At 33.6% G+C, this 253,743-nt stretch overlaps 3 protein-coding genes across 4 annotated transcripts; 2 read left to right on the top strand and 1 right to left on the bottom strand.

The window, feature by feature from the left end:
* The first annotated feature begins 10,361 nt into the window (after positions 1 to 10,361).
* LOC114325667 (magnesium transporter NIPA2) lies at positions 10,362 to 69,656 on the top strand. 2 transcript variants are annotated; one of them, XM_050648327.1, is made up of 5 exons: positions 10,362 to 10,786; positions 24,753 to 24,895; positions 31,992 to 32,274; positions 55,691 to 56,048; positions 63,865 to 64,096. In XM_050648327.1, the coding sequence occupies exons 1-5, from the start codon at positions 10,552 to 10,554 to the stop codon at positions 63,935 to 63,937; spliced, it is 1,092 nt and encodes a 363-aa protein (XP_050504284.1). In that variant the 5' UTR covers positions 10,362 to 10,551; the 3' UTR covers positions 63,938 to 64,096. The 2 variants fall into 2 exon arrangements, with proteins under 2 accessions (XP_050504284.1, XP_028129587.1); XM_028273786.2 differs by lacking the exon at positions 63,865 to 64,096 and adding an exon at positions 68,875 to 69,656 and having other exon boundaries at positions 10,364 to 10,786.
* Positions 69,657 to 97,049: 27,393 nt separating this feature from the next.
* LOC114325666 (calcium-binding protein E63-1) lies at positions 97,050 to 198,370 on the bottom strand. Its single transcript, XM_028273784.2, has 5 exons — positions 198,027 to 198,370; positions 197,932 to 197,974; positions 167,141 to 167,284; positions 114,916 to 115,176; positions 97,050 to 97,290 (listed from the first exon to the last, which is right to left on the bottom strand). Exons 1-5 carry the CDS (start codon positions 198,054 to 198,056, stop codon positions 97,265 to 97,267), a joined length of 504 nt encoding a protein of 167 aa, XP_028129585.1. The 5' UTR covers positions 198,057 to 198,370; the 3' UTR covers positions 97,050 to 97,264.
* Positions 198,371 to 222,767: 24,397 nt separating this feature from the next.
* On the top strand, positions 222,768 to 252,076 carry LOC114325665 (circadian clock-controlled protein daywake). Its single transcript, XM_028273783.2, has 4 exons — positions 222,768 to 222,936; positions 244,268 to 244,508; positions 249,684 to 249,817; positions 251,699 to 252,076. The coding sequence occupies exons 1-4, from the start codon at positions 222,876 to 222,878 to the stop codon at positions 251,998 to 252,000; spliced, it is 738 nt and encodes a 245-aa protein (XP_028129584.1). The 5' UTR covers positions 222,768 to 222,875; the 3' UTR covers positions 252,001 to 252,076.
* The last annotated feature ends 1,667 nt before the right edge of the window (positions 252,077 to 253,743 follow it).

Genomic DNA, 253,743 nt, shown 5'->3' with positions numbered 1-253,743 from the left:
CCGAGGTTGAGAAAATTAAAAATATTTTATATTAAAGTGAATTTTGTTTATAATTATCAAAATTTAATTTTCATATCAAATAGAAATATAACAAATCCCCGCCTTGTATTCGATAAAATTTATCTGCATTTTTAAATAAATTTTCTCGAGGCAAAACCAACTCCCTGTATATTTCCTTACTTTAATCTACGTCTTATATCCTAACTTACTATCTACTTCATGTAATTCTGTCTTTTATTCGTGATATTTGTATACATCGTGAATATTATAAATTCCTCGGATCTTTTCCGAGTTCCTGTGCCTCAACTCATAACTATTTATCCCATTTTCATTATTCACTATGTACGGGCCTTCGAAAACAGGCATCAACTTTGCGCAAATGCCCCCAGGAAGATTTGATACTCGTAATGCCCTCACGAGTACTTTTTCACCCTTTTGGAAAGTCACTGGTTTTCTTTTTCTATTTTGTTCCTGTCTTTGGATATATTTTTCGTTGCTTCGCCGTAATCTTCTCTGTACGGTTTCAATCACCTGTTGATATTCTTTTGGCTCTTGGTCTTCCCATGGCCTTATCGGCAGTACACCCTTCATGATGTATTCTGGGGTCTCTTTTGTTACTGTGCTCGGAATTGTATTTAGATACCTTTCTATTTCCGCCATTTTCCTGTCCCAGTGGCGATGTTGACCATCTGTTGCAATGCGAAGAAATTTCGTCACTTCCTGTATGAATCGTTCCGAAGGATTACTCTGTGGATGCCTGATGCTGACAAAATTTGTCTCTATTCCTCGTTCTCGAAGTTGTCCCTTGAAACGACCATTTCGGAAATACGTTGCATTGTCCAGTAGAATCTTTTTTGGTGTTCCTACTATGGCTATAAAATTGTCGATTTTTCTTAATATTTCCTCCCCCTTTGTGGTGCGGCAACTATATAATTTTACGTATTTTGAAAACACATCCACCATTACCAGAATATGTTTGTTCCTTTTAGTGGTCATAATTAGATCGCTTAACATATCTATTGCTACAATGTCTAGTTTGTTTCGGGCTTCAATATTTTTGGCAACATTTTCGTTTTTGAAATTCCGACTCTTATATTTTTGACATACATCGCACTTCTGGGTAATTTCCTTTGCAATGCGGTAATCCTGTCGGCTGATGTAATTTTCCCTAAAAACGAGCCAAACTTTTCTGCTACCGATATGCCCATTGTCCTCATGTAATTTCTTTATTATCTTTTCGGCCAATATCTGTGTCACTAAATATAGTTCCTTTCCGTCTATTCTCTTAAAATATATGTCATTTTCTATTTCCGCTCTTCTTTTCTCTCTTTCCTCTAGGTCTTCTTGGTTTGTCCTTATCTCATTTAACGAATATATCCCTTCTTCTTGTATTAATCTATTTAGTCCCACCTGTAGAGTAATTGTTTCCTTTTTTCCGGTGTCCTCATCCCGTGTTAGAGCGTCGGCTATTATGTTGTCTTTTCCTTTTATATATCGGAACTCAAAATCATACTCCTGTAATAATAGAATGCCTCTATGTATTCTATTATTTACTAATCTATTCTTCATGATATGTACTAAAGCTGCATGGTCTGTTTCGATTGTGAATTTTGCTCCCAATAAGTAAAACCTCAATTTGTTTACGCAATATAGTACACTGGCAAACTCCAATTCTGTAACACTATATTTTCTCTCATGTGTTTTAGTCACTCGAGATATAAAACATATCGGCACTTCTTGGTCGTTTTGTATTTGAGACAGAACTCCTGCAAATTTTTGTATGGACGCATCAGTTCGGAGTATAAAAGGTAAATTGTAAATGGGGTGGTATATTTTCGTTCCTTTTGCGAATTCTCGTTTTAATGTTTCGAAAGCTTCCTCCTGTTCTTCTTTCCAATTCCATTTTATTCCTTTTTTAAGCAACTTTATCAGAGGGATTTCCTTTTGGCTCAAATCGGGAATCAGTTTTTTAAAATAATTAATCGCGCCAAGAAAACCTCTCAATGTTTTCAAATTCGTTGGTCTTGGGTATTCATCTATGAGCTTGACTCTGTCTTCGGATAATCTTACTGTTTTGGTGTCCAATTGAAAACCCAAATAAATGACTTCTTTTTGAAAAAATTGACATTTTTCAATGTTTAATTTCAATCCCGCTGTGTCCAATTCTTCCAGAATTATTTCTATGTGTTTCAGATGACTCTGAGTATCTTGTGAAAAAATTAATAAATCATCGATATAATGAACTATGAAATCTTCGTGGCGATTCAAAATGGTATGTAGAGCTCGGACGAGTGCAGCACAAGCACTCTGCAATCCAAACGGCACTACCTTAAACCGGTAGACAATACCATCAATAGAAAAAGCGGTGTAGTTTCTACACTTTTCAGCTAACGGTATCAACCAAAAACTGTGTTTTAAGTCAATTTTCGAAAATATGTGTGACCCGGTGATTCTTCCAAAAATGGCCTCGATGTTTAGAGGTGATTCATATTGTGATACTGTGTGCTGGTTGATATTCCTGGCATCTAAACATAATCTCAATTCTCCACTGCTTTTCTTTACTATCACAATCGGGTTAACATACGGTGAATCACATCTTTCGATGATTTGATCTTCCAACATTTTATTTATTTCTTCTTTCACCTCTTGTCGATACTTGTATGGAATCGGGTAAGTCTTTGATCGAAAATTTCCCAAGTTTTTCACCTCAAATGAATGTTCGTACTTTTTAGCCACTCTGTTTTCCTCATTGATCAAATTTTCGTAGTTTCTTAACATCAACCGCAATTCTTTTTCTTTCCCTTCTCCACATATCAATTTTCTGTCTTTTTTCTCAGATTCTTCACACAAGTTTACCGTGCATTCTGCATCCTCGTTTGCATATACCTCCTCTTCAAATACCACTGTTTCAATCATATTCTTTTCACTTTCATTTTTTAGCTTTATTTCTTCTTCTCCTGAGCCCGTCTCTTCTTTTGAGGAATCCCAGGTTTCCTTTGTTTCTGATACTCTCAAATTTTCTTCTTCTGGGCTCAACTCTTCTTTTGAGGAGCCACAGGTTTCATTTTCTTTTATCTTTTTCTGACCTTTTCTCCTTTTTCTTCTTTGTCCTTGCTTCGCTGCCAAATTCATTTCCACTGTTTGTTCTTTACCTGATTCGTCCGTATTTTGTTTCTCATGTTCCTTGTCCTGTTCTTTTTCTTTTTCTTCTGTTAGTTTCATCGTATTATTTTTAAAATCTATCACTACATGTTTTTCTGCCAATTCGTCCACTCCTACTATCATGTCATGTGACATGTTTGGCATTATTACACATTGTAGTGCATACATATTCTTGCCCAGTCGTACCATTACTCGTATGCCTTCATTTATAGTTGCCAATGTCCGTTTGTTTGCGCCCACTAAATTTACCCTAGGTATTTTATAAATTAAATTTGTTAAGTTAACTTCTTCTATTAGTTTTCTGTTGACCAATGTTATTTCAGATCCAGTGTCTATCATAATTTTAATTGGTTTCTCGTTGATAAATCCATCCACAAATTTTAAATTAATTCCATTTTTGTTTTCGTTGTTTCCTGCCAATTTAATAAACTCCTTGGGGTGACAAAAGATTCCTGTTTGCTTTTTGGTTTTTAGTGAGCGCCGTCGTGAAAAGACGCCGGTTGCTCATCGTTGTTTATATTTTCGTCATAATGTCTCTCTCCGTCATATTCATCTGTCTGGGTATTATTTACTTCTCTTCTATTTTCTCTTGGTCTGTCGGATCTGTTTCGGTTTTCTCGATATACCTGTTCATTTTGTCTACCATTATTTCTGTTTTCTTGATTTGAGCGTGTGGTGTTTCTATTCTGGTATTCTCGATTTCTGTCCTCATTCCATTGCCTATTTCTTTGTTCATAATTTCCTCTTCCGTTGTCTCTATTTTCGTTTTCCCTTCTGGGATTAAAATCTCGTCTTGTATAGTCCCTCCTATTTTGATTTCTATCTCTGTAATCTTGTGTTTCTCGGGGCCTGTAATCTTCTCGCGACCTTCTTGATTTTCTTTCTCTTAGACGTGATTCTCTTATTTGTAGGAATTGGCATAAACTATCTATGTCTTTGTAATTTTGCAATGTGATATGGTCTTCCAGCGTTTCCTCGAAATGTCTTGCAATCAGTTCGACTAATTGTTCCGATGAGTAATTATATTGTAAATGTTTTGCATTATTGTAAATTTGCAAAGCATATGTCCTTTCTGATACACCCATCCTATCATTGTATTTCCCATTTTGCAATTCCTTGTTAATTTCCAATTGTTGGACCTTTCCCCAGAAATAATTCAAAAATTTTTGTTCAAATTGTTGCCAATTGCCGAATTCTTCTTCTTTACTATCGAACCATAGGCTTGCTTCATATTTGAGATGGTTTCTGATAGTTTCTTTTGCTGTATCGAAATTTCCGATGTGTTGTATTTTCTTTTTCAGGCTATTTATGAACGGCACTGGGTGTAATCTTCTTACATCCCCGCCAAACCTTATCTTCACGTCATCTGTGCTATGTATCACCATTTCTCTTCTTTCTCCGACATTTTGTTGCGTCCGGTTTTCGGTGACTTGTTTTTCTATTTCTGTGATTCTTTTTTCCACTTCTTCTCTGTCTACTTGAATAGCATTTTCCAACTTATTTTCCAAATTTTCTAGTTCCTTTTTCTGGCCATTCGTTAACTCCTTTATTTTATCTTGAATTTTCATTTCATACTTTTCTATGCGTTCCTCCATTTTCTTGTTGTTCTCTTCTATGGCTTGTTTTGTTTCCTTCTGATTTTCTTGCATTATTCTTTTTGTTTCATCCATTTTTTGATCCAATTTTTGTTGTGTTTCATCCATTTTTCGTTGTGTTTCCTCCATTTTTTGATCCACTTTATCCATTTTCTTTGATGTTTCTTCCTGATTTTTCTCCATTGTTTGTTTTGTTTCTCTTTGATTGTCATCCAGTTTTTGTTGTGTTTCATCCATTTTCTGATCCATTCTTTGTGACTGGAGTTGCATCATTTGTAATAATTTATCTATTCCTGATAATTCTTGCTGTTCTGATGCCATGATTGTCTTGTCTAAAATATCTTCTTGGTCTGAATTATTCTCTTGATTTGAATGTTCTTTTTGTTTTTTGTTGTCTTTGCTTTGGCTTCTTGTCACAGACATTTGTTTTCAAGAAGTACTGTCCCCGCCAAATATGAAATTTTACTAGTATGTTACCAAGACGACTTTTTCTCACCCAAATATTATAAATTGTCAATAAATATATCAAATGTAAATATCGTAAAATAAAATATTAAATCAGTTATGTAAAATTTGTACCTAAAGAGATCTAAAATTTTATGTTATCAAATGTAAGTATCTCACTTTTTACCACAGGCATATAAATTTTCAAATACCGGCTTTACTCTTTCTATCCTTCAAATTTGCCACTAGAAATACTTTACAATGCTTTCCACGTTGGACGACAGTTGATGTGATCTTGATTATTGATATGAGATAATATTCTTATATGTCACTTAATTTAATCAATGTATTAATACTACTCTAATTAATTAACCAGATCACATATCAATATGTTTTCAATCTCAGGGCGAATTATAAATTAATTACTTACTTCCGTGGCTTCTAAATATTTCTTAATGGTTCCTAATCGGGATAGAAAAGAAAAGAGTAAAAAAAATACACATATGGGTCACAATTATAATCAAAATATTTTTTATTTTATTTAAAAGGCAATCAATGCTTAATATTTGCTATTTCTTATTATTCTTAAACATAACATTTACAAATGGGAATCTTATTTCCTTTTGGTTTTCAATTGAAAGTTTTTATTAACATTTAACTATTAGGAGTTATTAGGAACAACTCTATTTAAGTTTGATGAAGCTTTTCTGATATTATTGATTATGTTATTCAATTTTTTATGTGGAATTTAATACGAAAAACCCATACATTCATGTCCAAACAAATGAGACTGACCTTTTCCTGGTGAACTGAAAATGTCCTCACACAAGACCCTTTCCTGCTATCCTTGGCTGCGATCAAACCTCGTCCTGGCTTCCAGTGATGTTCTCCTTTGAAAAACTAGCTCGAATAGCTCTCGTTCCTGCTTTTGTCGTGATGCTGTGTTCTACCCTTTTCGAAACTGCTATCAGCTACCGGGACACTCTGGGCTCAAGGAGGTTCTTTTACTCTCGACCTGGCCTACTTCTCGTTCCACGATAGATACTCCACACTCACGGAACTATACCGGCTTTCTCACTCTCCGTACACTACCGTCTACTACTCGACTTCACTTCTCGACAGCTCAAAACATTCTGATCTCACTTTCTCATCCATTCCCCTACTTTCTAAATATCCCTTCCAGATTCACAAATCAATCTTCCACCACCAACTCTCATTCGTAATATTCCTCAAAACCAATTTTTAATCTTTCTAAATATGCTTAATGGATTTCAAAAGAAAATATTTAATTCCCATTCTAAAATACTTTCTAACTATTTACAAATTTTAATGACCTATTCTCTCTTTCAAATGAGTCTTATTTAGCATAGGCTAATGATCGAAACCTTCCGCGAAAAACGATAATGAACTATCATCTATTTCACTGAGTTTTATTTAGCATAGGCTAATGATCGACCTTCCGAGAATAACGATAATGGTACGCGTCATTCACTTTGTTTATCTAAGCACATTGTTCCGAGTTTCGTACGCTTATTCTAATCACTTCTTAAAATTAAATATAACAATTTGTTGTATACAGGTTGTTCTAAATTTATATGCCCGAGGTTGAGAAAATTAAAAATATTTTATATTAAAGTGAATTTTGTTTATAATTATCAAAATTTAATTTTCATATCAAATAGAAATATAACAATATATATATTAGTTAGCTAGAAGCAACCTACCTTGCTCGTTTCGGTACGAAACCGATCTGTGCTTCCACTTTGAAGCCGCTAGATGTCACCTCGTATTTATTTAAAAATACCTACGGCGTCAAACAAGCAGGAAATAATCGCAACTTTCTACTTTTCAAAAGTATGAAAATATATATATATATATATATATATATATATATATATATATATATATATATATATATATATATATATATCTATATGGAAACGTTTTGATCATTATGGTCAGAAGCTTATATTCCATATGAAAGCAGCCTTTAGCTTTTTTTGTTGGAACGCAAGTATAATCAAGAGAATGTAAACCTATTATGAAGAGTGTATTGTCAATTATCAAGCATTTACTTGAATGTTGAAACAATTTCAAGTGATATTGGATCAAACTTTTTGAATTAGCTAAATTATATAATGTTACTCCTGAAAATCCTGAATTTCAAGTAGTCAGTCATAAATTGTTTTATATATTTGACCTAAGTTATTGTTTTATACAAACTACAGAAACAATTTAATGAAACACAGTTTATTAAATTTAATTTAGGTTTGCTGATAAAAGTACTTTATGGAAGTTTTTGTGAGTATTGGATTCTCAACTTTTTAAACACAGCACGTGGCTTGTGGAATGAACACATATAAAATATGACTTTGTGCTCTTCCTGCAGATGCATTTGGTACAGTAGAGGTCAAAGAAAGGTTAGAGAATTTGTATGATATTTTAGATTCAAATTCTTTGTGAAATCCCAATAAATACAAAATTAATTTTTTATACGATAGTTTATGAAAAAGCTTAAAATAATTAATTCACATAATCAAGATATCTCAAAAAGAAATAAATTGTATAAATGTTGGAAAATAACAATTAATCGTTGTAGGCTATATAAGAAAATATATATAGAAAATAAGTCTATACAAAATATTATGAGCTACAAACTGATAGAAAAACAAAATACTAACGCCAAGCCAAGCCAAACAAACAACTGTGACAACAAACGCCGATCCTGTACAATGTACAAGACAAATGTCACCAAAATTATTTGCTATACTACATTCGCTCTCGCGAGATTTTTTTTGACACTGACCTTAGTAATTTCTTTTTTGAAAAATTCGGTTGTAAGAAGTGACTGGAAATTACTACAAAACCAACGCACCTGCTCATATCCAATATTATTAATAGTAAACAGACATAAAATAACATAAACCTTACGCCAATCAATATTTATTTATTTAAACCATTATAATGTATTGATAGCAAATGAGAAAATTATTTATTGTACAAAATAAAAATATTTTGTAGAAATAAACTTCACAAAATTTTATGAGATTAGTAGACACTCCCACTATTTCTAATAATTCTTCTTTTTTTAATGAAAGATTAAGTTGATTTGAGTTGATTTTAGCAGTTAATAGTGTGAGGTAGGAATTTTTGTGTTGTACGTTTCCTATTCTGAATGTCTCAAAAAAAATCTCGCCAGAGCGAATGTAGTATATATATTCATACAAATTGAGAAATGGCCGATCTGGCACATGCGCATAAAAATTTAGTTCCTAGATATAGTATTTTTACTACAAAAACGTTATTACGTAGGTCAAAATTTTTGACGTAAGAGAACTGTCAAAACATTAGAATGTGATTTTTCATTATTGCCGTGTTTATAATGAACATAGCAATAATGAAAAGTCACATTCTAATGTTTTGACAGTTCTCTTACGTCAAAAATTTTGACCTACGTAATAACGTTTTTGTAGTAAAAATACTGTGTCGGTTCCTGGGAGATATGTCTATTCTTTGCTTTGGATTAAAAAAATATGAAGCAAATGCCAAGAAAATGCTATAAAAGTCGAGAAAAAACATTTTTTTAACGTATACGTATACCGATTTTGAACTTTGAATATTTTTTATGATGAATGATGATTATTGATCATCATATATGGTGATGAATGTAGTTTTTGAATACTCGTACCTGAAGTATCACTTTTTTGCAATGCGATAGCAAAAGAGGTAAAAAAATAAAATCGACCGAAATTTGACGATTTCTACCAAAAAATTAAGTGCAGTTGGTTGTACTATGGTTGTACGATAAAATCATTTAAAAAACCACAATTTCTGCAGCATTGTACAATATTTTCGTTTTGATCATCTGGCAACCCGGTCAGGAACATAGATATATAATACTCTAGATTGCGCCCTGCGATCTTAAAATGGGTGACGGTTGCGACAGAGATAAATGAGCCTATTTGGTCGGTAGTCTCTTTTTAATTTTAGGGGAATATCGACGACGTGACTATCCCACTTTATCGAGTAATATGTGTTGACAGTTGGAGCGGGTGGTGACGAGAAATGGTCTTTGGTCTTCGGACGTGGATAATCGTGGTTCGAATCCCATACCAACTTTACCTTTTTTATTTTTATTTAATCAATATTGCGTTTATTAGATATTTTTACTTCTGAAAAATGGACCTAAGTAAATCTAGCAGATAATAAATGTAGTACCTATGTATAGTAAGTTAATATTGGAATACATTTTGTGAACTGCATAGTAAAATAAAAGTCATTCGTTATTAATATAAATTCGTCCTTATTCGAATGATGTGAATAATATTTGTTTTGCTTCTACTTTTTTAAAAAATTGTAACAATAGTTTCATAAATAAAAATAATGTCTAATTACTTATAATTGAATCGGTCATTTCAAAAACAGCAAAGTCCACAATTTTGAGAAACTAACTTTTTGAGAGGAATAGACTCCTTTAAGATAAACGTTGTGTGCAAAAACGACACCAGTCCAGTAAAAACATTAGGAACAAAACTACAATATAACTTTGAATTTTGATGTCATCCATTTCATCCATCTTTCGACTATATAGGTAGTTAAGTTTTCTTTGCTCTTCTGTAAAATTAGGAATATGTGACTCGTGTTATTTTTGAAATGACCGATTCAATTAATAAATCGATGGTACATTATGTTGATATTAATTATTGGTAATTTTTTACGAATATTTTTAATTACTTTATAGTATTCTACCATTAACTTATTAAAAAAAATAACATTGGCTTTTATATTTTTAAAAATCTATATAGGTACCTACACAGTTTTTCTTATTTGTTATATATTTCTTTGCATAGATTTATTTTAGAGATGTAATAATATCTAATAAACGCAATATTGATTAAATTAAAAATAAAAAAGTAAAGATTGGTATGGGATTCGAACCAGGATTATCCACGTCCGAAGACAAACGACCAGTTCTCGTCGCCATCCGCTCGAACTGTCAAACCATCTAAAATACTCGACGACAGAGTAGGATAGTGACGTCGTCGATACTCCCCTTGAATTAGAAAGAGACTACCGACCAAATAGGCTCATTTATCTCTGTCGTAACCGTCACCCATTTTAAGATCGTAAGGCGCAATCTAGAGTATTATAAATCTATGGTCAGGAATGTCACTAGTTAATTAACCTAACTTTTTTTGTTTACATTCTTAAGTTAAGTTACCTTCCGACTGATTAGATATACTAATGTAATAAATAATACATATCAGTTAACCGATCTTATCTTTCCAATGACCGTAGGTATTATTAACGAAGACCCACGTAAAAAAATATTAATGCTATCCGCGTTAGAATGTTACACTCGAACATGGAGCTTAGTACAGCACCTAGTGATGTTAAGATTTACACAAGATCTGGGTCTTACGTAGGGCTCTGCTTAGCAATTAGTTCGTCGATATTTATAGGCTCGAGTTTTATAGTTAAAAAGCTGTCTTTGATACGGCTTAATAAACGAGGAAGTGTTAGGGCTGGTGCAGGAGGGTTTGGATACTTAACTGATTGGATGTGGTGGCTAGGCCTTTTGTTGAGTAAGTTTTGTATTTTTAATTATATTTCAGAGTGAATTAACTAGAAAATTTATTATTTTGTATAATTTTTTTAAGTAATAGAATATAAAAAACTGTTGAATCACTCTTTATCTTTGACTGTAAAACGTGAGTCATCATAACATATTTGGAAAATAAAATAGTTAAGAATTTTTAAATAGAGTGACCTATATTTAAAATAATATATATAACAATTACTGTAGAAATAAAGAATGGAATCTTCTTCTTCTTGACTGGCTTTACAACTCGGAGTGAGTCTTTGCTACATCCAATATAGCCCTCCATCATCTACGATCTTGCACTTTCATATTTCAATGTTGTACCCCAATCCTACATAAATCGGCTTTAACATATTCCTTCCATCTTTTTCTGGGATGGCTTATGCCTGGTTGCACCAACAGATCTTAAGCTCCAGCTTAGCTAAGCCCTACTTATAGATAGGGCCTCCTTGAGTATCACTTACCTTGCACCATAATTTTAGATTCTTACCTTATTATCAATTATATCTATTATTATATTATGGTATTCTTATTGTAATATATTATAAATATATTATATTAATTCTTATGATATTCTCGACTTAAGTTTAAGATCTGTTGGTGCAACCGGGTATTAGTGATCTTCAAACTCTCAAAAATACTGTTTTTAACACTCGGTCTTCCTCTGACCTTACCACATGATTGCCCATCTTACCCGGTTAGCATATCTGACAATCTTTTCAGTACCATATAGAGTCACCAATATAGTTCTGTGGGACCAGACAATATCTAAAACGAACAAACAGCTCATATACAATAGCATACTTAAAAGTATAATCACATATGGCAGTGAAGTTTGGCCACTGAAACAAAGAGCGCAGAAAATGTTACTAGTAACAGAAATGGACTTCTGGAGAAGAGCAGCAGGCAAATCAAGAAGAGATCGGATACCGAACGAGAGAATACCAGAAATGATGGGAGTAACACATACAATAATTGATGATATAAAAACAAAACAACTGGTATGGTACGGCCATGTACAGAGAATGCCAGATGACAGGATTCCTAAACAGATTTTGGCATGGACACCACAAGGGAGGAGAAAAAGAGGAAGGCCCAGAAGAAGCTGGAGGGAGGGAATTGAATAAGAACTATAGGAAAGAGAAATCCCTCCAGGTCTGTGGTTAAACAGAGAAGAATGGCGGTTAGGAGTCGGAACGTGTCGGAGAATACTGTAAACCGATAGTAGTAGTATAGAGTCACCAGTTGAGGATTACGCCACCTCCTCCACACTCTTGTCACGTCATCTCTTTGAGGGCCAAATATCATTTTGAGAACCTTCCTTTCAAATACTAGCAGCTTATTTATTTCGTGCTGATGTAAAGTCCATGTTTTGCTTCCATATGTAACAACAGGGTGAATAATTAACGTGTACAGTCTAAATTTAGATTTTCTTTTCAGCAGCTTAGATCTTAATAATGATAGGGAGTATAATGCTCTATTCCCCACAGCTATCCTTGCCAAGACCTCTTTTCTTCTGTGTGGAACGGAATCACAAACATCAAAATTATTACATCAACATCAAAAACATCAAAAGGGGCATTAGAAAAGCTTTAAAAATTTTTTTCAGAATCACAAATTGATATCAAGATTATTACAAAAGGCACATTAGAAAAGCTTTAAAAAAATTTATTCACATGCCTTGTCCATTATGAATATGGACTATCATCACGATTTTAACTGTATTTGGCACATTCTGAACAATTGAACTGATGCGCATCAATTATAAATCTATCAATATCCTCCTTGACTCAGGTGTTGGTAAATCAAGACTTGTACCCACTGATAGTGTCCAAAAATTTATTGTGGGCCCTTTCAATCTGTTCAATCTAACAGTTGTATGATGTGGACCACACAACTGATCCATACTCTAAAAATGGGCTTAACATGACTACAATAAATTCTTCTAAATGTGAACAAAGACAGGTCTACAGATGTGCTTTGGATAAATCCCAGTACTTTCTTTGCCCTGTTTGTTACTTGATTGATGCGGCTTGAGAATGACAATTTGGCGTCTAACCAAATTCCCAAGTCTGATACTTCATTTTTAGAGGCTAATGGCAAGTTATTTATGGAGTAAACAAATGTAATTGGTTTTCTTTGCCTTGAAAACATAATTGTATTACATTTGTTTATGTTAAGTGACATTTTGTTTAAGCTGCACCAATAGTAAAATTATTTAAGGTCTTGCTGTAATAGTACAGCACCTAGTGATGTTAATATTTACACAAGATTGGGGTCTCTTCGTAGAGACTTGGGGTCTTCGTCATAGAACTCTGCTTAGGCACTTAGTCTTAGTTTTAATGAAATAGATATGGTGCTGTATGTGAATCTAAATATATCGTGTTACTAAATATTGCTCTGGCTTTTTTATTTCTAAAGCTATTAGGCCTGGATCCCGAGTACCAAATAAAGTTTATTAATAGCAAGTTGAAAATTTGTTAATAGCTTAACGGTGTCTAGTCGGACAAACTTTAATGTACGGGAACACTGGAATAGGGGAAGTTTAATTGTGGAACAGGTTACAGGTTTCGAACGTCAGACTACGAAAACGTCCCATGTATTTTGTAGAACAGAACTTCCAATTGATTTGTTACCCTTTCATTAAACTCTCATGCAAAAATCAGACTGCTATTTATCAATAACATAATTCCTGTCCTTTTACATGTTCTGTGTGTCTTACTCATTAAAATGCCCAACATATTTGTCGAACAAACATTTTTTCATATATTATACACAGTTTGCGATCGAATAAACTTATAAACAATCTGCTAGTTTTCACAATCATTAACTTGTCAGGATGACATACATGTCCATGTGTGTTCCCATACATCAAAGTTTGTCCGACTAGACACCATTAAGCTATTAACAAATTTTCAGCTTGCTATTACTCAACTTTATACGCAAGATCCAGACATAATAGTATCTATAACTTCCTGTTGATGTACATGTCATTTTATGAAATTTATACAATAGAGTTTATGGTTTGACTTATCTTTTATCTGATAAGCATTATAGGGTGATTGACAAATTAATATTTGAATATGTAGTAATTTTAAGTCACCTGTTGTTTTGCTAAATGTATCATCTTAAAGGAATTTTAATTATTGATCATAAAACATATTATTATTACTTAAATCAATACAGTAAAACCTCCGTTAACTGAAACGGAGTCAATACAGTTTCAATAATTTCGTCAATAAAAAGTAAATTTATATCAAAAAACGGAAACAATTCGATGATAATTTGTCAACATCGTCAACACTGCTTTCATACAAATAAAGAACGCAATTAAATATACAACACATTATGAAATCACCAAGTATTTAATACCAACTTTAACCAACAATACTGTATAATTTGATACAGAAGCATAAAATAAAGAATGCTATTTTTAACCGAAATTCTTGTTATCCGAAACGGCCTTCCCCAATTATTTCGGTTAACAGAGGTTTTACTGTATATAAATAGATTGAAATACAAAAAATTTGAATTATCCGCTTACGGAGCACGAATTTTTAATCAAATAAATAAAATTAATATTTATGCCTTAATTAAAATTAATATTATCATTTATGCCTTTGTATTAAATAGTGTGTTGTTACTGCCTTCTGGTTCTAATTAATTAAAAAGACTAAACACGTCTTACTATACATTATATTTTATTCACTGGTATCCAATATCTAAACAATAACATTAATGATTCATAGCGCCTCGCCTTACTACATACTAACTTCTAATAATTATTTGTATATCTATATCCATACTGATTGCTCAGCGTGTTTTTATACCTATCTGAACCATAACAAATATATTTCAAGTTCACTCGTAATAAACATGTGATACAAACTATAAGCTATTGTTTTTATGTATGTTCAATACCCTAAAGGTTAATAACATCATATTTAAATTATGATTTATACAGAGGGTTCATAATATACCACATCTCCGCCGTTTTTAAAAAAGAAAGTCCTAAGAAGAGAAGAAGAATATCTGACGGTATATTCCTCTTTCCCTTTTACCCTTCCAGGGCAATAATCTAATCTACCTAACTAAAAATCTCGTATCTAACTAAAAGTCCTAAGCTAAGCTAATATTACTCGAATAAGTAAAAAAAATGTATCCTTTACTCGATTAATAATTCCTATTTCAGTCTTCTTTTGATTTATTTATATATGTCTTACTAACTTTAAAATAATGTATCTATAATAAAAATGTAATCTCTCTAAAAATTTCTAATATTTCTCTAAACTTCTAATAACTCTTTTGTAGCTATAATAAAGATTTAATCTCTGTTGCTGAATGTCTAAAAATTTCTCTTTTTGTGTCCCTTTGCTTACTATCTACTAACACTTATTGTAAGATATTGTCTATCCTTAATTCAAATACTTCCATTTTCCGCGAAAATTTAACCTGAATTCATTATCTACATTTAAAAATAAGTTATTTATAATTAACATTACTTTAGAGAAAAAAAATTTACAGCTTTAATTCTTAGACATAATTCAATGATTAGCTACTTATTTGATATTATTCTTAATTTTGCTTCTTTTCTTGCAATTTTTATGTGTCTTCTTTCATTTTCCCACATATTTTAATAAAAAATTATCTTTTTTTCTCTTCTTCTTCTTGTCTGGTACTACAACTATATTTCTTAATTTTCTCCACATAATAACACTTCTACAGTGTACATAATTCATCTTCATATACATCTTTCATATAACAATCATATATCATTTATCTCATATATCATTTCATATAACATCATAATCATCACTTCATATACTAGCTCCGATACCTTCGTTTTACCTTAATAAAAGAGGTTTCACTCGGATGTCTTAGTTCTCCGCCAATATTAACCCGAATTTTCGCCCTGATCTGTACGCACCATCTAGGTGGTATAGTTAACTCAAAACACGAAATAGGTATTTTATGCGGTTCAAATTCTTCTAAAAATATCACAACCTCAATCCCTTGCTTTGAGGCCGTTGTTTATTCACGAATAATCATGAATAAAATAGGTACCCTTCAAAACACAGAGTGGGTCTCTAATAAGCGTTCAAGCTTCTATAAATCACTTAGTACCTTCCTAATTTGACAAGAGCCGTGGGTTTCTTATTGTCTCAAGTTGCCTTATAATATTTAGCTTATAATATTGTTAGTTCTTCTTCTTATCTATATAGTTCTTCTCCAAATTCCTTATCTCGACGCATCAGGTCGGTTCGTTAAAAATATATATCTTGCTTATAGCAATGTTTATCGTATGTCATCACTAATCATTATTTATTAAAAAAAATATCATTTATCACTCAAAAAAATATTAATTCAGGTTCATATCATACAAAATTTAACACAAAATCGATTAAAATGTATCTATAGAATCAATAAATATCAATAATAAAAACAACTGGCTAATAAAAATTCAATAATAGTATACATATTCGTCAATAAAAAAAAATAGCATATGCAAAAGTTAGATAAAAATATTCAAAATAAGTTTATATCTCAAACTTCGATAGAAATTTTTGGAAAAAATTCGATATTTCACAAAATATTCAAACATAACCGTACTAAAAATCGAAATCGGATAGAGATTTTTCAAATAAATTCAATAAAGATTTAAAATTCAATAAAAATTCAAGAATAGCATATATAATAAACTTCGATAAAAATATTCAATTCAAAAATCACTTCATGTTTAAAAATTCATAGATATTCTTAAAAAAAAATCGATACTTCATAAATTATTCAAAAATCAGCAAAGATAAATATTCAATGTTCAATAATAATATAAAACGAGGGAAGCATTTTTAATAAAGATAGATATTCTTACTTACATTTTATTTCCACTTTGTCTTTACACTGTCGCTCACTGGGTTTCCTGTCCATCTTCGCCGTCTCCGTTTCCAATTTGTTGCCGCCATCTCTGCTCCTTTCAGAAGACCTCCTCTAATCCTGGCAGGGTCGCCATGTATTAAATAGTGTGTTGTTACTGCCTTCTGGTTCTAATTAATTAAAAAGACTAAACACGTCTTACTATACATTATATTTTATTCACTGGTATCCAATATCTAAACAATAACATTAATGATTCATAGCGCCTCGCCTTACTACATACTAACTTCTAATAATTATTTGTATATCTATATCCATACTGATTGCTCAGCGTGTTTTTATACCTATCTGAACCATAACAAATATAGTTCAAGTTCACTCGTAATAAACATGTGATACAAACTATAAGCTATTGTTTTTATGTATGTTCAATACCCTAAAGGTTAATAACATCATATTTAAATTATGATTTATACAAAGGGTTCATAATATACCACACCTTTGTACTTTCTTTTACAATATATCTTTAGCTTCTCTATTTTTGTAATTCATGTATGTATTTCTTGATATTTTGGTTTGTGGTTGTTTTTATGTTTCCGTCTTTCTTCCATCGTATTCAGTATTCCTTCAGCATTAAGTATATGAATAGCTTGTTCAATCTTATTCCATTTCTATGTTTTCGCTTGTGTTACGGCATCAATTTTGGGACACGGTTTAATGAGGATTTTTTTAATCCTTATAATCTATTTAAGAAAAAATTTCTCTGGTCCAAGATAAATAAGTACCTAGTTTTTCCTTATCAGTTAACATTTTATCTAGGTTCACCTAGGGTTAGTGTGACAACATTAAATACTAATTTATATTGTGCTTTTATATTAGATACATATGATGTTATACAGTAAAACCTGCCATATCCGGATCAATGTGGCGACAGACCGATCCGGATATGAAAAAATCCGGATATCAAGACCTCTTCTGTGACCACTTCTTTTATAGTATCTGAAGCGTTTTCTCCTTCATACATTCCAGTAATCAACGCCGTCAATAACTTTCGTCGATAGACACGTTTTATAGATTCTATAATACATTATTTCGTCGTCTTTTAGTTCCTTTAGGTCGGGATGAGAGGGTACTTTGTCCAGACGGAGTGCCCTTCTCGGTAGATTCGGACAGCAGAACCGTCCGGATATGGGGAGGTCCGGATATGACAGGTCCGGGTATGGCAGGTTCTACTGTATTACACTTCTATTGTATTTCAACAGATTATTTAAAAAATATTGTTTCAGTCCCTTCTGTTTTTTAGGTTAAAATCATAGTATTTATTTATGTATGTATTTTAATTCGAATTTGAAATTCTGATATATTAGTCCAAATTTTGGATTTCTATTTAATTATGATTTTTTCTCTGCATGGTATTGCATCACTTATTTTACACATTCAAACTTATTTTAAAGGCCTAATTGTCTTTATCTATTATTTTTTTAGGTATGTCACAGTAACCCCACAGATTTTCACACCGTGGGGTTTCTGTGACAGGGAAACATTGTTATAGTGTGACATGTCACACTATCACCACTTACTACCTTAGTTTGATCAGGTTATGGTTGACAGTAACTTGGAACCGAAACAGCATTAGAAAATAATGTGTCAATTTTGAAACTATCTCCCCATACTTCTCATATCTTACAACCATTAGACGTTGGTGTCTTCAGAGGATTAAAAATTATGTGGGATCACCTTCTAACCAATTGGGTTCGGCATCATATTGAGCAGAAGTTATCTAAAAGTGAATTTTCAAATGTTAGGACTGGCATGGAAAGCAATAGACTCATAATGGCTTGTAAGTGCTTTTAAGAAAACGGGCATTTATGATCCAGATGTCTTATCACGAGTTAACAGATTAGCCATTAAAGAAGAAAATTATCATCCTCATAAACTAAAGAGATATAAAGAGTCTATCAAATACAAACTCCAAAAACATCCAATAATCGTCAACTCCATAACCGAGACGATAACAGAGGATGCTGTTACTCGCCCAACCTCCAGTCCATCAGAAGAGCAAGGCATCGCTGGTTCATCATCTATCACTCTATTAAAAAAGCATCAAAGCAGTGGCCAATCCTCCAGTCCATTACACGGGTGTCAAATCACCGAACTTTCTGTTGGGCAAGAAACACCAGGGAAAGTGTTTGAGCATATGCTTCTGGAAAAGATAGTTCAATCTTGCGTAAAAAAGAAAGTTAAAGGAAGAATTGATACTGCAGAAATAATAACAAAAGAAGAATACATCAGTTCTTTAAAGACAAAAAAGGCTGAGCCCACTAAAGGAAAACAAAAAAAGAATGTGTGTGTACTTTGTACACACGTAAGAAGTTATACTTGTATTATTATGATTTCAATGAAATTAATATACTTAACAGGTTATTTGCATTTTATTTAAATATTAAACTAACTTTCTTTATCTACCACTTTTAAAAATTTTTATTAAAACGATACCAAAAATATAAAAAAAAATATGAATCGTCCGGGATTTGAACCCCGGACCTCTTGATCTCCGGTCACACGCTCTACCACTGAACTATATCCCTTTTGCTTTGACAGGTTACAAGATTTCTCATACATACTGACAAATTTAATACAAAAATACTTTAAATATACTTACTATTATTATAAAATATCTTATTCCCGGGGAAGACAAATCCAAAGACACACAAATTATAATAAATAATACATTTACTAAAAACACTAATATATTCTCTTCACACCTTTTGTTGCACTGATATATTTATACATAATTTGAAAGATTCAGCAACTAAACGCCATACTGTCTGTGTGCGCATGCGCGCAGTATTATGAAATTTTACTCTCAATCGCGCCTAAAGAAGTATAACTTCAAAAACCTGTCCAAAAAACAATCAAGAAAAAGTCAAAGAAAGATAAATCAGATAGTGATGAGGAGATAGAATATATGTATTTAGGGGAAGTGACGAAGCAGAAGAGGAATTCTTGGAGGAAACTGTGACACTAAAATCTGTAAACCAACTGTATGGGTGGGAAGCGTGGTACAACTGCTTTTAGGTATGTGTGTATAATTGAAAACTGTGATGACACTAAAGATGAAATAGAAGTGGTAGGATTAAGAAGTGTTGATAAGGATAAAAAGAGTTTTGTGGTTAATGAAAAAGACAGTTCATTTATTAGAATGCCTCAGATTATAGGAATATTGATGGATCCGATATTATCCCTTAATGGTGAAAGAATTCGGTATACTTTTAATGGAAAAGTTGATGTTTTTGAATGTTAGATGTTACTGAATTTGTAAAATAAGAAAAGGTTCTCAATAAAATACCTACGTTTAATAAAAAAATTGGTGTTAATAAGAAATTTCACAGTTTTTTTTCTAAAATTGTCGAATTTTTAAAAGCCAAAAATTATTACAATATTTTTGTAATGTCTTTCTTTGTCACACCAAGGCACACTCAATCCTAGGTGCTTTTAAGTGGCAAAAAAAGCTAGTTGTCACACTATCCCTAATCCTAGTCACAGTAACCCCATAATGAAGGGATAGTGTGACACCTTAAACCCTCTTAAATAAAACATAATGTAAAAGGAATTTTAAAAATGCCTATTCACTGTGCAATGATTGTGACAATTAACCAGAAAGTCTTCATTAAAAATTTGAAACCGTTCAATTAAAAACAAATATATTTTTTTTTATTTTAAAATCAAATTTGCATTTTTTTACGTCACACTAACCCTAGGTGACCCTATACTGATTTCTCTCAGCCAAAATTCATTTTGACACATTCGGAAGAGGAAACATTACAACACAAAAGTTCGTATCTTACTCTATTAACTGCTCAAATTAACTTAACCTTTCATTAAAAAAGAAGAATTATTGGAAATAGTGGGAGTGTATACTAACTCATAAAATTTTGTGGAATTTATTTCTACAAAATATTTTTATTTTGTACAATAAATAATTTTCTTATTTGTTATCAATACATTATAATGGTGTAAAGTGTAAATAAATATAAAAAACGAATAACCATTTTCAATTTCGTTGCAACAGTAAACTACAGCAGCATCATTATTCCAGTTCAATCAGAGAGTGCAGCAAGCACCTCTACTGGTTTCGAAACTTATTAGTCTCTCATCAGGAGGCACATATGCTGCTCTCTCTGACCCAACTAGGACAAACCCCGGCGTGCAGTCACGGATTGCAACGAACGAAATGGCAGGGATGCCCTAGCGGTAACTGCTATCAAAAAACTAAGTTTTCAATCTAATAGCACATAAAACAACATCCAAAAATGTTATTCTATATCGTACCAGACTGAAAACAATAGGAACCTTCTCTGGTAACACCCCCGAGGCTTCTACAGTTTCAAGACCTTGCAATTTGTGCTTCCTGATGAGAGACTAATAAGTTTCGAAACCGATAGAGGTGCTTGCTACACTCTCTGATTGAACTGGATTAATGATGCGACTGTAGTTTCGTGTTGTAACGAAATTGAAAATGGTTATTCGTTTTTGATTTACATGATTACTCCGATTGGAGTACGAAGGGAACCATTCTCGTTGGAACTTTACCGCGCTGAATAGATGGGACGTGAATTATAAATTGTAAAATTCCCTCATCTTCCTTAGTCTCAGCATCCGTTATGGCTTGCAAATTGTAGAAGCCTCGGAGGTGTTACCAGAGAAGGTTCCCATTGTTTTCAGTCTGGTAGGATGTAGAATAATATATTTGGATGTTGTTTTATGTGCTATTAGATTGAAAACTTAGTTTTTTGTAAATAAATAATTATTGTAAAAGATTGTTTTGTAAAGTAAAAGATGGTTTCTATGTTGGTCGTCTGCTGTCTTATAAATTGTAAAAGTGTCAGATTAAGGATGTATTAGAAAGAACTTTCAACAAGAAAAGTTCCAGATTTAACCCTTAAGTACTAACACTCCGAAAGTGGGATATTTCCCTTCCTAGAAAATTTTGAAGGTCACCCGTTTATGACTTTTCAAGTTGGGTTGTTCTTTAGTAGTATTGAATTCGGCAATTTGCGGCAGGTTGTTATTCGAAAGAAATTTAGGCTCACAGTGTGATTTCCGTCTAATATACGGGGTGTTAGTATTTGTGCCCAGTTCGTCATTACACATAATGTGCCCCAGTTCGTCAAAAAACATCAAATAAGGGAATAAAGACCCTGAGGAAACTCTTTTGAAATGGTTTGATGAGGTAGAAGACGACATAAGCGAAGTGGAATCAATTTGTGATGAAAATGTTGCCACTGACTACCAACTTGCTACACTGTACTAACTATAGTACCTGTCAGTTTTTTTTGTTTTAACATTTTTTAAAAAGCTTTTTATTTTCATTTTTCTTACTCTTCGTTTAACTCGATTATAAATTTTTATTAAGATTCTTTAATTTGTTTAATTTTTATCACACTTTTTCAGGAGTAAAAAGGTACACAAACAATCCTTCCATTCTTGTTAAAATGTTTTTTTATTTTAATAAATACAGAAAAACTAGATTAATTACTGTGTTTTTTAGATAATCAATACTTTCAGTAAGTCATCGAGATTTTTTTTGCTTTAAAATATTTAACAAAAACAAAAATTACCACTAAAATGTTAAACCCGTCTGTCACCGGTTAGTTAGTGTTTACGTCATTGATTTAAGATGTTAGCACTTAAGGGTTAAATAATCATCTACCATTTTAATTTTTATTATAATGGTGAATTCTGCATCTGAGACTTCAGTGTTTTATATTTATCTATTCGCGGTGTGCAAGTACTTGGAAGGGAAACGAGAAACGACCGTGCGCGAGTCGCGGAGAAATATTGCAACTATCTTAAATAATTCATATTGTCAATTGAAATTGTCAAATTGACGTATATACCTTCTGTCATTGAAGCAGAAAAATTATATATTGCTCCACAATATCGATATGATATGCAATTATTATATAAAGGTAAATTTAATTAATTGTATTTTGCTTCCAGTACTGCATTTTAATAACTAATTTTATTTACTACAAAGTATTGTTTACGTTTGCATAACATAACCTGCATCTTATTTTTTCTTCTTATTATTTTTTTGGACTATAGCCTTGACAATCATCCAGTAACCAGGACTAATATAATTGGCCAATATAATTAAAAGTGCGAATAAAAGTACAGAGCGTAGAAATAGGGGTCGCTTTGCCGAACTTGCACGGTCCCAATAGTCTGTTATGTTTAGTCTGTTTACTATTAATAATATTGGCTATGAGCAGGTATGTTTGGTTGTATAGTAATTTCCAGTCAAGTCTAGCAACCTAACTTCCCAAAAAAATTACCAACGTCTCTAGATAGTTGTATCTCAGATTATCGAATTGACTTTTAACTTCATTGTTAGCATATTTGTCATTTCGTCAAATTTATAGGGCAGACTGCAATTGCGCGCAGCGGTCAGAAAGGAGGAAGACCTAACCTTTCGGTCCAAACCTAACTTACGGGTAATAGAGTGAGAGAACCGCAGGACATAGGCGTAACCAGGATGATCCTAAGGGGGGGGGGTTACAACTACTGGAAGGTCTCTGAGGGCTATGGTGTTAAGCGTATAGAGCTCAAAGTACATCCCAATGGGGGTGTTATAACCCCCAAAACCACCCCCTGGTTACGCCTATGCCGCAGGAGGTATTTGACCGCTGCGCGCAATCACAACCCACCCAGTTTATAGAATACTGTTCGTTTTTTTACTTATCTTTACCTGATACGCATTGTAAGGTGATTCAGAAGTATTTGAATAGTAATTTTAAGTCACCTGATATTGTGCCGAATGTATCACCATAAAGGAATTGAACATATTATTATTAACATATTATTAAAAACGTGACTTATCTGTTTAACAAAGCATGCCTCATATAATTTGTTATTTTATCTATGTTACTTATGAATAAAGCATTTCTCAAGTAGATTTTCTTGAACATGTATATCTGAAAATTATTAAAACTCAAAAATTTTTTGTTTGATTTTACTTTGGTACTGGGATATGCTTATCTCTCGTTTTTTGATTTAATTTGTTGATTGTACACCAATAGATGAGCATGTAATATTGGGTATTTACTGACGATTACGTATTTGGTATTTTTTCGCTCAGGTCTAACGTCTAACCCATATAATTGATTTTATTTATATAAGATTGAAAAAGATCAATGTTAAGGTGCTGGTTTGCTAGTCTGGTAATCTCCTATCAAGATAGATTTCTAGGTACTTGACAGTGTCGGTTTGTGGGAGCTATGTTTTGTTCAGAGTTACAGTTGGACATGTTTGTTTTTCATGGTGAAAGTTACTAGGGTGGATTTAGTCTCACTCACCTTTACCTTCCATTTTTTAAGCCATCGTTGGATATTGTTAAGGTCTTTTTAAAGGGCTCTGGATGTTATGATTGGAACATGGTGAGAGTCTAGTACAGCTGTGTCATCAGCAAAAGTTGTACACGTTGTTCTGTTACTTGTCGGTAGGTCAGCAGTGTAGAGTAAGTACAATATTGGTTTCAGGACACTTCCTTGTCTTGCTTCACTAGGAAATGTTGGTTGGAAATATAGCTTTTTAGGATTTGGTAGAAAGGATTGGGTTTCTTCTGTAGCTTAAATAGGATACCGGCATGCCATACCATGTCGAAAACCTGACCAATGTTCAGGAATTCAGCAGAACAATACCTTTTATTTTCTAGATCACATATGATGTGTTTTACCAGTATAATGTACTTGTTCTATTGTTCCATGTTGTGTTCTGAACCCAAACTGGTGTTGGGGTATTAGTTTTCTTTCTTCTATGCTTGGGGATAATTGCTTAAGGAGAAGTTTTTCCAAGGTTTTTGATAATACAGTGGAGTCCGCTTATTATAATACCGGTTAAAGGAATATCCCGGTTTAAGGAATAGAGCTTTGAGATCCCAAAACGTTTTTACTAAAGCAGATATGATCGGTTGTAAGAATATCTCTGTTATAGGAATACTTTTGCTTGGCACGAAGGCTATTCCAATAAGCGGGTTCGACTGTATATAACAAATAATAATGTTTTTTTTTTAGTGGGAATTGGAGAGTTTGCCAACTTCGCAGCATACACCTTTGCACCAGCCTCACTTGTTACTCCATTAGGTGCATTAAGTGTTTTAGTTGCAGCTGTTTTGGCTTCTAAATTTCTAAATGAAAAAATCAACATATTTGGAAAGGTATGTACATGGTTACTACACTATATTAATTTTAGTTCAGTAGTTATGTTGTCAGAAGAGGCACAGAAAATGGGGTGCTACTATAGTATGCGGTCTATTACTCTGGGCTAATTAGCAAAATTCATGGAAAAGTTATTTACCAGCAATTTTATTGCTGAAATCGAATTATAAGATCCTATATATTAATAATATAGGTATGCAAAGTCCGCAGATAGTGTGCTACTTTTTTTTATAAACAAAATGGCGCCGACAAATCGTATTTTTTTCAATTATTGCTCTATAACTCCGAAGATTTTACCTTTACAACAAAAACACCCAAATAACAATTCACCGCAATTAAATTCTGCATAGAGATATGTTTTTCACGATTTGCTCCGACGAAAATTTTCCTCGGAAAATGAGGGTTTTCCTAACAAAAACTCTAATTTTCAAATAAAGTTTTAGGTGAGTAATTATTAATCAATAATTAAATAACTTAGTCACATCAATGCTTTCTTGGTATAGATTGTAATTCCAGAAGCCGGTGAAAATTAAACGAATATTTTAGCAACAATTCAATTGTTAATTAACAATTTATGATCGCAATAATAACCAAAATAATCATGATACATTGATCAAACTTATAAAGATTATAAAGATGAGATGCTTATTTAATATTTTATCGACAAAATATAAATTTTTCTTTTTTTTGCATAATCTTTAAATTTTGAAAAAAAAATAGTTATAATACGCTGGTCTAATTAGTAAAGTACAAAGAAAGGTTATTTACCAGCAATTTTATTAGTTATATATAATACGCTGGTCTAATTAGTAAAGTACAAAGAAAGGTTATTTACCAGCAATTTTATTGCTGGAATCGAATTATAAGTTCATATATATTATTAATATAGGTATGCAAAGTCCGCAGATAGTGTGCTACTTTTTTTATAAACAAAATGGCGCCGACAAATTGTATTTTTTTCAATTATTGCTCTATAACTCCGAAGATTTTAACTTTACACCAAAAACACTCAAATAAAAATTCATCCCAATTTAATTCTACATAGAGGCATGTTTTTCCCGATTTGCTCCGACGAAAATTTTCCTCGGAAAATGTGGGTTTTCCCAACAAAATCTCGAATTTTCAAATAATTTTTTTGGGCCAGTAATTATTTATCAATAATTATATAGCTTGGTGAAATAAAAGCTTTCTTAGTATAGATTATAAATTCAGAAGCCGGTGAAAATGAAATGAATACTTTAGCAACAATTCAATTGTTAATTAACAATTTACAGTCGCAATAACAACCAAAATAATCATGAGACATTGATCAAACTTAGAAAGATTATAAAGGTGTGATGCCTTTTTAATATTTTGTCGACAAAATATAAATTTTTCATTTTTTTGCATAATCTTTAAATGTTTAAAAAAATTGTTATAAACAAATTAACATTTCTCAGAAATTGTTTATTATATTCTAATTTTAAAAATACTTAAAATGCGTATTTCAGAAGTCTTGAAAAATAATGCTTTAAAAAAAAATTTCCAACCATTTGCAAAAAAGTTATGAAACAGCAAAGTAAATAAACGATTCTCCGTTGTTTATAATTTGTTTTAATTGTTTCAAAGCTTAAAAGTGAGTCTGTGGTACAATCTAATTACTCACAAAGAATGTCAAAAATTAGTGCAATGGTTATATTTTAATCAAAGAATAAAAATACTTTTTTTTGTAATTTTTAGCGCAAAAGTAGGCCTGATACAGAGTCGGAGCTAAAATGTTCACTCGAAGCGACTGACACGCAGCATACATTATTTATTAAAAGTGTACGTCGAGCGGCCGCCGGTCGTCGCTCCGAGTGAAAATTTTAGCTACAGTACTGTATTATTCTACTTTCGCGCGTGTAAATTACAAAAAAATATATTTATAATCTTTAATTACAATATAACCATTAAACTTATAATCGATATTTTTTGTAAATAATTAGCTTGTACTTTAAACTCACTTCTACGCTTTGAAAGAATTAAAAAAAATTATAAACACCGTAGTAACCGTATGTTTACTTTGCTGTTTCATAACTTTTTTGCAAATGGTTGCAAAAAAGTTTTACTGCATTCATTTTCAAGTGATTTGAAATGCGCATTTTAGCTATTTTTAAAATTATAATATAATAAAAACTTTCTGAGAAACGTTAATTTGTTTATAACTATTTTTTTTAAACATTTAAAGATTATGCAAAAAAATAAAAAATTTATATTTTGTCGACAAAATGTTAAATAGGCATCTCATCTTTATAAGATTTCAAAGTTTAATCAGTGTATCATAATTATTTTGGTTATTATTGCAACCATAAATTATTAATTAACAATTGAATTGTGGCTAAAATATTCGTTTAATTTTCACCAGCTTCTGGAACTATAACCTACACCAAGAAGGCTTTTAAGTCACCAAATTATTTAATTATTGGTAGATAATTACTTATCTAAAACTTTATTTGAAAATTAAAGATTTTGTTGGGAAAACCCGCCTTTTCCGAGGAAAATTTTCGTCGGAGCAGATCGGGAAAAACACGTCTCTATGTAGAATTTAATCACGGTGAATTTTTATTTGAGTGTTTTTGTTGTAAAGTTAAAATCTTCGGAGTTATAGAGCAATAATTGAAAAAAAACACGATTTTCGTGCGCCATTTTGTTTATAAAAAAAGTAGCACACTATCTGAGGACTTTGCATACCTATATTATTAATAAATAGGATCTTATAATTCGATTCCAGCAATAAAATTGCTGGTAAATAACTTTTCCCAAAAATGGCCTATTCTCCGATAATCAGCCCAGACTATATCCCGAGGATACGGTCTACCTGTGCATATAGCTCTATTAGTGTACCGATAGGAATCTGAAAATTCCTGAAGGATTTGCGCAAAATAATGAAGTGCAAGAGAACTCTTGCAGAAAAAAATTATTCACAATTAACATTTGGATGAAAATAAATGTAAAGTGAAAGGGGACTAATAATTTACAAAAAATGCACTCCAACTATTTACAAATAAATTTATCTGTAACCTAATACTATTTACAAAACTGTACATCCTAATTATTCATCATCATCATCATCATTCCTCAACCCACTGTTGGATATAGGTCTCTACCATATTCTTCCATTGTTCTCTATCTTGTACCTTCTGTATCCATTTTCCCACTGTTTTTCTCAGGTCATCCACCATCTCTTTGGTGGTCTACCTCTACATCTACCTTATTTTCTCTAGGTCTCCATTCTATAAGTCTTTTGGTTCACCTATTATCATTTAAACGTGCTACATGTCCAGCCCATTTCCATTTGATTTGTGCAATTTTTTCTATGACATATGTCACTTTAGTCCTCTCTCTCACTATCATATTTGGTACCATATCTCTTCTTGTGATTCCCAACATATTGCTCTTTCCATTTTTCTTTTAGTTATTCTCAATTTATTTGCAGAATGTTAGTCAAAGTTATGGTTTCGGAACCAAGTGTTATTACTGGCAGTATGTATTGGTTGTAAACTTTTTTCTTCAAGCAAATCGGTAGCGTTACTTTTAGAAAATGTAGCATCTGACCACATGCTGCTCATCTCAAACCCATACGACGCTGGATCTCACTAGTTTGATTGTTTTTCCTATTTAAATTTTATACCCTAAATAGACAAATGAAGGATGGAAAGGCACCGGGACTTGATGAAATACCTGCAGAACTGCTAAAGCTATTAGATGGAGCACAAATAAAAATAATAGATGAAATATTTAATGCAGGAAAATATACAAGGCAGGAAAAATACCAGCAGAGTGGCTTAAATCTGAGTTTTTACCGTTGCCCAAAAAACCAGGAGCAAAGGTTTGTGAAGACTATAGGACCATAAGCCTAATGAGCCATCTTCTCAAGCTGTTTTTAAAAGTCATCCATAATAGAATTTACCGAAAATGCGAAGAACAAATAATTGCGCCCAATCAGTTTGGATTTGTGAACGCCGTTGGTACGAGGGAGGCTTTATTTAGCGTGCAGTTGTTGTTTCAGAAAAGTAGAGATGTCAGCTGTGATGTTTTTGCATGCCTGATTGACTACAAAAAGGCTTTCGATAGAGTCCGACATGAACAAATGATGGAAGTGCTGAAGAGGACAGGGATTGATGGAAGAGACCTGAAAATAATAGCTAACCTGTATTGGAATCAATCAGCAGTGCTCCGAATAGATGGAGAATATACAGATCAGGTCAAAATCTTAAGGAGAGTGAGACAGGGATGCATAATTTCACCGCTGATATTCAATCTGTACTCAGAGCACATTTTTGAAGAGGCTCTAAAAGATATTGATGAAGGCATCTCAATAAATGGAGTAACCTGCGATATGCAGATGATACAATAGTGTTTTTCAATACCATAGAAGGGCTGCAAAACTTAATGAATAAAATATCTGAAACCAGTAGAACATATGGACTAGATATAAACACCAGCAAAACCAAGCTAATGATCATCAGCAAGCAAAACATAACTGGAGTAAATCTGTATGTGAACCAAATGAGAATCGAACGTGTCTCACAATACAACTATTTTGGGAACTATAATCAATGAGTCGTGGGACAATACTCAAGAGATTAAATGTCTCATCGGAAAGGCAAAGAGTACATTCTTGACTATGAGCTCTGTGTTCAAGAGCCATGACATCACTCTAAAAACAAAAATAAGGCTCCTTAAATGTTACGTGTACTCAATGCTTCTATACGGAGTAGAAATGTGGACATTGAAGGCGGAAACTCTATCGAAACTTCAAGTTTTTGAGCTATGGTTTTACAGAAGGATCCTGAAGATACCATGGACAGACAAAGTCACCAATGAAGAAGTACTACGGAGGATGAACACAACCGCAGATTTAGTCAACATCGTGAAGGGCCGTAAGCTGCAGTACTTGGGGCATATAATGAGAAATCAAGGCAGATACGAGCTACTCCAGTGCATTTTACAAGGTAAAATTGAAGGAAAAAGGGCCCCAGGACGAAGAAGAATATTGGCTTGCTAACCTAAGACCATGGTATAGAAAGACCTCAACACAACTATTTCGTATAGCAACTAACAAAGTCATCATAGCCAGAATGATCGCCAACGTTCGGAACGGACAGGCACCCTAAGAAGAAATAGATATAGCTAAAAACCTGATGTACTTCGTGCCCACCTACTCTCATAACATCACTTGGAACTAAATTGGTAATGTATTTCGTTTACTGAAAGTTTATATTCAGGCCTACTTGTTCTATTGCCTGTCGTAGTTCTTCCATCATTTTGTCAGCTTCATTTAAACTCTCGGCTATAATGAAAATGTCATCTGCAAAGCGCAAGTGCCTTAAATACTCACCATCAATATTTATTCCCCTTTTAGCCCAATTCAGTTTTTTAAATGCATATTCCACAGAGCTGCAGTAAATAGTTGGAGGAAGACGGTGTCGCCCTGTCTAATTCCTCGCTCAATTCTATAGATTTATCGGTAAAGTGATTAGCAGATGCTGTTGAATTGTTGTAAAAGAAACATGAAACGTAAATCACGTTTCTAAACAAATAGACGTCCGGCCATTTATGAACCTTTCCGAAAATAAAAATGTGTTATGAGCATGAATCACACTCGTTTCATTGGTAGGCGGAGTTCAAGATTTGTTTAGCCGTGTTTAATTTTCTTGAAACGTGTTTTACGTTTCATGTTTCATGTTTCGTTGGTGTGCGGCTTGCCTTAGTCTACTCGGCTTTGTACCAATGCTCTTAATACCGCCAGCCTAATTATTATTAAAGAAAAAATTCATGCACGTTAATTTAAGAGAAATAGACAGTCAATGATTCTAGTTTAAAAAAGTCATGCAGGCACCCAAACTAAGAAGATTATAGTGTTATTTATATAGGGTCAGTCAGGGTAATTGGAAACACTATTTGAAATAACATGACATCTAACCATTTGAAATTTATTTAAAAATATACTGTTTAATACTATAATAAAATAAAAGCTTTTGGCTTTTATACAGTAGAATGTCTTAAAATCTAGTAAGAAAAAGTCACAAAAAAATAAGATATTCAAAGTTTCCATTTACCCCTGAAATTTCAAGAAAAAAACTAAAAAACGGGGTAAAAGTAAACAACAAGCTCAGGCTTTCAAACATGTAACAATACTGTTTTCAATTTGGGCTGACCATTGACCATGCAGTAGACACTTTAGTTCCATATTATCAGTTCGTATGTTTCTACCCTTTATGCGGTTGTAAATAACGCAATGTGGAATACTTGGGTAAGAAGCATTTTCCCCATATGTTATTTTTTTTTGTTTTAACGTCTCGTCTGCCACCGCATTTTCTAAATCATTCAAAGAGTATTTCGTTGGTTCTCTGTTCCGTATATACTTGCTCAGCATTTTGAAAATGGCAAGACTTGTAATAAAATAATTCCCTTAACATCAAAATTTGATTTCCATTTACCTCACATTGTTTCCGTTTACCCCTAGCAGGTGTTTTCATTTACCACATGATCAATATTTAAGGGGGTAATTGTGAACACTTACTGTACTTACTTCTTGTAGTAAATAATATCCAAGTTAACATTTTAGGCCATATAAATATTCTTGTATTAGCTATAAATTATACAATCACTACCGTTAACTAATACAGAGAGATGAAATTTGTAAAATATTGACACTGTTGATGAACAATCAAATTTAAGTTGCACAGAAAGGACATTCACTTGGCTTGTAAACAACTGAATAACATTCCACAGAATAAGCAAAGATGGAATTATAATTCTATGTAGGTATGTGATATTGTTGCCATATTTTATTTCTAGCGGTAGGGAGTACTGTTTCCAATCACCCCTGTTTCCAATTACCCTGACTGACCCTAATAGTAAAGAGATAAGTTTATTGTAAGTCCTGAAAATGTTTATTACTACTTAGCAACAAACATTCTGCCTGCAAACGGTTTGCTGCCTTTTATTATTTTACCTTGTTTAGCCTTACAAGTAGACCGCAAGCTGTAGCAGAACCGCGACGGTAGACCGCATACTATACTGGCACCGAAAATACATAGTTTGTCGAGCGAAATATCTCTTTTTTTTTAGTTGGGCTGTGTATTATGTATATTGGGATCAACGATACTGATTATACATTCCCCCAAAGATGACACGATAGTCTCGACAGATGAACTGCTCAATCATGCTCAGAATACCGCATTTATCAACTACCTCATTACCATTACCATTATGGTATTTTTAATTTTGGTTGTCTTTGGCCCGAAATATGGTAGTAGACATGTCGTGGTATATCTTACGTTATGTTCGGCAGTTGGTAGCTTCACTGTGATGGCTTGCAAGGCCTTAGGAATGAGCATTAAGGAAAACGCAGGTATGTAAATCGTTCTATTTTAAGTAGGCCTTATATTATCCTGGTTTGGAATAATTTTTATAATATAATTTGAAAGGAACGTTATGGATCCCCACATCTTAGCGCGAAATTTTAATAGTTATTATTGCTGTCCGTACCTTCATTCCTATGTTCAATTTTTCACATATTACGAAAAAATAATCTTATATTTTTTTCTTCTTCTTTTATATACTCTCTTAGTACTAACCACTAGTACCACGTGCTAAAATACCGCGATATATCTTAACCTAAATGCATATAGATATAGCCTAATACCGCCTCTCTTACCTATTTGTTGCCGTATAGAATATACGCGCTTTTTCCGTCTCTCTCGGTGAACGACTACTCGAAAAGAAACAATACAGTGAAAAAATACCGCTAATCCGTTGTAGACAAAACCAGCTAATCCGCTAAAGACAATTCAACCTCGTTCAAGAAACAACCGCATGTGAATACCGCGAACGAAGACCATGCGATAATTGAAACTTACTTATCTGAATACCGCGAGTGTAGGTACGTAACAATGATATCGGTAAGCTTTTTTACACACTTAATTTATACAGTGATGAGCGCACTAATAACCGGCAAAATTACGCAAAAGATGGAAAACATATTAAGTTGTGAGATAAAAAGAAATAAAACTAGTAGAGTTGTTAAATTTAGCGATAGTAACTTATAGATTGACATTATATTGATTGTTTCCCACCTTTAGACGTATCGGACGAGTTTGAGAAATACCACTGTCACAGTGACAGTTTTAGTTGACATACTCCTCTGATACGTCTAAAGATGGGAAACAATCAATATAATGTCAATCTATAAGTTACTATCGCTAAATTTAACAACTCTACTAGTTTTATTTCTTTTTATCTGACAACTTAAGAGGAAACAGTAGCGATCAACAGGTAGCCAAAACGCGTTCCAAGATTGCGGCTGTAATTTTGAATATTTTTTCGAGATATTTGGCACACGTGTTCGTAATATAATAAAGGATGGCGGTACAGAGCCCAATTTGAAAAATATATTAATATGTGGAAATTACTCTGTAACTAAATATAATATTAAAAAAATGAGCCTGTACCGCCATTAAGAAGAACAAAAAATACACTTTCTTCAAATAAACTTTTTTATCCGATGCCTAGATTTTGTGTCATTTTGGAACTACTAAAATTTTTTATTTCATTAGTAGTTCCAAAATGACACAAAATCTAGGCATCGGATAAAAAAGTTTATTTGAACAAAGTGTATTTTTTTGTTCTTCTTAATGGCGGTACAGGCTCGTTTTTTTAATATTGTATTTAATTACAGAGTAATTTCCACATATTAATATATTTTTCAAATTGGGCTCTGTACCGCCATTCTTTATTATATTACGAATATGTGTGCCAAATATCTCGAAAAAATATTCAAAATTACAGCCGCAATCTTGGAACGCGTTTTGGCTACCTGTTGATCGCTACTGTATCACCTTAATGTGTTCCATTTTGGCATCCAAAAAAGAGGGAATTGGCTCCATTTTTTCCAGCCCGATCAAAGAACAATCTGACCCCAAAAAAAATCAAGGAAGGATGAAAATTTGGGAATAGGTAGTCGAAATTGTCTATTATTATATAAGAAAAAGTTTACAATTCTACATCCCATTTTACAAAAATTGGAGGGGAATACCCCCTCTCGAAGATGAAAAAGATACATTCAACATAAGACCGGAATTGGATAAAATGACTAATTCTAAACAACTTTTCTTCTATAGAGTTTTTTCACTAAGTAAATACTTTTCGAGTTATTTGCGAGTGAATATGTTCATGTTTAACAAAATAAAACATGTTTTTGGATGGTTTTTCTGGTATAACTCAAAAAGTAAGTATTTTAGCGAAAAAAATATTCTTAGTAAAAATATAGCCCATAAAAAATTGAAAAAAATGGTGTATACATGAGGTCTGTAGACACAGTAGAAGCAGAGTTGCAGCTAATGAAAAGTAGGTTCTTCTTCGTCAAATTCCAAATCGAATATTTCAATGTGAAATAACCCAAAAACGGAGCACTTTTAGGGAAAAATTCATTTTAACTTTTTTAAAGTGTTTAAAAAAAGGTTTATTTTTGTTTAAAAAAAACTTGTAATATTAAAAGTAAGTGAGTTACGCTCAAAATATTGTTGGTCCCTTTTATTTTTTGGTAAAAAAATCGCGAAAATGACCCCCTAATTAGCAACACATATACATTTTAACATTACCACTTTACAAGTTACTTTGTCTATGTATTATTTATATGATCTGTAAGTTTCATCGGTTCAAAGTGCTTCATTTTGAAAAAGCTGTAGTTAAAATGGCTTGAACGAGTAACTAATCACGAGTTTAGGCAAATTTTGAACAGTCATAGCATAACCAATTTTTGTCTAACAAGAAAACAAAAAATCAAAAATATTCAGAAAAGCAAAACGTACATTTTATTACTCTTTGAGATTTTTGGTATTCCTAATTGTTTTTAAGTTAATTCCATAAACAATTACGATTTTTTTCAAAATTATAAAAAGACCCAATTTTTTTCAAAACCTTTGAACCAATGAAACTTTGAACTTTGAACCAATGAAACTTATAAATAGTATAAACAATACATAAGTAAAGTAACTTGTAAAGCGGTAACGATTAATTTTATTTGAGAAGCTAATTAAAGGGTGATTTTCGCCATTTTTTTACCAAAAAATAAAAGGGACCAACAATATTTTGAGCGTAACTCACTTACTTTTAATGTTAGAAGTTTTTTTAAAAAACAAAAATAAACCTTTTTTTAAACACTTTAAAAAAGTTGTAATGAATTTTCCCCGAAAAGTGGTCCGTTTTTTGGTTATTTCACATTGAAATATTCGATTTGGAATTTGACGAAGAAGAACCTACATTTCATTAGCTGCAACTCTGCTTCTACTGGGTCTGCAGACCTCACGCATACACGATTTTTTTCAATTTTTATAAGCTATATTTTTAGTAAGAATATTTTTTTCGCTAAAATACTTACTTTTTGAGTTATCTCCGAAAAACCATCCAAAAACATTTTTTTTTGGTTAAAAATGAGAACAAATTCACTCCTAAATAACTCGAAAAGTATTGACTTAGTAAAAAACTCTATAGAACAAAAGTTACTTAGAATTAGTCATTTTATCCAATTCCGGACTTATTTTGAACGTATATTTTTTCACCCCGAGAAAACATTTTTCACCCCGTATTTTCCAATTTTTGTAAAATGGAGGGGATGTAGAATTGTAAACTTTTTCTTATATAATAATAGACAATTTCAACTACCTATTCCCAAATTTTCATCCTTCGTTTATTTTTTTGGAGGTTTTCGTAAAATTTTGCGTTCCCTGATCGGGCTATATACAGTGATGAGCGCGCTAATAACCGGCAAAATAGCGCAAAAGATGGAAAACATAATTCATTGCGAAACAAAAAGAGATGAAACTAGTGGAGGTGGAAATGATCGTTATAAACGTATAAATTAACATTACATTACCTATTTTCCCACCTTTAGACGTCTGCGACAGGAGTGTTTTATAAAATTCTACTGTCACAGTGAGAGTTGTCATACTCCTCTGATACGTCTAAAGGTGGGAAACTAGGTAATGTAATGTAAATTTATAAGTTTATAACGATCATTTCCATCTCTACTAGTTTCATCTCTTTCTGTTTCGCAGTGTATTATGCTTTCCATCTTTTGCGCTATTTTGCCGGTTATTAGCGCTCTCATCACTGTATATTGTTTGTATAACATAATTACATATCTCAGTTCTTTTGATTCACACCTATAATCTTCTTCTTCAGCCTGTTTGCATCCACTTCTGAACAAGACCTCCCATGAGTTCTCCTTCTTCTCTGTTTTGTGCTATTTGGTGCCAGTTTTCCCCCATTTTTGCTTTGATGTCGTCTAGCCATCGTTGTTGTGGTCTTCCTCTCCTATGACGGTGCTCGCATAGTCTCCAATGCACAATGTTTCTCGTCCACCTTTCTATGTTTTGTCGTGCCACGTGTCCTACCCAGTTCCATTTCATTTGCGCAATTCTTCCAATTACATCTTCCACCTTCTTCCTTCTTCGCACTTCCTCATTTCGTATGTATGTTCCCTCAGAGATACTCCTAACATAGCTCGTTCGATCGCCCTGTGTCGTTCTCAATCTATTGGCTGATATCTCTCCATTCCATAGGTCGTAAGTCGTAACTGATAGAATACAACTGTTGAATACCCTTTTCTTTAGATTTATTGGTATCTTTTTATTTGTCAACACACACTGAGTCAACACACACTGAGTCTTCCTACTGCTGCTCAAGTCATTCGGATTCTTCTATAGTTTATTTTTTAACCAGGAGGAGTAACCTAAAAAGACAGATTCACACCCAAGAAAGTCACTAGAATAATAACCAAATACATCTTCTTTTTTGGTTGATCTAGTCGGCCCTCAACGATAATCCATAAATATTATATTAAATTAATACGACGCTAAAGAGTTCCAAAAACAACTGCTTTTTATATAAAAGCAGACTAACAATCTAAAAATTAAAGGAATCACACAGAAAACACAAAAACCGCCGATATAACTTAATTAACCTATGAAATGTCACTAGTGTCAAAATTTGATAAATGTCATTAGTGTCAAAACTTTATAGCAATGGAGTAAACTTGGCTGCGGTTGGACCAATTACAAACAAGCAATACAGCGCGGTAAATTTGAATCACTCCTCTTGGTTAAAAAACAAACCATAGTTATTTAGAATTCACACGATCTATTCTCACCTTAGTACATTCTTTCACGGTTTTTGGTGTAAATTTTAAAGAACCGCTTGGATTGACATGAAATTTGGCATACGCATAGCTAACATGTCACAGAATAAAAGTGATATGGTGCCGATGTGTGCTTTTGCCCTGGGGGTGAGTTTCACCTTTCACCCCATCTCGGGGGTGAAAAAATATATGTCCAAGATAAGTCCCGAAATGGATAAACTGACTAATTTTAGACAACTTTTGTTCTATAGAGTTTTTTCACCAAATCAATATTTTTCGAGTTATTTGCAAGTGAATATGTTCATTTTTCTACAAAATAACCACGTTTTTGGACGGTTTTTCGCAAATAACTCAAAACGTAAGCATTTTGTCGAAAAAAATATTCTTAGCAAAACTATAGCCTATAAAAAAGTGAAAAAACGGTGTGTGTATATTAGGTCTCTATACCTAGCAAAAGTAGAGTTATAGCTAATGAAAAATAGGTTCATATTCGAAAAATCCCAAATAGAATAATTCAATGTGAAATATCCAAATAATGAAGCCTTCTTGGGGAAAACACATTACAACTTTTTTAAAGTGTTTAAAAAAAGCTTTATTTCTGTTTTTATAAAAAAAAATTAGCATCAAATGTAAGCAAGTTACGCTCAAAATAAAGTTGGTCCCTTTTGTTTTGGCAAAAAAAAATCAGGAAGATCACCCCTCAATTAGAAATTCAGAAGAAATTAATCGTTACCGCTTCACAAGTTACTTTACTTATGTTGTGTTTAATGTTGTGTTTATACGATCTGTAAGATTCATCGATTCAAAGTGCTTATTTTTGAAAAAAATTGGTTTTAAAATAAAATTTTTAAAATTTTTAATTTTGAAAAAAATGCTTTTTTTCAAAATAACTTAAAAATTGTTAAGAGATACCAAAAATCTTAAACAATAAAAAAAGTCTACTGTACTTTTCTGAATATTTTGTATTTTTTTGTTTTTCTGTAAGACAAAAATTGGTTAAGATTCGGTGTTTCTAAATTTGCATACACTCGTGATAAGTGACTCGTTCAAGCTCTTTTAACTACAGCTCTTTCAAAAATAAGGACTTTGAACCGATGAAACTTACAGATCATATGATCAATACATACGCGAGTAAAAAACTTGTGAAGTGGTAACAATTAAGTTCATTTGAAATGCTAATTAGGGGGTGATTTTCCCGATTTCTTACCAAAAAAGAGGGACCAACTTTATTTTGAGCGTGACTTGTTTACTTTTGATGCTAAAAAAATTTTTTTTTTAAAACAAAAATAAGCATTTTTTAAACACTTTAAAAAAGTTAAAATGAGTTTTCCCCAAAAAAGTGCTTCGTGTTTTGGTTATGGCACGTTAAAATAGTCGATTTGGAATTTGACGAATATGAACCTATTTTTCATTAGCTATAACTCTGCTTCTACTAGGTATAGTGACCTAATATATTGTTATATTTCTATTTGATATAAAAATTAAAATTTGATAATTATAAACAAAAGTCACTTTAATATAAAATATTTTTAATTTTCTCAACCACGGGCATATAAATTTAGAACAACCTGTATACAACAAATTGTTATATTTAATTTTAAGAAGTGATTAAAACGATACTCGGAACAATGCGCTTAAAATAAAACTAAAGTGAAATCGAAAATAGGTCATTATCGTTGTTCGCGGAAGGTTCAATCATTAGCCGATGCTAAAGAAGACTTAGTGAAAGTAGATAATAGATCATTAAATTTTGTAATTAGTAGAAAGTAATTTTTAGAATGGGAATTAACTATTTTCTTTGAAATCCATTAAGCATATTTAGAAAGTTTAAAAATTGGTTTTGAGGAATACTGCGAATGAGAGTTGGTGGTGGAATTTTGATTTGGGAATCTGGAAGGGATATTTAGAAAGGAGGGGAATGAATGACAAATAGAGATCAGAATGTTTTGAGCTGTCGAGAAGTGAAGTCGAGTAGTAGACGGTAGTGTTCGAGGAGTGAGAAAGTCGGTGTAGTTCCGTGAGTGTGGAGTATCTATCGTAGAACGAGAGGTAGGCCAAGTTGAGAGTAAAAGAACCTCCTTGAGCCAAGAGTTCCCGGTAGCTGATTGCAGTTTCGAAAAAGGTAGAAGACAGCATCACAACAGAAGCAGGAAACGAGAGCTATACGAGTTAGTTTCAGAGGAGAACATTACTGGAAGCCAGGACGAGGTTTGATTGCAGCCAAGGACAGCAGGAAACGGGTCTTATGTGAAGACATTCTCAGTGCACCAAAAAAAAGGTCAGTCTCATTTGTTTGGACATGAATGTATGGGTTTTTTCGTAGTAAATACCACATTTAAAATTGAGGAAACATAATCAATAATATCAGAAAAGCTTCATCAAACTTAAATAGAATTGTTGCTGATAAATCATAATAGTTAAATGTTAATAAAAACTTTCAATTGGAAATCAAAAGGAAATAAGATTCCCATGTATAAATGTTATGTTTAAGAATAATAAGATATAGCAAATATTAAGCAGTGATTGCCATTTAAATAAAATAAACAATATTTTGATTACAATTGTAACCCATATGTGTTATTATTCTACTCTTTTCTTTCCTATCCCGATTAGGAACCATTAAGAAATACTTAGAAGCCACGTATGTAAGTAATTAATTTTATAAAAAAGCCCTGAGATTGAAAACATATTGATATGTGATCTGGTAAATTAATTAGATTATTATTAAAGCATTGATTAAATTAAATGACATATAAAATTATTATCTCATATCAATAATCAAGATCACAACAACTGTCGTCCAACGTGGAGGGCATTATAAAGTATTTCTAGTGGCAAATTTGAAGGATAGAAAGAGTAAAGCCGGTATTTGAAAATTTATATGCCTGTGGTAAAAAGTGAGATACTTACATTTGATAACATAAAATTTTAGATCTCTTTAGGTACAAATTTTACATAACTGATTTAATATTTTATTTTTACGATATTACATTTGATATATTTATTGACAATTTATAATATTTGGGTGAGAAAAAGTCGTCTTGGTAACATACTAGTAAAATTTCATATTTGGCGGGGACAGTACTTCTTGAAAACAAATGTCTGTGACAAGAAGCCAAAGCAAAGACAACAAAAAACAAAAAGAACATTCAAATCAAGAGAATAATTCAGACCAAGAAGACATTTTAGACACGACAATCATGGCATCAGAACAGCAAGAATTATCAGGAATAGATAAAATATTACGAATGATGCAACTCCAGTCACAAAGAATGGAACAAAAACTGGATGAAAATCAACGTGAAACGAAACAAGCCATGGAAGAAACATCAAAGAAAATGGATAAAAATCAGGAAGAAACATCAAAGAAAATGGATAAAGTGGAGCAAAAAATGGATGACAATCAACAGGAAACAAAACAAGCCATAGAAGAAAACAACAGAAATATAGAGAGTATTAAGAAGGAAATGGTTAAAAAAATAGAAGAGATTGCAGAAAAGAGCGAGAAACAGGAGTTAGAGATTAAAGAAATCAAAATCAAAATAAAGGAGATAACGAATTGCCAGAAAAAAGAAATGGAAAGTTTGGAAAACAAGTTGCAAAACGCTATTCAAGCAGACATAGAAGAAGTGGAAAGAAAGATTGCGGAAATCAATACTCAACAAAATGTCGGAGAAAGAAGAGAAATGGTTATACATAGCACAGATGACGTGAAGATAAGGTTTGGCGGGGACGTAAGAAGATTACACCCAGTGCCGTTCATAAATAGCCTGAAAAAGAAAATACAGCACATCGGAAATTTCGAAACAGCAAAAGAAACTATCAGAAACCATCTCAAATATGAAGCAAGCCTATGGTTCGATAGTAAAGAAGAAGAATTCGGCAATTGGCAACAATTTGAACAAAAATTTTTGAATTATTTCTGGGGAAAAGTCCAACAATTGGAAATTAACAAGGAATTGCAAAATGGGAGATACAATGATAGGATGGGTGTATCAGAAAGGACATATGCTTTGCAAATTTACAATAATGCAAAACATTTACAATATAATTACTCATCGGAACAATTAGTCGAACTGATTGCAAGACATTTCGAGGAAACGCTGGAAGACCATATCACATTGCAAAATTACAAAGACATAGATAGTTTATGCCAATTCCTACAAATAAGAGAATCACGTCTAAGAGAAAGAAAATCAAGAAGGTCGCGAGAAGATTACAGGCCCCGAGAAACACAAGATTACAGAGATAGAAATCAAAATAGGAGGGACTATACAAGACGAGATTTTAATCCCAGAAGGGAAAACGAAAATAGAGACAACGGAAGAGGAAATTATGAACAAAGAAATAGGCAATGGAATGAGGACAGAAATCGAGAATACCAGAATAGAAACACCACACGCTCAAATCAAGAAAACAGAAATAATGGTAGACAAAATGAACAGGGATATCGAGAAAACCGAAACAGATCCGACAGACCAAGAGAAAATAGAAGAGAAGTAAATAATACCCAGACAGATGAATATGACGGAGAGAGACATTATGACGAAAATATAAACAACGATGAGCAACCGGCGTCTTTTCACGACGGCGCTCACTAAAAACCAAAAATCAAACAGGAATCTTTTGTCACCCCAAGGAGTTTATTAAATTGGCAGGAAACAACGAAAAGAAAAATGGAGTTAATTTAAAATTTGTGGATGGATTTATCAACGAGAAACCAATTAAAATTATGATAGACACTGGATCTGAAATAACATTGGTCAACAGAAAACTAATAGAAGAAGTTAACTTAACGAATTTAATTTATAAAATACCTAGGGTAAATTTAGTGGGCGCAAACAAACGGACATTGGCAACTATAAATGAAGGCATACGAGTAATGGTACGACTGGGCAAGAAAATGTATGCACTACAATGTGTAATAATGCCAAACATGTCACATGACATGATAGTAGGAGTGGACGAATTGGCAGAAAAACATGTAGTGATAGATTTTAAAAATAATACGATGAAACTAACAGAAGAAAAAGAAAAAGAACAGGACAAGGAACATGAGAAACAAAATACGGACGAATCAGGTAAAGAACAAACAGTGGAAATGAATTTGGCAGCGAAGCAAGGACAAAGAAGAAAAAGGAGAAAAGGTCAGAAAAAGATAAAAGAAAATGAAACCTGTGGCTCCTCAAAAGAAGAGTTGAGCCCAGAAGAAGAAAATTTGAGAGTATCAGAAACAAAGGAAACCTGGGATTCCTCAAAAGAAGAGACGGGCTCAGGAGAAGAAGAAATAAAGCTAAAAAATGAAAGTGAAAAGAATATGATTGAAACAGTGGTATTTGAAGAGGAGGTATATGCAAACGAGGATGCAGAATGCACGGTAAACATGTGTGAAGAATCTGAGAAAAAAGACAGAAAATTGATATGTGGAGAAGGGAAAGAAAAAGAATTGCGGTTGATGTTACGAAACTACGAAAATTTGATCAATGAGGAAAACAGAGTGGCTAAAAAGTACGAACATTCATTTGAGGTGAAAAACTTGGGAAATTTTCGATCAAAGACTTACCCGATTCCATACAAGTATCGACAAGAGGTGAAAGAAGAAATAAATAAAATGTTGGAAGATCAAATCATCGAAAGATGTGATTCACCATATGTTAACCCGATTGTGATAGTAAAGAAAAGCAGTGGAGAATTGAGATTATGTTTAGATGCCAGGAATATCAACCAGCACACTGTATCACAATATGAATCACCTCTAAACATCGAGGCCATTTTTGGAAGAATCACCGGGTCACACATATTTTCGAAAATTGACTTAAAACACAGTTTTTGGTTGATACCGTTAGCTGAAAAGTGTAGAAACTACACCGCTTTTTCTATTGATGGTATTGTCTACCGGTTTAAGGTAGTGCCGTTTGGATTGCAGAGTGCTTGTGCTGCACTCGTCCGAGCTCTACATACCATTTTGAATCGCCACGAAGATTTCATAGTTCATTATATCGATGATTTATTAATTTTTTCACAAGATACTCAGAGTCATCTGAAACACATAGAAATAATTCTGGAAGAATTGGACACAGCGGGATTGAAATTAAACATTGAAAAATGTCAATTTTTTCAAAAAGAAGTCATTTATTTGGGTTTTCAATTGGACACCAAAACAGTAAGATTATCCGAAGACAGAGTCAAGCTCATAGATGAATTCCCAAGACCAACGAATTTGAAAACATTGAGAGGTTTTCTTGGCACGATTAATTATTTTAAAAAACTGATTCCCGATTTGAGCCAAAAGGAAATCCCTCTGATAAAGTTGCTTAAAAAAGGAATAAAATGGAATTGGAAAGAAGAACAGGAGGAAGCTTTCGAAACATTAAAACGAGAATTCGCAAAAGGAACGAAAATATACCACCCCATTTACAATTTACCTTTTATACTCCGAACTGATGCGTCCATACAAAAATTTGCAGGAGTTCTGTCTCAAATACAAAACGACCAAGAAGTGCCGATATGTTTTATATCGCGAGTGACTAAAACACATGAGAGAAAATATAGTGTTACAGAATTGGAGTTTGCCAGTGTACTATATTGCGTAAACAAATTGAGGTTTTACTTATTGGGAGCAAAATTCACAATCGAAACAGACCATGCAGCTTTAGTACATATCATGAAGAATAGATTAGTAAATAATAGAATACATAGAGGCATTCTATTATTACAGGAGTATGATTTTGAGTTCCGATATATAAAAGGAAAAGACAACATAATAGCCGACGCTCTAACACGGGATGAGGACACCGGAAAAAAGGAAACAATTACTCTACAGGTGGGACTAAATAGATTAATACAAGAAGAAGGGATATATTCGTTAAATGAGATAAGGACAAACCAAGAAGACCTAGAGGAAAGAGAGAAAAGAAGAGCGGAAATAGAAAATGACATATATTTTAAGAGAATAGACGGAAAGGAACTATATTTAGTGACACAGACATTGGCCGAAAAGATAATAAAGAAATTACATGAGGACAATGGGCATATCGGTAGCAGAAAAGTTTGGCTCGTTTTTAGGGAAAATTACATCAGCCGACAGGATTACCGCATTGCAAAGGAAATTACCCAGAAGTGCGATGTATGTCAAAAATATAAGAGTCGGAATTTCAAAAACGAAAATGTTGCCAAAAATATTGAAGCCCGAAACAAACTAGACATTGTAGCAATAGATATGTTAAGCGATCTAATTATGACCACTAAAAGGAACAAACATATTCTGGTAATGGTGGATGTGTTTTCAAAATACGTAAAATTATATAGTTGCCGCACCACAAAGGGGGAGGAAATATTAAGAAAAATCGACAATTTTATAGCCATAGTAGGAACACCAAAAAAGATTCTACTGGACAATGCAACGTATTTCCGAAATGATCGTTTCAAGGGACAACTTCGAGAACGAGGAATAGAGACAAATTTTGTCAGCATCAGGCATCCACAGAGTAATCCTTCGGAACGATTCATACAGGAAGTGACGAAATTTCTTCGCATTGCAACAGATGGTCAACATCGCCACTGGGACAGGAAAATGGCGGAAATAGAAAGGTATCTAAATACAATTCCGAGCACAGTAACAAAAGAGACCCCAGAATACATCATGAAGGGTGTACTGCCGATAAGGCCATGGGAAGACCAAGAGCCAAAAGAATATCAACAGGTGATTGAAACCGTACAGAGAAGATTACGGCGAAGCAACGAAAAATATATCCAAAGACAGGAACAAAATAGAAAAAGAAGACCAGTGACTTTCCAAAAGGGTGAAAAAGTACTCGTGAGGGCATTACGAGTATCAAATCTTCCTGGGGGCATTTGCGCAAAGTTGATGCCTGTTTTCGAAGGCCCGTACATCGTGAATAATGAAAATGGGATAAATAGTTATGAGTTGAGGCACAGGAACTCGGAAAAGATCCGAGGAATTTATAATATTCACGATGTATACAAATATCACGAATGAAAGACAGAATTACATGAAGTAGATAGTAAGTTAGGATATAAGACGTAGATTAAAGTAAGGAAATATACAGGGAGTTGGTTTTGCCTCGAGAAAATTTATTTAAAAATGCAGATAAATTTTATCGAATACAAGGCGGGGATTTGTTATATTTCTATTTGATATAAAAATTAAAATTTGATAATTATAAACAAAAGTCACTTTAATATAAAATATTTTTAATTTTCTCAACCACGGGCATATAAATTTAGAACAACCTGTATACAACAAATTGTTATATTTAATTTTAAGAAGTGATTAAAACGATACTCGGAACAATGCGCTTAAAATAAAACTAAAGTGAAATCGAAAATAGGTCATTATCGTTGTTCGCGGAAGGTTCAATCATTAGCCGATGCTAAAGAAGACTTAGTGAAAGTAGATAATAGATCATTAAATTTTGTAATTAGTAGAAAGTAATTTTTAGAATGGGAATTAACTATTTTCTTTGAAATCCATTAAGCATATTTAGAAAGTTTAAAAATTGGTTTTGAGGAATACTGCGAATGAGAGTTGGTGGTGGAATTTTGATTTGGGAATCTGGAAGGGATATTTAGAAAGGAGGGGAATGAATGACAAATAGAGATCAGAATGTTTTGAGCTGTCGAGAAGTGAAGTCGAGTAGTAGACGGTAGTGTTCGAGGAGTGAGAAAGTCGGTGTAGTTCCGTGAGTGTGGAGTATCTATCGTAGAACGAGAGGTAGGCCAAGTTGAGAGTAAAAGAACCTCCTTGAGCCAAGAGTTCCCGGTAGCTGATTGCAGTTTCGAAAAAGGTAGAAGACAGCATCACAACAGAAGCAGGAAACGAGAGCTATACGAGTTAGTTTCAGAGGAGAACATTACTGGAAGCCAGGACGAGGTTTGATTGCAGCCAAGGACAGCAGGAAACGGGTCTTATGTGAAGACATTCTCAGTGCACCAAAAAAAAGGTCAGTCTCATTTGTTTGGACATGAATGTATGGGTTTTTTCGTAGTAAATACCACATTTAAAATTGAGGAAACATAATCAATAATATCAGAAAAGCTTCATCAAACTTAAATAGAATTGTTGCTGATAAATCATAATAGTTAAATGTTAATAAAAACTTTCAATTGGAAATCAAAAGGAAATAAGATTCCCATGTATAAATGTTATGTTTAAGAATAATAAGATATAGCAAATATTAAGCAGTGATTGCCATTTAAATAAAATAAACAATATTTTGATTACAATTGTAACCCATATGTGTTATTATTCTACTCTTTTCTTTCCTATCCCGATTAGGAACCATTAAGAAATACTTAGAAGCCACGTATGTAAGTAATTAATTTTATAAAAAAGCCCTGAGATTGAAAACATATTGATATGTGATCTGGTAAATTAATTAGATTATTATTAAAGCATTGATTAAATTAAATGACATATAAAATTATTATCTCATATCAATAATCAAGATCACAACAATATACATCATGTTTTTCACTTTTTTACGTACTATATTTTTGATAAGAAGTTTTTTCCGACCAAATACTTACTTTTTGAGTTATTTGCGAAAAACCGTCTGAAAACGTGGTTATTTTGTAGAAAAATTGACATAATATTCACTCACAAATAACTCGAAAAGTATTAACTTGGTGAAAAAAACTTTATAGAAGAAAAGTTGCTTAGAATTAGTCATTTTATCCATTGTTGGACTTATTTTGAACATATATTTTTCACCCCCAAAAGGGGGTGAAACTCACCCCTAGGGCAAAAGCACACATCGGCACAATATCACTTTTTTTTCTTTGACTGGTTAGCTATGTGTATGCCAAATTTCATGTCAATCCAAGCGGTTCTTTAAAATTTAGAGTTTTGCAATATTTTACCTTCAAAGAACGTTACCTATACAATCCTAAAACTGAAATTATTTTAATAATTTCGCTTTACTGCGGACTCGGACCTGCTTTAATCTAGTCTTACGATAATAAAAGTTACGATTTTTTTTAAAGTATTAGGCGCATATTCCTGCAAAGTTTAATCGCAAAAGTTGAGTGAGAGTTTGAAATTTAGCTTTTTAATCAAGTTTATGTTAAAATGTAGAGTACAAAGAACAAAATGTTTTATAGAAATAAAAAATCTTGCAACTTTTAATTTTAAGAAAAAACGTGATTTAATTTTTTTTATTTTTAGGGTAAAATGGCGATTTTGACAATGTTTCCCCACTTAATTCAAAATAAACCTCATTTTCGTTTTCAGCACCATCAAAAACATAAAGTATGACCAAAATTAGCCATTCACCACACCGTGGTCAGTATCTCGAGAAATAAGTGGTTTTTTTTGGGAGTCCCACTCGTCCATAAAGTCACATAACTTTTTTCCTATTGTATATTTTGGACTTGAATTTTTCCAGAAAACTTCTTCATGAGTTATGTTTTTTTGCTGTGTTGTTTAAAATTACAAACTGAAAAGTTTTTCACTCAACTTTTTTAAGTAAACATGAAACTAACAAAATCTGACGATAAAATGTTTAAAAATTAACAACTCCTCTTTTAATATTTTAAACATTTAGGACAAATCTCATTGTTATTTAAATATTTTAAAGATGACACAGTAAAATTTTGAAAAGGAAATATTTACAGCGACCAAACATAAAGCGAGTCAAATTTGAAAAATTATCAAAATTGATTTTTCGCGTTTTTGCATAACATTTGACTTTTGAACACGTTCCACCAATTTTAGATAAAAATAAACTTCATGATTCAGCGACCTCGAAAACATAAAGAATGGTCAAAATTTTCCATTCACCTTAAAGTTTATTTCCGTGGTCGGTATATCGTCATTTTAGGGGTTGTTGCCGCTCGCCTATATGCAGTTATACCACTTTTCCTCTGAGCGGCTCACATGTACATGCCTCACTCTTACAAAAAAATATTTTTTTTCACTGGAAGACCAAGAATCTTTCTTCTTCTTATATAAGGCCTCTTGGCCTTTTCTTAACCGATTTTGAGATTGTATTCGTAGCTGTGATGTTGACTGCCAGCTATCTCGCCACCTTTTAAAGGGCCTTCCTATTGGTCTCTTGCCTGTTGGCTTCGAATCCCTGGCTATACGGGCTATTCTCTCGCTGTCCATTCTCCTCACATGCTGATTCCACTCTCGTCGTCTCTATCTTCCCCACCAAGAATAACTCAAAATTTAGTGTCTACAATATGGAAACTACAAATATGCTTTTCGAAATATCCATTTCGTTACATTCCATTCCGCGATAAGAAACGACCTGCTTTATTGGGCTCTTTATATAGAAATGCACATATTACTTAGTACAGTTTTACAGGAATATCTGAAATCGGGAAGGCCACTCAGGTAGCAAATAAAGGAGAGGGGATTTCAGTCGAATGCGTTGGTGCAACGAGTAAACATTCATTTAAAATGCATTTGGACGAAATCCGTGGTTTTGTGACATTGCCAGATAAAATCGTCAAATAATTGTTTATTTAGAATAGATTTAATATTTTCAACCAAAACTTTTCGTTTATAAATTCGCAAAGTCCGTTCGTTCGTGTGTCGCCGCTCCTGCAATATTTAGAGGCCACCTAGCGATGGATTCCTATGTAGTTTTGTCTTCTGAATCCAAATCTGAAAACGGCATTTCGCTATCTCTAACTATCTTCGAGATATTCGACCTCAAAGTCGTCATTGTGACGTCACAAGCCTTCTTTAAATATTCATTTTCTTCCGACGGAGAAACGTCAACTCAACTTGTTTTCGTTTGACGCAACTAAACGTCAAAATAAAATTGAAATGTCAAATTTTCAACGAAAGCCTTGTTTATTTTGTAGTTATTTATTTTGCAATAAAATAGTTTAAGAGGAAACAGTAGCAATCAACAGGTAGCGAAAACGCGTTCCAAGATTGCGGCTGTAATTTTGAATATTTTTTCGAGATATTTGGTACACGTATTCGTAATATAATAAAGAATGGAGGTACAGAGCCCAATTTGAAAAATATATTAATATGTGGAAATTACTCTGTAATTAAATACAGTATTAAAAAAACGAGCCTGTACCGCCATTAAGAAGAACAAAAAATACACTTTCTTCAAATAAACATTTTTATCCGATGCCTAGATTTTGTGTATTTTGGAACTACTAATGAAATAAAAAATTTTAGTAGTTCCAAAAAGAGACACAAAATCTAGGCATCGGATAAAAAAGTGTATTTGAAGAAAGTGTATTTTTTTGTTCTTTTTAATGGCGGTACAGGCTCGTTTTTTTAATATTGTATTTAATTACAGAGTAATTTCCACATATTAATATATCCCGAAAAAATATTCAAAATTACAGCCGCAATCTTGGAACGCGTTTTTGCTACCTGTTGATCGCTACTGTATCACCTTAAATATTAATTTTCTGGCAAATATTTATATAAATAAATATAAATAATGGTATATCCGCTTCAACATCACATTCGGCTATTTATTATATTATTATATACAGCGTGTCTACTTAAGTGGGACACATATTATGGGAAACTTTTTTATTTTTAATTTTACGAAAAAATGTATGTCAAAAAATGTAGGTGTAGCATTACTAATACATCAAAAATCCAAAATCACATCAAAGAGTGTCAATTATGTATCGGAAATAATTGTCACAGCAAAAATTAGAATGGAAAAGGAAGACCTGAACATCATCGGAGTATACGGCCCAGAAAATAACAAGCCTCAAACAACAAGGGAAATCTTTTATGACGAATTACAACAAGTAGTAGATCAAGTTAGAGGGAAGATGATAATACTGGGGGATTTTAACGCTCGAATAGGTAACCAAGTAATACCCGGAATTAAGCAAAAACACAATGAAAATGTTAAAAACGAAAATGGAGAACTGATGATAAACTTCTGCACAAATAACGAACTTAAAATAAACAACACATTTTTTGACCACAAAGACCAACACCAATATACATTCAATAACACCCGTGGACAAAGATCTATGATAGATTATGTTGTAACCAACAGAGATATACATTCATCAAAAATAATCGACGTAAGATGCCTCAACTCAGCAGATGTAGGTAGCGACCATAGCCTAGTATTATGTAAAATAGGAATCATTATGAAATATTTCACACCTAAGAGGGCAGCACCAACACAAACAAAAATCAAAGTCGAAGGACTACATACGGAATCCACGGAATACTTATACAGGAAAAGAATATCAGAGAAGATTGCTGAGAATGGAATATTAGAAAACGATAACATCGATGAAAGCTGGCAAAAACTCAAAAATAACATAATCGACGCTACAACAGAATCAGTTGGAGAGAGAAAAGTAACGAATACTCACATATTAAAGAAGAAAACCCCGTGGTTTAGAGAGGAAGTTAAGATAAAATGCGAAGAAAAGAAGAAAGCCTTTTTATAATACAGAACAAAACAAACACAACAGGCATACAACCACTACAAACGAATCAGAAACGAAACGAATACTTTAGTGAGACAAATAAAAAGGGAGCACTGGCAGAGTTTCTCAAAACAGATGGAACACGACTTCTACGGAACACAAAAAGAAGTATGGAGAATGATCAGAGGGCAAAGAAAGGAGATGAACGAATTAATAAAAGCGAAACACATTCAGAAGGAAACATGGGCAGACTACTTCCGATCTCTATTTGCTAAAGGTGACGATAATGAACCACCAACACCTGAAGTTACGTCAAACGAAGGAATAAACATCGAGGAAGGAGAGGTAAAGGAAGCATTAAGAAAATTAAAAAATAGAAAATCTCCAGGAGAGGACAGAATATCGAACGAACTCCTAAAGTACGGAGGACAAGATCTAACTAAACAACTATTAAAACTAATACAAAAAATAATAGAACAAAACAGAATACCACAAGAATGGAGATCAAGCATCCTAATACCTCTCTTCAAAAAAGGAGACAAATCAGACCGGGAGAATTACAGAGGGATTAACTTATTAAACACAACATTACAATTAACAACAAAAGTGATAACAAACAAATTGAATGAAATTATAACATTAGCAGAAGAACAAGGTTTTAGGTCGGGAAGGTCATGCACTGACGCTATATTTATAATGAGGCAAGTTCAAGAGAAATCGTTGGAATATAACAAACCGGCATATTTATGTTTCGTGGACCTTAAGAAAGTGTTTGACAGGGTCACATTAAAGGACGTTATCCACTTGTTATACTCGAGAGAGGTACCTCTGGGAATGATTAAAACGATAGAAAACATCTACCAGAACAACACAATAAAAGTAAAAGGGGAAGATGAACTAACTGACCCAGTTGAAGCCGGCAATGGGATAAGACATAAGACAGGGGGATTCCTTGAGTCCTTCATTGTTCAACCTGATCATGGACGAAATAATAAAAAAATACTATACCAAATGGGAGAAAAACAACTTAAAATAATCTGCTGTGCGGACGATGCAATACTAATCTCTCAAAGTGAAGATGATTTACAACGTATGCTGCACCAATTCAACATAATCACCAGAAAATTTAACATGTTAATTTCCTCAAAAAAGACAAAATGCATGGTTATAACAGCAGATCCAATAAGATGTAAATTGGAGCTTGAAGGTCAGATAATAGAACAAGTGATGGAGTTTAAATATCTAGGCATCACACTATCTAGCTACGGAAGACTCGAAACAGAAGTGGAAGATCAAGTGAATAGAGCAAACAGAGCCGCAGGTTGCCTGAATGACACAATATGGAGAAATAAAAATATCGGAAAAGAAATGAAAGGAAGAATTTACAAAACAGTCATCAGACCAATAATGACATACGCGGCAGAAACACGACCCGACACAGAGAGGACAAAAAGATTGCTCGAAACAGCGGAGATGAAAACCCTTCGAAAAATCGATGGTAAGACTCTATGGGACAGAGCTCGAAGTACAGATATACGACGGAGATGCAAGGTGGATAACATTAATAACTGGGTAAGAAACAGAAGAATAGAATGGAATGACCACATAAGCCGAATGACAACAAATAGGGTAGTCAGGACAGCGAGAGACGGCTCCCCAATAGGAATACGATCAGTGGGAAGACCACGAAAACGATGAAACGACAACTTACTAGAGGCACATTGAAAAAACAGACAGAGTCATGTCTATACAAAAAGAAGAAGAAGTATGTCAAAAAATATGAAGTTCGATCAAGATTAAAGTATCTTTATTTTTCACAATATTGAAAAATGTTATTATAAAAAGTTGTTTGGAGTTAAAAACTATGTTCTAATATATGCAATTACTTGTACATCCTTCTAATGAAAAAAAAAATATTTGAATTTTTTTCTCAAATTACGGATACCAACATCATTTTCATTTATATTTTCATATTTTATTATTAATTTTACGAAGACAAGTTATTCTTCATAAAAAGATCTGCATGGTCTAAAATCTAAAATGCAATGATCATATTATATCAAATTTTATCAATTTTATTCGAGATATGTCAAAAAATATGAATTTCGCTCGAGAGTAAAGGACCTTTATAGTTCACAATATTTAAATTAGGATATAATTGCATATTATAACATAGCTTTTAATACTAAACAACTTTTCACAATAAAAATTTTCCATATTGTGAATTTAAATACGTAAATAAACAAAGTTTTCGTTATGATAATGCTCGCATTTTCAGCTTGTTTTTAATTAACATGAATATTATAAGTGCAGTGAAAAATAGGACACTAAGTGCACAATCCCGTGAAATTATACGCAATGTTTTAAAACTTACGCAGGAGAAAGCAGAAGGAAATTTTACTATGAAACACATAACAAATACACTTCTACATGAAAATAGCGCACCACCTTAAAAATTGGTCATTTTTAAACCTGTAAACCTGTTGTCCGATTTAAGTGATCTTTTAGCATGTATTAACCTTATTCTTTAATAATATCGCTGTAATCATATTACCAGAGAACGGCAGTTCTCGTCAGTGGCGCACAATACCCCTACATGCGACACTATACATATATACACGAAATTTTCAATTTTCTAAATCTGAATTGAAAATTGGGCCAAATCCCATCTCAAAGTTTAGGAGAAGACTCGCCCATCCATATGTCAACTCTCCATTTTGGTCCAAGGGTGTGAATTTTACGGCCCTTCCCATTTAGGGTCTGTTTTTCGTTCTCGTCCCCAAAACTCCCAAAAATTTCAAAAATTTAAGTCCGACCTTTGCGACTTATGATAGTACTGATCATTATCTTTCCAACGCATGTCTAATTTTAAAAATCGGTTTTGCCATTCAAAAGTTACCGATCTCAGAACTATGACTCAATTTTTATTTAAAAAGGGGAAAATGTTTGTGGATATGACATGTATGTATGTGTGTGGAAAAGTTACACCAATCTGAATTTTTTTCTGTGTTTCAAGAGGGGATCAGAGTCCAGGATTCAGAACCGGTAATGTTTGTGACTTTTGACCACCCATAAACCAGCTATAGGGCTAGGTAGATACAAAATGGCATATTTTTTAGGCGTATATATCTTAGGTTCAAGGACAGACAGAAAACCGCAACTACACCAAATCAATAGCGTTGAGTTAAGCTTTCAAATGGTGCCTAAGCGGTCAAGATCATATACGGCTCAGTATAGCCGAAAAACTGAAAAATTAAACTTTAAAAATTTTGGTTTTTCGACAAATACTCAAAATTTCAACATACGAATTGCGCCAATAACTTAGCGTTTGTCGGAGGACTCTAGATGCGTCTAACGGTGTTTATATCTGAAGGGTACACGGGAAAAACCGGCTAAGTCCATTTTTGTAGAAATTGCATTTTTTTCGCAATCATGTAGTAAATTCCAGTTTGCATCTTCTGCAACCTTTAAACAAGGCAATAACAAGAAAAGTCACGAGAAAAAGCCCATAAATATATGCCCATACACGAGAAAAATAAGCTAAGTCCACGCGGTACAGGAAAACGTAAAGCTAAGTCCAAAATATCGAGACGCAACGGCTTCCTTATTTCGGTATCAATCAGACGGTCAATCATAACAACGCCACATAAACAGAATATTATTTTATTTTCTTTAATCCGGAGAATTAAAAAATTACTGTAAAGTAATTGTTTTTTTATTATTGAACAAGCAGCCAAGTCACTACCCTTTAAGATACAATGCTGGATTCGCAGGGCTGGAATTATTATAGCAAAGTTAAACTATTCGCAGAATGTAAAAAATGTGGCTTCTTTTATAGTGTTTTTGTTATAAGTCTAACACTCAAGCTAGCGACAAAGATACAACGGACTAAATGTTAAAACATCCAATAACTCAAAATGGTTAATCTGTGACTTAGCCGGTTTTTTCCGTGTACCCTTTATCTGGAATACCTCATATCTGGAAAAATTTGAATTTTGAAGTTGTAGGCTTCATAAGTATGATCAAATCTATTTCTTATGGGAAAATCGGTTTTTTAAGCTCAATAATTCCTGTAATACCTTCAGTTATCATACTTGACCTTGGATGCATCAGATACTACTTGTCAATACGTTTCAAACTCATGTTTAATGATCAAAATCGGTTAAGCCGTTCAGAAGTTATCGAGCTCCAAAAGTATAATCCATTTAACCATTATCGCCGAAATGGTTTATGTAGTTGTAGTGGTTACGACGCTAAGTTTGATCGGGCAATCCGAGTTCATTTGCCCGAAATTTTGCCGAAAAATAAAATAAATTATCATAAATAATTCTAAGTTATTATTAATTTAAATTGATTCATTCATATTCATTTATTTAATAGTTAATTAAATTCAATCATTTAGAATTTGTTTGCATTTTTATAATGCAAAATAACTTTACATACATAAAATTCCCTACCTAGAAGGTCTTGTCAATAGTCTTTCAATGTCAAATTTCAAACAGTCCGTTTCCTACTGTCTTCAACATAACCATTTAGTTTGAAGCCAAGATGAAGACTCCATTTTGGTTTATTTACACTTTAATCTTGTAACATCGACTTATTGTCACTCTCGATGATACTGGTAAGGTCATTCGACCTACCACAGTAGCTAGTTTCAACTACTTTGGATCTGGAGTAAGTAACCACATGTTGTAATTTTTCATAACTTTTTAACACTCAAAATATAACTTTGTCATTCTTATACAGTGGTTTACTTATTTTAGACTTTAACCTGATGGTGGACTGATTAGTCCGAAAACGTTTGTTTGTATCGTATCAGTGATGTACCCACTTTAAGTCCAACTTGGATCTTTTTTAGAAAAATGTTTAAATAAATTATATACCATTTACAAAGGAAGATTTTTACTTCTTTAGTAAAAAGATCAGTTTGATTGGTACACCCGGTACTATTACATCGATATTGTTAAAGAATAAAGCTATAACATATTTAAAAAATCACTTAAATCGGACAACAGGTTTAGGAAATTCCATACATCAAAAATGACCCAATTTTAAGGTGGTGCCTTAATTTCTTGGAGAAGTGTAAAATATCAAAAAGCTTTTAAAATCCGATTAATCTGACAACGTCGCGTAACCAAAGTTTTCGATCGGTCTGATCTTCACGATTTCAGATATTTCTGCCCACTTGTACATTTAATTTTTTTGACCGCAGTTTTTAAATTTTTTGCAGCCTTAGGTATAAATCAACCAGCAAACTACTGGTTACCCTTCTCGCTGTGCATCATAGTACTTCTATGCATTTGTTTACAAATGAACTACCTAAACAAAGCACTCGATCTCTTCAGCACTAGCGTAGTAACGCCAATATACTACGTACTGTTCACGACTCTAGTCATTATAGCTTCGTCTATTTTGTTCGAAGAATGGAAGGTGATGAGCGGCGTCGACATGCTGGGTGCCGTATGCGGATTCCTGGTGACGGTCGTCGCCATATTTCTTTTGAATGCCTTCAAGGATACTTCAAATGGGCAAATGGTTCAGAGAACTAACTCTGTCCAAAGTGGATCTGTCGGTAGCTATGGAGCTAGGTCTGTTTAATTTTTGTTTTGGGCTATAAAAACCGCTTTTTTTTACCTAAACTTAACCGCAAAAGTTTGGCACCACCAAAAAATATGCCCATTTCATAGTTGATTTTCTCGTGAACGGATTAACGGATTTCACTAAGTTTTTTTTTAATATTTTACATTTTTCTTTGGTATTTACACTGTTGGCCAAGTAGATACTCAAACTTCTTTTTTTGAGCTTATAAGGGGTGGAAGAAAAGAAATGTTATGTTAAGTTTGCGACACCCTGTAGGAAGGAACAGGTATATAAAGGTGAGTTTATATCTAAATCGTGTTGTAGTTTCATATCTTGTGAATATTTTGTTTTGTTAATTTTTCTATCTTTACATGTATTTTAACTGAAACAATACCACTTATAGTAGGGGAGCAAAGTATGTTAAATGTGCAGTCATTCGAGCGTTATGGGGACCTATTGGGTTGTGAAGAGTAGGTCCTAAAACCAAAAAAAGTTAAGTAAAGCTTGCCATTTTTTAATTTAATTTTCCATTTCCAACAATCGTTTTTTCCGATTATAACGCCATCTATGCATAATTCGAAAAAATGTTTCAAATAAAAGTTACTTATTTTTTCGTAAGGAATCCAAGTCTACAATAAAAAATGGGGGCTCCTATTTAAGATTTTAAAGTAACCCCCCACCCCACTTCCGTGGGGGGTCGTGTTTGGTGCCATTTTTTAGATTTTTCAAAAATATTAAATAAGTGTATTTTACAGTTTTCGATCTGATGTTCATTTCGCGAAATATCGCGGGATTTCAGGGATATCAGGGAAATTCAAAAAACAAAATGTGCAGAAGACCTAACACTCGATTTCGATGTATACCCACCCTTATACCTTGTCCTCTCTACAGGGTATCTCAAACTTAACATTTGCCCAACAGTGTAGCTAACAAAGAAAAATCTAAAATAATTTAAAAAATTAGCTGAATCCGTTAATACGTTCACGAGAAAATCAACTTTTTCAATCAATGAGCATAATTTTTTGTGGTGCAAAACTTTTACAGTTAAGTTTATTTTGACATCGACTTTTTTTGGTTTACAGTATTAACTGCATGTGTGCATGAATTCTGTTAATGGAAGTAGTAAGCACAAGCCATCCCCTCTTTGTGGACACACAAGCACAAAAACGTTTTTAATCAGTTATTATTTTAGGTTGTGATTTTATTTTATTTGTGATTATAATATGTATAACTAGCTAGAGCTATGGGTACATCAATTCACTTTAATTTGAAATTGGGAAGTTTTGCATATACCAGCGGTTCTCAACCTTTTTGAGTGATGTAGGTACCACCTACAGTTATTTTTATCATTTTTGGTACCACCTATATTTTTAAATTGTATTATCAACACTTACTAAGTACTACTATTTCAATTTTTTCTGTGTTTTGTGTACTACCGCCAATAATGTTACCATATATTGAGAACCTCTGGCATATACCATTCTTTCACGGTTTTTTCTCAGACTTTTAAAGAACCACTTCGATTGACATGGAATTTGAAATAGGTACGCATAGGAAACATGTCAAAGGAAAAAAGTTATATAGTGCCAGTGTGTGCTTTTTGCTCTGGGGTGAGTGAGGGGATAAAAATATTTAACCCTTAAGTAACTCCTGAAATCTATAGATAATTCAATGTGTAGTAAAAAATTATATGTAGACTTTTTTTCGTACGGTAATGTTTTCCGTTAATATTTTTCGTAAGTTATTCACGCTTGGTGATTTCTTACCTAAAAAATGCATGTTTTTTGGTGGTTTTTAGAAAAGAAAACAGTACATTTTATCGCTAAAGTCATACAATTCAAAAAGAAATCTTCTAAAATACCAAATTAAATGTTTTTTTTTTAAATTTTTATCGCGGCTATACCTACAACACAAGATACAACCTGATGAAGGTGAGAGTGTAGTGAAGTTGACCTACAATCGAAACTTTTATCATCAAAAAATAACGTAAACGGAATAAGTTTCTCAAAAAATGCTGATAATGTTTTTAAGAGTATTTAATGAGAGCTATAAAATGAGCTAAGATAAAAGTGATTTGGATATGGAAAAAACCCGAGTTATTAAAAAAACCAAACGGTTGTCTCATTAAAAAATCAAAGAAGATTCAATTAATGACTTTTCTCAAAAACGACAATTAAATTAATGACTTTTCAAAAAAACTTAAAATGTATCTTATTCCACGTACAATTAGCTTTATTTAAGTGTATCAACATCTATCATCTGTCCCAGTTATCTGTCATCTGTCCCAATTATGTCCCTTTTGTCATAATTATTGATTTTTCTTTAGGATATTCGCTTAGGGTAGTTAGGATTATTTAGATTAGTTAGAGCTAAAATATGTAACTTGTAACTGGCTGAATCACTAATGTGTATGCCAAAAAAAACATCTAAAATTTTAACCAGTTTAAAATGCCTATATTTGAAAAAAACTTCCAATTTAGTAGGTACCTATTCAATCAATTTTTGATACATATTTAGTAAAATATTTCCATTTTTTTTTTCTCAAAATTACTCTGAAATTAACAGAGATAAAGAAAATATGCACGAATACGAAAATGTATTTTTTGCTGAAAATGGTTTTGCTATTTTTAATTTTTGGTAAAAGAAGTTTAGTTTTCATCCCTTTAAATCAATTACCACACGTTTTAGTCATATAACTTTTGAAGAGTAAAGTAACTTAGGCTTACTTGCAAAATTTCATTTGGTCCGGTTCTTTTGAATTCTGAGGTTTTTCAATATTTTACCGTGAAAGAATGGACTACAGGTGCTACTATAGTATGCGGTCTACTTGTCCTTATCTATTATATTGTGCAAGATAGGCCAATTTTGTAGCTTATTCCCAACTAAAATAGTCAATTGATATGGCAAAGTATTAATTTCTAAAATTAAACTAATAATTCTTCTGATTATTGCTTTTTATTCACTTTGTAAAGATTTATTTGCAGGCACTGTATACATATAGTCCTGTCGCCAGGGGGGGTACAACGGCCTCGTTAATTCAGATGGACTTACCCAAGTTTTTTTTATGTATTTTGACCCGTAGAACACGAATTTTTTGGGTAACAGTTGATCCGGATGTCGATAAGATTGTTATAGACCAAGAACTTGAGGAATCAAATAACAGCGATTTTTGGCAAAACAAAACAATATTTTGTATTTTTTGGGTCATTTTAAGCAAAAAATATTTCTACAAGTTTTTTAGTAGGATGCACAGTTTTCGAGATAAACGCGGTTGAACTTTCAAAAAATCGAAAAACTGCAATTTTTAAACCCGAATAACTTTTGATTAAAAAATAAAATAGCAATTCTGCTTAGCGCCTTTGAAAGTTCAAGTCAAATTATGTCGGTTTTGATTATTTGCATTGCTAAAAATTTATTGTGTTATTGTTAAACAAAGCTACAAACCACTAGTGCGTGAGTGATGTTTCTATGATTTCTCATTTAAAATCGAACGAGTAGGTAGAATAGGTACTAGTGCAATCAAGACTATTTCTACGTTACATGCGTTAAAACGCATGTAAAAGCACGGGAAACCCTACGTGTTTATAGCTTTGTTAAACAATAAAAAAATAAATTTTTACCAATGCAAATAATCAAAACCGATATAATTTGACTTAAACTTTCAAATGCGGTAAGCAGACTTGCTATTTTATTTTTTAATCAAAAGTTATTCGGGTTCAAAAATTGCAATTTTTCGATTTTTTTAAAGTTCAACCGCGTTTATCTCGAAAACTGTGCATCCTACGAAAAAACTTGTAGAAATATTTTTTACTTAAAATGGCCCAAAAAATACAAAATATTGTTTTGTTTTGCCAAAAATCGCTGTTATTTGATTCCTCAAGTTCTTGGTCTATAACAATCTTATCGACATCCGGATCAACTGTTACCCAAAAAATTCGTGTTCTACGGGTCAAAATACATAAAAAAAACTTGAGTAAGTCCATCTGAATTAACGAGGCCGTTGTACCCCCCCTGGCGACAGGACTAATACCTGTGCGGCTAAACAATACCATAATCTTTTCTCAGAATGGTTTGCACACAATATTGAAAATCTTTACAAAGTGAATAAAACGCATAAATCGGAAGAATTATTGAAATTTTACATTTTTAGGTAACTTGCACATTTTTTTTTATTATATAATAATGTTCAGTTTTGTTTAAAAATGAGATTTCCAATATTTCACGCTTCAAAAACTCATAATAACTTAGAAATACAAATTTAAAATCTTCTGCGATAGTCAAATAGTTCAAACGACCCGTGACGTCACATAGTTTCTTCTCCTTCTTTAGTTTATTGGCCTCCACCTACTTGGGTATTTGGCCAGCTCATCGTCGCGAAATAAGGGAAAAATATTTATATTCTAATGACATTTATCGTATGTCATTGTAATAATATATACCAGTTTGTTGAGATTGGAGTTTGATACAGTTTTTGAAGAAAAGGAAAGAAGGTTTACTATGGAAAAACCATTTTGTAAAAGTACAAGTTTTCTATGATTAGTTCAAACGATCAAAAACACTTGTGACGTCACATAACTGTATTTTCTACTGACGTTTATAATGTCTAATTTAAAATTATATATACAATTTTGTTTACTTTGTTGGTGCAGAATGTAAACATTAACCGTATGACGTCACGACGCGTTTTGGGCTAGTTGCTTTAATTTGAATTTAGAATCGTCTTTAGGGGCCAAACGGAACAGAAAAACAACTTTTTTATCTTTTATACATGTTTTAAATTATGTTCTGTTGTGATTTATAACATTTTTTTCGAATTTAAAATTTTATGCAAGTTTCCTATTAATAGGTACCTAAGTACTTTGTCATATCGATTTATTAGTTTAATTGAGAATAAGCCATAAAAGTGGCTTATAAAATAGTAAATAGACATAATATAACAAAGAATTATTTGTAAAATTAAAGTAATTCTTCTTATTTATGCGTTTATAAACGCGCCAGTAGACCGCATACTATAGTAACACTGGACTACGAGTATCATGTATGCATGATTTCTAATAAGGGAAGTAGGAAGCACAAAGGGGTTTTAAGCAGTTATTCTTTATATTGTGATTTTATTTTTTTATATTTATGTATAACTAGTAAGAGCTATGGGTACACCAATTCACTTCAATTTGAAATTGGAAAATTGGCATATTACTCCGGTCAACTTACACATCCGAGGTTACAAAAATTACCATCAAGCTGAAAATTGGCATTATTGTTCAAAATACCATCATAAATGAAATCTAAAAAGTCCTCATAAATCCGACCCGAGCTAAAAAAATTACGAGGGGTCAAAGGTCACCAAATATAGTTTTTAGCGATTTTCAGCGAAACGGTAAGTTTTATCATAAAATTAGTTCTAACAAAAAATGTAGATTAGATGATTATCTATTAAAAATGTCTCATTACTTTTTTTCCTAAGAGCCACCGTTTTTGAGATACAACGATTCAAAAAGTAGCAATCGTCATAATATGCGCACACGTTTCCACACCACCTTTGAGGTAGTGTACTTAGCGCGTTTTTTAACGTGGTTTTCCCAGTAGGCCTATTCCTTGGATCTGTTATGATTCTGTTTAATTTGAAGCTATTGAATAATTGATATTGGCGAGGGTTAAAAATGATTATGATGAAATTCGGTTAAAAAGTTATAAAAAGCGGTATAAATTAAAAAAAAAGGGAAATTTATCCAACTGGTTCATAATTTTCTAATACTTCTGCTTCCTCTTCTTCTTGTTCTTCTTGTTTTTCTTCATCTTCTAGTTCTTCTTCTTCTTCTTCTTCTTGTTCTTCTTCTTCTTGTTCATCCTGGGTGCAAGTAAATTGCCCCAATAATAACACATCGCAAGGCTCCTCGATAGAATCAAATGAATCCTCAATAATTGTTGGTGATTCAACATTGCAGCACGACCGGTTTTGGCAATTAGTGCTACCGAACAAAACAGTCCAACTTTTTTACAACCACATTTAGTGCTACATTTACATATCTTTTTACAGTTGCAAAAAATTGGTTCTAATGAACTGTCGACTAATTTCCATCCCCAGTCTTTTGGATCTAGCTGATAACCAAGCCACACTTGAACTTGGTAATATACCCGAAAAACATGTTGATGAGTAGCCGCTGGGGTTGGAGGAAGACAAGATAATTGCACTTTTTATTTTGGGTATTTTTAAAGAAACATGCATATCGAAACTTTTCTAAGCACGTAGCTTTTTTAGGCGCTCCATACATAGAGAGAAGAAAGCTAATTTTGTTGGAAATAACTTCTTGTGGAGTTGAATTAGTTTTTTTTTAAAACTTTAGCAAATTCAAGTAATATAATTAGGTTTAACAGGTATTTTCACTCCGAAGTATTACTCAAGACTAATTAATACCTCGAGGGTGTCATCTACCTGAAGGATTTCGCCACCCAGGAAGATAACGGTGTAATTTGCATAATAGTAAACAAACTGAATTTGCATACAGTTTATTGTATATTGAAATGTTTATTAGTACTTAGCAATAAACATTTTGCCTAGAAAGTTGGCTTTCATTATTATGTGCAAACCCTTCTGAGAAAAGAATAGGTAGGGTGATTAGATTAGCCGACGTACCGATAGAACGTGTTTATTCCGACAAAACCCATCTTTACAAATTGCATAAGACGCATAAGTAAGAAGATTTATTATGAGTTAATACTTTGGTGTTGTATCAATTTACTATTTTTGTTGGCACTGTAATATAGTACAGCTTATACATTATATATAGCTTATAAATATATACAGCTTACATATATAGCCTATAAAATTATATACAGCTTATAAATGGTATACAGCCAGCTACAGGAATTTTATTTTCCTCGTGGATTTTTATCATATTTATAATATCTTATATTATTATGTGTAATATAAGTTAAGTTGCCCGATATAATATTATGTTTACTTCTATTGCAGCGTCAGTGATGTATATACGTGGTGTACTAATACATATTATGACGATTAGAACTCTTGCAACTCTTTGAATCGTTGTATCTCAAAAACGGTGGCTCTTACGAAAAAAAGTATTAAGGTATTTTTTATAGATAATTATCTAATCTACATTTTTTGTTAGGACTAAGTTTATGATAAAACTTACCGTTTCGCTGAAAATCGCTAAAATCCATATTTGGTGACCTTTGACCCCTCGTAAATTTTTTAGCTCGGGTCGGATTCATGAGGACTTTTTAGATTTCATTTATGATGGTATTTTGAACAATCCTGCCAATTTTCAGCTTGATGGTAATTATTGTAACTTCACTCATATTTTTGAATCTAACTAGACCGGTGTATATCCAATGATCCGATTTTGTTGACGGTTTCTTAAAGAACACAAGACAGTACTAACAAGAAATGCATGATCATTGATCATCTTTCATTTCCTTTATGTAGATTATTTAATTTGAAAACTTCTCATGGTTAATATCCTCATTTCCGTAAATAATGTGGGAAATCGGAGACAGGTCACTTCTGCTTTCAAGAATTTTCAGTGAATGTTATAAACCAAAGCATTAGCTTTTTGAAATTTCAAATATGAAAGTTGTAAATAATATAAAAATCTACAACTTTTTTTACATAACATTTTTAACAAAAGGTCAAAATTGCCGAGAAAAATTAAGAAAATTATCTTTTTTTATGTTTCGAGATTCTGTCGTATTTCGTATAATCCGTGTATATTGATATTATACACAGATTATACAACATATGACAGAAGCTCGAAACGAATGACAATGATGAAAAGCCCTATTAATATTTTAATATATTTTTAGGAGATTTGTATTGTATGACAGCGTATGTGCGAGGTTGCCAATTTTTGTCGTAAGTTTCAAACATTTTAAGTGATTTATTTAAATAAACTGTTTACTTTAGTTAATGTTTTGCTTTTATTCTGACAAAATGGCAGTGGTTTTGCAAAATATTTGTCAAATGTTGGGTTAAGACCGGTACAAATTAAACCACGCTTTTGGCGCAGTAAATGTAAGAAGATGTGCGCTGATGTTGTGAAGGGTAGCTCTGTTAGACATCAGACTCAGTAAACACAAGCTTAATTTTAATAAAAGTGTATTCTGAATAAATAAAAACATAAAATTAACTTCTTTTGTCATCAGTGGGAACTCTACTCCATGCTCTAATTCCAGTAGATTTTAAATTACTCTCTAGTTGTCTAGGTACGTCAGTCCCGGTCTTCCTCTTGCTCGTTGTTCTATCGGCCCTCTTCGGTCAAAAACTTTTCTGACTAGGGCATCTTCCTCTCGCCCGATTACATGCCCTCTTCATCTGAGGCGTGCTACCTTAATGCATTTTACAACGTCAGGTTCTCCAAAACTTCTATACAACTCAGAATTGTAACGCCTGCGCCACAAACCTTGTTAGTTATCCCTCCACATATTCTTTTTAGGATTTTTTGCTCAAAACGTTTGAGAAGTTCTTGGTCATTCTGTGTAAGTAGCCAAGTTTCTGAACCATATGTTAATTATTAACTTCTCTTTACAATAAAAAATAAAATATCAATCCAGGCGAAGGTATCGACGAAGCTACGACCCACTGTTGATACCTTAGAACAATAAATACGGTTAATGTTATGAGAATTACACGCCAAGGAAAAAGAATAATCAATTCTTATCCTGGTTTAGAGCACGGATCAATCAATACTCGATCCGATAAGGAATGAGAAAGCGACCAATCAATACTTAGTCGCCTGCAGGACGGTGTGACCTGAAATCAATACTCCAATATCCGATTCTTTTAGTAGATCAGTACTTCAGCCGGAGTGGCTGGACTTTGGTCAATACCCAAGAGCCAAGTGAAGTTCTTATTAAGATTCAGTTCCTCTTCCGTGGAACTATTTTTTCAGAACTTGCTAAATTTGTTAGATGGCCTGCCCCATAAAAGTAGAAAAAGTTTATACGGGGACTTCAACATTGATTATGCTGCTGCTTGTGCTACACAAATATCCTTGGTCAACATATTTGAATCGTATGGTCTAACAATGCACGTTGATTCTCCTACAAGGATTACAAAAACTTCATCTACCATAATTGATTATACTGTCTCAGATTTCTCACCCCTTGATGTCCACTCTACAATTATTAATGCTGGACTATCTGATCATGAAGCAGTTTATACGAAGTTTAATATCTTCAGCAAACCCTCCTCGAAAACCCGACGTTTAGGCAGGATTTTTTCCACCCGGAACTTTCGTAATTTCCAAAATTTATGCTTAACCTCTGAGTGGCGCTTTCCTGCTATGGACGTGGATAATAATTTCAGTGATTTTTTAGATAAGCATATGTACCTATTTGTCTGTATCTTCAATAAAGAATTTCCTTTAATTACAATTAAGCCAAAACATCGCAAACCCTGGACTACTAAAGATATCCGAATACCTTCCAAGAATAGGCGTTCTCTACTCTACATCAAGAAATTTACTACCAACGTCTCTATCACTGAATATATCACCAAGTACAGGGCAACCTATCTTAAACTTATAAAATCAGCTAAAAAAGTCTACTACCAAAACCTTCTGGGAAGCTCTAAAAGTGTTGCCAACTTGGTCCATAATAAACAATCTTCGAAATAAAACCCATACTGCTCAAACATTTTACCTTCTAGACCCTGAAAATCTAAATGAATACTTTGTATAAAAGCAAATGAATACTTTGAATAAGTAAAAATATTACATCAATTATTTTGCCACAAGATCCCATTTCCTATCTCCCTAATTCAAGAAAGGTCTCGAATTCATTCTTTATAAAACCAGTCGATAAATCTGAACTGATCCAAACAATCAATAGTATCAAAAGCAAATCTTCCTGTAGTACTGATGGTCTGTCGATAAATTGTTTTTCTAATTTCCAAGAAAATGTGTTGGAAGTTCTCATCTCACTAATTAATGATTCTTTTGAGAAAGGTAAATTTCCGGAGTGCATAAAGACAGCCATCATTATTCCTCTTCGTAAGGGTGGTGAAATATCTAATACCTGCAACCCATACTGCTCAAACATTTTACCTTCTAGACCCTGAAAATCTAAATGAATACTTTGTATAAAAGCAAATGAATACTTTGAATAAGTAAAAATATTACATCAATTATTTTGCCACAAGATCCCATTTCCTATCTCCCTAATTCAAGAAAGGTCTCGAATTCATTCTTTATAAAACCAGTCGATAAATCTGAACTGATCCAAACAATCAATAGTATCAAAAGCAAATCTTCCTGTAGTACTGATGGTCTGTCGATAAATTTTTTTTCTAATTTCCAAGAAAATGTGTTGGAAGTTCTCATCTCACTAATTAATGATTCTTTTGAGAAAGGTAAATTTCCGGAGTGCATAAAGACAGCCATCATTATTCCTCTTCGTAAGGGTGGTGAAATATCTAATACCTGCAATTATAGACCTATTGCACTACTACCGGTACTCTCCAAAATTATTGAGAGACTCATAAAAGCCCGACTTATGTCCTTTCTCGTTGAAAACAACATTTTATCGCAAAATCAGTTCGGCTTTTTAAATAATAAATGCACCACTGATGCAATGTTTTCTGTACTACATGAGGTTTATCAAGCACTGAACAATAATCTTCACACTGCCACCGTTTTTTGTGACTACGCCAAAGCTTTTGATTGTGTAAATCACAACATTTTGATAAAAAAACTAAATGGAATTTCTACGGAATTCGAGGTATTTCTTTAAATTGGTTCCAATCTTACTTGGATGATAGGAAACAACTGTTTAGAGCAAATGATACAGACTCTAGTCTCAAAAACATTGTATGTGGGGTACCTCAAGGTTCAGTATCGGGTCCTCTACTTTTCCTTATCTTTATTAATGACATCACTAGTTTAAAAATCGATGGAAAAATCTTTCTTTTTGCTGATGATACCAGTATCACTTGGAGCAACTCAAATATTGCAACTCTTCATGCTGCTATAACTTCTGATCTACATACAATAAAAACCTGGTCTGACTCTAATTTACTCTCGTTTAACGTAGATAAAACAGTAGCATTATCTTATAAAGGAGCTCTTCAACCTTTGCCTCTTAATAACAGCCAGATCAGTACCGTTGATTCTGTAAAATTTCTGGATATTTTTTTAGACAGCAACCTTAAATGGTCCCACCATATCGATTTATTAAGGAAGAAACTATTCTCAGCTTGCTATGCTATAAGATCTGTTTCGAATGAACTCAGTTTAGCATCTTCCAAAATAACATATTTTTCTTTGTTCGAGTCACATCTTCGTTATGGTCTTCCGTTTTGGGCTTCTGGTACAGCTGCCCAATTCGATGTTATTTTCAAATTACAAAAAAGAGCAATAAGATATCTGTTTGGCCTCAGAAGAACAACACATTGCAGAAGTTACTTCAAAGATCACGGAATTTGAACCCTTCCATCTTTGTATATCTTATAAACTGTTTGCTTAATTCGTAAACATCTACATGTCTTTCCACCAAGACCTAATCATGACTACTTCACGAGAAATTCTACGTTTGACGTCTATTTGCCGACCCCGTCCTCTGAGTTAGTAGAGAAACCTATATTATATTCAGCAAAAAAACTTTACAACCATCTCCCTTTACAACTTAAATCTGCAGCATCTTTCCCCAAATTCCGTAAACTGCCAAAAGCCTACCTATCTGAAAGACCATATTGTTCATTAGAAGATTTTCTTAATCAATAACTAAGAAATTACAGTACTCTTTGCACAAGTAGTATTTTTATTAAAAAAGGGGGTTCAACTGTCTTTCGGTCCTTTTCCTAGACGAAGAGAAGGTAAATGCGTGGCCTAAGTGTCCTCTATTTGCTTTCTCCTATTTCGTCGTCTCTATGTGATTATTTATTGTAAAATCCGAAGATATGGGATGCAGCCAGAAAGCAGTTTATTAACGAAAAGTCTTGGATTTAAAATATTGTTTATTATATTTTTATTTCAATTATTCTAATTGTTTAAAAAGTAGTAAACTTTGTATCTAGGGCTTTTCGTTTTCCTCGTAATAAGTATTTTTATTATTTTTTTATCTATATTTTGGTGTCATATGCAGCAGCTTAACTTTTAAACTTATTAATTACTACGTAGACTATGCAGTTTGCAATTTATTTAAATTTTGCAATTGATTCTTTCTGTTTAACTACATTATTATTATTATTTTTTAAATTATATTGACGTTTTATGTAATTTTAGTAGGTAATTGAATTGTTATTGTTTTGTTTTCTTGACTTTTTATAAACTTTGTCGATAAAATTGTACAATTTTTCATGACAATAAAGCATATTTCTATTCTATTCTATTCTATTCTATTCTATTCTATTATATTCTATTCTATTCTATTCTATTCTATTCTATTCTATTCTATTCTATTCTATTCTATTCTATTCTATTCTATTCTATTCTATTCTATTCTATTCTATTCTATTCTATTCTATTCTATTCTATTCTATTCTATTCTATTCTATTCTATTCTATTCTATTTTCTCAATGCTCTGGTATATTCTCCTCTCTATTGTGCCGAACGTCGTTTGATATTGTTGCCAGTGATCCATCTCCAGCACGTATTGGTGGTGGTGGCAAGTAAGGTGGATTCAAAATTGACTTGTCTCTCCGATTTTTCATCTTATTTACAGGAATAAAAATATTAACATTGTGAAGTGTTCAAATGGTTACCATATATTTTAAAACTGCATGATAAGAGCTTATCACCAAGGCTTATAGCAAATCGTCGTTAGACACTTTTAAACTATCTTGAATAAATAACACCAACTCTTTCTCATATTTTTAGGTTTTCGGCGCCACTGTGAATATTATTGATGAATTTCTCCCAAGGCAGCAAAATTGTAACGTAAGATATTAATACATCAATAATTGACGATTAAATCTGGAACATTTAGGGAGTATACGCTGAATAATAGAACACTATATTTAGGCGATAAGTATTCAGTATTTTTGTTCTTATACAAGTTTGTTATTTATAGTAGCTATATTGGTTTACTGAATATTGTACTTATACTTTCCATCTGGCATATTCACGGTAGTTATACAAGGTGAGTCATGAGGAACTGTACATACTCCTACCTCGTATAGAGGCCCCTATGGGGAATAACAAATGACCATTAAAAAGTGTCTGCTCCCATTGTTTAATATTATACAGGGCGAGTTTCGCATTTTGACAGAAACTTATTCGTCATAATTTTTGAACGGTCAGATCTATGTGTCTGTTATTTGGGTCAATCGGTACACTATTACCACCTAATCAACTGATCTATTCAAACTAAAAAGAAATGAGGTCCGGCTTTAAAAAATTAGTTCGTTTGGGTCTTAGAAAAAATTTCACCCTGTATACGCTTTTTGAAAACTCTAATATTAATTTTACAAATTAGACAAATATGCAATTAAAATGACATATTTATTTTTTCCCCACACGATTACTTAATTTTTTATAAAAAAATCAAATTTGACTATGAATTAAAAATTTGGTAAAGTGAACCATAAATTTAAAAAAAATTAACATTTCTTACAAAAATTAATTTTTTAAACAAGTATTTGATTTATGTTACCACCCAACCAACTGATTTATTCAAACTAGAAAAAAGTCATGTCCGGTTTTAAAAAATTAGTTCGTTTGGGTCTTAGAAAAAATTTCACCATGTATACGCTTTTTGAAAACTCTAATATGAATTTTACAAATTAGACAAATAGACAATTAAAATGGCTTATTTATTTTTTCCCCACACGATTACTTAATTTTTTATTAAAAAATCAAATTTGTCAAAATCGCAATTTTACCATAAAAATAAAAAAAAATTAAACAACGTTTTTCTTAAAATTAAAAGTTTCACTATTTTTTTTTATAACACGTCTAGATCTAAAACTCCCCATAACACTTCTCTTTGGACTCTATAGTTTAACATAGACGTGATCAAATAGATAAATTTAAATTTTTTTCACTTAATTTTTGCGATTTAACTTTGCAATTCACGAAGCTGCCCCTTTTATTTTTAAAAATTCATAACTTTTACGAGAAGAAGACTGAAAGTCTACAACAAGTGTCATAGTCTTCACAATGGTAAAAGATATATGTGATGTAAAAATTTCAGAAAAAAAATTTTAATGGAGCGTTGTAGCGAGTTAAACCGTGATTTCATCTTTTTTTTTTTTCATTTTTAGGTTTAAATTCCGATTTTGACAAATTTGATTTTTTAATAAAAAATTAAGTAATCGTGTGGGGAAAAAAATAAATATGCCATTTTAATTGCCTATTTGTCTAATTTGTAAAATTCATATTAGAGTTTTCAAAAAGCGTATACAGGGTGAAATTTTTTCTAATACCAAAACGAAATAATTTTTTAAATCCGGGCCTTTAGGTGGTAATAGTGTAACGATTGACCAAAATAAGAGACACATCGATTTGACCGTTCAAAAATTATGACAATTATAATTTTCTGTCAAAGTGCGAAACTCGCCCTGTATATTATTAAACAAGGAGAGCAGACACTTTTTAATGGTCATTTGTTATTCCCCATAGGAGCCTCTATACGAGGTAGGAGTATGTACAGTTCCTCATGACTCACCCTGTATATACGATATCTGGTATCAATACTGGATACAACTTGGCAATACATATTTGGAACTATAAATTTTATCTAGGTTAAAGAAATAAGTGAAAGACTTAAAATCAATTTATTGTACCTTGGATGACCAGTTTCTAACACTAAACTTGGCAGTTCATCGTCAGGTCCGGAAAGGTTACCTAAATGCTAAAAGTTACAAATTCCAACCATGGTGATAAGTGCGCTAATAACCGGCAGAATAACGTAAAGACGGAAAACATATTAAGTTGTGAGATAAAAACAGATGAAACTAGTAAAGGTGGGAAATTTAGCGATAGAAACCTATAAAACATTATATTTATTGTTTCCCACCTTTAGACGTATCGGACGAGTTTGGCAACTACCACTGTGACAGTGGCAGTTTTAGTTGACATACTCCTCTGATACGTAAACCTCTAATAAAGAGACCAACGCTCATATGGTATTCATTGATCTTGAGAAAGCATATGATAGAGTTCCTCGAGAGATTCTGTGGTGGGCACTCAATAAGAAAGGAGTCCCTGGCGAATATGTAAAGATTGTGAGAGATATGTATGAGGGAGTAACGACTAGTGTTAGGACAGGTGTGTGGGAGACTGATAAATTTCAGGTGAAAGTAGGATTGCACCAAGGCTCGGTGCTTAGCCCTTATTTATTCTCATTAGTTTTGGACCAGATAACAGCGAAACTACAGGGTAGCATTCCATGGTGCCTAATGTATGCTGATGATGTAGTGTTAATAGGAAATAGTGAAAGAGACTTAGAACAAAAACTGGAACAGTGGAGACAAGCTCTGGAGGAATAAGGTTTGAAACTTAGTAGGACAAAAACAGAGTATTTGGAATGTTCATTTAAAGATGGAGTTACTACAAATAAAATGGTATCTTTGGATGGTGAAATGATTGTGAAAAGCAATAGCTTTAAGTACCTAGGATCGGTATTACAGAGTAATGGAGAAATATATGGAGATGCATGCAGTAGAATTAGGGCTGGATGGATGAAGTGGAAAGAAGCGAGTGGTGTGTTGTGTGACCGAAAAATTCCAATGAAGCTAAAGGGAAAATTCTACATATAAAACAGCGATAAGACCGGATAACAGATAAGTGCGTTATTTTAATGATGTACGGAACTGAATGTTGGGCAGTGAAAAAGAAAGAGGAACAACGAATGCATGTGGCGGAAATGAGAATGCTTAGATGGATGAGTGGAGTGACAAAGAAGGATAAAATTAGAAATGAGTATATTAGGGGAAGTCTAGGTGTGGCACCAATTGATGCCAAAATGAGAGAGCATAGGTTAAGATGATTTGGTCATGTTCAACGTCGAGACGTTAATCACCCAATACGAACAATAGCTGAAGTGCAGATTCCTGGAAGGAGTAGGAGAGGAAGACCAAAGAAGACCTGGGGGGAGACGATAAGGCAGGACATGTTGGTAAAGGGGATTAACATTGATATGATCCAAGATAGAATTGTGTGGAGAAATGCAATTAGGGAAGCCGACCCCGCATAGGGATAAGGCAAAGAGAATGATGATGATGACTCCTCTGATACGTCTAAATGTGGGAAACAATCACTATAATGTCAATTTCTAAGTTTCTATCGTGAAGTTTCCCACCTCTACTAGTTTCATTTTCTTTTATCTCATAACTTAATATGTTTTCGTCATTTAGCGCGCTCATCACTGTATATTATGTCAATATTATTTAGGCATAGTTTGAAGTGCACTCTTTCAAACTCTTACAAGTTTTGTAACGTTCTTTGTTGTTTTCAATAAGAGTTATTATAAAAGAAGTGTAACAACAGTATTACTAACTTGTATCTTTCTTAACGAGATCTCATAAGGCAGTACCTACCGGATAGAAAATATAAGTTCAAATTATGATTAGTAGATTTTGGTGCCAATATTCATTAGCATATCAACAACCTCGTGTCAATAACATTGTATAATCTACCTTTTAGCCTGTGCCAAAATGAGACATACTAATTAAAAAATTCACAAGGAAAACAAAAGATGTTTCTTGTAGCTGGCTGTATACCATCAATCCCAAAAATTTGAATGAAAAAATCCTTTGTAAAAGGTATACAAATTTTTATTAAAATCCCTTTAAGGGCTACATCACACAACGTTTTCGATTTTCTTACAGCATCATCATCAGTGTTAAAAAATAAACACGTTGAATGCTAGCTGAGCCACCAAAGAAATACCAGGGTGAGAACCCTTTAATTAAATGGTATATAGTTAATTTATAAATACATATTTGCTTGAAATTCCATAGAATGGATAAAAATAAGGAATTATGCCCTTAGGTAATGTATGACATGTCCATCACGTGGGATGTAAATTGAGTTGTTTTGTCTCTACATGACGACAGTTAGATGGCAACTAACTGGTTAGTTGTCACTAACTAACTAACTGGTTGCCATCTAACTGTCGTCATGTAGACAAAACAACTCACTTTACATCCCACGTGATGGGAATGTCATACATTACCTAAGGGCATAATTCCTTATAAATTTTATCCATTCTATGGAATTTCAAGCAAATATGCAATTATAAATTAACTATATTCCTTTTAAAGGGTTCTCACCCTGGTATTTATTTGGTGGCTCAGTTAGCATTCAACCTGTTTATTTTTTAACATTGATGATGATGTTGTAAGAAAATCGAAAACGGTTTGTGATGTAGAACTTAAAGGGATTTTAATAAAAAAATTTATTCATTTTTCAAAGGATTTTTCAATAAAATTTCTACTTATACTAATATATTTTCATGGTACAATAGCAAAATAGTTTATTAGAAAAACTTAGAATTTCATTATACATTCGACTAATTGGATTAAAGCGTTAATTGAATACCCCAATCGGGTATTCAATCAACGATTAAAGTTACATGGAATAAAATTCCTCTAATTACAAATTTGTCTTTGTCAAGAAACCATTGCCCACCATCAAAGTCACAAACAGTGACTTATTTGCGAACCTCTTTGCTCATATTCCGGAGATCTGTCACCAGTTTTATACCTTATTATTAATAAGTAGATGATTTATGAGCTACTCAGTTGAATAATGTTTCATTTCTTCTTCTTACGGAGCCTATCCGTTCCGGATGTTGGCGATCAGCATGGCTATCCTAAGCAGCAGTCCGGTTTTAGATGTATTGAATCAATTTCTCATTTTTTTGAAGCCAATATATTCTTCATCCTGGTCCTTCCTTTCCAAATACCTTGCCCTGAAGAAGGAGTTGTAACAAGCTACACTGCTCGTCACAGAAAACGGGCACCCCAAAAAATGGGTCATTTTTAATGTCTCGTATCTTCTAAACTTGTTGTCCGATTTAAGTAGTTTTTTTTTAATATGTTATAGTCTTATTCTTTAGCAAGCCCGCTATAATAATATTGTTTCTAAACATGTAAATGATGGTCCGGTCCTGGCATTGTTGAGAACGGTAGCATTGAACGTAAACTCGCAATAAATTGGCTATTTTTAGCGAAACTAAAGTAATTTAATTGAAGTGATTAACACTAGTGTGTACAGTGAACAAACAGGCTTCTTGATAACCAAAAGTAAGTGCTACAAATTAATAGATATTAATTAAATTCCATATTTCATTATTACAATAAGGTTAAGCAGGATATTCCATTTATTTAAATTTTATATTTTTATTTAATTTGAGAACAAAAACAAGTTCTGATAAGAATTATCGCTAACAGTGTAAACGCCAAAATACAGAGGCGGCTCCAGAAGTAGTCGAAATACAGAAAAGAGAGAAAGAAGCAAGGTAAGCTAGCTCTCGTACGGGTTGGGGCTGGATTGAGCAGGTCTTTAACACGAACTGTACGGGAGACGCCGAACTTGTGGAAACTCTGACTAAGAAGAAATGGAGGAATTTATAAAGGAACTACGGGAAAAATTAGATAAAATGGAAGAAAGAGGTATGAGAATAGAAGAAAAATTAGATGGGATCCAAATTGAGCTTGAACAACTAAGAAATACGAATCAGGAACTAAAAAATGAAAACGCGATTCTAAAACAAGAGCTGCATCAGCAGAAAAATAGAATAGACCAAATAGAAAGAGATATGAAGAGGAAAAACCTTATAATACACGGCATTGAAGAAACATGCGATGAGGACACACAAATGTTGGTAAACAAAGTACAAGACATCATTAACAAAATGGAAATACCTTGCAAAGCCAACCAAGAGGTCACAGACATTAGAAGAATAGGAGACAAAACTAGAAATTCTGAAAGACCAGTCCTGGTAGAGTTAAGAAGTGGGAATAAAAGAACGGAAATTCTTAAAGCTACAAGGAAATTAAAAGGATCGAAATGGTTTGTTAATGAAGATTATCCAAAAACCATAATCGAACAACGCAAAATACTTATAAAACACATGAAAGAGGCAAGGATGAAAGGGTACAACGCAAAGATTAAATATAACAAGTTAATAATTAACGGAGACGAGTATGATATAGACCAGGTCAAAAGATGGAACAGCGATTCCGAAGATTTTAGAAAGGATAATATGGCAGAAACTACAAAGAATAAAACTGGAACAAGAACAACGAGTGAAAGATCACCACACGGAGACACAGAACTAGGTCCAAGAGAAAAAATAAAGAAAGTAAACGAAACTCAAACATTAAAAAACTAGAATTGGAACGGAAACACATTATGACGACAACAGAACGAAAAATGGACAAGGCAATGATACAAAAGGACATGAGAACAAGCAAGATTAGCAAAAAGAAAGAAAGTAAGAAGGGTAATACAAAAAAGAAAAAAAGAGAAGGTGGTGTTATAAGAATAGCTTCATGGAATATAAGAACATTACTTAGAGTAGGAAAACTGGAAGAAATAACATCAGTTCTGATACAGTACAACATAGAAATAGCAGCATTACAGGAAATTCGATGGAAAGGGAAAGGACAAATAGATCAAAAGAATGGTACCTTTATATACTCAGGGGAAGAAAAGCAAGGACAACATGGAGTAGGATTCATAGTAACTGGAAATATGAAAGACAAAATAATGGAAGTCAGACTAATAAACAAAAGAATAGCCTACCTAAGGATTGAAGCTAAACCGACAAACATATCCCTACTAAATGTTTATGCACCGACAGAAAATGCGAAAGAGGAGGAAAAAGATTATTTCTACGACACTATGGAAGAAGAGCTAGAAAAAATACCAAAAGAAGATGTGATATTAATATTGGGCGATTTTAATGCACAAATAGGAAAGGAGGATTATATACAGCAAATAGCGGGCAAACATACAATACATGAGAAAACGAATGACAACGGGCACAGAATATGCAACATGGCGACAGGAAACAATATGTCTATCAGCAGTACAATGTTCAAGCATCCAAGAAAACACAAAGTCACATGGGTTTCTCCAGACCAAAAAACAGAGTCACAAATAGACCACATATTAATATCGAAAAGAAGACAATCAAGTATAATGGATGTGAGAAGCTACAGAGGTGCATGCGGAGATTCAGACCATTTCCTGGTGGTAGCAAAGCTGAGACAAAAGATGAAAGTAATGAGAAGGCAGAAAGAGAGGAATAAGAGGTGGAATATCGAAAAATTGAATGAAGTAAAAGAGATACAAAAGTATGGAGATGAAATAGGTAAAAGAATTGCCGCACTGAATAAGGATAGAGATGATATCGAAGAAATATGGGGGGATATTAAAAAAGCAATTAACCACACGGCGGAGACTACACTAGGGACGAAGCAAATCACAAAAAAGAAGGTCTGGTTCAATACAGAATGTAAAGAATCAGTTGAAGAAAAAGTAAAAGCACGAAATCAGTGGATGCGGACACATAAAATTGAACATAGAGACATGTACGAACAAAAACGAAAGGAAAGCAACAAAATAATAAGACAACATAAGAGAAAATTCATGGAACGTCAGTTAGAGGAAATTGAGGCGGAAAGTAAGACTCAAAACACCAAGAAATTCTACACAAAAATCAGAGAACAGAATAGAGGTTTCAAACCAAAAGTAAGTGGAGTTAAAAATAAACAAGGGCAAATAGTAACACAAGATCAACCATATATGGAAGTCTGGATGGAACACTTCAAGGAGTTATTGGCAGAAAATCAAACAGAAGAGATTACAGAAATGGAGGAAGAGTGGGAAAATAATGGAACGAATGAGCCAACACTCGAAGAAGTAATCGAAATAATTAAAAATAACAAAAACGGAAGAGCACCCGGGAAAGATAACATAAACAGCGAACTCATAAAATTAGGAGGAGAACCGTTACATAGGGAAATACACAAACTGATAGTAAACATCTGGAAAGAAGAGAAAATGCCAAAAGAATGGCAAACAGGGCAAATAATAACGATACATAAAAAAGGAAACCAACAAGAATGTCAAAATTACAGGGGAATAACATTACTGAGTACAGTATATAAGGTGTTGTCAACCATAATACAAAGAAGATTACAGGAAGCAACAGACAATAAGATAGGGCAATATCAATGTGGATTCAGGAAAGGAAAATCCACAATAGATGCGATATACATACTAAAACAAATAATGGAGAAGGCGAACGAATCTAACATAAACTTAGAAATACTTTTCGTAGATTTTAGACAAGCTTTTGATTCCATCAAACGAAAGCAACTATTGGAAATACTAAAAACGCTACAGGTACCTCTTAAATTAAGAAAACTTATAAAAATGACGATGAGTCATACCAGAGTGAGTGTGAAAACGCAAATAGGGGAAACAGAAGAGTTCGAAACAAACAAAGGAGTGAGGCAGGGTGATAGTTTGTCCACAACATTATTCAACATGGCAATAGAATATATTACCAGAAAAATGAACAAAGGAACACTCAGAAATAGAGGAGGTCAAATTGTAGCATATGCCGATGACGTCGTGATAATGGCAAAGAGAAGAGATATATTAACGCAAATGGTAGAGGAACTCATTCAAGAAGGAAAAACAGTGGGTTTGAGTATTAACGAAAACAAAACAAAAATGTTAAGATTAGGAAAAAAACCTACCAATAGTGAGGTCAAAGTGGGAAGATACAAATTTGAAGAAGTAAGTAAATATAAGTATCTAGGAGTCATGCTGTCAAATGATGGAACAAGAGAAAACGAAATAAAAGAGAAATCATTGGCAATAAATAGAGCATTCCAAGCCAACAAAAAAATGATAAAAAGCAAGATATTAACAAAAACAACAAAATTAAGGCTCTATGAAACATTAATTAGACCGACATTAATGTATGGAGCAGAAGTGATGACAATGACCAAGACAGACGAAGAAAATTTGAGAAGAACTGAGAGAAAAATAATTCGGGCAATATTAGGACCAATAAAAACAGCAGAAGGTGAATACAGGAGTCGAAGAAATAATGAAATAAATGAGGAATTGAAGGGGCAAGATATAGTCAGGAGAATAAAGAGACAAAGATTGAGATGGCTTGGGCATGTATGGAGAGCAGGAGAAGAGGCGATAGTAAACATAGTAACAAAGTGGTCTCCGGCAAAGAGGTCCAAATGGCTGGAAGAGGTGAAGCGAGATCTAGAGGACATGGGAATTAGAAATGCAGAAGAAAGAGCAAGAGACAGAAGGAGCTGGAACCGGATATGTAATGCAGTCTAAGAAAAGAAGAATGGAGGACGGATCCACCTCGAAAACATGGATCTAGAGAGCCTGTGAAGGCGGCGCTACCCCCACGGGGGTGTTTTAGCCACTATATATATAAACATGTAAATTTTCATTGTATACCGGGTGTACGAATCAAACTGTGTTTTTTTCTCAAAGTTCGCAACACCCTGTGGAATATCCTAGCATTTGTAAAATACTAAAATTAAAACCCAACTGTAGCCTCAGGTTTTCTTAACATTCTCTTTTTTTATTCGTTCGCTTAGGTTGGATAATACAAGTTAGGTACTTTAACAACTAGCCATGTTCTTTATCAGTACAGGGTGTTTCTAAATAAGTGCGACAAACTTTAAGGGGTAATTCTGCTTGCAAAAATAGTCACCTTTTGCTCTATAAACATATGCCGGCAAATGCTTGCTTTACGAGATACGGGATGTTGAATTTTTTCTTACAAACTGACGATTTATTTATTGCTCTAACACCGGTTGAGATATGCACATGAAATTTGGTAGGTTTTAAGAGATAGTTATTGCGCATTGACATGCAGCTAAAAATTTTATATTCGCCATTGGCGCGCATACGGGTAATATGACCGATCATATTACCCGTATGCACGCCAATGGTGAATATAAAATTCTTAATGGTATGTCAAAAAATGTACAATAACTACATCTTCAAACCCTTCAAATTTCATTTGCATATCTCAACCGGTTTTAAAGCAATAAATAAATCGTCAGTTTTTAAGAAAAAAATTAACATCCCGTATCTCGTAAACGAAGCATTTGCGGACATACGATTATAAAGCAAACTGCCATTGCTTTTTAATGCAGAATTACCCCTTAAAGTTTGTCTCACTTATTTAGAAACACCCTGTACTGATGAAGAACATGACTAGTTGTTAAAGTACCTAACTTTTGTATTATCCAACATAAGCTAATGAATCTAAAAACAGAATGTTAAGAAAACCTGAGGCTACAGTTCGGTTTTAATTTTAGTATTTTACAAATGCTAGGATATTCCACAGGGTGTTGCGAACTTTGAGAAAAAAACACAGTTTGATTCGTACATCCGGTATACAGTAAAAATTTACCTGTTTAGCAACAATATTATTACAGCGATATTGTTAAAGAACAAGGCTATAACATATTAAAAAAATTACTTAAATCGGGCAACAGGTTTAGGAGATACGAGACACAAAAATGACCCATTTTTTGGGGTGCCCGTTTTCTTTGACGCGCAGTGTATATCTCTGTTCATTCCTCATAACATGACCAATATATTCTAATTAGCGCTCTTTGATTGTGTTAATAAACTCGCATTCCTTGCCCATTCTACGTAGAACCTCAACATATAGAATAGTCACACGATCCACCCAAGAAATTCTTAAAATGTGTCTGTAACACCACACCTCGAAGCCCTCGAGTTTTCTTAAAGAAGCCTCAGCAAGTATCCAGACCTCTACTCCGTGTAACAACGTAGAAAATACACCTGCATCTGGTGATAGAGATTTTAGTACCAAGTGGTAAATCGTGATTTCTGAAAAGAGAATTCATCGTTACGAACTCTGATCTTGCTTTTCCTATGCGTTGTTTTATCTCAATAGGGTGGTCCCATTGGCTGTTTATGTTGTTATTAAGGTAAGTGTAGCTGTCCACCCTAACAATTGGTTGTTGGTTAACCAAACGCCGGCGCCATACTGACTACCGTGTACGTGTTTTTTTGTTTTTTCGTATTGAGATAAGTCCATGTTTTCTACTTATATCTGATATACGCGCCATTATTCTTGGCAAACCATCTAAACTATCTGCAAAAACTTCTACGTAATCGGCATATCTAATGTTGTTTAGACGCAGTACATTAACTAATAAGCCTTCCTGTAGTTCTCTCAGTGATGCTCAAAGATATGTTCAGAGTTCAGAGTACATATTAAATAACACTGGGGGAAATAATGCATCCTTGTCTCACTCCTATATCTATAGCGACTGCCTCTGTCAACTGGTCATCCACTTTAAAGTTGACAGTTTGGTTGTAATATAAATTATATAATAATCTAATCATATTATGATTAAAAATACCACAAGGAAAAAATTCCTGTACTGGCTGTATACCATAAATCACAAAAAATAAAAACTTATCTCGTAAAAGGTATATTTAAAATCCCTAAAAAGGGCTGTATCACAACAAAACGTTTTCGGAATCAATATTCCTTCATCAGTGTTATCACAGGTTTACATGCTTTAAGCCACCAAAATGTACGGGTTAAAACCCTTAAATTGATTTTAAACAGTTGGGGTTACATTATATTATCCGATTTTAAAGGATGTTAAAAATATTTCCAGATTAACCCTTGGCATCACATGACATCAACCATATTGGTTGGGAAATTTCCCAACAATTTCCCAATCAATATGTTTGGCGTCATGTGATGCCAGGGGTTAATCTGGAAATATTTTTAACATCCTTTAAAATCGGATAATATAATGTAACCCCAACTGTTTAAAATCAATGTAAGGGTTTTTACCCGTACATTTTGGTGGCTTAAAGCATGTAAACCTGTGATAACACTGATGATGGAATGTTGATTCCGAAAACGTTTTGTTGTGATACAGCCCTTTTTAGGGATTTTAAATATACCTTTTACAAGATAAGGTTTTTATTTTTTCATATTATGATTCTTAAGTCTCAATGTTTCATTAATAATTTGTACTATTACAAAGATAAATTAAGTTAGTTTCAGGACTCTTGTGACTTTTCTATTTTTTATGTTGTATTTCGTAAAACTCCATTTTTGGTATTGACAAGTAGAATAAAGTCATTAAATTGCTCTGCTGTAATGTCATCCAGCTTGTTGAGTGTTCTGGCGAGTACAGATCTCCTTTAAAACTAGACTTTCTTCGTTGTTCTGAAATGCTTGGTTTTTTCTGACTCTTCAGGTCAAAAAAGTGTCTAATCTTTGTATTAGAAAGGTGCCATATAATGTAATATTTTCAGTTAGCAAGATTTAAAAACTCTTTTTAATCTTTATTAAAACATCTCATTGTGTTAAACAATTTCGAAAAATTAGAACAGTAAACTCTCTGTATATAAACTAAAAATCAAACAATTAGGAATGCACGCCATAGATTTAATGACATCATAACTCACCGGTACAAACTTGTCGGCAAACAAATTCAACAAATTTTTCCTCATATTGTATATTAGTTTTTTCTCTACCGTCAAGTTTATCAGGAAAGCGCTGTTGCCAATTAAAAAAGATATATATGTATTTACGACAACAGCTACTGGTTACACTGTTTCTCTTTGTCTTTAAGAGTGTGAAACAAAGATAACTATCTGTAATGTAAGTGTCAAAGTAATGTCATATAGAAGGTTATGTAAGATTTTTGTTTGTTTATTTTTTTTTCTTCTTCTTTTATGGCCTTTGGGAGCTGTGTCCATTTAGCCAGCAACATTTCTTAAATTTAACACGCCTAACTAAACCTACCGTACAACAAAACTATTACGGACCTTATCGACCAATCAAGGATAGGGAAGGGAAAGTAAAGTTGGTTAAAAAATAAACTATCGTTTAAATATAAACTAAATAAATAAAATATAATTTGAAAACAATAATTTGACATTATATTTAACCTCTAATATTATGACAGACGTCAGTTACCATTTAAAATCTCACAAAATTTAATTATATCGTTATAGGGCTTTTCATTCACAGTCATTTGTTTCGAGCTTCTGTCATGTGTCACATAATATTAATATATCCACGTCATACGTTATTGATATAACCTTAGACAAGGAAAAAAGAGAGGACGGGTAAAACTCATTTAACACACACGTTCCAAAAGTGAAGCCAGTTTTTGCTTTGTTTGTCACCAGAAACATGGCGGTCACGTCAAAAATAACAATGGGTTGCCAGTGGTGGGTGTTCGTGTTCGTTGAAGGTTAAAATTTCATAAAAAATAAAGTAAATCATCATCTAAAATTCGTAATAAAAACATATGTATGTATTGAAACATATGTACGTAATATGAGAAACTTAATACAACATTTACCGTACACAAATTCTTCATTTTAAATACATTTCATGTTTTTATTTTAAATACTCAATGCATAACAATACCCCAAAGATACGTCGATGATCAAAATCTCTGGTGTCAGTTTGGCTTCACTTTTGGTCATAGGATTACTCGTCCTCTCTCTTTCCTTGTCTAAGGATATAACCAATGATACAAACCAAAGACGTATGACGTAGATATATTAATATTATGTGACACATGACAGAAGCTCGAAACAAATGACAATCGATGAAAAGCCCTATATAAACTCGTCACTAATTCTAGTCAACGAAATGCTTGCTGTAATAGGAATGGCATGTCAAAAAATCTGAATATTCCCTATATATATTTTTAAATTTAGAATATGACAAGGGGAAAATTACGTGCATTCCTTATTGTTTGGCTTTTCCTATAATAATAGATTATGTATCTGAAAAGTGCCAATTATTTCCACTAGATTCTTCAGTTAGATGTAACATTTCTTCTGTATAATAGAATATTGTAATGAACTTTGTAAAAACTTTTTTATAAGAAACTCATTCAACCTCTCAGTAGTAAGCCTAGCTTATTTATTATAATATAGGATATTTTTGTGATATTAGTACGTAGGAACAGATCTTTACAATAGTTTACTGGAATGATATGATAAACTGGTTTGTAAAATAAAGAATGTGTTATTTTCGTTACTATATATTTATTATAAAATTCTCATTGACTTAAACTGTATTAAAATATTTATTACTTTTTGTCTTTCTTATTTTTCCTCTGTCGCAGCTGGTAATACTTAACCATCCAACAAAGGAGCCTATTCTAGGCTTATAATGCTAAAAAATAGTCTCCCTTTTATACCGCTAATGTGGCTTTGTGTTTATAGCAGGCTAATTTGCTATCTCTGGGGCCTATAGTATACAAGGAAGGCAACAGGGTCAGTTCTACACTTACTCCGCCTATTATTACCCCTGGCTTACTCAATGTACTCATTTTATTCAGGCTGAGTCGACCTGGGGCCTGTAGACACTTTTAGAAATAGAAATGTCGAGATGTTCTCGTCGGCGCGCGGCGCTGGGATTCGATTTCCGGCCGACCTGCGTGGAAGTCCATCCTACCACCTGAGCTATCCGGCTTATAAAGCTTAGAGCCCACCTAGATTATAAAGGCTTCGACGCGTTAATAGCCGAATAAGATTCCTACAGAAGCAATGAAATACCTACAATAGAAAGAGTAAGAAGGGCATTGGAGAAAACCGGTTGGAACATGAACTGCTGTGAGAAAATTCTTTATAATTGGATAAAGAAAAGTTAAACTTAAAACAATAAATAAACGTCAAGCAGATAGGGAAAGCCAAAGAATAGTCAACTGACGTATTATACAGAGAGAGTCTGTAAAGTGGAATAAATTCAATATCTCAAATATTAATTGTTTTTTTGAAAAATGCTCAGACCCGTCGATTAGTATTTCAAATTGTCCTTTTTGACATTCATTAAAAATGTATACAGGGTGTCCCAATTTAGAGATATGACGTCATCGTCGATTTTCTTAAATGGCAACACTGTCATTTTGATAGCTAATTTGATAGGGTTTGTAAAGTTATACATAACTGCAAAATATCAAATTTTTATTCTCTACCATTTACAAGATAATAGAAAATAACAAAGTTATATCTGTAATTTGGAATATATTCAATAATTAAAATACTAACTGTTTTTTTGAAAAATGCTCAGACCCGTCGATTAGTATATCAAATTGTCATTTTTGACATATAATAATAATGTATACAGGGTGTCCCAATTTAGAGATATGACGTCATCGTTGATTTTCTTAAATGGCAACACTATCATTTTGATAGCTATTTTGATAGTGTGTGTAAAGTTATACACATCTGAAAAATTTCAAAATTTTATTCCCTACCATTTACAAGATAATAAAAAATAACAAAGTTATGAAGAACAAGAAGTAATCAAATAATAATTGAATTTATTTATTTCAATTAAGCAAATGCTCATAACGTTGCCCATTGACAATTTGACAATGATTGAGGGCAACATTATGAGTTTTTGCTTAATTTATTGAAATAATTAAATTCAATTATTAGTTGATTACTTCTTTTTCATAACTTTGTTATTTTTTATTATCATCTAAATGGTAGAGAATACAAATTTGAAATTTTGCAGTTGTGTATAACTTTACACACCCTATCAAAATAGCTATCAAAATGACAGTGTTGCCATTTAAGAAAATCAACGATGACGTCATATCTCTAAATTGGGACACCCTGTATACATTATTATTATATGTCAAAAAGGACAATTTGATATACTAATCGACGGGTCTGAGCATTTTTCAAAAAAACAGTTAGTATTTTAATTATTGAATATATTCCAAATTACAGATATAACTTTGTTATTTTCTATTATCTTGTAAATGGTAGAGAATAAAAATTTGATATTTTGCAGTTATGTATAACTTTACAAACCCTATCAAATTAGCTATCAAAATGACAGTGTTGCCATTTAAGAAAATCGACGATGACGTCATATCTCTAAATTGGGACACCCTGTATACATTATTATTGAATGTCAAAAAGGACAATTTGAAATACTAATCGACGGGTCTGAGCATTTTCCAAAAAAACAATTAGTATTTGAGATATTGAATTTATTCCACTTTACAGACTCTCTCTGTATACTTAGAACAAATTACTAAATATAGGCAAGAAAGTAGGCGTATTTACAATTTAGACGAAACTTAGTATAATCATAGACATAATAAGAATAGACCAGGCATAGTGTAACGCGTGGGCAGTCGATCGGTGGTCTATCTGTCTCTTTTTACCGAGTGATCCCGTACATTGACAGACAAAGATGGCTAGACCACCCAAAGTGAATATTGGCCAATGACGTTCTTGAAGTTAGATTGACATAATATGGAAGCTGATATCTTTGAAGATTGATTTGAAAAGTGATTGCAAACTTGGAGCTAAACAGTCTAATAGTAGAGAAATGAGAAGTCCCTGATGTAAACAATAAATCTAAAACCTCTCGTGGAACCAATGCAGGAACAATATGCAGTCATATTCCGTCTATTCGTCTAGGAAAAATTCCAACGAAAGTTGGTTCCGAATACTCAAAATATGAGTAAAATGAAAGAGCTTATGTTTCATTTCTATTCAGAGATGATCCATCATCCCCATACGTACGTTTCGGTCTCTCCAGTGGGACTACATGAACACCTCTGTGTAATAGTACTTGATAACGCTTCTTATAGTTCCCGACAACTTAGTAAGATACCAAAAAAAGAATGCCCGTGTACTTTGTACGCACGTAAGAAGTTATACTTCTATTATATGATTTCTCAAAAATAAATATACTTTTTAAACACCAAACTAATTTTGTGCTTACCGCTTTCAAAAAAATAAAAAAAAAGAATAGGATTGCTGCGGATTCGAACTCAAAACCTCTCGATCTCTAGCCGAATGCTATACCAAATACGCTACGAGGACTGTGTCTGTATCGGTTCGGACGTACCTAATGACAATTCACGGTAACAAACAGACAAGGTGAAGTATAATAAATATACAATAAAATGTTTTAATAATACTCATCTTACTCCTGAGGAAGACAAATCCAAAGACACAAAAATTATAATAAATACAGGGTGTCTAGAAACTCAACCGACAAACGAAGACAGGAGATTTCTCAGATAATTTTAAGAAAATTTAACCCAATTCACCTAGTCCGAAAATGCTTCCTAAGGGAGCTAGAGCTCTTTGAAGATGGCGTCACGTAATTAGTTTTTCTTCAATACCTCCAGAACGCTTCTATTTAGAAAAACGAAAATTGGTATGCATATTTACTTTCCAGAAATGAATCGATTCCATCCATTGTGAATTTCTAGTATCGGTCATAGACGTCCGTTTTGGGTAGGACAACGGTTATTTTATCGCATAACTTTTTTGGCTTTAACTTTTAAGCATTTTTGACACTGGATTATTAAATTGTGAGGTATTCTAGTACTAAAAGGCACTCTTGCTTTAAGTCGGTAGGATACACCGGTTTCTAGAAAAATCGATTTGAAAGTTTTTCGTTTTTGGAATTTGAAAAAAATTTTCAAAAAAAAACGATGTATTTTACTAACTTAAAACAAGAGTAACTTTTAGTACTCGAATACCTCATAATTTAATAATCTAGTGTCAAAAATGCTTAAAAATTAAAGACAAAAAAGTTATGCTCTAAAATAACTGTTGACCTTGACCTACCCAAAACAAACGCCTATGACCGGTACTAGAAATTCGCAATTAATGAAATTGATTCAACTCTGGAATATAAATAAATGTACCAGTTTTCGTCTTTCTAAATAGGTTTCATTTGAATTTTTTTTTTAAATTCAAAGAACGAAAAATTTTCAAATCGATTTTTCTAGAAAACGGTGTATCCTATCGACTTAAAGCAAGAGTACCTTTTAGTATTAGAATACCTCACAATTTAATAATTCAAAGTCAAAAATGCTTAAAAATTAAAGACAAAAAAGTTTGCGATAAAATAACCGTTACCCTACCCAAAATGGACGCCTATAATCGGTACTAAAAATTCACAATGGATGAAATAGATCTATCTCTGGAAGATAAATACGCGTACCAATTTTTGTTTTTCTAAACGGAAGCGTTCTGGAGGTATTTAAGAAAACTGATTACAAGACGCCATCTTCAAAGAGCTCTAGCTCCCTTAGGAAGCATTTTCGGACTAAGTGAATTGGATTAAATTGTTTTAAAATTATCTGAAGAATCTTCTGTCTTCGTTTGTTGGTAGAGTTTTTGGACACCCTGTATATTTACTAAAAACACTAATTAGTGAAGGCATTGAAGCACAAAAAAAGGTCTTACTGTCGATTTTTGGCGCAGTAAGACGGATTTTAATGCAGTTTGGTGCGTTGGATTCGTGAGGATGTCAGGAAATTTTGTGAACTAATGTAATGAATAAGAAATCTGAAATTGCATTTGTGCATAAGAAAAATGCATTTCAAAAGTGCGTTTTGAAATAGGCAATTATTATAAATTTGCAACTCGATAAATAGTTGGTCAACATCCCGATTAATTATTTTACTGCATACTTAAGAAAATTACTACATACTTAAATGTATTATAAAATTAATATATTCCTAAAGTTTAGAAGAAACATTCGTAAATATAGGTACATTTATACAAAACATTCGTTAACACAAAAGCATGTAGGTACCTGCACATAATAATTGCCTATTTCAAAATCCACTTTTGAAATGCATTTTTCTTATGCACAAATGCAATTTGAGATTTCTTATTCATTACATTAGTTCACAAAATTTCCTGACATTCTTACAAATCCGACGCACCAATCCGCATTAAAATCCGTCTTACTGCAAAAAAATCGACACTTTAATCCTTCAATGCCTCGACTAATATATATTTTATTCTTTTCACATCTTTTCTGGCACTGATATATATTTATACATAACTTGAAAGATTTAGCAACTAAACGCCATACTGTCTGTGTGCGCATGCGCGCAGAATTATGAAATTTTACTCTCAATCGCGCCTTAGGAAGTATAACTTCAATAAAGCTGAAATGCAAAGCTTTTTGATGGAAAATTATAAATTTGTATTTCGAAAATTGTTGTATATAAAAAAAACAATTTATTGGAGTTCTACACACGAAGCAATTTAACAAATACGGCCTAGAGAATATTGCCGAAAAGCATGGACACGCTATGTTGAGACTTCCCTTTAGTTTTGTGTGTTCAAAGAGTTAATTTGGGATTAATTAAAAGCAAGTATAAGGCGTGCAATTATATTTCCTAAAGTTGATAAGAATACAATTGAGGTACTTAAAGTAATTAAAAAAAGTATCTATTACTACCAAAGAATACTAGAGAAAAATCTCCAAAGTGATCAAAGTTGAAGAATACTAGAAGAAGATTGGGCACTTCAACATGAGTTATTATTGATTAGGTACCAAAGAATACTGGAGAAAAGAGTTTCAACAGTGATCAAAGTTGAAGAATATACTATAAGAAGATTGGGCACTTTAACAGTAGTTATTATTTAATTAAATGATGATTGTGACGCAGAAATCATGGAAGAATGAGAAAATCAATTACGCATTTTAAGTGTTTTGTTTCCTTGTTGATTGTTGTGTTGGGCATTGTGTAATTAATATTTTGACAAATTACAAGTATAATAATAAGAAAACTAGTTTTAAAAAGTTGTTATATGGTTTGTATTTTTGAAATACATAAAAAAATCCTTGCATCTTTTGCTGAAATTATTTGGAGAGGTACTGGAACGAACCAATGAAGTCAAGTATCTACGGGTAACCCTGGATTCCAAAAAATATTGGAACACTCATATTAACAATATAACCAATAGGGTTAAGCAACTCTTCTGGAAATGCAAACGAGTTGTAGGTAAAACCTGGGGATTAAATCTAAAGGTAATCAGTATACACATCAGTGATACGACCGAGTTTATGGTTTAGTACTTTGTTGGAGAAAGACGACTTTGCAAACTTGTGTGGCCTCTCTCACCACCCTACAAAGACAAGCGCTTCTAAATATAACAGTAGCCTTGAGTAGTATAGGAACGGATTCATTAGAGGCTATCAGAGGTCTCCATCCGCTGGAATTATACATATTTTTCGGCGATAGCCTTTATGACCATCCTCAGACTCAAGGCAAACAATACTTGGAGGCAGAATTACGTATTAAATAGCCACATAACACTACTGGGACTGTACTCGTCTGTAAAAGACTGTAGGAGATGCTGCTTACTGCTTTACTGAGAAGATTAAACAATTATACCATTTAGGTAAGAAAAAGTTCCAAATATTAATGGAGACTTAATATGGTTTACTGATGGATCTAAAACTGCCCATGGTACTGAATCAGGAGTATTTGGGCAAACATGTAACTATAATACCTAATCTTACAGTTTAGGACAACATACAACTGTGTTCCAGGCTGATATTTTTGCAGTAAAAGAATCCACTCACGAAATCAAAACGTGAGGAATTGCAAAGATCTCAACAACCTGACAAAAGACAATTAAGTGTCTTGAATATGGGTGCCGGTGCCGGGCCATGAAGGGGTGCATTGGAATGAACGAGCAGGTATGTTGGCAAAACAAGACTCGAGAGAAATTTTTAAAGGCCCAGATGCTATGAAAAACTAGGTTCAGAAATAGCTGATAATAAACCATCAAAAGAAATGGAGAGCAACTCAAGCTCAGAGCAAAGGCAAATCCAGACTAAAAAAATAATCAAGAACATTTATAAAAAAAACTCTCGAACAATTTGATGAATCTCAATAAACGAGACATCAAAACGGTCACTGAACTGGTGACTGGACATTGGACTGATTAAGGAAACTAGGTACTATATAAACTAGATAAGGTGAATGAACCATGGTGCAGAAAGTGCGAAATGTAAGAAGAGACAATGCAATCTGCTAAGTGATGAAAGATGAAGGCGAAGATGATATCAGCAGTAAAAATTCAAAACGACTCGTCAACCCCATTTGAATGACGTAGGGGGTTAAGGTAGGGAGATGCGCTGGCGTGTCAACTTTTTAATGTATCATTAGAAAGGTCGTACGAGACGCTAATATAGATAGCAGGGGAACAATATTCAATAGATCTGTCCAAATTCTAGCATATGCAGACGACGTGGACATTATAACAAGAACCAGAGCGAGAACTGCGGAAATCCTAACCGAGCTAGTAGCAGCAGCAGAACGAATGGGGTTACATATAAATCGAAATAAAACCAAATTCATGGCGACTAACACAAACATAAGAGCTGGAAATGTTGACGCAGATCTAATCATCAATGACCAAAACTTCAAGGAGGTCAAAGAGTCCATATATCTAGGGACATCGGTTGACCCCAATAATAACACATCAGGGGAAATAAAAAGACGAATAATAATTGCAAACAGGTGTTATCATAGTCTATCAAAGTACTTAGCTAACAAACGTCTGTCTCAAAAAACTCGTATAAGGCTGTATAGAACATTGATAGTCCCCGTTCTTACATATGGATCAGAGGCATGGACGCTAACTAAAACAGATGAATCCGCTCTATCGATTTTTGAAAGAAAGGTGCTACGTAAGATATTCGGGCGGTCTGTGAGAACGGAATATGGAGGCGTAGATATAACTTTGAACTGCAGAATATCTATAAGTATACGTTTGGTGGAAAAGATATTATCACTATAATTAAGCGAAACTGCCTGCAGTGGGCAGGACATGTAGCCCGGGCCCCTGAATCGAACATGATAAAAAAGATTCTAACAGCGCAACCCATGGGAATGAGAAGACGGGGTAGACCAAAGCTGAGGTGGATGGACGGGGTAACACAAGATGCCGAGAAGATCGGAGTCGGCAACTGGAAAATGCAAGCAAGGGACAGAACAGAATGGCGTAGAAAGCTTGAGAAGGTCGAGGCCCTCTAAGGGCTGTAGTACCAAGATGATGATGATGATAAGTGATGAAAGGCAGAAATTCACTGGCCAACTGAGGTTTGAAACAGAAGAGATTCTAAAACTACCAATAATAAAACTGTTGGCTTTCGTTGAAGCCACATAACTTATTAGAGTTTAAGGAAAAGATAAGGTATTGTACAAAGGCCTTACTACCAACTGCCAGAGACTAACAAGTCTCGCCTGTTTTAAGAAGGAGAAGAAGATCCGGCACGCTGTCACGTCCAGCGCTGGATCCAGACGTGACCTAGCGATCAGCATGCGGCGGTCCTAAACATAAATTATCATTCACCATTATTTTCTTGAGTGTATACCTACTACCAGGTGTCAGTTTTTGTTCTACGGCAGGTATTCTTACTAACCTCTGGGTATCAGTGCTACAATATGCCCAGAGAATATCCCACACACTCAGGAGACTGCGCACTGCGCCTGATAAAAGAACCGGTAAAACACCCACAGGTAATTTTATTATTATCCAGATTTAAACCATACTTCTCTCATGTCCTTTAAGCAGAAAGTTCACACATCCTAGATATAGTCCAGGAACCGAAGCTTTTCACCTCGAAATTTTAACAGAATGGATCGATTTGCTTGAAAATTTAAGAATACGTAGTGGATAGTCCAAGGATCAAAATCTATAGGATGCGGAAAGATGCTTTTACCATGGGGGTGGTTGCCACCCCATCTAGAGGGTGGAATTTTTTTATTATATTTTGACTAAAAAAGTTGGTAAAAACATTCATTCTAAGCAAAAGATGTTCTATGCATTTTTTTATAAAATTAATGCTTTTTTTTCAAAAAAATATATCGTTTTTTTAACCGTAACCTTTTTAATTTTTATCTTAGAAAGTTTGGTGAAAAAGAATTTTGTAAATTATTACAATGTCTATAAGACTATTAATATTAAATTCTTTTAAAATTCTCAGTCGTAAAAAGTGGTGACTTTGAAAGGGTAAAGGTGGTTTTTGCATATTATTACCAGTGTTAATTGTCAATAGCTCACTCAATTTTTACCGTAGAAAAAATTTTTGCAAAACATCTTCTTGGGAATTAAATAAACTACAATTTCTTATTTAAATATTTTTTCGTATCTCAGATGCTAATCTTACTATTCTGAAGAAAAGCGAATTTTTTACCAAACTCCAAAAATTCGATATTTGCTTTTGACTTCATTTTTTTAAAAACTAATTATTATTTCAGAGAAATAAGGAAAAAAAATATCATGTTGGTGACACAACCCCCTCCAGGCCGAAACCAAATTTTTTGAGTAGTATAATAGACGTCTATATTAATAACCTATATGTTTCCTGCAGCCGATTTTGATGATATACATAGTTATAAACAAATGAAGATCAAAAAAACGGTAAATTTTCGCTTTTTTCGTCTATAAGCTCTGAGCTTCGCTCGTGGCGCTCCTAGCGGATTACTAATTCAACTTTCACCGGTAATTTTTAAATTTATTATTTAATTGTTATCGCATAATATTTACAACGCAAAAAAGTAATTAAATTGTAATCGATTTTTTTAAGATTTTGCTAATCATTTTGACGTTCTATTGATAAAATATGAATTTCTTACTTCGGATACTTTCACAATTATCGTGTAGATGGCGCTAAGATTATTAGAATAATTACATATTACGGAACAGTAAAAAAACTTAAATTCAGTATTTAAAACGTAAGTATATTTAAGGTAAAAATATATACCACAGCTTTGACCAACTAATATTTTTTATAATTAATGTTTTTAATTTTAATTTTAAATTAATCACTTTGACATTTATGTCAAATTTCCGGTAAAGGTTTACAGACTTGTCACTACTGGCGCTCGCGAATTTGTAAATATCCCCTCTACGTACGAGCTCACAGCGTATAACCAAAAAGTTAAGTATTTTAAACAAATTTGAGAGTGAGAAACTCATAAATCGTATAAAAAAACTTCAATATGGCGTTTGCTGAATATGTCTATCCTTATTGGTTGCTTAGGAAATTGCAAAATAAATAATAAATTTTGAGTTTTTATATATATTCATAACTTATGTAAAAATTAACGTAAAACGTTCTTATTACACGGAATGCTGAGACTCCTGGTGCTTAAATCATACCCTAAATTTCAAAGCAATTGGTCAAATAGTTTAAAAGGTATTTAATTTGTTTATCCCAAATTAAGTTTTTTTTGCAACGCTATAAGTCAGAAAATGATGAAGTTACGCTAATATTTTGGATAGTTTATGAAAGAAGAAGATTTATAATATTAATTTAATTTAAAAAAATGACAAAAAATAATTCTAAATACTGTAAAATTATTTTGCAAAAACATGTAAATTAAAAAAAGGGGGGCTAACTTCGTCCCTAATTGTGCTAGGACAATTGTTTTCCTTTCTAAATGTGTATAAAAATTCATTCTTTCCAAATATGAAAAAATAATTTTTCTACGGGTAACGGTTAAAAAGTTATTCTAATTGTTTATAAGTAAATAAAAAATTCAACGTGTTTTTGCAATATAATTTTACACTGTTTAAAATTACTTTTTGTCATTTTTTTTTAATTAAGTCAATAGTATAAATGTTCTTCTTCCATAAACTGTCAGAAGTCTTATTGTAACCTCATAATTTTCTGACTTATAGTGTTGCAAAAAAATTAATTTGGGATAAACAAATTAAATAACTTTTAAACTATTTGACCAATTACTTTGAAATTTAAAATATAATTTAAGCACCAGAAGTCTCAGCAATTCGTGAGATAAGAAGGTTCTAAGTTAATTTTTACAGAAGTTATGAATATTTATAAAAACTCAAAATTTATTATTTATTTTGCAATTTTCTAAGCAACCAATAAGGATAGACATATTCAGCGAACGCCATATTGAAATCTTTTAGACGATTTATGAGTTTCTTACTCTCAAATTTGTTTAAAATGCTTAACTTTTTGGTTATAGAAGAAAAAAGCGAAAATTTACCGTTTTTTGATCTTCATTTGTTTATAACTATGTATATCATCAAAATCGGCTGCCGGAAACATAAAGGTTATTAATATAGATGTCCATACTACTCAAAAAATTTGGTTTCGGCCTGGAGGGGGATGTGTCACGAGAAAAATCTTATTTCTCTGGACTATATCCTAAGCCGGTTAAACTTTTAGAACCTATTAATAATACATAAATAAAGAAGACCAAATAAGGTCAATGACTAATTTTAATTAGGGTGATTAGGGGTTTGCTTCCAATCACTTTTTCGCTGAAAAAAATAGGGACTGACATTCTTTATATTATAAGCCACTTAATTTTTGAGCTAAAGACTTGTTTTTTGTTTCTGGAGATAGATATTCTTAAATACTTCAAATTTGTTTAAACATTTTATCCTCGAAAAATGCATAGTTTCCCGTCTTTTGACTTTGATACTACAATATTTAGCATTTGACGAAGAAGAGTTAACATAATATGTATAATAAAGTACCTATGTATAGCTCGATTACTATTGGTCTTAAAGGAAATTAAAAAAAATTGTTTTGGTCATTTTTTCACAAGGAACATTTTTATTAAGTAAAGTTGTTTTGATAAAACGAAGACTTTTTGAGTTATTTGCAGAAAACTGATTAAAAACATTGATATAGAAATGTATAGAAATTTTTTGCTTAGAATGAATGTTTTTACCAACTTTTGTGGTCAAAATATAATAAAAACTTTCCACCTCCGACATGAGGTGGCAACCACCCCCATGGTAAAAACGCCTTTAGGCATCATATAGATAGATTTTGATCTTTGGACTATCCACTACTTATTCTCAAATTTTCAAGCAAATCGATCCTGTCTGTAAAAATTGCGAGGTTTTGTCCTATTTTAAGCTTCATTACTTGGACTAATGGCATCAATAGTTGTATTAACATTTAATAATTTGGTGTTGTTTCAAACGTATCTAATATTACAATGGTTGATGAGAGCAGCTTATATAATTTAAAAAACTGCGCGATTTGCCAACTGTAACATAATCATATAAAATAGTTCGAAGTTTTAGCTTCTAAAGATGATTAGACTAAAGATGATTAGACAGGTAGTGGAATGCAATTTTAGATTCCCCCTCGTCTTCTTCTTCATTCATCGTCCGTTTGCTTTGCAAGTTTTAGAAAGCACGGATTCGGCTTGTTTACCAGAACTTGGTTCCAGTAAAAGTCAAGTCTTTAGTTCTTCGGATCTAAGACTTCTAAATGTTTTAAGTAGATGTCGCTACAGCGTCTGTAAGCAAATTATTTGTATAATTCGGCATTAGGAGATTATTTTTAATGTTGTGTTTAATAAGTTAATCCCTGTGTAATTCTACGGGTCTGATTTGTCTCCTTTTTTGAAGAGAGGTATTAGGATGCTTGATCTCCATTCTTGTGGTATTCTGTTTTGTTTTATTATTTTTTTTATTAGTTTTAATAGTTGTTTAGTTAGATCTTGTCCTCCGTACTTTAGGAGTTCGTTCGATATTCTGTCCTCTTCTGGAGATTTTCTATTTTTTAATGTTCTTAATGCTTCCTTTACCTCTCCCTACTCGATGTTTATTTCTTCATTTGTCGTAACTTCAGGTGTTGGTGGTTCATTATCGTCGCCTTTAGCAAATAGAGTTCGGAAGTAGTCTTCCCATGTTTCCTTCTGAATGTGCTCCCCTTTTATTAATTCGTTCATCTCCTTTCTTTGCCCTCTGATCATTCTCCAAACTTCTTTTTGTGTTCCGTAGAAGTCGTATTCCATCTGTTTTGAGAAACTCTGCCAGTGCTCCCTTTTAATTTGCCTCACTAAAGTATTCGTTTCGTTTCTGATTCATTTGTAGTGGTTGTATGCCTGTTGTGTTTGTTTTGTTCTGTATTGCAAAAAGGCTTTCTTCGCATTTTATCTTAACTTCCTCTCTAAACCACGGGGTTTTCTTCTTTAATATGTGAGTATTCGTTACTTTTCTCTCTCCAAGTGATTCTGTTGCAGCGTCGATTATGTTATCTTTGAGTTTTTGCCAGCTTTCATCGATGTTATCGTTTTCTAATATTCCATTCTCAGTAATCTTCTCTGATATTCTTTTCCTGTATAAGTATTCCGTATGTAGTCCGTCGACTTCGATTTTTGTTTGTGTTGGTGCTGCCCTCTTAGGTGTGAAATATTTCATAATGATTCCTATTTTACATAATACTAGGCTATGGTCGCTACCTACATCTGCTGAGTTGAGGCATCTTACGTCGATTATTTTTGATGGATGTATATATCTGTTGGTTACAACATAATCTATCATAGATCTTTGTCCACGGGTGTTATTGAATGTATATTTGTGTTGGTCTTTGTGGTAAAAAATGTGTTGTTTATTCTAAGTTCGTTATTTGTGCAGAAGTTTATCATCAGTTCTCCATTTTCGTTCTTAACATTTTCATTGTGTTTTTGCTTAATTCCGGGTATTACTTGGTTACCTATTCGAGCGTTAAAATCCCCCAGTATTATCATCTTCCCTCTAACTTGATCTACTACTTGTTGTAATTCGTCATGAAAGATTTCCCTTGTTGTTCGAGGCTTGTTATTTTCTGGGCCGTATACTCCGATGACATTCAGGTCTTCCTTTTCCATTCTAATTTTTGCTGTGACAATTCTTTCAAAAAGAAGGCTTGAAAAAAAGATCGCTCGAAACAGCGGAGATGAAAACCCTTCGAAAAATCGATGGTAAGACTCTATGGGACAGAGCTAGAAGTACAGATATACGACGGAGATGCAAGGTGGATAACATTAATAACTGGGTAAGAAACAGAAGAATATAATGGAATGACAATAAATAGGGTAGTCATGACAGCGAGAGACGGTTCCCCAATAGGAAGACGATCAGTGGGAAGACCACGAAAACGATGGAACAACTTACTAGAGGCACATTGAAAAAATCAGACAGAGTCATGTCTATACAAAAAGAAGAAAAAGAGAAGAGGCATTAGGAGATAGCTTATTTACTATCGGTTCAGATTAGACGATATAGCCTCTCTGAAGATCCCCAAAAGAGGGTGAAACGTACGTAAAAGGATGCTGGTCACCTCTGAAACGAATTGAAATATAAGCTGTCTTTCATTTTCATAATCATATAATTTCAAAACGTATTATAGGTAACTCTTCTTTACGATTCTTAAGTAAATCTAATAAGAAAAATAAAATTACAAGAAATAAAAACCATATCTTTATTACACAACTTTACAATAATTACCTAGGTATCTACTTAGGAAACAAAAATATCCATTAAATATTTCTCAATTCAGTCAAAATATGTTTGCTTAATGATATTTAATTGTAAACATGGATCACAGCCTGGCTTTTACTTAAAACCAAATATTTACCATAGAACATTGGAACCATTTTAAGCTTTGTTCTTCTTACTCTCTTTACGATGTTAATAACTTAACAAATTCTGAAAATTAAACATAATGTTAATAACTTTATTATACATAATGAATAATTTATAATTATTTTTACAACGAAAGCTGGTTATTTAACTAAACAAGTAGGTAGTTGATTTCCCACATAACAATTTCATGTTCTTAGTAGATTCATAGAACATACTTTTCAGAAAAAGTATATACTGAGAATATGCGTAATTACCATTGGGAATGTGCAGAGCACATACTGAGTATATACTACTTTACAGTACTTAAACGTTCTATGTATATACTTAGAATGTACTACCGAACTTCTTTTCAGTATATACTAAGAATATACTTTTTAGGATATTCCAAGGACGTGCTATAAACTTTCTATTTATTTATATACTAAGAGCGTACTACCGTACATCTTTTTAGTATCTGGGAAGAATATACTTTTAAGAATATCCCAAGGAAGTGCTATATTGCTCAGAAGTATGTTTTCAGCATCACCTAATCTCATCTTAGGTTCTACTGGTTCTACCAAGTACCTAGTTACATATTCTAATTGCATATGAGAATGTAGTTAGTACATTCTACAATATTACTTAAAAAGTAAGTATGTATAAATTTTAGTTATTTATTATAAATATTATATAATATTTATCTAAACTAACCTATAAGTAACTAAAATTTATATGCTTAAGTATATGTACTTACCTACTATTTAAGTAATATTGAGTTACCAAAATGAATCATATTTTGAAGCACCGCAAACAAAATAAAGAGATTATGTATGTTCCTAACAGTCCTACTCCTTTTAGTACTTTATCGTTTGCCTTCATCCTTAACACTGCATAATTAAGATATAATAAATGTCTGTTTTCGTTTTCATATTTTACCGTTGCGTACTTAATCCCTATCCAGATAGGAAATGGTCAGAATGAGACTGGCCGTTTGCAGTTGAATAGAATGGCCTATATCACGTCGATATAATTCCGATCCGATCTTTTATAAAATACTTGCTTTGACGATCTGGTGATAAAAATGGTGGATGATGTATTCTTTCAGTTCTTTGTAACTGAATGTACCTAATCCAACGATGTAAAAATACTCATGGTAAACTCGAAATGGTAAATTCATTTCAATTATGAAAACATTTTTGTTTCGTTAATACAATTACTGTTTAAACTTTTTTACCATACAAGTAAAACAATTTTAAGAAATTAATTCGTCCAATACTACAATACGTCCAATACATAGGTACAAAAATTTGATTAAATATTCTATAAATAACGAAGTTAATTATCCATAAAGCTAACATTATTAGATATATAATATTTTTAAGATATTTTAAAAGTATGTATGTACTTATAAGTATGTGTTAAGAATATACTCCAATATACTTTTAAAGAATATTCGATAAAGGTAAGAATAAACTTTTACGAATATTCTGAGATACTACGTACACGAATGTGCTCAGTATATTCGGTACGAAAATATTCTTTGAAGTATATGCAAAGAACATGAAATTTATAATGTTTTTTAAGGTACATGCATGCATGTACTACGCATATACAGTGGAACTTGGATATTACGGCCTCGGTAGTTACGTCACCTCGGTTATAACGTCAATTTTTAATAGGTCCGGCCAAAAACTATTCGATAACATTATTAAAAACCCGGTTTTAGCGGTAAAAATAAAGTAACCCTCGTCTATAGCGTCATAAAATTTTACAGTAGGTTGTTGTTTTTTCATTTTATGAAGAAGAAAGTGCAATGCGTTTTCAGCTTTGCGACATTGCTCCTTCCAAGAATGTGAAAAAGGCCCATTATCCCTTTGTGTACAGTTATGTGAGCTTGGCAGTTTATGATTTCTTATTTGTCAATGCCATCATAAAGAGTCAAATTTTTTGCTGTAATAAAATAGTGCAAATAATGCTGTAATAAAATTTTGCCTGGTTAAAATTTCATTTTTTTTCTACCTCTTTTATAACGTCACTCTGATATAGCGTCATTTTTTTACTGGACCCTTCAATGACGCTATAACCAAGTTCCACTGTACTAAAAAGAATATACTCCGACGAATGTTGGTAGTATATGCTTTAAACATGATGCGAACATCATTGTTATGTGGGAACGAAATACAATTATTGTTTGTAACAGGTGATCTTCTCTGTAAAAATAATCATCATCATCGTGGCGTCACAGCTCTTTATGAGCCAAAGCCTTCTCCAGAACAATCCTCCATTCGCTCCTGTCTCTGGCAACTACTCTTCTCCATGCTCTAATTCCAATAGATTTTAAATCATTATCTAAGTTGTCTTGGTACCTAAGTCTCGGTCTTATTCTTGCTCGTTGTCATATCGACCCTGTTCGTTCAAAAACTTTTCTGACTATGGCATCTTCCTCTCTGCTGATTACATGCCCTCTCCGATTAAGGCGTGCTAACCTTAATAAATTGTACAGGGTCAGGTTCTCCAAAAATTCTATACAACTCAAAGTTGTAACGCCTGCGCCTGCGCCAAAAACCTTGTTCTTTTATGCCTCCATATATTCTGCTTAGGATTTTTCGCTCGAAACGTTAGACCAGTCCTTGGTCATTATGTGTAATAGGCCTGGATTCCGCGTACCAAAAAAAGTATATTAATAGCAAGCTGAAAATTTGTTAATAGCTTAACGGTGTCTAGTGGGACAAACTTTGATGTATGGGAACACAGGAACAGGAGAAGTTTTAATTGTGGAAAGTGTCATCCTGACAAGTTTATGATTGTGAAAACTAGCAGGTTGTTTTTAATTTTATTCAATAACAAATTTTTAACATAAGAAAAACTGTTAGTCCGACAAATATGTTGGGCATTTTAATAAGTCCGACACGTAGAACATGTTAAATGAGAGGAATTATGCTGGTGATAAAACGCAGTCTGATTTTTGCGTGAGAGTTTAATGACAGGGTACCTAAAGGCGGGTTGATATTACTAGTGAATAACGAACGTGGCTCACGCTTACGTATTTTACCCGTGCTATTGTTAGATATTTTATTATCTATTTTCAAACTCGAGCAGTACATTTGTATCTATCCATTGCATAAATAAAATGTACTGTTCGAGTTTGAAAATAGATAATAAAATATCTACCCCACAATATATCCCCCACATGAAATTCAAAATAAATCTCATTTTCGTTTTAAGCGCCGTCAAAAACATGCAGATGTCTAAAATTGGTTAATAATTAGCTTTATTTAGACAAAAACCAACACTTTTATCGGAGTTCCTATGCTGTCTTAACCGCATCATACAAATCTTGATAGGTACCTACTTATTTTGATTTGATTTCAATGCCATTTCTTTTATTTTATTAAGTATAAAAAATGCAATATACTAATTAAATAGAATATAATATTTTATTTCTATTCATTCTTTTAGAATTGTTTTACACAGAGTAATCAGTAAATAAATGAACAGTTTAATATTTATTGCTTCCAGACGTTGTTCTGTATAGAAGCGTTTGTTTAAACACAAAGAACAATATTTTATTGTTGGTTATTCTATATAAAAGTGCTAGTAATATTATTTTTCTACAACCGTGTTAAAAATTCAATTTTTAGCACTCCATAGGAGCGTTAAAAATGCTACTTTAAGGCACTAGTGACTAGTGCTTTAAAATTTTTAAGGCACTGCAGTTAAAAGTGAATTGTCATGTTGTGAAACGTCAAAATATTTATATTTCATTTATTAACATTAATATTAATATTACAACTTGCGCAATTTGAAAAAGGTGGTTTAAAAGGATTCTTAAAAGTTAATTTAAACTGTATTATTGCATTTTTAACACGTTTGTAGAAAAAACAAGTTTATGTAACAGTATAATATTTTCACTAACAATTTTTAGACATTCCCCTCGAGTGTAGACAACCAGTTCTACCTTTTACGGGTCATAGGTTTCATGGTTTCAGCAATTAACAAAAATATTGTATTTTATAAAATTAAAAGGTTTGTAGAAAAAATATTGTATGATATACGTGTTAAAAAGTACATTTTTAAGGCACTCATGTGAATTTCGGAATTCGCTTCGCTCATTCTGCAAACTTTCACATGCGTGCCTTAAAATTGTACTTTTAACACTTATATCATAAATAACTATTAATGCTGTGCTGTGACTGATAAAAACGAAATATGAAACGAAATGAAAAGTATGCGATAAAAGTAGGTAATATAATTCTTTTTAATTATAAAATAGGGTATATTTTTTATATTCGTGAACCTTTTGTTTTCATTTATTTTCAATTTTATTTATATTAGCATATTATTTAATGTAATTAATATTATATAGCTAGTAATATTGAATTGTTACGTTTTTATATGATTACCTATCTGATACTTTTAATGATGATGCCTTCTGGTAAAAGCTAGTAAAAATTATATTTATAGAGACAGTAGCGAAAAATTTAAATATATCAAACGACGTCGGATGTGAACTCATGGCCCCCTCCCCCCTATCGTATACCGTCGTAATAAATAAAGTCCCCCTCCCCCTTTTCGACGACGTAGTTTATGGATGTTCCCTAAATTCACAGTTAGATCAAGATGAGTAAATAAAGATCAGAATAGAAATAGCTTGGAATGGATTTATAAAATACAAGTCAATGTTTAAAAATAAGAAATTGAGTATTGGCTATCAGATTTAGGTTCGTCGAATGTAATGTTTGGTCGAAACTGCTTTATGAGGTAGACGCTTGGACTCTGAAAGCCTAATTGGACATGACAGACAGCTTATGAACACAATTAAAATAAGAAAAACATCGTATCTGGACCACATACTGCGAAACGATGAATACTCTGCTACACGTTATCATGCAAAGGAAGAGTAGAGACAAGAAGAGGCTTTTGAATTGGGAAGAAAGAAGAAATATTGCCTAAGAAATATCAGAGATTGGACTAACCTCAGTGTCGAACAGTTATTTCACGTTGTAAAATATAGGGAAGCGTAAAGAAGTGATCGCCAACCTTCCGTCAGAAGATGACTCAGTAAGAAGAAGATGCTGGGAAACAATACGATTTTCTTCAAAACATCCTTAATGGCAACAAGAGTGTAGTGAAACGTATAATCAAAACTATTGATCAAGTAGAATTTCGGCTTTTTAAACACATTACAATCAAAACCGTTATATTATTACTAACATCCAAAAATATAATTCATATGGAAATATAAATAACTGCTGTATATTATATTATAAATATGCAAATTCATTGGAGAATATTGCAAATGTTTGGATTAGTAATTAGATCTATTAATAAAGAAAATAAAGTAAACTATTATAAACAAAAGAATGATGTAATACGCAAAGTAATTTTAAGTACATAAAATATTTCGAAGTTTTTTAAATGACCTTTTTAGTTGGTCTGTTTGGAAACCAGTCATCCATATTTTTTTTAAACTGTACATTTTTCTAATAAGTAGTAGTCTAAGGATGATTTAATTCTATGAATAAGCTAAAAATTTTATTTCCACCGGCAGGGTCAATACAAAATTGCTCAATGACAGATGTTGTGCAAACAATTGCAGAGTGTATGGGTACTGTGGGTATTGTATGCACGTTACACAATAATTATTATTGTAGTTTATTTGCAAGAGATATCGCTGTTTTAAACTTTACATATAAGCTCAAATAAAAGATTTCTTCTTACAGCATCGTTAGCATAACATTGCTTGCATCTATTCGGAATAGTCTCGGGTTGTCGATGTATTGAAACACTTTGACAGGTTTTGAAGCCTTCTTTTCCTTGGTCCTCTCTGTCCAAAAGAATAAGTTGCAACAAGCCATATCACTGTTCAATTCTCATAACATGACTAATATATTCTAATTTACGCTATTTGATTGTGTTGATAATCTCGCACTCCTTGCCCATTCTACGTAGAACCTCAACATTAGTTATACGATCCATCCATGAAATGTCCGATCCATCTCGAAGTCTTCGAGTTTTCCTTAAGAACTGCTGCACTATTGTAGTGAACAGCAGTGGCGTACTGATAGATCAGCGGGCCCTGGTTCCAGTTGGGATGCGGGCCCGCCTGCCCAATAAAACCACACATTGTATATCAAAAGTTTGTAATAAACATTGAATATAAATCATCATATATCATTAAATGTATCATACATTTTTTATAAAAACTCAACCTAATTTATAGTTCATTTTATTCACGGTTGTTGCTCCAAATTTTAGAGAACCGTGAACTAACATGTCAAAGAAAAAGATGATATTGTGCCGATGTGTAATTTTGTCCGGGGGGTGAGTTTCTTCCCTTCTCGGGGGTGAAAAAATACACGTTCAAGATAAGTCCGGAATTGGATAAACTAACTAATACTAAGCAACTTTAGTTCCTTAGATTGTTTTCACTAAGTCAATACTTTTTGAGTTATTTGCGAGTGAATATGTTCATTTTTCAACAAAAAAACTACGTTTCCACAGGGTTTTTCGAAAATAACTCAAAAAGTTCTCTGTATACCCAGTAGGAGCGCAGAGTCGTAGGTAATGAAAAATAGGTTCTTATTCGTCAAATTCCAAATCGAATATTTTACGTCATCACACCTTTTTAAAGTGTTTAAAAAGCTGAATTTCTGTTTTTCTTTAAAAGTTTCTAGCATCAAAAGTAAACAAGGTACGCTCAAAACAAAGTTGGTCATTTTTCTTGGTAAAAAAAATCGTAAAAATCACCACCTAATTAGCATCTCAAATGAAACTAATCGTTACCGCTTCACAAGTTACTTGACTTAGCTATGTATTGTTTATATGATCTGAAAGTTTTATTGGTTCACAGTTATCATTTTTGAAAAAAATTGGTCGAGTAAAAATTGTTTTTAATTATGAAAAAAATTTTTTTATAACTTAAAAATTATTGGTGATACCAAAAATCTCAAGTAGTAAAAAATATGCTATTGTAAATATTTTGGACTTTTTGTTTTCCTGAAGACAAAAATTGGTATGGCTATTCAAAATTTGTATACACTCGTGATTAGTGACTCGTTTAGCCCATTTAACTACAGCCTTTTAAATAAGCACTATGAACCAATGAATCTTACAGATCTTATAAAAAATACATAAGTAAAGTAATTTGTGGAGCAGTAACGATTAATTTCATTTCGCATTTTTCAATTTTTCGACCAACATTATTTTGATCGTAACTTACTTACTTTTCATGTTATAAACTTTTTTAAAAAAGAAAAACAAAGTTTTTTTTTATTTAATTTAAAAAAAGTTGAAATCAATCTTCACGCGAAAATTACTTGATTTTTTGGTTATTTGGTAGAACTTACTTTTTATTAGCTATAACTCTGCTGCTATATACTGGTCTACAGACTTTATATATACTCCACTTTTTTCACTTTTTTATCAGCTATATTTTTGCTAGGTAATAGTATTTTTTAATAAAATACTTCTTGAGTATTGACTTAGTGAAAAAACAATATAGAAAAAAAGTTGATTAGAATTAGTTAGTTCATCCAATTCAGGACTTATTTTGAACGTATATTTTTTTCTCGTTTTTTCTTTGACATTATTAGCTATGTGTATGCCAAATTTCATGTCTATCCAAGCCGTTCTTTAAATTTTTTTGGTTTGAAGGTTTTGCAATATTTTACCGTGAGTGAATGACTATTAAAGCAGTAAATTAATATTAATCCTATCGTTTTTCATACTGACATGACTGATCACTTTACGCCAGTCGTATTTATAAATAATAAAATTCAAAAATTTTCTACATCTAAATCTCCAGTCATAATAAATTAAAAACCACTATCGGAAAACTACTACACAGCTTTTAAAAAATGAACATTGGAATGAAATTTATATAAAAAAAAATAGATTTTCAAATTGCAACATATTATGATACATTTATTAATAAGTTAAATAATTACATACAAATCTCTAGGGAGATAAAACTCTTAAATAAACAAATATCAAAAAAAACTTGGATCGGTGAGGTTGATAACAAACGACGAGATTTTCTTAAAAATAAATTAGTGTCTATATTTTATCCTTATTAATCTTACCACTTACCACTACAAATAATAATTGTCTATATTTATGCAGTGTTAAGGATCGTTTAAACACAGCGATAAATCAAACAACTTATCAAGGTCAATCGAGTTGTTGCAACTTATCATTGTGTGTAAACGGTGCATCGCACAACTTATCAAAGTTGGAGTTGGGTTGAAGGTGGTATCGCATTGAATCGCAGCGTCTAAACAGCGTTTCAACTTGTCATCACAACTAGTTGCTGTGACTTATCGTTGTGTTTAAACGACGCTTTATGATGAGGGTGCTTTAAATCCAAACAAAAGGAGCATTGGGCGTCTTGGAATTATTTTTATGGCGGTATAAAACGGTATAAAACTTGCATTGAATATCTGTTTCCGAATTTGCAGTTTTACAACTTCGTGCTAATATAAAAAATAGTACAAAAGTGTTTGTGTTAGCACGTGTTTAGGCAGGCAACGGCGGTTATTCTTTAAACAAGAAGTGCTGAGACAAGGGCTTTGTTTAGCAGGTAAAATGAAGGAACCTTATAATAAACAACGTTCACTGTGTTACTTAATAAATTTGGTTTTAAAATTTTTGGATGAATAGGTATTTTTTGTTTTTATTTATAAATACCTACACAAAAATTAAAATGTATTAAGCAGTTACATTTCGTAGTGTGTACTTGTGTAGTTCAAAATGTACCAAACAAATTGGAAATAAAAGAAGCAAAAAGCGGATTAAAGCGGGCCCCTGGTTCCGCGGAACCCGCGGAACCATGCTCAGTACGCCACTGGTGAACAGTGAAGAGCGTAGTGTCTGGGAGCTCTACAGGAGAAGATGTCAAAGAGGACATCGAAAGCTCGGCCCTGTGAATATCGACGCGGTTCAACCCAGAAGCCTTGTCAGTTTAATATTAATTTTTATAATATTATTAATCTTAGATTTAAGAGCCATCAGCGCGCCATCAATATTACTTCGAGAGATAGTTCTTTTTTCGAAAGTTCTGCGAAACTTTGGCAACAGTGCGTCGGCATTATTTGACATAACTAAGATGAACGCTGAATATTGTGACAATATACTCATCTCTCTCTTGTCGTTTCCCCATTACTGAGGATCGTGATTTCTTCCAATATTCCTAACAATGTGCTCCATTGGTCTCTATCTTCAGCCGCTCTAGAGCCGATTCCGCACTGCAGGATGCTAGATGGTCGCTTGGAGGGTGGATTTTAAAGGTGGATGGTGGAGGGGCGCTGCATCCTGGACGCAGTGAAAGTGAAATGAAGTCAGAAGTCAGTATCCAACTGACTGCTGAGGAATCGCTTGTTTCATTTGTTACGTTACATTTGGTTTGTTTTTTAGCATTTCGTCCTATTAGAGGTAAAACTCACTAACTACACTTTTCAGAAAGTGAAGAAAAATCGACTTAAAGGTACAAATTGATTTTTAAATTCACCTGGCTTGAATATTGGATTTTTTTAATGCAATTGAAAAGAATAAATAAAACAGATATTTTAAGCCATGTTTCGTCACATAGTGGGTCTGCTGGGTACCAAATTGCCCTTCTTTTATACATAGCACTTATTACGCTTTCCTACAGAGCCAGGCTACCCAGATGGAATATCAAACACGACTGATTTGGGTGGATAGACGCCTGGATGGGTAGATGGTAGTGGGAAGCCACTGCGGCTACCGTCGTTTTGTTACTCGTGGTATAAGTAGCTGGATGGTCGCCAGGCAGGTATCTACCATCCACCATCCTACCAAACTTCCTGCAGTGCGGCATCGGCTTAAGAGCTTCGCAGAATGAGTTTCCAGCTGAATTCTTTATTATATTATACTAATATACTCATAGGCGCGCTAAATGGAAGTTTTTTTTTTTTTTATTTAATGTTGTAATATTTACAATCTGTCCTCAACTGAGAACAATAGGTAAATTATTTGACAAAAATTGAAAATTTTGACCTGTAGAGGGAGATCCAGTGATCACCCTCTTTACATAAATTAAATTAAAACAAATTAAAATAAGTTTAGTTATCACAGATTATTCGAATCTTCTTGCTAGATCCACTACTTTGAATCTCTTCAGGCGTCGTACATCATTGTGGTCATCAGTAAGGTTGCTGGCTAACTCATTTGGATGAGATTCTAGTCTCTTGGAATATTTTTTGTAATATTCCGTTTTTACTGTTTTTATGGATGGCACATTGAGGTCTTGCTCTATCACATAGTTTGGCACGTACCAAGGGGCATTCAGCATTGTTCTAAGGACTTTGTTCTGGAATCTCTGCAATATTTCTAGGTTAGTTTGACTGGCTGTCCCCCAAAGTTGGATACCATAGGTCCACACTGGTTTTAATATAGTTTTATATATCAGCAGTTTGTTTTCAAGTGATAGTTGAGATTTACGACCGATGATCCAGTACATTTCTCGAAATTTTATTCCTAGTTGTTTTCTTTTTGTAAAAATGTGTTTTTGCCAAGTTAATCTCCTATCAAGATGGATTCCTAGGTACTTGACAGTATCGGTTTGTGGGAGTTGAGTTTCATTTTTATGTTACAGATGGACATGTTTGTCTTCTCATGGTGAAGGTTACATGGATGGATTTACTCTCATTCGCCTTTATCTTCCATTTTTTAAGCCATATTTGTATATTATTAAGGTCTTTCTGAAGGGTTCTGGATGCTGTATTTGGATCATGGTGAGAGGCTAGTACAGCAGTGTCATCAGCAAAAGTTGCACACGTTGTTTTGTTACTTGTGGGTAGGTCAGCAGTGTAGAGCAAGTACAATATCGGTCCCAAGACACTTCCTTGTGGTACTCCGGCTTTTATTGGTCTTAGGCTTGTGTATTCATTATCCTGCTTGACTAGGAAATGTCGGTTGGAAATATAAATGGAAGTAAGAAAACAATTTTATTGTAAGTAAATAAATATTTATAAAAATAAACCAAAATAGGTGAAAATTTTATTAAAAGCGTGTATTTGGCCTATTTTGGTTTTTTATTTAAATTTAAAATTTAAATTTGAAACTATTGATGATTTTTTTCTAGAATAAAAAATCCTCCCAAAACTTTTTATATAGGTACTCGCATTAGAATTCGAAATATTTTTACGTAAAATATACTTACCTACAAAACAATTAATAATAATCTATTATTTCAAATAATAGTATAACAACTTAGTTCTATTACACAAAAATAATAGTAAATAATTATAAAGAAACACTACTACCCTATAGATCAACACTAACGAATTAGAGTATCTTGGAAGATAATACAGACTGAACAGATATCGATATAGATAACAGAACACATAAGAGAATCGGGCTATTAGGTACACTTAGAAAAAACCAACGGAGGTTTGTCAAAATGACAGTGACTATTTCTCTATGTTCTCTAGTTGTTCTTAATGGCGGTACAGGCTCGTTTTTTTAATACGTTATTTAATTATAGAGTAATTTCCACATACTAACATATTTCTCAAATTGGGCTCTGTACCGCCATTCTTTACTATATTACAATATGTGTGCAAAATATCTCAACAAAATATTCAAAGTTAAAGCTGCAATCTTGGAGCGCGTTTTCCGTTTTGATGACGCGCTTATGTAGCTTTATTTTTATAAAATATGCTTTTGTTGTTAGGGTAATTTAAATTTTGTAATTATATACTTTTATTTTATAATGTGAACAATTAATAAAGAAGATCATTACTATTTACTTCAAATGTCAATCAGGTGTGATTCATATCCGATATATCCGATAATTCACCAAAATACACTACTCGAAGAAAAATTAACGCACCACCTTAAATTTAAATGTGGGTAATTTTTGATGTCTCGAATTTCCTAAACCTGTTGTCCGATTTAAGTGATTTTTTAATATGTTATAGCCTTATTTTTTTAAAATATCGCTGTAATAATATTGTTGCTAGACAAGTAAATTGTCATTGTATACTGGGTATATCAAATAAACTGTGATCTTTTCTCAAAGTTCGCGTGAACCTGTGGAATATTCTATCATTTATAAAATACTGAAATTAAAACCCAACTATAGCCTCAGGTTTTCTCAATATTAGGTTTTTGAATTAATTCGCTTATGTTGGATAATAAAAACGTTAGGTGCTTTAACAACTAGCCATGTTCTTCATCAACACAGGCTGTTTCTAAATAAGTGCTACAAACTTTAGGGATAATTCTGCATGAAATAATAATGACAGTTTGCTTTATAAACATATGTCAGCAAACGCTTCGAAATATGGTAGGTTTTAAGAGTTAGTTATTGCGCAATTTTTGACATACAATTAAGAATTTTATATTCTCCATTAGCGCGCATACGGATCATTATCAATTACAGGATTATCCGTAAGCACGCCAATGATTGAATATACAATTCTTAATTGTATGTAAAAAAATGCGCAATAACTACCTCTTTAAACCCACCAAATTTCATTTGCATATCTCAACCGGTTTTAGAGCAATACATAAATCGTCAGTTTGTAAGAAAAATTTTAACACCCCGTATAGTGGAAACGAAGCATTTGCGGACATACGTTTATAAAGTAAACTTTTATTTATTTTTCATGCAGAATTACCCATTAAAGTTTGTCGCACACCCTGTATTGGTGAAAAATATGGCCAGTTGTTAAAGTACCTAACTTTTTTATTATCCAACATAAGCGATTCAATCAAAAAACAGAATGTTAAGAAAACCTGAGGCTATAGTTAACTTTTAATTTCATTATTTTATAAATGCTAGAATATTCCACAGGGTGCGGTAAACTTTGAGAAAAAAAACACAGTTTGATTGGTACACCCGGTATACAATGACAATTTACAGTTTACCAGTCTAGCAACAATATTATTACAGCGACATAGTTAAAGAACAAGGCTATAACATATTAAAAAATCACTTAAATCGGACAACAGGTTTAGAAAATTTGAGACATCAAAAATGACTCATTTGTAAGGTGGCGGGTTAATTTCTTGGAGTAGTGTAATTTTTAAACTGCTTGTTTCTAAGTGAGACATCAAAATAAAAAAAACGAGCTTTTTTTCCTCGAACTTTATGTCCTATAGACAATTGCAGTGTACAGAGAAAAAATATTACTGGATATAATTCATTTTTTTTTCTATTATAGTAATGGAGCTGTTAGTCACTGTGCAAAGTTTACGAAAAACCAATATAGTCAGCACAAACATACTATTATTATTAGGAAATATTTACCAGGAACTAAATTAGATATCAATCACTAATAAATTGTAAAGCGATGAGTAAATTAAAAAGTTAGTCAAAATTAGAATTAAAATTTGATATTTCATTGATATCGTTTCTACTAACTTCTATTAAATTATGTTTCTATCTAACTATTTTGTCTTGTTCTATCCATTTTTGGACATAACACTCTCATTGTCTCTTCAGCTGGTTTCTGTCTAGCGCTGCTAGTATTCATCGTGTACCAGTTGGATCAAGATTATCCTTTCGTTCCATCTAAGGTCGTATTATCGATGGTTCGAATATGAAGTCAGATCATTCACTCATAATACTTTCTGTGGTGACATGATCATCAGAAAGAAGTGTAATCCAATACTAACAGATAAACTAATATACTGGGAAAGTTTTAGAATTAGATCAATCCTTGAAAATATAATTGAATTAGCAGTAATAACCATTAAAAAAACCTGAACAATTAGATGAGGAAGTACCGAAGTTTATTCAAAATGTACAAAAATCAGTATGGGAAAATTATTCTAAGATCAAAACTAAAGGGAAACAACTATCCGAAAGAAATTAAAAAAAATGAATGAAAGATAAAAGACGACTAATACACCAGGGAAATAAGGCAAAAATATACCATGTTCGGGACACTTGAGCAGCCAGGTTGAAAATGGGTTTTTTTGGGTACTATATACCTAATACATTATAAATACAAAAATGCCCGTCACAGTTTGGACGAGAAATTTAGTTATTAACAAATAAGGGTCAAAAATGAGAGTGTTTTCGTTTAAATCGCTACAGGTAAAAATCAAGCGCGGCTCCTCCTTAGGGTCAATTGGTCAATGACCCCCCTAAAATAATCTCATAAAAATACCAATTTTATTAAAAATATCTTTTATCTAAAACTTCACTCTGAAATACTCTCAGCAGTCTGCATTGGCAAAACAAATATAATAGATATAATAACGTCGCGCCTCGCGCTATACACAAGCCCGTGGCTGGGCCGTATTTTAAATTGTCTACATACAGTTCTTATGGCTTATGGACAAATGCATGTAAAATAGAAAAGAGACGGCAGATAGCAATTTCGTGGGCGAGAGTGGGAGTGACCTTTCCGTCGTATACCTGTAGTAGAGTCGACGGCCTCACGTTTAGTTAGTTACCGTCTGCTTGTTCAATGAGAAGGTCATAGACTATTTTGCAGAACTAAAGGATAGAAGAATTGACTTAAAATATAAAAATATTTAAAGTAAGTTTCGTTTTAATAAATTTACAATTTATTATACTATAAATATTCCTATCTATATATCAGTCAATAACCTGTTCATACCATTTTTCCTATATTTTTTAAAAGATTTACTCTAAAAAAAGACAAATTTAATTTTCGGAAAACTAGGGTAAATAGTATTGAGTTTTATCTAAGTCTGTATTTTTTATCTAAAATATAAATGCTAAAAGATCTTTTAAATACTTTAAAAAATCAACAGTTTGAAGTTTTCAAACCAAAATGACCCCCCTGAAGATTGACCCACGAGCCGCCGCTGGTAAAAATATGGTAATTAAATGTCTTATTTATAATATTTTTCTTTTAGTAGATGAGCCAAGGTTTAAAATAGCGTTTTTTGAATTTTGGTCCGATTATTTGTTGCTTCGGATATTGCAAAATACCACTAAAATTTCGAAAATAAAAAATTTGCTATAACTTTTGCGAAAATGAATTTAGGACTTTCATATTGCATGAAAAGTTAAGTCAAACAGTCCATACAATGCACAAAAAAATTTAAGACGATACGTCAATTAGTTTAAACTTTATTGAATTTGTTTATCCCAAAGAGCTTATTTTTCGCAATGTTATTGTTCAGAAAATAATAATGATACAGCAATTCTGTGAAAACAACATGAAAGAAGAATAGTCTTATTTTCACCGCATCATAAATCATTAAAAAGTCATTTTTATCACTCACAAAACATTTTACTAAAATATAGTCATTTTTGGCTTAAAAACAATTTGAATAACTTTGTTAATATTGACTGTAGGCTAAAACTACCATGGAATTTGAAAAACTGGTATTTTTATACGAATTTTCAAAGAAAAACTTTTCGCCTAGGTTAATTACGGTCAAAGTTAGCCACTTTTTTTTATTTAATTGACGGCTACTTTGTTTATAACAATTAAGCAACCTAACTAGAACCATTTTGAGTTGAAGATATATAGGTTATGTGTAAAAGTTTGAGTAAACTTTGAACCTCAACAGAGTGGTTAATAAAGCTTTAAAAATGGCGTTCGAACGGAATTAATTCGTGGTCGGTGGAGGGAAATTACTAAAATACGTTCACTCAAAAAATGAAACTGATTCTGCAAACATATGCTGCGATTAATATCGCTGGAACTTGTTGATGGATTTTGATCATAATTTTTTTAATTTGTATGTACTCGTAATCTTATAGAGTACGTTATGTACACACAACCCCACCTAACATTACAAAATGTTAAGGGGAACTCCTCTTATCACTCAAGGATATGAAAAATAGATTACGACCGATTCTAAGACCTACCGAATATACATATATAATTTCATAAAAATCGGTTAAGCGGTCTCGGAGGAGTGTGGAAACTAACACTGTGACAGGAGAATTTTATAGATGTAAATATATAGATGGCTATTAACAAATAGGGGTTGGTGATAGAGGAGTGAAAATTAAGGGTTGTATGTATTTTTTAATACTACATTATATAAAATTAAGGTAGATAATTTTGTCCAAAAAAATAAAAAGAAATTTCAGGGGGGCAACCCCCTTTATAACTTATGGTTATAAAAAATAGATTAAAACCTCTTCAACGTCCTAAAGGATAAACGTGTCAAATTTTATAAAAATCGGTAAAGCAGTTTCGGAGTAGTGTGGTAACTAACACTGTTACAGGAGAATTTGATGTATATAGAAGTAACTCCGGATTAAATAATAAAAGTGGCTAACTTTGAACCTAATTAACCTAGGCAAAAAGTTTTTTTTTTAAATTCGTATAAAAATACCAGCTTTTGAAATCCTAAAGTAGATTTACTCTACAGTCAATATTAACAAAGTTATTCATAATTTTTTAGAAGTCAAAAATGACTCTATTTTACTAAACTTTTTTCGGAGTGATAAAAACATCTTTTTAATGATTTTTTTTTTCGAAACTTAAAAAAAAATAACTATTATTCTTGCATGTGGTTTCCACAGAATTGCTATGTCATTATTATTTTCGGAACAATAACATTGCGAAAAAAAAGCTCTTTGCGATACACAAATTGAATAAAATTTAAACTAATTGACGAATCGTCTTAAAATTTTTTGTGCATTATATGGAATGTTTGACTTAACTTTTCGTGCAATATCAAAGTCTTAAGGCCATTTTTGCAAAAGTTATAGCACATTTTTTATTTTTGAAATTTTAGTATTATTTTGCACTTTCCGAAACAAAAAAGGATCGGACTAAAATTCAAAAAGTGCCATTTTAAACCTTGGCTCATCTATAAAAAGAAGAATATTATAAATAAGATATTAAATTACCCTATTTTTACCTGTAGCGATTTAAACGAAAAAACTGCCATTTTTGACACTTATTTGTTAATAACTAAGTTTCTCGTCCGAACTGTGACGGGAATTTTTGTATTTATAATGTATTAGGTATATATTACCCAAAAAATCCATTTGCAACCTGGCTGCTCAAGTGTCCTGACAAAAACCTGATTTCTGTGGACTATCAGAAGGTACTGACAGTAAACCACAGCTCCCCAAGATAGAACAAATTTGAACAATGCTAGTCAAAAACTTAAAAAAGAGATTTAAAACATAAAAAATTAGTAAATCAGTTGTTACCTACTTGAGCGAGTAATTCCTGTAATATGTAAAAAGGCTAAAAAGACCACTAATCCAATCTCCACCCATTAAACCGGAAGACGGTAGCTGGGCTAGAAGCAATTAGCAACGGGTAGAGAGATTTGTCACATACTTAGGAAATCCATTGAAATCGCGTGAATACCAAATTAATGATCAAATATTTCAAATATCGTTAGAGTTTAATAAGACAGAAGAGATAATCGGACCAATATCCCCGAAGAAAGTTTCTGATGAAATAAAAGACAACATCAATCTGAAGAAAGCACCAGGGGATGATTTAATCACTGGACGTCCAGACCCTGTCTGGCTCCTTTTAACGTGACAAGTAAAAATTCAAAGATGCCAAAGAAAAATATATCACAATATATTGTTATGAATTTACTGATTCATTATTTTATTTTTAACACTTTTACATCGAGATTAAACTCGCGACATTTATTTTCTAGTAGGTATATTTTCTGGTCTACAAGGACTGGTTTCTGGAGCCCGAGCGTCTGCTAGAGGCGACCCAGACAGGACCGGGGCCAGGAACAATGTACTAAAAATAAAATTTTATATACCTTCATAGTTTATCCTTCCATCCTTATCAGTATCAGCCAGTCGAATAACCTGTTCTAATTGTTGATCTGTAACAGCTTCCCCAATCATTTCCATGGCAGTTTTTAATTCCTCTTTTGTAATATAACCATCTCCGTCCAAATCAAAAACTTGAAAGGCTGCCTTTAGGTCACTAGCTATATCCTCGTCTACGTCTCCTGGACATGCTTTTTGAATCTGTTTAACGAAAGAAAGGAAGTCGTTTTGGTCTATTAAGTCTGAGCCTGAAAAGAAAAACATGTTACAGATCCCCAATGTATTTAACACTGAAATTAAATTTAAAGTCTACTTTAATTGATCAGGAAAAATCTGTTCTTAGTAGTGTGTGATAATTATTAAAATGGGGATCATCAAATCAGTTAATGACTTAATGAGTGGTGTTTCGTGGCAGATCAGCTGTATAAAGGAGGAACCATATAGGTCCCAAGACGCTATCTCGAGGAACGCCAGAATATATTGGGTGTAATTCAGTAAATTGATTACCTGTTTTACGAAGAAATGTCTGTCTAATAGGTAAGATTTTAGTAGTAGCACGTAGTAGATAGTGGGGATGGGGTAAGAGGTCTTTCAATTTAAAATGCAATACTTTGTCAAAAGCCTGTGACATATCCAAGAATGATGCTGAGTAATCTCTTTTACCGTTCAACTCCCTGTAAATTTGGTTAAGTAACCTGTATACCTGCTCAGTTGTTCTGTGCTTTTCTTGAAATTCAAATTGGTGATGTGAAATCAGTTTTTTTAAATTTTAATATTATTTGGAGCCTATTGGCGTAAAACTTTTCGAAGACTTATAAGAATATGATTATTGACCTGTATGAACGAGACGAGACGACCTCCGGATTTTTCCGGACTTGGGGATAATACGATCATTTGTGTAATATTTAAGGTTATGAACTTGTTACATTTTTCAGGTAACTTTTGTAGGATTTTTACAGAAATTAGATCGAATCCAGGTGCCATTTTATGTTGATTTCATGCTTTACAATGTGTTTGAATTATTTTACAGTCAAACTATGTGTATAATATTGTGTAGGCAAGTCTATTTGAGTATTTGAAATGAATGAAGTAACCGAATAATGAGAAACATACCATGCATCACAGAGACTCCACCAAGTTTTGACTTCCTGGTCAACCCTCCTGCTGGTCTTTGCCTACGCGATACCATTGTTGATTAAACATTTAAATGAGATAGATATTGATTTGTAATATAATATGCTGTGTATTAAATAGCCATACGCTAAATAAAATAAATATAACAAGATAATCATGAGTAATACACAACATAAATATTTTAAACTATTTACTAAATTATGAATGAATCGTTGAATTAAATAATTTTAGGTCTCGTGTAATAATAAACGGAACTAATCGCAATTCTGATAAGATATGAAAACATTTTGCTTGTGTTATCAATGGTCTAATGCTAATATCTCTACATTAAGATATTCTGTATTCTCAGAATGATAAATAATCTTCCCGGAAGCTGCTAAACAGTAGAAAGTCTAAACTTCCAGAAATCAAGCAGACATGCATGGTCATTATTAAGAAAATTAGGGAGTGGTGTCCGTACGAAACGCCGAGAGGCAGCCGTAAAGCCAGAGGCCGTAGCATCACATATAGGAAAAACATCCATAGCACCAAAGGATAAAGCACACACCATCTACGTAAAAAGAGAACTTATAACTTTAAAACATGTAGCCACAGAAACGGAGCATTCCCTCCCCTTCACCAGCGAAGACATATCAGAGGCTCTTAAAGACGTTAAGCCAGCAAAAGTACCAGGATTTGATAATATTCACCCTGAATTCCTAATAAATTTTGGCAAGTATACAAGAGTTTGGCTGGCTCGATTTTTCACAGACGTCATGGAAACTGGAAATATCCCACAAGAACTAAAGCGCTCTAAGATAATAGCCATACTAAAGCCAGGCAACCCCGCCGACAACCTAAAAAACTACAGACCAATTGCGCTCCTCTCTGTTATCTACAAACTATTAGAGAGGCTTATATATAATAGAATCAGCACAGAACTGTTCCAGGTGATCCCAGTCGAACAAGCAGGTTTTTGACCAGAACGAAGCTGCGCGGACCAGGTAATATCACTCACCACTTACATCGAAGCGGGTTTCCAAAGAAGACTTAAAACTTCAGCGGCGTTTATTTATCTCTCGGCAGCTTACGATACAGTATGGAGAGAAGGCCTCATATACAAAATTCTCCGTGCAATCCCCTGTAAACCAATAGCACGCCTAATAGATAGCATGCTCAACGACCGAATGTTTCAAGTAATGATGGGCACAGATATCAGCCCACCAAAGAAACTCAAAAATGGCCTACCACAGGGGTCAGTGCTCTCTCCACTACTATTTAGCTTATACTTAGCAGATATGCCGGAAACACAATCAAGAAAGTTCGGATACGCCGATGACTGGGCCCTCACTACACGATGCAGAACACTAGAAACGTCTGAAGAAATTCTGACGGCAGACATATATATTGGGCAAATATTTTCGCAAGTGGCGACTTCAACCAAATGCATCCCAAACCGAAGTTAGTTGCTTTCACTTGAACAATAAACTTGCTGGAAAGGAACTCAATATACGGTTTGAAAATACCACACTTACCCACAACAAAACACCTAAGTACCTGGGCGTAACACTAGACAGAACGCTATCATTTAAAGAGCATCTAACAAAAACTGCCCAAAAGTTGAGTACAAGAAATAACATCATACAGAAGCTCTGCGGTACCACCTGGGGAGCATCGGCTTCCACTCTCCACTCTACTGCCTTAGCCCTTGTTTTCTCGACCGCCGAATATTGTGCTTCAGTTTGGCTACACAGCCCACACGTAAAAAAGGTCGACGCTCAGCTGCACAGCACTATGAGGATGATAGCTGGTACAATTAAATCAACTCCCACCCAATGGCTTCCAGTATTAAGTCACATCCCACCTCCACATTTACGACGAGTTGACGCACTTACACGTGAATACAAAAAGATCATGAACAATATAAATCTGCCGATCCACCAAGATACCGAGGATGCACGAAATACCCGTCTCCGCTCTAGAAAACCACCAATAAAAACGTCAAGAATGATACATGAGGAGTTCAACATCACGAATGCATGGTCCCAAGAATGGAACGCATGGCAAAATAACATGTACGCATTACCCACATAAAGCATTACCCACAAGCCACCAGGTTTTGATCTTCCACGTAAAACATGGTCCACTCTAAATAGGATCCGAACCAGACATGGCAGATGTGCATACATGCTACATAAATGGGGAAAGAACCCGTCTCCTCAATCTGACTGTGGGGAGAACCAAACCATTGACTACATTATTGAAGAGTGTCCCTCAAGATCCTACAATGGTAGCCCTGAAGACTTCCTGTTTGCAACTTCAGAGTCAATTGATTATATTAATACACTTGATGTTTGTTTGTAACTATTTAAAGTTTGTCATATACCTATATTACTAGTGTTTGTAATTTTGTTCTAAATGTGTTGTAATTGCCATACGATAAATAAATAAATCTTAAGCTGCATTGGCTCCATTAAGAATTATGCAAAAAATCTCGCTTGAAATAAATATAATAATAATAGTACCTACTGTTACAATAAGTGAAATTCTTATCTTGATTTTGATATTAACCATTTTGAGGTTTATTTTACCAATTTATTAAGTTGTGATAAGTATATATTGGAGTAATGTTTTATATAGGTCTTATTATTGACACAACTTTGATCTTTTTTATGTGAATCATCTCCCGTGTACATCTTTTGTTGTAAATCTTTTCTTTTTCAAAATCTCCACATTTTCAAAATCAAAAGAATGGATATTTTCTAGAGCTAAGCCTTCTCGAGAAATAACCAACTGATAAAGTACCTACAATTTGGTTTTGTTTGAGTTTATTTTAACCTTCCGATGACCAACCTTTTTTTGTTAGACGGACGACCAAGGGGGAGGGGGGAGGGAAATGACCTTACGTCAAAAATGTCAAAAATGACAATTAACAAAAAAATGACCCCATGTGGGATGCGGGCCGCCCAAGTAGAATTCACCCACAGTATCTCCTGACTTGATCGTAAAAGGCGACTAATAGGAGCAGCATTCCGCTGTCCTCTTCCTTGAAATCCTGTCGACACCTAACACTCAACGACCAAACCCCGATACCCACCTCCAACTCACCCCGCGTGAGATTGGAGCTCTTTTGTCCGTGGGTGAATGGCAAGGGCCGTCTGGGCGTGGGGGAAGCGGGGCATTTTAGACCAGGAAGCATTTTAGACCAGAATCTTCCTGCATAGATCACATTAATACTGTGAGGGTAATAATGGAACAATCGGTTGAATAGAACACACCTCTATACATGGTTTTTGTTGATTTCGAACGTGCCTTTGAGAGCCTATCTCATGCTGCTATATGGAAAATTTTAGAGCTAAGAAACATTCCTTATAAAATAATTTCCATTATAAAGTCACTGTACACTGAGGCGACGTGCAGCGTGACACACAATGGAATCAACAGTGACGAATTTGACGTACTTGCTGGAGTCAGACGGGGATGTGTGCTTTCTCCGTTTCTGTTTAACATAGCTCTAGACTATGTTCTCTCCAAACCAGACTTAGACACAAAAGGGATACAATGGACGTTAACCACACGCCTAAGTGATCTAGAATACGCCGACGATATCTGCCTGTTGGGACAAAGGTTCCAGGATGTGGCCGACCAATTGGAAACACTAACCACTGAGGCCAATAAAATAGGTTTAAAAATCAATATTGGTAAAACCAAATCCATGAGAATAAATGTAAGGAACAACACGCTATTTAATATCGACAACAAGCAGATTGAAAATGTGGAAAACTTCACGTACCTTGGAAGTGCCATAACAGAAAGCGGAGGTACAGAAGACGATATTCGTATGAGGATACGAAAAGCTCAACAAGCATTCAGCATGCCTAACCCTGTTTGGAGGTCTGGGGAATATACTACAAGGACAAAGATCCGAATATTCCAGTCAAATGTTATGTCTGTTCTACTCTATGGATGTGAAACCTGGAAAGTGACAAAATCCCTTACAGACAAATTGTAGGTCTTTCTTAACAAATGTCTACGAAGAATTGTCCGTATTTTCTGGCCAAACACTATCAGAAACGAAGATCTGCTACACCTGACCCAACAAAAGAGGGTAGAAAATGAAATAAAATCCAGAAAGTGGGGGTGGATAGGTCACACATTCCGAAAAGATAGTTCCAGTATTGCAAAAACTGCCCTAGAGTGGAATCCCCAAGGAAAGAGAAAAAGAGGTCGCCCAGCACAAACTTGGAGAAGATCCATCATGGACGAGATAAGAAGTCAAGGAAAGTCTTGGAATGAGGTGAAGGCCCTAGCGCTAAATAGAACCCGATGGCGCGTTTTCACTGAAGCTCTATGCTCCACTTAGGAGTTTAAGAACATTATTATATATATATATATATATATATATATATATATATATATATATATATATATATATTATATATAACAAAAAAAAATGAAGTTTTTTTTTAATTTTTTTAAATTTTTTTATGACATGGACTTTATGTCATTCAGCCAGTCACAACATGAGTATTAGTGTCATGTGTAGTGTGTATGTTGAGTAAGTGTCTTGTTACTTTGCAAAGTCGACGTCATTAGCGTAAAACTACTTGGAATTACACATAATAGACGGTATTTTACTAAACATCAACTTCAGAATATATTTTTATTCGTAAAATATAGAAAAAAATTTTTATTTCAAAATATGAGGATATCTAGAATGATATTAAAGTCAAATAAAAAAATATTGAGTTAAAAATTGAAAATACTTTTGAATTTATTAAAGAAAATCATACGCTGGGGTCACAATTTCCCCCGCTTGGTCATCCGAAGGTTAATGTCCATTGCCGATTGCCTCTCCTACTTGGTGAATACGATCAAGCAGAATTTGGAGACCTTCAATATTTTCTGACAGAATTATTGTATCGTCCGCCTATCTAATTATTATATTAAGTAGTTGCCCATTGATTTTTATTCCATATGGATGGATGTCTCTCAAGTGTTTTGAATAACTGGCCTGAGTAAACATTGAACAATGTTGGGGACAAAATGCAACCTTGTCTGACTCCTCGCTGTATGGAGATTTTGTCAGTGTATTTATCTCCAATTTTGACGACAGCAGTTTGATTACAGTACAGATTTTTAACAACACGAATATCTTTTTCATCTTTTCCTGTATTTTTTCGTATCTACATTAATTTTACAAGCTGTTTTTTATGAATATGTCTATATCAATAACAAAAGTGAAATAATTCTTGGTGACGTATATACAAAATTTAATTTGTCTTGGAAATAAAATACATTAATGGGAATAATGAAGCAAATGACTGATTAGCTAATGACTGATTCCTTTCATTAAACGTGCGCAATTTTCATTGAACTGTTTTTTGTATAAATGATTACACATTAACTCATTTTAAAAATAAACTTTGCTCTCCAATAGAAAAATTAATAATGTAAACAAGTTGTAAAAATAGCACGCAGTTGGTAAGCAATTTCCTTCAATCATTTGGTAGCGATAAATTTTGCTAGATTTCAAATTTAAAATGTAGGCAACGATGGACGATTTGGAGAAACATGGTGTTGAAATCTAGTGGAGAAACAACAATACCATTTAGACAAAAAACTCTTAGTATAGCAAAGTGTTTGTCTGTTGGCTACCGTTGTCCTCTCTTGATTGGGTAAGGGGTATTCTTTTGTACATTTTCTAAAATAGTCACCAGCAACCAGTATGAAACAATTACATTACTGGTTCTGGGAAAAGTTCCGGTAATAATTGCCGTAAAAACATTATCATACCTTCTTAAAGGTCTTATTTACTCCATGAATTTAAACTAATACTTCTTTTTATCTTGATATTTCATCTCATGTTATGCTTCTTTTCTTTTATGTAGAAATTCTCCCCAACACGTTTGAGTACTGAGTAAACCACTAACCAAAACCAAGCGGTAGCATTGAGTCCAGTAAGATTTTAATGCTGGATTTTTCGAGGAAATATCTTTACATTCTGGCTGACGAACTCAGTCAGTGGTTTGATGTCTTCATCATTCTATCTCACAATAAAACACTGAAAACTTTTGTTTTCTATACTTCCACAAAATTTATTATTTACAACTATGTGACTACAGCTGTTTCGGCAGAGTGCCTTTCTCAAGTGATATAATTTACAATGTGTTTGCCTTTTTAAGTCTCTAACTGAAGAAGTTGAGGAGTGGGGAGCTGTTTGTCTCGAGTTGGTCATTCAGAATTATATCTGTATTTTTCAGTTTATTAATTTCCATAGATTCTAAAAAAGATAGCTTAAGGCCTTTATTTTGGATATGCAGAATTTGAAACTCTTCATTGAAGGTGAAGTGCGTATGTATGTGAAGGTGAATGAAGGTGAAGTCATAATCATTCTTTCAATGAAGAGTTTCAAATTCTGCATATCCAAAATAAAGGCCTTAAGCTATCTTTTTTAGAATCTATGGAAATTAATAAACTGAAAAATACAGATATAATTCTGAATGACCAACTCGAGACAAACAGCTCCCCACTCCTCAACCTCTTCAGTTAGAGACTTAAAAAGGCAAACACATTGTAAATTATATCACTTGAGAAAGGCACTCTGCCGAAACAGCTGTAGTCACATAGTTGTAAATAATAAATTTTGTGGAAGTATAGAAAACAAAAGTTTTCAGTGTTTTATTGTGAGATAAAATGAACGTCCATCAAGTAACGGTCGAATCCATCAATTCTTCATCATTCATTTCTTCCTGGTGCGTGGATTGCGAGTTCTAGTTGTCAGCTGGTTGAACCACTGTTTATTGACATAGGACTGCCACATTTCTATTCTGTTCTCTGACAAGACTTGCAGTCAATTTGACAAAGCCTTCTGGAAAGAGTGTTGGCATTACTATGTCAGCGTTCTTTACGGTGTTTCATTTTAAACTAATAATCATATACTGGTTCTCAAAATAAACTCTTCATATCCAATTTTCATACTCCACTGGCCAATATCCAAGATAACTGTATGATACTCCATAAAATACATTCGTAATATATCTTGTATAAAAACTTTTTGAGGTATCTTCCTATTACCAATCTCATTGTTCATTATCATTTCTCCGGATACATCAATATGTTCATCATTCTCTGTAGTTACGATTTGTCTTAACAGGAGTGTGTGTTTCTTCGGTATCAACGACCATTTGACATGATTGTCCTGCAACCTTTCCATCCAATATAAGGCGTCTCTTCCCACCCTGAAGCGGTGATGCTTTGAGTTTCATCTCTTGAGCATGAGTGAAATTAGCCAGCTTCTGCTTACAAGCTTGCTACTCGGAGTTTTCCTGATCCCTTGTGTGGTGATCTTGCTGAGATGAGAGCCTTCACAGTCTTCTCAAGGGCCCATGTTTGTGACAGTTATAATATTGAGGCTGTGCTGTCGTCTTAAATGGATCGAATATTGATCTGCTAGTAATAGTGACTCTATGTCTTGAAATATGTAGTTTTTTAAATTATCTCAAGATACCACTAATGTGAAATTTCGGCATTTAAAAGCTTGTAGCACCCCTTAAATAGACACGTGAGGTTTCACTGCCTCGAACTCTACAGATTTACAGATTTTGATATCGTTTCTCCAAAGGTATTTCTCAAAAGGATTTGTATCTGTTGCAGCTCCAGGTCAATCCAACAGTAAACATTTCGACTGCCATGCTCTCTATCACGTCTTTGGTTACAGGTGGGAAAGCCTATTTGACTAAATATGAAATATCAGTGCTGATTTCTTGCAGTGATTTATAGAGAGCATTGAAGATAAAGACAATAGCCAAATATACAAAACCTCAATAATACCGGAATTTACATATGGTTCAGAAACCTGGACACTCTGTAAATGTGAAGAAATATTATTAGATACCTTTGAATAAAAAATCTTGACACATATACAAAATCACAAAAGAAAATGAAAATTGGGAAAGAAGATTCAACTTTAAACTACGCAAAATATACCAGGATAACATTGGAAGGGAGATGTTAAAAGAATGGAAGAAGGTGAAATACCAAACGAAATAGGCAAACAAGTGCCAAACAAGAGAAAGACCGAAGCTGGGATACAAAGAACAAATAAAAAATGATTGGAAAAATTGGAGAAAAAGAACGAAACATATCAGAATGGAGAAGAATCCTGGAATAGACCAACACCCAAAAAGGGCTGTCGAGCCAGTGATGATAATAATGATGATTAATTTATTGAGATTATAAAAACTAAAGACTTTAGTGTTAATGTCAAAAATGATTTATTTAAAATGTCACTTATAATAAGTGTTTAAATTGTGAAAATTATTGTAAAAATGGATAAAACACATTCAAAAAGTCATGAAAATTCTGATAGAAAACGAAGTCCCGCCAGAAGAATCCCATAGGAAACAGTGGCGACGCTTGACTTTTTCCAAAATGTTACCAAAACCAGATGCAAAAAATCTTATTTAAAAAAATTAAGATATGGCTAAATGTATACATATATAGCTTCAATAATATCATTTTGTACATCACTTGAAACTCTCGAAAAAACAGTTGATGTTTCTAGATGTTGGCAAAATTTTTGATCTTTTTTGGCAATTAATGTTAACAATTCCCTGTAATTGCCCCGATTGTCAGAGTCGTCGCCCTCAAAATGACCACGAAACGCTAATTCTTGTTTGGCCAAAAAACATACGGTATCTATTTATAAGTGTGCTAAGAACATACCTATCTATTTTTTTAACAAACTCATTATGTTCAGCAATCTTTGCTTTAAAAGCTTGGTTAAGAGAACTTTCGATTCTTGTTTTGCCAAACTGAATCAAATTGGGTATACATCTTACATGTAGGTAACGGAGAAACGCCGTTCCGGCACTGGTTAAGAAAAGAAAAAGAAATAAATAGAGAATTTAGGTTTTGTAAACAAAAATTAGCAGTGCGTTCCGGCACTGCTAATTTTGCCATAACACCACTGCATTTCACCCAAATTCATCCCTAATGGTAGGGGAGCCCAAGCGGCTCCCCTACTATTAGGGATGCTTTTTGCAGTTGGTCGAGCACGTCAGATTATCATATGGGGAGAAACCTGGAACCCTGCAGATGTACCTCTACCATATACTGGCTCTAAACACAGAGAAGTTCGTTAAGGGGCGCCCGAAAAAAAATCTATCCTTAAAAATACTCGAAATTGTCAGATTAAGATAAGGTAAGTTAAGTGCATGCAAAAGAGCGTATATTTAAAAAATCTGATGATTTGAATGAACACAAAAAAAAATGAATAATTCGTGAAATGAACGTCATATCGAAAAACTAAAAAATACGTCTTCAATATTTTTCCAAAATCTATCGAATGGTACTAAACATGACCCTGCACGGAGAGGGGTGGGGGTAAATTTAAAATTTTAAATACAAATCCCGCAATATTTCGCAAAATGAACATCAGATCGAAAAACTGCAAAATATACTTTCAAAATGTTTTTGAAAAATCTATCGAATGGTATCAAACACGATCCCCCACGGAGGTGGGGTGGGGGATTACTTTAAAGTATTAAATGGGACCCCCAAATTTCTATTACAGATTTGTATTCTTTACGTAAAAATAAGCAACTTTTATTTGAGAGATTTTTTCGAATTATGGATAGATGGCGCTATAATCGGAAAAAACGGTATTTGGAAATGGAAAATTTAATTAAAAAATGGAGAGTCCCCACTAAAATGGAAAATTTTACTTAACTTTTTTTGGCTTTAGGACCTAATAATCCCAACCCAATAGGTCCCCGTAACGCTAGAGTGACTGCAAAAGCATACTTTGCTCCCCTAGCCCCTACCATAAATCAAAATCTCCACAAATAGGGGAGTCAAGATAGAACGAAAACATGCATTGTTTCGGAATAATTCAAACAAGCTTATATTTTTCTAAAACTATTTTTGTTGGTTTATATACATGTTAAAGTGAAAAGTTTTACTCACAGATTTTGCCGCTCATTGTTTATTAATTGTTTAAACAACAACAATTGTTTTGTATAAATAGTTTTAAAAATATCGTTGAATTCATCATTTTACTTTGATCAAATATGTTTCTATTTTGTTTTTGATTATGCTGAATCCGAATATGGCATTACAATTTGAAAATTCTTATACATAAGCTCTTATACAGTATGTCTGCGTAGCTAGGAACCATATTATGGGAAACTTTTTTATTATCAATTTTACGAAAAAAAGTTAATCTCCATAGTCTAACTCTCCATAGTTAATCTCCATAGTGTATGCATAGTCTAAAATCTAAAACTCAACCATCAGATATCAAATTTTATCAATTTTATACGAGGTACCTATGTCAAAAATATAAACTTCGTTAAAGAGTAAAGTAGGTACCTTTATAATCCAGAGTATTAAACATTGTTATTATGAAAAGTTATTTAGAATTAATATACAATTACATCCTTCTAATCGAAAAAAAAATTTTCAATTTTTTTTCAAATTACGCGATACCCATTATCATTTTATTACAATTATAACTATTTTATTATGGACGTATTTTATTATCAATTTTACGAAAAAAAGTTATTCATAAAATGCTCTACCTGGTCTAAAATCTAAAATAGAACCATCAGATATCAAACTTTTTCAATTTTATACGAGGTACGTAAAAATATGAATTTCGCTTAACAGTTAAGTGCCCTTATAGTGCACAATATTTCAATTAGAAGGATGTAATTGAACATTGAAACTTAAGTTTTTAAATCCAAAACTTTTTTTAATAACTATTTTCGATATTGTGAAATTTAAAGGTACTTTATTCTTGAGTGATATTAGTTTACTCTTGATCCATATTTTTTGACATACCTCGTATAAAATTAATAAAATTTGATATCTGATGGTTGCATCTTAGATTCTATACGATGCAGAGTATTTTATAAAGAATAACTTCTTTTCGTAAAACTGATAATAAATAAGTTATCAATAGGTTCCAATTTACGCCGACATACTGTTTAAGAGCACAAAAAAACATTTTTTGTTGAACACTAATTATTATTGAAGCTGATTATTAAATGTATTTTAGGTAAGTATTACAGAAAAAAGTTTTGATCACTTTGTATTCGCTCCGTGCATGACTGACGCGACACCTAGCGTAGTTGCCTGAAATTTTTGGCGAGCACAATTTGACGTTAAACATATGATACACATATGACATATTTGACGTTAATGTAATATTTTTATTTACCATTCTTGTTAAAATTTATTATATAAACAATGTTCGAGTGTCAAATAAACGCCAAATTAAAAAACGGATATTTTCAAGTTCTCTGAAGAAAATATCAATTTTAAGGGGTATTCTTCATTTTATCGTTATAGTTTAGTTGTCGGTGTGAACATTAATTAAGTGTATGTGAATTAAGTGTGAATTATTATTACCAGATTTTAACATTAGCTGGGTCTATTGAACTATTACTTTTTTGGTGTGTGTGTTATGGCGCGTCCGCATTGGTAAATTTTTCGTGCGTACCAGCTGTTTATCGCAAATATTTGCGTGCTCGAAGTAAATTCGACACCCCCATCGAATAAGGTTGTAACTCAAGATAGATCTATTTTCAGATTTCAACACATGCAAATTCAGCAAAAAATTGCGCACACGTCAATATAAACGACATGGTTTAATTCTCAATAATTTGGCTAATACTCCATTGAAAAAAGTTGTATTTTAACTTACGTGTGCCATTTGAGCGTGAAAAAGGCAGTAACACTGGATACTCCCTATGTTAGATATTTACTTTCTTTATACTTGACGATTAACAATATTGTTAAATGAGTTACAACTTTGTTGCACATATGTTTAATTTATAAAGTAATCAAACATATGGTGCATCTCGTAAGCTAATTTATCTAAATGAAAATAAAAAAGAATTTACGGACTTTTTTTATCCTTTTTAATAGTTGCAGTGGACAAAATAAATATAGAATAACTTTTGACACGTACTTCTATGTAGTGAAAAAGTTTAATATTAAAATTACACATGTATTTTTTGTAATAGCACATTCACACAACGAGGGTGATTCAATGCATGCCCTTATAGAAAAACGGGAAAACATTAAGTCGTATATGCTCCAGATTAATGTATAACCATGATACGATGTGCTAAAGCATCTGTCAATCCTTAATCCGTAACTGAAATAAATCAGAAGCAAATTCTAAATTTTAACCTATTTAAGGACACATGTTAATTTTGAAGTAGATATTAATAGTGAAAGAGTAAAGTAATAAAGTAAAATGGTTTAAAATTAAATATTTACAGATACGCAATAAAAATGCGAAAAATTTGAGATATTTTAGAGCATGTTTTTTCATAGTGATAGAATATTATTGTTATTGTAAAATTTATAATTTCCAATTTAAATTGTGAAAACTGTGAGTTGATATTTTGTTTAAATATGATATAAAAACTAATTTTTTCCTATCTATATTGCCAGTAACTCAAAACATACAACCTTTTAATAGTAAAACAGGAAAAATAATTAACACGGAGAGTGTAAAATGGTTGTTAGGCGAGTTACAACCTTTTTCTACGAATAATTATGTTTAATCTCAAGGTTGTATCTCAATCAAACTCAAGATTTTCAATAGTTAATAAAATTACAAATCATACATCTCACAGTAATCCCTTATTATGTTATAAATATCGTATCGCATTAGTGTAAAAGAGTCTAATCATTTCGCTACCAATTTTTAAAAATTCCTATTTTCGTTTTTTGCCTCTCCTGTAAAATCGCTAAAAATGAGTTACAACCTTGTTCGGGGGGTGTCGAATTGTGCTAGTGGGGACGTGTTCGTCGCATAAATCGGACGCAATAATTTTCGACGCACACAAAGCACAGGCTCCATCGGTTATCGTTTTCGAGCGAAGATCAAATGATTTGAGCACCGCGTCCTCACTGGTAAAAATTTGCGACGCAACTTCTTGTGGCGCAAATTCTTGCGACGAACCATTAGTTCAATACGCACGAAAAATTTACCAATGCGGACGCGCCATAACACAAAATGAAAATAGATGACGATAGGAATATACCACCATATCGGGGAAGGAAAGAAAGTCAATATGAAAATATAAAAATAAATAATAAAAATCAAAACGGCAATAATGAGGTACCTATATCTATTGACAAAAATTATTATTCAATCATTATTCTCCAAAGTTGTCATATTTCGCCGCTACGGGCGCTGGCATACTTTCGTGTATCCCCAGTGGCGTAACAAACTCCGTCGGGGTCCCCCGCACAATTGGAAATGGGGCCCTCTTTAAAAAGTTACTAAATACGACTTGTGTAACAAAAACGTATATGTAATAGCCTACTAAATGACCGTGAAATACGGAGACTCCGTGTAATTTTCAGTGTCACCACCGAAGTGATCAAGTCAATACTTTTTAAATTATTTTCGAGTGAAAATGTTTATTGTTCAACAACAAAACCACTTTTTCAAGCGGATTTTCGCAAATATCTAAAAAAGAATTTGATCTAAAAAATATTCTTAGCAAAAATGTAGCTTATAAAAATATGATGTCTATCGACAAAGTAACAACAAAGTTGTGACATATGAAAAATTCTTCTTATTCTTCAAATTCCAATTCGAAGATTTCAACGTGAAATAACCAAAAAAAAGCTTTATCTTTATTTTTTATAAAAGTTTCTAGCATCAAAACTAAGCGAGTTACACTCAAAATAAAGTTAATCCCTTGTTTTGGTAAAAAATCGTGAAAGTCTGCCACTATTTAGCACCCCAAATTAAACTAATCATTACCGCTTTACAAATTACTTTTTTTTATATGATCTGTAAGTTTCACTGGTCCAAAGACCTTATTTTTAAACGAGTCACTAATCACGAGTGTATGCAAATTTTAAACAGCCCTACGTTAAACAATTTTTGCGTTAATAACAAAATAAAATCATAATATTTATAAAAGCAAAACCTACATTTCTTTACTATTTGAGATTTTTGTATCACTAATACTTTTTAAGTTATTTTAAAAAAGGGTATTTTTCCAAAATAAAAAAACCCTTTCCAACTAAAAAACCATTTTTTTTTAAAATAAAAACTTTGAACCGGTCAAACTTACAGATCATATAAACAATACATACAGTCGGAAAAATGAAAGAATACCCATGAACGATCACATCAATCACTTATTTTGTATTCGCTGTCTTTTCTATAAATAACAAACGTTTGTTATAGAAATGATAGCAAATACAAAATAAGTTCCTGTAGAATAGATGGACAACTTGCAGAATCTAAAGGCATTAGACATAGGCAACGAAATTAGGCAGGGGACTCATTGAGCCCAATTCTCTTCAATTTAATCATGAATGAAATCGCCAACAGCATCAACAAAGGAAGAGGATACAGAGTGGGAAACAAAGAAGTAAAAATACTCTGTTATGTTATGAAGACGACGCAATGTTGATAGCCCATGCTACGGGGGCCTCTGTTACACCTCTGGAAACTATTGCCGATAATTGTATCGAAATACTAAATGTAAAGAGAAAACCCATTTCTATATTTAGAAATATTGTTCTGAAATTCGGCAAAATGCAATTCTCAAATCTTTCAATGGTCACGTACAAAGCAGTATAGTTTATTGCCGTTACCATAAAAATTCGTGAGATCGGAAAAGATTAAGTTTATAGATATGAGATGATTCACTTGCCGAACATGCCTATTTAGAAATTTACGTTCTTAAATTTAAACACATAACGTAAAATAATATACAAATAACAGATTTTTACATAATATCAGACGACAAGATGGGGCGCCATGATCTGGGCCTCTGCAAGCTTCATGCTGCAGGGGCCTCTGTTACACCCCTGTGTATCCCCATCATGGTCACGCACGGAGCCCATATTTCGGTTTTTGTATTACATTTTTTTATCTTTCTTCATTTTCTCAAAAAGAAATTATTTATTTCATTTCTAAGGTAAAATAATTTAGTGCATTTTAAAGATTACATTCTAAGCTTTAAAAAACACCTATAAAATTGTAATAAATCTATTCAAACTTGAGTAATATTCTCTTAAAGTGGTAGTAATTCTGTAAAACTACGATTTTTTCAAAAATTACATTTTTTTAGACGCCGTATCATTTGAAATAAATTTTTCAGATTTTTTTTAATGAAACCTCGTTTAGCAAGATGTTTGAAAGGTAAGTTGGGCAAATTTGAGAGTTTTATAAGTAAAATTGTATTAGTTAACAAAATTCTTTGTCTCACTTTCCGCCCACACCGTATTTATGACCATACATTTTATTTTTTTTTATTATAACCATAAGTTAGCTAAATTGTTCTTCTTACATGTAAAATTTGTAAAATTTCATTTGATCCATTAGTTAACGAATTACATTAAAATAGTCAGTTTTTTTCTAAAATTGATAATTTCGGAGTTATTTAAAAAAACATCTAATTTCGCAGTTCATTATTTGTTTAATAATGTAGCACCCACTTCTCGAGTAGAACTTTTTGATATGTTGTTTATTAAACATTTCTAAATGATATTACAAAAAGTTCTATTTTGTTTGATTTTACTCATAGCCAAATAAATTGTAATAAGAACTTGACAAGGAATTGTAATACCTACATATTCAGTTTTATCTAAATAATGTCCTGATCAGAAGTGGTTATTTTTCTATAAGGTTTATTGAGTGTTTTTCAAAAAAATATCTTAATAGGAATTGTAAAAATTATTATAACATCGGAAGAAAAATATTTTTGTCTCTTAACCATAACATCTTAGTTGACGCAAAGTTCAAGAAATACGCAATAAATCCACTTGAAAGGAGCGAATCAGATTATTTAAACGATTGTACGCTATTTTTAAAAATATAAAATTGCTAGACTAATTTATTTTTTTATAATTTTCGTTTTCTGAAGCAAGGTCGTGGCATTGATACACCGTCGTCTATTAGAAAATTGGAAATGATACTTTGAAAATGTAGGTAAATAAATATATCATTTTTATCTGATTAAAGAGTTCAGCTCTTCTTTGAATGTAATTATATTAAGAAGAGGATTAAAAATTAATCTTAAGAGATAATATTATATTGATAAAATAACAATGAAGTTTTATTGGATATAAATAATTAAATCTAATTAAGTCAATACTCGTAAACCTTTCTTTTCTTTTTTGCCGCTTTCGCTTCTAGAGCCATTTTACGGGGTGGATCAGTCCCCATGATCATTGTATTTGTTCACTAATATGTCTCCATTTCTTCCGGTCTACTGCCTTCTCTTTCCATTTTGTAATTCCTGCCCCTCTTAGGTCCTCCTCTACTTCAGTTAACCATTTCAATATGGGTTGACCACGTCTCCTTTTTCCTCCTGGTCGCCATAATATCATAGCTTTTGATACTGATTCTGGTCCTTGTCTCCATATATGACCCAGCCATTTTGTACTTTGTACTTTTATTTTCTTTATTATATCTTCTCCATTTAATTCTTCTAAAATTTCTATATTCGTTCTCCTTCTATACTCTTGTTCTTCGATTCTAACGTGATCCAGTATTGTCCTTATTATCTTTCGTTCATTTATCCTTAATTTCTCTTCTTCTTTTTTGTCATAGTCATCGTTTCTGCTGCATACATTGTTATATTGGTCTTATTATTGTTTTATAAACATATATTCATTTTTGTTTGTTTGGTCAATATTTTACTCTTTAATAATTTTCTATTTGTTTGGTATAGGGCTTTTCATTCACAGTCATTTGTTTCGAGCTTCTGTCATGTGTCACATAATATTAATATATCTACGTTATACGTTATTGATATAACCAATGATACAAACTAAAGACGTATGACGTAGATATATTAATATTATGTGACACATGACAGAAGCTTGAAACAAATGACAATCGATGAAAAGCCCTATACCCGGCTTGTCGCAGTTATTCTTTCTTCGATCTCCGTTTTTTCTTTCCCCTCGCTGTTTATCTATAATGCCCAGGTATTTAAATTTTTGTACTTCCTCGATTTTTTTATTTCCTATCCTTATCTCTCTGTTTTGTTCTGATTTTCCGAGTCTCATTAATTTTCTTTTTTTTTCATTAATTCTTAGTCCCATCTTCTTTCCCTCTTCTTCAATCTTCATTAATATTTTTTACGATATTTCGTGTTTTTGTTACTATCGCTATATCATCTGCATATGCGATTAGTTCATTAGTTGGTAACCTGATGCTCTTAGGTTTCCCTTGTGGATCTTCCTACAAAATCTACTGTTAGGTTCAATAGTGTTGCTGACAGTGAGTCACCTTGTCTCACTCCTTTATTTATTTCGAATTCTTTTGTTTCCCCTTTTCGTGTTAGAATACTGACTTTTGATTTGTTCATTGACATTTTTATTAGGTTTCTTAGTTTTTTACTTACTCCTTAATATTATAGGGCTTTCAATATTTCCTTTTTCTTTATTGAGTCAAAGACTTGTTCAAAGTCTATAAATAATATTTCTATTTCATGTTGATGTTCGTGTGCTTTTTCCATAATTTGTTTAATGGTATGCATTGCATCTGTTGTTGATCTGCCTTTTATGAAACTGCCTTGGTATTAATTGTCTTATGATATTTTTTGTTTCATCCGTTAATTATTTTGTATTATTGACCATAATATTTTATAGGCAATGTACCTCTGTAGTTCTTACACTAATGGCTGGTCTCTTTTTTTATGGATCGTTATAATCTGTCCAATTTCCCACTCGTTTAGCATTGTCTCCTCCTTCCATATTTTCTTCATGAATTCATGTATTTTTTCAAGCAATATGTCCCCTCCGTATTTTATTAGTTCTAGATTTATTCCGTCCTTTCCAGGTGCCTTTCCATTATTCTCCTTTATTATAATGTCTTTTACTCCTTCAAATAATGCTTCCTGTGTCATCGTTTTTTCTTCGTCCTCTTCTTCTATTTCATCATTTATATCTGTTTCAATTAATAATTCTTTAAACTGATTTGTCCATGTTTCTTTATATTCTTTCTCTTTCTCTACAATTTTACCTTGTTTGTTTTTTATTCCTTTTAGTTTACCTTTGTTGTTTTCTTTTATTTTATTATAGAATTTTATTGATTTTCTGTTGTATGTTTCGTTCTCTGCTTCCTGAAGCTTTAGATCTATCCATTGTCGTTTTTTTCTCTCGTTTTTGTTTGTCAGAAACTCAGAAACAATATTTTGCATAAAGGTTAAACTAGACGCCAAGGCTTTAAATGTGATATGAATATTATAACAACAGAGATGTAAATACAAAAGAAAACTTCTACGAACACTTCCAGAGCACAGTCGAAGAAATTCGACAGAATGAATGCATGTTCATTATGGGTGACTTTGACGCACGTGTTGGTTATGACGTTATGACATAGTACCAGGGATAAAACAACAACAATGATGATGTCAGAAATGAACGGTGATGTTCTAATGGACTTGAAGCATAAATTAATAATTTAATATGTACTAATAATACCTTTTTCCTCACAAACATCAACAGAAGTATAGGTACATTTGAAAAAACCAGAGTACAAAGATCTATTATCGACTATATTCTTTCAATGAGAGAGCCACTTCCTTCCCAAATTTTGGATGTAAGGACACAGTATTGCGCAAAATCCCAAATAAAGTCACATATACATCATAAAAATTACGTTGCGGAATAAACCACAAAAATTAAAGTTGAAAGTATACAGGACGACACAAGGTGTTTATACCAAAAATTAATAGCAGAAACACATAAAGTCGAACCCGCTTATTGGAATAGCCTTTGTGCCAAACAAAAGTATTCCTATAACCGGGATATTCTAATAACCGATCATCTGTGGCTAGTAGAAACCTTTCGGGATCTCAAATTTCTATTTAGAAAATCATCAAATATTTCTCAAATTTAGAAACACCAAATCTTTAAAAAAATTTTGTATTACAGAAAAACAGTTTTTAGTATCACTAACAATTTTTAAGGAATTTTGAAAAAAGCATTTTTATTTCAAATCAAAATTAAAAATTAAAAAATAAATTACGTTAAAACCAAGTTTTCTCAAAAATATACACTTTAGAACCGATGAAACAGATCATATTATAAATAAAACATATAAGTAGATCAACTTGTGAAGCGGTAACGATTAATTTCATTAGATGCTAATTAGAGGGTGATTTTCCCGATTTTTTTTTTACCAAAAAAAGGGACGAACTTTATTTTGAGCGTAACATGCTTATTTTTGCTATAAGATACAAGGTATTTATACTAAAAATGAATAGCAGAAACACATACATATATCATTCAAATTCCAAACTGATGGAGTCGAGGAAAGCTGGACAAAAATTAAAGTAAACAACTTCGACTCAGGTAACGAAGCTTTGAGCAAAAGAAATATTAATAAAAGCAAGTCCCTCTCAAAGCGAAAACTTCGTCGTTCTGTACAAAGGTGAACGAAATATGCAAAAAAAAGAAAAAAGCTCACCTCAAGCCCATTATTTTTTAAAATTATTATATTTTGTTAAAAACCCGATCGGTTTATGAACGACACTAGCTCTGTCACACAATGCTTTTCTATTGCCTTCCATTTTGAACCTAACCCTAATCTGTTTGAAAACTCTGCAGAGACTTGCCCAGGAAATTTCGAATGTATTTCTGCCTTTTCGCATTGAATTCGCGACCGTCATCGCTTATGCTATATATTATTTGTATGTATATATAAATTGTGTAGAAGTATTTAAATTTAAAATAAATGTAAAACCTATTTTAGGATGGGGAAAAAAGATTTATTTCGCGACCGTCATAGCGACCGTCATCTCTTCGACGAAATAAATTTTGTACGTATATGTATTGAAGTGAAAACTTCTATAGGGACGTTGTCCACTTTTTGGATGGGAAAAAGTATTAAATTGGCGACCGTCATTGCGACCGTCATCGCTTCGAAGAAATACATTTTTGAAGTGAAAACTTCTTGAGGGTCGTTGTGCACTTTTTGGATGGGGAAAAATTATTAAATTAGCGACCGTCATCGTTTCGACGAAATAAATTTTTGAAGTGAAAATTTCTTTAGGGACGTTGTGCACTTTTTAGATAGGGAAAAAGTATTGAATTAGCGAACGTCATCGCGACCGTCATCGCATGGGCAAAATAAATTTTTAAAGTGAAAACTTCTTTTGGGAACGTTGTGCACTTTTTAGATGGGGAAGAAGTATTCAATTAGCCACCATCATCGTTTCGGCGAAATAAATCGTTGAAGTGAAAACTTCTTTAGGGGCGTTGTGCACTTTTTGGATGGGGAGAAAGTAATAAATAAGCGACTGTCATCGCTTCGACGAAATAAACATTTGAAGTAATAACTTCTTTAGGGACGTTGTGCTCTTTTTGGATGGAAAAAAGTATTAAATTATCGACCGTCATCGCTTCGATGAAATAAATTCGTGAAGTGAAAACTTCTTGAGGGAGGTTGTGCACTTTTTGGATGGGGGAAAAGTATTGAATTATGGTCCGTCATCGCTTCGACGAAATAAAGTGAAACTTCTTTAGGGACGTTGTGCACTTTTTCGATGGAAAAAGCATTAAATTAGCGACCGTCATCGCTTCGATGAAATCAATTTTTGAAGTGGAAACTTCTTGAGGGACGTTGTGCACTTTTTAGATGGGGAAAAATATAAATTAGCGACCTTTATCGCTTCGACGAAATAAATTTTTCAAGTGAAAACTTCTTTAGGGACATTGTGCACTTTTTGGATGGGGAAAAATTATTAAATTAGCGACCGTCATCGCTTCGACGAAATACATTTTTGAAGTGAAAACTTCTTTAGGAACGTTGTGCACTTTTTGGATGGGGCAAAAGTATTGAATTAGGTACCGTCATCGCTTCGACGAAATAAATATTTGAAGTGAAACTTATTTATGAACGTTGTGCACTTTTTCGATGTAAAAAAGTATTAAATTAGCGACCGTCATCGCTTCGATGAAATCAATTTTTGAAGTGGAAACTTCTTGAGGGACGTTGTGCACTTTTTGGATGGGGAAAATATTATATTAGCGACCGTCATCGCTTCGACGAAATCAATTTTTTAAGTGAAAATTTTTATAGGGACGTTGTGACTTTTTGTATGGAGGAAAAGTATTGAATTAGGGCCGTAATCGCTTCGACGAAATAAATATTTGAAGTGAAAACTTCTTGAGGGACGTTGTGCACTTTTTGGATGGGAAAAAAGTAATAAATTAGCGACCGTTATCGCTTCGACGAAATAAATTTTTGAATTGAAAATTTCTTTAGGGACGTTGTGCACTTCTTGGATGGGGAAAAAGTATTGAATTTGCGACCGTCATCATTTCGCTGAAATAAATTTTGTACATATATAAATTATGTGTATGTATACATACATAAATAGCATAGGGCAACGCATCGCGTATATCGTATAGGATATAGGTATAGCACTTCTTTTAGGATGGGGTAAAAGCATTGAGCTCGTAATTTATATACTATAACAAGTTTTCACTTCTGTCGGCACTCCCACGAGTGCCTTTAATTTTTTAACATCGTCTCTTCAGAAACTTATTCTTTCTTTTCACGCATTTTATATAAAGGGTCTCGAGTTTTAAACTTACAACCCTCAGGAAGATCTATAGTTATACGGTGAAGTGTAGGTTTATATTGTGCGACCTCTACTTCACTATTTACATTTTTATATGTTTTTCAAAAGTAACTTGAGTTTTGTCTCGCTAATATGGAATGCATCAAAGACAGGATTATGTATCAATTGAATCAGTATAGTAGAAGAATTTTTACCTGTAGATTGAAGAATAAAATAAGCGTGCAAATTAAATATTATTCTTCTTCTTGATATGCCTATCCGTGACGAATGTTGGCGATCATCATAGCAATCTTCACTTTATCTGCAGCAACGCGGAAAAGCTGCACAGATATTGTGTTGAACCAGGTTCTGAGGTTCTTTAACCAGGGTGTTCTTCTTTTTCCTGGACCTCACTTTCCTAATATTTTTCCTTGCAGAATGGCTTGTAGCGAGGGCTTATCTGGATTAATTTCGCATAATGGGTCCAAAGTATTCCAACTTTCGAGATTTGATAGTGGGTGGTACCTCTCGGTTCTTCCCCATTCTTCTGAGGACCTCCTCATTTAAGACCCGATCAGTCCATGGGATTTTAAGAATTCTTCGATATAGCCACATCTCAAATGTTTCCAATTTTAGCACATACCTTCGTTCAAGGTCCATGATTCAATACCATAAAAAAGGAGAGAAGACGTAGCATCTCAGCATTCTTACTTTTATACCAATAGAAAGGTTGTGGCTCTTGAAAAAGGCCCTCATACGGTTGAAGATTGATCTAGCTTTTCCGATGTGCGCTCTTATCTCTTGTTTGTTGGTCCATTTTTCATGTATTATGGTGCCAACTGAGTTGTAGTACCTCACTCTTTCTACAGGGGTTTGGTTGGTGTAGAGTTACCTTCTGTTATCTTATAATCAAGTATATTCAAATGGGAAATAAGCCACAATTTTACCTAAAAATGATTTTATTAACGTTTCGACGCCCAAGTCGGGTGTCGTTGTCAAAATAAAAAATTAATAAAATTGTGGCTTATTTCCCATTTGAATATACTTGATTATAAAAATGCCACAAGAAAATAGCTTTAGAACAACTTCTGTTATATATTTCTTGCTAATGATCATAAACTTTGTTTTCTTTACGTTTATATTTAGTCCATGTTGTTGACCATAATACGAGATTTTGTTCATGAGGACTTGTTGGTCTTCTAGGCTGTCCGCAAATACTATGGTGTCATCTGCATAGGTACCTGATGTTATTTAGCCGGTACTCGTTTACCCTTTTTCAGTTTCGTGCAAAGCTTCGATAAATATTCTTTCAGAGTAAAGATTGAAAATTAGGGGGAACAAAATGCAGCCTTGCCTCACTCCACGCATGATTTTCACCGTCAACTATGAGGTATGTTCACCGTCAACTATGAGGTATTCTGTTGATTTTCACATAAAACTCAATAGCTTCTTTCTCAATAGCTCTAATCCGACTCCATATTCATGTGATCCATCACTTTTTCCCGAGTAGTATACCTTGTGATTTTCCGCGTGTATTGCTCCAGAATCTGGCCATCTCATTTCTGCTATTCCCATGATTTCAATTATGCATTCACTTCATCTCTGTAGTATTACTTAATTTATATCTAAAACACGTCTCGACATTTTCGTTCTCACTGCACAAACATATTCTTCTCAAAATTGCAAGTACATACTACTATGAAAAACTAATTAGGGGGTACCCTTCATTTGCAACCGATTTGGGAGAATCGCTAAAGGAAGGTATCAGATTCTCCGAATGGTCAAAACATTTTTTTAATTCATTTAGAAACTACTTTTCTAGTCTAGTCGCTACTTGTATCATAAGGAGTCCCGTGGAAATTCTAGCTCGCTGTGATTTGATGGTGGTATTATAGGTTTTTTGGGCCGCTAAATGCAATGGAAGTGTTCTCGAAGCCCAAATATTACCCGTTGAATTGTTATTAACAAATTATGGTAAAATTAGGTATTTTTCAGGCATTATTAGAAGTTCTGTATAGAAATTGATAGTGTTAAGGTCTTCTGTGGTGTATTTTTGGTCGCTGAATCGAATGTGACTTGTCGCGATTACTCAAAATATGTTCTTATTTTGTTAATAACAAAATAATTACAAGCTCTCCTGAGGAGAAAAAAGTTCGAAATGGTCCATTGAGAGATGGTAATGATATCTGAATCGAAATTAAATATAAAATGCCTTTATCTACCTGCGTTTGTACTCACGCATGGAGTACTAGGAAACAGATTGTTGATATTTGCCTCGTTGAATTGATGTGTTGTGGAGTGCAACTATATAGACTCCCCATGTCTCTGCATTCATCACCCTTTATTCCTTGCAAATTTTAGAAGGATGGGTAATAGGTATAAGAGAGAATCTGTTTCCGAATTAAGAAATCCAAAGATTTTATTTTTAAATATTTATTTGTTTGAAAATGGAGTCTTTTGGGTTTCGTCATTTCAATAAAATAATTGTTTATTCGCCGAAAAGCTCGAAATAGTGGGCTATCTACAGCAAGTTTGTGGTCTTTTTCATAGTATTTTTATACGTTAAATCGACAAGCAACTATTTTAGTGACGTCACGTTGCCTAGCAACCGTCGATTCTCCCATTGTGAAATTCGATTTTGTGACGTCAGCAAAATAGAATTCTATTTGGCGTGCTCTCACCCCTGTTTATAGTACGTTTACTCACGGTGTTTGATCTAAATTTTAAAAACTCACTTGGATTGACATGAAATTTGGCATACCTACCCGTAGCTAATATATCAACCAAAAAAGTGATATTGTGCTGATGTGTGCTTTTACCCTGGGTGTGAGTTTCACCCCTTTTCGGGGGTGAAAAAAGATACCTTTAAAATAAGTCCGGTAGTGAATAAACTAATTAATTCCAAGCAACTTTTGTTCTATAGAGTTTTTTCAATAAGTCAGTACTTTTAGAGTTATTTGCAAGTGAATATGTTCATTTTTCAACAAAAAAAAACACGTTTTAAGAAGGTTTTTCGCAAATAACTCTAAAGGTAAGTATTAAAAAAAATTAGCAAAAATATAGATTATAAAAAAGTGAAAAAAATGGTGTATGTGTAAGGTCTGTAGACTCAGTAGAAGTGGAGTTGTATCTAATGAACAACAGGTTCATATTTGTCAAATTCCAAATCGAATATTTCAACATAAAATAACCAAAAAAATGAAGCACTTTTTGAGGAAAACTCATTACATCTTTTTTAAAGTTTAAGAAAAAATTTATTTTTGTGTTTTAAAAAAGTATCTAGTATCAAAAATAAGCAAATTACGCTCAAAATAAAGTTGGTCCCTTTTTTTGGTTAAAAATATCACCCCCTAATTAGCATCTCAAATGAAATTAATCGTTACCGCTTCACAAGTTGATTTACCTACGTTGTATTTATATGATCTATAAGTTTCGTCGTTTCAAAGTGCTTATTTTTGAAAGGGCTTGAACGAGTCACTAGTCACGAGTGTATGCAAATTTAGAATAGAAACACCAAATCTTTAAAAAAAATTTGTCTTACAGAAAAACAATTTTTAAGGAATTTAAAAAAAGCATTTTTTATTTATAAACAAAATTAAAAATTAAAAAAAATTACTTTAAAACCAAGTTTTATCAAAAATAAACACTTTAGAACTGATGAAACTTACAGATAATATAAATACAACATAAGTAAAGCAACTTGTGAAGCGGTAACGACTAATTTCATTAGATGCTAATTAGGGGGTAATTTTCCCGATTTTTTTTTACCAAAAAAAGGGACAAACTTTTTTTTGAGCGTAACACGACACATTTTTGCTACTAGATACTTTTTTAAAAAACAAGAATAAAGTTATTTTTTTTTAACTTTAGAAAAGTTATGAGTTTTCCTCAAAAAGTGCTTCATTTTTTGGTTATTTTATGTTGAAATATTAGATTTGGAATTTGACGAATATGAACCTGTTGTTCATTAGCTACAACACCGCTTCTACTGGGTCTAGAGACACATATACCATTTTTTTCACTTTTTTACAGTCTATATTTTTGCTAAGATTTTTTTTAAATACATACCTACTTTTTGAGTTATTTAAGAAAAACCGTTTAAAAACGTGTTTTTTGTTGAAAAATGAAAATTCACTCGCACATAACTCGAAACGTATTGACTACTGAAAAAACTTTATAGAAAAAAAATTGCTTAAAATTAATCAGTTTATCCACTTCCGGACTTATTTTAAAGGTATCTTTTTTCAGTCCCGAAAAGGGGTGAAAGTCACCCCCAGGGTAAAAGCACTTATCGGCACAATATCACTTTTTTGTTGGACATTTGACATGTTAGGTTAGATACGTGTATGCCAAAGTGTCATGCCAAAATGTCAATCCAAGTGTTTTTTTTTTAATTTCGAGAAAAAACCGTGAGTAAACGTACCTACTATAAACAGTTATTTTTGCAATAATTTATTAATAACAAAGTCGGAACGTGGTTTAAGCTATCACGACTAGTGGCAATCATTTAGCGTATAAAAATATTATGAAAATGACTACAAACTTGCTGTAGATATAGTCTGTTCGCTAAACTCAGACGCAACTTCCTAGATATTTTAGTCGGTAATTTTGCCAATTTTAGTAAAATTGGCAAAAAATAATTACTAAATAGTTAATAATCACTAAATAGTTAGTAATTTTGCCAATGTTTGCAAAATTGACAAAAAACAAAAAAGTTATCGACTAAAATATCTAGCCAGTTGCGTCTGAGTTTAGCGAACCGACTATAGCACATTATTTCGAGCTTTTCAGCGAATAAACAATTATTTTGTTATTATCAAAATAAGAACATATTTTGAGTAATCGCGACTAGTCGCACTCGATTCAGCGACCAAAAACACACCACAGAAGACCTTAAAACTATCAATTTCTTTACAGAACTTTTAATAATGCCTGAAAAGTAACTAATTTTACCATCATTTTTTAATGACAATTAAACGGGTAATATTTGGGCTTCCAGACCACTTCCATTGGATTCAGCGACCCAAAAAACCTATAATACCACCATCAAATCATGGCGAGCTAGAATTTTCCACGGGACCCCTTGTGTCGAGACTAGACTATTCGTACTGCTTATGCTCTACAGTAGAGTGGACCATTGGCTGCCAAGTGTCTAGCGATAATCCAAAACAGTCGCAAATTCGTAAAATATACATAGTTAGCAATTGAAACATAGCTACTTGAAAAGGTGTAATAACCTTTAGATTACATATTTAATTTATTAAAAATTAAAATTAAAGCGACATGCGACATGTCGACGTTAAACGAATTTACTTCAAGAGAGTATTTTGAACCCTACTCGAATGAACGACTAGGTACATATACGTCCTATGAGAGGTACCACCCAACTGAAGTATAGTCTGGGCTGATTATCGGAGAATAGGTCATTTTTGGGAAAAGTTATTTACCAGCAATTTTATTGCTGGAATCGAATCTTATGATTGTGTATATAAAAGTCCGCAGATAGTGTGCTACTTTTTTTATAAACAAAATGGCTCCCGAAAATCGTGTTTTTTTCAATTTTTGCTTTATAACTCCAAAGATTTTAACTTTACACCAAAAACACTCAAATAAAAATTCAGCGCAATTAAATTCTGCATAGAGACGTGTTTTTTCCGATTTACTTCGACGAAAACTTTCCCCGGAAAAAGCGGGGTTTTCCAGCAAAATCTTTAATTTTCAACTAAACTTTTAGATAAGTAATTGTTAATCAATAATTAAATAACTTAGTAACGTAAAAGCTCTTTTTGTATAGATTATAATTCCAGAAGCCGATGGACATTGAATGAACAGTTTAGCAACAATTGAATTGTTAATTAAAAATTTACGGACGCTATAATAACGACAATAATTATGATACACAAGAATAACTATGATTTTTTCATAAAAAGGCACTATACCTATCTAATGTACTTTACAGAATTGAAATTGGACTATTTAGACGGCCTCAGGAATATTGTAAAATTATAAAGAATTTTTTGGCTTATAACCAAATAGAATATCTCGGGAAATATTAAACTAAATTAAATTATATAAACGGTATTCGAAAAACAGCGGTAGGACGCTTCTTCTAAAAGAAAAAACGTTTAATTATGATGAGCAGTTCCTGAGATACAACCGGTCAAAATTGACTGAAATTTACGGCAAAGATATAAACAATAGGATCATAATTTTTAAAGCATCACCTTTTTATTTTTATCCTCTTTCTCCACAGCAATTTTCATATCCTTAAAATACTCCTAACATATATTATTATAATAAAAACTATCGATAATACGTGTGAAAATTGCCAAAAATAGCAAAATTCCAATCAAAAATTAGGTTGGAGAAAATGTAACCCTCAAAGTTCAAAATCGGTATACGTTAAAAAAATGCATTTTCTCGGCTTCCCATGGAGCAATTTCCTTCATTCTTTTCTTGTTTCCAAGTAACTCGAGTAGATCCATCGAACTAACGCGTTATTAAATGTCAAACTTGCTTTTGTTTTGTTATAATAAATTAATTTATTAAGTATAACACAAAATTTTAATTTGTTTAAATAAAAATTGTTTAAATAATTATACAGCTTTCAAATAAGAATATTTATGTTTTTAACTTTAAAAGGTACACTTGTAGTAAGTTTATCTAAAACTGGAAAAAATATGTAGTTTTCTGTTCTTATAAATAAATTAATCTATTATAACAAAACAAAAGCAAGTTTGACATTTAATAATACGTTAGTTCGATGGCTCTTCTCGAGTTATTAGGGAACAAAAAAAGAATGAAGGAAATTGCTCCATGGAAAGCAGAGAAAATGCATTTTTTTAACGTATACCGATTTTGAACTTTGAGGGTTACATTTTCTCCAACCTAATTTTTGATTGGAATTTTGCTATTTTTGGCAATTTTCACACGTATTATCGATAGTTTTTATTATAATAATATATGTTATGAGTATTTTAAAGATATGAAAATTAGTGTGGAGAAAGAGGACAAAAATAAAAAGGTGATGGTTTAAAAATTATGATCCTATTGTTTATATCTTTGCCGGTCAACTTTGACCGGTTGTATCTCAGGAAAAACTCGTCATAATTAAACGTTTTTCCTTTAAAAAAAGCGTACTGTCGCTGTTTTTCAAATACCATTTTCACAATTTAATTTAGTTTAATATTTCCCGAGATATTCTATTTGTTTATAAGCCAAAAAATTGTTTATAATTTTAAAATATTCCTGAGGCCGCTTAGATAGTCCAATTTCAATTCGGTAAAGTACATTAGATAGTTACAATATCTTTTTATGAAAAATCCTAGTTATTCTTATCGATCATAATTATTATCGTTATTATAGCGACCGTAAATTTTTAATTAACAATTCAATTGTTGCTAACTGTTCATTCAATTTCCATCGGCTTCTGGAATTATAATCTATACGAAAAGAGCTTTTATATTACCAAGATATTTAATTATTGATTAACAATTACTTATCTAAAATGTTAGTTGAAAATTAAAGATTTTGTTGGAAAAACCCGCTTTTTCCGGGGAAAGTTTTCGAAGTGAATCGGGAAAAACACGTCTCTATGCAGAATTTAATTGCGGTGAATTTTTATTTGAGTGTTTTTGGTGTAAAGTTAAAATCTTTGGAGTTATAGAGCAAAAATTGAAAAAAACACGATTTTCGGGCGCCATTTTGTTTATAAAAAAAGTAGCACACTATTTGCGGACTTTGCATACCTATATTATTAATACATACAATAATAAGATTCGATTCCAGCAATAAAATTGCTGGTAAATAACTTTTCCTTGTATTTTGCTAATTAGCCCAGAGTAGTAAAAAATGCAATGTGGAGTCCATTTCATTGCACTAGGTACATAAAATATACGTCCTATGAGAGGTACCACCCAACTGAAGTAAAAAATGCAATGTGGAGTCCATTTCTGATTAGAAAACATGCAAAATTTAAGTATGGACCTCCTTTTTTTTATCGTTTTTGGGTCTACAGATGATACGATGAGCAATATGATTGAGCTATCATAATTTTATATGACTTGAAATTGTAAAAAACATGTTACAAATAAGTGTGTTATTTACAGTCTGTTATATAATGAACTACCTTGATCCTCTTTAATTGCATCGTTATCTGATATTTCTCCTTATTTACAAGTGTTGAGGAAACACTGTCAATCATAAAAAATAAACTTGATACGTTCTGTTTGAGTACCTTTTTATTCAATAATATTTTTTTGCTGATATAGGCAATATAAAGGTTTTAATTTGTTTTTAGTTATTGTCATCTAAACAATCCGTCTCAATCTGTCTCAATCCAGCTCAGCTCACTAAATACGCTTCTTAGTAAGGGATACAGGATATTGGATGTTTTTTTTCTTTGCTGAATCGGGATTGTCCTTGGGAGTTGGCTGTATACCATTTAGTTAAAAACCTTCAACATCGAAGTAAAAAAAACTTCTGTTGTAATTGGTATAAGTATTTACAAATGGATTAAAATATCATATCCAAAGCTCCTCACCATAATCTCACATGAGATTTTAAAATCCGTGTGATGTACCTTTGTCTTGTTACAATCCCGTCAATAACCACCAATTTCGCGCGTCCATCTGCTATTATAGCCCAGTCGGTATAGCATTTGACCTTGCATTACGAGCTGCCCCAAATTTTATTTTTCTAATCTTTAGGGGGGGTCAATAGTAGTATAAATTTAAAATCTCGACTGAATTTGACCGTTCCGTTACCCGCGATCTTGATTTTAAACGAGAACCGTTTTTGCTCAATATCTCCGCCATTTTCAACTTTTCGACAAAAAATATAAAGACTGAAATTGTTGAAAATGCGATTTTCTATAATTTTGTTTAATATAATTTTTTTCGTGCGGTCCATATTTTCCGAGTTATGGGAAAAAATATGGGAAAAAAATTCCCCTCTTGGAGGTGAAAAAATATTCGTCCAAAGTAAGTCCGGAAATGGATAAACTGACTAATTTTAAGTAACTTTTGTTCTATAGAGTTTGTTCACTAAGTCAATACTTTTCAAGTTATTTGCCATTGAATATGTTCATTTTTTCAACAAAATAACCACGCTTTTAGACGGTTTGTCGCAAATAACTCAAACAGTAATATAAGTATTTTGACGAAAAACATTCTTAGCAAAAATATAGCCTGTAAAAAATTTAAACAAATGGTGTATATATCACGTCTGTATACCTAGTAGAAGCAGAGTTATAGCTAATGAAAAATAGGTTCATATTCGTCAAATTCCAAATGAAATACTTGATTACGTGAAATAACCAAAAACGAAGCACAGTTCGGGGAAAACTCATTATAAATTATTTAAATTGTTTAAAAAAAGCTTCATTTTTGTTTTATAAAAAAAAATTATAGAATCAAAAGTAAACAAGTTACGCTCAAAATAAAGTTAGTCCCTTTTTTTGGTAATAAAATCTAGAAAATCACCCCTAATTAGTATCTCAAATGAACTTAATCGTTACGACTTCACAAGTTTCTTGACTCGTGTATGTATTGTTTATATGATCGGTAAGTTTCATCGGTTCAAAGTCCTTATTTTTGAAAGGGCTGTAGTTAAAAGGGGTTGAACGAGTCACTGATCACGAATGTATGCAAATTTAGAAACATCAAATCTTAATAAATTTTTGTCTAACAGAAAAACAAAAAAATACATGATATTCAGAAAAGCAATGCTGACTTTTTTTGTATTTCGAGATTTTGGTATCATAAATAACTATTAAGTTATTTTGAAAAATAGCAAATTTTTCAAAATTAAAATTTTTAAAAATATTACTTTAAAACCAAATTTTTTCAAAAATAAGCACTTTGAATCGATGAAACTTACAAATCATATAAACACAACATAAGTAAAATAATTTGTGGAGCGGTAACGATTAATTGCATTTAAGTTGCTAATTAGGGGGTGGTCTTCCCGATTTTTTTTTGCCAAAACAAAAAGGACCAACTTTATTTTGAGCGTAACTTGCTTAAATTTACTGCTAGTAACTTTTTATAAAAACAAAAATAAAGCTTTTTTAAAAATCTTTAAAAAAGTTATAATAAGTTTTCCCCAAAAAGTGCTTAATTTTTTGGATCTTTCACTTCGAAATCTTCTATTTGAAATTTGGTGAATATGGATCTATTTTTCATTGGCTATAACTCTGGTTCTACGAGGTTCAGAGACCTAGCGCGTACACCATTTTTTTTACTTTTTTACAGGCTATATTTTTGCTAAGAACGATTTTTTCGACAAAATACTTACTTTTTGAGTTATTTGCGAAAAACCGTCTAAAAATGTGGTTATTTTGTTGAAAAATGAACATATTCACTCGCAAATAACTCTCGAAGTGTTGACTTGGCGAAAAAGCTCTATAGAACAAAAGTTACTTAAAATTATTCAGTTTACCCATTTCCGGACTTATTTTGGACATATATGTTTTCGCCCCCAAGAGGGGGTGAAAGTCACCCCCAGGGCAAATGCACACATCGGCACAATATCACTTTTTTTCTTTGACATGTAAGCTATGCGTATGCCAAATTTCATGTCAATCCAAGCGGTTCTTTAAAATTTAGAGCAAAAACCGTGAAAGAATGCACTACTACCCAAATCATAAAACTGCCACCAGCGAAAGAAAGCATGGGACAGATATGTGCTAGTTGTGCAGCTCTTGTTGACTCTCGCCAAACACGAATTCTCCACCTATCACTATTTAAAGTGATTCTAGTGTCGTCTGTAAAAAGCAAAAAAAATTCTAAAACTGTTGAGGGGCTTGTATGTTTTCTTGAGCCCAGTGGAAGCGGTGCAAAACATGTCTATGTTGTAGCTGAGGAACTCACTCTTATTATTCGACGACTCCTCAAATATGAGGCTAACATTTTTTTCTGCCTAAAGTCTCTTTAGAGGGTTGGTGCTGATATAGAAGAATCTGATATATCTATTATGTATTCTGTTGTTCATTGGTAACTCGGGGTCTACCAGAGCGGGGCTCTATTCTGTATCGAATTTGTCTCCAGAAACAGCTTCCATATCCGTGAGACATAACTCTGAGGCTGTGGTCTCCAATACATGCCGTAGGTTGAGTACAGAGTTTTTTTTTGCATACACGTTAGTGATTCAGCCAGTCACAAGATACATATTATAGCCCTAACTAACCTAAATAATCCTAACTACCCTAAGCGAATATTCGAAATAAAAATCAATAATTATGACTATGACAAAAGGAACATTAACTGGGATACACACTTCTCGTCCAGGGACCCATCAGGACATTTTCATACAACAACACAAGACTAGGCCACGGATAAGTAAGGTAAATTTACAAAAGGTTAGACATAGGGGTCAAACACTAACTAAACCCTAAGGTACTATTATAATATAATTTTACAATTTGTGAGAAAGTCAGTAAGTAACCTAAATATTTCTTCCAATCCGAAAGTTATCAAATACTGTATATTAAGAGAAGATTGCAATCCCAGCGTTAAAAAACTATTATATAATTTATTTGATTCTTGTATATTTTAATGCATCCAAAAAATAAGTGGTCTAGGTCACCTTTCACTCCACAATGTTCACAATTTTCGGATTCAATTATTTTCAACTTATATAAATGTAAAGGATAACATCCATGACCAAATTTCATTCTGGTTATCGTCGTGATGTATTTCCTTGGCACATCAAGTTCTTTGTGCCAATATTCTTTGGGGAGAACTGGTTGACTACTGTTGAATCTATTGGGGTTTGTAAAACAGTATTCCTTCCATGCATAGTTCCATCTATTAAGGACTTTATTTTTAGACATCCTAAGAACTTCTGGAGCGCATATATCATAATTAGCTTCCGTTCCTACGAAAATGCTCTCCTTTGCCAAAAAATCAACAGTCTCATTATCTTTAATCCCAACGTATGCTTTCACCCAAATGAATTTTATGTATCTTCCAACACTTCTTAAACTGAAAAGGTTTTTTCTGATTAAAGTTATGAAAGTGTTGCTTTGTGTTTTTGATATATCAATTTTTTTAATCGCTTCTAATACCGACAGCGAATCTAAAAAAATTAAAACACTTTTAAAATTGGATTCGGTAAACAGAAGTAAAGCTTCATAAATCGCAACAGCTTCAGCGCAAAAGATTGAAAAAAATTCCGGCAGTTGGAATTATTTTTTGATACCTTCTTTTGGTGCATAGTAAGCTCCTCCAGTACCTTTCTCATTTTTAGATGCGTCAGTAAAAACCACTAAGGCTTCATCATTGTCAGAAAGTAAGCTATTGATCTTAATACAATTGACTAAAGGGTGATCACTGTAGCAAGGTTCTACTACTTTAATCTCCATAAAAAAGGAATCAAAATCTTCGAGAACCGTAATGTTATCCAAATACTGTATATTGTATACTGTATATTGTTGTTAATGAAGTTATTGTTTTGGAATGCCTCACATAACGGCGGTAAATTCTTTTTTTTGACAAAATCTGTTAGTTAGGGTGAATTCATTTAATTTTCGAATATCAGAAAACAGGGCATGATTCTGATTCTTGGTTTTTATTAAGAATTTGTCAGTCAAATAAATTCTTCTATACTGTGGTGGTAATTCAATAGCTTCCGCAAACAACGCTTCAACCGGAGTGGATCTCATGGCTCCTAAACATACTCGAAGGCAGCAATTGATGGTTACGTTTATTTTCTTTAACAAATTGTTGCTGGTAGATCCATATAATATGCTGGCATAGTCTATGATCGATCTTATATAAGATCTAAAGAACAATAAACTTGTCTTTACGTCTGCTTGTCCCCACCATACTTTAACTGTAGATTTTAAAAAAATTAGACCCTTTTGACATCTTTCCAGCATGTAATCAATATGAAGTTTCCACGTTAATTTTCTGTCCAGTATCACCCCCAGATATTTTACACTTTGTTTGTATGGAAATGTATACGTATATACCGATATACTCTCTAATCTTGGTAGATTATAAGATTGGCAGATTTGGCCTTATAAATATTGAGATGGCAGATTTGTTCGCTGACAGCTCAAATCCGTTATCTAAAAACCATTCTCTTAATCGAGAGGAAATATTTTCTAATGCGTTGGTTATTTGCTCATACTTATTGACTTCCCAATAGAAGCAGAAATCATCAGCATATTGAATCACTTTAAAAGGCATATTTTCGGTTGATATGTTGTGTATATCAGCAGTGTACATATTGAATAAAATGGGGCTGAGAACTGACCCTTGAGGTATACCTTTTCCGTTTTTTCTAGGTCCTATGATGGAATTATTCTGATTCCGTATATATATGTCTCTGCACGAGTAGAAGTTGATTATGGTGCTGACAAGTACAGCCGGTATTTTGAAAATATTTAGCATTTTATTTTTCAATATTATGTCTAAACATACTGCGTCGTAGGCTCCTTCTGCATCCAAAAAGAGTGCTGGCAAATAGTTATTTCTAGAAAAGTTGGATTGAATATCAACTACGAGGGCGGTTAAGGCATCTAGAGTCCCATACCCGTTCTTGTACGCAAACTGATTTATAGGTAATTTGTATTGTTTTGTAGCCACCACTCCAGTCGATGTTTTATCATTCTTTCAAGGCTCTTAAGAACACAAGATAACAAAGAAATCGGCCTATAAGATCCTGGGAGATTAGCATCTTTACCTGTTTTTAGTATGGGTACGACTACTATCTTCTGAAAAGCATTTACTTGGGCGCCTCAGAGTATATCGTTAAAAATGTTTAACAATGACAATTTTGCGATTATTGGCAGATGATAAAGCATAGAATACGTAATACAGCCATAACCAGGAGCAGTGTTTGTCCTATTGCTTAAGACGAACTTTAACTCATCTAATGAAAAAGGTCTAGTAAGAAAGTGGTCTTCAAAAATCCCATTGTTCTCTGTATTTTCTGATTCTTTCACATAAGGAGGGGCCACTTTATCGTAAAATCCATCTATAAAATTTTCATCAAAAGGCGGAGTGCTCTTGATGTTATTTCTTTGCATTTTCCTAGCTTGCTTCCAAAGTGTAGCAGATGATGTATTTTTATTCAGAGAGGAGCACCATTTTATCCAACTTTCTTTCGCTTTTTGTTTTAAAAGTTTTTTAGATCGAGCCATAATTTCTTGATATTTTACATAATTCGTAACAGTTGATTCAAGCTTATATTTTTTCAATGCTTCTTTTCTCTCAGATACAATTTTATCACATTGTTGATCCCACCAGGGCGGGGGTGCACGAGCTCTTGGTTTAAATGGTTTGTATAAAGGTATGGATATTTCTGCTGCTGAGTTTATACAAGTTTCGAGAAAACTATACTCTTCGTTTGTACTATTAAAGGTAAGTGAATTGCTAAAACATTTTTCAATTACTTCATTATATAACGGCCAATTTGCCTTTTTAAGATTCCATTTACTCCTAGGAGAGATAACTTCATTTGACCCATGTGAGAAAGTTAAGGTCATGTTGATAACAAAGTGGTTTGAACCTAAAGTATCTGACAGAACAGACCAAGAAATTTTGTTAGCTATTGAATCGGAGCTAAGAGATATGTCTATCATTGAATCTAAACAACCGGATCTAGTAAGATAGGTGGGTTGACCATTATTTAGGATAACAAGATCCAGATTACTAAAAATATTGACAAGTTGCTGCCCAATACTACTATTTTTTGGAGATCCCCATGCAGAATGGTGAGCATTGAAATCTTCTCCAATGATGAACTCAGCGCTAAATTGACTAAAAACATTTTTCCAATCCTTGGGACTAATTCTAACATCCGGAGATCTATATAACGAATATAAAGACAAGACAAGACTTTTTTATTATACTTAATTTTGGATCCACAGACTAATAGATCTTGGTTAAAATTATTAATCAAATTAATTTCCTCATAAGGAATAGAATTTTTGATCAATATAGCACAACCAGCAAATCCATCAAATCTATCTTTCCTTATAATATTATAACTATTAAAAACATACTGTTTATTTATTTTAAACCATGTCTCGCTTATCAGCGCTATATCTATATCATAAGTGGATAAAAAGGCTACAAAACTGTTTTTATTCGCTACAAGAGATCTGGCATTCCATTGACAAATATTCAAAGTTTTATTTTTCGGAGTGAAGGTTACCTGTTGACGTACTCTCCAGTACTATGATAACTTGGACTATGAGAATTCTGTGGTAGAGGTTTACTAGGACCGAACTGAAAGGGAATCATAGGTTTAGGGTTTGGAGCAGTTACAGGTGATATTTTTCTTTTCTTTGTGCTGGAAGTATTGCTATAATGGGGAGTTGGTCGAGATCCGTGTAAAAAGTTTTTAGTCTGAGAAAAACCTGTTACTCCAGTATTTTGACTATGATTGGAAAGTGGTGGAAAGTTAATATTAGTGGAGTACAGAGTCACGCCTTGGGTCGCGTATGTATGCTTAATACAATAAATATGGGCACGCGAGCTTTCACCAACACGACTCTACCTTATCGACAGAGTCTACGAGAAGTGTACGGTAAATTGAAGCTGTAATTACAAAAAAAGGAATATGTATGTCTTTGTACTCACTTTATAACGCTCATAAAATTACGGGATCTGGATTTCAATGGATATTTTTTTTATAATTCTCGTATCAAAGTTACGCGTGAAGTTAGTCGTATTGATGACAGTTGGGGAAACGTCCGAGACCCAATAAATAATAGTTGCGGTCTGTTATTATTGTACTACAAACGTAGCATCAAACTGCTGAACACAGCTCACAGGTGGTGACTCACAGCTCACACGCTCACCAATAAACGCCGTACGCTGTCTACACTGTCACGCTGCTGTAGGTTGCGTATGTATGCTTTATATAATACATATAATGGATACGGTCTCTATTGAATGTCGAACGCAGTATCTATCTGCTATGAGCGACTTAAAATGTTGGAAGCAGTGTCTTTAGTTATTTTCGAGCATTGCAACGTACTGCTGGTACAGGTTTTAAGTGAGTAAATGAATTCGTTTTTCTCGAATCCTGAGAAAACTACATACTAAGTATTATTGAAAAATTTAAACGCCGAATGAAATATTACAATATTACCGAGGACAGAAAGTCCCTGAAAACTTCTATAATGTTGATTTTAATAAGTTACATGGGTGAAAATAAAAGAGAAAATTTAGTTTGATTTTTAATTGCAAATATTTCATTCAAAAGAAACTTTTTGTTTATTCTAAGGAACTTTTGACCCTCGGTAATAATGTAATCTTTCATTGTGCTTTTAAATTTTTCAAAAATATTTATTAGTTTCCTCAGTGTTTGAAAAAAAATGAAAGCATTTAAATAGCATTGGTCCAAGATTTTGCGCCTACCCCCTTGACATATCGAAATGAGTAAAACGAGTAGTAAAAGAGGACAAGACGAGTTGCTTATCAATAAATCGGAATGTTGTTGCCGGCGATCGACAAACGCTGTACCCAACCTACGCCATTTATATTGGTAACCACAGCTGACTCTGGACGCGACCTACGGTGTTTATTGATCATGGCCTATATTTTGTATTGACTACTAGACCAGGAAGGATCTGTTTTTAGGTGGATGTGAGAGGTGGCATTCGGATTTTTGCGGATAAAGTTAGGTGATAACTTCGTTAATAATAATTGACTTATGCTCCTTCTCAAATATGCCCGGAACATTAATAGAAAAAAATAAAATTTCAAAAAATTTCGTTTTTTTTCTACTTTCTTTACTTATAACTTTAAAACGATTCATTTTGGAACAAAGTCGTATAAAAATAAAACAAAGATAATTAAATTTTCTATCAGATACGATTGGTTAAAAATGTCTTAATTTAACACCCTTGCTGCAAAATAGCAATAAATATAAAATAAGGGGGCAAAACAAGCCTGTCATTATTCAATGTTTTTCCATCACTTAGGTGACACTTGGAACCTTCCTAATTCGCTTAGAAAATTTTTGTAATGTGCTAAAACTGTCCACCAAATTTCATTAAAATTGACTTACTTACTAGATTTTGCATAATAATTTTGCAATCTAAACTTTTAAAAATTAAAATTTTTTAAAATCTTGCACAATAAAAACTAGAACATACAAAGATTTGTCAATTTTTTTACATATAAAGAAGCACTCCACTTATCTAATGCACTTTACAGAATTGAAACCGGATTATTTAAGCAGCTTCCGCAATGTTTTAAAGTTATAAACAATTTTTTGGCTTATAAACAAATTAGTGCTGTGTCCAGGAGGGGGTGCTACGGACTCCTTTATTTAGATGGACTTACCCAAGTTTTTTTTTGTATTTTGACCCGTAGAACACGAATTTTAACAGTTGATCCGGATGTCGATAAGATTGTTATAAACAAAGAACTTGAGGAATTACATAACATCGATTTTTCGCAAAATAAAACATTTTTTTGTATTTCGTGGGTAATTCTAAGCAAAAAATGTTCTTACAAGTTTTTTTCGTAGGATGCATAGTTTTCGAGATAAACGCGGTGGAACATTCAAAAAATCGAAAAATTGCAATTTTTGAACGAGAATAACTTTTGATTAAAAAATAAAATAGCAATTCTGCTGACAGCATTTGAAAGTTTAAGTCAAATTAACTGGTTTTAATTATTTGCATTGCTAAAAATTAATTTTTTTATTATTAAACAAAGCTCTTTGTTTATAAGCCAAAAAATTGTTTATAATTTTAAAACATTGCTGAGGCCCCTTAAATAATCCGATTTTAATTCTGTAAAGTGTATTAGATAGCTAGAGCACCTCTTTATATGTAAAAAAATTACCCAACTTCTAAATGGTCTACTTTTTGTTCAGAAAGATTTTAAAAAATTTGAACTTTTTTAAAAACATTTATATTGCAAATTTGGTAGACCATTTAAGTAAGTTATAAGAATTTTCTAAGCGAATTACTAAGGTTCTAAGTGCCACCAAAGTGGTTAAGAAACATTGAATAATAACAGGTTTATTTTGCCCCCTTATTTTGTATTTATTGCTATATTGCAGAAAAGGTAATACCTTAAGACATTTTTGACCAGTCGTATATCATACAAAATTCAATTATCTTTATTTTATTTCTGTACGACTTTGTTCCAAAACGAACCGTTTTAAAGTTATAAGCAAAGAAGCAGAAAAAAATCGATGTTTTTTGAAATTTTTAAATATTTTAATTTTTTTATTAATGTTCCGGTTCCGGGCATATTTGAGAAGGAGCATAAGTCAATTATTATTACTGAAGGTGTCACCTAACTTTATCTGCAAAAATCCGAATGCCCCCTCTCACATCCAAAAATACACGTTTTTTTACAGATTAGTCCTGGTCTATACGTGAAGTTGCCGGTGACTGACAAAGGCTGTATGCATCTGCCAGACAAGCGTCTGGCTTGACGCGCGCTGTACGTAACCTACGGCATTTATTGGAAACCACAGCCTGAGAACTACCCATTCTTTCAACTAAATATGTGAATGACCTTCTTCAACTAAAGCGATAATTATTTCACTGTCCAACTCAGAAATTTAATTATTATAGGAAGGCGGGGCGAAATGGGGTAGCGGAGCGGAATGAAGATTGGTATTTTTAAGTATCAATGACGTGCTGCAGACTAGCAGTGATAAGTAAAAGTACATCAGTGTAGTGTGACTGAAGACCGGTAGGCATGTTTGTCTAGTTCTCTTGACGTTAACAACGTGAATCTATCGTTGCGTGATTTTTCGCTTAAAATGTGTAACTGTTTGTGATTTTATGACCAAAGTAAGTTGCACACGCTTGTTTTTTTACAACGTTAGTTGGTAATACTTGTAGAGTATTTATTTAGCTTTCGTTTAGTCTAGGCAAACGTTTTCTTACCAATCGTTTTCGAGTGACCATAGCTTGATGAAATAAATCATGTGCTTGGGGCGGAATGGGGAAGTACCCCGTGCCGCCCCACACTATATTTATTAAACAGGAACTCTATATTTAACTATTTTTCTTCTATTTCAGATGGTTCTAGTATACAAAAGGAAGACGAATAGACAGCCATGGTCTACTAAAAGTATGAATAATGCTGCCGAAGCGGTTATTTCTGGTCAAGTAGGTTATTTGAAGGCTCCAAAGCAATTTAATGTTCTCCAAAGTACCTGGAGATATCCTGCAGTGAAAAGGAAAGATCCGCAGTACCATATTGACAAAACAGCAGGGAAATTTTAAGCTGTTTTTACCGAAAGGCAAAAATATGAGCTCATGAGCTATTTGAAAATTATGGAGCTATCGATTATTTGGTCTAACGATGATAGATTTGCGTACCTTAGCTTATCAGTTAGCTGTAAGAAATGGACTAGCCCGCATATTTACGAGTGAAGTCGCCGGCCAAGATTGGGTCAATGGATTTTTAAAGAGAAATCCTACTTTATCACTTCAGGAACCTGAGTCAACATCTGGTGCCAGAGTTATGGGCTTTAAATAAAGTGCCAGTGATGAACTTAGCTTAACATAACTTAACATACAATGACTTTTCAACGGTACTTAATAATTGGACTTAACAATTACAATTATTAAGTTGCCCCAGAACGGGGCAATTGACATTGTTTAATATTTTAGTAACAAACTTACTGTTCTTGTTCTTATAAAAAAATATTATTGTAATATAATGTCAACAACATTACAATGAGTTTATATAATAATATGCAGCTTAAATAATTAATCCTAACTTATTTTTAAAAATCAATTTCAACTTAGTACCCCATTCCGAGCCGCCTTCCCCTACGATTCATTGTAAATCACGTTTCCAAAAATTTTACCAGAATGAATTTTTCAAATGTTTAAATCTTGGCAAAACCAGGTCAATTAGGTAATTGAGTATAAATAAAAGTATAAAATGAGTAGGTGTATAATAGTGTATATAGAATAAAAAACCAAAAAGAGTGTATTTTATAACAAATAGGCAAATTAAATATGTGATAAAGATGTGTACATATTTATAAATGTGTAAAAATCATGAATTCGATGGGTGATGCATACCTTTTGAAACTATTAGGTATGTGTATAATATTCTATGTCCGTCAACAGACACAAAATGCTGGATGATGATGATCATTTTATATTGCATTTTATAGCTAATCTAATGAATTTTTACGTCAACAACCACTGTAACGTCGGTGGGCTATATTTTATACATTTATACTGCCAAAATTTTAATTCATCTAAAAAACTCGAAATATCTACGTAAAAATTAATTATTTTTAAAAGTGAACAGCGCAGACAAAAATGTAGAGAACGTGTCTTTCTGAATTTGACTAGATTGGAAAGATACCTAAGTTATAAAACTACATAAATCAAATATAGGCCAGTTAATGACCTTTTTGTTGTGTACTTTTCCTCGTGACGACGCATTTGCTTGAAAATTTGAATTCAGGTTCTTCTTGCCATCTACTTCACCTTTGGACTAAAGCTCAGGAATGCTTTTACTTGGTGTGGAAGCCACCCCTTTTCGAGGGTGAAAAAACATACATTCAAAATAGGTCCGTACATGGATAAACTGACTAATTCTAAGTAAATTTCGTTCTATCAAGTTTTTTCATTAAGTCAATATGTTTCGAGTTATTTGAGGGTGGAAATATTCATTTTTCAACAAAAAAAAAAAAAACGTTTCTAGAAGGTTTATCGCGAATAACTTAAAAATTAAGTATTTTACCGAAAAAAATATTCTTAGCAAAAATGTAGCTTGTAAACAAAACAAAAAAAATTATGTGTGTATGTCTGTAGACTGTAGACCCAGTAGAAGCAGAGTTGTAACATGAAAAGTAGGTTCTTATTAATTTGTTAAATTACAAATCGAATATTTCAACGTGAAATTACAAAAAAGGAATAATTTTCTGGAAAAACTTATCAAAACTTTTTTAAAGTGTTTAAAAAAGCTTTTTTGTTGTTTATAAAAATTTCTAGCATAAAAAAAATTGGTTTTAAAGTAAAAAAATTTTGAATTTTGAAAATATTAGTGACACGAAAAATCTCGAAGAGTAAAAAAATATAGTTGAAAGACTGATAAGTTTGTACACACTTAAATGACTGAAGGAAGTGAAAAAACAGTATATCAACGTGTGTAAATAATTTATTTCTTTAGCTGAGCGCTTTCGACATAAACGTCATCATCCGAGCTAATGGTCAAATAGTAAAAAGTACCACTACTTGAGGCATATGCGTGAGCATCTTGAAAATGTGAATCTGCATTACAATGTGCAGTCATGTATGCTTTTGTCTTATTTGTCTACCGTGCAACCCCAAACAGGAAAAACAGAAAAAACGGCCACATGGTGGACAAATAAAATAAAAGCATTGCACGTGCACATTGTAATGCAGATTCACATTTTCAAGATGCTCACGCATGTGGCTCAAAGTAGTGGTACTTTTTACTAATTGACCATTAGCTCGGATAATGACATTTATGTCGAAAGCCCTCAGCTAAAGGAATAAATTATTTTTACACACTTTGATATACTATTTTTTACTTCCTTCCAAAGAATAGAGGTTTTGTCGTTCTAAATATTTTAATTTTTTTTTGTTTTTTTGTAGATAAAAACCGGTAAGATATGGCTGCTCAAAATTTTCATGCACTCGTGATTAGTGACTCGTTCAAGCCCCTTCAACTTCAACCCTTTCAAAAATAAGCATGTTGAACAGGTGAAACTTACAGATCAAATAAAAAATATATAAGTAAAGTAAATTGCAAAGCGGTAACAATTAATTTCATTTGAGATGCTAATTATGGGGTGATTTTCACGATTATTTTTACCAAAAAAGGAACCAAATTTATTTTGAGCGTAGCTTGGCTTAGTTTAATGCTAGAGATATAAAAAAAAGTAATATAAAGCTTTTTTTAAATAACTTGAAAAATATTTTGATGAGTTTTCGTCGTAAAATGCTTGGTTTTATTTTTTTTGGTTATTTTACGTTAAAATATTCGATTTGGAATTTGACAAATAGGAACCTACTTTTAATGAGCTTCAACTCTGCTTTTACTGGGTCTACAGACTTCATACAGACATATTTTTTGTTTGAGTTTTTTGCGAAAAACTGTCTAAAAATTTTTTGTTAAAAAAAAACCTTTTCACTCGCAAATAACTCAAAAATATTAACTTAGTGAAACAACTCTACACACGAAAGTTGCTTAGAATTAGTCCGTTATTCATTTCCCGACTTATTCTGAACGTATATTTTTTCACCCCCGAGAAGGGGTAGTTAGTAGTTACCCCAGTAAAAGAAACCAACGGAACAAGATCAAAAGTGAAGTGGCTAATTTTTTAGGACCGCAAGCACGACGTCTAGGACGTTCGCGAGCGTACTTTCTCTCTCTGGATAATACAGTATGCGGCAAAATAAACAGTACTGAAATGAATAAGTATTGAAATGTTTATGATTATTTATATATCTATAATACATGATATAGCCTTGCAAACATCATTCACGATGATGAAAATTCCCGATAAAACATATGTTAAAGATGTGCTCTGGCCAGTGGCGGATCTACGGGGAGGGATGATGAGGAAATTTCCACCCTAACAATTCAAGAAAAAAAAAATTGTTCAAACAAAAATATATTAGCCCACATGAAACCGAAACCACAGAAAGACAAATTCAACCCAATAAACACGCTAGTTAGGACCATTAAGGGAACTTAATACCTATAAGTTATTCTTTATGTCTTATGTAATCTGAGTTTATCTTTTTTATGTTTTTTGGTTGGTTTTTCATTGGAAGTTCCCCAGTAAACCAAATTTCCCCTCCCAAGGCAAATTTCTGGATCCTCCACTGCCTCTGGCACGAAAAAATCTTTAATTCTAGTCCTCAATTCCGAAATGGCAACGGTGACCCCTTCAGCATTCCCCATAAGTACGCAGCTGGTGGTGTTAGTTCTGGTGAGCGGCAGCTTCAAAAATGATCGCATAGTATTTGAAGAGACTCCCTGGCAGTGTGATGACAAGTTATCCCGTCCTGCTGAAACCATTGTTGATTTTAAGCTTGGACGAGTTTCGTGACTTTTTCCGTACCGCCGAAAATAGTACTCCAGTATAAAACATTTTTCTGCAAAACTGAGAACCATCCTGGAGTATCTACATTAACATGATATTGGCAAACGTTATAACAACGTTCAGTAACCACTCAATACGATTCGGCACATGGCACATACAAATTTGAGGCATACGAATTTCAGTACTGTTTATTTTGCCGCATACCGTAATTAAAAGTGAACTTTAGAAAGCTGGTTCAAAAGATGCTTTTTGTTTTGGTTTAAAACAATGAAGAGAAGCGCATAAAGGTTGCACATACTTAGAGGAGAGTGAGCAATTAAAATTGTCTGTTAAGCGAAAAACATTTAATAACAAACAAAGAATTTAACAACAGAAGCGATTAATCGATTGAGAGACTGTTTATTGTCCACATTACAGGGTGAAAAATTAGCGAGAGAGAGAGTTTATTTACTGCACAAACGTTCATTTAAACCGGCTTATTTCAAGGGTGCACGCTAACACACAAAGCACAAAGCACCATCTCTACGCGAGAGAAAACTGCACCGAGAGGTTGAAAGGGCGAACTGTCCCATTTCGTTTGCGGGCTGAAGCAACTCTGCTGTCTAAATCACTGTACTTTATTGGAAATAACGTTGGCTCGTTAAGACACTAAAATGCCACTTGACAAAAAAGAGTTCACACGTGTTTTTACCCTTGCGAGCTGCGAATATGTAAAATGAGAACCATGTGCTCGTTATCTTTGTGCCTAATGTGAGCTCCACACTCTCGCCGAAGTCGATCGAGGTTCAACAAGTACGAGAGTGTAGACGGCCACCTTGTGCAACTTTGCCTCGCTTCGTTCTACTTCCGTTCTCTGTCGGTCTGTCGCGTCCGAGTCAAAGGGATCTTTGTCGGTATCGCACCGCTTGAATGTGTTCCTCGCGAAGTAGAACGAGTGTGTAGAGAGGTACTTCGGACTTCGGTCAACTTTGGCGAAGTAACTTCGCCGAGAGTGTGGAGCCCGCTTAACATAACTTTCTAAAGTTCTTAAATCTTATTAGCAAATGGCACAGATTGTCCCACAAGATTTAAAATGATATTTTTACAAAAATGCGAACTAATTAAACTAACTTAAATGTTGTTTTCACAACAAGGAACTTATATCCAGATTTTCATGTAACTCGGTGGTGACTAAGAAACTTACACGGTATCACCGTATTTCACCTTCATTTACTGGCCTAAGATTGAAGAGATAAGTTCTGAAACTACATAAATCAAACACCATTTCATGCAATACTAATTACTTTGGCAAACATTTATTACCGCGCATCCAACTGTCTGACACGTGTTTTTTCTATCAATTAATTAGCAAGAATACAACTGCCGTGCATTTCGTATTTTAAATACATCTTGGCAAGTTAACAATAAACTTTTTTAGGAGAAGTTGCTGCTAAATTACTAATGTTTACCGCAAGTAAAAATCTATATTTATCTTTGGTAATTATTGATTTAATACTTTCCAAAATATTCTCTATGATGAACAAGATTACTAAGTTTCGAGACATAGTCTATTTCAGCGTTATCCATGTATAACATCCTTAACGGAATACTTATATGGCAAAATCATAGTGCATAATAATCAAACAGTACTATGTCCCTCTCTTCTTAATTGTCCCTCATTTCTGACACTATCCTTTCATGATATTCTAAGCATTCGGCGCAGTCACCTTATTTCAAAAACTTTAAGTTTGTTCATGGATCCGGCCTTTAACGTTCATGCTTCCATTCAGTACTTACAAAAGATCAAAGCCAAACCTAACACTTTAGCATAGCAAAGAGCAAACGCCTGAGCCTAGTACCTATATATTTAGTTAGCTTCCGTGGTCAAATACCCAGGAAAACATTTCACAGCTCGCTCCCACACTAAATTTCTTAGAAAACAGTTAATGAACGGTGTAAATATACTTTTCTACATAGGCGGGCTCATATTCAGAATAATAAAATACATCGATGAAAACATTTATTAGTCCATTAAAATGTTACATTTAGGGTTGCATTTCTGAAAGCAGTCAATTTTATTTTTTTAATGTGTAGGGGCGTTCAGTAGAAGCTTAAGTTCAAGTTTTTGGGGTCGCCACCCTTGTCCCCCTGGCCGCCTTCTTGGAAAAAGGGGTACAAAGGGCATTCGCGCTGTATCTCCTAAACTAGTAACCATACAGCACATTTGATTATATAGGGTGTCCCAAAAGTAGTGGAACGGTCGAATATTTCGCGAACTAAATATCAGATCGAAAAACTGAAAAATACGTATTCAATTATTTTCAAAAATCTATCCAATGACACTAAACACCAACCCCCCACTGCACCCCCTGGAGATGGGGTGGGGGGTAACTTTAAAATCTTAAATGGAAACCCCTAGTTTTTCTTGCAGATTTGGATTCGTTACGTAAAAGTAAGAAACTTTTATTCAAGACATTTTTTCGAACTGTCGATAGATGGCGCTATAATTGGGAAAAACGATTTATCCTGATACCATAGGTAAATTATAGAAACGGTCTAATATCTCGAGAAATACACTTCCAAATGAGAAACCAAAAAACAGGTTTTTAATATTTTTCGAAAACCTATCGATAAACACCAAACATGACCCTCCAACCAACCCCCTGGAGGTGGGGTGGGGGGTAACTTTAAAATCTTAAATAGCATCCCTCACTTTTTACTGCAGATTCGAATTCGTCATGAAAAACTAAGCAACATTTATTAAAAACATTTTTTTAAAATGCTAATAGATGGCGCTAATAAATCGTATTTTCCCAATTAAAGCGCCATCTATCAACAATTCTAAAAAATGTTTCAAATAAATGTTGCTTAGTTTTTCATGACGAATACGAATCTGTAATAAAAAGTGGGGTTGCTATTTAATATTTTAAAGCTACCCCCACCCCACCTCCAGGGGGTGGTTTGGAGGGTCATGTTTGGTGTTTATCGATAGGTTTTCGAAAAATATTAAAAACCTGTTTTTTAGTTTCTCATTTGGAAGTGTATTTCTCGAGATATTAGACCGTTTCTATAATTTACCTATGGTATCAGGATAAATCGTTTTTCCCAATTATAGCGCCATCTATCGACAGTTCGAAAAAATGTCTTGAATAAAAGTTGCTTACTTTTACGTAACGAATCCAAATCTGCAAGAAAAACTAGGGGCTTCCATTTAAGATTTTAAAGTTACCCCCCACCCCATCTCCAGGGGGTGTAGTGGGGGGTTGGTGTTTAGTGTCATTGGATAGATTTTTGAAAATAATTGAATACGTATTTTTCAGTTTTTCGATCCGATGTTTAGTTCGCGAAATATTCGACCGTTCCACTACTTTTGGGACACCTTGTATATATAAAATGTAGCAAATTTAATTTTCTACAATTTTATAACTATTGCTTTTTATCGTCAAGTGACTCACAAAAAAGTTATATAAACAAAAATAAGAAAAAATTTTGTAAGAAGTTTCCTTTTGGAGGTTATAACTTTTTTTCCGTTCATTTTACAATAAAATATCATAGCGATTTTATAGAGAATTTTTTAACGAACCATTTTCACTATAAAGTTGTTTATTTTTATTTATTTATCTAGGTTTCACAGCGCTCCAAACTTGACCAGATTCTCGAATTCTCATAGGAATACAGTAAAAACAAAACCTTGGGCTTACTTTTCTATCCATATATTTATTTATTATGATTTTAACATTTCTATGCTATTATTAAGCTATTTTTGACCTTTTTCCGGCCACCTATGAGGTAGAGTCTGGAGGCGCGTTTTTTGTGTGGGATCCCCAATAGGCCTAATCCACGAACAATTTCTAGACAAAATAATATTATTTATTATTATATGTTGAAAAAGATATATCATAGTTATTAGTTTTTCATTTTTTTCGATGGTCCAGGCTGCGAGTCAAGGTCTGAACCAGTATCCGAGGTGAATTTTTGTGTTATAATGAAAGTTAGAGTTGGTGTCATTGTCGGTAATTTATCTACCAATTCATTTTCTTCAATACCTAATTAATGTTAATATGTCCACGATGTTGCTGCAACTTTCACCACCACAATAGAGGTACACTGCTGGACATTTGAGGTCAGCTTTTCGGCAACCACATGCACTTCCAGTTTCCATTGCATCTGCTAAATATGAATTTCATAAGATCGGGGTACCTACTGGAGGCTTGGAAGTTTGGATTGGTATCCAAAATTTTCCATGCTTTTTCCAGCCCCAAATTTTCTGGATCACAATGTTTACCGAGCCATGACTGAATCTGGTGATACACTCGGAGTCTGTGGAAACGGGCTGCATCTTGTGTTGGAGGAAGTGAGGAGAGATTAAATGCAATTTTTGTCACTGTTTTAGCAAATCGTTTGTATCTCAGGGTTTTCTGATTATTTATTTATTTATTTCCGTCATATAAAGAGATGAAAAACGTTCGTCGACAACAGTGAGTAAAGATGGCTCGACTTTTCCCGCTGACAAATAATTTTCCCTAGAGGTTTCTTACAAATAAAATAACCACCACTCATGATGCGCTCTTACAATAAACACAAAAGGCTTATCTAATCCCAAAAATATAAATTTTACCCACAAGACCCTCAACAGTATTATCTATAAAACTCAAAATACTTTTCACAATTTTTAATACGACTGCACGTGGCCAAATAGGTAGCACAACTGTAAGAATAAGTTAAGTAGAGGGGGCCGACTGCTGTGCCACCTAGGATAATTTATAATAATAAAAGTAATAGCAGGCAGATATTCAGTCCGGTACGGAAGAAAAATGACGTAACTGCAAATTTTGTCAATGCATGTTTATTGCGCAATTAACTTCTAAAATACTATGTAAAGATGATAAAAAAATATCGAACTGTAAAAATGTGCTGAGCCACTATAGGGTAGTTGCGTCGTTACTGAAATACGCGCTATGTTCGACCTTGTTTCAGATGCATAATGACGCAACATACTGTGACGCAACTGTAGATAGGGTTGAAAATGGGGCGATTAAATTAAGATGAAATTAAGTGAAATTCGAACCAATATCGATGAAAATAAAAGCCATTGTTGTCAAAAAACATACCGATGCTCCTGGACTCTTCATTTAGTCCCTATTTCAAATTTTTAAAAATCGGTTTTTCTCTTCTGAAGAATTTTGCATTTTGCGGTTGCGTCATTCTTCTTCTGGACCGGCGAATTTGTCCTCAAACAACTTCTTGTGCCTTTTCTATATTACATATTTATATGCTTAGGGTTCTATGTCTTATAGTGGGGAAAAAGGTCAAAAATAGATTAATAATAGCATAGGAATGTTAAAATCATAATAAATTGTATGAATCAAAAAATACTAAGATAAAAAAGTAAGCCTAACGTTTTATTTTTATTGTATCCCTATGAGATACATAAATATATAGAATTAAACACCTTTATAGTGGAAATTGTTCGCTGAAAAACCCTCTACAAAATTTCTAAAATGTTATTTTATTGTAAAATCAACTAAAAAAAAGTTATAACCATCAAAAGGAAACTTGTTAAAAAATTTTTACTTATTTTTGTTTATATTTTTTTTGTTGGTCACTTGACGATAAAAAGTAATAAAAAGAAAATTGTAGAAAATTTAATTTGCTGCATTTTATGTTGTATTAGATTTTCCGTAGGGTTGGTAGTTTACGAGATATAGCGCGAAATCCCTTTGCACCCCTTTTCCAATATGGCGGCCTGAGGACAAGGGTGCCGACCCCAAAAACTTGAACTTAAGCTTCTACTGATCCCTCCTACACATTAAAAAATAAAATTGACTCCTCTAACAAATACAAGGTAAGGCCAAAAAATTTAACATTTAAATGGACTATTAAAAAAATCTGGAACACACGCGATATATCAGAATTAACCAAAATCAAAATATTTAACAACTGTATTAAGATTATATTATTTTATGATGCAGAATCTTGGAGACAGGAAGAAACAACTATTTGTAAATAAATCGTTGAGAAAATTCCTAAAAATATACTGGGCTGATAAAATAACAAACACAAAACTATGTAGAAAAACAAAACAAGAGAAACTAACGTCACTTAAAAGAAGGAAATAAAAATGAATTGAACATACACTAAGGAAAGACCAAGACAATATAACCAGATCAGACACTCAAATATCAACCACACTGAAGAAAAAGAAGAAAAAGGCAGGATAATAGCCAGGGAAGAACTGTAACAAGATATGAAAATATTGGACTGAGATGAAGAAGGGCCAAAAAGAGAGCGAGAAATAGGGAAGAATGGAATAGACTTATAGAGAAAATTTCCGAAGGAATAAAATAGAAGAAGAAGCACTGCTCCAGGCAATCAGCCATCTTTTACTTTTGGATAAGAAATGCAGAATCGCCCAATACTCCATAAGGAGGTAAGGCAGTAGAGAGAGAGTTTTTATTTTTTTTCCAAGTATTACCTACTTACAAGATACATATTATAGTAAAATATATCGGCTTACCTGAATGACTGGCAATCCTAATTATCTCTTCAGCTTTTTCATACTTAATGTCAATTCCTAAATTATTCAGCATGATCTTGAACTCTCCCGGTGTGACCTGTCCATCTTGGTTACGATCCAGCAGCTCAAAAGCAATTTTCAGACCTATAAGAGACATGTTGCCGGTAGTTTAAAATCCCACAAACTAAGTGTACTAATTGCGAAATGTACCATATTTTACATATCTTTATTTGTTAGGTTTAGAGATATAAAAAAAACTATTGGCAGCGGTCCAGATTTTGATTTTTTGATGTAAAAGTTTGAAGTGGCATTAAAATGTAGCCGGACAGATTTAGGAGTCGGTTATTTTGGGAGTATAATTTATATTTTTAGCTTGTTGGACAGTGTAGCGTAAATAATAAACATTATTTAATGAAAAGCGTTTAAAAATTAATTTATTTATTGTTTACACAAGTGCAAAAAGAATATTTAAAAAAAGTTGAAAAAAAGTTGTAATATTATTATTTATGAATGCCAAATGACGCAAATACGATAATGATTACAAGGTCTTTAACTAAAGTAGAAAATGAAAAGATGAGAAATACTGAGTGGCCGAACGAAAATGAAATATATACAGGGTGTCCAGAAACTCTACCGACAAACGCAGACAGGAGATTCCTCAGATAATTTTAGGATATTTTAACCCAATTCCCCTAGTCCGAAAATGCTTCCTAAGGGAGCTAGAGCTCTTTGAAGATGGCGCCTTGTAATTAGTTTTTGTCAAATAACTCCAGAACGCTTCTATTGAGAAAAACAAAAATTGATAAACATATTTATCTTCCAGAGATAAATCGATTCCACGCATTGCGAATAAAAAGTACCGATCATAGGCGTCCGTTTTGGGTAGGGCAACAATTATTTTATCACATAACCTTTTTATCTTTCATTTATAAGCATTTTTGACTCTGTATTATTAAATTATCAGGTATTTTACAACTAAAAGGTACTCTTGTTTTAAGTCGATAGGATACACAATTTTCTAGAAAAATCGATATAAAAATTTTTCTTTTTTTTTAATTTCCAAAATGAATTAAAAAAAAACTACATATTTGGAAATCTGAAAACTGGTACGTTTATTTATATTTCTGAGATGAATCAATTTCATTAATTTCGAATTTCTAGTACGGGTCATATACGTCCGTTTAGGTTAGGTCAACGGTTATTTTATCGCATAACATTTTTGTCTTAATTTTTAAGCATTTCTGACTCCAGATTATTAAGTTATGAGGTATTCTAGTACTAAAAGTTACTCTTATTTTAAGTTGGTAAAATACACCGTTTTTTTTGAAAAAAATTTTCAATTCTTTTTCAAATTCAAAAAACGAAAAATTTTCAAATAGATTTTTCTAGAAAACCGTGTGTCTTACCGACTTAAAGCAAGAGTAACTTTTAGTACTAGAATACCTCACAATTTAATAATCCAGTGTCAAAAATGCTTAAAAATTAAAGACAAGAAATTTATGTGACGTAATAACCGTTGCCCTATCTAAAACGGACGCCTATGATCGGTACTAGAAATTTGCAATAGATGAAATCGATTCATGTCTGAAAAATAAATATGCATACCAATTTTCGTTTTTCTTAATGGAAGCGTTCCGGAGGTATTTAAGAAAAACTAATTTCATGACGCCATCTTCAAAGAGCTCTAGCTCCCTTAAGAAGCATTTTCGGACTAGGTGAATTGGGTTAAATTGTCTTAAAATTATCTGAAGAATCTCCTGTCTTCGTTTGTCGGTAGAGTTTCTGGACACCCTGTATAGGCATTATTAAAACACCCAGCGAACGTCGATTTTTGATTAAAAGGGGACAAAATTTTCCAATAATTTCTATTACTTTACTTTGACTTTAAGGCCTGGCACATATAGAACCCAACCCAAGCCCAGCATACGTCGGCTCCACGAGCGACCCATGTATGTGTTTCCCACGTTTTTTCTAGCGCAGCGCATATTGAATCCAACCGTGGGCTGGCCAGTTGCCAAAATGACTTTAATAGAGAAGCCTTTGTAAACCAATTTACTGGACTCTAAATCCGAAGATGAAGACGTTGTGATTATATTTAATTTAATTGAAAAAATAATGGAAAAAGAAAGAAAATCAGTATTTGAAAAGAAGAGAGGGCCATGGAGAGTTCAAGTTTTTGTACGGAAGTTCCAGACAACATTTTTAAAGAGTCTTTTCCTCTCAACCGAAGACAGTTCTCGGAAGTCCATCGGATAATCCAGGATAATATTTTAGGGAGAGAGTGTATGCTCAAAAACCTACTGACGAAAGAGAAAACCTAGTGAAGAAAAATTAGCTGTATGTCTCAGGTAAAACTAAATTAAGTCATTTCAATATCTAAGCTTGTTCAATTGAAACATATCTTTGGTCAGGTTAGCCTTGGAAACAATAATTGTAATCACTCAACTGACGTTCTGAAATGTTAGTTATGTTTGTAAACGTCACACTGATCAGTTCCTATCTTTTGTATTTGACTGTTATTTTAAGTATAGTGACTTTAAAATGACGTTCGTTGTTAACAATCCGTCCAACTATAATCAGCCTGCGGCCATACCAGTTTCAACTTTCTGCAGGCAAAGTCATGTTAACATGTTTTTTCAACCATGAAAGACCCTGGAACCTAGAGTGCATATTAAGGAAAACCTGTATAACGAAACGTTAAACAAGGTTAGTCAAGCAATATGACCAAAACGTCCAGAAAAGCTTGCCATTCTTCTGCACGGCAATGCTCGGCCTTACGTCGCCGAAGCAGAGAAAAAATCTACAAAGAAAGAAATAGACGATATTAAAGTATTCACGCTGTGGTTCCGAATTATCGGTCTACGATTTTCACATCTTTGGGCCACTGAAAATGGCGTTAAAAGGTAATTGTTTTCAGATGGACGAAGAAATACAAAATGCCGTAAATCAATTATTAGACCTACAGAAACAAGAATTCTTTAAAAAGGGTATGTATCGGTTGGCGAAACAATGGCCTATGTGCATTAAGTATTCATTCATTCATTCATTCATTCATTCATTAAGCATTACAATTTCTAGGGATTATAGCTAACGCCATGGCGTTTAAAATCCTATTTTTGGGTGAGGTGGATTACTCCTCTGTCATTTTATATCTTGCTGTGTGGCTTTGCTGTTCTCGTGACTCTTTTCCATTTCTTTCTGTCCTTGCACTGAACTTTCCAGTCTTTCACATTCATTGCTCTTATGTCTTCCTTTACATCATCCAGCCATCTTCTTCTGGGTCTTCCTCTGCACCTGGGCCATAGTGGTGTCCAGTTAGTCATCCTTCTCAACATATCTGATTGTGGGCGTCTCTGTATATGTCCTACCATTCTAAGCGAAGCGATTAATTTTATGTATCTGACTATATTTCCTCTTTTTAATTCTTCTTCAATTTCGGCATTTGTTTTCATTCGTATTTCTCCCTCTATTGTTACATTGTGGCCGAGTATTGTTCTCATTATTTTTCTTTCAAATTTCAGAAGACTATCTTCTTCTTTCTTATTAATCGTTGTTGTTTCTATCCCATATGTAACAACCGGTCTAATTAAGGTCTTATATAGGTTCATCTTGGTTCTCTTACTTAGGGTCTTGCTTCTCAGCAGATTTCTGTTCATTCCATATGTTTTTTTGCCTTTCAGAATTCCTTTCTCTGTTCTCTCTTTTCCGGTTTTCCCTATTGTTGCTCCCAAGTAGCTAAAGGTGGATACAGTTTCAAATTTATGGTTCTGTGTTATTAGATGTTTCTGATTTGTTGTGTCGTTCTTCCCTATCGTCATATATTTTGTTTTGTGCTGGTTTATCTGTAGCCCGATTCTCTTCGCGTTAATTATAGTACTTAGTTATTTATTTAGTAGTTATTTATACCGATAAAATGTGGATCAAAGGTACGTTTCAATTGAACAAGCGTAGTAGAATTCAATTTTCATATGTAGGTACTTTAATATAAAAACAACGGATACAAGAAAAGTTGGATAATAATCTTTGGGCTGCATGGGCTGGTCGTGTGGTGGGGGTCGTGCAGAAGGGAGATCCAGGAGAAAAAATCATGGGGAGACAAATCTGGTGACCGAGGAGGCCATTCGATGCTGCTTCTTCTTCCACTCCAATACCAATAGTGAAAAATGTTGGTCTAAAAATATTGACGAACAAGTAAAGCATAATGTGGAGGAGTACTGTCCATTTGACCTCAAATTTTAACTTTTCCTTGTCCTGGCAACGACAGGATTTCAACAAAGACCTTGAATCTTTAAGAACGAATAATTTGATGACATATCATTTTGCGATAGATAATTATTTATCATTGAATGTGAAGAGTTCAACAGTCTGATTCATCTTTAAATAATAATAATATAACTGCTTTAGGATTTTCCGTATTCAAAACAATACTCTTTTTTTTGTAATGTAATATTTAGTGCATATTTCTATTACCGTACTTGTAAAATTAGCCCAGTAAATGAACGGGAAATACAGCGATACTGTGTAATTTTCAGAATCAACTCCGAATTGCATGAAAACTTGGATTTAGGTTCTACTTACCCTCCACTTCAAAGTTGAAATTGTGTCGTTGGTTGCTTTTACTTGGGGGTGATAAGCACCCCTTCTCGGGGGTGAAAAACATGCGTTTAAAATGAGTCAAGAACTGGATAAATCGACTAATTCTAAGCAACTATTGTTCTATAGAGTTTTTTAAATATTATTTTATAAAAAAATATATTATAAATAAGAATGGGGTATATAAAAAAACGAAAAAAAATATGTATTCGTGAAGTGTATAGACCCAGCAACAGCAAAGTTGCAGCTCATGAAAAATATGTTCTTATTCGTCAAACTCCAAATCGAATATTTCAACGTGAAATAACCATGAAATGAAGCACTTTTCGGGGAAAACTCATTAAAACTTTTTTAAAGTTTTTAAAACAGCTTTATTTTTCTTTTTTACAAAAGCTTCTGGCATCAAAACTAAGCGAGTTACGCTCAAAATAAAGTTGGCCAATTTCTTTTGGCCAACTTTCGTGAAATATCCCCCTCTTTAGCACCCCAAATGAAATTAATCGTTACCTCTTTACAAACAATTTACTATTGTATTTTTTATATGATCTGTTTTTTGTCTTGCAGAAAAATAAAATGTTACTAAAATATTTATAAAATCAAAACCTATATTTTTTTACTCTTTGAAATTTTTCGTATCACTAACAATTCTTAAGTTATTTTGAAAAAAAAGCATTTTCCAAAATGTCAGAAATTTTTTTTTATTATAAAATCAATTTTTTCCATAATAAGCACTTCGACCCAATAAAACTTAGAGATCGTGTAAACAATACATATACATATATACTTATGTAAAGTAAATGGTAAAGCTGTAACGATTAATTTCATTTAGGGTGCTAATGGGGGGAAATTTTCACGATTTTTTTACCAAAAAAGGGGCAAAAAAATTTGAGCGTAACTCGCTTAGTTTTGGTGAGAGAAACTTTTATAACAAAATAAAAATAAAGCTTTTTTTAACACTCTAAAAAAAATTTTATTGGATTTTCCCTAAAAAGTGCTTCATTTTTTGATTATTTCACGTTGAAATATTCGATTTGGAATTTGACGAATAAGAACATATTTTTCATGAGCTACAACTTTGCTTTTGCTGGTTCTATAGACTTCACGAATACAATTTTTTTTGGTTTGTTTTTTTATATGCTACATTTTTGATTAGAATATTTTTTTCGATAAAATACTTTTTGAGTTACATATTTGCGAAAAACCGTCTGAGAACGTGTTTTTTTTTTGTTGAAAAATAAACATTTTCAATCGCAAATAACTCAAAAAGTATTGCCTTAGTTAAAGAGCTCTATAAAAGGAAAGTTGCTTAGAATTAGTCAATTTATCCAGTTTTGGACTTATTTTAAACGCACGTTTTTCCACCCTCGAGAATTGGTGATTATCATCCTCCAAGTAAAAGCAACCAACGACACAATTTTAACTTTGAAGTGGCGGTTTATTAATTTTATTACATTAAATAGAATAGTACAATTTTGTATCTTTTCAATATTTTATCACCGTTGGAATATTTTCGGTCAGTATAATTTTATAGTACAGTCGATGAAGGTAAAATAGAGAGTAACTATATAATTTTCTGAGCCTGCACCGATTTGCACCAGAATTTGGCCAAAGGTTCTACTTATAAGTTGAGCTTGTGCCGTAGGGTGCTTTTACTCTAGGGGGAGAGGCCTTTCCTTTTCATGTGCAAATTATTATTTTTTTGTTAAAAATAACTTAATAAATTAATTTTAAGCAATTTTTGTGCTATACATTTTTGTCCGAAAGTCAACACTTTTCGAGTTATACGCAAGTGAAAATATAAATATACAAAAAAAAACGCTGCTTTTAAATAGATGCTAAAATAGCAAACAGAGGAAACAAATCTACACGAATATTTTATGCCTTAAATAAACCCATGCTAGGACATCAAGACATACAAGTGGAAGTGAAAAGAAAGATTCATAATACAATAACAAGACCAGCAATAACCTATGTAAGTGAAAATTGGACAATACAGAAGAAACATGATTAAAAAATAGAAGCTATGGAAATGAAACACTTAAGAAAGATCGCAGGAAAATCAAAATGGAATAGAATAAAAAATAAGAAGAAGAACGGAAATAGAGCCAATATTATATTACATCCAAAATAAACAGCTAGAATGGGATCGACATGTGATAAGAATGAAACTAGAAAGGATGCCCAGGAAAATTCTGGAAATGGGAAAAACGACAAAAAGGAGAAGAGGACGCCCCCGAAAGAATTGTAGGAATCAAATAGAGGACATAGAAAATGCACGAGGAAAAACGAAAGAAGAAATGAAACGCCTAGCCAAAAAACAGAAAAGCGTGTAAAAAATGAGCCAAAGAAACAACGGACCATAATCCGACGCCGTAATAGACATAAGGAAAAAAGACAAGAAGAAGAAGAAGAACAAAAAAACACTTTCTCAAACAGTTTTTTTTGATTTACTAAGCTATTCCCCCAGGGTAAACGCACTCTCCGGCACATGGTCAACCTTGAAGTTGAGGGTAAGTAGAACCCATAGACAAATTACGGTGCAAATCGATGGAAGCTCAGAAAATTATGCGGGAAAATGGTTATTGACTAGACTAATATAGCTCGGTTAAAGAACAATCTGACCCAAAAAAAATAAAAGAAGGATGAAAATTTGGGAATAGGTAGTTGAAATTGTCTATTAATATATAAGAAAAAGTTTACAATTCTACTTATTTTCACCCCCTCCTCGGAGGTGAAAAAATATACATTCAAAATAAGTCCGGAATTGGATACAATGACTAATTCTAAGCAACTTTTTTTCTATAGAGTTTTTTCACTAATTCAATACTTTTAGAGTTATTTGAGAGTGAATATGTTCATTTTTAACAAGAAAAAACATGTTTTTGGACGATTTTCGCAAATAACTCAAAAAGCATTTTATCGAAAAAAATATTCTTAGCAAAAATATAGCTTATAAAAAAGTGAAAAAAATGGTGTACGCACGAAGTCTGTAGCCCCAGTAGAAGCAGTGTTGTAGCTAATGAAAAGTAGGTTCTTATTCGTCCAATTTTAAATCGAATATTTCAACGTGAAATAACCAAAAAACCGAGCACTTTTTGGAGAAAACTCATTACAACTTTCTTAAAGTGTTTAAAAAAAGGTTTATTTTGTTTTTTTTTAAACTTCTAACATTAAAAGTAAGTTGATAAGTTGGGATGTTTTAAGTGTAAACACAGCTTAAAGTGAGTTGGTAGCTCTGAGAGAGATGGCCATCTGGCACTTACTGTTCTGCGGTGATGTTCCATGCGGACTGACAGGCAGGGCAGAGAACAACGGGGCGGGCAAAGACAGTAGTTATAGAAAAACTGAATGTAAAATGTATTGAATAACATATTAGTAATAAATATGAATTATTCCATCGACAGTGGTCTTATTAATTAAACAATGGTTAAGGTACTTAAGGACATATCAATGGCGACGAGGATAAAAGTGGTAACGAAGTAAATACTAATTGTTTTATGTAAACCGATGTCCGGTACCTTTGTTAGTGAATCAAGATGGCGAACAAAAAGTTCGAAGAATTTATTCCAGATTTACAACCGTGGAATATTTACGAAGAAAGATTGGAACAACATTTTGTGGCAAATGGGGTTGAAGAGGAAGCTATTAAAGTGGCGATCCTAATCAGTTCGGTAAGTGCACCCACATACACCTTGTTGAGAGATCTATGTTTTCCAGAAGCTCCCAAAACCAAAACATTTGCAGAATTATCACAGTTATTAGCTACCCATTACGGAGGTCAAGTGAGTACATGGAGAGAGAGATGTACATTTTTTGACCTGCGGCAAGAAACTGAGGAAAAAATAGCGGACTGGTATGCTAGGATAAGAAGTGCTGCAGTTACGTGCAAGTTTGGGGCAGATCTAACCAAAGTGCTGCTAAATAAGTTCGTGAGTGGTATGTGTCCTAGTAAAATTCTCGACAGATTATGCGAAGAGGATGAAAAGGCGACGATGGAGCAGATGGTGAGTTTGGCAATGAAGACAGAAAATGCTATTATGGCTTCAAAAACAAGCTCGAGGTCAACTGTAAATGTTCACGTGATAGATCATCAGCAAGCTTCGTCATCATCGAGTTCTCGAGTTCGTCGGCAGGGACAGGATGGAGGTTGGCAACATGGGACAAGGCGGACAATGCATGGCAGCTCAAACGTCAATGTAAATTCAAGTGTCAATCAGATGTCAAAATGTAAGATATGTGGAAATAAACACAAAAATAGTTGTAAATATAAAGATTACATTTGTAATATATGTAAAAAAATTGGGCACTTGGCTAGGGTCTGTTTGGCACATAAAAATAGTGTTAATTTTATAGATAGTGAGGCGGAAGAGGACATTTATACATTAGACAGTATAGAATCAAGAATTGTTGATCTGTGCCATGTACAAGTCAAGGTAGACAATCCCTTTAAAATCCAGGTAAAGATTGAAGGCAAAATATATGAGATGATCATTGATAGTGGCGCTGGTATAAGTGCAATCACAAAAGAAACATATATAAATAATTTTTCTCATTTTAGGCTAACCAGTGATGATCTGTTGCTAAAAAGTTATGAAGGTAGTGTCTTTTCACCAGAGGGATATTTTATAATAGATATGGGCTATAAAAGCAAGAAAATACCAGTAAAGCTATACGTTGTTCAAAAAGGTTCTGCAAATATTCTAGGGAGAGACTGGATAAAGGCCTTCAATATTAGGCTTGAAATGATGAATCAAATTGTAAGTAATAGTAAAATTCTAGATCTAATAAACAGTTTTTCAAACGTATTTACTAGTAAGTTAGGAAACTTTAATCATAAGGAAATTTCAATTAAAGTTGTGGAAAATGCTAAACCAGTTTTTTGCAAGCACAGAGCTGTTCCTTTAGCCTATGCGAAAGAGGTAGAGTTAGAGTTAGATAGGTTAGAGAAAGAGGGAGTAATAGAATTAATAGACAATTCAGATTGGGGAACACCTTTAGTCTTTGTTCAAAAATCAAATGGGAAAATACGAATATGTGGGGATTACAAAACAACAATAAATAAACATTTAGAAGATGTGAAATATCCACTTCCAAAAATTGATGAATTATGGAATAAACTAAAAAAAGGTCAACGTTTTTCAAAAATTGATTTACAACTAGCTTATATGCAGTTCTCCTTAAATATTGAATCAAGTAAGTTGTTAGCGTGGAACACTCACAGGGGTTTGTACGCAGTTAAAAGATTACCATTCGGAATAAAATCAGCAAGTAGTATATTTCAACGAGAAATTGAAAATCTCTTTAAGGGCATGAAAAATGTAACAAACTTTTTAGATGATATAATAGTAACGGGGGAAACAGCAGAAGAACATATGACTAACTTGAGGGAAGTTCTTAGCAAACTTGAAAAGGCTGGGCTGACAGTTTGTAAAGAAAAATGTGTATTTTTTAAAGAGGAAGTTGAATACTTGGGGTACAAAATATCAAAAGAAGGCCTTAAGAAAACAGATAGTAAAATTGCTGCAATAATAAATGCACCTAAACCAGAAAATATAACAGAAGTTAGAGCTTTTACAGGGCTAGTAAATTATTACCATAAATTTATACCTCGGGCTGCCCAGATCTTAGAACCAATATACAAGCTTTTAAAAGGTAATGTAAAGTTTTTCTGGTCAAAAGAATGTGAAAGGGCATTCAATATTATAAAAGATATAATAGCATCAGATAATTGTTTAGTTTATTTTGACCCTGACCTTCCAATAATAGTAACAACAGATGCAAGTGACAAGGGTATTTCAGGCATGTTAAGCCAAGTTAAAGAGGGAGAGGAGAGAACAGTAGCATGTGTGTCAAGAACTCTCATGCCAGCAGAAAAAAAATATTCTACAGTTGAAAAAGAGGCTTTAGCAGTTCATTTTACCATAAATAAATTTTACCAGTACCTCTGCTGTAATAAGTTTAAATTAAGGACAGATCAAAAAGCGCTAGTTGCATTATTTGGAGAACACAGGAGCATCCCTAAAATGTCCGCAAACAGGATACAAAGGTGGGCTTTATTTTTGTCATCGTTTGACTACAGTATTGAACATATCAAGGGAATAAACAATCCTGTAGCTGATTATTTATCAAGGTCACCAGTGCAGGTTACGGGAACAGTAGAGGAACCAGCGGAAGGAATGACATATATTCATTTCACGGAGTCTATAGAATACTGGCCAATTAACAACAAAGTACTTAGAGAAGAAACAGACAAAGATGGCATTTTAAGGGCAATAAAGATGTATATTAAAACGGAAAGATGGCCCAAACATTTAAGTGATGAAATAATGCCATTTTACCATAAACGACAAGAGTTGTATTTAGATGAGCACATAATAATGTGGGGACATCGTATTGTGGTACCATCAAGTCTAAGACCACAAATCCTCGATGAGCTCCATGCAGGACATTTTGGAATAGTCAGGTGCAAGTCATTAGCGAGATCATATGTTTACTGGCCTAAAATAGATTCCGACATAGAGCATAGGGTAAAAAGTTGTGGTCCATGTTTAAAGAATAGAGACAACCCTCCATCAGAGTTTTCACCGTGGCCTGAAGTGGACAAAGTATTTGACAGAGTGCATATAGATTTTTTGCAATTAAAAAGCAAGTTGTGCTTAATATTGGTGGATGCTTACAGCAAATGGGTAGAGGTATTTCCTATGAGTAGGGCGACAGCAGCAGAAACGCAAGAAAAACTAAGGGAAGTTTTTGCCAGAATGGGACTACCAAGGTTATGTGTGAGTGACAATGGACCTCAACTAGTTGACAAAACCATGGAAATATTCTTTAAGAAAAATGGGATTAAGCATTTAACAGGGGCACCTTACCATCCATCCAGCAACGGAGCTGCAGAACGGTATGTCAGGACATTTAAAATGAAGCTGAAAACAGCCCTAGATGATCCAAGAAACTCTGGTATTCCACTGTCTACATTAATATCAAGATATTTACTAACATATCGCAACACAAAACACCCAGTAACAGAAAAGTCACCAGCTGAACTTGTATATAATAGATCATTGCGAACAAGAATATCAATGATGGCCGAAAAGCCCAGTAAAGAACAGCAAAATATTTCTATAAAGGAGAAAAGATGTTTTGAAATAGGAGAAAGGGTTATGGTAAGAGACTATAGGGAAACAAACCGAAAGTTGTGGGTGGCAGCTAAAATAATAAATAAAGTAGGTAAGAAAACTTATTATTGCAGATTAGATAGTGGTCAGGTATGGAAGCGTCATACGAATCAGGTAGGCAGGTGTAGCACTGAGTTTGCAAACAACAGGGAAAATGAACTTGACAGTAACAATGACTTTCAATATATAAAACTACCAAACGTAGTACATCCGGTAGGTGAGAGTATAACACAATCTGAATCAAATTTGGAGAAGTTAACGATGGAAACCCAAGGTGAGCCAGTTTTGCTGGACATGGCTACTTCTTCAGACACTGGCAACAGATCATCAACTGATACAGTTTACAGGTCAGATAATGAACAAAACATTATTGTTAATTATCCATCTGATAATATGTCTCAAACAGGTAGAAGCAGACGCGTTACAAATATGCCAAAGAAATACAATGATTTCATTCTAGAGTAAGTCAAAAAAAAAAAAAAAAAAAAAATTGTTCAGTTAGGTTTTACATAATCATATTAATCATATTTGGGTAGATATAAATTAAGGGTGAGGGTGATAAGTTGGGATGTTTTAAGTGTAAACACAGCTTAAAGTGAGTTGGTAGCTCTGAGAGAGATGGCCATCTGGCACTTACTGTTCTGCGGTGATGTTCCATGCGGACTGACAGGCAGGGCAGAGAACAACGGGGCGGGCAAAGACAGTAGTTATAGAAAAACTGAATGTAAAATGTATTGAATAACATATTAGTAATAAATATGAATTATTCCATCGACAGTGGTCTTATTAATTAAACAATGGTTAAGGTACTTAAGGACATATCATAAGTGAGTTACGCTCAAAATATTGTAGGTCTTTTTTATATGTTGGTAAAAAGAATCGCGAAAATCACCCCTTAATTAGCATCCCAAATAAAATTAATCATTTCCGCTTCACAAGTTACTTTGCTTGTGATTACAAGTACAAGTACAATACACAATATGTAGGTATTGTTTATATGATCTATAAGTTTCATTGGTTCAAAGTGCTCATTTTTGAAACAATTTGATTTTAAAATAATATTTTTTTTTAAATTCATTATTTTTAAAATAACATAAAAATTATTAGTAGGGGAAAGGCGGGCAAAACGGGGTAGCCGCCTAAAACGGGGTACCCCCTTTTTTTTTCAATATCACTCGCTCCATCTATACGACGTTAATGAAATTAATTATATTATAGACGCCTGTTTATGCCTTCTGTCATAAATCAGATATAATTAACTGTTAGTCGATTGTTGTGAAGAGTACATGTGCGTTTTTAGTTAACCAAGTTATAATATCGGCCGAAAAATAATCCATCGGTAGTATTACTAAAACAATTTATTATTTAATATCATTACTTCCAACTAACAGTGAATGTGTTCTAGAGTATTCGTTTGTCATTATGTTAAAAAATAAAAACTTGTAATAATTTAAACAGGTCATAATCTCAAAATCTGCTCTTTGGGAAAAATGGGGTACCAATAGGTAGCGTAAAATGGGGTACCCTTTTTACCATACCTATTGGTAGTCTTTACCCTTTTACCATACCAAGTAAGATAGCCTATGATCAAACCAAATTACAGACGAGTAAGAAATCGCAATTGAATAAAACTAAAAAAGTAGAGTCAGATTCAGAAGGCGAACATAGTGACACTGACTGGTTCTGCGGAAACTTTTATTCAAGTTCCACAGAAGGATGGATAAGCTGATCCAGTTGCCTTAAATGGGCTAAAAATTCATGTGCTGGTGTAGAAGATGAGGATGATGAAGTAGTACTTGTATGCGAATTTTGTCAATAGGCTTTTCTTGGTTTCAATTTGGCACCCCATTTTATCCTATACGACAGGCGTAATGGGGCAGTTTACTTTAGTTTCTGTTTTTTCATATAATAAACAAAACTGACTTTTTTTAAATTTAAATTTTATTAATAAATAGTTACTACTATAACAATGATATTTGTCTTATTTTAAGACCTTAGAAGTTACAGATTTTTTTTTAAATCCCAATTTAAACCTTAAGTACCCCATTTTGCCCGCCTTCCCCTAATACCAAAAATCTCAAACAATAATAAAATGTACGTTTTGCTTTTCTGAATATTTTGGATTTTTTGTTTTCCTGTTAGACAAAAATTGGTTATGCTATGGCTGTTAAAAATTTGCATACACTCGTGATTAGTGACTCGTTCAAGCCATTTTAACTACAGCCTTTTCAAAAATAAGCACTTTGAACCGATGAAACTTACAAATCATAAAAGTAACTTATGAAGCGGCAACGATTAATTTTATTTGGCATACTAATTAGGAGGTGATTTTCGCGATTCTTTTCACTCACTTACTTTTAATGTTAAAAGTTTTTTAATAAAACCAAAATAAACCTTTTTTTAAACAATTCAAAAAAGTTTTAATGAGTTTTTCCAAAAAAGTGATCGGTTTTTTGGTAATTTCACGTTGAAATATTCGATTTGGAATTTGAAGAAGAAGAACCTACTTTTCATTAGCTACAACACTGCTTCTACTGGGTCTACAGACTTCATGCATACACCATTTTTTTCACTTTTGATAAGCTATATTTTTGCTAAGAATATTTTTTTCGATAAAATACTTTTTTTTGAGTTGTTTGCGGAAAACCGTCCAAAACATGTTTTTTTTTTGTTAAACATGAACATATTCACTCGCAAATATCTCGAAAAGTATTGACTAAAAGAAAAGCTCTATAGAACAAAAGTTGCTCAGAATTAGTCATTTTATCTAATTCCGGACTTATTTTGAATGTATATTTTTCACTCCCGAGAAGGGGGTATTCGCCTCCATTTTACAAAAATGTAGAATTATAAATTTTTTCTTATACCGGGTGTCCACTTATATTTTACCCCATTTTAACTGCCTATTACTTCTAAACGGATTAAGATAGAAATATGCGGTTTTCGATGAAATGTTTTATTTTAGTAAAAGTTTTGTCTGAATGGATTGAATTTTTTATATCACTTTCAAATACGAAAAGAAAAATGGCGGATTTTTGAAAAAAACGTTGTTGACTTTTTTTTAATGGAACACCCAGTATATTTTTTCGTAAATTAAAAACAAGGTCATTCACCTATCCAGCGATATAAAGTTTTTTAAAATCGGTTGTCAAATCACTGAGTAATTAATTTTTAAAATGAGCGGTGCAACGTGGATATCACATACCTAAATAACATAACTAAGCAAAATGATATTATGTTATGTGATTTCCACATTGCATCTTTCATTTTAAAAATTATTTGCTCAGTCATTTGACAACCGATTTAAAAAAATTTAATATCGCTGGATAGGTAAAGGACCGTTTTTTCAAGCTACAAAAAAATATACTGGGTGTTTCAATAAAAAAAGTCAACAACGTTTTTGTTTTACAAAAATCCGCCATTTTTTATTTAAAAGCGACATAAAAAATGGTAATTTTCCTAAAAACTTGACAAAACGGTCATTTCCCAATCCAACGATATAAATTTTTTTAAAATCGGTGGCCAAATGACTGAGCAATTAATTTTTAAAATGAGAGATGCAATGTGGAAATCACATATCGTAATATCCATTTGCTTAGTTATGTTATTTAGGTATGTGATATCCACGTTGCACCGCTCATTTTAAAAATTAATTACTCAGTGATTTGACAACCGATTTTGAAAAACTTTATATCGCTGGATAGGTGAATGACCTTTCTTTCAATTTACAAAAAAATATACTGGGTGTTCCATTAAAAAAAGTCAACAACGTTTTTTTCAATAATCCGCCATTTTTCTTTTCGTATTTGAAAGCGATATAAAAAATTCAGTCCATTCAGACAAAACTTTTACTAAAATAAAACATTTTAGCGAAAACCGCGTATTTCTATCTTGAGCCGTTTAGAAGTTATAGGCAGTTAAAATGGGGGAAAATATAAGTGGACACCCGGTATAATAATAGACAACTTCAACTACCTATTCCCAAATTTTCATCCTTCCTCTATTTTTTGTGAGGTTTTTGTTTTGTGTTCTTTGATCGGGCTAATAAGGTCAAATGTGATTCCATGTGTTCTTGTTTCTTACTTGATGAATGAACAGTCGACCAGGTTGTGTTTTACCATCAGTGAAATCGAGCAATTATTGTATTGGTGTATGGTACAAAAAAACTGCTCAAAATGTCTTATACAGGATTATGAAGTTTCTAAAAGGGGTAAATAAGGGATAGCTGATAACAAATTCTTGAAGACGTAGAGCTGATTTTGCTTCGGTATGACAGGGGATACACGGGATGATACGCAGTTTTTGGTAAACCAACAACTAATTGACAGGGTAAACAGCTACACATACCTTGGTACCAACATAAACAGCCAATGGGACCACTCTACTGAATAAAACAACGCATAGGGAAAGCAAGATCAGCGTTTGTAACGATGAAGTCTCTTTTCAGAAGTCGCGATTTACCACTTCGTACCAAAATCTCTATCATCAGATGCTGTATATTTTCTACGTTATTATACGGAGTTGAGGTGTGGACACTTTCTCAAGCTTCTTTAAGAAAACTAGAGGCATTCAAGATGTGGTGTTACAGACGCATTTTAAGAATTTCATGGATGGATTGTGTGCCTAATGTTGAGGTCCTACGTAGAGTGGGCAAGAAATGCAAGAAAGCCAATAATGTCGTTTTTGATATGAAAAGAACATTAAAAATAAAAAAATATTACTTACATGGAAAATTCATCTAAATTTGAAATGTTTCAATATATTCACTACTTTTTAATACTTACTTAAGACTATGGGTACATAATTCGCAAATATTTTACGGCTATCCCTACCTTTTCTGTCTTTACATGGCAAATTACGTGTAGTAAAATTCACACTGGTATAGATATGTACATATTACTAGAATATCATTCTACTTGACAATGTCATAACTAGCTTAAAGAGATGGCTTTTGAATGTTCTTGGATAACTGTTATTTTTTGTATAATTGCAAATTATTAATTCAGTTAATAAATGTGATAATTTTTTCACTAGCTATGTATTCAGTGATTGTAATAATTTATATGTACCTACAACAAAAACTAATACTCAATCGAGAAAAGAGGAAACGTGTTAAAGTGATTTTTTAATAACATTGTTACTATGTAACGCTTACAATTTTGAACATCTTTAATAACAAAATACTTGGATCACTGAATATATCTTGATGTATTCTCTGCTTCTATTTTCCATAAATATTACACAATAAATAACTTTTTATAAAGTTCACCTCTTAAATCAATTATTATTTATCAAATACACTATATTTATATCAATATTATTTAATCAACAACTAAAAATATTCCCGATTCATGTCAAACAATTATTTAAAATTGTCACTGATTGTTAGTGTCTGACTGACAATATTTTACTCGACTAAGTGCGTTGTATGACAAAGATAGATTTGGAAAATATTACCACGGACATTATGTTCATTTTTTTCGAATCCTGAAAAAACCAATAAATATTTTTGAAAAATCTAAACGCAGAATGAAAGACTAAATTATTACCGAGGGCCGAAAGTCCCTTAGAATAAATAAAAAGTTTATTTTGAATGAGATACTTTAAATTAAAAATAACACTAAATTTTCTCTTAGATTTTCACCCCTGTAACTTATTAAAATAAACATTAGAGAAGTTCTCAGGGACTTTCGGCCCTTCTTTCATTCTGCGTTTAAATTTTTTAAAAATACTTATTAGTTTTCTCAGGATTCGAAAAAAATGAATCCCCATTTGAATAGCATTGCAGCCGAAAAAACGTACCGATCCTCTTAAAAAATGAACAATTAAATACATGAACAACACGAATTCGCACTTATGTATGAAATATAAATATTTATGTAATATTGTGATAATAAGTCGGCAAATTTTGACCAAACTTCAAACTAGTAGGTGCTATAAAAGAAAAATTCACTGTTCTAAGAAATTAACGCACCGTTAAATGTATTAATTAATATATTAATAAAGTTGAATTAATAAATCAAATATTATTAGTCTAAGAGCTAGTGAACCCTCCGACTAACGGTCGTCCTGTAAGGCTAGAAATTTGTATAGTGATAATTTATAGCACACCAAGGCTAAAAACCATGACCTGGCAGGCATCAGCCGTGCACGTGTATCTACCAGGTGAATCGAAAAGTGCAAATTTAGGGGGTAAAATAAACTTTCACCTGTAAAGTTTAAATTTAAGTATGTGTTTGAGTAAGTCATTTAGAAGAAATGTGTACAATGACACGCGATTCTGAAAAGCACAAGACCTTGCCAGGCGAGGGGAAAGATTAGGGGTTTTTCCTAAAATTATTTTTTTCGCATCGAAAAAAGTTTTTTTAGGTTTTTTGAATCATTCCAAACAGAAAAGGTCTCTAGTGATTTTTCTCTTAGGTTAATAGTTTTTGTTATATAAGCGATTAAAAATTTTGAAAATTGCGAAATCGGCCATTTTTAACCCTAAATCGGACATTTAAATAAAAATTTCAATGTTGCCAAGGTAGGTAGATATTCTTTAAACATTGATTGATGAAATCCCGAAGAGTTTTTTGCAATAAAATATCGAAAACCCCTTTGTTTTTTAATTGTTAATCAAGCGGGCGATCACACTGTAGTATAAGTGAGGACGTTTGAGTTTGCATAAATTCATTATCTCGAGAATGGGCCAATTTAAAGAGAAATCCTCAGACAGGTCGAATTTTATTCTTAAATTAGGACTTTTTGGCATATATATAATACTAGTGACGTCATCCATCTGGGCGTGATGACGTAATCGATGATTTTTTTAAATGAGAGTAGGGGTTGTGTGATAGCTCATTTGAAAGGTCGCAAGAGGCGTGTGATGAGTCTGATAGTCACATCGCACATCATACAGACGAAATTTCGTACTGCGATGTAACGATCGATGCTTAGAACGAAGTCGTAACATCTGGTCCATTAGGAACAGCAAAACGAAGGATTTTGGGAAGAACAAAGCAAATGATTTTGGAAAGGGAAGAAGCAAAACTAATTTTCTAAATTAATAAATCTGTGGATTATAAACGACCTTTATAAGGAATTAAAAAAATTAAAATGTTTTTTCCCAATAAACCTTAATGCATTAATATTTACAAATGATATGGAAATTCTTCATCTCATTTATAAACATGTTAAATTATGTAAATACAAGTTGTAAATGTAATATATACCTACTTACTAGGCATAATTTGTTAATGTGGTTTGAAAAAATTAAAATATATATATATATATAAAAAACATATAGTAAAATAATAATAACAAATAAAAATAAAAATAAATAAAAAAATGAAACAAAAATAAAAAAGAAAAGAAAAATAAAAAAAAAGAAAGTAAAAAAAAGTGTTTAGCACAAATTAAAATATATATTAAAAAACACAGTAAAATAATAAAAAAAAACAAAGTAAAAAAAAGCAACACAATGTACCTATGTATCTAAAAATAATATTGTAGTATGTACTTATGTTATGAAATAGGAAATTAATGACTATGAATCTGCAATCAATCACAAAAAAGTCTGGCTAATTGGCTCTGCCAAAGCCATTAAAAAAATCTGTGGATTAGGCCTACAGGTGTAGAAATGTTTTTTTTAAACGTTTATTAAAATATACTTTGCGGCGCTCGTACGCCAAAAACGGTTGATTTTATGAAAAAAATTATAAATACATAAACTGTAGGAAATTTTTTTCTAGATTAATTTTGTACATAAATGTTTTTTTCGTAAAATGCGTCGGAAAGGAGGTATTCCCAAAAACTGTTATTAGGCGCCATTTTTTCAAAATGGCGTCGCGAGCGGTGGTGATACGAGGTAGTAAAATTGAAATTACCAATTTTCAAAACTCCTGGAAAACTTTCCAGGTAAACTACCAAATGATTGGACTATATATTTAGTGTTATTAATGTATATAGAATCTGTTTAAGAAAAATATCTGTAAACCTAAAAAATATCATATTTAATTAGGATAAACCGATTGTGCTGTACGCAGACGATGACAGCACAGAATATTATATGGAGCTTAAAGAAAATGCGAAAGAAATAGGGCTAAAACTAAAGCCCTAATATATGCAAAGAAACAACGAAACTGAGAAAATTTGACAATGGACGACGCACATATTATTGAAGTATAAAACATCTCACATACCTGAGGTTCACATACAGATAACTGAGGACGGCTGCGAGGAAGAGGAAATACGGAAAAGGATAAGGCTTAGGCATAGGCATAGGGACATATGGCACAGAAACATGGATTCCGACAGAAGAAACAATAAATCTTATTAATCCTTTTGAAAGAAAGATATTGAGAGAAATATTGGGACCCATTTGCGATTATGGTATGTGCAAAATGTGTGGCTTTCAACCAAGGGCAGATCCAGGACCGATTTTTAGGAGGAGCCACCAACTTTTTTGGGTAGTGGTAGTGGGAGGTTTGGGGGTAATTTTTAAAAATTAGTGTTAAAATGACATTCAAAACTTATCGTTATTAAAGTAGTACTAAAGTCAATACCGATATCTACACAATTTTTTCGAATCCAAGTGCAGTTCTTTCAACAAGTTTATTACTATTTTTCCTAATGCCTCCTGTCAGGCCTTGTTCTTCCCCTCTTTCGTGATTTTCACTAATTATTTTTATGCTCTCCTAAGCGTCAATGAACGTGACAAAGTCTTCATGAATGTTGTGATTATGGATGTATCTCAAATTTAGAGAAAGCTGTTCCACGTGGGATACGTCGATCGTTTCGTCAAATATGACAGAGTAATAATAATTTGCACTTTGAACATTTGTTGAATATTTCTTCAATTATTTCTTCACCACAAGTTATCAATTGATTTTGTCTGGTATGTACGTACTACTAATGTATGTTGCTCGGGAATATGCTGTGAATATGTGTTGTTTAAGAGTCTTATCTCTTGACGCGATTTTAAACCTTAACAATTCCCCTGATCGCTAGGTCCAGCACCTTCGTCCAGAAGCAGAAGGCCATTATCACGATGGCCTCTTAGAGGAATATTTTGTCGACCTAAGAACACTACATACTTTACTATTGGTCGTAGTCTTTCTCTATATTCTTGTATCTGTTTAGAACTCTGAGAGTATCTGGTTGCGGGTTGCGATAATTTTGTAGAAAATCCAGCCCAAAATGAACGCACTCCCTGTGGTATTATGTTTTTTCATGAATTTGTATGGCTCCGTCTTTGCCAATGAGTTTGGAGAAAGATGTTAAAGGTTTCGTGAGAAGACTTTAGGCTGTGATCCCTTTATTGTAACTATATTTTTCATCAGAAAAATAAAATGCAATACTTGTAAAACGTGACTGTGCGAAAGTACCATACAACTCCTTTGTTCCAAGTTCTGGTGACCCAAGTAACTCTTCATTTCTTTTTTATGTTTTGTGTGTATACAATTTGGAAATTGATACGAGTTTGATGGCTGCCAATGTCGTTCTAATAATTGGCACTTTATAAAATGATCTAAGCTTTCGTTACTGCTTTGTTAAATTGTAGTCCAGAAAACATATTTATCCCCTGTTTTATACATATACATATATAGTCCGTCCGCTATAACTTTTACCATGCGGTACGATTAATTTTCAATCAAATTAAGTCAAAACAGAAAGTGAAACGTACGCCGATTTGTGTAGTATATAGTATACAGTATACAAAATGTATATACCTACACATCGACGTTCGTTTCAATTTATGTTTTGACTTAATTTGATTGAAAATGAATCGCATGGGAAAAGTTATAGCGGACGGACTATATGTGTTTGAAACTAAAAAAATTTGAAATGCAAATATTTAAATTTATATTTTTTTAAATTCTCGGAGGGGCCATCGCCCCCATGGCCCCCTCCCTGGATCCGCCCTTGCTTTCAACCACGAGTTATATCAATATTACAACGAAGCCTCTATAAAAAATTGTGAAAAAATATAAAGATTGCACTGTGCAGAACTGATGTTAAAGAGATATTGAAGGTTGATAACTAGAGGATAGCAGCCAAGGAAAGAGCTTGGAAAAGCTTGGAGTAGCTTGAAGGAAGATGTTAGGTGAGGCCCCGACTTGGGCTGGAACGCCATTGGAGAGAGAGATAGAGAGAGAGAGAGAGAGAAAGATAAAATCTTAAAAAGCCAACCGAGAAACAATATTCTGGACCATCAGACTTATGTGTCACATGTTAAAAATATCCTTAAAATAATTTTTCGGAGAATATATATAAAAATTTGAAGCTGACATCGAACACACAATTTGTCTTTGTCTTTAGAAACTAGAGAAATGATAGAAGTATTTATTTCAATAGAACGAGCTGCACAAAATAGTGGCTTTAAAGACAATCAGACCAAAAAAAAATATATAGGCCTGGATCTCGCGTACCAAAAAAGTAGATTAATAGCAAGCTGAGAATTTGTTAATAGCTTAACAGTGTCTAGTCGGATAAACTTTGATGTATGGGAACACTGGAACAGGGGAAGTTTGAATTGTGGAACGTGATTTTAATTGTGGAACGTGTCATACTGACAAGTTTATGATTGTGAAAAACTAGCAGGTTGTTTTTAAGTTTATTCAATAGCAAATATGAAAAATGTTTGTCCAACAAATGTGTTGGGCATTTTAATAAGTCCGACACATAGAACATGTCAAATGGCAGGAATTATATAGGTGTTAAAATAGCAGTCTGATTTTTGAATGAGAGTTTATTGAAAGGTTAACAAATCAATTGGAAGTTCTGTCCGACAAAATACATGGGACGTTTTCGTAGCCTGACGTTCGAAACCTGTAACCTGTTCCACAATTAAAACTTCCCGTGTTCCAGTGTTCCCTACATCAAAGTTTGTCCGACTTGACACCGTTAAACTAGAAACAAATTTTCAGCTTGCTATTAATAATCTTTTTTTTTGGTACACAGGATCCAGGCCTAATAAACATATAAGTAAAAAAGCAGAAATGCGCAGATACAAAAATCTAACAATAAGGAAATATAACATTGAGGAGGTAAAAACTTTACACACTTTACAGGATCCCTAGTTTCGTCTGATATCAACGTGGCAGAGGAAGTGAAGAGGTGGATATATCCTTGCCAATAACTGTTACCATGTTTTAATCATTAAGCAACTAAGGTCAGACAGCGTCACAAGAAAAAAAAATGCTAAATATACAAAACTTTAATAAGACCAGTACTCACATATGGTTCAGAAACTTGGACACTCTGAAAGTAAGGAAATATTATTAGCCACCTTTGGAAGAAAAATCTCGCGACACATATACAAAGGCACACAAAAATGGGAAGTACTAGAAAAGACCAGCATAAATGTATCTATTATATTGATGAAGTCCTTAGACAAAGGAAGAATAGACTACCTATAGAAGATAAGATACTCTACACGCTGCACTATGCAGATGACCAAATCCCTATGCAAATAATTACGCAGGACAAGGAAGATCTTGAATATATGGCAAGGAAACTAACAGAGGAATATAGAAAATGGGGTCTGGAGGTGAATACCAAAAAACGCAATATAGTCCATGTGGTGAGACCGCTCCCGTCTGAAAACCATTTCTAATTCGGTTTCTCTGCGGATTCATGTTAAAAAATGTCCCCATTAAACAAATCTGAAGGGTGGAGGACGGAATTTTTGGGCAGAAATTGTTTAAACAATTTTTTTAAACAAATACATAAGATCACCTTTTATTGCTCCGAAAAATTATTTTTTGGTTTTTTGGGTCATTCTAAACAAGAAAAGTATCTTGTGATTTTTCTCAAAAATTGACAGTTTTCGAGTTATAGGCGATTTAAAATCTAAAAAATGCGAAAATACGCATTTTCGAGGCTTAAAAACTCATATTTAAATTAGTATTTTTAAGGGTGCCAATAACTTGGATTAAAGTTTAAACATTTCTTTTCAAGAATCCGAAGAGTGATCGGGTCTAACTTCAATTTAGACCGTAGTTTTTTAATTGTTAATTATGCATGTCCATCCGATTTTTTGGCCGGTGCGGCGCGCTCTATTTCAAAAATCTCCTATCTCCCTCCGAAAAATACATTTTCTAGATTCTTTGGGACATTCTAAATAAAATAAGTTTCTCGCTTATAACTTTAAAACTATGTAGTAATTTTTGAGAAAAATGTCAGGAAACTTATTTTATTTAGAATGTCTCAAAGAATCTAGAAAAAATATTTTTCGGAGGAAAATAGGAGATTTTTGAAATAGAGCGCGCCGCACCTGCCAAAAAAATCGGATGGACATGCATAGTTAACAATTAAAAAACTACGGTCTAAATTGAAGTTAGACCCGATCACTCTTCGGAATCTTGAAAAGGAAGGTTTAAACTTTAATCCAAGTTATTGGCACCCTCAAAAATATTAATTTAAATATGAGTTTTTAGGCCTCGAAAATGCGTATTTTCGCAATTTTTAGATTTTAAATCGCCTATAACTCGAAAACTGTCAATTTTTAAGAAAAATCACAAGATAATTTTCTTGTTTAGAATGACCCGAAAAACCTAAAAATATATTTTCTTAAGCAATAAAAGGTGATCTTATGTATTTGTTAAAAAAATTGTTTAAACAATTTCTGCCCAAAAATTCCGTCCGGCACCCTTCAGATTTGTTTAAAGGGGACATTTTTTAATATGAATCCGCAGAGAAACCGAATTAGAAATGTTTTTCAGATTGGAGCGGTCTCACCACATGGACTAATATCTATGCGTAGGAAGGGAAGAAATGGAGAACTTGAACCTGGTACAGGAAACAATTACAAGCTGCAATGATATCTGGAAATAAAACTAACTAGTACATGACGAAACGAAGAAAATATTAAAGAAAAAATAGTAAAGGGAAAACAGGTAACAGGAGTCCTGAATTTGGTACTGTGGCAAAAAATATAAGAACAGAAAATAAAAAACGAATTTACAACACAATATCAAAACCAATGTTAACCTATGGAGTTGAAGTCTATCAATTAACCAAAAAGTATAAAGATACATTATTAGCCACTGAGATGGATTTTTGGAGAAGGTCAGCAAGAAGATCTAGACTAAAACACGGAACACGAATAAGGCAGGAAGACTCATTGAGTCCTATGCTCTTCAATTTAATGATGGATGAAATCATCAAAAACGTCAACAAAGGAAGAGGATACAGAATAAGAAACAAAGAGATAAAAATATTCTGTTAGACAGACGACGAAATATTAATAGCCTAAGATGAACATTGTGAATTGTGATATATATGTGTGTTTTGTTGATTACCAGAAAGCATTTGATAGATTAAAACATGACTAACTGATGAAAATATTAAATTCAATTGGTCTAGACAGCAGAGATCGCTGTATAATAAACAATATCTATTACGAACAAACTGCAGCTGTTAGAGTAGGGGATCAGTTAACAGACGACATAAAGAGGTGTGCGACAGGGATTTATATTGTCCCCATTATTGTTCAATACATATTCAGAGCACATTATGAACCTAGCGCTAACGGACATAGACGAGGGAATACTTATAAACGGAGAACGATTGAACAACATAAGATACGCTGATGATACTGTCATTTTTGCAGACAGTCTTGAAGGTCTGCCGACACTTGTCTCCAGGGTGGCAGAAGTAAGTAGCAGGTTTGGGCTTGATTTTAACATCAAAAAAACCAAATACATGGTTATAAGCAAACATAGGATACCACCTGGTCAATTACTAGTTAACCAACAACTTATAACACAAATCACCAACTTTTGTTATTTGGGTGCAAACTTAAATGAACAGTGGGACCAATCGACGGAAATTAAGATAAGGATCGAGAAGGCAAGATCAGCTTTCGTCAAAATGAAAAAAATCTTTAACAGCCACGATATAAAATTGGAAATAAAAGTTCGTTTACTAAAATGCTACGTATTCTCCGTTCTTTTATATGGCGTGGAGTCATGGACCTTAACTGAAGCATCACTGAAGAGACTCGAAGCATTTGAGATGTGGTGATATAGACACATGTTGAGGATTTCCTGGATAGACAGAGTTACCAACGAAGAAGTTCTACATAGAATTGGTAAAGAGCGCGAACTAGTCGTAACAATAAAACGTCGCAAACTGGAATACTTGGGCCATAAAATACGCAATGAACAACGATATGACCTACTTCGGACCATACTTCAAAGTAAAGTGCATGGGAAAAGAGGTCCAGGACCAAGAAGAATATCCTGGCTGCATAACCTGCGAAAATGGTTTAACTACCACTACCGGACTTTTCAGGGCAGCAGTCAACAAAGTCAGAATAGCCATGTTACTGTCCAACATCCGTAACGGATAGGCACCATAAGAAGAAGATGAACATAGTCTGCAAAGATTAGTCCACAGATTTAACATAAGGGCAAAAGAATTCAATAGGGCTTTTCATCGATTGTCATTTGTTTCGAGCTTCTGTCATGTGTCACATAATATTAACATATCTACGCCATACGTCTTTGGTTTGTATAATTGTTATATACCAATAACGTAAGACGTAGATATATTAATATTATGTGACACATGACAGAAGCTCGAAACAAATGACTGTGAATGAAAAGCCCTATATGACAATTTCATCTCAGAAAACTAAAACAATAGTAATCAGTAAAGAACCAATCAGATGTAAAATAGAAATTGATGATATCAGTATTGAACAAGTAATGGAAATAAAATAAAGAGTTAAATGGGTTGCATATGCGAGTTCATTTTTAATGAAGTAAAAGACAGACGTACTCGCAATCATTTATTGTTAACTCCCGACGACTGGTTTCGCTCTCTATAATATGCAGAGCATCTTCAGATCAACGGTTACAATAAACTAAACTAAACTAAGCTAAACCAAACTAACTTTAGTTGTAACCGTTGACCTGAAGATGCTCTGCATATTATAGAGAGTGAAACCGGTCGTCGGGAGTTAACAATAAATGATTGCGAGTACGTCTGTCTTTTACTTCATTGGAAATAAAATACCTTGGAATTAAATTGTCTAGCTACGAAGACCTGGACAAAGAAGTGAGAAATCAACTACAAAAAGCAAATATAGATTGGCAGGATGCTTCAATACCACTATATGGCGAAACCGACATATTAACACTTAGATGAAGTCAAGAATTTATAAAGCCAGTGTAAGACCAATAATGGTATGCATCAAAAACAATCGGTAGCAGGTAGGAACTCCTTTTGGATAGTCCTATCAGGGAAATTGAATCAATCCCTGCCTTCTGCAGATTCCAGGTGTTTCCTGACCCGGGAAACTAGTACCTGCTAAGGGTCCCCTGTCCAGGGTCACGGATGAAGCCCACAACGGCATCCAGGGCGGAGAAGAAGGTCTTCACAACGGTCTGGAGGACGGAGGTGGCAGCCCCCTGGTTTTAGGGCTTGTATAAAATCGAACCTGGAAATCGGCAGCTGGTTTTTCAGTATCTGTATTGAGCGGAAGTCATTTAGGCCAGAACGGTCAATACAGAATAGTACTCGGTGCGGTGGCAACCACTTAAACAGCGTGTACACAGCGGTGTAGAAAGCCAAGGGAATGACTACTACACTATTTTTCCCAGGTTAATCAATATGGCTGAGGAAATAAACGATGGCCCCGAGTACGGGCGCTTCTTAAATGGGGCAGGGGTGCGAAGAATCTCCCGCTTGGCCAAATTTGATATACAGAGAAGTTGTAGAATAGGCACATGGAATGTGCGGAGTTTATATGAACCAGGAAAAACACACAATGCCATAAATGAGATGAAAAGGCTGCAAATATCAATTCTGGGTATCAGTGAAATGCGATGGCCCGGATCTGGCCAATGCCATGTGGATGATCATGAAGTATATTATGCAGGAGAAGAGAGTAATTACCATCGTCATGGTGTAGGATTCATAGTCTCAAACGAGGTTAGCAAATGTGTTAGAGCGGTATGCCAGGTATCTGAACGAGTCATAATGATTCAGTTGAACGCGAAACCCAGAAACATAAATTTAATACAAGTGTATGCACCGACAGCGGAAAGTGAACTGGAAGAACTTGACAAGTTCTACGCCGATGTAAAAACTGTTACCGACCAACTCAAGACTAGAGATCTCACCATTCTGATGGGTGACCTTAATGCTAAGATAGGAAAAGGCAGACAAAGTAATATTATTGGCTGTTATGGACTGGGCGATAGAAATGAAAGGGGAGACTATTTCGCAGATTTTTGCAAAGAACATAATCTATGTATAATGAATACCTTTTTCAAATTACCTAAAAGGAGATTATATACGTGGAAATCTCCAGCAGATACCCCCAATAATATCGTAAGAAACCAAATTGACTACATAACCATCAGTGAGCGTTACAGAAATGCAGTAAAGTCTGTTAAAACCTATCCTGGCGCCGATGTGCCATCTGATCACAATCTATTGTTAGCCGAAATAAAATTAAAACTTAAACGGATAAAACAACCACGATCCTCTAACAAACTGGATACCGATTTTATTAGAAACAACAGTCAGGGGATTTCAAACAATTTAGAGAGCAATTTTGAGAATAGCGAACAACAAGAATCCATCGAGGATCATTGGAACCAAATCAAAACGATTATAAGCAACTCAACTCCAAACTTCAAAGAGAAAAATCAAAAGAAGCAACAGTGGACGAACGATGAGATTTTGAATTTGATGGAAAAAAGACGCAAATTTAAGAATCAAAACATCGAAATGTATAAACGCATTAATAAAGAGATAAGGACTAAAATACGAGCGGCAAAAGAAATATACTTTGAAAAAAATGTTTAGAAATTGAAGAGTTGCAGAGAAAACATGATTCATTTAATATGTATAAAAAAATAAAAGAACTCACCGGTCAGAACAAAAAACATGCAAATAACATCGTTGATAGAGATGGAAAACTGATTATCACTGATTTGGATAAAATAGACAGATGGAAAGAATACATTGAGGAACTGTTTAATGATGAAAGGCCCGAGCTTGAAATTAACGAAGTAGTTACAGGACCTGACATAACTATGGACGAAATTGAACAAGCAATAAGATTAGCAAAGACCAGAAAAGCGACGGGACCAGACGAAATACCGAATGAAATAATAAAGCTCTTCGAAAATTCAGGTAAAAGATCTCTCCTTCATCTTTTTAATAAAGTTTATCAAACTGGCTATATACCAACGGATTGGCTGCTGTCGACTTTTGTGACGATACCTAAAAAAGCAAACGCGAAAAGATGTAGTGACTACCGAACCATTAGCTTGATGAGTCATGTTTTAAAGATATTTCTACGAATTTTGTACTCTAGGATGTACCAAAAAATAGAAGAACAGCTTGGTGATACACAGTTTGGATTCCGCAATAACCTTGGGACCAGAGAAGCACTGTTTAGTATTCAGGTTATGGTACAGAGATGTCGGACATCCGGTTTATATGTGTTTCATTGACTTTGAGAAGGCCTTTGATCGGGTAAAACATACGGAAATGATTGCTATTCTTCAGAAAGTGGGTATTGATGATAAAGACCTACGCATTATCAAAAATCTTTACTGGCATCAACGTGCAAACATCAGGATTGGCTGGGACACGTCTGAAGAACTTCAAATACGAAGAGGAGTAAGGCAGGGCTGCATTTTGTCCCCACTAATATTTAACATCTATTCTGAGTTTGTTTTCAATAAAGCAGTGGATAATGCTCAATGTGGTATCAAAATGAATGGCGTCAATATTAATAATTTGAGATATGCGGATGACACGGTGTTAATTGCGAGCAATTATGAAGAACTTCAACATCTGATTAATAGGATTACCACAACGTGTGATGAATATGGACTCAAGCTAAACACCGCAAAGACCAAGGTGATGGTTGTCAGTAAGACGCCAATACAACCGGAAGTAGTAACAGCTTATGGTGAACAATTAGAAAGAACTAACAGTATCACCTACCTTGGTTGTAATCTAAATGAGAACTGGGACATGAGCAAAGAAATTAGAATACGTATAGAGAAGGCCAGAGCTGCATTCTTTAAGATAAAGAAACTTTTATGTGGAAACAACATTACTTTGAATCTTAAAATTAGATTAGTGAGATGTTATGTGTTCTCTACTCTTTTGTACGGTGTCGAAGGTTGGACTTTAACAGATACTCTTCTCAAGAAATTGGAAGCCTTTGAAATTTGGGTATACCGAAGAATCCTACGAATAAGTTGGGTGGATAGAGTTCGTAACGAAGTTGTTTTGCACCGGATGGGAAAAGTCACAGAAGTCGTCAGAACAGTTAAAAATCGAAAACTTGAATATTTTGGCCATGTTATGCGACACCCAGAGAGATATAATATTACAAGACACTCCATTTAATAATACAAGGCAAGGTAGACGGAAGAAGAGGGCCAGGTCGAAGAAGAACGTCATGGCTTAAAAACCTGAGAGAATGGTATAACAGATCCTCTGCATCCCTTTTCCGAGCTGCCGTTAACAAAATTACTATAATAGCCAATTTGATAGCCAACGTTCGATAATCGAGCACGGCACATGAAGAAGAAGAATCAAAAACAAGACCCGATACAGCCACAACACAAAGGCTATTGGAAACAGCAGAGATGAGAGTACTGAGAAGAATTACAGGAAATACGCCGAGAGATATAAAAAGAAGTGAAGACATTAGAAAACAACGTAACGTACAGTACAGTGTATATACGAATGGACAATAAATAGAAAAAAAGAATGGAATAACCACATAACCAGAATGGGGTAGACACGTGTACTCAAAATAGCAAGAGATAACTCACCAATGGGTAGAAGAAGAAATAGGTCGACTGCGCAAAAAATGGAGTGACAACCGCATCTATCCACCAATCAACAAGCAGAATTGCTTATAAAAAGGAAGAAGAAGAAGAAAACGAAATTTCAAAAGTGGTTGTCGAGCCAGTAATGATGATGAGTGTTAAAATAACAAAAATGAAAAAAAAAATACATTTTATTATGTAAGTTAAGACAATGTTATTTACTTACCTTCTAGCTCACTCTCGTTGAATTCCTTTTTGATTGAAGAACTCTAAAACATAAAAATATTAGAAATAAATAAAACAATCAGCAATACAACTCACCCTTCTTTTAGAAAATTGGTACGCCGCCATTTATTGCTAATATCAATATACACTTAATCTTATACTATTTACACTTTGTTTTTTTTACAGGTGAGAATAAAACAAATTCATCATTCGAATGATGTTTATCCACTACTGATCCAACGCTCAAGTTTGTGCCAATTTGCTCTCACGTTTTAAGATGACATTTCATAAATTCTTCCCTAAATTTTATCGCTTAGAAATATGATGGAAACTTAGTAAATAAGTGAGGGACACCGCTTAAATATTTGGCACTGGATTTTTTGTATTTATCTGTAATTTCACACGATTAAATGATGCGTTTTCAACGAATGATCCGAGCTAGAAGTGTGATATCTTTTTGTTTATCAGATAAGACTTTAATATTTATTGTAGGTGCTATTTCGAGACAGTGAGTTATTTACTACTTATTATCGTTTACATTACTGTAAATAATATAATATTTGTTTTTTAATTTGTGCGTACTTTTGAATAAAAATTTTGTGTAAAATTTACCACGTATTCGACCACAAAAAATCCTAATTTGCGAGTGCTTTGAATTCAGTTATTTAAAAGTCTTGTAAGCTGTTTCTTTACCACGCTGAATCATGTGACAGATATGGATTAATATTGTCAATATAGTTTGTTTACAAAACTGTATTGACACATAGTTTCAAAAGTTATGCATCATTCAATTTTTCGCTATTATTAACTATTTTCAGAAACTAATAACTAATGTTATATAATATGTATCTATTTATTTATACGCGACGTTCCATGTTCTTACAGTCTCTGTAGCTTCTCTCATTTTGACCGCCTTCGTTTTCTGTCCATCTATTCGTCTTCTTTGATGGCTCCATCTCCCATTATGTGGCCGTACATTTTCTGCCCTGGCAACTTCCCCTTCTTTTTCGTTGTTGTGGTATATAATTTAAAGCTTTCTCTGGCCATCTGTCTTCATTCATTCGTTTCACGTGACCATACCACACTAGTTGTCTCATTTCAATTCTATGTACACTGGAATATACAGTATTTGTCGTCCTTCTAATATCTTCATTCCTGATGTGATCTTTTTTGGATACACCACACGCTCTCCTTAGATAATCCATTTCTACTACTTCTATTCTTTTTCTAACTCTTTTCGTGATCTGCCAAACTTCTGCTCGAGTGGTCGAGAGTCATAAATTTGCAGTCACTCGAGCGTTATGGGGACCTATTGGGTTGTGATTGTTAGGTCCTAAAACCAAAAAAAAAATAAGTAAAATTTTCCATTTTAGTGGGGACTTTCCATTTTTTAATTAAATTTTTCATTTCCAACAATCGTTTTTTCCGATTATAGCGCCATCTATCCATAATTCCAAAAAATGTCTTGAATAAAAGTTGCTTATTTTTACGTAAAGAATCCAAATCGGCAATAAAAATTATGTGGGGCCCCCCACCTCCGTGGGGGGTCGTATTTGGTACCATTCGATAGATTTTTCAAAAACATTTTGAAAGTGTATTTTGCAGTTTTTCGATCTGATGTTCATTTTGCGAAATATCGCGGGGTTTGTATTTAAAATTTTAAATTTACCCCTCACCCCTCTCCGTGGGGGCAATGTTTAGTACCATTCGATAGATTTTTGAAAAATATTGAAGAATTATTTTTTAGTTTTTCGATCTGATGTTCATTTCGTGAAATATTCGCTTTTTTTTGTGAAATTTTTGACTCACCCATTTCCTTACTCAAATCCTCAGATTTTTGAAATATACACTCTTTTGAATGTACTTAACTTACCTTATCTTAATATGACAATTTCGAGTATTTTTAAGGAAAGATTTTTTTCGGACCCCCGTTAACAAACTTCCCTGTGTTAAGAGCCAATATATGGTAGAGGTACATCTGCTGGGTACCAGGTTTCTCCCCGTATGATAATATGACGCGCTTGAGTAACTGCAAAAATCCCCGCTTGGGCTCCCCTACCATAAGTCATAATAGGCTCTACCAAGGTTCGATAGATTGTCAATGGACGGCCGGAGTGATGACGTACAAGTGTAAATTTTTATTGACATATCTATATGTCAGATTTCTTGCAAACCTTTCCAAACAAACGTTGTTTAGTGTGGCAACTTTGTATTCTTTATTATTTTTTCAGTTTTTACAGAGAATATTTCCGTTTTCTGCAATATGTAAGTATTGTTATAGTTACTACAACAATTTTACAAGGTTGTGTAATTAATAAAGCATGATGTTTTATATAAATAGCAATAAAATGTATGCATGGGTGAAGTAACGTTAGAATATATTTGATTATTAGATTATGGCATCAAAACACGTTGTTAGTTTTTCGAATATTGTAAAATTTTAACTTTATACTAATTATTAAAAAGTCTTGAGATTCGGTAAACCCTATCTTTTCAACGTGTTTACAATATTTGTTTGGAAAGTGATCATAACACTGAATATAGCCACAGTTCGCCGTGACGTCACACTCCGGCCGTCTATTTCGTTTTTTATCTAGTATCTTTGGACCATTAGTAGAGTTTATACAGTGATGGTGATGAGTACGCTAATAACCGGCAAAATAGCGCAAAAGATGGAAAACATAATAATACATTGCGAAACAAAAAGAGATGAAACTAGTGGAGGTGGAAATAATCGTTATAAACCTATAAATTAACATTACATTACATAGTTTCCCACCTTTAGACGTCTGTGACAGGAGTATTTTACAAAATTCTACTGCCACAGTGACAGTTGTCACACTCCTATGATACGTCTAAAGGTGGGAAACTATGTAATATTATAATGTTAATTTATCCGTTTATAACGATCATTTCCATCTCCACTAGTTTCATCTCTTTTTGTTTGGCAATGTATTATGCTTTCCATCTTTTGCGCTATTTTGCCGGTTATTAGCGCGCTCATCACTGTATATCATTTATAAAAAAGAATATCATAACATTGACAGATATTTTTTGTTTTAAAGGAGATACTATTTTTTTATAAATAAAAACTAAAAAATGTATTTCTTCTTCTTCTTCTTTGGGTGTCGTCTTCTTAGCGAAGGTTGGCGATGACTTTTGCAAAGTCTTCTCTATTTTGGGCTTTTCTTATTAGACTTTGAAAGTCTACTATCCTCTCCACTCTTTGATGTTGCGCAGCCAGGTTATTTGTCGTCTACCCGGGCCGCGTCTTCCTTCTATTTTCCCTTCTATAATAAGTTGAAGGAAGTTATACCTGTCGTGTCTAAATATGTGTCGAAGATAAGATGTTTTACGTTTTTTTGACAATTTCTGTGAGTTCACGTTCACGAAGTGTTAAAATGTATTTAACAATTTTAATATCGTGTATATCCCCCACGGGTATTAATGCAGGCCTGGATTCGAGCTTTAAAGGTACGTATCCATTACGTTGGTGCTCCGTATTCGGTGTAACTGCTCGAATGGATACGGCATGCGCTCCCCTACATATAAACCGTCATCGATTGAATCGCCGGAGCCCCAACCCCCTATAATATTTCAATCAAAGCACCAACGTATCCACTATGTGGAGCAGCTACATGGAGCACGGAGCACCAACGTAATGGATACATACCTTCATACTAGGGATGGGAAAAACCTACCGGTTATAACCTAAAACCGGTTTTTTTACTCCACAATAATAGGTTTTCCGTTTTTTTGCCCCGGTTATAACCAGTTTTTTCTTTTTAAAATAATAACCGGTGAAAAACCGGATAAGCGACCTCCAAAAAATAATGAATTTAGAGAAAAAATGGGGGAGTTTTTTTTATATATTATGGAGTCCATATAATAATATATATTAAACCACCCACATATATTTACACCGAAACGTCTATAAGCTGATATAAAAACATCTATTAGCTAGACAGCTAGTACATAAACATAATTATTTATAAAATAAAAATTCCATTTTTATTCAGTTGCAATGCCAAGGCAAAACAATCTTATTTTTCACTTATAATACGGACCGCAGTCCAGCACTCTGAATTGACGATTTTCGACTCTTATTTCAGTCTCATCAGAGAGACGTAGTCCTGCTGCTCCATACTCTAAGTGACCAACAACGAGAGTTTATCCCCCACACCGCAACTGACGTGAATGGATTAGGTGACTAGCGTCATCTGGCAATTGAAAGGTAAGGTAAAGTTTTCAATCCTAATAGCGACATTAATAATATTGAAAAATATTAAAAATATTACTAAAAGATTTTTAAATTGAAAACTTATTGGTCCATTTCCCTGGTGACAGCTCCATGGCTTCTAAAAATTGCAAGCCAGATGGATGCTGAAGCGAAGAAGACAAGAGGGAATTCAAAAAACTTACAATTCACGACCCCGTCTGTTCAGCTGGTAAATTCCAACGGAAAATGGACCTAGTTACTCAAAGGAGTAAAGACCAATATAAAAATAATATAAAAATTCCATTTTTATTCAGTTGCAATGCGAAGGCAAAACAATCTTATTTTTCACTTAAAATACGGAGCGCAGTCCAACACTCTGAATCGACGATTTTCGACTCTTATTGGAGTCTCACCTGAAAGACGTAGGCCTGCTGCTCCATACTCTAAGTGACCAACAACGAGAGAGTATCCCCCACACCGCAACTGACGTGAATGGATTAGGTGACTAGCGTCATCTGGCAATTGAAAGGTAAGGTAAAGTTTTCAATCCTAATAGCGACATTAATAATATTGAAAAATATTAAAAATATTACTAAAAGATTTTTAAATTGAAAACTTATTGATCCATTTCCCTGGTGACACCTCCATGGCTACTAAAAAATGCAAGCTAGCTGGATGCTGAAGCGAAGCAGACAAAAGGGAATTCAAAAAACTTACAATTCACGACCGCGTCTGTTCAGCTGGTAAATTCCAACGGAAAATGGACCTAGTTACTCAATGGAGTAAAGACCGATAAATAAAATGAAAATTCCACTTTTATTCAGTTGCAATGCTAAGGAAAAACAATCTTATTTTTCACTTAGAATACGGAGCGCAGTCCAGCACTCTGAATCGACGATTTTCGACTCTTATTGGAGTCTCATCGGAGAGACGTAGGTCTGCTTGTTTTATATTGGTCTTTACTCCTTTGAGTAACTAGGTCCATATTCCGTTGGAATTTACCAGCTGAACAGACGGGGTCGTGAATTGTAAGTTTTTTGAATTCCCTTTTGTCTTCTTCGCTTCAGCATCCATCTGGCTTGCAATTTTTAGAAGCCATGGAGGTGTCACCAGGGAAATGGACCAATAAGTTTTCAATTTCTTTTAGTAATATTTTTAATATTTTTTAATATTATTAATGTCGCTATTAGGATTGAAAACTTTACCTTACCTTTCAATTGCCAGATGACGCTAGTCACCTAATCCATTCACGTCAGTTATGGAGTGGGGGATAAACTCTCGTTGTTGGTCACTTAGAATATGGAGCATCAGGCCTACGTCTCTCCGATGAGACTCCAATAAGAGTCGAAAATCGTCGATTCAGAGTGCTGGACTGCGCTCCGTATTCTAAGTGAAAAATAAGATTGTTTTGCCTTCGCATTGCAACTGAATAAAAATCTTTAGCTCAAACCTATGTTTAGCTGGACGATAAACACGGATCTGAATAGAATAGATCGACTGTCTTTTCATCAGTGTGACAAAATTGTGGATTACTGTAAATATAGAGCACAAATCTCATGAACATTAGCAAGAAAAAGATAGCAAAAGGTCAAATCTACGTCAACTCAACCTTAGTATCTACAGCTACCTCGGCACCATAAACGAATGAAGAATGGACCAACAACCAGGATATCTCAAGAGCGCTCATCGGAAAAGCTAGATCTACCTTCAATCGGATGAGGGCCTCCTTCAAGAGCCACAACCTTGCTCTTGGTATAAACGTAAGAATGCGGTGATGCTGCGTCTTTTCTGACATGTTTTGGTATTTTATCGTGGATTTTAGACATATAAGATTTATGCAGAATATTGGAAGCATTTGAGATGTTGCTTATATTGGGAAATACTTAAGATCTTGTGGACTAACGAATCAGAAATGAGGAGGTCCTCAGAAGAATGAAGAATTACCGAGACCACCATCAAATCTCGAAAGCTTCAATATTTCGGACACATTATGAGAAATGAATCCAGATATGCCCTTCTACAGGTCATCCTAAACCGTTTATATTTATATCGATTGATTACCTTGGTATCTTCAATAGTATCGATATTAATAATATTAATACCGATCGATTCGAATGGAGTATCGCAAACTAAAATGCAATGTGAATGTAAGATTGTAACCTAATGGATATTAACAACTATTTATTAAAAAAACCGACCACCGGTTTTTGGAATAACCGGTTTTTTGACCGGTTATAACCGGCAGGTTAAACCGTAAGTAGAAAAAACCGGTATAACTGAAAACCGGTGTTTTGTCAAAAACCGCCATCCCTACTTCATACTGCTAACAAGTCGATCAATCATTTCCTGTGGCAGATTCTCCCATTCTTCTCTACACGCAATAATTGTAAGTTCATGATGGTTTCTAGGAGGATTTCTTGGGCATGAACAGCTATGGAGAGCACATCCCATGCATGTTCAATGAGTTTCATGTCTGGAGACATCGCATGCCACTCCAACGGCTAATACCTTCTGTCTCAAGGTAGTCGTTAACATCACAACTCTCCATAAATATATAATACCTAAACTGTGCGCTGCAATTTAAAAGTGTTCCCCCAGTGCGACAGAGAAAAAATGTTGGAAACTGGGTATGCATCTCTTTCTAATCGGCAGAGTTTATCGACCATTTGACTTTTCCACTGCTGCCGACTAGATAAACGCCGTCGATTAGAAAGAGATGCATAACCTACTTACAACATTTTCCTCTGTCGCACTGGGGGAATAATTTTGAGAGAGTTTTAAGTACCTAGGATCGTTATTACAGAGTATTGGGGAAATACAATAGAATTAGGGTTGGATGGATGAAATGGAAGGGGCGAGTGGTGTGTTGTGTAATAGAAAAATTCCAATGAATCTGAAGGGAAAATTCTATAAAACAGCCATAACATCGGCTATGATGTACGGAACTGAATGTTGGGCAGTTAAAAAGAAAGAGGAACAACGAATGCATGTGGCGGAAATTATAATGCTTGGATGGATGAGTGGGGTAGTGAAAAATAACGATAAAATTAGAAATGAGTATATTAGGGGAAGTCTAGGGATGGCATCAATTTATGCCAAAATGAGGAAGCATGGGTTAAGATGGTTTGGTCATGTTCATCGTCGAGACGTTATTCACCTAATACGAAGAATTGCTGAACTGAGGGTTGCTGGAAGAAAGAGGAGAGGAAGGCCAAAGAAGATCTGGGGCTAGACGCTTTAACAGGACATGTCGGTAAAGGGGATTGATGTTGATAAGACAAAAACTTATGGAGAAATGCATTAGCGGAAGCCGACCCCGTAAGGGATAATGACAAAGATAATGATGATGATGATGATGATGATGGTTGGCGGACCAATTTTAGATTGCAGCGCGCAGTGTCGGTATTAATATGAGAAAAACCGCTATTTTTGCACTTTTAGGTTAGGATATATAAGAAACCAGAATAACGACGGAGTCAGACCAGGAGGGGTATTGAGTCTACTACTGTTTATCTGTGCCATTGACTAAGTAATTAAAAAGTACTGGCCAAAAAGAAAAAAATTACCATAGGATATAGAAACCTAAATCAAATAAAAATCGAAGCCTGTGTATTTACAGATGATATTGTTATTTTGACAAGGACTGAAAAAGCTATGGAAGAAAATATAAAAATCTGGGAGAGATAATTAAAAAATTACAACCTAATAATAAATATGGGTGATTCGCCAAGATAGACGGCAATTTCGAGGTAGAGAAATTTAATTTAAAACATGGTTTAGAATTAGTTCATTTTTAAATATTTTTTATAAAATGAGCTATTCAACTTACCCATGATACCAGCAGAGATCATTTTTAAATATTTTCCGAAAAACGGAAATGTTGTGACTTCGGAATTCACTAAGTGTCCACGGTGTTGACGTAATTCTCTGTTAATTGAAATTTATGATCGTAACAATTAAATAAAAATTGGTATGTAATAAAACTATACAAAACACTTCCATGTTGATATATAAACTACTACAGAAAAACATGAAAATAGGTAAAATATCAATTGCGTCGCAATTGATTTAGACCGGCCTTCGTATTGGTTAAACTTCAAAAATCTAATCTGATTTTGAACACAATCAACATTCTCCATGTCAACATAATGATTTGTTATCCGCTTCCATACATGAGCTCCATGTTTTCACATAATGTGCCTACATAGACGGCTGTCTCTTTTATCAACATTAGAGAAGACTACCCGAAATGGTATAGCCTTACAGAAATAAGCTTAGCTGCATAAAATATTACTTTCTTTCATAAAACTTTATTTAACGATTTTGGGGGGTTTCGCATCTTGAGAGCTTACCCAGTAACCCTTTTCCTATATCAGACTAAATTTAAATTGTATTTTTTTAGTTTAAGAATGACCACTCACACACTTTCAACAACTCCGAGGCACTTTCGTCCACTCCGAGGCACGACTGGGCTTTGGAGTTGATTGCTTCGGTGTTGATGATTTCATACATTTTAATTCTACTTTCTACAAATATTAAAAATAATTTTGCTTTATTCATCGTGTTTCAAAAAAACTTTGACTGTATAAAAACATACGCTTAGCTTAAGACACCTTGAAAAATTTTCTATGGTTAACGATATTATGTTCGTCCACTTTCTTCCACAATTTGGGTTAGACTGAAGCGCACTGAAGCGTTCCTCTCTTGTCAAGCTGCCTGCCATACATTATAGTGCAGTTTGGCCTAAATCATATATTTTCATGAGGCCTCGGTGTTGATGCACAAAGTTGGTTACAGTTTTTAGTAGTAGATTTTTATGGTTTAATTTTAAAAATGAAAGATATTAATTTGACAGTTTTAAATTACATTGGGTTTTTAATTAATTATTGATAAAATAATCTGCACTTTTGTAACTTTTCAGTGTGTAATACTATAAAACAGATCAAAAAACAAGGTGGGTTACAGCCTCGGAGTTGATATTTTGACATTAAAATTGCATAAAATGCTTGTAAAAATACTTTTTTTTTAATTAATGTTAAGTGGCGTACATTCATCTATCTATTGTATAACTTAACTTTGGCAACACAATTTGAAACACAGTATGTAAAGGACTCAAAAAAATATGCCGCTTATTTTGGCGAACCAACCATATAGAAAAAAAAAGTGATGGCAATATCCAACAAAGAAGTTAATGTAAATATTGAAATCCAAGGTAACAAAATAAAACAGGTAGAGACATTTAAATACCTTGGAATAATTTTAAATAAGAAGGGGACACAAGAAGATGAAATTGGAAACAGAATAAAAGCAGCCACAAGAAAATATCATTCCCTATATAAAATCTTCTTAAATCAAAGGGAAATAACAAGGAAAACCAAAATGGTAATATTTTTAAAACAATTTACATACCTATCACTACCTACATATAGGTCTGGATCCCGCGAACCAAAAAAAAAGTTGATTAATAGCAAGCTGAAAATTGGTTAATAGCTTAAGGGTGTGTAGTCGAACAAACTTTGATATATGGGAACACTGGAACAGAGGAAGTTTTAATTGTGGAAAAGGTTAAAAATTTGGAACGTCAGACTACGAAAACGTCAGATGTATTTTGTCGGACAGAACTTCCAATTGATTTGTTACCTTTTAATTAAACTCTCATGCAAAAATCAGATTGCTATTACTAACCAACATGATTCCTGCCATTTGACATGTTCTTCGTGTTCCACTAATCAAAATGCCCAGTTGGTGATAAACACCATTCTGATTTTTGCATGAGAGTTTAATTAAACGGCAACAAATCAATTGTTCAACAAAATATATCTGACGTTTTCGTAGTCTGACATTCCAAATTTTTAACCTGTTCCACCTTTAAAACTTCCCCTGTTCCAGTGTTCCCATATATCAAAGTTTGTCCGACGAGACACTGTTAATCGTTACGCTATTAACAAATTTTCAGCTTGCTATTAATCAACTTCTTTTTCTTATGCGGGATCCAAACCTAACAATGGAGAAGAGAATTGGGCATTGAACGACAAACAAGAAAAGAGATTGCAAGCCGCGGAAATGAGGTATTTAAGAAAAGTCGTGGGGGCTAGGAGAACTGATAAAAGACATAGCGAATATATTAGAAGAGAATTAAAAGTAAAACATTAAAGGACAAAATACATGAAAAGAAATTAAAATGTACTGGACACATATTTATAATGAATGACAACAGACCAGACAAGTTAAAATGACATGGGAAACGAGGCCGATAGGGAAAAACCGGAGAGGCCGACCAAGGAAAACCTGGAATATAAGTGTGACGGAAATATTGAAGAATAGAGGAAAATCGTGGCAGGAAGCCAAAGAATTAGCTAAAGACAGAAAAAAGTGGGGCAAGTTCGCAAATAATAAGGAGTAAAGGAGACACGTCGACACCTTCCTGTATAAGAGGAACATAGATTGTGTATATATTATGTATGTTTAAATACCTAGGATCAGTATTACAGAGTAATGGGAAAATACAATAGAATTAGGGTTGGATGGATGAAATGGAAGGAAACGAGTGGTGTGTTGAGTGACAGAAAAATTCCAATGAAGCTGAAGGGAACATTCTATAAAACAGCTATAAAATCGGCTATGATTTACGGAACTGAATGTTGGGCAATTAAAAAGAAAGAGGAACAACGAATGCATGTGGCGGAAATTATAATGCTTAGATGGAAGAGTTGAGTGACAGAAAAAGGTAAAATTAGGAATGAGTATATTAGGGGAGTTTAAGGCCAAATTTTGGGTCTCGAAGGTAGCTGAAGGTGCTAGTCTTTCAGCTACGATATAACTTCGAGAAATGCCCACATCTTAACCAAGCAATATGGCAAATCCTACTTCCACGTCCACGTCGTAATCCCTGGGAAATGCATGGCGTGCAATGGGTGTACGTTATGTAGCTGACGAAAGAGGGCGAAGGCGAACTTCCGGCGCCAAAAACTAGAACACACTGGCTAAGGGAATAAACCCCAACATAAAATTACTCACCAACCCGCCAGGCAGGCGTGATTTTTCAATTGCCAATACTCCCCAAAATGTCAACTACAAAAAGAAAGATAGTACCCCAGATGGGTACGACTAAGTGTCCAGAGTCCCACACCAACGCGTTTATCTGCCTCAAGGATTCTGGGGGATGCAAAAAGCTGACATGTACAAAATTTAAGAAACAGAAACTTACTGATTACATCGGTACCTATGCTTTTTCTCATGAGGATCTTTCAGTGCGTCACCGTTTTTCGATTTATTTCTAACGCGTTAAATTGCATGTGACAGAAAAAAACACACGTCGGTGATTACATTTCGTCGGTGACATTTATAACATTTATTCTAGTTGTCAATAGATGGCGCTATAATCGAAATAAAAATTATTTTCGAATTATATAATATATCTACGAATATAATCTGCACAATTTATAAGACTATACAAATCAAACAAAATACCATTTTATAAATGCAATAAACAGAATTGATTTGTTTTTATGCCAAATTGTAAATAAAATTTGACAACTGTCAGATGTAACTAAAATGCCGTGTCACTAAAATGTATATTATCACGGACTTACCTTTTTTTCTATCATTTGTGACGCACTGAAAAATGTTCATGAAAAGAAGCATACAATATCAGATCCATGGTAAATGAGGATAAAGTAGCAGAATTAGAGGAAGAACTAGATAAAATTAAATGGGACATCGTCGGGCTATTTAAAGTAAAAAGAAGAGGAGAAAAGTGCATAAATGTAAACTCTGGTCATCGATTATATTACATAGGAAAAGAGGACCAAACATACTAGTCCTGTCGCCAGTAGGGGTACAACGGCCTCCTTAATTCAGATCGACTTACCCAAGTTTTTTTTATGTATTTTGACCCGTAGAACACGAATTTTTTGGGTAACAGTCGATCCGGATGTCGATAAGATTGTTATAAACAAAGAACTTGAGGAATCACATAACAGCGATTTTTCGTACAACAAAACATTGTTTTGTACTTTTTGGGTCATTCTAAGCAAAAAATGTTTTTACAATTTTTTTTGTAGGATGCATAAATTTCGACATAAACGTGGTTGCACTTTCAAAAAATCGAAAAATTGCAATTTTTGAACCCGAATAAGTTTTGATTGAAAAATAAAATAACAATTCTGCTTACAGCATTTGAAAGTTCAAGTCAAATTCTATCGGATTTGATTACTTTCATTGCTAATAATTAATTTTTTTATTGTTAAACAAAGCTATAAACACAGAGTGACTGAATGATGTTTTCAATGCATTTCCCATTTGAAATCGAACGAGTAGGCGCATACAGACAATTTCTACGTAGATTACCTACATTAAAACGCATGCATTGGCACGGGAAACACTATGTGTTTATGGCTTTGTTTAACAAATAAAAACTTTATTTTTAGCAATAAAAATAATCAAGACCGATATAATTTGACTTGAACTTTCAAATGCAGTAAGCAGAATTGCTATTTTATTTTTTAATCAAAAGTTATTCGGGTTCAAAAATTGCACTTTTTCGATTTTTTGAAAGTTCAACCGCGTTTACGTCTAAAACTATGCATCTACGAAAAAACTTGTAAAACCATTTTTTGCTGAGCATCACCCAAAAAATACAAAAAAAATGTTTTTTTGCGAAAAATCGCTGTTATGTAATTCCTCAAGTTCTTCGTTTATAACAAACTTATCGACATCCGGATCAACTGTTACCCAAAAAATTCGTGTTCTACGGGTCAAAATACATAAAAAAACTTGGGTAAGTCCATCTGAATTAAGGAGGCCGTTGTACCCCCCCCCCCTGGCGACATGACTATACGGAGGAGTAGGATTTATAATAAATAGAAACTTGATAAATAGGAATCCGTAACAGCAATTAAAAGTATCTCAGATAGAGTAGCCTACCTAATTCTGGAAATAAATAAAATATTCAAAATAAAACTTGTGCAAACATATGCGCCTACCACACAGCACGAAGACGAAGAAGTAGAAATATTCTACGACGAAATAACAAAAGCCATAGAGGATCAAAAAGTGATTACACTGTTATATTAGGTGACTTTAATGCAAAACTAGGTCAAAAATTGATGAAATGGAAACAAAAATCGCAGACTATGGACTATGTTTTAAGAAATGAACGAGGTCGTAAACTAGTTGAATATCTAGAAGAACAAAATTTGTATGCCACAAACTCTTTTTTAAGAAGAAGGCAAACCAGAAATGGACGTGGGCATCAACGGATGGTAGAACAAAAAATGAGAGAGACTACTTCCACGGGAAGTGACCATCGACTCTTAAATATGCATTGACCAGAAGAGAGAAAGAAAGAGAAGATTTAAGAAACAACCAATAGCAGAACAACAAAAATTAAAAGAAAATGGCGAAGCGTTCAGAGAATTCATTAAAGAAAACCTCATTAAGGAAAAGCATTAAATGATACATCAGACATTAATGCGATTAACACTACATTAAAGAATAACCTTATACAAGCAGGAATAAAGGTTGCTACTAAAACGAAACAAAGAGGCAACAAAATAAGCAGAGAAACGAGAAAACTGATAAAAAAAGACAACAGCTTCTAGCAACAAACATTAGATACAGCACAGAATATAAAGAATTAAACAAAACCATTAAAAGAAAGGTAACGGCAGACATCAGGAAATATAATGAAACAGAAGAAGAGAAAGTAATACAACGGTATCGCGGAGTAAAATGTCATAATATCACTTAAAAACAAAAATGGAGAGGAGCAAAACGACAAAAATGGAGAGGAGGAAAATAACAAATATAGTAGAATCCTTCTATAGCGAATTATATGACACAAAACAGGAGCCTGATAATACTCAAAAAAAATCTAAAACGGAAAATTAAAAATGTCGACTCTACCGCTCTATCTCAAATGAAAAATAACAAAGCTGCCGGTCCAGATGGTATCCTTGCTGAAATGTTTAAGGAAGGGAACCAAGCTATTATAGAGGAGCTAAACCTCTGTCATCAATAGGAGTTAAAGCAACTAAATTCACCCTAGCCCGCTATTGTGCTCTGTAACTGGATGTGTGGTCAGTCACAGGGAATCCAGCTACTTCTTGTGTGTCCTTTCCGTAGGATGATGGTGATTTCGATGATGAGAAGCGTTTGGCCGAAGCCCACAAGAGGCACGTCAAGTGATCTTGAGAGTCGAAGAGTCGAAGAAGTAAGAGAGTTTTGGTGCCATGCCACATTGTTTGATTTGCTTGTCTAGATAATGTTTAGAAGAAATGCGTTCAATGTGCTTCCCCGTTTAGGATTTTGTCCTCTTCAGGGTTTGAGGTGAATGTATTGTGTTGGCAGTAAAGCAAACAGTCCGAAAACCACACCGGGGCAAGCGCCGTGTCCTGGTGTTCTTGGATCCTGGGTTATGCCAGACGGTGTTGTCCAGAAGGCCAGAAGTCAACAGAGAAGAAAGTTTGATGGATTGTTGTTGGTTCCATAGACATTTACGTGTACTGTCCGTGCTTTGCTTTCGACCAAGCTCCCTAGAAACCATTGTACAACGACAGGCGAACCTGCGTCCCTCGTCGGCGGTCAGGAGGTGGCTTTGAGCGCAGCGTGGACAGTGAGCGTTCGAGTGGAGAAAATAGTTGCGGCTATTTTCTTGGGACGAACAGGTATTATTGTGCAATGAAGTTGGGAAACCGCAAAAAACCAACTTCTCCCTGTTCGGGGTAAGGAAGAGGAAATGTTAGAGGTGGGTACGGAAGGCTAACGGGGTAGCCTCAAGGATGTTTTCGTACTCTACCGGGAGTTCGTCAATGCATGTTTGCATTAGAGCGGACGGTACGTGAATCTTTTTGCGTTTGGGCTTTCGGTAGAGTACGTGGCCGGAAGATGAACAGGAACATTTGAGAGATTCTTGTGTGTCGGAAGGGGGGCCGTTGATTACTTTGATTGTGAAGTTCCTGTTCAGAGAGTTTATTCTCTCGGTGATTTTGGGGATGTTCGAGATGTTATGGATTTCGTTTGAGGGATATCGCCAGTGCTCATAGTTACATCTACGCAAGACTCTGCGCTCCGTCCTCAACAACCTCTCTTGTTTTTGTCTTGAGCAAAGAGAGTAGATACATGATTTGTACTCCATGACGGGTCGAATAAAGGTCTTGTAAGTGTGAATGAGAGTCTTCTTGTGTGTCTTGCCAATTTTTCCCGAGAGAGCGTTGAGAAGTCTGGCCCTGTTCCTTACCCTATCTAAAGTTGCCTTTAGATCTGCGTCCCAGTTGAGAGTCCTGGTAAACAGTACTCCCAAATAGTTCACAGTCGGGCTAACAACAAGCCTTTCTCCCAACAAACTCAGAGGATATTGGTCGTCTTCATTGCGAATGATTCTATTTGACACAGTAGGGGCGCGAAACACAATTGTTGTTGTTTTGTTCGCGTTGAGCGTGACTCTCCACTTACAACACCATTCGCCGACACCGTCCAACAGAGCCTGTGCTCTTCTGAAGAGGAGTCTTGGGTTGTATCGAGAGGTAGTTGAGAGCAGAGTCGTGTCGTCTGCATAGAGAAACAGCCGAGTACCTGGGATATTTTGGTTAGTGATGTCGCTGTTGTAGATGATGTACAACAGCGGCGCTAGGACTGAACCCTGGGGAACTCCAGCTTGTGGAGTGAAGGGGGTGGACTTTTGATCGCATATTTTCACTCTGACAGTACGGTTGTGGAGGTAGGAGTGTACAATTTTGGTAAATTGCAATGGAAGCCCGATGTCCAGAAGTTTCCGAACAAGCCCGTCGTGCCAGACCTGGTCGAAAGCCTTCTGCACATCCAGAAATGTGGCTATGGCGATAGAACCATCGTTGATGGTTTGAGTGACTTTGGTAGTGAAATCTATTAATGCATGTTTGGTAGATTTACCTGACTGGAATCCATATTGGAATTTTGGTATGATATTGTGGTTTTCGAGAAAGTTATTGAGCCTCTCCTTTAGGATTAGCTCAAGAACTTTACCCAGAGTATTGATTAATGAAATTGGTCTGTAGGATTCCACGTCGGTTGGGGGTTTGCCTTTTTTCAAAAGCATGATGGTGTTGGCCACTTTCCAAGGAGTAGGAAAATGGCTGTTTTTGAGACATGCATTGAATATTTTAGTTAGAAGAGGGATGATACTCTCTGGAAGTTTTTTGAGGCACCTTCGGTTGATGCCATCAGGTCCGGGAGCGCTGTTTTTGCCGATTTGGCAAAAGCTCTCCGTTTCCCTGTCTGTGAGGGGGTCCATGATAGGATCATAGACTGGAATGTGGTGGTTGAGAGTAACATTTACAATGTATTCTGTGTTGAATTTAAATATGCGATCAAAGTTCGGGTTATCTGGCGTTTGAAAATTGTTTTGAAGCGAATTTTTGAATGCTTCGGCTTTCCCTTCTGGGGAATTGACTATGTGATTGTTGACCAACAGATGAGATGGTTGAGATAATTTTTGTTTTGTTAGGACTTTGAATTTTTGCCAGAATTTACCTCCGTCTCTGTAGTCCAGTTTTGAGGTAGTCTCTTCCCACCGGCGAGCCGTTAGGACAGATATCTCCCTCTTTATCCTGGCACAGATTCGGTTGTACTCTGTTTTGATTAGTGGGTTTCTGTTGGCCTTGTATTGACGTAGAAGACGTCGTTTTTGTTGAATTTTGGCAATGATGTATTGTGGAAGTGCCGGTGATGTATAAGTTATTTGTTTGAGTGGAATTGCGTGCGTGATCGCCTCAGTGATGAGGTTCTCGATATTGGTTGCACTGGTGTCGATACTATCGTTAGTATCGAGTTCGCCTAACATTGGGAGATTTTGTGTGATGAAGTTTTGGAATTCAGTCCAGTTAGCGTGACGATAGTCTCTTATAGATCTTGGAGGGTTTGGTTGTTTTGGAGTGAGAATGTCGGTGTCGACAAGAAGAGGTACGTGGTCTGACGTTATCGAATCGCCTATGTGGCATCTATCCCCGAACCGATCCAGAATGTTACTAGTAACTAGGATGTGGTCGATAATAGAGGCCCCATTGGCGTTCAAAAACGTGAATTCAGTGTTGGTGATTCTTGAAATGGGAAGGTCTAGTAGATAATCCGTGAGGCGGATGCCTTCTGGGTTTTGATGGTGATCACCAAACTGTGTATGTCTACAATTTAGGTCACCCATCAACACAGCCTTGCCGAGCCTCGAAAAGTACTCTAGCAAATGCCTGTTGAGTGGTTGACCCGGGTGTTTGTAGTAAGAGACTATCGTGAGGGTTTCGTTGTTGGGGATGTGCACGTCAATTGCCAGGAAGTCCACATCAGGTGGACGAAAATTTTGTGGGAATGTGTGTGTGTTGTGCGGTATTCCGTGTTTCACGAGAATACCATTCCCACGTGAAACCTGACAGCGGCTTCGATGGATGATCGAATATCCTGCGAAGTGTGGATCGTTTTTCGACAGAGTATCTGTGAGTGCGAGGATCTGGATGTTATGCTTCGACAGGATATTCTTGATGAGGGGTCTCTTTTTGGAGAGACCCTGACAGTTGACTGTGCCTAGGGTGAAATCCATAAAGGGAGGGTGTTTAGTGGTTGGAGCGGAATGTCACCGTGACATTGCTCCCGTACCCGTGGACCACTGTCGAGTGGTCGTAGACTTGGCTAATCAGATTAGCCGTGATTGCAGCGATATGCTCACGAAGTTCAGGCAACAAGTTAAGCAACAGAGCGGTCTGAATAGACAAGATGTTTTTTGTTTCTGTAGGGAGTTCGAAAGGGGGGAATGATCTTTCGATCGTAAGTGGCTGAATTTCATGTTGGGCGGAGGGGATGGTGTGTCTTTGAGGACACTTGTTGGAATATGCGGGGTGGTCACCGCCGCAATTCGGGCATTTTGGTTCCTGCTGTTTGGTGCAGGCGCTGGATTTATGGTTGCCGCCGCAGTGGGGGCAGACGAATGCTTTTTGTGGGCATTCGTCGATGGAATGTCCGTTGATGCAGCATTTGCTGCAATATTTTGGAGTGGGTATTGTAGGGTCGGAGCCATGAGGGAGTTCGGCATTATAGATCTCGCCATCTAGAGTTATGCCTCGGCTCAGTGCTGACGTGAATTTTTCCAAGGATTTGGTCACCACCTTGATCACTTTGGAGTCCTTGCCTGTTTTATAGGATTTGACTCTCCACAGTCTTTCGACTGGGAATTGCTGTTCTGTGAGCAAGTCGGTGACCTCCTGCTCGGAGTAATCCACGTCGATTCCAGTTATGCAGAGGAGATAGGTGGGCTCTTTTGCGGAAGTGTTGAGTTTTGGTGGAGATTCGCCGCTTTTTATAGCCTAGAATCGCCACCGAAAACAAAGAAATTTGTGGGTGGAGCCTAAGACGTGTAAAAACGCGTGCCATTGGTGACACCTCCTATTTAATCGATGTCTGCACAAGTCAGAAATACCTCACGATTGGAATGAGAGTATTACAATACTATTATTCAAAAAAGGAGACAAAAGAGAATTAAAAAACTACAGACCTATCTCACTACTCTCAGAAATTATGTACAAACTCTTTATTAGAGTTATAACCAATAGACTAACAAATAAAATAGACAGTTATCAGCCAGTTGAACAAGCAGATTTCAGAAAAGGGTTTAGTACCATAGATCATCTCCTCACTATGAAAATATTGATAGAGAAGGCAAACGAATACAACCCAGATTTATGTGTAGCCTTTGTAGACTATGAAAAGGCGTTCGATAGTGTCGATATATGGGCGATAGAAAAAGCTCTAGGGAAAGGGCGGGCACAACGGGGTGGACGGGCAAGACGGGGTACCGCGATTGAGAACGAAACCCCCAACTCTATCTACTTTGTACCGTAACAGGTACTTGCAGGAGATGAGTCTCTGTAATTTGATCGAGTTTTAAACCGGTAGTGCAAACAATACCGTTGTAGGCGACTGAAGTGTATTGTGTGACTAACGGACGAGTACTAGTTGTAATTGTTAAGAGCGATTTAAACTAAGGTAAGTACTGTTAGGTTATTTGCACATTATTTTTTTTCATTTCAGCTAAACATGTACTATTTTGAGCGTAATATGTCGTAGCGGTTGTTCAAATAAACAATGTTTTACGAATTTTTTAACACTTAACCTAAAAGTAGTGCAAAGCGGGCTAAACGGGGTAGAGTAGGGTAGGGTAAAATGGGGTACCCCATTTTGCCCTTCCTTAAATTAGGTACTTTGTTTCAGATGGTGTTTAAATACAAACGTGTCACCCAGAGGCAGAGCTGGTCTACACAGTCTATGGAAGGGGCGGTCAGAGCTGTAATCAACGGCGAAATGGGACATTACCGTGCATCGGTTCAGTTTAATGTCCCACAAATCACACATACAAAGAATTTGGAATTAATAAATTATGCAAGAGATAACGGTGTAATTCTCTTATGTTACCCTCCTCACACAACTCATCGGCTGCAAGCTCTTGACGTCTCATTCATGAAGCCGCTAAGCACTTATTAGGATGACGAAGTGAGAAAATGGCTGAGAACCAATCCAGGTAGAGTAGTGACATTTCACCAACTCTCATTATTATTTAGTGCTGCTTTTATAAGGGCGGCTACAATGACAACTGCCACTCAATGACAGTGCCATCAACTTCAAAAGCTATTACTCAATTCGAAGAAATAACACCAAGAAAGAAAACGATACCCACCGTTAGCCCATAACCAGACACATCAAGAGCTACTGTTCCATTCGGCGAAAGAACCCCTGAAAAGAATACAACACCAATCAGCAATGCGAAGCCAGGTACCTCTAGTTCCAATGATTCAGCTTTTCCGATAGTATCACCAACCGTTTTTATGCCTATTCCGCAAGCCACTGCTGCAACTAAACGGAGTTCACACAGAAAGGGAAAAACTGCTATTTTGGCTTCTACTCCTTACAAGAAAGAGCTGGAAGACGCTTTAGAAAAAAATAAGCCGAAAAGAATGCCAATGCTTGGGGTAGTAAAAAGAAAAATAGGAACCATCAAACAAACCGAGGGTATTAAAGGGAAAACTATCACGAAAAAAGTAAAAATTTCTAAAAAGTGTGATTCTTCAAGTGATAGTGAATCCTGTGCTAGTGATGCAGAGTGAATTTATTGTGGAGATCTTTATTCTACATCCTCTGAAGGATGGGCTTCATGTTCCAGGTGCATTCGTTGGGCGCATATGTCATGCGCTGGGATTGAAGAAGATGACGAAGAGATTTTTGTTTGTGAACTCTGCAAATAGGTAGTTTACGTGTTTATTGGGTTATTATGCCTTATTTTGATCCTACCCCATTTTACCCTACCTGACGGGCAAAACGGGGTAAAAGGACTTTTCTTAATTTTTTATTGTTTTCATGTTGTATTTGTTTCTTGCTAGGAATAATTTATGTTTTTTTTGGATGTCCAAATATGCTTTTATTAATAAAATCATATGATGTTATTGTAAATATACAAATTTTTTTTGTACTGATCTTTCAACCTTAAGTACCCCATTTTGCCCGCCTTTCCCCTAAATAACAGCAGAATAGACTCCAGGTACAGGAAACTCTTACATAACATCTATAAAACAGCAACCATGATAGTCGAATGGGAAAATGATATAAACAAAACTGATCCCATAGCAATCCGTAGAGACGTAAGACAAGGAGATGTAATATCCCCAAAACTCTTCACCTTAGCTCTGGAAGACGTCTTTAAAGTACTGGAATGGGAAGACATGGGCATCAATATAAACGGGAAGAAACTTAATCACCTCAGATATTGCGATGATGTTGTTCTTATTACAACCAACCAAGAAGAACTAGCCACAATGCTGTCTCAACTAGCACAAGCATCAGAGGAGATAGGATTAAAAATGAACATGAGTAAAAAAATCATGACAAATAAAAATGACAGAATAAATATAAATATAAATAATGTAAATATTGAGGTTGTTGACGAATATAATATATACCTATGTCAAATAATCAAAGTTAATAAAGAGAACCAAACAATTGAAGCACAAAGAAGAATCAGATTGGCATGGGCAGCGTTTGGAAAGTTAAGATGGATACTAAAAAGTACAAAGATACAACAGTACCTAAAAACCCATGTATTTGACAAGTTCATCGTTCGTACTGTTCTGACGTATGCTCAGAAACATGGACATTAACAAAGGCCAACATAAACAAAATAGAAATAACTCAGAGAAAAATGGAAAGATGAAAGATTCATGTTAGGAATAAAACTACAAGACAGAAAAGCAAACAAATGGATGAGAGAGAAAACAAAAGTAAAACATGTAACTGAACATATAACAGGGTTAAAGTGGAGATTTGCGGGCCACAATGCGAGACAGGAAGATAAAAGATGGAATGTTGAAATTCAAAACTGGAGACCGTGGACAGGAAGAAGAGGAAGAGGAAGACCTCAGATGCGATGAAAGGACGATTTTGTAAAAGCTGCAGGAACTCACTGGAAAAGCGCAGCCAAAGACAGACAGATATGGAAAGATTTGGGGAAGGCCTACGTCTAAAGTTGGATAGAAATGGGCTTAAGAAGAAGAATATTAGGGGAAGTCTAGGGATGGCACCAATTTATGCCAAAATGAGGTAGTACTATAGGTTAAGATGGTTTGGCCATGTTCATCGTCGAGACTTTAATCACCTAATACGAAGAATTACTGAACTGCGGGTTCCTGGAAGAAACAGGAGAGGAAGACCAAAGAAGACCTGGGGCAGTGGCGGATCCAGCAGGATCCACCATCGTCAAGAGGGGGGGGGGCGATTGACTAAATTTCTATGAAAAATAAATGAAGAAATGAATGTTTTGTGAATGACGCTTAGGCAGGGCATGAACCAAGATAGAAACTTATGGAGAAATGCATTTACGGAAGTTGACCCCGCAGCCTCAACATTTATTTGTCTCCCACGAAAAAAAAAAAAAGAAAAATGCTAGATAATGCACTGATCACCACACCATAAGCGTGATGTCTCACATACTTAAAATGTTTTTAATATCATTCATAAACGCATTTACCAAACACTTGATATGGATATTGAAGATACCCAATTTGGGTTCCGTAGAGGCGTAGGTACCCGTAAAGCTCTCTTTGTTCAACGTACTAATACAGAGATGCTTGGATGCGAACCAGAATATGTACGTCTGTTTCATAAATTACAACAAGGCTTTCGGTAAAGTCCGCCACAAAGAGCTAATGGACGTCCTCAAAGCAAAACAATTTCATTACAATGACCTTCGAATTATAACAAATATATATCATAAATAGCAGGCACACATACGCATTAACGAGCAAACATCAGAAGAGTTCGAAATTAAAAGAGGAGTGCGACAGGGGTGTGTATTGTCACCACTACTATTCAATGCATACTCTGAAGAAATTATGAAAAGAGCTCTTGAGGGAGAAACAGCAGGAATAAAGGTCAATGGAACGCCAATTAATAACATTAGATATGCGGACGATACTATCATAATAGCGGACAACCTCCAAGACCTCCAAAAGCTAATGAACAAGATAGTTGAATATGGAGAAGAATATGGATTATCAATAAACATCAAGAAAACTAAATTTATGAGGATATCGAAAACCCAAAATAATGATGAAAGCCTGACAATTAACGGTAAAACTTTAGAACAAGTTGAAAACTACAACTATCTTGCCACAATAATTAATCACACAGACGATCACTCCAAAGAAATCAAAGTTCGAATAGAGAAAGCAAGAACAAACTTCAATAAAATGAGAAAGGTACTTTCTGCAAGAGAACTGAAATTAGACTTGAGAGTTAGGCTGGCAAGGTGTTATATTTTATCGGGTATTATCCCGTTTTATTTGTGTTATATTTTCTCGACCCTGCTTTACGGGATAGAAGCAAGGACACTTAACGCGTCGACTACTAAAAAGTTGGAAGCATTTGAACTGTGGGTGTAGAGAAGAATCCTGAAGATATCATGGACTCAGTATGTAACAAACAACGAACTCATGAGAAGTGTCAACAAAAGAATGGAAATATTGGAAACCATCAAGACACGAAAGCTGCAATACCTGGGGAATGTTATGCATAATGAGATATACAACATACTTCAATTAATTATACAAGGGAAAATCCAGGGCAAGAGAAGTATAGGAAGGAGAAGAATCTCATGGTTGCGTAACTTGAGGGAATGGTACGGATGCACATCAACCGAACTATTCAGAGCAGCATCACCTAGCTGTGATAGAATAGCCGTGATGATTGTCAACATCCGTCGCGGAGATGGCACGTAAAGAAGAGAAGACCCCGCAAGGGATAATGGCAAAGAGAATGATGATGATGACGATTGGCGGAACAATTTTAGATTGCAGTGCGCTGTCTAGGTAGGTATTACATGCCATTATTGGGTGCGTTCACCAGACCAGTGCGCTACATCAGCGCTCTGAAACTGTTTAAGATTTTTCGGGTGAACATCATGTCAATTTAGGCTAAACTTCAACGTGTTGACGAAGCGGTCGCCATTTTATTGAACGTAGTATTTGTATCGCTTCAATATTGAACGTGTTTAAGAAATATATTGTAATGGCTCGATTATTTGAAAATATTTATTTTACAATGGTTTTAATTATAAAGTAATTGAAACTTATTAGATACATAATTGTATATGCTCACGAAATTGTAAATCTGTGTATTGAACAATATTTTCAACATAATTCATATCTACGTGATAATTATTATTTATTTATGGTGGGTCATCCAATGGTTCTGCTCTGCCAAGTCGTGCACAGCCAGCAGCACCAAAAATTATTTCTTGTTCAGTTCATTATCAAACATCGATAAAGGTAGTATATTATCCATTTTTGAATTAAATTTGTTTAACATACGTCCAATTTATCGTTGAACGATAAGTATAATAAATCAACAAAAACAACGAATCTCGTTTTAGGTTAGGTTCATACATAGAACAGGTGGGAACACAAAAAAAATCCAACTATGAAAGTGTCAAACGGAAAAATACCATTCACCAGACTAAACGTAGTTTTAAAGCGCTGCAACAAAGCTCTTTAGTTGAAACTTAAACCGATTATTTCTGGTGAACGCAGCCTATGACAAAATCCGCTACTTTTGCACTTTTGGATTAGGATATCTCAGAAACCAGTGCTAATTTGGCAATTTGAAACTCAGCTTCTTATTCAGCGCACAAAAAAACTTTGAAAAGTATGTTTTGATCTCTGGGTCTGAATATTGGTTGAATTGTGTCGGTCTGTGTTATTTTTATATCAGTAAGTGCATATATCTAAATTATAAATGCATGTTTGCATACTATTTGTGCATTATCAGCCTGTTTTAAACTTCATACCTATTGCATGCATATTTTAGATATTTTTTAAAGCTGAAACACACGTAGTTCTCTTGACGAGAATTTTGCCCGCATTTTCTAAAATTCCTTTAGACAATATTGCCAAATTAGATTGTTTACCTATAAAATTCACTTATCAATTTCTGTTTAACCTTTGTATTTATTAGTTTGAATATTAAATGGACTATTAGCCTCTGCATTGGTGAGTAATTACAATAAAAATAATTGCTGATGTTGTCAAGGACCTGGTGCAGCTGGAAACCATATAATACCTGTCTCAACAACACTTCTTATAGTATAAGTAGAGTGGTACCACAAGGTAACATTGAACTGTCAGTATTATTTTGATGCAGTGTTTGGAACTATTCGTCTTAATATGTTTGTAAAAGTGGCAGTTCTAGTTTTTTGCTTGGTTTGTCTTGCTGATGGAAAATTACGTAAGTAAAAGAGTATACATACATAGTTAAAACAAAAAAAGGCTTCGACATGGCTACAATTTTATTATTTATTATGGTCTAAGGTGGTATACATACACCAGAGACATTAACAAAAGAACCGCTCACCTTTAGTGCATCATAAACCGCGCATTTTTAAAGGAATCCTTTTACTATTTTTTTTTGTCAAAACTTGAGAAAATAATGGTGCTTTTGAAATCCAAATCTAAATTTAAATGTTTGAAATGGCGCTTTTGAAATTTCTTAATGTTTATCAACAAAGTTCCGGTGAATTTTTGAAAAAAAGCCAACTCGGGTTTAAAGGGTTATACGCTGTGAGCTCGTACGTAGAGGGGATATTTACAAATTCGCGAGCGCCAATAGTGGCAAGTCTGTAAACGTTTACCGGAAATTTGACATCAATGTCAAAGTGATTAATTGAAAATTAAAATTAAAAACATTAATTATAAAAAATATTAGTTGGTCAAAGCTGTGGTATATATTTTTACCTTAAATATACTTACGTTTTAAATGCTGAATTTAAGTTTTTTTAATGTTCCGTAATATGTAATTATAAATTAATCTGCGCCATCTACACAATAATTGTGAAAGTATCCGAAGTAAGAAATTCATATTTTATCAATAGAACGTCAAAATGATTAGCAAAATCTTAAAAAAATCGATTACAATTTAATTACTTTTTTGCGTTGTAAATATTAAGCGATAACAGTTAAATAATAAATTTAAAAATTACCGGTGAAAGTTGAATTAGTAATCCGCCAGGAGCGACACCAGCGAAGCTCAGAGCGTATAGGATATTTTTTTAATTCGTGTAAAATTTCTGGAAAAAAAATTAATTTCGTACGTGTTTATACGTCTGAGTTATTTCAAATGTTTATATGTTTAAAATTACAATACTTTTGTAAATCTATTTTACAATAATTTAACATAAAGTTTTTAATTGTTGAATCATTTTGAAAATATAAAACCGCGTCCTAACTGGTCTAAATTTGCGACGCACTAGCTGTTCGTCGCAAATATTTGCGTGCTTGAGGTAAATTGTGCTAATGCGGACGTGTTCGACGCATAAATCGGACGCAATAATTTTCGACGAACACAACACATACGCTCCATCGTTTGTCGGTTTTTAAGTCGCGTCCTCACTGGTAAATTTTTCGCGCGTATTGAACCAATGGTTCGTCGCAAAAATTTGCCTCGCAAATTTTTAGAAGTGAGCATAAGCCTTTATCTTCAATTTGATACTTTCAGAATTCATGTATACCCAATAGTTTAAACATAATAACGTTGTAAATAAAAGCTTCCTGGGATAAACAATTTCAATTTTGCAATAACTATTAAGTGAAACTTCTTAAAAATTTTATAGCTGAATATTTGTGATATTGTTGACATAATATATAATATATATATGCGTTTTAGAAAGGTTTTTAGAAAAGTTAATAATTAAAAAAATCGACTTTGAAGCTCTTTTTTGCAATAATTAAGCAAAAAATTAACAAAAAAGTCTCGACAAACTTTCATTTTAAAAGATTCTCTATGATTTCTCTGTAACATTGTGTTACTGTTCCATATAATTTACCGGTATTCACCTTTAATATTTAAAATCAAATAGCGATATTACATTGTTTATACAATATTGCTTATAAGCAAAAATTTGACGTTTAATCTTTTGCTTATTTTGTTTATTACATATCGTCATCACAAAATTTATAAAAAGCATTTTCTTAGATACCTACCTGTATGTCTTGAGAAAATCGTTAATTTCCTTGTATGTATATTATCTTATTCGTGTTTTTCCATTTTTATTTTCTGATCACAAGGGCCGACCAGGTCCAGGACCGATTTTCGGGGGTGGGGCACGAACTTTTGTGGGGTTGAGGGAGATACCGGGGGTCTGTGGGAAAATTTTTAAAAATTAGTGTTAAAATGGTGAGTCTAAGGCACTTTTCACTGAGTTTTGGGTACCAAAAAGACATTCAAACCTTACAGTTATTAAAGTATTTTTATTCGTCTAACAAAGAAAAATCAGCAAATTTTTCGAAATTCTCGGGGGTGGAAGCACTGCTCCCCTCTCTGGATCCGCCCGTGTCTTAGCATTTAAAATTTGCGACGTTTATGTAAAAAATCTTCTGTTATAAAATGTTTGTGTAATGCATTTCAGCCAAGTCTATAATATTCTTTAAACTCAAAAAAATTCAACAAATTAGAATTTCTCATCGGATTTCCTGCAGGTAATAAAATTATCGTCGAAAGTGTATTTTTATAGTGACACGACTGAGATGTCATTTGTCATTTTATTGTTAAACAATTGTCATGCAATGATCTAGGATCTAGGACATCTAGGTGATAGCTTCACTGTTATACATTGGTTGTTATTTTGCTACAAGATTTAAGATTATATTTTATAAAAATAATCTAATGAATTGGAATGTCAACATTCATTGGAAAAATGCGTCTGTGGGCTAAATTTTATTCATTTACACTGCCAAAATTTTAATTCATCTAAAAAACTCAAAATATTTACGTAAATTAAATATATTAAAAAGTCAACACCGTAGACAAAAACGTGGGTACCATAATATACAAACATATACAGGGTGTGATAAAAGAAAAGGGACTGTGATAAAGAAGAGAGACGGTGACGGTAGACGGTAGAATATTTCGCAAATTAAACATCTAACCGAAAAACTGATAAACACTGTTTTAGACCGGTCTAGTTAGACTCAAAAATAGGAGTGAGGTTACAATAATTACCATCAAGCTGAAAATTGGCAGGATTGTTCAAAATACCATCATAAATGAAATCTAAAAAGTCCTCATAAATCCGACCCGTGCTAAAAAATTTACGCGGGGTCAAATGTCACCAAATATGGTTTTTAGCGATTTTCAGCGAAACAGTAAGTTTTATCGTAAAATCAGTTCTAACAAAAAATGTAGGTTAGATAATTATCTATAAAAAATATCTTAATAGTTTTTTCCTAAGAGCCACTGTTTTTGAGATACAACGATTCAAAGAGTTGAAAGACTTCTAATCGTCATAATATATGTATTAGTACACCAGGTATATACATCACTGAAGCTGTAATACAAGTAAACATAATATTCTATCGGTCAACTTAACTTATATTACACATAATAATATAAGATTATAAATATGATGTTTCTACTATACAGCTTGCGGTCTACCGAGGGATGCAATGTATAAACTGTATTATATTACAGTGCCAACAAAAAAATCTTTACAAAGTGAATGTAACGCGAAAATAATAAGAATTATTTGAATTTTACGGCTTAATCCCAACAAAAATTGTAAATTGATATGATAAAGTATTAACTTATAATAATTATGTTTATTTATGCGCCTTAGTTCAATTTGTAAAGATGGGTTTTGTCGGAATAAACACGTTCGTCGGCTAATCTAATCACCCTACCTATTCTTTTCTCAGAAGGGTTTGAACATAATAATGAAAGACAACTTTCTAGGCAAAATGTTTATTGCTAACTACTAATAAATACTTATGCAAATTACACCGTAATCTTCCTGGGTGGCGAAATCCTTCAGGTAGATGACACCCTCGAGGTATTAATTAGCCTTGAGTACTACTCCGGAGTGAAAATACGTGTTAAACCTATATGTTTTAACCTATTTCGTGTTATTTTCATTGTTATAACAAAAATGTCAGAATATTGTTTTATTTGCGCTAAAATTTTAACTGAAGGTTAAATTGTTACCGTTGAACGTGGTATAAAAACATTAATCAATGCAAGTACTGAAAGAGCTGATTCATCTTCTAATATTTTATTTGATCAATCTATGACAGTATCTACCACTCAACAGACATTTCTTGCAAATACTCACAACAAATCTCGGTTCATTTCAATGCTGAAAGATAAGTTAAATGCTGAAAATATACCGGTAAAACAAGCTAATAATGATGCTGACGTAATGATAATTAAAACAGCCATAGAGCAATTCAATTTAACAAATACAACTATTGTTGTAGGTGAAGATGTAGACTTGCTCGTATTACTCACTGGTAGAACTCCAATCGACAAAACTATATATTTTTTTAAAACCTGGAAAAGCTCAACACCCATCGGAAATATATTCATCGAAAAGTTTATCTACTTTCGCAAAATGTCAAAATCATATATTATTTTTACACGCAATAACTGGCTGTGATACGATATCTGCATTTTCAGGAGGGGTAAAACGACTGTTTGAAATGTTTGAAAAACAAGATTTACTTGAATGTGCTGAAGTTTTTAAAAAAACTAATTCAACTCCACAAGAAGTTATTTCCAACGGAATTAGCTTTCTTCTCTCTATGTATGGAGCGCCTAAGAAAACTACGTGCTTAGATAAGTTTCGATATGCATGTTTTTTTAAAAGTACTCGAAACAAAAAACAAGTGCAGTTATCTTGTCTTCCTCCAACCTCAGCGGCTGCTCATCAACATCTTTTTCGGGTATTATACCAAGTTCAAGTGTGGCTTGGTTATCATCTAGATCCGAAAGTCTAGGGATGGAAATTAGTCGACAGTTTATTAGAACCAATTCAAACTTTACTCCCCCCTGCCCCGGAAAAACTCCTGAACACAATTTTTTGCAACTATAAAAAGGGATGTAGCGCTAAATGTGGTTGCAATAAAGTTGGACTGTTTTGTTCGGTAGCATGCACTAATTGTCAAAACCGGTCGTGCTCCAATGTTGAATTACCAACAATTGAGGATTCATTTGATTCTATCGAGGAGCCATGCGATGTGTCATTATTGGGACAATTTACTTGCACCCAGGATGAACAAGAAGAAGAAGAACTAGAAGATGAAGAAGAGGAAGAAGAACGATGAGAAAAAGAACAAGGGAAGCAGAAGTATTAGAAAATTATGAAGCAGTTTGATAAATTTCCCTTTTTTTTTAATTTATACCGCTTTATATAAGTTTTATCATTTTTAACAATTGCCAATATCAATTATTAAATAGCTTTAAATTAAACAGAATCATAACAGATCCGTGGAATAGGCCTACTAGGGAAGCCACGTTAAAATAACGCGCTAAGTACACTACCTCAAAGGTGGTGTGGAAACGTGTGCGCATATTATGACGATTACCACTTTTTGAATCGTTATATCTCAAAAACGGTGGCTCTCACGAAAAAAAGTAATATGACATTTTTTATAGATAATTATCTAATCTACATTTTTTGTTAGAACTAATTTTACGATAAAACTTACCGTTTCGCTGAAAATCGCTAAAAACCATATTTGATGACCTTTGACCCCGCGTAAAATTTTTAGCACGAGTCGGATTTTTGAGGACTCTTTAGATTTCATTTATGATGGTATTTTGAACAATCCTGCCAATTTTCAGCTTGATGGTAATTTTTCTAGCCTCGGATGGGTAAGTTGACCGGAGTAGTTTTAATATTTTTCAAAAATCTATCGAGCGACACCAAACACGACACCCCAGCCAGATCCCCTAGAGCGGGGAGGGGGCAACTTTGAAAAGTTAGATGGAAATTCCTATGTTTTTATTGCAGATCTGGATTCATCACGGAAAAAATAAAACGACAAAAAACGATTTATCGTGATATCCTAGGAAAATTATTATGGAAACGGCTTAATGTCTCAAAAAATACACTTCTAAATAAAAAACCAAAAAATAGAAAAACAGAAAAATCAAAAAACAGGTGTTTAATATTTTTCAAAAATCTATCGAATGTCACCAAACACTACAATTTTGCAACCACGGGGCAACTTTAAAATCGTAAATGGAAAACAACATTTTTTTATTGCAGATTAAGATTTTACGTGAAAAAATAAACAAGTTTTATCTGATTTCTTTTTCGATTCGCGAAAGACGACGCTGGAAGTACAGAAAAACGTTACAAATTAGAAGTCTGCAAACTAATTTTTATATGACTGAATACACTTTTTTTAAAATGATTTGTAGAATCAGAATCTGCAGTAAAAAAATTGGGGTTCGTGTTTGGTGTCATTCGATAGAGTTTTGAAAAATATTGAATTCATATTTTTCAGTTTTTCGATCCGATGTTTAATTCGCGAAATATTCGACGGTACCACTTCTTCTATCACACCCTATACAGTGTGTCAATTTGAAAAGTTGCCACCCTCTAGAATTTGTTCCCTATGGAAAATCTAAAATATACAAAAACACGTCAAATTGGTGAGGCGGAGATTTTGTAGACGAGTTTTCAATTAAATTACATCAACACTTTAACGAAGGTTGACACAACCCCCAAAATCTTTATTGGAACCGGGGGTTGAGTGACACCTCATTTTAAAGACTGTGCAACTACCTTGTCAAAAATACCGCATACACTACTTTTTTAGTACTTTTGGAAAAATCAAGTAAAACCGTACAGTCCCGTCGGAATAGCATTTGACCTTGCATGCCGAGCTGCCCAAAATTGTATTTTTCTAATATTAGGCTATTGATTATATTCAAAATAAGATAGCTAAAAGGAACTACAACGTTAACGGAGTTTTATTATTTCATATGGTCAATGGACATGTGTATATGAAAAAACCGCGGAGTGCTACCATTTAAAGGGGTGCGTTTTTCAGAAATGGGTGAATTAGTCCCTGGGCACAGGTTACATTAGGGTGAGTTTTATGCACTTTTGGTACAAACATATCTACATAAAAATTGTTCCTGCTTTAATTTCCTATCTAAATATTACTTTTTAAAGTCAATCATACTTTTTTTTACAAAAATATATTCACTAGTAATACCACTAGAGGTCAAATTATTTCCGGAAATTTTTTTGAGATCATGAATATTTTGAAAATTTCCTGAGTCGCAGACGAGGGAAATTTTCTAAAAATATTCATGATCAAAAAAAATTTCCGGATATTAATTTGACTTCGCGTGGTATTCGGTAAGAAAATTCCACACCAAATTTGCATTTGAAAATCCAAAGCTGCATGAACAGATTAATAGCGCGCCATAGCTTTGTCAGCAATTATTTAGGCTTTCAAATTCGTAATTTCTACTCATTGTAGTTGCATGGGAATACCATTTCAAGATAGAAAATAGTATATTCTTCAATTTTACATAAGTTTTGAGTAACTACAAGTGATAGAAAATTATTTTTTGGCGTTTTTAAAACTAAACTACGCAAAATTGAAAGTACTGAATGGGAAAAAGGTAAATAAATTAGTGTCTAAATATTATATATATTTTATTAGACATAGAAACTTAATTGAAAACATTCAAAGTCCTGCATTTTCGCCATTAAGAAGAGAGGAGGTGTCCGAAGAATATAGAAAACATCTTAGCTTTGTAACTAAAATGAATCAAAACTAAATTATGTAAACAAATAAAAACCAGTCTGTCAAAATGTTCTGTTATTGTAAACGTCAAAAAATTTCCACTATAATTCGCTGTTGGGTACCCCACGAGCAAAGAATTTCCGATAAAATACCTCCGTTGCCATGGTGATCTGTCAAAATAACGTATTTTGATTGGTTCAAAATTACAGGTGTGGAATTTTCAAAAGAAAAAGCACAAAGAAACCCAAAAGAAAAAAAATTTGTTTTTGGTCCTATAACTTTTGTCCACGAGGATATAGGTATAGACATTGCTTTACAGAAAAAAAAACCTACATATTTCTTCTTTAAAATGTTGTTTAGTAGAGGTAATTAGGATTTATAGTTTTCGAAATATGATTTTTCAAAATTCGCCACTCACAGCAATTTTGGGCAATTTTCCTAGTTATTTCGCAAATATTTTTCTGTAACTTTTTTCTACGTAACTTTAGGTATATGCAATGGTACATGTAATAGGAATAGAAATCAATTACCTTTAAAATGGTCTACTATATAACGTTGTATGACTTTTTTTAAAGAGATTATGGTTTTTCAAGGTTTTATACTTTTAACGATTTTTTATAATATAATATAAAAATAAAATAATATTATTATATAATATATTATATATTATATATTATATATTATATATTATATATTATATATTATATATTATATATTATATATTATATATTATATATTATATAATACCTAATATAAAAAAATATTATTTTTTACATTTTTTACGATTATTTTTGAAATTTCTCATAACTTTTTTTCTTGTACATGAATATATATTGCTCAATAAAGAGGATTTACTTTCTGTTCTTTAAAATGGTGTATCATCTATATTTAAATATGTAATGGAAACTGAGTGATTCTTTGATATTTTTTTACCTGTATTATTTAAAATTAATTCTTTTACAAAAATTACATAAACATTAGTCTTAGAAAACATCACTTTAGTTAAAATTATTTAAACGTTGACATTTAAAAAATTTTCAAAATCAAAGTCCATCTCTTCGTTAGCATTAGCTTCAATATCTTCCTCTGACACCTCAGTTATCTTAGAGTTCCCACAATGAGTACCCATGCACATGCACCCTTTGTAGAATATTGAACTACTAATTCCTATCTTCCTACAACCGCAGTTTTTTGTACATCCTTTGGTACATTTACATGCTATTTTTGTCAAGCAAAGCTTGTGGTGCAGGAGCTTTAACAGTAAATATTGGAATTAATCCATATTTTGAAGTTTGCCTGGCCGAGTTAAGTGGATCCAAAGTATTATCTATAAAAAATAAGATTCAATCATAACACACACTCACATAAAAAAGTTATAATGAGGAATTTAAAAAATAATCCTAAAATCAAAAAACGTTGCAAGTACTTATTACATTTTGAAAAAGCGTATCTTATTCAAAAATAATCCTAAAACTTTTTATAATACACTATTTTAAAGTAAACAGAATTAGCTTTCTTTTTTATTATATAATATATACCTAAATGAAAAAAAAAGTTATAATGAGAAATGTAAAAAATAATTGTAAAAAATATAAAAACTCGCTAAAAGTATAAAGTCTTGAAAAAGATAACCTCTTTAAAGTCGTACAACATTATACAGAAGAACATTTTAAAGGTAATTGATTTCTATTCCTCTTACATGTACCATTGCATATGCCAAAAGTTACGTAGAAAAAAGTTACAGAACAATAATTGCGAAATAACAAGGAAAATTGCCCAAAATTGCTGTGAGTGGCGAAATTTGAAAAATCATATTTCGAAAACTGTAAATCCTAATGACCTCTACCAAACATCATTTTAAAGAACAAATATGTAAGTTCTTTTTCTGTGAAGCAATGTCTATACCTATATCCCCGTGGACAAAAGTTATGGGACAAAAAACAAAATTTCTTTCTTTTGGGTTTCTTTGTGCTTTTTCTTTTGAATATATTTTTGTAAAAAAAAGTATCTTTGACTTTAAAAAGTTATATTTAGATAGGAAATTTAACCAGGAACAATTTTCCAGTAGGCGTGTTTGTAGCAAAAGTACATAGAACTCACCCTAATTCGCCCTGTGCCTAGGGACTAATTCACCCATTTCTCAAAAACGCACCCCCTTAAATGGTAGCACTCCGCGGTTTTTTCATATATAGAGATTCATTGACCATATGAAATAATAAAACCCCGTTAACGTTGTAGTTCCTTTCTATAGTACATAATCAATAGCCTACATTTAGGGGGGTCAATAGTAATGTAAATTTAGAATCGCGTCTTAATTCCACCGTAGCGTTAGCCGTCATCTTGATTTTAAAGAAGAACAGTTTGTTTTTGTTCAATATAGTTATCCGCCATTTTCAACTTTAGACAAAAGGTGTGAGAACCTCTTTTTTGTCAAAAGTTGAAAAGGGTCGAGATATTGAGCAAAAATCGCCATCTTGGTTTTCCTTTAAAACCAAGATGACGGCTAACGCAACGGCGGAATTCACTCGCAATTTTAATTTACATTACTATCGACCCCCTAAATATTAGAAAAATAAAATTTTGGCAGTTCGGCATGGAAGATCAAATTCTATCCCGACGGGACTAACCTGATTGTTCCAAAAATACTGAAAAAAATATAGTGTAGGTATACGGTATTTTTAAATAAGTAGTTGAACTACCTTTAAAATGTTAAAATGAGGTATCACTCAACCCCCTTTCTATTAAAGGTTTTGGGGGTTGTGTTCGCCCACGCTAGAGGGTTGATATAATTTAGCTGAAAACTGGTCTACAAAATGTCAAACAAATTTACATATTTTTAGATCTTCCAGAGGGGCCAAATTATAGAGGGTGACAACTTTTCAAATTTACACACTGTATATCACTTAAAATAAAATTCACCTGTGCGACAAGTACAGACGAAGTCAAGTTCAATAAGTAGTATAATTAACATATTTGATTGATCACCAAAATTATGTCTTTCACTTTTTATTTTTATTGGAATAATAAAGTACATTTACAACATAAACCTTTGGTGAGCCTGTTATTGCAAATTTAAGGACGTCCACTGCTACAAATCATTCTGAATTCAGATCATTAACTCAATTATAATACGCTATAATTGCAAATTAGTATACAGGTTCTGATAACTATGAAATAATCAATCATAATTAATAAAAATAATTATTATATATTTTTAATTCCCATAATACTTGATATCAAGTAAACAATATACCAGTAAATATAATTATTGTGTAGTACCTTCAATATAATTATTAATCACAGACATGCAAGTAGCCAAAGTAGAAGCATGCGTATTTGCATACGATAAAGTGCTTATAGCAAAAACACAAAAAGACCTTCAAAAGAACATGAGAATGTGGACAGAAGAATTAAAATCATACAATTCAGTGGCGGCTCGTCAGAGGAAATTGAGGCTTAGCTTCCCCATACATTTTTTACACACGCTACACTGTTTTGTTTATCTTGAATCGCGAAAAACAACAAGCATTCTCACTATTATACAACGTGTAAATTCCATATTATCACTAAATATCCATACGCACGGAGCATTAGAATTAGAACGCATGATTGCGTCTCAGTTTTTTTATTATTATTGTAGGCAGAACCCTGGGTTATTCCGAGATGCATGAACGGAGCCGAGAAGCCGGCCAGCCTCCGTTGCTAATGCTCCGCGCAGCGCCGCAGGCGTTTAAGTAGATCCGGTCTCCTACCAGTGGCAGCTACGGTGCCATCACACGCTGCTCGGAGATTTACCAACGGAGGATAACTAGCTTCTCGGCTCCGTTGCCAACGAATTTTAAGGTCCTGACTAAAAATAATGAGAAAACTAAAAGTGCGAATTTTGTTATGAAATTTGGTATTTGGGGTTAGAATAATATTTGGAACAACTTGTTCAAATAACTTTTTCCGATATTTGTAACGCAAAGCAAAATATCGGTAATTTATTATGTTTTTGGATTCGCATTAGGCCGCGTTTAGAATTAAAAAAATTCAGTTGTGTATCTTAAAAAATGTGAACCTTCAACCTGTATGGACTGCAAAATTTCAAACCTGTATTTATTTTGATATGCATATCTACTTATGTACAAAGATGGAATTGTTAACAAATAAACGACACAAACTTTGGTATTAAACTTTTACAGTTAGACTAATTCTTTTTAAAATGATATGATATTATGAAATTATGAATTATGATGATATTATGAAATGGTCAAAAAGTGGAAAAGTGGAAAAAATGGTCAAAAAATGGGGCCTTACATTACATTTCTTGGCGCATTTTTTTGCTAGTGCAAATTTGTCTAGATATTTTAGGGTTAGGTATAGCCTCCCCTATTGTAAAAATCACGAGCCGCCACTGAATACTACTTAAGAGTAAACACCGAGAAAACTAAAGTAATGGTAGTAACAATAAACAATACAAAAATAAACATTAACATTGAAGGAAATGGAATCGAACAGATAAGTATTCAAGTATTTAGGGTAAGTTTGAATAATAAAGGGACACAACAAGACGAGATTGGTGTCAGAATAAACCCCGCAAGTAGAATATAGTATGCACTATACAAAAACTTCTTGAGTAGAAAAGAAATAACAACAAAAACAAAAATGATCGTATACCAAACAGTGTACCAACCTGTATTAACCTACTGCCTACTGGGCAGAAAACTGGGTACTCGATGAAAAACAAACAAAGCAAGTGAAATAAAATATTTGAAGAAAGTGGAGGCTGTTAGAAGAACAGACAGAAGAAGAAACGAAGACATTAGACAAGAACTAGGAACGAAATCACTAAAGGTTAAAGCAGAAGAAAAGAAACTGAAGTGGTGGGGACACATGATCAGAATGAACGAAACTAGACAGGTGAAGAAGATAGGGGAAGCGAGAAAAATAGGAAAAAAACCGTAGAGGACGACCAAGAAAAACATGGAACAATAGCATAAACGAGATTCTCGAAGAAAGAGGGAAGACATGAAGTGAGGCAAAGGAACTAGCTAGAGACAAAAAAGAGTGGCGTAAATTTGTAAGTAGAACAAATTTAAGAGAGCTTAAATAGAATAGAAAATATGCTTTATTGTCATGAAAAATTTTACAATTTTATTGACAAAGCTTATAAAAGGTCAAGAAAACAAAACAATAACAATTCAATATACTAAAATTACATAAATCCTCAATATAATTAAAAATAATAATAATAATAATAATAATGACTGCTCGGAAAGCTAAAAAAGCTAAAAATGACTGCTAAAAAAGACTGCTCGGAAAGATTGAATTGCTGCGTAGGGATATTGGTCAAGTCACAGAATATATACGAGGTGTAAGAAGTACAAGAGTCATCAGGAGAGCTGAAGAAATAATACGGAATACTGCAAGACACTCAAGATACGATCCAGAAAACAACACAGCCCAACAGTGCCTGGATACATTAAAACAAAGACTCTCAGTTTATTCAGGACGACTAAGAAGGTACAAAGTGAGTAACAACTGAAAATCCGACAATGCCCTTTTTGAGACTGCTGAGAAGGCGTTCTATCGAAAACTCAATTCCACCGTAGAAAATCTCAATAAGTCTTATCCAAGCCAAGAAGAAATTCATGAGTTTTCGGGAAATCAACTTTCCACACCAGCTGCTCTTAACAACAATGCTGGATGGGTAGAAGATACGGCACAGAACTGTCAACACTACACTACTACTCTCTACGAACCCTTCACCACTGAAGAAGTCTCAAATATCATCAAAGAGCTTCATAACTGGAAATCTCCTAGACCAGATGGAGTTCAAAACTTTTGGCTCAAGAAGTTTTGGAGTGCTCATAAATGCTTATCAACACTAATTAATTATGTTATTTCTAATCCGCAGGATATACCATCATTTCTAACTCAGGGAACCACTTATTTAATACCGAAGGATCAAAATAACACCCAAGATCCAGCAAAATACCGCCCAATTACTTGTCTTCCAACTTTGTATAAATTGGTCACATCCTGTGTAGCCCGGCGTATCTACCAACACTGTGCTCTGAACAATATCATAGAGCCTCAACAGAAAGGATGCGCTAAGGGTTCCATGGGTTGCAAAGAACAACTTATCATCGACTCAGTCATTTCTAATCAAGCATATTCCAAAAAGAGGAACCTATTCACTGCTTTTATTGATTACAAGAAGGCCTTTGATTCAGTGCCGCATGAATGGCTTATAGATATATTGAGAATATATAAAGTCGATGATAATATAGTGACCTTTTTACAACATATAATGACAGAGTGGAAAACTAGAATTCACCTTCAAATACCTGGTGAAAATAACATCGAAACTGAAAATATCGCAATCAGCCGGGGACTGTTTCAAGGAGATTCGTTGAGTCCTCTGTGGTTCTGTCTAGCTATGAACCCACTATCTCAGCTATTGAACTCCACAGATGCAGGTTTTAGCATCAAAAATAATAACAATGTGGTGGCGAAGCTTAATCATTTATTGTACATGGATGATTTGAAATTAATGGCTTCCACTCGAAACCAACTCGACGAGATGCTAAAAACTGTAGAAACTTTTTCCAACGATATTAGTATGCACTTCGGACTAGACGAGTGCCGTATTTTAAATATAGTCAGAGGAAAAGTACAGCCCGGAGGATTCGATATGCAAAATGGCCAGAACATCGAGGCCATGGGTGAAAACGATATGTATAAATATCTTGGAGTAAAGCAAGCGCGGAAAATTGACCATAAACAAATGAAAACAGAGATAACTACTGAGTTTATACGAAGGGTAAAACAGCTGCTTCGCTCACACCTTAACAGTAGAAATTTGTTTAAGGCACTAAACACCTACGCATATTCCGCGCTTAGCTACTCATTTGGTATTGTTAAATAGACAAAAACAGATATAGAAGCTCTTTAGCGAAAAGTACGAACACACCCCACAAAGGCACAAAAACACCATCCTAAAAGTGCAGTAGAAAGAACAGCATTACCACGGAATCTAGGAGGAAAAGGACTTATGGATATAGGTGAGCAATTAGATAAACAAATTGCTAATTTAAGAACTTATTTTCAGATGCAGGCTGAGACATCTACTCTACATCGCGCTATCTGCGCAGTAGATGACTCAACACCGATCAAACTGAGGGAAGCAGAAATGCGCATAAACCACCTTACTAAGGACGAAAAAATGCGCGCCTGGATGGGTAAACCTCTGCACGGGCCACATCCCAATGAGGTCAGCCAAGATTATGTCGACAATATAGCGTCGAACTACTGGTTGATATCAGGAAAGATGTTCCCTGAAACGGAGGGTTCATTACTGGCCATTCAGGATCAGGTTATACCAACCAGAAATTACCTGAAATATATCATCAAAGACCCTCAGGTTCAAAACGACAGATGCCGATATGGATGTTAAGCCCAAGAAACCATCCAACATCTTACAGGGGGCTGCCAGGCATTTGCTGCAACTGAATGCAAGGAATGGCATGATGCAGTGGGAAAAATCCTTTATCAACAGATAGCTATCAAGCTGGGACTTCTCCAAACAGACCATCTCTCGAATTATCAAAACGTCCCTGAGAGTATGCTTGAGGATGGCAACTACAAGCTATACTGGGACCGCACTGTGCTCACAAACCAAACAGTGGCACATAATAGACCAGATCTCGTACTAGTTAATAAATTAACAAAACAAACACTAATTGATGTGGCGATACCTAACAACAATAATCTACGTAGTAAGTTTACTGAAAAGATCGCCAAATACGAAGGCAATGGAGAATGCAAAGTACCCAGGCGATACCGATTATTATTTCTACTACTGGAGTCATTCCGAAGACCCTCCTCGAAAGCATAAAAAAGCTGGGTCTGAATGAACATCTTTATAAGACCATGCAGAAAGCTATACTACTCGCGACGGCCAGATGCGTACGAAAATTTCTGGGAGATACACCTGCATTCCAAGACACCTAGGGCTCGATAACACGGAAAGAGTCCCACCAGAGCTCAATCCTTTTGATACCGTAGGTATCTGAGATGAGTCAATTTTCCCCTTAGAGGGAGTGTGAGCCGTATGGCTAAATCTGGATAATAATGAAGTTAAACAGAAAGAATCAATTGCAAAATTTAAAAATTTAAGTAAATTGCAAATTGCATAGTCTACCTAGTAATTAATTTTTTTCTATTCTCATACTATAAGCTGTGAGCTCGTAGGTAGAGGGGATAATTAAAAATTCGCGAGCGCCAGTAGTGACAAGTTTGTAAACCTTTACTGGAAATTTGCCTTTTGACGTTCTGCATTAAGAGTTGCATATTATAGCTTTTAAATGTCTCACGAAAGTTGTTGTATTAAAAAGTGTCGAAATACTGGTTACAATAGTAACTGTGTATTCTACAACTTTCCTGTCGCTAAGCATAAGGACTTCAGCGACAAAAATGGATTGATGCAATTAGAAAAAAGTAAGTAAACACAATTTTAGTTTTAAAACGGTAGAAAAATTTGAGCTAAAGGAGCAGTTAGCACACTGTCGAATTTTGACGGTTTCAATTTTACAATCCAATCCTGAAACAAAATTTGAATGCGTGACGAAGATAACGACCAATCACAGCAAACGTAGGATGCCGTTAACTGTTATTCATAAGTTAATATTTAAGAAGTATTATACTATAATTATATTAAATTATACTTTTTTGCAGAATAAATTTTTTCTAATATTAGTTGTCAACATAAACGTCAAAACGATAAGCAAAATCGTAAAAATAATCATAATGAATAATAAATTCTGTACTTACTGCTATGTTGAGTCCGCGAGTCTTTACCCGTGCGTCATCATTTAAAGCATACGAAATAAGTCGGAAATCTATTTCACGCAACAACAACTGACAGAAAGTGGCTACTGTTTCGATTACGGGTTTTATTATAAAATTTGACGTTATCAAATATATAGAATGTCAAATGTAAGTTTTGCTTCAAAATTTTTGTGCAGAATTACAGCAGCATTTGAAGTAGCTTAATAAATTCTTTTATTATTATTGATTAATAAATAAATAAACAATTTATAAAAAAATTCAATAACATATTTTATTTTTGTTATTTTATTCACTTTGACGGAAATCTAAACACAATCATTTCTTTACTGTGTGAATGACGTTAGCTTTGTATGTTTTAAATATAAATTGCCAAAATATAATTATTTACCTTAACATTTCAAAGCCCAATATAAAATTAGTTGTGAAAACAACTGTTTGGGTAATATAAAGAAACTTCAAAACGCAAAAATTCGACAAAAACCGCAAAAAATTCAACTGACTGACAGCCACAAAAGTAAACAAAGCAGAAACGTCAAACAAATTGTGCTTAAAATATGAAAACATACCGAATCGTCTTTTTTGTATCTATCTCTTTTCAATGCACTGAGTCTAGATGGTTCATAAAAATAACATGTGTTTTTACTTAATAACAAACGGCAGCTGGTTTGTCATAAGTTTCATGCGTGGAAGAGAATGATGCTATAGTATTTTTACTACAAAAACGTTATTACGTAGGTCAAAATTTTTGACGTAAGAGAACTGTCAAAACATTAGAATGTGACTTTTCATTATTGCCGTGTTTATAATAAACATAGCAATAATGAAAAGTCACATTCTAATGTTTTGACAGTTCTCTTACGTCAAAAATTTTGACCTACGTAATAACGTTTTTGTAGTAAAAATACTATAGATAAAAAGTATGTGTTTTATCTCGCCAGCTATTAATGACGCACGGGTAAAGACTCGCGGACTCAACTGTAATTATCGATTACAATCCAATTACTTCTTTACGTTGGAAATATTACACGATAAGAATTAAATAATAAGTTTGAAACAACTATTATTTGCTTTTCTACTGTACTCTTTAAAATTCCGGTCGAAATAGGAACACTAGTCAACCGTTAGATGGCGATAGCAGCCATACCAGCGAAACTCACAGAGTATAGGCAACACTTTTTTCTTTCCAGAAAATTTCCGGTAAAAGTTATACTAGTAATCCTGTAGGTAGGTGGCGATACCAGCGAAGCTCGGAGCGGATAATATATCAATTATTATGATGTCACTACCTGTATAATAATGAACTTCATTATGATAGAGGTTTTCATTAAGATACAGATTTTTAACCAATAGAATCGCGATATGGCATTCGCGATAAAGGTGGTACACGCGCAGTGACCAATGGCGAGTCAAATACATACGCTTTGACAGTTCTCAATATGTAAACAAACTGTCAAACTGACAAACTACTTAATTTGTTTGCGTTACAAAGTTAATAAATTTGAATATATTTTTTAACGAATACTCACATATTAAAGAAGAAAACCCCGTTGTTTAGAGAGGAAGTTAAGATAAAATGCGAAGAAAAGAAGAAAGCCTTTTTACAATACAGAACAAAACAAACACAGCATGCATACAACCACTACAAACGAATCAGAAACGAAACGAATACTTTAGTGAGGCAAATAAAAGGGAGGACTGGCAGAGTTTCTCAAAACAGATGGAACACGACTTCTACGGAACACAAAAAGAAGTATGGAGAATGATCAGAGCGCAAAGAAAGGAGATGAACGAATTAATAAAAGCGAAATACATTCAGAAGGCAACATTCGCAGACTACTTCCGATCTCTATTTGCTAAAGGCGACGATAATGAACCACCAACACCTGAAGTTACGACAAACGAAGAAATAAACATCGAGGAGGGAGAGGTAAAGGAAGCATTAAGACAATTAAAAAATAGAAAATCTCCAGGAGAGGACAGAATATCGAACGAACTCCTAAAGTACGGAGGACAAGATCTAACTAAACAGCTATTAAAACTAATAAAAAAATAATAGAACAAAACAGAATACCACAAGAATGGAGATCAAGCATCCTAATACCTCTCTTCAAAAAAAGAGACAAATCAGACCCGGAGAATTACAGACATTAAACACAACATTAAAATTAATAACAAAAGTGATAACAAACAAATTGAATGAAATTATAACATTAGCAGAAGAACAACAAGTTTTTAGGTCGAGAAGGTCATGCACTGACGCTATATTAATTTATAATGAGGCAAGTTCAAGAGAAATCGTTGGAATACAACAAACCGGCACATTTATGTTTCGTGGACCTTAAGAAAGCATTTGACAGTGTCACATTAAAGGACGTTATCCACTTGTTATACTCGAGAGAGGTACCTCTGGGAATAATTAAAACGATAGAAAACATCTACCAGAACAACACAATAAAAGTAAAAGTGGAAGAAGAACTAACTGACCCAATTGAAGCCGGCAATGGGATAAGACAGGGGGATTCCTTGAGTCCTTTATTGTTCAACCTGATCATGGACGAGATAATAAAAAAAAGTAAAAACTAAAGAGGATACCAAATGGGAGAAAAACAACTTAAAATAATCTGCTATGCGGACGATGCAATATTAATCTCCCAAAGTGAAGATGATTTACAAAGTATGCTGCATCAATTCAACATAATAGCCAGAAAATTTAACATGTTAATTTCCTCAAAAAAGACAAAATGCATGGTTATAACAGCAGATCCAATAAGATGTAAATTGGAGCTGGAAGGTCAGATAATAGAACAAGTGATGGAGTTTAAATACCTAGGCATCACACTATCTAGCTACGGAAGGCTCGAAACAGAAGTGGAAAATCAAGTGAATAGAGCAAACAGAGCCGCAGGTTGCCTGAATGACACAATATGGAGAAATAAAAATATCGGAAAAGAAATGAAAGGCAGAATTTACAAAACAGTCATCAGACCAATACCATACATACGCGGCAGAAACACGACCCGACACAGAGAGGACAAAAAGATTGCTCGAAACAGCGGAGATGAAAACCCTTCGAAAAATCGATGGTAAGACTCTATCGGACAGAGCAGACTCTATTAGTTAGAAGTACAGGTATATGACGGAGATGCAAGGTGGATAACATTAATAACTGGGTAAGAAACAGAAGAATAGAATGGAATGACCACATAAACCGAATGACAACAAATAGGGCAGCCAGGACAGCGAGAGACGGTTCCCCAATAGGAAGACGATCAGTGAGAAGACCACGAAAACCATGGAACGACAACTTACTAGAGGCACATTGAAAAATAGACAGTCATGCCTATACAAAAAGAAGAAGAAGAAGAAGAGAATATATTTTTTGTTGTGAATGATCATAGAAAAAATAGTGTATACAACTTGCATTTAATTATCATTATGAAGCTCGTAATCTATACGAAACTCGCCGCATACGGCTCGTTTCGTATCCCTCATACTCGCTTCATAATGATTATCATTAAATGCTCGTTGCATAATATAGATACTATAAAAGTTAAGCTGCTGCATATGACACCAAAATATAGATAAAAAAAAATAATAAAACTACTACTTGCTTTACTGTAATTTCTTAGCAATTGATTAAGAAAATTTTCTACTGAATAATATGGTCTTTCAGATAGGTAGACTTTCGTCAGTTTACGGAATGTGGGGAAAGATGCTGCAGATTTAAGTTGTAGAGGGAGATGGTTGTAAAGTTTTTTTGTGGAATATAATATAGATTTTTATACTAACTCAGAGGACGAAGTCGGTAAATAGACGTCAAAGGTAGAATTTCTAGTGAAGTAGTCATGATTAGGTCTTGGTGGAAAGACATGTAGATGTTTACGAATTAAGCAAACAGTTTCTAAAATATAAAAAGATGGAAAGGTTAAAATTCGGTGATATTTGAATTAACTTCGGCAATGTGTTGTTCACAGTTGTTCTTCTGAGGCCAAACAGATGTCTTATTGCTCTTTTTTGTAATTTGAAAATAACATCGAATTGGGCAGCTGTTCCAGAACCTCAAAAAGAAGACTAAAGGAAGAAAAAATATGTTATTTTGGAAGATGCTAAATTAAGTTCATTCACCTCCATTATAAAACCGTATTTTTTTTTATTTTTAAAGATATCAGAGAAACTAAAAAAAAAAAACAAATTATTCGCAAAATATGAGACTACAACATGATTTTGACGTAAACCCATTCTTATACCTTGTCAAGATAAGTTTGAGTAAACCTTTACCCAACAGTGTAAACACCAAAGAAAAAGTCTAAAATAATAAAAAAATTAGCGGAATCCGTTCATGAGCAAATTAACTATCAAAATGAGCATAAATTTTGGTGTACGTTGTTTAACGTGTACTTGGAACGGTAATAATATTGAACGAAACCTTCACCAGAAGAGTAATGTGGAGTTCGAATTGGGGAGAAACTATTAATAACATCAGATATGCAGATGACACAGCGATCATGGCTGAATGTATCGAAGATCTTCAATTCCTTATATATCAAGTCATTAGAGAATGCTCCAATAACGAGCTCCAAAGGCGTTCGCCCTATTCAACTAATTGCCAACAAAGAACCTATTACAAAAGTTAACAATTTAAAATACCTAGGATGTTATATAAACGAGATACTAAATCCTGATGAAAAAATTAAGACTCGTATAGAACTTGCAAGAGGAGGATTTATGAAACTTAGATCTATACTGTGAAATTCTCAGCTGAACTAAGGATCAAATTCCTAAAATATTATGCGTATCCTGTATCCACCATATGGATGTGAAACCTGGAGCATGCAGGTTATATGATGAACAAATTAGAAGTCTTTGAGATGTGGTCATATCGTAGAATACTTAAAATCTCATGGGTTCAACGTATTTTAAAAATAGAAGTCCTAAAAAGAATAGGTCAAGGCGAAGGTAACTTGAGGAAGTTTATAAAAAAGAGAAAACTTGAATACCTGGGGCATATAATAGCAGATACTGAAGAAATATTTATTGCTAGAAGATAACAAATATTCATTGCTCCGAAACCTTCGTCAATGGACTGATTTTTTAAGATTGTATGCTTTAGTTAAGTGAATATTTAAAAATTGTAAAAAATGTTTTTGTTTTCAAATCTAACATGACTTTGTTCTCTTCTCTTTCAGCTTCATACTTCAAGGTCTGCAAACGTTCGGACCCCAATCTAGACAAATGTGTTACGGATTCAGTTATGACTCTTAAACCTCAACTTGCAAAAGGAATACCAGAGTTAGAAATCCCACCATTGGAACCATTCGATTTAGATACAATAGTTTTAAAAAGTGGAAATGCTGGAGTCAGGATAGACGCAAATTTTTCTAAGCTTATTGCCACAGGAGCGTCTGGATTTGAAGTATATGATATAAAGTAAGCAGTTTAAGTGTTTTTGTGCCTGCTCAATTGCTTCCCATAGATCATTTCTATTCCGTGACCTAAGGTTTCTTTCATTTAATTTTTTTAACAACTCTGCCCACACACTTTCGATGGAGTTAAGGTCTGGACTCCGGGTAGGTCACGGAAGAACATTAACATGAGCTTCTTCCAACGATTCTCGAACAATTCTACTGCATGCACCGGGCAATTGTCATGTTGAAAGATAAAGATTGCTATTGAGGAATCTCTTGAACACTGATGGCAACATTATGTTCTCAAGAATGCGCTTGTAATAATCCTGTTAATTTTTCTTCTACATCTGGCGATTCTTCTTCTTGTGGTGCTTTCTGCTTTAGTGGAGGTTAGCGACTACACTAGCAAATCTGTCTCTGTCCAATGCGGCTCTAAACAAAGATACTAGATTTGCTGTAAAACTGATATTTACAAAATACCCTAAATAAGGGCCACAATAATACAAAACGTTTTCGGATTAAGAAATCCATCATCAGTGTTTTAAAAGTCCTAAAATTAAGTATAACCTAATTAATTGAGAAAAGTTAAAAAAATTTACAGAGTTTTTAAAAAACAAGAGGTCATACTTCAAAAAATAGCATGCCTGAGCGACCAAAATGTGTTGGGTAAAAACCCTTTAAATGTAAACTATCGTGTTATGTTACATATTTATATAAGATTGAAATGATGTTCGAGATATGCCTGGATGTTACCCAGGGCAACACAGGACTCTTCCCACGTGGTTAGAATTTTTTTTTGGAGAAAACCTCACATATTGGATTTCAATGGCCAACTGACAACTGCATTCAAGAGCAACCCAAAATGACGTTAAGAACTGTCAATGTAACCTAGTTGTATTATTATTTCAGCCACATTGTTTAAAGATTATTTTAATATTTGAGATAAAATCACTATAAAATTTACATATGTTGGAGTTAAAGTTGTTCGAAAATAGATGAAAAAAATTTCTTTAAAATAATCTTTTAATCTTAATTTTTTTCACCAATTTTTTCCAATTTTTTTTTCATATATTTTCGAACAACTTTTACTCCAACATATGTAAATTTGATACTGTTTTTTATCTCAAATATTAAAATAATCTTTAAACGCTGTGGCTGAAATAATAATACAATTAGGTTACATTGACAGTTCTTAACGTCATTTTGGGTTGCTCAGAGTCCTGTGTTGCCCTGGGTAACATCCAGGCCTATCTAGAACATCATTTCAATTTCATATATATAAATATCTAACATAACACAATAGTTTACATTTAAAGAGTTTTTACCCAACATATTTTGGTGGCTCAAGCATGCTATTTTCTGTAAGCATGACCTCTTGTTTTTTAAAACCTCTCTCAATTTTTTCAACTTTCTCAATTAATTAGGCTATACTTAATTTTAGGACGATTATAACACTGATGATGGATTTCTTAATCCGAAAACGTTTTGTATTATTGTGACCCTTATTTAGGGTATTTTAAAATATACCTTTTACAACAAATCTAGTATTTTGTGATTTATGGTATACAGCCAGCTACAGGAAGTTTATTTTCCTCATGGATTTTCTAAACAAAGATGTTGAATCTTGGCCGGTCCATTCTCTGATATTTCTAAGCCATGAAATCTTGCGTCTACCGGGACCCCGTTTTCCTTCAATCTCACCCTGAATGATCAGTTGCGCAAGGCGATACTTTTCGTTTCTCATTATGTGTCCCAGGTAGCTAACTTTTCTGACTTTAATGATTTTTAGCAGTTCCTTATCTGTACCTTTCCTCCTCAAAACATTTCAGTTGGTCGTGTGGGTTGCCCAAGGTATTTTCAAAATTCTTCTATAAAGCCAGAGTTCTAACTTGTTCATCAGTGTTATAATGAGTGCCAGGCTTCCGTTCCATACAAACGTATTGACCAAACATATCAATGCAGAAAACGACATCTAAGGCTGATATTAATGCTACTGTTACAAAATAAGCTCTTCATCTGTTCTTCTTGATAAATCCTTGTCGGGCTAACTCTATTCTCGCTCTGACTTCTTGTATATCTAGCGATAGTCCAACGCAACAGTTTCAAATTCGTGAAATATACTTTCTCAACTAAAAAGACAACAAACTGAAAAGTCTCAGATACAGAATCCGCCATTATAATAAAAATGAAATTGGTAAATAATTATTTAAATCTAAAACTTTTCTCGTTGGAAATTCTTCCTGATACATCCGTAATCTGTGACTATTACAATTTATAAGACAACAGACGACGAATATAGAGAACGAAAAAGACTTTACTATATGCAGTCACATTCCGTTTTCATTCGTCTAGGAAAAGGACAGAAAGAACTTTCATAGTATTCAAATCTGAGTAAAGATAGAAAAGAGAAAGACGTTTCTTGCTTGCTTTCGATTCAGAGGGATGCACAATCCCTGGACAGCTGTTTCTGTCATACAGATTTCTTCAGCAGAGCTAGCGTGCGCACCTCTGAAGCAAAACCAAGCCAAGCCATCTATTTATGTAAAATTTTAAAAATCATTCAAAATCCACTCTGGGACGCAATCAGCGACATCCCTTAAACAAACTGAAAAGTCTCAGATACAGAATCCACCATTTAAATAAAAATTAAATTGGTAAATAATTATTTAAAACTGAAAACTTTTCTCGTTGGAAATTCTCCTTGGTACATCCTTACTCTGTGACTTTTACAGTTTATAAGACAATAAACGACAACACCTCTGAAGCAAAACCAAGGTAAACCATCCATTCATGTGAAATTTTAAAGATCATTCAAAATCCAGTCTGGGACGCAATCAGCGACATCTTTTAAACAAACTGAAAAGTCCCAGATGCAGAATCCATCATTGCATTTTCATGAATGAAAACGGAATGTGCACGCTAGCTCTGCTGAAGAAGTTTGTAAGACAGAACCAGCTGTCCAGGGATTGTGTATCCCTCTGAATCGAAAGAAAGCAAAAACCGTGAAATGTCCATATATGTGCATATAGAAAAGTCCTTTTCGTTCTCTATATTCGTCGTCTGTTGTCTTATAAATTGTAAAAGTCACAGATTAAGAATGTCTTCCTCTTTATGTGCCGTCTTCTACCGAAGGTTGGCGACCATCGAACGATAGGTTTCTCTGTTTTGTGCCGCATGTATTATGTTCGCAGCTTCTGGTACTTAAAACCATTCTCTCAAGTTTCTCAGCCAGGATTTCTTCTTTCTGCCCAAACCTCTTCTACCTTCAATCTTGCCTTCCACGATAAGCTGTAGCAGACTGTACTTATCATTACGGAACACATGGCCCAGGTATGACGCTTTCCTCCTTTTAACAGTTGTTAACAATTCCACCTCTTTACCCATTCGTCTCAATACCTCTGTGTTGGTCACTCTGTCTGTCCAAGGTATTCTCAGTATGCGTCGATACAGCCACATTTCTAGAGCCGCTAAATCGGAGGATAACGCTTAGGTAGCGGTTGCTTAAGAGCTTTCTCATTTTTATGAATTTTGATCTTGCTATTTCAATTCGGATCCTAATCTCTACGTCTGGGTCCCACTTATCATTTACATCCCAGATATTTAAATCGGTGTACTCTTTCAATACGCTCGGCTTCAATATTCAGGTAGATATGTTGAATGTTCTTTTTACTGATCACCATAAATTTAGTTTTCTTTCTATTGATCTTCAGTCCAAATCGGTTGCCAGTTGTACTTACTCTATTTAGCATCATCTGTAAATCTTCGATGTTATCGGCCAGTATAACAGTATCATCTGCATATCGAAAATTACTTATTGGTACGCCATTAATCTTGATGCCGTCATTGTACTCTTCCAGTGCCTCTAGAAATATTTGTTCCGTGTACAGGTTGAAAAGCAGTGGCGAAAGAATACAGCCCTGTCTAGCCCCTCTAGAAATGGTTATGTTTTCACTCACCATATGCCCATTCTTTATGTGGGCTATTTGATTCCAATATAGATTTTTTATAATCTGGATGTCCTTAGTGTCAAGTCCTGAAAGATGTAATAGTTCTATGAGTTTGTCATGTTTGATAGTATCGAATGCTTTCTCATAGTCGATAAAACAGGCGTAAACGTCTTTCTGTTGATCCAGACATTTTTGAATCAAGATTTGTATTGCAAATAGGGGCTCTCGAGTTCCAAAACCGCATCTAAAACCGAACTGTGTTTTACTTATGCTGTGTTCTAATTTTGCTCGTATTCTGGAATGGATAATACGCAAGAATACTTTAAGGGTGTGACTCATTAAACTTGGGGCATAAATGTAGATTACAACCAGTCCGATGGAATTTGACCAGTATCGCATATCTTATTAAACAGTTCCAATACTACATTCATGTTGTTCTCGTTAAAAACTTTTAAAAATTCGACTGGTATTTCATCGCATCCTGTTGCTTTCCCATCTTTCGTTTGATCTATAGCTTTTATCACCTCACTTTTCAATATTTTTGTTCCATTCAGATCAGTAGTGTTCGTAGAAATATGACGATAACCCCTAAACAAATCTTCTATGTAAATTGCCCAAGTCTGTAACTGTTCTCCTTTATCTACAATAAGTTTGTTGTTCTCGTCTATTAACTTACCAAACTGTTTTTTCTTGTAAGTATAAGTAAACTCCTTGATTTTTTTATGCACGTTAAAACTATCGTGTCTTCGTTCTAGCTCTTCTATCTCTTGACATTTTTCTTGTAACCATTTCTCTTTGGATTCTTTCATCTTTCTGCTGACAGTTCTATTCAGTTCTTTATATTGTTCGGGATTATACTTATTTTCCCTCCTTCTGTCCATGAGGTGTAATATTTCATCTGTCATCCCTTCGTTCTTCTTCTTCCGCTCGTAGTCACCAATTACTTCTTTCGCACCGTTGCATATAGCGTCCCTTAAGTTGAGCCAGTCTCTTTCAATATCATCAGTATTGGTTGTTAAAGCAACATTAAGAATGTACCAGGAAGAATTTCCAACGACAAAAGTTTCAGATTTAAATCATTATTTACCATTTTAATTTTTATTATAATGATGGATTCTGTATCTGAGACTTTTCGGTTTGTTTAAGAGATGTCTAGGGATTGTGCATCCCTCTGAATCGAAAGCAAGCAAAAGCCGTCTTTTTCTTTTAAAAAGACAACATATTTTAAAATTATTATTTTTTATTTTTAGGTGCGATATACCCAAAAACGTATTTTTATTTAAGCTCAAAATACCACATTTAGAATTCAATGGTGATTACGACATTGATATGAATGTCTTGGTTTTAAAGTACAAAGGTAGCGGGCCAATTTCCGGAAACTTTAGTAAGTATAAATATAATGTAGAGTAAGTTGCTCTTTTTCTTTCTCTTGCATCTATATCATACAATTCACTGCCTGTTTGTATCAATATCAGACCATCCTCGCAAGTTCTTCAATCATGAAGTCTCTGGACTGCGTCTGTCTGCTAGTTTCCCTTATCCGAAGTTATACATATCCGAAATACTTACTTCAGCTTTTTCTTCTTGATGCTTTTTATAATCTCAGTAGTCTTGCTGAGACGTTCTAGTATTGTGGAGCTTCGAATTTTCTTCACTCAAGAGACATTTAAAATTCTTCTACAGCAAGTAAATTGCCCTTATAGTCTAAGTGGAACCTTTCCGCAATATTCAATTAACTATTTAAAGTCACAAAGAACATCATTTATTTTACCATTCCATGTAGATAACTCACCATAGATACATCTCCAAAATTCACGAAGGAGTTATTTGATTAATTTTTGCTACACCTCTGAAATTTAAAGCTTGAATACCATAAATACACAAAATTCGAGCTGATGTATGATTGGTTATAACAAATACAAAATTATCAACATTTAAAGTGATAACAAGTGACCTCAGAGAGTCTTCTTCTTTCTTCTTATTGCTCTTTATAAGCATTTCTGCTTGTGGATTGGCGGATTTTAATCTCTATGGAAGGTTAAACTCCATATTTTGCGTGGTAGGCCGATACCTCTTCTACTGATTGGTGATTTATTTCTGGCTACTTTGGCCACATGTGTCTCCCCCATTCTGCTTCTGTGTTTATTCCATTCTTTTTGCTATTTAGTGTCCATTCGTTTATAAACTGTACGTTATATTTTGTTCTAATGTCTTCACTTCTCTTTTGATCTCTCACCGTATTTTCTGTAATTCTTCTCAATACTCAAATCTCTGTCGTTTCCAGTAGTGTTTGTGTTGTGGCTGTATCTGGTTTTGTTTCTGATGCATATGTCATTATTGTTATTAAGGCATCCTGCCAATCTATTTGCTTTTTGTACTAGATTTCTCACTTCTTTGTCCAGGTCTCCATTGCTTCACAGTGTAATTCCAAGGTATTTTATTTCCATTACTTGTTCAATACTGCTGCCATCAATTTCTATTTTACATCTGATTTGTTTTTTACTGATTACTATTGTTTCAGTTTTCTGAGATGAAATTTTCAGATTGACTTCTTTTGCTCTTATGTTAAAACTGTTGACTAATCTTTGCAGACTATCTTCATCTTGAGCTATCAATATTGCGCCGTATGCGTAAGAGTATTTTTACTTCTATTTTTATCATACAAATTCGTTTAGTATTCGTATTCCGTCTTTAACTGCAGCTTTTCTTTTCTTCAGCTTTTCTAGTTGTTTTAGGAGTTCCTGTATACTTACATTAACTTCTTTATTTGTAGGAACTTCTGGTGTTTTCGGTTCTAGCGTTATTTGTTCTTCCTCTTCTACCTCCGTTCTTTGACCTCTTATAAAGCGCCATATTTCCTTTTGGAGACCATAAAAATCATGTTCCATTTCTTTCGAAAAACGTTTCCAGTGCTCCTTTCTTCACTTCTTACGAGTGAATTAGTTTGGTCTTTTATTGTCTTATAATAATAATTATCGCACGCCTTTTATGTCTTGGTTGACATTTATTTTAGGTAAGCTAAGAGGCTGAGTCTTTTTAAATACTACGTGTAAGCAAATGATTTTTGGTCTATTGTTTTAACATATAATGCTTCATATTATCATGCTTTTGAACACCTTATGGAAGATACAGATTTTTAAGACATATAGGGTGAAGATAGCCCCAAATTTAGTTCGCAATTATTATACAGAAAGACACTGCTTAAAGTATACATAACTAATCTTTGTCTCTATCTTTTTCTGTACTTATTTTTGTTATTTTTTAGCCGACCTGGACGTACAAGTTAGATTAAAAGGCCACATAAAAAAAATTGATGGTAAAAATTACCAAACATTCGAAAAAATTTTAATACTGTTGAAAGTTGGAGGTTCGCACTTAAAACTGGGAAACCTGTTTCTTAATCAAAAAGGTTTAGGAGATGCCACGAATCAGGTTGTTAACGACAATGCTGATATATTTTTAAAAGAAATACGACCTGCCCTAGTAGACTCTTTATCAGACAAATTCACTTTAATAGCGAATAAAGTGTGTAGAATGTTTACTTATGACGAGCTGTTCCCAATGTAATCTCTATTAAAGTGATACATGAGTGATATTTTTTGTTTTAGATAGTTTTTTAGGTAATAAACTGTAATGAAACTAAGTCATTGTTTTTATTATCCACAAAACATACTATCATCATCATTGGCTGTACAACCTCTGGTAGGTCTTGGCCTGTTCTAGAATCAGCTTTCATTACTTTCTCGCCTTGGTTTTCCAATTTTGTACTCTTAACAGTCGTAAGTCGTCTCCCACCTGGTCCGTAAATCGTGCTCTGGGCCTGCCTTTTTTCCTCACTCCATCTGGTCTTTCCTTATAAATGTTTTTCGACGGCGCGGCACCTTGTCGTTCACTCTATCTCTAAGGCAGGCCGCACATCAAAGAAACATGAAACGTAAGACATGAAACATAAAACGTGAATCACGTTTCATGAAAATAAAAAAATGCTAAACAAATAGAAGTCCGCATACCAATGAAACGAGCGTGATTCATGCGTGTGAAACATTTTTATCTTCCGAAGGTACACACCAAAGAAACATTAAACGTGAAACACGTTTCATGGAAATAAAACACTGCTAAACAAATAGACGTCCGCACATCTATCAAACGAGTGTGATTCGTGCCCATGAAACATTTTTATCTTCTTGAAACGTATTTCATGAAATAGGACGTGTTCTACTTTTCGATATCAGTTTCATTGTTTTGAATAATTAATTACGTGCGTAAAATAAATGCCGACCAAGAATTTAATATTGCATTGGTTTCTGTGGTGGAGCAGAACGAAGAGTTGTACAATAATAATTATAACCTGAAGTGGTACTCGAATAGACAATAACAAGAAAATATCGTTTTTTAAACCAGGACCGACAATAAAACAATGTAAATGTTTGAATACTCATTCTATAAAGTAATTTAAATTTAGCAAAGATGATCATTTAATTCGTTTGTAATCAAATATTATGTACTATGGTTATGATTTTTGGACAGTAATAAAAGAGTTTCCACAACAGCAACGACCTCGTCATCATCACTTTCGATTATTTACTATACAAATTTTATTTTTGTTTCTTTGATTAGTATATTAGTGTTGGCAACAGAGATTAAACTTCGCAAACTCGACACAAGTCCGGTTTTACTTTTTTTCTGGTATATCAAGCGGTGCTTATTATGAGACTAACATTTTCTTAAAAGATTTGCCCCGGAACATCCATTTTTATCCCTTTAAAGGGGGTAGGGAAAAATCCTACTCCATCAGTAGGTTTTTTTTTATAAATATATATTATGATTATTGCAACATCCCTGCGGAAACTACTCTTATCCCTGAAAATAAGTTTGGCGAGCATGTTTTTACGATTTTTTCATTACCTATATATTTTTTGAAACAACGCTTATACAGAATTAAAGACCACTATTTGCTCTTCGTTACGGCACAGTGGCGCCGCAAACTTCAGAAATGCTTTGGCGGGCTCCAGTTTTTGTTTTTTTTTTCGTCACCTATTCATTTTATTAATAACATACTTATGACAAATAAAAAAACACACTGTCTGCTACATATTTTATTATGACCTATATATACATATTTTACTTTTTTTGCACCCTAAAGGCACAGTGGTGGCCCAGAGTCAATTTTTGCATATTTTCTTTATTAATTTTCCCTTTTTTGGGGTGGTTTCGTGAAAAATATGGGGGTGCATTATACAAATTTGTAAATAACACTTGTACACGGGTAATCGCTGAAAGTTTCTTTACGCTAGCATAAGCGGTTCAGAA

This window comes from Diabrotica virgifera, chromosome 4, assembly GCF_917563875.1.
Source record: "Diabrotica virgifera virgifera chromosome 4, PGI_DIABVI_V3a".
Taxonomy (NCBI): Eukaryota; Metazoa; Arthropoda; class Insecta; order Coleoptera; family Chrysomelidae; genus Diabrotica; species Diabrotica virgifera.
Note: the sequence above shows the minus strand (reverse complement) of the source record. Positions and strands in the feature narration are given on the sequence as shown.

Excerpts from the sequence above, each read along its gene's own strand:
- LOC114325667 (XM_050648327.1), top strand. The coding sequence starts at position 10,552 with ATGTTACACTCGAACATGGAGCTTAGTACAGCACCTAGTGATGTTAAG. Across the intron at positions 10,787-24,752 it reads GTGGCTAGGCCTTTTGTTGA|TGGGAATTGGAGAGTTTGCC; the intron begins GTAAGTTTTGTA and ends TTTTTTTTTTAG. Across the intron at positions 56,049-63,864 it reads GTCGGTAGCTATGGAGCTAG|GAGATTTGTATTGTATGACA; the intron begins GTCTGTTTAATT and ends ATATATTTTTAG.
- LOC114325665 (XM_028273783.2), top strand. The coding sequence starts at position 222,876 with ATGTTTGTAAAAGTGGCAGTTCTAGTTTTTTGCTTGGTTTGTCTTGCT. Across the intron at positions 244,509-249,683 it reads TTTGAAGTATATGATATAAA|GTGCGATATACCCAAAAACG; the intron begins GTAAGCAGTTTA and ends TTTTATTTTTAG. Across the intron at positions 249,818-251,698 it reads GCCAATTTCCGGAAACTTTA|CCGACCTGGACGTACAAGTT; the intron begins GTAAGTATAAAT and ends GTTATTTTTTAG.
- LOC114325666 (XM_028273784.2), bottom strand. The coding sequence starts at position 198,056 with ATGGCGGCGTACCAATTTTCTAAAAGAAGG. Across the intron at positions 167,285-197,931 it reads CAACGAGAGTGAGCTAGAAG|GTCTGAAAATTGCTTTTGAG; the intron begins GTAAGTAAATAA and ends TGTCTCTTATAG. Across the intron at positions 115,177-167,140 it reads TAGGATTGCCAGTCATTCAG|GCTCAGACTTAATAGACCAA; the intron begins GTAAGCCGATAT and ends TTTTCTTTTCAG.